The sequence below is a fragment of the Camellia sinensis genome, chromosome 14, assembly GCF_055761805.1.
Source record: "Camellia sinensis isolate YWXY chromosome 14, ASM5576180v1, whole genome shotgun sequence".
In the NCBI taxonomy this organism is placed as follows: domain Eukaryota; kingdom Viridiplantae; phylum Streptophyta; class Magnoliopsida; order Ericales; family Theaceae; genus Camellia; species Camellia sinensis.
Window position 1 is genome coordinate 37,626,998 of NC_138974.1, and position 288,358 is coordinate 37,915,355.

The 288,358-nt window shown below is 40.0% G+C and overlaps 5 protein-coding genes and 2 long non-coding RNA genes across 10 annotated transcripts in view; 3 read left to right on the forward strand and 4 right to left on the reverse strand.

Annotated features, from left to right (window-relative positions):
* Positions 1-46,443: 46,443 nt before the first annotated feature.
* LOC114317250 (uncharacterized) lies at positions 46,444-47,125 on the reverse strand. The gene is made up of 2 exons (XR_014350555.1): positions 47,000-47,125; positions 46,444-46,912 (listed from the first exon to the last, which is right to left on the reverse strand). It is a non-coding gene; the product is annotated as an uncharacterized LOC114317250 (long non-coding RNA).
* A 9,034-nt stretch (positions 47,126-56,159) lies between these two features.
* On the forward strand, positions 56,160-57,215 carry LOC114277846 (uncharacterized). The gene is made up of 2 exons (XM_082904773.1): positions 56,160-56,507; positions 56,610-57,215. The coding sequence occupies exons 1-2, from the start codon at positions 56,160-56,162 to the stop codon at positions 57,213-57,215; spliced, it is 954 nt and encodes a 317-aa protein (XP_082760899.1).
* Positions 57,216-75,140: 17,925 nt separating this feature from the next.
* Positions 75,141-187,172, forward strand: LOC145808020 (uncharacterized). 2 transcript variants are annotated; one of them, XR_014351493.1, is made up of 3 exons: positions 75,141-75,313; positions 75,487-75,555; positions 187,079-187,172. It is a non-coding gene; the product is annotated as an uncharacterized LOC145808020 (long non-coding RNA). The 2 variants fall into 2 exon arrangements; XR_014351492.1 differs by lacking the exon at positions 187,079-187,172 and adding an exon at positions 115,859-115,980 and having other exon boundaries at positions 75,177-75,313.
* LOC114321489 (uncharacterized) lies at positions 123,389-125,605 on the reverse strand. 2 transcript variants are annotated; one of them, XM_028268645.2, is made up of 3 exons: positions 124,801-125,605; positions 124,607-124,681; positions 123,391-124,519 (listed from the first exon to the last, which is right to left on the reverse strand). In XM_028268645.2, the coding sequence occupies exons 1-3, from the start codon at positions 125,511-125,513 to the stop codon at positions 123,487-123,489; spliced, it is 1,821 nt and encodes a 606-aa protein (XP_028124446.2). In that variant the 5' UTR covers positions 125,514-125,605; the 3' UTR covers positions 123,391-123,486. The 2 variants fall into 2 exon arrangements, with proteins under 2 accessions (XP_082763488.1, XP_028124446.2); XM_082907362.1 differs by having other exon boundaries at positions 123,389-124,681; positions 124,801-125,596.
* Positions 187,173-194,320: 7,148 nt separating the features above from the next.
* Positions 194,321-196,417, reverse strand: LOC114321488 (protein VACUOLELESS GAMETOPHYTES-like). Of its 2 annotated transcripts, XM_082907364.1 has the most exons (3): positions 195,642-196,415; positions 195,448-195,522; positions 194,321-195,360 (listed from the first exon to the last, which is right to left on the reverse strand). In XM_082907364.1, the coding sequence occupies exons 1-3, from the start codon at positions 196,343-196,345 to the stop codon at positions 195,147-195,149; spliced, it is 993 nt and encodes a 330-aa protein (XP_082763490.1). In that variant the 5' UTR covers positions 196,346-196,415; the 3' UTR covers positions 194,321-195,146. The 2 variants fall into 2 exon arrangements, with proteins under 2 accessions (XP_082763490.1, XP_082763489.1); XM_082907363.1 differs by having other exon boundaries at positions 194,321-195,522; positions 195,642-196,417.
* Positions 196,418-250,351: 53,934 nt separating this feature from the next.
* On the forward strand, positions 250,352-263,660 carry LOC114321525 (signal recognition particle 9 kDa protein-like). The gene is made up of 4 exons (XM_082907365.1): positions 250,352-250,462; positions 250,649-250,717; positions 262,825-262,918; positions 263,373-263,660. The coding sequence occupies exons 1-4, from the start codon at positions 250,391-250,393 to the stop codon at positions 263,447-263,449; spliced, it is 312 nt and encodes a 103-aa protein (XP_082763491.1). The 5' UTR covers positions 250,352-250,390; the 3' UTR covers positions 263,450-263,660.
* Positions 263,661-282,632: 18,972 nt separating this feature from the next.
* Positions 282,633-288,358, reverse strand: part of LOC114321487 (uncharacterized) — an 18,771-nt gene continuing 13,045 nt past the window's right edge. Inside the window, exons 6-9 of the mRNA XM_082904774.1 lie at positions 285,943-286,080; positions 283,563-284,137; positions 283,185-283,259; positions 282,633-283,097 (exon numbers count right to left, since the gene is read on the reverse strand). Coding sequence (XP_082760900.1) covers positions 283,030-283,097; positions 283,185-283,259; positions 283,563-284,137; positions 285,943-286,080 — 856 coding nt within the window. The 3' untranslated portion in view covers positions 282,633-283,029. The remainder of the gene's footprint in view (positions 283,098-283,184; positions 283,260-283,562; positions 284,138-285,942; positions 286,081-288,358) is intronic.

Here is a 288,358-nt window from a genome sequence, read left to right on the forward strand (position 1 = left end):
ACTTTTTACGATTTATTGGATATAATATTTATATAAAATATTAAGATGATTGTAGCTATATATTTGAATCAAATTTATATTATAAAAAATAAATAGTTATTCTTGAAATTATATTTGTCGTTCATTTTTAAAACAAATATTATTTAAATATATGGCTGTTAATATTTAATTATTTTAATTTTTTATATGAATATTTTACTTAATAAGCTTTAAAAAGTGAACATTTTAAATCATTAAAATTGATTTCAAAATGGACTTATCAAGTCTAAATGTTGAAAATGACACGTTGAGATAAATCAAATCCTAAATACAACAATGTCAATAATATAAATAGATTTAGTTGGGCGTGCATAATATGAGTTCAACGCAACTTTAGAGAAGTATAGCGGCAAACACAAGTCATTAAAATAAAATAGTACATTTAAATTATAATTATTATTATTTTTATAATTATTAAATTAACTAAAAAAAATTAACTAACTTTCTAAATATAATTATTTAATTAAATTAAAAAAATAATTAAAATAACTAACTTTTCAAAGCGCTCATTGAATCGGTTACCATATACATGGTAGTGGAGAGAAACTATGGTAGTGAAATTGGACGTACTAACCATATAAAACTAGTGGAAACCTGTTATGCACGTACATGGTAGTGGAGAGAGACTATGGTAGTGAAATTAGACTTACTAATCATATAAAACTAGCGGAAACCTGTTATGTACGAAGATTTTATAAATTAAAAAAAATTATTATAAATATATTTAAATAATTTAATATTTTATTTTGTGATATATATAAAATTTATAAGTTAATTTTTATATTTATAACCTTTTAAATTATGGGGCATTTTTTTATTAATTCATTTTCATCTATTTATGTTATATTTAGTTCACAATATTTTCTTATGTTTCAATAAATTCTGTGGGTGACATAGTTATCAAAATACTTCTAATAATAATATTCACATTTACAGTATGAATGTTCTGTGATGTGAATGTTCACACTATTAATGTGAATGTTCACATCATCAATGTGAATGTTTACACCATCAATGTGAATGTTAATATGTCAATGTGAACGTTCACACTGTCAATGTGAACCTTCACACGTCAATATGAAAATTCATATTGTAAAATATGAATGTTCATATCACCAAATTGCTAACCGTTTACAAAATATTTCTAAATGTAGAAATGTCTATAAAATATCTTAAATATAAAAATTAGAGTTTGGTGGATCAAATATCCAAATAATAGGATTTATTAGAATACAAGAATATCTTATAGATTAATTGGGATACAAACATTTGAAAAAAGATATTCTAATAAATCTCCCTTAAATTATTAGTTTAAAAAAAATTAAAAATATTTATATAAATCTATTAAAAATGTTTTAGAGCTCTAAAATAAGAGCTCTAGTGGAGCTCTAGGGATGGCGGAGCCCATGTGATGTGATGTTTTGATCTTTTTTTTTTTTTTTGTAAAATGTTTTGGAGCTATAATTTGTGAGCTCCAATAACTCTAATGTGTATGTAGAGTCCATCTGTGATGTTTTGATCTTCTTCTTTTTTTTTATTTTTTTTTATTTTTCATCTCATTAGAGCTCTAGTTTTAGAGGAATGCATCATTGTTTTTTTTTTTTTCTTTCTTTTTTTCATTGCCAAGTGTATAGAACTCTTTTTAGAACTCAATTTTTAGGGGAAGTATCACTTCCCTAAATCTATTTAGTGAGTTATGATATACCTCTTCTTATTATGAAAATATACAAATTTAAAAGTTATAATTAAGAAAAATACACAATTTTATTATTAAATGTAAGGTGAAGTGATATTTAACAATAATTGATATGATATTTATGTTATTAATCTAATAATTTAAGTTACATTTCTTTTGGTTTTAATTTCATAATTAAAAATACAATATAAATATAATATGCACACGGATTTCTAATTTTTAAGAATAAGAAGGTTTTAGAATATTTACTGCCTTTCATCATTTTCTTTTATTTTTTTTTATCTAATTTGATTTTAAATTTAAATAAAAAAAATTGATTTGATATGAATTATTTTAACTTTTTCATTAAATTTTTTTATCAATTTTTAAAAGAACTTTCATTCTTATTCCATTTTTTTTTTCTTTTCAATCAATTTTGATGAAAAAAAAAAATAATTTCCAACGCTTCATCTTTTTAAATTTGTATCAAATTATAATTCAATAAAAAAAAAAATTAAGGATTGAAGATTCTCTTAATTGGAATTATAGTGAAATAACATCTTGAAACAGTGAAAGTTTGAGCATATGATTGGTTGAAATGTATAATTTGATTAATTCTCTTATCGTATTTGTATAAAAATTGATACTTATAACTACATCATTATAAGTCGGATTATAGAAAGTTTTTTGAGATTTCAAATATTTTTCATTTGTAAATATCCTACCTATTAAAAAAAAAGAAAAAATAAAAGAAAAAGAAAAAAAATGTGTAGCTTTTGGATATATTTTATCAATTTTGTTTTATGGATATAAACAACTGATATTTCAATTTAAAAAAATTAAAAAGTTTAAAAAAAATAGATTGGGTTTTTTGGGGATAAAAGAAACCATCTAACTTCTCCATATACTATTTTAAGATGGACTATTTTAATCACATAAAAAAATAGAAATTATATTTGAAAATTATCCATATATATTATGCTAATATATACAAATATAGTGGTAACAAATTAATTAATATATATGAAAAGTTATACTAAGCTTTCATTTTCAATTAATTGAATTATGATTAACAAGCTAACAAATAACAACAACGGTATAATAGGATAGAAAGAGGATAAAAATACAATGATATTTAAAACTTTTAAATTTACCTAGTTATATAAAAATCTAATGTTATAGTACAATCTTAAATTCCCAATAAATTTTCACATTTCTATAAAATAAAATGACAAAAAAAAAAAAAAAATTCGATACCCATTTTTTTTAATTTCAATTTTATGATTTTCATTGAAAAAAACAAAATCCGATCAAAATCCTTGGCACAAAATGGGCATAGACACTTCGATTGTAATCATCATCACCAATAACTCTTCTCCACCATGTAAATCTGCAAACAAACACATAAATCTCACTATAACTAAAACCAAAACCAAACCAACAACAGAAAAAGAGAATCACATAGTAAAAAAAAGAAAATTAAAAAACAAATAAATTTATGAAGTGGTAGGATATTACCCCCAACAACTTAGATCTCGTCCCGCCTAATCCGTCAGCTCTTCTGCCACCACGAAATCTAGGAGCTAGAATGACTAATCAGATTATTCTATAAGACTTGAAAATTGATTAATTTGTCCCATCAAGTGATTTAAAATTTTGATAAATATACATCAAAAAAATAGATAATTATATTATTAAATCATAATTCAAATTTAGATATTGTTATATCTTTTTGAGATCTACATTTAAATTCTTATCTTCTTTATTTTTGTGTGATCTCTATTTTTTTTTCAAATTATTTAAGATGGGGTTGTGGGTTTCTATTTTTTTTAATTTAATTTATTTATGGTTTCTATTATTTAGGTAAGTTATGATATGAGTTAGATATGCGAGTTTTATTAATTTAAAGTATGATAGTGTGAGATATTTTCAAATTAGATTTGTTTATATAGAATTTAAAGATTTTTAAAATTTAAAATTGGATATTGAGATGTAAAAGAAAGATTTTAACTGAATAAATAAAAATCATATTTATTAATTTTATTTGTTTGTATATTTAATTTTTTAATTTTTTTTTGTTGGAAATATTATTTGATTTTTTGAGGGAGTGAAAAGGAAGGCAAGTTTTGATATTTCCTTTTGGAAATCGATGAGAGAAATTGGAATTGAGAGATTATGAAATATTTTTGTTATCTTTCCATTTGAAATCCATAAATTAAGAGATAATTATTATTTCCAAAATAATTAAATAGGTATGGGAGAAGTTGAAAATGGTATGTATGGGAGAAGTCAAAACGGCTTGGGAGAAGTCAATAAATGCTGAGTTTTTTTTTTTAAATAAAAAAATTAAGAAATTAAGATTGAGATATTGAAACTCTCACAAGGTTTATGAGTTAGAAACCTCTTATCCTTATATAATATACTAGCATATCACCCGTGCTATGCACGGATTGTGTTTACAATTATCTATATATGTGAATTGTGATTTTTAAATTTTTTTTTAAATGTCTTATTTTTTTTCCTTTTTTTATATTATATTAAAGTTTAATATTTTGATAATAATCATATATGTTGGACTTTTTAAGGAATTAAATGTCCTTTTTTTATTATATTATATTAAAGTTTAATGTTTTGATAATAATCATATGTTTTGGACTTTTCAAGAAATTTTTTTATGCTTGTTCTTAATGCATTAAAGTGTTATTATGAGGGTAAAACTTGAGAGTTGGGAGAAGTTAATAAATGCTAAGATTTTTTTTTAAAATCAAAATATTAAAAAATTTAGATTGGGAGATTGGAACTCCCACAAAGTTTGGGGTTAAAAACCCCATTTTACTTAATATATAGTATAGATAGATTAGTGTTTTATATGATTTTCCTAAGAAAAACAATAAATTTCAATTGGGAGTTGTGAAATTCCAAATATTACAAAGGGCATGAAAGCAAGAGAATCAAATTAGACATTAATTTTTCTAACTCATTGGTTGTGGCACTTTGGTAAGATTTTGGGATATAAATTTTGAGATCTAAGATTTTGCACATTTTAGGATCAACGCCCAGGAGTTTAGTGCAGCGGTCTTAGAACGATTCTCTAAGTACTGGACGAATCGTATATGAAGCTTTGTTGTGGAGTCGAATCCTGTCAACTGCACTCTTTGACTTAAATGGTATGTACGTTGTGGAGTCAATGCACACACCCGAGATTTGCCCCTCATCCTACTCCGGTTAAACCGACATTAGTTGATTTCGAAATCGGCGGAGGACACGCTTAGAGAGTTTACTCGTTAACTAAAAAAAAAAAAAAAAAAATCTCTTCTCTCAATCAGAAAATTGAGCTCACTTTTAAAAAATTGAATTATTTGTTTTACGTTTTTTTAGTCAAAATTTTTAATATTTTAAGATTTTTTTTAGATGCACTTAACTTAGAAACACTTAAGCAGTATAATTCATAGAAAAAAAAATCTTTAAAAAATTTATCAAATACAAAAATTTAGTATATTTTTGTATTCTTGTGTATTTATTAAAATTTTAAAATATTTTTTCACAAATATTTTATATTTTAGGTGCATCTAAGTTATATACATCTAGAAAGTAAAAATTTTACTTAAAATATTAAAAAAAATTCACTAAAAAAAAAACAAACACAAAAAAAAAAAAAACTCAATTTTTTTAAAAATCCATAAATACCAAACAAGGTATATAATCTTTCTCCTCTCAATAGACAACAAATATAATTTCAAGAATAACCATCAATTTTTTATAATATAAAGGGATTTTTATTGATAAGTCCAATTTAGAAGTGTTTTAACCCAAGAAATCCATGAAGGAATTTTTTAACCCATTTAGTCCTATGTATGTATAGTTTTATTCCATAAAGTCCATTTTCTTGATTTATACTATTTTCTTGGACACTTATGCCCTTATATTTAATTTTGATACCCGTATAAATATTTTTTCAACGATTAGCAATTTAATGATGTGAAAATTCATATTTAAAATTCACATTTTTAAGAATGTAAATTGGCCCGTGGGCGGCCCGAAACTTGCCCGCGAGCCAGGGCGGGCCCGGCCCGTTGACAATGTGAATATTCACATTGACATGTTAAAATTCACATTAATAGGAGTGTAAAATTGGTCCCCGTCCCATGGCGGCGCGAAACCCGGCCGCGGCCCATGGGCGGGCCCGATCCGGCCCGTTGACAATGTGAATATTCACATTGACATGTTAACATTCACATTGATAAGAGTATAAAATTGGGCCGCAGCCCATAGGCGGCCAAAAGCCCGCCCGCAGCCCGGGGCGGGCCTGGCCCGTTGACAATGTGAATATTCACATTGACATGTTAACATTCACATTGATAGGAGTGTAAAATTAGGCCGCGCCTCGTAGCTGCTCGAAACCCGCCCACGGCCCGTGGGCGGGCCCGGCCCGGCCTGTTGACAATGTGAATGTTCACATTGACATGCTAACATTCACATTGATAAGAGTATAAAACTAGACAGCAGCCTAGGGCGGGCCCGACTCAGCCCGGCCCGGCCCGTTGACAATGTGAATATTCACATTGACATGTTAACATTCACATTAATAGGAGTGTAAAATTGGCCCCCGTCCCGTGGCGGCGCGAAACCCGCCCGCGGCCCATGGGCGGCCCGGGGCGGGCCCAGTCCGGCCTGTTGACAATGTGAATATTCACATTGACATGTTAACATTCACATTGATAAGAGTATAAAATTGGCCCACGGCCCATGGACGGCCAAAAGCCCGCCCGCTGCCCGGGGCGGGCCCGGCCCGGCCCGGCCCGTTGACAATGTGAATATTCACATTGATAAGAGTGTAAAATTGGCCCGCAGCTCGTGGGCGGCCCGAAGCCCGAGGCGGGCTTGGCCCGACCCGTGACAATGTGAATATTCATATTGACATGTTAACATGCACATTGATAGGAGTGTAAAATTAGCCCGTGCCCCGTGGCTGCCCGAAACCCGTCCACGGCACCTGGGCGACCCGGGGCGGGCCCGGCCCGGCCTGTTGACAATGTGAATATTCACATTGACATGTTAACATTCACATTGATAAGAGTGTACAATTGGCCCGTGACCCGTGGGCAGCCCGAAGCCCGACCTCGGGCCAGGGCGGGCCCGGCCCGTTGGCAATGTGAATATTCACATTGACATGTTAACATTCACATTGATAGGAGTGTAAAATTAGCCCGCAGCCCGTGGGCGGCCCGAAGCCCGATCGCAGCCCGAGGCGGGCTTGGCCCGACCCGTGACAATGTGAATATTCACATTGACATGTTAACATTAACATTGATAGGAGTGTGAAACTTGTCCGCTGCCCGAAGCTCGCCCGTGGCCCGAGGTAGGCCCGAACCCAAACCCGAGCCACCCCAGGCTGCCCACGGGCTTCGGGCCGCGAGTCAATTTTACACTCTTATCAATGTGAATATTCACATTGTCAACAGGTCGGGCCGGGCCCTCCTCGGGCCGCCCACGGGCCGTGGGCGTGTTTCGGGCAGCCACGGGGCACGGGCTAATGTTACACTCTTATCAATGTGAATGTTAACATGTCAATGTGAATATTCACGTTGTCAACGAGCCGAGCCCGCGTCGGCCCGGGGCCGGGCTTTGGGCTGCCCATGGGTCACGGGCTAATTTTACACTCTTATCAATGTTAATGTTAATATGTCAATGTGAATATTTACATTGTCAACGAGCCGGGCCGGGCCCGCCCTGTGCAGCGTGCGAGCTTCGGGCCGCCCACGGGCCACGGGTCAATTTTACATTCCTATCAATGTGAATGTTAATATGTCAATGTGAATATTCACATTGTCAACGAGCCGGACCGGGCTCGCCCCGAGACGCCCATGGGACGCGAGTCAATTTTACACTCTTATCAATGTGAATGTTAATATGTTAATGTGAATATTCACATTGTCAACAGGCCGGGTCGAGCCCGCCCCGGGCCGCCCACGGGCCGTGGGCTAGTTTCGGGCAGCCACGGGGCGCGGGCTAATTTTATACTCTTATCAATGTGAATGTTAACATGTCAATGTGAATATTTACATTATCAACGGGTTGGGCCGGGCCCGCCCAGGGCAGCCCACGAGCCGCAGGCGGGTTTCGGGCCAGCCACAGGCCGCGGGCTAATTTTACACTCCTATCAATGTAAATGTTAACATGTCAATGTGAATATTCACATTGTCAACGAGCCGGGCCGGGCCGGGCCTGCCCCGACCCGGGCCCGGGCCCGGGCTTCGGGCTGCCCACGGGTCATGGGCCAATTTTACACTCTTGTCAATATTAATGTTAATGTTAATATGTCAATGTGGATATTCATATTGTGAACGGGCCGGCCCGGGCCCGCCCCAGGCAACGGGCTGGTTTCGAGCCGCCCACGGGCCGCAGGCCAATTTTACACTCCTATCAATGTGAATGTTAACTTGTCAATGTGAATATTCATATTATCAACGGGCCGGGTCGGGCCTATTTTTTTGGCTTGTAGGCCGGCCCTGCCCGACTCGAATTTTTCTGGGCACTTACGAAGATCGACATGAGCCGGGCCCCTACACATTGACGATATTAACATTTATATTGACGGTGTGAACATTCACATTAAGGATATTTTGGTAATTATGGCACCCATAGAACTTATTGAAACATAAGAAAATAATGTGAACTAAATGGAACATAAGTAGATGAAAAGGGTATTTTGGTCTTCTTATCTCAAATTGGACCTAATGGAATACTCAAAAAGAATATGAGTTGGATGGAATAAAGCTCTTAGAAAATGAATTTATCAAAAAAGCTCCCTAATATAAATTTGATTTAAATGTACAACTGCTGATATCCAATTTTAATAATTTTTTGTCTAAATATTCTACAGAACTATTGAATGAGTCCTAAAAAGTGAATTGTTCAGATTATTGAAACGAGACTTTTGATGGGTTCTACAGATCCCTTAAGTTCTCTCATGTTTAAATCCTAACATAAGAGAAGCCTAATTCTTATAAATAAAACTTTGTTTTAAAATGTTTTAGACTTGTTTTGAGTAGTGGTAAAAATTAGCTTATTAATTTTTTTTTTGACTTTTTTTTAAAAAAATATATAAAATAAAATAAAATAAAATAAAGAGATAATATAATCTAAATAAGTTAAGAAATCAATAAATTAACTTTTATTTTCTTTTTTCTCGAAAAAGGCCTCAATATTTCTTTGATCTCGTGCATTGTGCATGCCAAGCACTAGTTCACATGAAATTATGAACATCACGAGCCTTCTGACTTCAATCATAATTTGGGGTTTTTTCATGACCATGAAAAGGGAAAAATTATTAGTTGATCCAATACGCTACATGCTCATATTTTTATTAATTATAATTTATTATGTTCTTTTAAATTTTAAATTATTCAATATAAATTCGTGAGTTTAATCATTTTTACCAATCAAAACACCATTAAAACACCGCGTGTCGGTATTTCAAGACTAACCAATAACTTCTTATTATCCAAAAGATAATCTAAGAGGGAGATGAATTAGGTTTTTATAATTAAAATTAATAATATCCTAATAAAAATTATGAATAGCACAATAGATAAATATAATTAATGAAATAAAAATAATTAAAACAAGTGTCTTAATAACTATGTTAGTTAATGATTTTAGTACAGTAAAAATGTGAAATATAGCTATGGCAATTTAAAATAAAATAAAGAGATAAGGGAGAGAGAGGCAAACAAATTTATAGTGGTTCGGTTTCAACTCGGCCTACGTTCACTCCTCAAGCTTCACTTGAGATTTTCCACTATACTCTAACTTCACAGGGTGTTAGCAACCTTTTCACAGATGGAGCAATCCTCCACAGATTTTACACTGACTTTGTAAGTCAAGAAGACTGAGTATACTACACTCTTACAAGGTTGAAAATAAGTTATTTTTGCTTTCACAGAAAGTTACAAGAATTATCTTTCAAAGATAGATATAAAAATGAAGCTCTGGTTTTTCTGTAAACCTCACACAGAAAAGATGGGTTTAAAACTATAAGGCTCAGTGTATAATTTCTGAGAATAGATGTGAGTGATTATAGATCAAAGAATATTTTCAGGTTTTTGTAACTTGTTTACATTAGAGGCTTTGGTATATATAATGAAAATTATAGCCGTTTATAGTCGTTATAGCCATTTGAATTTATAGCCGTTTATAGCCGTTGTACTTCAATCATTACCAATTTGAATATCTTCCACTCCATCATTACAAATTTGAATATCTTTCACTTGAACCTTTTGAACTGCTGTTGTGTTGAGTTGTTTGAACTTCTGTTTTGGGCTGTTTGAACTCCTGATTTAATCAAATATTAAATACATTCTAACAGCATTTAGGATAAAGGTTTAGATGAGAAATAATGGGACAAAATAAATTTTGATTTTATTAAAACATAAAATCATCAAAATAAATGTTGAGTCTATTTTTCTCTTTCAAATAAATCATCAAAATAAATTTTGATTATATTTTTCTCTTCCAAATAAATCATCAAAATAAATTTTGATTTTATTTTTCTCCTCTAGGGCCAAGTTTGGGAAGACTAAATAAGTCTACATTTTTTTATCTTTTTATCTTTTTTGGGTCACATCAATCAATATCTCCTTTCTACTTTTCTACACATCTTTTGATAAAAAGTCAAAAAGTACACTTATTTAGAACATCCCAAACAATCCTTAAATAAATTAAAACATAATTAAATAAATCATCAAAATAAATAAGTCTAACAATCTCCCTCTTTTTTATGATGGCACACAATGATATTTTGATTTGATTTAGGAGTAAGAAAAGCTCCCCCTCAAAGTCATGCTCTCTGAATTCATTTCTAAAAACATAGGTTAGCACATGTATAATAAATAAGCTTTAATCAACAACATGATATAAGACTAAGATATCAAACGATAAATACATAATCATCAGATTGGTTCTCAAATAATATCATAATACATAACATCATATAATTTCTCTCCCTGTGACATTATCAAAAGGAAATCATGGGTCAGAATCTGGAGGATTAGGAATGATAGTGATAAATGACATCAAAAAATAGATAATCAAAACAGATATATACATATATATATATATATATAGATATATGATTCGCCCGCGTCTCTTTTTTGTTTGTCGAAAATCGCGTCGGACACGCGTCCTCGCTTTTGCGTCAATCGATCAACAAAAGCAAGACGGGTCAATCAGTCAATCAGCTGCCTCGACTTTCTCTCCCTCTTGTCGTCTTCTCCTCCGTCTTCTTCTTAATCACTCTCTTCGCCTTCTTCTTCCTCATTCGCTTCGTGAGAAAGATAGAACAGAGAGACTGAGCAGAGCATAAAGGTTGCAAAAAATAACTCTCCTTTTGATTACATCTCTCTCTCCTACTACATGGCCTCATCCCGTCCCCTTATTCTCTTTCCAGACTTGAATGATCCCGTAAGCGCTGCTGGGCCGAGTGTCCCAGCTCCCACTCTTTCCAACCTTCCTATGATGTCGATTGAGCAAATAATGGCAGCTCAATCAGATATTGAAGCCAATTATTTCACACTGACGTCCTGTATGGAGACGGTGACTGCAGTCACAAAATTAGCTCATCGATTGCAGAATAGGACGAGTGAGTTCCATCAGGTCAACGCCCAACTCGCTTTGCTTCAGCGCATGTATAAGGATGCGCGAGTAGAGATAGGCGCACTGAAGGCCGAAAATAAAGAGCTTAAACGGAAGACCACCTCCATGGCCCGATTTGGAGCAACGTCGTTCTTGGCTTTTGATAGTCAGTAGGGAGTCGTCGCTTTCGACGAAAGCACGGGGGCAGGGGCGTCAAGGGTCGCCCAAGGTGATAAAAAGAAGAAGAAAACGATGGAAAATGCGAGTAAGTAAGATCGGCGTATGGCCGGAAAAAAATGAAGGGTTTTTTTTTTTTTTATATATTTATTTTGATCAGTGTGTGGCCGTAAAAAAAACAAAAGGTGTTTTTTTTAATGTAAATATTTGTATTTTGATTTGTTTTTGTTTTTATGTTTAAGTACTGAAAAATGAAATTAAAAAGCAAAAAAAGAAAAAAGAAAATTAAGCCCAAACAAAAAATAATAATGAGAAAAAAATAAAAATAAACGAAATTAAGCCTAATAGCAAAATAAAAAAATAAAATAAAATAAAATAATACCAGGAGAAATTAAACTTAATGGGATGTTGGTGTTGCTGGAGTGGTAATGTAAAAAAAATATCATGAGGGTTAAAAAAAAATCAATGTATGCAAAGTTAATTTTACTTCAGGATGCAGAACTAAAAAAAAAATTACACAGTTGAGAATAGCAAACTGTTAAGGAGAATAAATGTATTAAAGACTTAAGGGTATTCAACTGATATAAATGTTTCGATATCTATGTAGCAATACACATATATCATTTTAACAAAAATTCAAATTCCACAGTCATAACAAAACTTTTTAAGTAGAAATCGACATTCCAAACTCGCCACGAATAAAATTGAAGCGATCCTTTCTTAGGGGTTTTATGAAAATATCCGTCAATTGCTTGTCGGTGTTTACAAATTCAAGTACAATATCCCCTTTTTGAACATGATTTCCTAAAAAATGATGTCGAATTTCAACATGTTTTGCTCGTGAGTGTTGAACTGGATTTTTGCTTAAATTGATGGCACTAGTATTATCACATTTAATAGGGATATGATTATAATGCAAATCAAAGTCCTCCAATTGTTGTTTCATCCAAAGTATTTGGGCACAACAATTTCCGAAAGTTGTATATTCAGTTTCGGCCGTTGATAAAGCAACATAATTTTACTTTTTGCTAAACCAAGATATTAATGAGTTACCACGAAAGTGACAAGTGCCACTGGTGCTTTTTCTATCAAGTTTGCATCCGGAAAAGTCGACATCCGAGTAACTAATTAAATCAAATGCAACATCTCTAGGATAAAACAGTCCCAAATTTTGAGTGCCAACAAGATATCTAAAAATTCTTTTAATAGCACTGGGATGTGATTCCTTAGGATTTGATTGATATCTAGCACACATACAAACACTAAATATAATATCGGGTTTAGTTGCAGTTAAATAAAGAAGTGAGCTGATCATACCTCGATATTTTGTTTGATCAATGGACTTACCTTTTTCATCATTGTCTAGCTTAATGGATGTGCTCATAGGTGTTCCAACTATTTTTGAGTCATACATACCAAACTTTTTAAGTAGTTCTTTTGTGTACTTAGCTTGGTTGATAAAAATTCCTTCCTTACATTGTTTGATTTGAAACCCAAGGAAATAATTTTGCTCCCCCATCATGCTCATCTCAAACTCACCTTGCATACACTTAGCAAATTCCTTACACAAGGTTTCATTAGCAGCACCAAATATAATGTCATCCACATATATTTGCATAATAAGTAAATCATCATTTTTAGTTTTAACAAAAAGAGTTGTGTCAATCGTTCCTCTAGAAAAATTATTTTCAATCAAAATTTACTTAATCGTTCATACCATGCACGAGGTGCTTGTTTCAAACTATATAAAGCTTTTGATAGTTTAAAAACATGATTTGGAAAAGCATGATCTTCAAAACCTGAGGGTTATTTAACATAAACTTCCTCATTTATAAAACCATTAAGAAAGCACTTTTTACATCCATTTGATAAAGTTTGAAATCTCTAAAACATGCAAATGCAAGCAACATGCAAATGGCTTCTAATCTAGCAACCGAAGCAAAGGTTTCATCGAAATCATACCTTCTTCTTGATTGTATCCTTGTGCAACAAGTCTAGTCTTGTTTCTTATAATTGTGCCGGATTCATCAAGCTTGTTTCGAACGATCCATTTGGTACCGATAATGGTATGATCTTTAGGTTTTGGCACAAGTTCTCACACTTTGTGTCTCAAAAATTGGTTAAGCTCTTCATGCATAGCTATCATCCAATGTTCATCGAATTCGGCTTCTTGAAAGTTTTTAGGCTCAATCTGTGAGAGAAAAGCCAAGTTATTACAAATATTTCTAAGTGAAGAGCGAGTTTCAATACCTTTTGTTGGGTCACCTAGGATTAAATCCTTAGCGTGATTATGAACAAACTTTCATTCTCTTGGCAAATCGTCATTGTTTCCTCCTTCTTCTTGAGGTGAGAGAATAGGTTATTCAATCTCTTTGTTCAACTTACATGGTTGGCTCTCTTCTTTGTAGATACTTGAATCTTTCACATTTAGTTCCAAATCTATATTATCACTAACAATTTGCTTTTAAGCAGAGATGTTAGTTTCATCAAATGTCACATGTATAGATTCTTCCACAACAAGAGTTCTTTTATTAAAAACACGATAAGCTTTGCTAGTTAAGGAATAGCCTAGAAAAATTGCTTCATCAGATTTTGAATCAAATTTACCTAAGTTATCCTTACCATTATTATGCACAAAACATTTACAACAAAAAACATGCAAGTGACTAATGTTGGGCTTTCTATCATGCCAAAGTTCATAAGGAGTCTTTTTGAGAATAGGTCTAATTAATGCACGATTTAAAATATAGCATGCAGTGTGAACGGCTTCGGCCAAAAAATATTTAGGAAGATTATTTTCGTAAAGTATTGTTCTACTTATCTCTTCCAAAGTTTTATTCTTCCTTTCTACTACACCATTTTGTTGAGGGGTTCTAGGTGCTGAAAATTATGTCCAATACCATGCTCATCACAAAACAATTCAAATTTATCATTTTTAAGTTCTCTACCACGGTCGGTTCGAATATTAGTAATAAGAAAGCCTTTTTCATTTTGAATTCTACGACAGAGTTTTGTGAAAGAAGAAAAGGTTTCATCTTTGTGTGCTAAAAACATAACCCATGTAAATCTTAAATAATAATCAACAATAACAAGACAATAACGTTTACCACCTAGACTAGATGTCCTTGAGGGACCAAATAAATCCATATGCAATAGTTTTAAAGGTCTAGTTGTGGAAATATGAGATTTTGATTTAAATGATGTTTTAGTTTGTTTTCCTTGTTGACAAGCACTACAAAGATGATATTTTTCAAATTTAATTTTTGAAAGTTCAATGACCAAATCCTTTCTCAAAAGTTTGGTAATTAAATCCATATGAGCATGGCCAAGTCTTCCATGCCATAACCAACTATTTTCAGTATTAACATATAAACATTTAACATCACTAGCATAGAGATCATTAAGATGAAAAATATAAACATTATCATGGCGATTACCAACGAATAAAGCTTTATGATCATTTGTGTTTTTAATTGTGCAATGTGATTTATCAAAAATAACTCGATTACCTTTATCACATAATTGACTAATACTAAGTAGGTTATGCTTAAGTTCATCAACAAGTAAAACATTTTCAATAGAAGGGTTAGTAGAAATACTGATGCTACCAATATCGATGATTTTTCCTTTCTTGTTGTCTCCAAAAATAACAAGGCCTCAATCTTTGGATGATAGTGTAGTAAAGAAGGATTTCTCTCCGGTCATGTGTCTGGAACATCCACTATCAAGGTACCACTTCCCTTCTTTAGCTTTGGACTTAAGGCAAACCTACAAGATGACAATTACGTGTTGGTTTTTGGTACCCATAGTTTCTTGAGTCCTTCTTGGTTAGTTTTGTTAGATCCCTTAATAATCCAAATCTTTTTAATTCTCATGTTCATATTCTTTTTGAATGGACAATAAGATATATAATGACCTTTCTTTCTACAATAATGACAAGTAATATGAGGATGTGTCATGAGAAGTACCTTTTCAAAAATTGTATTGAGATTCTTTTGTTTCTTAATAGGGTCATATCCAATGCTCGCTTTATCGAAAACACATCTTTGATTTCCAAGAAGCATGTTGAGATTGTTTTTACCTTTTACAAAAATTTCAAATATTTTTGTTAAATCATCAACTTGTTTTTTAAAGCAGCTTTCTCATTAGAGATGGTGTCAAAATCATTTTTCAAAACAATTTTTTCTTTCTTTAATTCTTCTACATTACTAGATAAAGATGCAACAATTTTTTAACACATTATTTTTGGCACAAACTTTTCTAAATTCATCTTTTAGTTCATGGAATGCACTTTCAAGTTCTTTATAAAGAGTAGTTACCTCATCTTGAGTAGAGTCTTTATCTTCAAGAGCCATGAGACACAAGTTGGCTACTTCATTTTTAATTTCATCACTCTAGTTTTTATCTTCACTTTCTCCCTAAGCTGCTACCATGGCCTTCTTGTTTCTTTTATAGTCTTTTCCATGATTTTTCAATTTTGGACAATCCATTTTCATATGTCCAGGATTTTTGCACTCGTAACAAATAATAGGTTCTTTCTTGTTATCTTTGTTGTACTCCTTTTTGAAAGGTCTTCTTTCTCCATAATTGTTTTTCTTGAAGTGCTTTTTGAGATTTCTACTAAACATGGCATAACTTTCATCCTCACTGGAGTTTTCATGTTCTTCTTCATTTGATGATGCTTTGAATGCAATTCCACTTTTCTTTTTATCTTCAACATCCTCATGTCCTTTCATGGTGATCTCATGAGTCATAACGAAACCCATAAGCTCATCCAATCCAAGTGTGGAGAGATCTTTGGCTTCTATAATGGAGGTGACCTTTGCTCTCCAATTCTTTGGTAGACACCTAAAATTTTTTTTTACCAACTCACTGTTAGTATAAATTTTGCCAAGAGATTTCAAAGAGTTTACAATTTTAGTAAATCTAGTAAACATACTTGAAATAGATTCATCAGAATTCATTTTAAACAATTTATAACTATGAACAAACATATCAATACGAGATTCCTTCACTTGGCTTGTACCTTCATACGTTACCTCAAGTTTGTCCCAAATTTCTTTTGCCGAATCACAATTTGAAATTTTATTATACACCTTAGAGTCTAATCCACAAATAAGGGTGAGTTTGGCTTTAGCATTGGCTTGTAATAATTTATTGTTAATCATATTATTTAATTTTGATGATGTCTAAAATATTATTTGTATTATTTACTTTTGATGATATCTAAAATATAATTTATAACAATTTATATTTTTTTAATGGACATATTTATTTGACACAAAATATTATCTTTTTAAAATATATATATTTGTTAAATATCAGTTAAATAAAAATATTTTTGAAAACTTTACTATTTAATTTTTGAAAATTTAGGCTGATCACTATTCATTTTTTGACAAAATTAAAAATTGATTAATTATATTATTTTGACAAAAATGATTGATTGGTTGTGTTGTCTTGACAAATATGATATTAATGAGTTGTCTTCTTTTGACAAAAGTGATATATCCAAATGTAGTGATAGGATATATTTAGTTTAAAATCTCTATATCATATACAATATTTTAAAGAGGGCATATATTTTCAGATCCATCATAAATATTATTAAAGAGATTTTTTCTATGTATGCAAATATTTGATTAGAACTTTATATATATAATATTATATATACAATGCATATAATAGCATACATCACGGAAGCAATCATATATATTAGTGTGTGGAAACATTAATTATTAGCATGTGAAAAATCATATATGATATAATACACAAAGAAATTGTTGCAAAATTACAGCATATTGAATTTTAATTCACATGTTGAAGTTTGAATTTAAATGTTAAAGTTATATCTTTATAATGTGGACTTTGCAGGACTTTTTTTCATATATATATATATATATTAATCAAAACCCACATGTTTGTGAGTTTTGTTCAAATTCGGCCACTATGTTTGACAAAAAGAAAAGATGCCTCATGATGAAAAGTTGAAACAAAGGATGCCTCATGATAAAAAGTTGAAACAAATAGATGTCATCCATGACGTCAGCAAGGAGCGTCCAACGGGTATATTTTTGTGTGTAAATAGAAGTGTTGTGTGTGGAGAAAAATCAAGAACTTGAAGAGAAAATTTTCTGTGAGCTCCAAATTGTATTCTGCTCTTTCACTTTCAGATCTAAATCTAGCTTTTGTTCTTACACTTTCATATCTACTCTTTGTGAGAGAATTATTGTAAAAGTGGGTTCAAGTACCACTTATTCTTATTCCTTATTTTTGTGAGAAATTTTGTAAGGGTAAGGCATTTATTGTTGAGTGAGGCTCAATAGATAAGGGTAAGTCCTGTGCCAAATTCACAAGCTTGGTGGTGTATTTATTCAATTGATAGTAAAGAAATTCTCAAGGAGGTTCCTTGGGGAGTGGACGTAGGCCTGGCGTGCCGAACCACTATAAATCGCAGTGTTTGATTTTCTCTCTCTATCTCTCCTACTTTTATATTGATAATTATTATTCTGTTTTTTTATTTATTAAAATTCTGAATATTGTGTTATTTTTAATATTGTGAAATTTTTAATAACCTAATTCACCCCCCTTCTTGGGTTGCCTATATGGGATAACAATTGGTATCAAAGCCTAAACTCTAGCTTGTGTGACCTAACCGTCTTAGAGTAGATCATGGCAACCCCTAATTATTCTTCATCCGAGGGACAAGCATCCAATAGGCCATCACTATTTAGCGGTACAAATTTTAATTATTGGAAAACTAAGATGACCATACATGTTCAATCTAATGATTATGAATGCTGGAAAATTATTTGCAATGGTCCAAAAATTCCTACCAAAGCCGTAGATGGACTTAGGGTATCAAAACCTGAAGATGAGTGGGATGAATCAGATACTAGAATGGCCCAAATTAATGTCAAAGCCACAAACATGTTGTACTGTGCCGTAGATGCCAACGAGTTCAACAGAATTTCCACATGTAAAACCGCAAAAGAAATTTGGGACAAGCTTATAGTGACTCATGAGGGAACCGAACAAGTTAAAGAATCTAGAGTTAGTTTGCTAGTCCATAATTATGAACTCTTTAAAATGAAGCCTGATGAGACTATTCCTCAAATGTTTACTCGCTTTACTGATATTATTAATGGTTTAACTTCTCTTGGAAAAATATATACTAATGCTGAAATTGTAAAAAAAGTGCTTAGGTCATTGCCAAAAAGTTGGGAGACAAAAGTCATTGCCATTACCGAGGCCAAGGATTTATCAAAGCTTAGTCTAGATGAGTTAATGAGATCTCTCTTAACTCATGAGCTCATAATGCAAGAAGGAAAGGAAGAGGAGGACAACAACAAGAAGAAAGGAATAGCCTTCAAATCCACCTTGAAATATCAAGAGGATAAGGAAGATGATTTAGATGAGGATGAGGAAATGACATTTATCACTAGAAAGTTCCAAAGGTTTGTGAGAAAGAAGCAAGGCGTACGAAATTTTTTCAAAAAAGACTTCAACAACAGGGATTTTCAAAGAGGAGAAAATCACAAAAAATCTGAAGTAACCTGCTACGAATGCAACAAGCCTGGACATTACAAATCAGAATGTCCAGAACCTAAGAAAAAATTCAAGAAGGATAAGAAGAAAGCTATGATTGCAGCATGGGGAGAAGATAGTGATGAAAGCGACACAGAAACTGAAGTTTGCAAAAATGAGGTTGCTAACCTATGCTTAATGGCACTTGGAAATGAAAATGAGGTAAATGACGAATCCTTTACATTTGATGAATTACAATTAGCTTTTGATGAATTACATGCTGAATTTAAGAAACTTAGTTTGAAAAGTACTTGTCAAAAGAAAGTAATTTCAAGTTTATCAAAAGAAAATGAATCATTGACTTCCAAGATAAATGTTCTAGAAAATGAAGCCATGAAAATGAAAAAGGAAAATGAGATTTTAACTCGAAAAGAGTCTTCAATTTCTGAAAAACATTTAGTGGTATTGCAAAAAGAAAATGAGTCTTTAAAAAAGGAGCAAATTATTTTGAAAGAAAATATTGAAGACTTGAAAAATACTCTTTCAAAATTCACTCAAGGCAGAGAAACTTTAGATAAAATTCTTAAAAATCAAAATCGTACTTTTGGTCGGGCCGAAATTGGATATAAACCTTTTTCAAAAGTAAAAACTGTCAAAAATGGCTTTGCGTATGCATTTTCTAATCACTCTCATCTCACATGTCATTTTTGTGGTACAAAAGGTCATATTTCACCTTCATGTCCTGTTAAAAGAAATCTTTTTGCTAAAATAAAAAAAGATGTGGGTCCCTAAGGACAGTTCAAGAGTAACAAATTCTAACTTTTATGGACACAAGAAAAAATGGGTACCAATAGAAAAATCAAATTTTTGTAGGTATGTTTCAAGACAAAATCTCGTAACGATAGATGGTATCTCGACAGTGCATGTTCAAGGCACATGACTGGAAATAAAGCTATGTTCGCCACACTTCAACCAAAGGATGGCGGATATGTGACTTTTGGCGACAATAGCAAGGGTAAAATCGTTGGTATAAGAAGTATTGGTAAAAATCCCTCTCCTATTATTAAAAATATTTTATTTGTTGAAGGTTTAAAACATAACTTGCTTAGCATTAGTCAATTATGTGATAAAGGTTATAGAGTTATTTTTGAGAAAACTCATTGCACTATTGAAAATACCCTAGAAAACAAAACTTTATTTGTAGGTTATAGACATGAGAATGTATATGTGTTTGATTTACATGATTTATCTTCTCATTTTAACATTAAATGTTTATCTGCTATAAATGATAATGGTTGGCTTTGGCATAGAAGATTAGGACATGCTCATTTTGATTTAATTTTCAAACTTTCAAAAAATGAGTTAGTCATAGGTTTATCAAAAATTATTTTTGAAAAAGATAAACTTTGTGATGCATGTCAATTTGGAAAACAAACTAGAATTTCTTTTAAATCCAAAAATATCATTTCAACTATTAGACCGCTTCAACTCTTGCATATTGATCCATTCGGACCATCTAGAACATTAAGTTTAGGAGGAAAATCTTATGCCCTTGTTTGTGTTGATGATTATACTAGATATACATGGGTATTATTTTTAGCACACAAAAATGAAGTTTTTTTATAATTTCTCAAAACTTTGTAAAAGAATTCAAAATGAGAAAAATCTTAATATTTGTAATATTAGAAGTGACCATGGTAGAGAATTTGAAAATGATGATTTTATTAAGTTTTGTGATGACTTAGAAATAGATCATAATTTTTCAGCCCCTATGACTCCTCAACAAAACGGTGTGGTTGAAAGAAAAAATAGAACTCTTGAAGAAATGGCTCGTACTATGCTTTGTGAAAATAATTTGCGTAAATATGTTTGGACGGAAGCTATAAACACTGCATGCTATGTTATAAATCATGCCATGATTAGACCTATTCTTAAGAAAACTCCTTACGAACTTTGGAAAGGTAAAAAACCTAATATTAGTCACTTGCGTGCTTTTGGTTGTAAATGCTTTGTATTAAATAACAATAAAGATAACTTAGGAAAATTTGATGTTAAATCGGATGAAGCTATATTTCTTGGTTATTCTATGTCTAGTAAAGCTTATAGAGTATTCAATAAAAGAACTCTACTTGTTGAAGAATCTGTGCATGTTATTTTTGATGAATCTAACGATATTATTTCCAAGAATCTTGTAAGTAATGATATTGTAGAAAATCAACCAAGCATGGAGAGCATTTACAAAAAGGAAAATGAAGAAAATCCATTACGCGAACATGACGAAGAAATGACAATGGAGAAACTTCAAGAAATATATGCTCTTTCAGAAAATGACTCAAATCTACCAAAAGAATGGAAGTATGCTCATGGCCACCCCAAAGACCTCATCATAGGTGATGCGGCGGAAGGTAAAAAAACTCGTTCCTCTGTTAGACATATTTGTGGTAACTTAGCATTTGTTTCGCAAATTGAACAAAAATCATTATTAGAAGCTGAAAATGATGAAAACTGGATTTTAGCAATGCAAAAAGAATTAAATCAATTTGAAAGAAATGAAGTTTGGTTTTTGACCCCTCGACCAAAGGATCATCCTGTTATTGGTACAAAATCGATTTTTCGAAATAAAATGGACGAATCTGGAGTTGTTACTAGAAATAAAGCTAGATTAGTAGCTCAAGGCTATAATCAAGAAGAGGTAATTGATTTTGATGAAACTTTTACACCAGTTGCTAGACTTGAAGCTATTAGAATGTTACTTGCTTTTGCGTGTTTTAAAGATTTTAAATTATATCAAATGGATGTTAAAAGTGCTTTTTTGAATGGGTATATTTCAGAGGAAGTCTATGTTGAACAACCTCTTGGGTTTGAAAATCATAAATACCTGGATCATGTTTTCAAACTTTCAAAAGCTTTATACGGCTTGAAACAAGCTCGTAGAGCATGGTATGAAAGATTGAGCAATTTTCTACTTGACAAAGGTTTTTGTAGAGGAAAAATTGATACAACACTTTTTATAAAAATCAAAAAAGAAGATATGCCAATTGTTCAAATTTATGTTGATGATATCATTTTTGGTGCTACTAATGAAAATTTGTGCAAAGAGTTTGCTAAAGACATGCAGGGTGAGTTTGAAATGAGTATGATGGGGGAATTAAATTACTTTCTTGGTCTACAAATTAAATAAACTAATGATGGAATCCATTTAAATCAAACGAAGTATATCAAAGATCTACTCAAAAGGTTTGAAATGGAATCTTCAAAGCCTGCAGCAACTCCAATGAGCACATCGATAAAAGTCGACAAAGATGAGCAAGGTAAACCTGTAGATGAAAAGAAATATTGAGGTATGATTGGCTCTTTACTCTATCTTACTGCAAGTAGGCCTGACATAATGTTTAGTGTTTGTATGTGTGCACGTTTTCAATCTACACCGAAAGAGTCACACATCACCTCAGTCAAACGCATTTTCAGATATCTTGTTGGCACTCCAAAGTTGGGATTATGGTATCCTAAGGGAATCACCTTTGAACTTTTTGGTTACTCAGATGCCAACTTTGCAGGATGTAGACTTGACCGAAAAAGCACTAGTGGCACTTGTCATTTTCTTGGACACTCACTCACTTCTTGGTTTTGCAAAAAACAAAACTCAGTGGCTCTGCCAACTGTTGAAACAGAATACATTGCTGCCGCTGGGTGTTGTGCACAATTGCTTTGGATGAAACAACAACTTCAAGATTTTGGACTTCACTATGATCATATTCCTATAAAATGTGACAACACAAGTGCCATTAATCTTTAAAAAAATCCTATTAAGCACTCACGCACTAAACACTTTGAGATAAGGTATAATTTTCTAAGAGATCATGTACTCAAAGGTGACATTGAACTCGAATTTGTGCCTACAAATTGTCAATTAGCTGACATATTTACCAAGCCTCTAAATGAAGAACAATTTTATTATATTAGAACAGAACTTGGTATGATGAATACTCCTATATAATGTTTATATTAAAAATTAATTTTTTTAAATAATAAAATAAAATAAATATTATAATAATAATTATTATTATAAAAAATAATAACAATAATAATAATATACATATATTTATATATATAATTTTTCTCTCTCTCTTCCGTTCCCTCTCTATCTCTCACCCACTCTCTCCCTTACTCTCTCTTTTCTCTTTCTCTTGGTCTCTCGCTTTCCCTTTCTTCCTCACATCCTCAGCTGACTCCATCTCCATGCTCACCATCGTCTACAACCATCTTCACCATCCACAAAATCATCCATCACATTCATCTCTACCATCATTCACCCAATTTCCTCACCAATCCACCGAACTCCATCACTTCTCCACCCGAAATCTGCATCACCATCTTTACTGATTCATCCAGTTCCATCACCGATCCATCAAGATCCGTGATTGATCCATCAAGATCCATTGCCGATCTACACAAATTCGTCACCGATCTACCCAATCTTCTCAATTTCTTCCGATCATCAAGGTCATCACCGATTAACATGTTGAAATTCTTCTTGCACTGTGTTATATTTTTTTTACTTGTTGTATGTGCTCCAAATTCTCTTGGATTTAATAATGGTTGCTTTTACTTTGTTTGAAGAAATTGTTTTTATTTTTATATTCTCCTTTTATGTTAGTGCACTTGGTGTAGTTGTTTATGGCCGGATCTTAATGGCCCTTGGTATTATAGATTGGTAATTTGTTTCTTTAAATTTATGTAATTTTTAGTGCATTAATTCAGGGGAAGACTCATATATTCTGAGATTAACAATCATTATAAATATATATATATATATATATAAAGGGGCATGTGTATATTCTGTGCATAATTTTAGGGAAAGTATCAATACATTTTTTTTTTCTTATCTGCCATACTCCTTATCTGCACCAACAATTAATTTTTTTTGTGTAACGACAGAATTAAAATAATAATAATAATAATAAATAAATAAATAAATAAAATAACATAAATAAATAAATAAAGGAAGAAATGCTCGCAATTTTATTTCAGAAAAAGAGAATATTACTCGATTACATGTAAATTTTCAGAAGGCTTCACAGATTTTTTCTTTTTCACTTCTCTCAACAATTTTTCATGAGCCTCTTTTACATGCCTCTCTCTATTTTCGATTTCTGTGAGTCTTGGCATTATCACCGTTGCATAATAATGCACTGCATTTTCCAACTGTGCATTTTTCCTTTTTAACTCTTTCTTCTCTTTACACATATCAACTACTTGTTGTTTTAACAAGCACACCTCATCTCTCCATTGCTGATTTTCTTGTACTCTTGCTTGTAATCGTCGCGCCATATTGGAAACTGCAGTCATGGCCTGTGTACTAAGAGCCATAGTGTTATTAATAGTATCGAAATCATTTCGATTACCAATAACACTAGAACCCTCATTTACAGGCATAACATGTGCCTACGTCACTGGTACTCTCTCATTTGCCTGCATTACAGGCACCTCATGCAGATCCGACTTATTGATGGACAAGGTAAGGAATGACGTGATTACACAAGAAGCTAAAACAAAATTTTCTCTCCCACACTTAATGATTTCGTATCTTTGCCTATGATCCGTATCACTTTTTATACACTCCATCGATCCATTACTCGATGCATATCTGCTCAAATCTTTTGTTTGTCAATATTTTCTGCGCTCGAGATGCTCCAAAATCCCCACAATGATTCCGACAAGACAGAAGGCCAATTATTTTGTTTTTGGCTGCTCAGATTATTTTATCAAATGTGTTTGTTTCATTTCTTCATCTTTTATTTTGATGATGTCAAAGGGGAAGATGATAAAAAAAAAAATATGATTTTCGCTTTGCAGGGTTTTGTCAATTTTATTTTGTGTCAAATCCATACAAATATTGCCATCATCAAAAAGGGGGAGATTGCTAATCATATTATTTAATTTTGATGATGTCTAAAATATTATTTGTATTATTTACTTTTGATGATGTCTAAAATATTATTTGTAACAATTTGGATTTTTTTTATGTACATATTTATTTGACACAAAATATTATCTTTTTAAAATATATATATTTGTTAAATATTAGTTAAATAAAAATATTTTTGAAAACTTTACTATTCACTTTTTGAAATTTAGGCTATCACTATTCATTTTTTGACAAAATTAAAAATTGATTAATTATATAATTTTGACAAAAATGATTGATTGGTTGTATTATCTTGACAAATATGATATTAATGACTTGTCTTCTTTTGACAAAAGTGATATATCCAAATGTAGTGGTAGGATATATTTAGTTTAAAATCTCTATATCATATACAATATTTTAAAGAGGGCATATATTTTCAGATCCATCACAAAAATTATTAAAGAGATTTTTTCTATGTATGCAAATATTTGATTAGAACTTTATATATATAACATTATATATACAATGCATATAATAGCATACATCACGGAAGCAATCATATATATTAGTGTGTGGAAACATTAATTATTAGAATGTGAAAAATCATACATGATATAATACACAAAGAATTGGTTGCAAAATTACAGCATATTGAATTTTAATTCACATGTTGAAGTTTGAATTTAAATGTTAAAGTTATATCTTTATAATGTGGACTTTGCAGGATTTTTTTTCATATATATATATATTAATCAAAACCCACATGTTTGTGAGTTTTGTTTAAATTCGGCCACTATGTTTGACAAAAAGAAAAGATGCCTCATGATGAAAAGTTGAAACAAATAGATGTCATCCATGACGTCAGCAAGGAGCGTCCAACGGGTATATTTTTGTGTATAAATAGAAGTATTGTGTGTGGAGAAAAATCAAGAACTTGAAGAGAAAATTTTCTGTGAGCTCCAAATTGTATTCTGCTCTTTCACTTTCAGATCTAAATCTAGCTTTTGTTCTTACACTTTCATATCTACTCTTTGTGAGAGAATTATTGTAAAAGTGGGTTCAAGTACCACTTATTCTTATTCCTTATTTTTGTGAGAAATTTTGTAAGGGTAAGGCATTTATTGTTGAGTGAGGCTCAATAGATAAGGGTAAGTCCTGTGCCAAATTCACAAGCTTGGTGGTGTATTTATTCAATTGATAGTAAAGAAATTCTCAAGGAGGTTCCTTGGGGAGTGGACGTAGGCCTGGCGTGCCGAACCACTATAAATCGCAGTGTTTGATTTTCTCTCTCTATCTCTCCTACTTTTATATTGATAATTATTATTCTGTTTTTTTATTTATTAAAATTCTGAATATTGTGTTATTTTTAATATTGTGAAATTTTTAATAACCTAATTCACCCCCCTTCTTGGGTTGCCTATATGGGATAACAATTGGTATCAAAGCCTAAACTCTAGCTTGTGTGACCTAACCGTCTTAGAGTAGATCATGGCAACCCCTAATTATTCTTCATCCGAGGGACAAGCATCCAATAGGCCATCACTATTTAGCGGTACAAATTTTAATTATTGGAAAACTAAGATGACCATACATGTTCAATCTAATGATTATGAATGCTGGAAAATTATTTGCAATGGTCCAAAAATTCCTACCAAAACCGTAGATGGACTTAGGGTATCAAAACCTGAAGATGAGTGGGATGAATCAGATACTAGAATGGCCCAAATTAATGTCAAAGCCACAAACATGTTGTACTGTGCCGTAGATGCCAACGAGTTCAACAGAATTTCCACATGTAAAACTGCAATAGAAATTTGGGACAAGCTTATAGTGACTCATGAGGGAACCGAACAAGTTAAAGAATCTAGAGTTAGTTTGCTAGTTCATAATTATGAACTCTTTAAAATGAAACCTGATGAGACTATTCCTCAAATGTTTACTCGCTTTACTGATATTATTAATGGTTTAACTTCTCTTGGAAAAATATATACTAATGCTGAAATTGTAAAAAAAGTGCTTAGGTCATTGCCAAAAAGTTGGGAGACAAAAGTCATTGCCATTACCATTACCGAGGCCAAGGATTTATCAAAGCTTAGTCTAGATGAGTTAATGAGATCTCTCTTAACTCATGAGCTCATAATGCAAGAAGGAAAGGAAGAGGAGGACAACAACAAGAAGAAAGGAATAACCTTCAAATCCACCTTGAAATATCAAGAGGATAAGGAAGATGATTCAGATGAGGATGAGGAAATGGCATTCATCACTAGAAAGTTCCAAAGGTTTGTGAGAAAGAAGCAAGGCGTACGAAATTTTTTCAAAAAAGACTTCAACAACAGGGATTTTCAAAGAGGAGAAAATCACAAAAATCTGAAGTAACCTACTATGAATGCAACAAGCCGGGATATTACAAATCAGAATGTCCAAAACCTAAGAAAAAATTCAAGAAGGATAAGAAGAAAGCTATGATTGCAGCATGGGGAGAAGATAGTGATGAAAGCGACACAGAAACTGAAGTTTGCAAAAATGAGGTTGCTAACCTATGCTTAATGGCACTTGGAAATGAAAATGAGGTAAATGATGAATCCTTTACATTTGATGAATTACAATTAGCTTTTGATGAATTACATGCTGAATTTAAGAAACTTAGTTTGAAAAGTACTTGTCAAAAGAAAGTAATTTCAAGTTTATCAAAAGAAAATGAATCATTGACTTCCAAGATAAACGTTCTAGAAAATGAAGCCATGAAAATGAAAAAGGAAAATGAGATTTTAACTCGAAAAGAGTCTTCAATTTCTGAAAAACATTTAGTTGTATTGCAAAAAGAAAATGAGTCTTTAAAAAAGGAGCAAATTATTTTGAAAGAAAATATTGAAGACTTGAAAAATACTCTTTCAAAATTCACTCAAGGCAGAGAAACTTTAGATAAAATTCTTAAAAATCAAAATCGTACTTTTGGTAGGGCCGAAATTGGATATAAACCATTTTCAAAAGTAAAAACTGTCAAAAATGGCTTTGCGTATGCATTTTCTAATCACTCTCATCTCACATGTCATTTTTGTGGTACAAAAGGTCATATTTCACCTTCATGTCCTGTTAAAAGAAATCTTTTTGCTAAAATAAAAAAGATGTGGGTCCCTAAGGACAGTTCAAGAGTATCAAATTCTAACTTTTATGGACCCAAGAAAAAATGGGTACCAATAGAAAAATCAAATTTTTGTAGGTATGTTTCAAGACAAAATCCCGTAACGATAGATGGTATCTCGACAGTGCATGTTCAAGGCACATGACTAGAAATAAAGCTATGTTCGCCACACTTCAACCAAAGGATGGCGGATATGTGACTTTTGGCGACAATAGCAAGGGTAAAATCATTGGTATAGGAAGTATTGGTAAAAATCCCTCTCCTATTATTGAAAATATTTTATTTGTTGAAGGTTTAAAATATAACTTGCTTAGCATTAGTCAATTATGTGATAAAGGTTATAGAGTTATTTTTGAGAAAACTCATTGCACTATTGAAAATACCCAAGAAAACAAAACTTTATTTGTAGGTTATAGACATGAGAATGTATATGTGTTTGATTTACATGATTTATCTTCTCATTTTAACATTAAATGTTTATCTGCTATAAATGATAATGGTTGGCTTTGGCATAGAAGATTAGGACATGCTCATTTTGATTTAATTTCCAAACTTTCAAAAAATGAGTTAGTCATAGGTTTACTAAAAATTATTTTTGAAAAAGATAAACTTTGTGATGCATGTCAATTTGGAAAACAAACTAGAATTTCTTTTAAATCCAAAAATATCGTTTCAACTGCTAGACCGCTTCAACTCTTGCATATTGATCTATTCGGACCATCTAGAACATTAAGTTTAGGAGGAAAATCTTATGCCCTTGTTTGTGTTGATGATTATACTAGATATACATGGGTATTTATTTTAGGACACAAAAATGAAGTTTTTTATAATTTCTCAAAACTTTGTAAAAGAATTCAATATGAGAAAAATCTTAATATTTGTAATATTAGAAGTGACCATGGTAGAGAATTTGAAAATAATGATTTTATTAAGTTTTGTGATGACTTAGGAATAGATCATAATTTTTCAGCCCCTAGGACTCCTCAACAAAACGGTGTGGTTGAAAGAAAAAATAAAACTCTTGAAGAAATGGCTCGTACTATGCTTTGTGAAAATAATTTGCGTAAATATTTTTGGACGGAAGCTGTAAACACTGCATGCTATGTTATAAATCGTGCCATGATTAGACCTATTCTTAAGAAAACTCCTTACGAACTTTGGAAAGGTAGAAAACCTAATATTAGTCACTTGCGTGCTTTTGGTTGTAAATGCTTTGTATTAAATAACAATAAAGATAACTTAGGAAAATTTGATGCTAAATCGGATGAAGCTATATTTCTTGGTTATTCTATGTCTAGTAAAGCTTATAGAGTATTCAATAAAAGAACTCTACTTGTTGAAAGATTTGTGCATGTTGTTTTTGATGAATCTAACGATATTATTTCTAAGAATCTTGTAAGTAATGATATTGTAGAAAATCAACCAAGCATGGAGAGCATTTACAAAAAGGAAAATGAAGAAAATCTATTACGCGAACATGACGAAGAAATGACAATGGAGAAACTTCAAGAAATATATGCTCTTTCAGAAAATGACTCAAATCTACCAAAAGAATGGAAGTATGCTCATGGCCACCCCAAAGACCTCATCATAGGTGATACGGCGGAAGGTAAAAAAACTCGTTCCTCTGTTAGACATATTTGTGGTAACTTAGCATTTGTTTCGCAAATTGAACAAAAATCATTTTTAGAAGCTGAAAATGATGAAAACTGGATTTTAGCAATGCAAAAAGAATTAAATCAATTTGAAAGAAATAAAGTTTGGTTTTTGACCACTCGACCAAAGGATCATCCTGTTATTGGTACAAAATGGGTTTTTCGAAATAAAATGGACGAATCTGGAGTTGTTACTAGAAATAAAGCTAGATTAGTAGCTCAAGGCTATAATCAAGACGAGGTAATTGATTTTGATGAAACTTTTGCACCAGTTGCTAGACTTGAAGCTATTAGAATGTTACTTGCTTTGCATGTTTTAAAGATTTTAAATTATATTAAATGGATGTTAAAACTGTTTTTTTGAATGGGTATATTTCAGAGGAAGTCTATGTTGAACAACCTCTTGGTTTTGAAAATCATAAATACTCGGATCATGTTTTCAAACTTTCAAAAGCTTTATACGGCTTGAAACAAGCTCCTAGAGTATGGTATAAAAGATTGAGCAATTTTCTACTTGACAAAGGTTTTTGTAGAGGAAAAATTGATACAATACTTTTTATAAAAATCAAAAATGAAGATATGCTAATTGTTCAAATTTATGTTGATGATATCATTTTTGGTGCTACTAATGAAAATTTGTGCAAAGAGTTTGCTAAAGACATGCAGGGTGAGTTTGAAATGAGTATGATGGGGGAATTAAATTACTTTCTTGGTCTACAAATTAAACAAACTAATGATGGAATCCATTTAAATCAAACGAAATATATCAAAGATCTACTCAAAAGGTTTGAAATGGAATCTTCAAAGGCTGCAGCAACTCCAATGAGCACATCGATAAAAGTTGACAAAGATGAGCAAGGTAAACCTGTAGATGAAAAGAAATATCGAGGTATGATTGGTTCTTTACTCTATCTTACTGCAAGTAGGCCCGGCATAATGTTTAGTATTTGTATGTGTGCACGTTTTCAATCTGCACCGAAAGAGCCACACATCACCGCAGTCAAACGCATTTTCAGATATCTTGTTGGCACTCCAAATTTGGAATTATGGTATCCTAAGGGAACCACCTTTGAACTTTTTAGTTACTCAGATGCCAACTTTGCAGGATGTAGACTTGACCGAAAAAGCACTAGTGGCACTTGTCATTTTCTTGGACACTCACTCACTTCTTGGTTTTGCAAAAAACAAAACTCAATGGCTCTGTCAACTGCTGAAGCAGAATACATTGCCGCCGCTGGGTGTTGTGCACAATTGCTTTGGATGAAACAACAACTTCAAGATTTTGGACTTCACTATGATCATATTCCTATAAAATGTGACAACACAAGTGCCATTAATCTTTAAAAAAATCCTATTAAGCACTCACGCACTAAACACTTTGAGATAAGGCATCATTTTCTAAGAGATCATGTACTCAAAGGTGACATTGAACTCGAATTTGTGCCTACAAATTGTCAATTAACTGACATATTTACCAAGCCTCTAAATGAAGAATAATTTTGTTATATTAGAACAGAACTTGGTATGATGAATACTCTTATATAATGTTTATATTAAAAAATGATTTTTTTAAATAATAAAATAAAATAAATATTGTAATAATAATTATTATTATAAAAATTAATAACAATAATAATAATATACATATATTTATATATATAATTTTTCTCTCTCTCTCTCTCCCGTTCCGTCTCTATCTCTCACCCACTCTCTCCCTTACTCTCTCTTTTTCTCTTTCTCTTGGTCTCTCGCTTTCCCTTTCTTCCTCACATCCTCAGTTGACTCCATCTCTATGCTCACCATCGTCTACAACCATCTTCACCATCCACAAAATCTTCCATCACATTCATCTCTACCATCATCCACCTAATTCCCTCACCAATCCACCGAACTCCATCACTTCTCCACCCGAAATCTGCATCACCATCTTTACCGATTCATCCAGCGCCATCACTGATCCATCAAGATTCGTGACTGATCCATCAAGATCCATTGCCGATCTACACAAATTCGTCACCGATCTACCCAATCTTCTCTATTTCTTCCGATCATCAAGGTCATCACCAATCAACATGTTGAAATTCTTCTTGCACTGTGTTATATTTTTTGCTTGTTGTATGTGCTCCAAATTCTCTTGGATTTAATAATGGTTGCTTCTACTTTGTTTGAAGAAATTATTTTTATTTTTATATTCTCCTTTTATGTTAGTGCACTTGGTGTAGTTGTTTATGGCCGGATCTTAATGACCCTTGGTATTATAGATTGGTAATTTATTTCTTCAAATTTATGTAATTTTTAGTGCATTAATTCAGGAGGAGACTCATATATTCTGAGATTAACAATCATTATAAATATATATATATATATATATAAAAGGGGGCATGTGTATATTCTGTGCATAATTTTAGGGGGAGTATCAATACATTTTTTTTTCTTTCTGCCATATTCCTTATCTGCACCAACAAACAATTTTTTTTGTGTAACGACAGAATTAAAATAATAATAATAATAATAAATAAATAAATAAATAAATAAATAAATAAAATAATATAAATAAATAAATAAAGGAAGAAATGCTCGCAATTTTATTTCAGAAAAAGAGAATATTACTCGATTACATGTAAATTTTCAGAAGGCTTCACAGATTTTTTCTTTTTCACTTCTCTCAAAAATTTTCATGAGCCTCTTTTACATGCCTCTTTCTATTTTTGATTTCTGTGAGTCTTGGCATTACCACCGTTGCATAATACTGCACTGCATTCTCCAACTGTGCATTTTTCCTTTTTAACTCTTTCTTCTCTTTACATATATTAACTAATTGTTGTTTTAACAAGCACACCTCATCTCTCCATTGCTGATTTTCTTGTATTCTTCCTTGTAATCGTCGCGCCATATTGGAAACTGTAGTCATGGCCTGCGTACTAAGAGCCATAGTGTTATTAATAGTATCGAAATCATTTCGATTACCAATAACACTAGAACCCTCATTTACAGGCATAGCATGTGCCTGCGTCACTGGTACTCTCTCATTTGCCTGCATTATAGGCACCTCATGTAGATCCGACTAATTGATAGACAAGGTAAGGAATGACATGATTACACAAGAAGCTGAAACAAATTTTTCTCTCCCACACTTGATGATTTCGTATCTTTGCCTATGATCTGTATCACTTTTTATACACTCCATCGATCCATTACTCGATGCATATCTGCTCAAATCTTTTGTTTGTCAATATTTTCTGCGCTCGAGATGCTCCAAAATCCCCACAATGATTCCGACAAGACAGAAGGCCAATTATTTTATTTTTGGCCGCTCAGATTATTTTATCAAATGTGTTTGTTTCATCTCTTCATCTTTTATTTTGATGATGTCAAAGGGGGAGATGATAAAAAAAAATATGATTTTTGCTTTGCAGGGTTTTGTCAATTTTATTTTGTGTCAAATCTATACAAATATTGCCATCATCAAAAAGGGAGAGATTGTTAATCATATTATTTAATTTTGATGATATCTAAAATATTATTTGTATTATTTACTTTTGATGATGTCTAAAATATTATTTGTAACAATTTAGATTTTTTTTAATATACATATTTATTTGACACAAAATATAATCTTTTTAAAATATATATATTTGTTAAATATTAGTTAAATAAAAATATTTTTGAAAACTTTACTATTCACTTTTTGAAAACTTAGGCTGATCACTATTCATTTTTTGACAAAATTAAAAATTGATTAATTATATTATTTTGACAAAAATGATTAATTGGTTGTATTATCTTGACAAATATGATATTAATGAGTTGTCCTCTTTTGACAAAAGTGATATATCCAAATGTAGTGGTAGGATATATTTAGTTTAAAAGTGATATATTTAGTTTAAAATCTCTAAAGCCATCTATTCTGCCAGTGCTTTTCCAGCTGATTACTTGGCGGGCAGTGTGGTCGGAAAATTACCCACACAATTTGGCGCCGTCTGTGGGAACTTAGAAGAATAGATGGCCAGTAACGGACAGAAGGAAAACATTGGGGGCGACACTCTCGCTGGGAGTGGCAGACCAATTGACCTTGACATTGAAGGAGACAACCACAATGCAGGAACTCATGACCAGGGCCACGAAGAGAAAGACGTCGGCCAGGAGGGCGACACTTCGAAGAGGACCGACTAAGGCAAGTACTATCACGAAGACAACCTTCAAGTATGGAGGGATAGGTGCCTACGGAGGGATGGGGAAGTAAAAGAATTGGCGAACAAGTTGGCAGACCTACAGTCGGTCGTCAACTTCATGATGCAAAACAATGTCATGCAGCCACCATACCCTTTGCAGGATACGCCGATGCCAGCAACTAATACCCAGAAGGGAGGAGGAAGAACAATTCCTGAAGTCCCTCAGCACACCAGGAGCGGAAGGCACTCTCACCGACCTTCCAGGGAAGTCGGACGAGAGGAGCCGAGACGAGAGGAGTCGAGAAGAACGTATCACACGAAAGTCCCAGAGCCCAAAGAACATCGGCATATTCAAGGGCAAGCGCTCTGCTTTGATACAACACATGGAGAGAGATCAAAACGAGCCCACCACGAGGCTGAAAGTAGTGTGCCGAAAAGATTGAAGTCTAAAGATAGCCGAGCTCCAGGGAGGAGTAAAGAAGACTTGAGAGATTACCTCAAGAGGAAACAACAGAATGCTGAAGCCGATGTAACTTTCCCGGTTAAGCCAAAGACACCATTCTCGGTGGAACTAGACAAATTTCAAGCACCAAAGAGATTCAATATGCCGAGATTCCAAATATATGATGGTAAGTCAGATCCCAACTTTCACGTTGGACTATACCTGAATTCAATGGCGTTATATAGTGGGAACGAGCCGTTGCTCTGCAAAGTATTCCCCTCATCCTTCGGGGAAATTGCATCAGATTGGTTCCATAAACTACCAAAGGGAAGCGTAAAGACTTGGGAAGGCCTGGCCGAGATGTTTGTGGCCAGGTTTGTGACAAATAAACTTCAGCCCTTGAGGGTCGACGCACTGATGGCTTTAAAGATCGCCAAGGATGAAGGCCTTAGGGTCTACGCAAAAAGGTACTACGAGGTGTTCAATCAAATACCCGATTGCAACCAAGAGGTGGCGGTCGTGTCCTTTAAGAACGGCCTGAAAGATGACTGCCCATTACGGAAATCTTTGGCAAAGACATTGCCAAAAAGCATGGAAGAACTCATGGTGAGAATAGAGAAGTACGCCAGAGCCGAGGAGGATACATCGGGAAATAAAGAAACAAAGCAGGAGAAAGGAAACGGCTCGCTGAAGCGAAGCCGAGGTAACAACGGACCGACCAAACAGGAAACGGACTTGAAGGCAAAACAGGCAGTAACGACTATATTCTGAGCCCCGATCCATAAAGTCTTGGATCAAATACGAAATCAACCATATTTTGGAGAACTGACAAGAACACCGGGGGAATTTATGGGAAGAAACGTCGGTAGGCGTTGTGCTTACCATAATGAAGAAGGGCACCCAACTCAGGGCTGCAGAGCCCTAAAAGCACACTTAGAAGACTTGGTAAGGCAAGGACATCTGAGGGACCTTGTTGATGAAGCCAGGACTAGAGAAAAACAGGCAAGATTGCCTCAAGCACCAGCAGCTCCACCTCCCCCAGCACAGCAACCACCCGCAGGAAGACCACAGATGGTTAACGTAATTCACTCAAAGGTGAACGAAAACGACATACGAGGGGAGACCCAGAAGGTAAAACACCTGCAGCACGTGAACCAGGTTGGACATAAATGACCTCGGCCTGAAGAATACCAGGGACCGATGATAGCGTTTACTGAAGCCAACTTAGAGATGGTCCAACATCCTCATAATGATGCCTTGGTAGTATCCCTCCAGGTTGGGGAGTGCCAAGTGAAACGCATCCTGATTGATCAAGGCAGCTCTTGCGACATCATGTACGTTAGATGTTACAAAGAGCTGGGCCTTCGTCCTGATGACTTGGAGCAATCAAATGGCCCGATGATCGGCTTCAATGGAACGCCAACGTGGTCACTGGGCACAACAAGCTTGAAAGTACAAGCTGGCACTAAGAAGATCATGACAGAATTCATGGTGATTGACACACCTTCGCCATATAACATCATCTTGGGAAGACCATGGTTGCATGCAATGAGGGCAGTTCCCTCAACATTGCATCAACTACTGCGGTTCCCAACAGTGCATGGGATTGAAGAAGTCAGAGGAGATTAACTGCAGGCAAAGAATTGCTCCATGGCAGCAATGAAATCCACCTGCAACATTCGAGAACCAGAAAAGGCAGAAATTAAAGATGAGGACGTGAAAGTCCTGGAAGACGTTGGCAAAGAACCAGTCGAGAAGAGCGAAGAGGCGCTGAAGAAAATCCTCGTTCAGGATGGGGATGAAAAACGTTTCTTTCTTCTCGGCTCGGGCTTAGCCGAAGAGGAAGAAAAAGAGTTGGAGACTTTTCTAAGAGCCAACATTGAGGTGTTCGCCTAGACACCTTACGACATGCCTAGCATTGACCCCGAGGTCACTTGCCATAGATTGAATGTCGACAAGTCGGCAAAACCTGTGATTCAGCGAGCCAGAAGACCGACGTTGACGCACGTCGAAGCAGATGAGGTAATAATTTTTTGTGATTCATAACTTATAGTAAATCAAACAACAGGAGAGTTTGCAACTCGAGATGAGAGGATGTCAGCATACGCAAAGGAGGTCATCAGACTGGCAAGCTTGTTTCGCAATTGCCGACTTCTTTAAGTCAGCCGAGATGATAACAACCACGCCGACGCGTTGGCCAACTTGGCAAGCTCAATGCAAACTAGAAAAACAAGATCAATAATGATTGACTATCTGTCAAGCCCGAGCATAGAACAGCCGATCACAGAGCAAGACGCAATGTGTGTAGACTTGGGACCAAGCTGGATGGATGCAATTGTTGCATTCCTGAAAGAGGGAAAGCTGCCAGAAGACCATAAGGCGGCACACAAGATCAGATTGAAGACGGCAAGATTCAGTCTGACAGCGGACGGACATCTCTACAGAAGGTCCTTCACAGGACCCCTTTTAAGGTGCGTACACCCTTCGCAGGTTGAAGACTTTCTATACGAAATTCATGAAGGAATTTGTGGAAGCCACGTTGGGAGCAGATCACTAGCTCACAGGGCCATTACCCAGGGGTATTGGTGGCCCTACATGCAAAAAGATATAGAAGCCTACGTGAAGAAGTGTGAACAATGCCAAAGGTTCGCACCTTTGATACACCAGCTAGCGGTTGACCTAAACCCTGTATCCAGTTCATGGCCATTTGCCCAATGGGGCATGGATCTCATTGGACAGTTGCCCCAAGCAACTGGGCAAAGGAAGTATTTGTTGGTAGCAACAGATTACTTCACGAAGTGGATAGAAGCAGAACCCCTCGCCAAAATCCGAGATGTGGATGTCAAGAATTTCATATGGAGAAACATTATCACCAGATTTGGTATCCCAAGGGCGATAGTTGCCGACAACGAAACGCAGTTTGACAGCAAACTCATCAAGAACTTCTGTGCGAAATTCAAGATAAAAAATTACTTTTCAACACCAAGTTTTCCCCAAAGCAATGGGCAAACAGAAGCATCCAACAAAGTAATTTTGGATGGGATAAAAAAGAGGCTGCAGGCAGCAAAAGGAAAGTGGGCAGACGAGTTGCCCAATGTACTCTGGGCATACCGGACTACGCCGAGAAGATCAACAGGGGAAACCCCCTTTGCCATGGCTTATGGCACAGAAGCAGTCATCCCGCTGGAGATCGGCATCCCAGGAATTAGAATCGAAGGAGTAGAGAATGGCACAAATGATATACTTCTAGCCCGAGATCTAGATCTCTTAGAAGAAAAAAGGGAGAAAGCTGTAATTCAGCTCACAGCATACCAGCAACAACTTGCTAGAGCTTACAATAAGAAGGTTAATCCAAGGGATTTTCAGGTCGGCGACCTAGTCCTAAGAAAAGTTGTTGGCAACAAGAAGGATCCAAGAGAGGGCAAGCTTGGCCCAAACTGGGAAGGGCCCTACAGAATTACTTCGGTATTGGGCAATGGAGCATACCGGCTTGAAGATAATGAGGGCAAAGCATTGCCAAGACCTTGGAACACTTGTAATTTGAAATTTTTCTATCATTAGATGTTCCTTGTTAATTTTTGCCAAACATCATCAATAAAATCTTAGCAGAATTCTCCAAGACTTGTGAATTGATAAAAGATACATAATGATTGTTTCTGAATAATGAGAACCCAAGTAGAACTCAGGTTCACATTGGGGGCAAAGAGAAGACAATAATGCTTAACGTCTGTTGAAATTTGTAGCAATTTACAAGTTGAAATTAAGCCGAGATAATTATTTATCTTCACTTGTTGAAATTTGTAGCGATTTACAAGTTGAAGTTAAACCGAAATAATGCTTAACGCTTGTTGAAATTTGTAGCAATTTACAAGTTGAAGTTAAGCCGAGATAATTATTTATCTTCAACTTGTTGAAATTTGTAGTAATTTACAAGTTGAAGTTAAACCGAAATAATGCTTAACGCTTGTTGAAATTTGTAGCAATTTACAAGTTGAAGTTAAGCCGAGATAATTGTTTATCTTCACTTGTTGAAATTTGTAGCAATTTACAAGTTGAAGTTAAACCGAAATAATGCTTAACGCTTGTTGAAATTTGTAGCAATTTACAAGTTGAAGTTAAGCCGAGATAATTGTTTATCTTCACTTGTTGAAATTTGTAGCAATTTACAAGTTGAAGTTAAACCGAAATAATGCTTAACGCTTGTTGAAATTTGTAACAATTTACAAGTTGAAGTTAAGCCGAGATAATTGTTTATCTTTACTTGTTGAAATTTGTAGCAATTTACAAGTTGAAGTTAAGCCGAGATAATTGTTTATCTTCACTTGTTGAAATTTGTAGCAATTTATAAGGTGAAGTTAAGCCGAGATAAATGTTTATCTTCACTTGTTGAAATTTGTAACAGTTTACAAGTTAAAATTAGGCAAATATATTGCTTAGCACTTGTTATAACTTGAGAAAAGTTTATAAAAATGAAACCAATATATGTGTATCCTTGTTGAAGCTTATAAGCAATTTACAGGACAAGTACTTGCTGAGGTAAATTATCGGGTGGCATAACCGAGGTATGTTACCCCGAGAACATTGCACAAAGAAGAAAGAGTACATACGATATATGCAGAATATTCTAAGTATAGAATCATATGAAGACAAAGAAGAGAAGATGGAAGTACAAGCATTCAATAAAGGAAAAACCTTGTATTAACATTCAAAGAAAAAAGGGAGGCACATCGGCCATACAAAGAACATACATTGTTCCCTAAGATAAAGAAACAAGAAAATACAAATAAAAAGAAGACTTAAAGCTAAGGCTCCTCTCCGCCAGATTGTTGAATTTGAAGATCAGATACTACTTCGGCCTCCTTCTCTGCCGCTCTCTCAACGTCAATTTCTTGAAGAGTTTCTTCAACCGTCTTGACCTCAGAAGGGATGTCGGCTGGTGCAATCTCAGAAACAGCTTCTATTGGAACCAAACCACCTTCATCGTCCTGAGTCAAGTCTAGGACTTGCTCATTTTGAGGAGGGGACTTGGCCCCATCAGAGTCTTTGGATTTTCTGACCAAAGCCTCATCCTCTTCCTCATCGGCATCCTCAGACTCAGATTCGCCAACGTCTTGATTTGAGGGTTGGGCTGGAGGGAATGGAAGAGGAATATTGTCGGCATTTCTCAGAGGCGAATCATCAGGAACGTTTAGTTTTTTCAGAAGAGACATCCAACCAAGGGTGAAACCCTTGTTGTATGCCTGCTTCACTTGAAGTTCATAGGCCTCTGTAACATCGGCCATGCCTTGATTATAGGCCTTTTCATCAGCTTCCTTGATTTCGGCGCCTTTAGTGGCCAGAGCCTCCTGAAGTTCTTTTTCATCCTGGGCCATTTTTTCTTCTACTTCTCTCTTTTGATACTCAGCCACTTTCCTGATGGCTTCAGCGGCCTCAGCCTTCTCTTCGGCATTGGTCTGGGCTTTTATTGCAGCCTCGGCCTGGTCCTCTAGTTTTTTCATCTTCGATTGAAGACCTTTGTTGGTCTTTTCGAGGAAAGAGAACTCCCTCTTCATCTCAACAAGCCTTTCCCGATTTTTGAAAGACTGTATTGAAAATGAGTGGGCATGCTGGATGGCCTGAAAAAAACAGAAGTGTTAGAGAATGTTCAAAGTATGAAAGATGACGATTACCAAATAGAAGAAATCTACCTGAACGGAGTGCTGAAGCATCAGGGCATAATTCTCATACTCGCTAAAGCCAGCATTTTGTTCCAAGTCCCTTGGCAGAAGCAGAGCTGTACCGAGTGCTACGCCGACGTTGATATCATCGGCACTGTCAGTGGACAGGACTGGCTTGTCCTCCAGAGCAATTTTTGGAGTCCAAGGGGCACCGCTCTATTTGGACCCCGAAGTCGTCGCGGAAGAAGACCTCAGCTTTTTGGATTTTGGGGATTCTGATGGCTGAGTTTCAGAGCGCCTCTTCCCAGCAGAGGGTTGAGGTTTGTCGCTCTCAGCCAACTTTGATATAGACAAAGCATCCTCAGATTCAGTCTGAGTAACTTTAGCCTTTGGTTGGGCCTTCTTAATTCTTTTTGGCGTAGGTGGAGGAAGGGTTTGTGCAGTTTGATCATTAACCGATGATGGAATGCTGGCCAGAAGATCTTTCGCAACTGGTTTTGCGCGACCCATCTCGGCAGTAGAAACCGTTTGACGTCGGCGACGGCGCTATGAAATTGGAACCAAGTATGGAACTGAAGTAGACAGTTGCTCGGCCGGATCAGAAGTTGACCCCTGATCTGTCCGAGATGTGGATGTAGTCTGTGGGATGGTGGCAGAAGGTGGAGATAAGCTCTTATTCTTCTTTTTCCTGGGGACGTCAGGGAGAACTGATTTGTATGTTAGGATGAAGTTGAGAAGCAGGGGTGCCTTTCGCTTATGAATTGGTAAATCCAGAAGTCTCTTCAAGTCTTTGATAGGGACAAAGGATTGGCGAAAATCCTTTGGTGGCTGACGGACAGCTGCAAAAAGAACAGACGTCAGAAACAGATAAAGTATTTAAGACCTTGAAAGAAAACAGGCAAAGCTTAATACTGGGCTCTTACCCTTGCCCTCTAAAACTGATCGGGGAAGAGGGTAGAGATGGATGTCCTCGTCTGGAGCAAACTCCCAATTTTCTGAGGTAATGAGATAGTCATCTCCAGCCCCCTTGTTGGAGTCTGGGAGGTCGGCTATGATTTTGAATTCTGTAGACCTCGGCTTAAGATAATAAATGAAACCTTTTTCTTTCAAGTTAAGGGCACACATGGTGTAACAATACTGTATATCGGCTAGGGTGATCCTAACGTTTTCTTGTTTAGCTAAGGCGATAATACCAAAAATCACTCGATAAGAATTGATTGCCAGTTGCATAGGGTTCAACTTATAATAATGAAGAATCTTGCAAAAAAGGATGTTGAGTGGGAGCCGAGGTCCGCACTCAGTAAAAGCTACAATGGGAAGGGACATGGCGTTTTCTATAGGCATGATGGAGTCATCATCCCTAGCCAGTCTCAGATGGACATCGGCAGGGATGGGGAACTCTTGCCTACAGTACTTAAGTTTGGTCGGGGTATCTACCCTATGTCTCCACATGCCCATGATATCGGCCTAAATTAGAAGGGTTGAAATTCAGAAGGAAGATGTTTCTTATTAATGGGACCTCGGCAAAAACCTAGGTTTGGGCTGGTACAGAAATTTGTAAGGAATGTTTCAGTTTTACTCTAAATCGTGGGTTCTATAAACAAATCCCAAACCTAAAGCTATGAAGATGAAGATCAAAGGCACAGATCTGGAAAAGATGAAAAAAACAGAAAACAAAAATGAAGTTTCAGAAACAAGAATTGGGATGGGCTATCAAGAACATGAAGAATACAAGAGTATATGGCCAAGAACAGTGACAAAAGTACAAAGAAGTGATGAAACAGTGCCTGTGTTCAAAATGTGGGCAAAGGCAAAATCATGGATGAATACGTTCAGATGTACGATTTATAAATTAAAAAAGCTTGAAACAGTACAGTATTGGCGACAGCAAAAGAAGAAGAAACATCAAGGAACTGAAAACGAAAGGAACAGTAGCTTACCAGAAAATATGAAGCCGGTATGAAGATTGCCGAAGTCAGACGACAGTTACAGATGTAACGAAGACAATGAAAACTTCACAGGAAGAACGAAAGGTAATTACAGAGCTTGGAGCTTGAGCAATGGCGGATTTGAAAGAAAGAGTTTAGAGAGAGAAAAAGCAAGAGAAATCAGATGCAAAAGTGAAGAGACGGGAAAAAGGAAAAAAGTTTTTGATTAAACAGTAACAGCGGCAAAAGCAATCAATACGCCTAGAAGAACGAGGGCGTCAGACGGTGCACATGAAGAAAGAGGCGGCTAACAGGCGCGTCACGTGTACGGACCAGTAAGAGGGAAACGCGTGGCTAAAACGGTTGGGTTGAAGTGCATGACAACTTATGCGCGTAAGAGTTCCTTAAAAATCTTGATTTTTTAGGGAAAACATGTCAGCCTGAAATGAAAGATCTCGGCTGTCAAATTTTAAGCCGATTTACTGGAAGAAAATACAGATATAGGTTCCATCACCTCAGAATGCCGAGGTAATAGAACCTAGGGGGCAGTTGTAGGGATGTATTTTCTGAATACCAACACGTGGCAAGGTGACGTCGACGTGCCAGCCGAAGTGCCACGTGTCCGGGTTATGACGCCGAGGTTATCTCGGTAAGGCCGAGGTTATCTCCGAGGATATCGGAATCCGAGATAAGCGGATAAGGGATAAGGGACAAGAGTCCTAGAGTAAAGTGGAGACTTAGCCAAGATAAGGATAAAACTCTTAGGGAGTTTATCTTTATCTCTTGAGGAGTCCAAAGTAAGTACAGAACAGGAATTCATAGAAGTCAGGCTTCTAGTGGGATTAGGATTGAGTTGGCTATAAAAGAGAAGCACCCCCGTGGGTCTAAGGTACGCAGTTTTGTGCTTTGAGTAGTAAATTTAGCACTTGATTATCTTTGAAAGATATACTGACTTGATTGTCGGAGTGCTCCCGGGTGGAAGAACCACCGCCGGAGCTTTTTCTTTCTGTTACAGGTTAGCTAAAGCCATCTATTCTGCCAGTGCTTTTCCAGCTGATTACTAGGCGGGCAGTGTGGTTGGAAAATTACCCACACACAATGCATATAATAGCATACATCACGGAAGCAATCATATATATTAGTGTGTGGAAACATTAATTATTAGCATGTGAAAAATCATACATGATATAATACACAAAGAAATGGTTGCAAAATTACAGCATATTGAATTTTAATTCACATGTTGAAGTTTGAATTTAAATGTTAAAGTTATATCTTTATAATGTGGACTTTGTAGGATTTTTTTCATATATATATATATATATATATATTTATACTATATATATTAATCAAAACCCACATGTTTGTGAGTTTTGTTCAAATTCGGCCACTATGTTTGACAAAAAGAAAAGATGCCTCATGATGAAAAGTTGAAACAAAGGATGCCTCATGATGAAAAGTTGAAACAAATAGATGTCATCCATGACGTCAGCAAGGAGCGTCCAACGGGTATATTTTTGTGTATAAATAGAAGTGTTGTGTGTGGAGAAAAATCAAGAACTTGAAGAGAAAATTTTCTGTGAGCTCCAAATTGTATTATGCTCTTTCACTTTCAGATCTAAGTCTAGCTTTTGTTCTTACACTTTCATATCTACTCTTTGTGAGAGAATTATTGTAAAAGTGGGTCAAGTACCACTTATTCTTATTTCTTATTTTTGTGAGAAATTTTGTAAAGGTAAGGCATTTATTGTTGAGTGAGGCTCAATAGATAAGAGTAAGTCTTGTGCCAAATCCACAAGCTTGGTGGTGTATTTATTCAATTGATAGTAAAGAAATTCTCAAGGAGGTTCCTTGGGGAGTGGACGTAGGCCTGGCGTGCCGAACCACTATAAATCGCAGTGTTTGATTTTCTCTCTCTATCTCTCCTACTTTTATATTGGTAATTATTATTCTGTTTTTTTTATTTATTAAAATTCTGAATATTGTGTTATTTTTAATATTGTGAAATTTTTAATAACCTAATTCACCCCCCTTCTTGGGTTGCCTATCTGGAATAACATTTATAATCTCTCTCATTAGATTCATCTTCAGTTTTAGGTACACTAATATTGTCTACTAATTTGGTAGGAATTTTTGGACCTCTGGTGACAATAATCCACATGGCATAATCAGTGACTTGTAGGTATTGGGTCATCTTATCCTTCCAATGACTATAGTTGTTTCCGTCAAACAATGGTGGCCTATTTGTGGCTTGTCCTTCAGCTAAGGTTCACATGGATCGAAATTCCTAGATGGTTAAATCTAAAACAAGAGTCTAGGCTTTGATACCAATTGTTACCCAAAAGATAACCTAAGAGAGGGGATGAATTAGGTTTTTATAATTAAAATTAATAATACCATAATAAAAATTATGACTAGCACAATAGATAAATATAATTAATGAAATAAAAATAATTAAAACAAGTCTTAACAACTATGTTAGTTAATGATTTTAGCACAGTAAAAATGTGAAATATAGTTATGGCAATTTAAAATAAAATAAAGAGATAAGGGAGAGAGAGACAAACAAATTTATAGTGGTTCGGTTTTAACTCGGCCTACATTCACTCCTCAAGCTTCACTTGAGATTTTTCACTATACTTTAGCTTCACAGGGTGCTAGAAACCTTTTCACAGATGGAGCAATTCTCCACGAATTTTACATTGACTTTCTAAGTCAAGAACACTGAGTGTATTACAGTCTTACAAGGTTGAAAAGAAAGTGTTTTTGCTTTCACAGAAAGCTATAAGAATTATCTCTCAAAGATAGATATAAAAATAAAGCTCTGATTTTTCTGTAAACCTTACACAGAAAATATGGGCTTAAAGCTTTACGGCTCAGTGTATAATTTCTGAGAATAAATGTCAGTGATTATAGATCAAAGAATATTTTCAGGTTTTTGTAACTTGTTTACATTAGAGGCTTTGATATATATAATGAAAATTATAGCCGTTTATAGTCGTTGTAGTCATTTGAATTTATAGTCGTTTATGGCCGTTGTACTTCAATCATTACCAATTTGAATATCTTCCAGTCCATCATTACAAATTTGAATATCTTTCACTTGAACCTTTTGAACTGCTGTTGTGTTGAGTTGTTTGAACGTCTGTTTTGGGCTGTTTGAGCTCCTGATTTAATCAAGTATTAAATACATTCTAATAACATTTAGGATAAAGGTTTATATGAGAAATAATGGGACAAAATAAATTTTGATTTTATTAAAATATAAAATCATCAAAATAAATATTGATTCTATTTTTCTCTTTTAAATAAATCATCAAAATAAATGTTGATTCTATTTTTTTCTTCTAAATAAATTAAAACATAATTAAATAAATCATTAAAATAAATAAGTCTAACACTTTTCATGAAAAGGACGATTCAAATTTTTTTTTTTTTGGGGTTAATTTATAAACATTGTTTGAACTAAATAAATAAATAAATAAATAAATCACTTTATTATATGAACAAGTTGAACTAAATTCACTTTATGATGTAAACACTGATTATTTTTTTTAAAAAAGATTCCTTTTTCTAATCCTTCATAGATAACTGAATCATCGACAGAAAAAGTGGCCCAATCAATGAAACAACAAAACAAACACAACTTTAAACTGAAAAATGTGCCAATTGATCCTCATCAAATTTCGTTGTCTACTTGCGCACGTATACAAAAAAAAATAATATTATATGTATTAATTGATATATTAATTAATGTATTAATAAATAATAATGTGACATATACAAGGAAAATTATTTAATACTCCCGGAATATCACGTGTCTATACTCTAAACCAATTACCAATTAGTTAGTCCCATGTTGCCCTCCATCCCTAACGTAAATCATGAACAAAATCTTATGGAGCACCACGTGTCTATCCAGGAGTATTGAATAATAATCACCCCATATACAATAACTGTGGATCCAAAAATTACAAGGCGCACATTCATAGACCGGACTATGGAAGAAAAATCCAATACAATAGGCACATCGGGGGTTAATGTCCTTGGGTGTTCGAACTGAAGTGAGAAGGTGCGGGTGACCTTTAAAGTTAAAGGTGATCCCATATTTTACATTTGAATACCGATTTAAAGGACGGATGCAATTCATATGAAGAGATTGATCGCGATCGCCACAATGATAGAACCAATATTTTGGGTCTGTCTTCCTCGCAGATTTCACATATATACTCCTCATTGTCATTTGTTTGGTCTTTCACAGGAGACGAGTAGGTTAGGGTGAATGGATGTTCATCGTATCTGTGCCTAACTGTACGTGTTATAAGAACACACCTTTGACATACATTGAAATTGCAAGTCTCACAAAAAAACCCAAACTCAGCCCGAGCATCACATACATTGCAACGAAATCCTGTTGGCCTTAGAGCAAGGGTGTGATTGTGAGCTTCATGTCTGATAGTGCGCGGTAGGGATGCACGCCCAATATCAAGGAAGAACTCGCATTCAGAACAACCGAATTTAAACAAATTGCAATATATGCCGCAACATCCACAAAAATATGGATGAAAATTTGTGGTCAAGCAAAGTATGTGCTGTGGGTGACATGGGTACGTGGTGCAATGTACTGGGTAACTCTGAACAATACTCGTGGAGTAAAAAGTTGCATTGAACACAACGGTAAAATGAGCCCAAGATTCTTTGCGCACACGCATTGCATTTTTCTTCATTCTCTACCTCATTCAAGAGGGGTAAGTTGCTCTCAGAGTGTGACTCCTGGTCGATTTGTTTGTTAGAAAAATATGAAGTGTGTTCATGACTAAAATGTCTAATCTCTGTTGCTTCTTTATACTTCCCCACTACTTTGATGTGATTGACGAATAGAGTTCTTAGATCAACAGATTTATCGGCTGGCAAGGTGATTCGATTTTTAACTTCAATCTCTGCATCGCAATCCCTGAAACCAAAAAAAATGAATAGTTTGTAATCAAAGTAAATCACTAACCCAAAACAAAAAATAAGAGTCAAACAGGAAAATATCAACTTGGATAGCTCAGTATTTGATGTTGCTCTCCTCGAATTAAGCTTGATCTTGTGTTCAGTCTCAACTTTGCAATCCCTGAAACCACATATCCAAGGTTGGAGCGTTATCAAAAGATATAATAATAATAATAATAATCAAATCAAATCAAATCAAATTATTCACAGAAAGTTAAAAGAAAAATGTTGCAAGGCAGAAGGGTCAACGACGTGCCTGGAATGCTACATCTTTGATGCCGCGCAGTTTACATGGACAAAATATGTGCATTTGGAGTCGGAACAATAATAAAGCCAATTTCTTATGTACCATCACTTGTTACAGATTCTGCAGTTGTCGTGTCTATGTGTATATGGAATAGAATAGATGAGGGTGAGAGCGTGAGGGTGGTGATGATCACCAAGTTTAATGGTGCTAGGTAATGAATTAGCACATTTCTGGCTGACCCAGAATCCACAGGTGGTACATAAGTAGGAGGTGCCTCCGTGTTCTTCACCGCAAGCATCACATAAGAACATGGCTGACTTTTCCAAGGGGATCAACCGATGTGGTTGACATTCGAGCTCAATCCTCTGTTGAATATTGGACACCACCGAAGCACACCTTATGTCGACATCGAACTTGCATTGAAAGCAATTGTAAACGAATCGGTCGCAATCTTCTCTACAAACATCGCACGTGCAAGAATAAGGTGGTTTTGAAAGGAGAGTAAGGGGGTGTTCAGGGTGAGCAGGATGATATGTCATTTCCCGGGGTAGTTCTGCACATGATTTGTGCAAGAAAAACTCGCATTTGGTGCAACCATAGGATAGACGTGAGATGGGTTGCCGACACCCGTAGCAATGAACTTTCACACATTCCTCCATGTAGTCTGTCCTTAGGATCAATGGATGGTCATGACTGAAGTGTTCAAGCTCCATCTCCATCTCCATCTCTCCCTCTCTCTCTCTCTCTCTCTTCTTGATGGTAAATCTTGAAAATGTTCAAGGCAAGAACTCGATAACAAGTCGCTAAAGTAAGAAAAGTATTGGTTCTATTAATAATTACAATAAAGCTACCCTTCATGAAGAAGCCTTTCGTGAAAACATCAGAATTTGGGTGAAGCAACTGTTCACAAATATATATTTTTTTTTATTAAAAAAAAAAGGGAAAAGAGAAAACCTGAAACGTAAAGGGGAGAGAATACTCACCCCTCTCTCACCGGGCAAACTACTCTCTCCTCCCACTCCTCTCTTTCTCATCTCACTGCCCCCGGACATTGAGGCCAAGTTTGGCATATACAAAATAATTCATCTTTTTATCTTTTTTCCATTACATCACATCTCTCCTTTTCTGCACATCTTTTCGTAAAAAGATAAAAAGTACACTTATTTAGATCATCCCAAACAACCCCTGAGTGTTCTGTTCTGTTTCTTTCCCTCTCTGCTTTACTTTTCACTTTGACTCTTTTTAAAATTAGTTTGTGGACCCATAAAAAGAAAAAATATTGATTGATTTAGTACATTACCTGATCATATCTTTAACTAATCATAAATTTTCATGTCTACTTATATTTTTCAATCATTCAATATAAAATCATAAATTCGAATCTCTTTACTAATCAAAATACACTTGAAACACCAAGGAATAACTTCTCCATAAAAGTGCTCTCAGGCAATATACCAACAAACTTCCTGAAGGTTTTCTTTCATGAAAGCTTCTTCGTCAAGCAAAGCATTATTGAATTCCCTTCAAGTGCTCTTTGAATATGTAAAACAAAAATGATCGATGAAACACTTACTTTTAAAATCATTATATACTTGATAAGTTTAAAATTTTGATTTATTAAATATTTTAGTTTAATGTTAATGTCACATCATTAGAAATTATTTAGAAGTGATAAATAAAGGGATGCAACATTGTTAATGTAACATTGTTAAATTGGATTTACCTTTAAATCAAGTGAGTTTATTTACTGTTGTTCATAACTTTAAAAAAATTATACCATATACAAATTATGATATTTTCAAATTTGATCACTTTTTCTCATAATTAAGTTGTTGCAACACTATATTTGATAACTTAAGAGAGAGGGAAAAAAAAAAGAGAGAGAAAATAAATGATTATGTAAGTTATGAGAGAAATAAAAAATTTTGCGATTTTTCTTCCTCTTTTTTGAATAAGTAAGAGAGAAATGAAAAAAAAAAACATATGATTTCTCTCTTATCTTATTTGGTGAAGTTATATAAAAGAAATAAGATTATATAATATTATATTACCAAATTAGCCTTTTATAGGTGTTAGTCTTTTTATTTCTTCTATATCTAAAAGGTAATTTTTGTATTATAATAAAATAGTATGGACACTCGGTCCAACAATTCAAATCCAAATTTTTTTTGTTTAAAAATCTTGGCGCGAAATTATTATGCCCATAAGGGAATACTTCTACACAATGACTAAACTACTCCCATATTATGTTCAATTTTTCTATGTTGGTTGTTGGTTTCAGCAATCATCTGTAGATACTTGTTGGTCAAATTTCTTATTTGTTTCAACAGATCATTGTTGGTAAAAAATTAAACAGATAAGAAAAAAATTTGGAAAGATAAAAAGTGAACATATAAATTTTGGACGGATAAAAATTAGTACAAGAATTTCACACATATAGAATTGAATGGATAGAAATTTTACAAAAATAGAATTTTAACAAATAAGGGGAAAAAATTAAACAGATAGAGCAAAAAAATTGAACAGATAGTTAGAAAATTTGATCAAATAGGCAAAAAAAAGTCAATAGATAAAAAAAAGTCAACACATAAATTAAGAGGTAAAATTAAGAATAAAATGTCTTCCCAAAACAACAAAAGAATTTCTCATCAAACTATTTCACAAATGTTGAATCTCTCACCAACAAAAAATATTCTTTAGACCAAATGTTTTATACATTCCATAAATTGAATTTATCACTAATTTTCTTAAATAGTATTTAGTTGGTTTTATTTCTTTCCTAATCTCTTCACTTCTAGAGAGATTCAAAATAGGAGTAAGACAGAATGGGTTTGTCTCCCTTTCTTCCCATTTCATTCCATTTCTCTTTTCTTTACTGACAACTGATATTTATGCACCAAGAGAAATACATTTATTTTCTTTTATTTCCAAATCACACAATCCAAACGGATTGTCATCTTTGGCCCCCCAAAAAAAAAAGGTTGTAAGTTATAACCAAACCACCATAATATAACCAAAAATCACTTTAATCCTAACTAAAATAACAATGGTCCTTTTGGGAAGTGGGTTATAATCTACTTCCCAGAATATAACTCACTTCTCCTCTCACATAAAAGTTGCTTATAAGTAACTTTTAACAAAAAAACTGATTATAACCATCTTCTCAAAATATTCCAATCAAAATAGATCATAACTAATATCACAATGGATAATAACAAATTGAGCCTGACAATCATAATTAGTCATAACTGCACACCACTTAACTTATAATCATAAGCACAAACAAGATATATAGTACGAAAAAAGATTTTATATTATAAAATTTTTCATATTTTTTAATCACTAGATATGAGGCAATGTCACTCACTGATATTAACAAATACACTTGGAACTCATTACTTTTGTGTCTAGTGAGTAAGATAAGGGGTGCAATTGGGGTTCAGACATGTTGAAGGATTGCTCTAGACAATTTCCAAAAGGTCAAATTTTGTGCCTTGCAGACAATTTCTAAATATTTGTAATTGTTCCTTAGTAAAATCTCTTACAACTCCCACTACCCACACCATGAAGGAACAAAAATGTTCATGAGATTCAATGGTGTGCTTGATTTAAAAGGTACCATTCTCATTTCATATATTTTTGTCCTAGTTAAATATAAATTTTGGTGAACACAAAGTCATAATTATTGGCTAAAATTCTTGCATATCAATAGCAATTCAATGGTTCAAATCTTTCATGTTCAAGTGAAACTTACTCTTCATATATTTATTAAAATACAACAAAAGTGGAATAATTTTATGAATAAAGATTTATTTTAAAATATTTTAATATTTCTTTTTTGTGGTGCATTGCACATGCTAATTACTAGATCATATGAACATTAGGATCCATTTGACTTCAATCATAATTTGGGCTTGTTCATGACTACGAAAATGACCATTCAAATTATTTTGTCAATTTATAAACATTGTTTGAACTACATTTTAAAAATATATAAATAAACAAAAATCAATTTATTAGTTGAACAAGTTGAACTAAATTCACGTTCTTATGTAACCACTCATTATTTTCAGGAAAAAAAAAAAAAAATCATTTTACCTATCCTTCATGGATAATTGGGTCATCAACAGAAAAGGTGGCCCAATCAATAAAGAGCAAAACAAACACAACTTTAAATTGAAAATGTGCCAATGGATCTTCGTCAAGTTTTATTGTCTACTTATTCACATACAAAAAATGTGGATCCGAAAATCACAAGGTGCACATTCATATGCTAATATGCTATACTAAGATCTTTGAAAGATTCACCACAATAGCCGCATAGGGAGTTGTTAATGTCCTTGGGTCTTCGAACTGAAGTGAGAAGGTGAGGGTGATCTTTAATGTTAAAGGTGATCCCATATTTTACATTCGAATACCGATCAAAAGGACAGATGCAATTCATATGAAGGGATTGATCGCAATCGCCACAATTATAGAACCAAAATTTAGGGTCTATGCCTTCCTCGCGGAGTTCACATACATACTCCCCATTGCTATGGGTATGTTTGGTAACCATTTTATTTTCAGTTTACAGTTTATATTTACAAAAATTTAAAAAATTGTGATAAAAACTCGTTTGGTAAAAAAATTGATTTATAATTCGGCTTCCCAGTTTATAAATCTTACCCAAAAAACGGAAATAGAAAAAACCTGTTTTGGCTAATTTAATAAACTGGTACTGTAGCGGATACAGTAACTTAATTGTTGGCATCTTGATCCTGGTTCAAATCTCCGCAGCACCAACGTTAATATATCATCTTCCTCCACCTCATTCATTTATTTTGTCCAACGGTAATATCTCATCTTCCTCCACCTCATTTACGTTCACTTGAACTTCACAGATCAGGTTTGTCTCTCTCCCCTCTCTTCTCTCTCTCTTCTCTCTCTGTCTCCCCTCTCTTCTCTGTGTTCACCGACCTTGCTCTCTGTGTTCACCGAGCTTCGATTTTTGTTTTCTTTTCTAAAACATTATGTTGCAAACATGCAGATCTTTGTAGATCTGTCAACAAATTGATCTCAGGTCTGTTTCTTCTCTCTCTCTTGCTATGGTTTGTAGGTTAATAGATCTGTCATGAAATCGATTAATGACGAGACAAAGGGTATGTTTGTTTGTTGACAGATCGATTTCATGTGCACTTAGGTCTCTTTCTTCTCTCTCACTTCGATTGAAGCTTCGATTTCATGGTAGCTTTGGGATTTCAGCTGCCATCAAATTGATGGCAGCTGAGATCAATTTGATGGCAGCTTCGATGGCAACAAAATGATCTCAGATTTTTGTAGAGCTACCATGGTGGTTTTTTTTTTTTTTTTTTTTTTCTGAAACGAGAAATTTATTTTGCAGATTTTTTGCAAAATCTCCGAACCATATCGATCTCACTCTCAGGCCAGTTTCTCTTTCATGGTTGGTTGTAGATCTGTGCTACATTTCGTAGATCTGTACTATAATTTGTTCTGCAATTTTTTTCCCGAACTAGAAATATGTTCTGCAGAAATCTTTTTTTTTTTGTTGGTTGTAGATCTGTGCTACAAATCTTTTTTTTTTTTTTTTCTGAACTAGAAATCTATTCTGCTTTGGGAAAACCTAATCTGTAGGACCTTGGAAGGAGCCCTGATTAACCTGTGCCATATACATGAAATCAGATTGTTGTCAAGACTTGAGCATCAGAACTGAAAATATATTTCTAGAGTTCTCAAAATTAAAAACCCCATTTTCCTTATATAATATGTGGATATGGATTATTGGCAAATATGGATTTTGCTTTGCTTTGTCACAAAGTGGTTTGTTCTGTGGGCAAGAAATTCAAATTTATGAAACCATTGGTAATTTATACCAAATCAATGTCCTTGATGCTTTGCCCTAGGAGAAAGAAGACCATTATGGTGACTACGACGATGAAGATGACAACTCAATGAAGTATAAAATTGGTGATCCTGGGGGAATTATTGATGATAAAATGGACTCCGGTCTCTTTGAATAGAGTTCCAAGCCATAAGAACACAAACAAGTAAACTATGGTGAAAACAGGGAATGAAGTTGAAGCAGAGAAGGATGTAATATGAAATTTTAAAAAAGGAGTTACCACTACTGCCAGCTTCAAGGTCCAAGAAGTGGCATTTATCAGTTGACAGTAGCATCAATGATCGATCTTGGTTCTTCCTCTTCTTTAACTGCAGCGTATGTCATTACACAAAGATCCATTCAATACAGGTTGCCCAATTCCCTGGACGTACGTGTACCCATGCACACATGCACTGATACAATCTAGTATCTAAGTTCAGATCTTAATTTTTTTTTTTTTTTGAAATGAGAGTTTAGATCTTGAGCTTTGCATCATCCCTATGATGAGCTTTGAAATCATGAGCTTTGAAATGAGAGTTTAGATCTTGAGCTTTGAAATGAGACTACGCTAGGTTAAGCCAACCTACAGCAATCATGAGCTTTGCATCATCCCTATCGCCCATCCTAGACTTTGTTTATGTTGTTGTAATCAGGATTAGGCCTTTCAAAACTTTATGCTTCTTAACAATCATATGCCCATATGTATGATATCCGAAATTCATATGTGATTCAAGATCACATCCAGATTAATTTAATTATAATTAAAATCAAAGTTAATAAGGTTGCCTCTACATTCTCACAGCTGTCTGTAAAGTGTCTCAAAAGAAAAGCCATAAGGATTCCCATAGTAGATATTTCGGTTATTTAAATCTAAAGAGAATAATAATATACATTAGAACACATATACAAAGCCAAACCCCAATAGAAGAAAATGGAAGGAACCAATAAGAAAACTGATGCTCGAAAAAGTCACTTCTTTTTCCCAGAAAAGGATATACATCAACTATGCAGCAAGCAACCTAGTGACTTCTAATAACCCTGCATTTTTGTGAAATTATGAATAATTAAGAATTATATTAACAATATTTAGTTCAATTGATGGAGAGTAAAATGTAGAATTGTCAGATATCTTGCCTGCCCAGTCGGGAGAGCTCAGGCTCTGCAAGTAGCATATCTTGCAATAGTATTGAATTCAATTCCTTTTCCCCAGAACTACAAAGGCAGAAAGAAAAGGTTTCTATTTGAATCACTCACACAAATTAAAATTACTAATGCAACAGTAAGTCGAATAGCATATCCTCCGTTAGTTACAAGAAAGCAGGGAACATAAGACAATATGGAGAATTATAAAGCAACGAAAAAGAAAATTACCACAATAATTTTCTTAGGCCACTCTTTGGTATTTGAGTCAGCCAAAGTAACATTTGATATTAAGAATGCTGCAGCAATTAGTTGGCATGTGCCTTCTGAATCACTTTTTTCTTTGGCTTGAAGGTTGCAAATCAATCCTAAATATAATGGAGATAATTAGTCTTGGTTTCAAAGCAGAAACTAGTGCATTTATTAGCTTGTTTGCAAACTTCAAAAAGCCTTGTAGGAATCCATTTTCTCCATCTGCCCTATGTTGAATCATATTCTCTATAGTTCCAGTCTTACTACGTTTTATTTATTTATTTATTTATTATTTTTTTATACTGTTCTATTCACATTTTGTTTATCTTTTGTGGATGTAGTAATATTTCTATTGTTTTCTGTTTAATTCTCTCCAGAGACCTGCAGAAATAGGCTACATATGCATGCAAATTTGGTAAATGCTTGCATATATCTTGTTTTGACATTGGCATTTGTTAATATTTTTCGTATGTCTATTCTTCTTCTTCTTTTTTTTTTTTTTGTTGGCCGGGTCGTGATATTCCAATTGTCCATCGTGTAATAAAGGTAATAGCCATTGGAAGAATGTTTTCCTCTCATATGTTATATTGTGATACATGCATGAAAATAACCTTTTATGCATGATGAAAATAAATGTGGTGTCAAAAGAATGCTTATGGGATTGCATGAGCTTGCATCTCTCTGTTTCATATATTTCTTTTTTCATATTTCTTGTTTTCAACATTATGTTGACAACTAATTGAACAGGTTGGCAAAACTGGACGTATGTAGCCAACACGTAGTAGTTGAATGAGGCTTTGTTGAGTTGAGTTGACTCCATTGAGTTCATAAACTAACTTTTTCTCCAAATGGGATGCTCAAAACTTTTCTTCCTTGGGACCAACTACGTTAAAACTAAAAATGGATGTTTGGATTTTTACTTACCTTCCTCAAACTGGACACTTTCTTGAACTTTTTACCAACAAAGTTGTCAGAAATTTTTGTGATTGAAGAAAACAAATCCATAATTCATTTCTCAGTAAATATAATCTTATAGGTCACCATAAATTCTTGACACCTTTCTCTTCAAACACTATTTTCCTTCCAGGCATCTTCAAACTGAGTATATGGTTTTTCTGTGTTCTATTTCCTTGCCTTATAGTAGAACCTGGAAGAATCATTATTGGTGTTCATCTAGCTTGAGAGTTGGATGCATTTATGTTGGTCAAAATTCTGTTTAAGTTTCTGCACATTAGTACTACATGGAATTTCCATGAACATATTCTGAATTTCGGATGGAAATTGTGATTGGCAGGTTCAAAAATAGTTTTCACAAATGCTAGTAAGTGCTATTGTTTGACTTAAGTGCTATTTTTTCACTTAAGTCAAACTTTTAACAGAATGCTACTAATCTAGTAATCTATACATTTATTTGATTTTAAGAGAATGCTATTTTTTGACTTATATGCTAGTAAACTCATATTTTCATTTATTTGACTTATTTGCTAGAAATCTTCGAAATCTGCTATACCAACCCACAGGATATTTAAACTGCTATTTATTCTTCAATGTCTCTTCATTTTATTTGACTTATATTTTTTTGAAATTTGTTTAAACTGCTGTTTATTCTTCAATGTGTCTTCATTTTATTTGACTTATATTTTTTTGAAATTTGTTTATCTATGAATAAATATAAATATTTAGGTAATGGCATCAACAATACATTATGATCTCCCTATTGATGATGATGATGTTGTTGAAGTTGGTAGAGAAAACAGTAGTCCATGGCCTCAGGCAAATGAGGCTCTTTTCGTTACCCTTACGGATGAGGAGGTGAAAACCAAGAAGAGTAAAATAACTGGAACATTCACGAAACAAGCTTGGAATAGGTTGAGAGATCAAATGAACGCGAAAACCCAATACAAGTATAACACAGACCAGCTTCGGAACAAATACAATCAACTACGTATTATGTTCAACAAATTTACATCATTACTGAAGCATACTGGTGTTGGTTGGGATAGCCAGCGACTTACTATCACTGCACCGGATGACGTTTGGGAAGCCCTTTACAAGGCTTAATTAACTTTTTGCATTTTCTTTACTACATTTAATTAGAGAATTCTTCATGTTAACTTCAAATTCATTGATTTGTAGGTTAATACCCATGCAAAGAGGTTTAGGAAGAAAGGGATGGTTTACTACCATGAGTTGTCTCGTATCTTAGGAGACACATCCGCAACTGGTAAACTAGCTTTTCCTTCCACCAAATCACCTTCTGAAAGTAGTGCCAGTTCTGATCCTGAATTTAAGGTAAAGAATGAGGAGTTAGATGCATTGCAAATTGATAGTGATAATGAAAATGGAGATGGCCAAGGCAAGGGCAAGGGCAAGGGCAAGGGCAAAGGCAAGAGCAAAATGGAAGGTAAAAAGAGTAAGAAGAGGAGCTCTTTTCAAGCTAATATTTCTGAAGCACTCAAAGAAATGAGTGAAAATAGCAAGAGGAAGGTGGACCTAATGGAAAAGCGTTTCACAAGTGCTTCAGTTACTAATGTTGGCGATGACAGTGGTTCAATTGAAGGTGGCTCTACTCCATCACGTTCATTACTGAAAGAGTGCATGGCACTATTGCATGGTATGGAGGAAATTCCTGCTGCTGCTTACACCAAAGCTGTGAACAAGCTTGCATCGGATCCCATAATGAGGGAGGTATTTGTTGATATGCCTGCTAGTAGGATGAGGGATTGGGTCCTTAATCTTTGAGAGAATGCAGATTTAGTGTGGTATGTGTTTGTGTTGTTTAATTTATTTGGTAGTTTATTATGGAAACAGACTTATTATGGAAGTTTATATTTGGTACTGTAACTGTTGTACTGTTGGATAATCTTTTGTGCTGTAACAGACTTAGTGTATTCTGTGAACAAGCTTGTATTGTTGGATAACTGATGTATTGTAGTTTTTATTTTATTTTTTTCAGAATAATTTATTATGGAAACAGAGTTAGGTGTATTCTACTGGTGCTTTTAATATTGTACTGCAAAGAGATGGGTAGATGGGTAGATGAGTAGATATCAAATTGAGTAAATGGTATGCAGGCTTTCCATTATTGATACAATATTGTACTGGTATGCAGGCTATTTTTATTATGGTAGTTTATGGTTGGTTAAAGTATTGAATGCTCTTTCTCCTATATAATGTTTGTTAGTAGTATGCTTTTTTTACTGCATTGTCAACATTACATAGGAAGCATTGTCAACATTGTATCACTGCATTCTCAACACTGCATTGCAAGGTATGTATGATCTTCTTCTATATAAAATTCTTATGTCATTGTATTGTCAACATTGTTTTTTCCATTACCTGTTCGATGAAATGTGTCAATGTGTCAATGTGTCTAGATTATTCACTAAATTTTGAAGTCATATGAAACATCACTAGATGTGGGTTTCTGGCATGAATTATTTTGAAGTCATATGAAACATCTGGTCCAATTTTGAAGTCATATGAAACATCACTAGATGTGGATTATTAACATCATTCGCATGTTTTTATAAAAAGTTTTTTTTGCTAATGATAGTTGATTAATGAGTAGTCCTTAATAACCTCAATATATGTTAAAAAAGCATGTATTAAGATATATAGAACTATATTTAAAATGCATTTAAAATTTAATTATTTGACATTATTTCACTTTCAAGATGGTTCGCAGGATTATCGTGCTAGCAACATCCTTTTATTTTTATGAACATTATGTCATTGTAAGTATAATTACAGGGTACTTCAGTTATGTTTTATTTTCTGATTTTTGTTTTTATTTTTTGATGAACATAAAAAAATATAAATAAAAAAAAATAAAAAAACTATTTTTTTTTAACATTGTGTTTAAATTACGAATTTGAATAGAAATTTTAAAAAGGAAAGGAACAGAGGAATTGGAAAAAAAAAAAAAAAGTTTGGCTTGTCATTTCATTTACATTATTCTCATATTTCCCTTCTTTTTTTTTTAAATATTTATCTAAATCCATGAGGGTCTTTGATAGAGTACCCAGTAGTTTTGTGAACATGATAAATGTTGCCTTCACAGCCAAACAAAGAATACTATAAATAACAGCGTAGTATTAGATGGCTCACCCAATTAACATAGAGATGAGATACCCACTTCATAGATTGAAAAGCAATTTGCAAAAACGATGACTATATGGAGTATGTGTGCATGGGGATGACTAAATTTAATGTTTCTCTTTATTTCGGTCTACAGCATAAATAAAGAAAATGTGGTACAGTCATACAATAAAGAAAGAGACTAGAAACTTTGGCTTTAAAAGTCTCCACTATTTGTTTTGTTATGATTTAAAATAATCTTACCATACGCATGATCGCCAATTCTATGAGACATTTTTTAAAAGGTGTATATCATCTGTTTGATTATAATGTAAATTGATCTTGATTTATTTTTTTATCACTAATACTTGTTGTAATAATAAATTGGAGCCAACATTTGAATTGGACATCACTAGATGTGGGTTATTTTAATTATTTTAAAGTGATATGAAATTAAAATATATGGAGCCAACATTTGAATTGGACCAAACAAAATGGTTACCAAACCGAAAAAAATTCAATGAAAGAAAAAATTATTGTGTGACCATTATTTCATGTATTTTCATTATCACTAATACTTTTGTTTTTAAGGGGTCAGCACTATATCACAGTGATATATATGGAGCCGATGCATGCTCTTGATTTGAGTTTTGACTCAGACAGTGACGATGAAAATATACAATTTCTGGTGTGTGTAGCACTACATGAGTATTGTAATACTTACCTTCAACCTAGACCATGCCGAACGTCCATATTACAAGGACATGACTACGTATTAGAAATATTGAATGGCCATGAAAGAAGGTCCAAGAAAAGTCTCAGAATGGAACCAGATGTATTTATTAATTTGTGCGAGGCACTTAAGGTATATGGTAAACTGGAACACTCACGTTATCTGACTGTCCAAGAGCAAGTTTGTATATTTTTGCTAACAATTGGTCACAACGAACGAAATCGTGTTGTCCAAGAGCGATTCCAACATTCTGGCCAAACCATCTCCAAATACTTCAACCGAGTCTTGAAGGCAGTGTGTAGGCTTGGTAAACAAGTTATAAGGCCTCCAGATTTTGATGAGGTGCCTGCAGAAATTCGACATAATCCACGCTTCTATCCTTTTTTTAAGGTAATCACTAACAGAATATTTGAAATATAAATTTTAGTAAATATCCTGCATTATTAAAGTCATTTGTCAAATAGGATTGTGTTGGAGCAATTGATGGTACCCACATATCTGCAAGGGTGCCAGCATCAGAGCAAATACCATATCGGGGTAAGCATACAGTTACAACGCAAAATGTAATGTGTGTTTGCTCATTTGATATGCGATTTACGTATGTATTGGTCGGTTGGGAGGGCACTGCAAATGATTCAAGAGTGTTCATTGAAACCGTACATGATCCAACAAATTTATTTCCAATGCCACCAACAGGTACGTATTATATGGCATTTTGTTAATTTATAATGAATATTCTTTTGTCAACCCATAATAATAGATACATACATGTTGAACAGATAAATACTATGTTGTCGACTCGGGTTAGACAAATATGCCTGGCTTTTTATCGCCATACCGTGGTGAGAGGTACCATCTAAATGAGTTTCGTAATCAACGTCGACAACCAAGAAACAAGAAGCAAATGTTCAATTACCAACACTCCTCACTGCGCAATGTGATTGAGAGATGCTTCGGTGTCTTGAAGGCTCGTTTTCCAATTTTGAGAGACATGCCTCCGTATTCAACTAAGACGCAGAGATACATCCCCATTGCATGCTGTACAATACACAACTGGATAAGGACACATTCTCAAAATGACACATTGTTCGCTGAATGGGCCAATCTAGATCGTATCGTTGAAGATGATGGGCCTAGTGGAGGTGATAGTAGCAGCTCGACACATGCAGGAAGTAGTTCTCAGCAACCAATTGACTTAGACATTAGTCAACCTCAATTACGTCACATGTCTGATGTAAGGAATCAAATTGCTGGTCAAATTTGGGAATCTCTCGGAAACAATTGAAATATTATTTATGCGTATAATAGATTGTGGAAGATGTTTTTTTTATGGTTTGTGGAAGAATTGAGATGTTATTATTATGGTTTGTAAGTTGTTATGAACATTATGGTTTATTATGGTTATTAAATTTATCTATGGTTGGTATTGTATCAATATGATTATTATGGATAATGTGTATGATCCTATTGTCAAAAAAAATTAAAAAAAAATTAAAAAATTAAAAAAAAATTAAATAAAAAAAAATTAGGCCTTAACAAACATGTTTTTTAGTTTATGTTTTCAAAAATTTTCAAACATTTTGTCCAAACCAAACGAGTTTATTATTTATGTTTTTCAAAAAATAAACAAAAACCAGTTTATAAAATTTTTGTAAATATAAACTGAAAACGTAAACGTTACCAAACGCTATCTTTGAGAGGAGAGGAATAGGTTAGGGTGAATGGATGTTTATCGTATCTGTGACTAACTATACATGTCATCAGAGCACATCTTTGACATACATTGAAATTGCAAGTCTCCACTACAAGAAAATACATTTTTGGCGACCATTTTTGGCTACCAAAAATAATTTAGTCGCCAAAAGTTACAGAATTGGCTACCAAAAATAATATTAGTCGGCAAAAGTCAACTTTTTAGCTACTAATTTTTTTTAGTAGGGGAATGTTGATTATTGGCGACTAAAAAAAATTTAGTAGCTAAAAATATTACAATTGGCGACTAAAAAAATTTTTAGTAACTAAACATATCACAATTGGCGACTAAAAGAAATTTTAGTAGTCGTAGAGGTACCTTTAGCTACTAAATTGTTTGGTAGCTGAATGAAAATAAAAATTTATTTTTGATATTTGGCGACCAAAATTTTGATCGCCAAAAATATATTTTTAGCGACAAAATTCCTTGTTAGTCGCTGTAGACCTACTTTTGGCTACTAAATTGTTTGGTAGCCGAATGAAAATAAAAAATTTAATTTTTAATCTTTGGCGAAGAAATTTTTAGTTGCCAAAAATATATTTTCAGTGACAAAATTCCTTTTAGTCGCTGTAAACCTACTTTTGGCTACTAAATCATTTGGTAGCCGAATGAAAACAAATAATTACTTTTATCTTTGGCGACCAAATCATATTTTAGTCGCCAAAGATGATACATATATGTATATATATTTTGTACCAAACCAAACCCTAATAATCAGCACCTCTCCCTCCCTCTCTCTCTCTCTCTCTCTCTCTCTCTCTCTATTTTCAGCTTTGCTCCTCTCCCCTCCCTCTATCACTGCCACTCTTCCTCGCCTTCACCAGAAACTGGAGCACCTCCTCCTCCTCCGCCATCGCCATCGTCATCGTGAGTACCGCCTCTTTTCACGCCGCCTCCTCCTCCGCCGATCTTCATAGATCCACCGCCACCGCCACGAGATCCAGAGGCTTCATCGCTGAGATGAACTCTGCTCCATTGATGCTCCGTCTCGCGTATGCTTCTCTCTCTCTCTCTCTCTCTCTTCCATGTGGGTTTTTGTTTCTTCTTGTTCTGTTTTCTAGGCAACTAAGCTGAGGGTTGCTTAGGGTTTATTTCATGAGCTGGGTTGTCTCCTTCACTTGCATTTTTGGTGATTGCTTTGATGGTAGGGTTTGAAATTGGGAATCTTTTTGTCCTGTTTCCCTTCTATGTTGATTTTGGACTAATTTGGGTCCCTTTTTTTTTTTTTTTTTGACATATGGTCTGAATCTTAGCTGAACTATCTTTTAGATCATAGTGATTTTGTGTAATTTTGGTTTGATTTTATGTTTCTGTGATTTTCATTTGCTCATTGTCATTTTAAATATTTCTCTGGTTTAGTTTAGTTTAGTATAATTGCTCAGTGGAATGCCATTAGTATTGTTCTTGATCAGGGTATTTGCTTCATGTGATTGGTGGGTCATATTCTACTATCTCGTTTCGTCAGTGATTTGTTGATCTATCACATTTCTAATTTCTGATTTGTCCAAGCTTATGTATATTTTCTAAATACCAGTTGTTTGTCATAGGTAAATGATTTGTGAATTGTTTGTGTGACATCTTCATCTGATATGTCTTGCAGGAGATCTCTGCCCCAGTTGTCGACTCAAACGATACAGTCACTGGTCACATTATTTCCACGATCATTGGTGGCAAAAATGGAGAACCCAAACAGGTAATACTACCTTCTTGAATACCCTTTTGACTTGCTCTGAACAAGTTGTGTTATTGATTCATGCATACATACATATATAATTTTGTGCATGGTGCACACATTTAATAAAATTAAATTTTTCACTACTATGACATGAAAGCATGGCTTCTCATTTGATCGGGCCTTCAAATCAACTGGAATTCAGTCCATACATATTTGCATTTCTTTTTTCTTTTCTATATATATAAATTTTGATTTTATTTTTTAAATAAGAAATAATACATTTGATAATAATGACAAATATATATTGTAACAATATGGATCCCTCATGCAAGGTAGAGGTTTAAGTTATGCTTATCACTAATTGTTTGGGAATGTAAGCTAATGAGGTGGAAATTAAAAATAAAAGGTATGTTGAAGCAACTCGGTTATCAATGGATCATTATCTTTCAAGGAAAATTAGACTTGAGACCGGACTAATGATTTACTGACATAGGGAACAAAAAGAGAATTTGGAGGAGAGAAATGGGAACCAATCCAAAATCCATATCCCAAGCTAATGCAGCGTCTCATTACTATTAAAGTATCCTAAATCCTTTATGTGTTGAAGCCAATAAAATATGTAGGCATTGAAGTTTGGCAAGTAAGACTCTTGACTCTCTATTATTAAAGTATTGTTATTTCTTCTAATTGGGTCTATGATCCAATATGATTTCAATAGTTATATCAGCATTTTGCTTTTATGTAATCTGATATGATTCAGAACTCAGATCATGAGTTATAAAATGTTTTTTTTTTATGTATTTTCTAACCAGGTATGTTAATAACACTCTTATATGTTTAAAGAAAAAATTTCCATTTAAAATGCTTCTAAAAAGTAAAAGATGTTCTAGAGACAATATTCTATGAGGTTGATAAGAAGATGGATTTTAGATTGAATATTCTTGTTGGCTGAATTTTGTTCTTTCCTAGGATTTTTTTTTCTCTGTTGTTTTAAATCTGTTACAAGTTTGTGTGTCCTAACTCCATTAATTAATTTTGTTCCATTATACTTTTGTCCCTTTTTGTCTAGCTTCATGGGAAGGAAGTAGTTGTTGAGTGCAAATTTGATGGTGACCGCATTCAAATCCATAAAAATGGGAAAGATATACACTTCTTCCCAAGGTAGTTGCTGGCCTAGTAGTTTCAAATAATTTTCTGCTCTTTGATATTTTTTGGTTGTTTTTGTCACTTTGATTAATTCTTTTTGTTATCTTTACATTGGAATATTTATATTATATTTAATTGATTGTCTATGACTTCTTAAATGCTCTATTGCATCTGCATCATCTGAACTGATGTCACCATTGTTAACCCAATAGATTTTAGTTTAATGTAATTCACAATTTTATGTCATTTATGCAGGAACTTTCTTGACCATCCTGAATATGCGCATTCCATGTTGGATGTTATCATGCAAAATATTCTTGTTGACAGGTAATATTTTAACACCAACTTCACACTCAAGAACTTCACACTCAGCAACCATATGATATCTAGTTACCTTTTGTTTCTTAGGATTCTATTAGTCTGGATCATGCAGTGAATACCAATCATATATTTTAACACCAATTTTCTGCTTTTTGTTTCTTATGAATACCAATCATGCCACTGTAGAAGCAACATTTAAAATTGATATCAGTACTTCACAAGGTTACTTCACAAGGTTACTTCACTTGGTTCTCTATTGATAATTAAAACAATCTCCAACCACATCCTGACCCTTGAGGTTTTTAAAGAGGCAGAGTATTAACATATAGTATTTTTGCAGAAGTGCAAATCAATCTTTGCAGTCAAAACAAATAACAAATAACAAATCTTCTACAGCTGATTTGTTCAGTCTCCTATAGTTGAAAACAAATAACAAAGTTCGACACTTCATTTTTGTTTCCAATTTTTTGTTTAATTTGTCATGCTTAATAATTCATTGAGATTAATTTCTTTGTTTAGTGGAGATACTGATGCAGTGGTTCCTGTGACTGCAACTCGATACTCCATTGATGCCTTGAAGCTTCCAACTATTACCAACTATTACAAAGTTAGACAAAGTTTTATTGGGAATTCTATTGGTTGGGGAAGTGTATGTATTCGTCATGAAAATTTCAAATTCTATTATATACAAACAATTTAATGATTTATTGGTTGGGCAAGTTTTGTAGACATGCATAGGAGTGACAAACAATTTATTGGTTTTGTATTTTGGATTAGGACTGATTTCATCATGATTCACGACATTAATATATGCGTTGAGGTGAAATTAAAACAAAGTCTTACGAGCTTGTAATATGTGTAACGCCCTGACCCTTTACACGTCATCGATATTGTCTGCTTTGGGTCACGCCCGCACGGATTTGTTCTTCCCAGTGGGTCACCCATCCTAGAACTACTCCAGCCTACGCACGCTTAACTGGGGAGTTCTAATAGGGATTTCACCACTTGGGAAAAGGCCTCGATGCTATATAAGGGTCCAGGTTTTTACTTTTATAACCCAGGAACTCCCCCTCCATTCCCGATGTGGGACACCGGGGCCTTACAATCCACCCCCCATAAGGCTGCACGTCCTCGTGCAGTAGCCTGCCAGCTCGCAAGCTCGCCCACATGCACCGAGAGACGCCAGGGGCCCACACTCGGTACCCCGGAGAGTCGGCTCTGATACCATTTGTAACACCCCGACCCTTTACACGTCATCGATATTGTCCGCTTTAGGTCACGCTCGCACGGATTTGTTCTTCCCAGTGGGTCACCCATCCTAGAACTACTCCAGCCTAAGCACGCTTAATTGGGGAGTTCTAATAGGGATTTCACCACTTGGGAAAAGGCCTCGATGCTATATAAGGGTCCAGATTTTTACTTTTATAACCCAGGAACTCCCCCTCCATTCCCGATGTGGGACACCGGGGTCTTACAATATGCTAGTCTTGGCAACACATGATAAAGCTGAACCTGTTAAATGCGTACTCAACTCATTAAGGCTTTTTATTCTATTTACTTCTTGTTGGCTTCATGTACTGTTTTTCACAATTCAGCTATCTATGCCATCATCTTCGGCCATCATGACCGAGATTAGGTCTAGTCACATTAACAAGCGTACCCTGTTAGAATTCATTCATATTATTCTGTGTGAATGAGTTTGCATTTCAATTTAAGTTTTAGTACGGCTTACATTTGGCATGTTGGCAGATGATAAAGTAACTGTTTTGGAGTCAGAAAAGAGAGCTTGGGAAAGTTCCTCGAATTATGAACATATAGGGGCTTCTTGCATTTTTTTTACACATATTGTCACCAACCTTTTGATCCTTCAGTAAATAATTGGGATGTGACGTATTTTTGCTGTATCATGAACTACTTATTTTATTGTTTCCATAAATAACTTTCCTCAATAATTTGTTTAATACCAGTGAAAACCACATTATCTTAGCAACCTTCCCTCCATATTGTTCTCTTACTTTTATTGCCCTTAAATATTTTTCTTTCTGCTGCATTTTTGAACACCAGAAGTTGGAATGAATATGGACCTTTTTATCTTTTTGTTTCTTTACTTATTAGATCTTTGCAATTTATTTATTTATTTTTGAGTGGTTTCTTCCAATTAGGAAAATTTTTTATCATTTGTTGGAGCTTGTAATTGGAAATTTAGTGATATAATTTGATATGATTTGGTGGATACTAAGCTACCAATAGAAACTTGTTATAAAAAAGCTTTGTAAATGGTCTAAGGATTTTATGTTTTAATTATGGCCAGTCTATGTAATGCCTGGTGCTTGGTATTGATAATGGTGGATATTCTTCACAGGTGCTTCTCCTTCTTACCAACTGAAGCAAGAATAACAAGATCATGAGATGAAATACATAATGGTCCTATATGTGTATTGCCTTTCTGTGTCTCCCAGTACATATCATTTTTCCTATGTTAGTACAAAGAGCCAAAAAGGTGTGAGCATACATTTTTATGAAAATGATTGGGGCCCACAGGTTTTGCTGGCCTAATCAACTTCTATTGTTGAATGGTTGCCTCGTGTCTGACTTTTTCAAAATATTTTTGGAAGTATATCAGTTTAAAGGCATTTGAAAATCTTAATGGTGGAGTTATTTGGTCTGATGCATGCTGAACTCTCAAATGGAGTGATCATTTCTTAGACCATGATTCTTTAAACAAATTTAACATTTAGCATGGAATTGGTTTTTAATAGTGTGACAGTAGATTCCACCAATGCAATTTCGGCTTGTCTCTTGAGCATGCCAGTGCCCTAGAACAATACCTGAATGTTTAGAAACATCAATTTTTATCATTCACTTTTTTTTCCCATACCATTTTCTTGACTTAATCTTGAATTTGTTTGTAAATATGCTAATCTTTTTCACTCATCAATGTTCCTTTCAGGCCATCCGTGGATCTTGCTCTACACTGACTGTACATTAAGGACACTATCTATAAAGTCGAAATAAAAGAGCCGGTCACCACCACCACCTTCCCAGCTACTAGCCACAACTAGACTGGAGGAGCCGAATGACCGTAAGACAGCCTATGATTCTTTTGGTGAGACTACCGATCCAGCATCGTTGCCTGGAAGTTTGAGTCGAAAGACTAAAGAGCAAGACGACTCTAGTGCCAGGACGACATCTTGTACTTATGGAAGGACTGAAGAGCAACCTTCCCTCCATATTGTCCTCAATAAAAGTAAAAGAACAATATTGAAGGGTTTTATGGAAGGACTTGAACAATGGGAGCTTATAGTGATGCCAGGACGACATCTTGTACTTATTAGTACTTATTTTTGGATGGTTGGAACTAAATTGTGTAATGGGAGTAGTTGGTTTCTCCTGTATTATGTATGAAATTAAATTATTGACGTTGGATTACACTTGGTTCTTATGGAATTTGTAATAAATATATAATTGGACGTTCAATATTAATTTTTTGGATGGTTGGAACTAAAATGTGTGCACGTTGTTGAATGATTGATAACATATTTAGCGTTGATGGATTATATTGTTTATATAGGGTACAGGTTGTATTAATAATGAATACAGGTTGTTTAGAAAAAAAAAATTTAAAAAAAACATGTTAAAGTATTTGGCCACCAAATATTTTGGTAGCTAAATAAGTTTGTCAAGTGTTTTGGTGACTAAGAATTTAGTAGCAAAAACATAGCCCAATGCACTTTTAGTGACTAACACTTTAGTCGCCGAATGCACTTTTTGCCAACTAAAAACAGTTTCGTAGCCAAATGTGTACTTTCGACGACTAATTATTTAGTAGCTGAAGGTGACACCTTCCCCGACCACAACAACTTAGTATCCAAAAAGCCTCATTCGACGACTAAAGGTTTTAGTGGCGGAAACATAACATTTGCCGACTAAACTAATATTAGTAACCAAATGTAGTCACTTTCGGCGACCAAATGAAATTTAGTCGCCAATATTATCGCCGACAGGGTAAAGGCGACGAGCTTGGCGACAAAATATTTTAGTCGCTAAATCGTTTCAGCGACTAAATATTGGACTTTTGGAGACCAATATTTTGGTAGCCAAAAGTGACATTTCTTGTAGTGCTCACATATATACCCAAACTCAGCAGAAACATCACATGCATTGCAAAAGCTTCGGCCTTGTTTGGTTTGTTTTTGAGAAATAAATTTTGAAAAAGAATTTCTAAAATTTTGTTTGGTTTAGTGATTTTGGAAAAAATTTCTAAAATCACTTTCTATCTCCTACATATCAATTAATCATTTTTTCTTTCTCCTTTCCCTTTTCAATCACTTTCTCTGACACGCATGTATTCGACTACAACAAAATATCAAATCATCACAAACTCCCACACTCCAAAACTATTTATAAAATATACAACCAAACAAACCAAAAAAATTTCTAAACTCTTTTCCCAAGATATTTTTTTGAAAATTTATCTCCCAAAACCAAACTAAACACACCCTTCATGTCTAATAGTGCGCAGTAGCGATGCACACCTAATATCAAGGAAGAATTTGCAGGCAAAACAATCGAATTTAAAAAATGTGTAATGTGTGGTGCAACATCAACATAAATACGGTCAAGGAAAGTGGGTGCTGTGGGTGACATGGGTGGTGCAGTGTACTGGGTAACTCTGCACAATACTCGTGGAGTAAAAAGTTGCATTGAACACAATGGTAAAATGGGCCTGAGATTCTTCGTGCACGCGCATTGCATTTTTCTTCATTCTTCGCCTCATTCAAGAGGGGTGAGTTGCTCTCAGAGTGTGAATCCTGGTCGATTTGTTTGTTAGAAAAAATGAAGTGTGTTCATGACTAAAATGTCAAATCTCTGTTGCTTCTTTATAGTTCCCCATTAACTTGATGTGATCAATGAATAAAGTTCTCAGATCAACAAATTCACCAGCTGGTAAGGTGATCCGATTTTCAACTTCAATCTCTGTTGCCTTGCGATCCCTGAAACCAAAAAAAATGACTAGATTGTAATCAAAGTAAATCACCAACCCAAAACAAAAAATAAGAGTCAAACAGGAAAATATCAAACTTGGATAGCTCAGTATTTGATGTTGCTATTCCTGAATTAAGCTCGATCAGATTAAGGTCCAGATCTTTATGTTCAGTCTATACTTTGAAATAAAAAAAATATATAATAATAATCAAATCAATCAAATAGTTAACAGAACAAATAAAGTTAAAAGAAAAATGTTGCAAGGCAGAATGGGCAACGTGCATGGAATGCTCCATCTCTGATGCCGCACAGTTTAGAAGGACAAAATATGTGCATCCGGAGTTGGAACAATTATAAAGCCAATTTCTTCTTAGCACTGGCTTGTTACCGACTAAGGAGTATAGTTACGTGATATTTTAAATATGTTTTAATGGATAAAAGAGATAGAATTTATAATTTTATATTAAATAACAAAAAAAAAATATAAGAGAATATAAAAATTTATGATTAACTTAGAACATGGTGCTGTAGGAGCAACCAATAAGTTATTTAGTTTTTGTTTCTAGAATTCATTTTTAAAAAAATTCTATTTTTTTGTATTTTTGTATTTATTTATTTATTTATTTTGTTTGTTTTCACTGATTTTTTTAAAATATTTTAAGTAATTTTTTTTTAATTTTTAAACACACTTAACATAAATACACTTAAAAAGTATAATTTTTGTGATTTTTTTTTTATAAAAAATTCACTAAATATCAAAAATATAAAAAATAAAAATTTAGTATATTTTTCATATTTTGTGTATTTATTAATTTTTTAAAACATTTTTTTATAAATATTTTATTTTTTAAATACATCTAAGTAAGATGTATTTAAAAAAATAAAAAAATTATTTAAAATTTTAAAATATTCACTAAAAATAAATAAATATACATATATATATATGTATATAATAAGGTCGTTTGGAATGATTTAAATAATTATATTTTTAATTTTTTATAAAAAAATATATAAAAAAATAAAGAGATAATATGACTAAAAAAAAAAAAAAGTATACTTTTTATTTTTTTAAGTACACTCCAAACAATTGAAACAGCTAAACGAGAGAGAGAGAAGACCTTCCTAGTGGTTTCATTTACCTTAAAAGGGGTTTCATCTGGTGCGTGCAAGGCACGCGTTAATTTCCGTTTAAAAAGTCAACGGCGGTTAACTATTAAATCATATAGAGCCAAAAATCAATTGTAAGGCTAAAATTGATGCAATTAAAAATATAGGGACAAAAATAAAACCACGGGTAAATTCTAAGGACTATTACTATAATTTGTCCTTAAATTTATTATTCTATCTTTTTATTAAGTTTTACTCAAATTTAAACTTCAATCCTAGTTTATCCATTTTATCGATTCATATTAAATAAATTTTTTTATTCAAAGTTGAATAAAATTTTGATTAAAGGCAAAAAACAATTTTAACAATTTATTAATCATATGAATAGAATAATAATATTATTTATTTTTTACACAAAAATTACTTCTATTTATTCATATATATTTATACACCATTTGCATTAATTTTAGTTATTTTAATTTTAATAAAAATTATCAATTCGATTATGCTAAATTTATGATTATTTTTTGATTTAATTATTATTATTATTTATTTAGATCATAAATTTAGATAACTTTTTTTAAAATAAAAATAAAATATAATTTAACTCAAAAATACATTAATTTATAAAAAATAAAATATAATTTATAAAATAAAATATAAATTGTTTCTTTATTTTTAAAAAATTATTTAGTCAAATTCATTGCCGAATCACCGCCTAAAAACAGAGAGGGTCAATTACACTTTATCCCCATGTAATTTAACTCAAAAATACAGTACCCTCCCTTTTAGTTTAGGAATATATACTTAGACCTCGTTTGGAAACAAACTAATTTAATAATTTTTTAGTTATTTGACTAAAATATGAGTTAAAAAAACTAGTATGTTTGGGATGATTTTTTAACTTTTTACGAAAAAGTATGCAAAAAGTAGAGAGAAAAAATAATCTTTGACTTTTTGGTATGAGCTGTTGGATTTTTGATTTTTTTAGTGACTTTTTGACTTTTTAACTAAAAAAGCCACTTACCAAACGAGGCCTTAACATCCATTTGCCATGGAGTGAAATATAAAAATTATAAATTTTATTTATGTAACAATGCGTTGCGTGCATCACATGCACTACATTAAGGTTCGTTTAGAAAGAATTTTTTTAATTTGATTTTTAAAATTTTTGACTAATTTTATCTAACGAAATTAGCCTTTTTTGAAAAGAATTTTTTGTTTTTTTATTTTTATTTTTTGACTTTTTTGTAAGAAAAAAATAAAATGATTATAATTTAAACGTAAACTTTTATCTTATTTACTTATTTAGGTTTTTTATTTTTTTTTTGTATTTTTTTAATCTCAATCCAAACCCAACTCACTTGCCAAACGGTAGCTAAGCGGGTAATTTTATTTACACATCACAATCCTCTTAGTACACATCATTTACTCAGTATATGCCACACACAAATTAGATATGTTGATTTTATCTCAATACACACCCCCAATTTTCATATAATACCATATTACCCTCATATTCTCCAACAAACCCTAACCATAACCCTTGGCCATTGTCCACCACCGTCCGCCGGTAGCCAACTGCCACTCTTCTCTCCTCCTCGTCTCAATACCCTCCCTCCTCCCCTCGTGCCCCTTATCTTCAAAAAAAGACACCCACTCCAATCGTCCCCAACTGCCACAATTCCTATCCCGCACTGGTGGTAGCGACAGTGAGCGAGGAAGATCAGGGGTTGGGGCCTCGCAGTGATAGAGGATGATGAAGATGAGTCCCAGAGAGAGAGAGAGGGGGGGTTTGCTAGTTATAGAGGAGCGACGGCTGACAGTGAGTGTGATAGTGGAGATCGAAGGAGAAAAAGTCAAAGAGTAGCGACAGCTGACGGGAGCCATGAGAACGGCGGCCGGCGGTGATCAAAGCCCTCGCCTCCTCTGATAGAGAGAGAGAGAGAGAGACAGTGAATTAGATCTAGGAAGAAAGAGAGGGGATTTGTGCGAGAGAGAGAGAGAGAGAGATGCGCGCATGATTTAATATATGGGTATTTTGATATTTTTTCATTAAGTGTGTGGATTGAGGGAATATGATGTGTGGAAATAGAATTTTCCTAGCTAAGCACTTGTTCGGGCCAACACTAGAAAATGACAATTTTACCCTCTTTTTTATTTTTATGTTTTTTTCTTTTGCTTTTCTTTTATTCTTTTTTCTTCCTCCATCACAAAACAGCGGCAGTGGAACCTATCTCATCTATCCTTTTCGCCATTGCACATTATCCCCACCATCTGATCTTCCTTTCTTTCTGTCTCACTTCCTTCAACAATCCACAACCACAATGAGACCACCACTTCATTGTAGCTCACAATAGTAGACCCACTGAAATAGGTTATTGATTTGGAATAATTTATGATTCTTCATAGTAATTATAATAGACTGAGGTCATTTCAATGTTTCATAATCAAAGTAGAAATTTTCATTTTTTAATTTATGCTCAGTCAAAGACTATGTTATTACCCAATGTTAGACACAAATGGCCACAATTATATTCCCCAAATATGTTGTAATGATTTCCCTGTGCATACAATGCAATGCGTATATAAATAGAAGTATGAATGTGTGTTGGTTTTCATGGTAGTGAACTGAAAGAGGGGAGGAGCCATGGTTTTTGGATTATATATGAATATATATATATATATATATCTATATAATTATATATATGTATAGCTAGTTCATGGTTGCTTCCATAAAAATAAAATACAATTTTAAAAAAAAGAGAAAGATAGAAGGTAGTTGTAATGCGGTTGGAGGAAGAAGATGTGGGTGGTCTGCTGGAGCATGCAACTGCTGCTGTTGCATAAGGGTTGAGGAAAAAAGCAAATAAGAAGAATAGAATGAGAAAAAGGGGTGTTTTGGGGAGTTACCTTTCATTTTTTAAAATTTTTTTTGTATTTAGTTAATTTTTTTTAAAAAAAGTTTTAGATTTCTAAATTCAACTCGATAAGATGAACCGAAAAATTATTCACTGTGTTTGATTTCAGTTCTCAGAATTTGTTTTTCAAAAAATTTTACTTTTTTGTTTTCCATATTTTTTTTTATTTTCATTGAATTTTTATTTTAAACATTTTTATTTTTAATTTTTAGACGCATCTAACATAAATACATTATAATATTTGTAAATTTTTTAAAAAAAAATTCACGAAATATAAAATATACAAAAAAAATGAAAATTAAGTACATTTTTATATTTATGTGTATTTATTAATTTTTAAAATATTTTTTTTCACAAATATCTTACTATTTATATGCATCTAAATAAGATGCATCTAAAAAAGTAAAAAAATTAATTTAAAAAATATTCACTAAAAATAAAAAATATGAAAATTAAAAAACTCAATTTTTAGAAAATTGAATTAAAAAAATTAAAACTAAACACACTGATTATTTTAAAAAAATCAAAAAAAAATCTAGAAAAGATAAAAATAAGCTAAAATAAGTATAAAAAAATATTTTTTAATTTTCATCTTTAGTGATTTTTTTAAAAAAAATTCATAAAAAATATACTTTTTTTGATTCGCCTGGACAAGATGAGCTGAAAAAAGTAAAAAAAAAAATTGATATAATTTTGAAAAAAAATCACTAAAAAAAAATCAGAAAAAGAAGTGTCTTTTGTTTTTGTTGCCAAAATGGGCAAAAGAGATAAAAAAATATTAGAAAATACAGAAAAGTTGATGGAGAAAAGAGCCTGGTTCATGATGAGATAAAAAAGAAAATTAAAGCAAAAAATACGGCCAGTATCGACTTTTTATAAAATTGATTAACAGAGTTGGACTTTACGGTTCACTCTTAGAAAATTTTATTCCTACACACCACAGTGTTTTTGTGCACATTCTTTCCCACACCATTTACTTAATAATTTAATCTTTAGATATTTATCTCAGTTCACACATTCTACATTACAAATATATCCATTTAATAAAAAATATGTGCACATCCTTATCTTCTTCATCTTCCAAACTCTAACCCTAACTAGCAACCACCTTGTTGGCGGTGACGTAGCACCATCGTTACCACCTCCATTTCACTTCTAGTCGCCATCTCCACCTACAAAGTCACTCAACATACACACCAAATTTGAACCTCTATTGAAATTTGTGTTTCAGATTTTGAAATTCCAGTAAACTTCCATTGAAGGATCTCCATAGAAGACCTCCATTTTGAAATTCATCACTGGTTTTTCTATTTCTTACAAAAAATTAATAAACATACATATTTTTGTTTCATTCAGAAGTATAGTATCGAACTAATATGTAAGGTTCGGAAGTTCAAGGTCGAACCAATATGTTTTATTCGGATGTTGATGGTCGAACCAAATTCATTGGTTCAATTGTTAATTTTCAAATGGAAGCGATTCTTTCGATACTAGTAGTCCGAATAGTAAGAAAATGAGTCTTTTTCCTAAATCTAGGTTCCATTATGCTTGCGATGGTGGAGAAAGTTGCGTGAGGATAGTGTGACGGTGAGGCGGCAACGGGATGAAAATATTACCATGTTTAGGGTTAGGGTTTAGAGGTGGTGGGTGGTGGTCGGCAATGGCTATTGGTAGTAGTTAGTAGCTAGGGTTTTGATTGAGGGTTAGGGTTTTGATTGAAGGAAAAAGGCGTATTTTGATAGTTTCATTTTAGAGCAAAAATATAATTAAAAAAATTCATTAAATGTATTGACAGAGTGTAAATAGTGTGTGAAAATAGACTTTCTCACCACTGAGGTGTATATTTTTTAAATTATAAGGGCTTCAGTAAAATCACAAGGGTAAAGTGTAATTAAAAAAAAAAAAAAAACATAATGTCAGAGACGCATCCCTAAACCCTGAAAATTGAAAACCTCAATCCTCCCCCAGAGATCGACGACGGCATCTGCGAATTATTGGATTCTCTTTGTGTATATCTGTCTATATACACTTATATATAGAGTGAGAATGGTTTATATAACATCGTGGGACGATTTCGTGGAGAGATCTGTCCAATTGTATTGTGCCAGTCCCGAATCTGTAATCTTTCACCTCTACCTCTCAGATTTCTTCACCCCCCCCTTCCCTTTTTCTTTTGATGATAGATCCATCTTCGAATACTTCAATTCAATTCTAATATTTCTTTATTACGTGTACTAATAACTTTGTCTTCCAAATTTTTTTTTTCCCTGTTCAATTGCACTGGGTTATAGACGCGTTATGTGATGAAATACAGACATTGTGATGGTAAATTGGTTCTCAAGGTCACTGATAACCGTGAGGTATATATTATTTCTTATTCACTGTCTTCCATTTTTTTTTTGGTTTTTGGTTTTTGTGACCTTTCGTTTTATAGACTATTGTTATTTAATTATATTTCAATTGTTTGTGTACAGGGAGGAAATATCTGTCGCTGTCCGTACTCCTTTCGTCCAAGCTTCGTGTCTATCCAATCAATCTGAGAATATAACGGCGGTGAGCTACCCGGCGGTATGTTGCCGGAAAACCCCTCCGACGGTCAAGTTAGCACACACTCAGGGAAAGAGACAGAGAGAGAAGAACTCAATCAATATCAAATTGTATCTCACCAAATGATGTTCCATCCCCAACATGGAGGGCGCAGTCATGCTTATATACTTTCTGCGCTCAACTCTGTACCCATTAGTCTCTTGACACGTGGAGCTGCTCTCTCATCTGTCAGCACAAATCCAGCGAATACTACCTAACCAAATCGCTAGACAACATTAGCGGGAACTCGGCAGCCCGGCGGCATCACCTCGGCCTCACACGACCGGGCTGCATAACGAGTCTGAGTGCTCTACTCGCCGAGCTCCACAACAACCGAGCTCAGTAACATTCCGGGAAGACCGGGTTCCAGACAGCTTAAGCCGGTACTCAGAAGATCTTTCCCACAGAGCTAAACGTGCTCCTACAAAACCTGGGTTTGCAAACGGAAACCTCGACCAAACTAACTTTGCCCAAACATGTGACCTGGGCCCCATCGAGCAAGACCAACTCCGGGGAAGCCGAGTTAACTTGGCCTAAACATGGGACCTGGGCCCCAACCGAGCAAAACCAACTCTAGATAGGCCCAAGTTAGCTTGGCCCAAACATGCTCGGCACTTTTTGCTCTGGCCCTTCCGGCCATTTCTTTCCCTTTCCTCACCCAGTCCTCTTTGGTGGGCAGATAACCCAATCCAAAGGTGTGAGGGTTGTGTGGCACTTCGGCCGATACCGCGACGCCCTTCCGGCCGCTTCTTCCTAATCCCATTCCGGGGATATGTTGTAGCTTGTTCATGAGGTAGACAGATTGAGCACTGACGTACATACCCTCATTCACAGCCATGACATTCTGCACCACTCGAGCCTCGGCCAAAGTGAACCCCGATAAAAACACATCCTCCGTGCCATGCTCGATCTCCAAGACAGGTGTGGACACTTCCGGCGGCGGATGGATTGATGAATTCCCAAAAACGATCGCTACCCCTTTCCCATGAGGGTACTTTAGCATCTGATGTAGAGTGGAAGAGACTGCCTTGACCTGGTGCAACCATGGTCGCCCTAAAAGTAGGTTAAAGGTTGCGGGAACGTCCAAGATATGAAATTCAATGCTGTGTTGTCCTGGACCAACCTTGGTTTGAATTTTAACAGTCCCCATCACTTCTCTGCTGGTATTGTCGTATGCTCTGATCACTTGAGTAGTTGGGACGAAGTCCACGGGCTTCAACCCGATTGCATATGCCGTTCTGGTCGGGCAGACATTAATCGCAGACCCGGTATCAACAAGTACCACCGGTATCCACTTATCTCTACATTCCACAGAAATATAGAGAGGTTTGTTATGATTTGTGCCCTCAGGCGGCAGTTCCTTGTCCGAAAAGGTTAATGCCGGGGAACCTCCTCCCGGAAAAACCAGCCCAACCAACTGTTCAGGCGTGGTGTCTATGGAGAGTTTGGACTTGTCCATAGCAGACAGGACAACTTCCCTATGTACTCGTGATGCCATTAGCAGTCCCCAGATGGAGATGTCTGCTTGTATCTTTTTTAACTGTTTCAGCACAGCTTCCTCTTCAATCTGCTTCTCCTTCTGTTTCTCCGCTTCTCTATCCTTCCCGGATGCCTCGGGTTGGTCCAGGTGTGGGGGTTTGAAGTACCGCCCACTTCTCGTCATATGGTCAACCTCATCGAGGTACCAAGTGTCATCCGGTTGATTATTTCCCCAGTCTTCATCCGTGTGGGCAAGACATAAGTCATCGTCTTCCCACCACATTCCGTCGGCAGCCAACAGACACCTGTCTGGCTCCGGTTTAGTTGCACTCGCAGTACTCCCTGTCCACATGCTCGCAGCATTCTCTATCTTCGTGCACACAGCACTTTCAGTCCCCTCAGGGCCTTTAGCTTTCCTAATTCTCTCAGCCTCCTCAAACTTTTCTTGTTCCAGCTGCGTCAGTACAGCTGGTTGTTCAACAATTCCTGTATCCATAATGCCCAAGTCTCGAGCGGAATTCTTAACACCGGCACTCTCCGGCGATACAACTTGACTTCCGGCCATTCCGGCCACAGCTGATACTCCTGCCCCTGCCGGGCTCTGTTCTGGTTGGGCTTCCGCCACTTCATCTGGTTGATCCTCGAGCCATCCAGTGGCCTCTGCCGATTCCTCATAGTCGAACCAGTTGATTGCCGAATCCCCCGGTTCCTGGTCATCGAAAAATTGCAGGTTGGCAAAGTCCTCCTCTACGGCTGTAAGATCATCTGCCCCTAACCCAGATCCATCCCCCCGGATCATGCACAGCTCTCCTGTCTCTGGCAATTCTACACCTAGCCCAATTCGGCTCGTTGATAGGATGTACTCGCTTGGATCATAGGCTCCCCCAACAAAACTCTATCCAGTCCCAGATTCAACAATCTCATTCTCTCCCGAAATCTGCCATGCCCCATCTTCGACGGTCACCACCGTCGGTTCTGGTTGGGTTTTGGAGATGTCCACCATGCATAAGAAGTCAGTGCAATCGGGGAGGAACACCTCCGGCTTGGGTAGGTGGGATGGGGTGATATAGATATTGGGATCGTAAGATGTGACCCCAGTTTGGATAAAATTGATTCTGTTGGGAGGGGGAGCTTGGTTATGTGGTGGGAGAGGGTTGGTTGTGACGTTGGGTTTATCGGGAGGCGCGATCACCTGTTTGTCGATAAGGTCTTGGATCTCATGACGCAATCTGAAACAACAGTCGGTGTCGTGACCGTGTTGTTGGTGATACGCGCAGTACTTTGCTGGGTCATGAGAGGGAGGGAGTGCGGCTCCAGGGGTTTCAAATGCTTTTTCCTGATCAATACCCCTAGAGCTTTGGACAGGGGCATATATAATGGGGTGAAGGTTCTTTGGCCTCGAGGTTGGAATCTGGTGGTTTGTGTGTTGCTTCCGGACGCGCCGGAGAAGGGTGTGGTAGCCATGGGCCTTGGAGGGGGAGGGGGAGTGGTGGTGACCATACTGACTTCCGAGGCTCTTGTATTTGCAGCGCCACTCGGGCCCGCATTGTTGTTATGGTTGAAAGTCCTCCTCGGTTGTTCCCTATCGTGGTCAAACAGACCTTGTTTCATTGCATCTTCGATTTGCACCCCCATCTCGTGTAAATCTGAGAAAGTAGGAAAGGGGATTACAATCATTCTCTGCATCAACTTTGGGTGGAGATTGCGCACAATCATTCGGATTTGGTCCTTATCCGTGGGCCTTAGAGTCATCGTTGACGCCTTTGCCATCCATCGGATTACAAAGTCCGAGAAAGTTTCCTTGGGCTCTTGCCTTGTCGTTTCAAGATCACGAGTTGTAATCTCGATCTGAGTGTTGTACGAATATTGCGCGACAAAGGCCTCAGCCATTTCATCCCAATTCTTCTTCACTTCATCCTCTAACTTTGCGTACCAGTGGGCGGCCACACCCAACAGGGTTCGGCCGAATAATGAAAGCTTCTGTGGTCGCGTTAGGCCCATTGGCCGCAAGATGTCTGAGAACAGTCGGAGATGGACCATGGGGTGGCCGGACCCGTCAAAGCGGTCAATTTGAGGCATTTTGAACCTATCGGGCAATGTTACGGCCACGTCGGTATATCCATCCTCGATATCCGAGATAGCCTTGACCCCCTGGGATTTCTTGAAGAGCTTCTCAAGTTTGCTCAATTTCAAAGCTGTATGATCAACCTCGAACTCGAAGGGAGAGTCCGGGTGATTGGGTGTATGGACCTTGGACAGTTGTGGTGGAAGCGGGGGCGGAGCTGGCCCCGTTGGTAGATTCGTGTCCTCTTATAAGTTTTGGAGATTTGGCACGGCGTTCTGGGTGTTTGGCGGAGCGTTCTGAACAGTAGGCGTTTGCTCAGGTAATGGAGCCCCTGCTGGAGGAGGAATTTGGTGTGAAGCAGATGCCGCATTCTGCTGTTGCAGTCTGGTGATTAGTTCGGCCTGTTGGGCCATGATCGCGGCCTGCTATTTGGAGAACTCCGTTTGTCGGGCTGCATCATCATGCATCTGTCTCATGCTCTCCTGCATCTGGCGCATTAGAGCTTCCATCCCTGATGTATTTTGTTGATCCATCTGACTAACTGGTAAGTCTATTTCTACAGCAGTAATTGAGACCTCAGTCCTATAGTCCTCTGATGAAGTAACCCACTGCTCTGACGACCTCTGTTCTGACACACTGTGCTTTTTCGGCTTTCTCTTGGTAACGGGGGATAGAGAATGGAACACTGGCTGTCCGTCGATTAGATCCTCAGATCGATTGAGTCGATGACCTCGTGTCCAAAGTGTTTGGGGAATGCTTGCTGGGTTGGAAGCAATTGTGCGAGAACTGACCTAGCAAAAGATAAATAAAGCGAAAAGGAAATAAATAAACAGATAAACGGGCAGCATAACAGCTTAAAATAAAATGCATGACACACAGCCGGGCATAACAACACACAGTCAATAAGCTGAATACACACTGTCCTCAAACACTGATTATTATCCCTGTTTCACTGTCCCCTAAAACAGAATCTGATACCCGCAGATAACTAATTCTCAAATACTGGCTGATGCCCGCAGGCCTGATACCCATAATACTGAACTGATGCCCGCAGGCCTGATGCCCAAACTTATATACTGAACTGATGCCCGCAGGCCTGATGCTGACAATACTGAACTGATGCCCGCAGGCCTGATGCCCAAACTCATATACTGATACATGCATTCCTGTAGAGACGCACTCTAAAGCACATAACAGATGAGTGAGAGCCAAAACACCCCTATGTTGGGGTAGGGTTTCCCTGTCCTATTTTGTCAGGAGTTAGGGTTTCACTATGCACACAGCGGTTTCAAACAACCTATAAACGGGTAAGCAACCTGTCCTAGTTTGGAATGGTCACTATGGATCCGAATATGCACTAGGTCGAATGGTCAAAGAGGGTGCCCCGGTAAAACCGGGGTTTGTGTTCCCATACTGGCAGAGCCCACAACCGGTCAGCCTTATGGTCATGCCTTGACAAGACAAGCCTCCGGCAAACCGTTCAGGAATAGCAGATGGCAAACACGGTGTCCTAGGCGCACCAATGCAAATGCAATGCAAAGAAACACACAAGTGTAGTCAAAAACAGATATCATGAGTTCGAGTCAAGTTCTCTAAATCCCCAGCAGAGTCGCCAGAAACTGTAGACGTCCCCGAACGCTCCCGGGAGGAACGAGCTCCCGTTCCGTTCATTTTGGGGTCACTACAGCTCAGGACTCTCCAAATTTGTCACGGTTCTAAGTCTGAACCAAAGAGTCCAAATCCGGAAAATCGTTTTGAGAAAACAGATTTTTGAAAGAAGTGCCAAACATGGACTGTTTTGCCAGATACAGAGTCGCCACCTAAATGTTTTTAAAATGGGAAATTTAGGAAACCCTGACTCGGTGCCAAAAGGCCACGTGTCCATCATCACCAAAGTTGCCTCAGCTCGGGAACTTGGGTACGATTAGGGAAGGTCACTTCGTGAGCACCCCCGCTCGCCCGGTCAGAGACCGGCCTCTACTAACCATGATATCTATTTTTGAAAACATTGTGAGTTCTTATTCCGGTTATTAGCCTAGGTTACTATGTGAAGCGCACAGCATACAAGTATAGACTGGATCGCCTAAATTGGAACAAAACATTTCATGTTCGCTTTTTGAAAATGGTTTGCTACCCGCAGGTAGGCTTGAAACATTTGATGATTTATTCCAATCCAAGTGACCCAACCTTCACCCACAGGCATTCAGGCAGATATATCATGTAAGCACATAGCCTCATGGTAAGCATGCTATCACGGCAGTCACTCACACGCATGCAAGGATGCTAAAACATAAAACTTACCGAGTACTCCAAGCCAAAACAGAAACTATGTTAGAAATAATGCATGGTCCTAAGTATACAGAAATGCCTAATGCAACACATGCAAAAATGCAACTATAGCAGGCTCAGCTACTCTAAACATGGCATATGGAATGCTACAGCTAACACGTATTCAACTTTGAAATTGAAATACAATGCAGTTAGTATGATGCGCCGAGCCCGGTGCATGCAAAACAGATGAATGATGCAAACATGCTGTCATACTGTATGCTAATTAAAATATGCCCTAATCTAACCATCATAAGCGGGTAAATAAAAGGGAGAAAGACGTAGGGTTGGAAGACATGCAACACACACACGCACACTTATTACAACATTGCCCTCGCGCAGAGGGTCCGAATAAATATACAGTCCCGAATAAAAGAATATTACAGTCCAAATATTACAGTCCAAATAATATACAAATTCCTAATTAATTAACGAATCAACTAAGAAAATAAATAAAACTGGCATGCAAGCCAGGGACTGCCTTGCTTCTGATGGATGATGCATGTCCGGGTTGTTTTGCGCGGAAATCCACCGGGATGCCCCAATTAGCCTCTGTTTAGCAGTTATTCTTGAAACGCGTGCCAAGTCCCGAAAAGTTGCTGATTCTTCATTTTGCTGCAACAGAGAGCAGGAAAGGGGCATAGCAATGTATTTTCACAAATATATGCATGCGTGGATCCTCGTGCCACCAATCACGCATACCGAGGCATGATGGCCGAGGAGTCAAATTGCACAATTCAATGTAGGATGAATGCACATGAAAACACAACAAAACCTAACTCCATCATGGATGATCCGGAGTGTCGGCGACTGGGGAATTGAGACACATTCCGTCACACGGAGTATGAAATGCACCTCGTTTCCCGTGCACGGGCTAACTCCTACCCCGAACACGATGCAATATGCATGACATGCATGAATGCAACTAAGATACAGCCTAGCATGCACAATGCTATGAAAATGAGATGTCTCGAAATGCGTGCACACAGGCACGCAAACTGAGAAAATGACATACGCAATGCAAATGACATGGAAATGTAATATGGACTTACACTAACATGAGAGAGCCTCTGCTACACTCACATAAGAGGCCGATAGATGAAAATGAAGTGCCTCAAAATGCGTGCACACGGGCACGCAAACCGAGGCAATGGTATATGCAATGCAAATGCATGGAAAATGATATATAGAGTGCAACATGGACTTATACTAACATGAGAGAGCCTCAGTCGTACTCACATAAGAGGCCGATAGATGAAAATGAAGTGCCTCGAAATGCGTGCACACGGACACGCAAACCGAGGCAATGATATATGCAATGCAAATGCATGGAAAATGATATATAGAGTGCAACATGGACTTATACTAACATGAGAGAGCCTCATCCGTACTCACATAAGAGGCCGATTGATGAAAATGAAGTGCCTCGAAATGCGTGCACACGGGCACGCAAACCGAGGCAATGGTATATGCAATGCAATGGCATGGAAATGGCATATAGAGTGCAACATGGACTTATACTAACATGAGAGAGCCTCAGCCACACTCACATAAGAGGCCGATAGATGAAAATGAAGTGCCTCGAAATGCGTGCACACGGGAACGCAAACCGAGGCAATGGTATATGCAATGCAAATGCATGGAAAATGATATGCAAACATGTTAATGGATTTTCAGCAATGAAATGTGGGTGAAAACAGCCCCGAAATGAGGCGAAAACACACCCGATGCATGGGATCTCTCCCGAAATGCAAAATTAGGCACATAGAATGAACTACAGCTATACAAAGCATGCATAATTGGTACATGGAATGAAAAGACAGAAGCAAGGCAGCCCCAAAATAAGCATTTTACCAGTACAAATCATGGCCAAACAGCAAGCAAAGATAGGGCAACAATGGCATGCAAAAATGGCCCTAAACATGAGATTATGAAGCAACTCATAGCTGCTAACTCCAAATAGGTTAGGGACCTTCAACAACATTGAAGAGGGGCCAAAAATAAGCCACTTTACAGAACTGTAAAAACCCTAAAAACAAACATGGATATGGCTAAGCTCTTATGCAAGAAAAAGGGCCAAAAGGTGGCCAAAGAGGCAAGTGGTATATGCAAAGCCCAAACTGAAACATTCCCTTCTACAACATTGAAGAGGGACCAAAAATATGACTATTTACAGAACTGTAAAAACCCCAAAACAGTATACAAACATGCTAGGAATGCAATGCAAAATGAGGCTCAAAAGTGGCTTATAACACAAAGTATACAAAATATTCATCAAACAGCCAAAGGCCCTTAATGAAACATGAAGAATGGGAAAAAATAAGACTATTTTTAGTACTGTAAAAAGGCCAAAAACCAAAGCATGATAGGCTGCCAAAACATGCAAAAATGGGGACCAAAGAGGGAATATAAAGGCAAGTGTAGCATGGAGGTCCCAAACAGTGTTGAGCCCTTCTTCAATGTTGAAGAGGGGCTCAAAATAAGCCTGATTTTAGTTCTGTAAAACGCCCAAAAATGAAAGCATAATGGGCTGCCAAAGCATGCAAGAAAAGGGGACCAAGGAGGGGTATAACATGAAGTAGCATATGGAGGTCCCAAACCATGAAAGACCCTTAATAAAACATGAATAATGGACCAAAATAAGACTGTTTTTAGTACTGTAAAAAGACTAAAAACCGAAGCACAATAGGCTGCCAAAGCATGCAAGAAAATAGTATTTAAGGAAGACATTGAAGCAAGTGCAAGATGGGGGGCTCAAACAGGGTTGAGCCCTTAAGAAAAAGTGAAAAAGAGCTCAAAAGAAGGCCACTTTCAGTTATGGCCGGAGCTCAAAGCAAAAAGCATATATGGCTAAGAAATGATACCAAAAATAAGCTCAAAAAGGGGAAATGGCAACTCACCCTTGTAGACCACTCTTTGGTTGCTTCTTGGACCAAGTTGCAGCACCTTTTGCCTCTGAGAAACCCTCCTTGATGCTGGAAATGGAATGGTGGTGATGGTGTTTGGTGTTGATGAAGAAATGAGGTGTAGAACTTGGATGTTTTTGAGAAAATGAGAGAGATAGAGGGAGATTTTGATGCAAGACTTGAAGACAATTTTTCTAACCCCCTATGCAAAGGCTTGGCAGCTGGTTATAAGGAACAAAAAGAGAGTGTAAAGGTGGGGAAAAGGTGGGGGAAAATGAGGCAAGTTTTCCCCCAAAAAATATCCCCCGGATTGAGATATGTTCTGGGGGATACAGCTATACAACTGTAAAGTGTGTGTTGCAAGGAACATGGCCGGCCACTTTTTGGGCTTGCAGGTGGCCGGCCGGCCACTCCCCCTAGCCGGCCGGCTAGGGGTCAAAAAGGTCAAATTGCTTTAGTGGCCGGCCACCACAAAAAGGTGGCCTCCTAGGTCTCCTCTTCACAACCCTATGGTTCGAATTTGGAAACTCTAAAACAGGAGAGAGAACAAGCCACTTCTAGGGGGGGTCAAAAGGGTCAGGTGACATTAGTGGCCGGCCACCAACTTTTAGGATCCTCCCAATGTGTACATCACAAATATGTGGTTCAAAGTTCAAGCAAGTGGCCCAAGGGTGTTCAACATTGGCTCGGAAGGAGGGGTTCAAAAGGGACAAACGGAATTAGTGGCCGGCCACCAACTTTTAGGGTCCTCCCATGTGTGTACATCACAAATATGTGGTTCAAAGTTCAAGAAAGAGGGCCCAGGTTGTTCAACATTAGCTCGGAAGTGAGAAAAACGGGCGTCGGAGGGCGCCGGAGGAGCAAAAATTGGTTGTTGAAACAATTGATGGCCTCCCACCCTTCTACGGCCTTCCTGGTGATGAAACAGAGGCACTTGCCAAAAATGAACGAAAACCGATGGAAAATGAATGCTCGGGGGCCAAAACACGCAGTTCGAGGCCCCGAAAACTGCCTATTAAGCACCGAAAGTGGCATTCGGGCACGAAGTGGGTTTCTCAGACCCCAGTGTCCCTCAAAAGGGAGTAGAAAGGAAGTATGCCAGAAATCAGAACAAACGGAGATGGTTAGGTGGTCCCGAACCGAGGCACACGGCCAACGGTCCCGAAAAACCGGAAACCGGACTCCGAAATGGGCAAAATGGCCTGCGGCCACAAAATGTAGCCCACGGCCACTGAGAGATGGTCTGCGGGACTTCTCCCTCCCCTCAGGAAAAGAAACAGCGAAAACCGAGCCTGGTTCGCAAACCGAGGCAAAGCACAAAAGAGGGTTCGGAAGTCCGGAGGCAGGGCTCACGACCGTGACTCTGAAACTTCTGAACGAGCACATTATGTAATATCACCAAGCGCTCAATCGATGATGTCTGAGTCTTAAGGTCGGTCAAAAATGGGGTGTCTACAGTTGCCCCTCTTTGACGAACTCGGAAGTCACAAGTGACGGGAGTGAATGTCAAAGCCCAGAGACGACCCATTTTTGACAAGGCCGAAGACTTACACAAACGTACAAAGTAAACAGAGACGTGCCCGCAGGCAGGGGGGGCAAAATGCAAAGCGATATGCAAGAAGCCGAACATAACTCAATGATCATGCAAATGCAGCAAGCTGTAATGAAGCAAGTATTCGCAAATAGATGCAACAGTTTTAAGCAAGAATGCAAAGTAACAACTACATTTCATGCAGTTAAGAATGCGGAGGATTATTCAATCCCCGCCACGTCTCACACGGAGAAGATACGATACCTGCGCGATTCGTCTGGTCGCACCAGCCTCAAATGAACCGTACATACAATATCGTGCCTGCAAAAGAAAGAAATTTCAACAAGTACAATATGCTACCAACATATATTTAATGTGATTCTGAAAGTTTGACACACGCAGTGCCGGTGAGTGAATGCATCGCAATGCAAGAGTGGAACATGCGTGACAACGCATGCTCAAGCACAGAAGTATGGCAACATCAAGAAATGTGCATAATAATACAAGTATGCTCATGAGAATGCAAGTTATGTGCATGATAGTGCAAAATGAGCATAAATCAGGGTGTCCGTTTGTCATGAAATAACGAGCACAGAAATGCGTGTTTCGACGAAGGCGACTTTGATGACGGCCTTCGATTCAATTTCCTGGAAAGACTACAACATATTTAAAAGGATACATCTTGGTTTTGATGAATAACGATGAGACACATGTCAGAACTTGAAGCTGAAGTTCCGGCGGAGCAATTTCGCGACCGGAAGTGTACTTTCCTTGAACTTTTTCAGGTCCCGGGAGCTCCAATGTTCCTCAAAATTTGCAGAGAGCTAGGTGGGCATGTGGGGGACATGGCCGGCCAGTTTTATGAGGGATGGGAGGTGGCCGGCTGGTTTTACAAAAAGAGAATGGCTGGCCGGCCGGTTTTCCAAAAAGGAAATGGCTGGCCGGCTGGAAAAGGTGGCCGGCCGGCCATATGCCCAAATCCGAGGGCATTTTGGTCCTTTCACCTCCTTTCTTTATGCTCCTTCATCCCAAGACTTTGGGCCTATAAATGCAGCCGAGATCTTCTCTTCCCTTGCCTTCTACACCACTTTCTTCTCCAGATCTGAGTTCCATACACGTTTTCCAATGCCCCACGCAAGTTGTTTTCGCAAAAATATTCAGTTTCAAGCACCTTGTACTGATTAAATTTTGGTTTCGGAGCTTCTTTTCTCATTTTCGCCACTTGAGGTGAGTTTGTCTCAATATTTGGAAGATTTTCTCGGGAGTTGACTTTTGTTGACTTTTTCATTTCCCGAGAGTTGACTTTTGTTGACTTTTTCCAATTTTGGCTCATTTTCGCTCATTTTTGCTCCTTTTGCAGATTTTCTGAAAATGGCGGGTAATTCTCCGCATGGTGGGGGCTTTCCGGGTGCCGGGGACAATTTTGATCCCATGACTTTGCCCCCGAGGGTCCGACCTTTTATTCCCGGGAGGTACGCTCCGCCAGCACATGTCCTTCCTCGTGCCGTTTTCCGTCATTTCACTGATTTTGATGAGCGAGCACCTGGGGATCTACTTCTCCGCGAGCCAGAGCATCACCTCTCTCATGAGGCCCGAGAGGTATTTACTTCATTTTCTGCATTTTTTCGTACATTTCGTGCCTTTGCCATGCTTGAACACACAGTTTAGCTTATGACATAGTACTTTATTTGCATCCTGAATATGTAGCTTAAACACTTGAATTTCTGAACACTCGGCTCATTAATTGATTGCGAACGCACGGCACACATTAGTTGAGAAATGAACACACGGCTCACACTCTGATTTGTCGAACACACAGCCCGAATTAAAATGGTGAACATATAGCACTCACTGACTTAGAGTAGAACGCACAGCCCAAACTCTGATTTTCTGAACATGCAGCTCAGATTGATAGTGAACACGCAGCCCACACTGATTGAGAGTTGAACACGCAGCCCAAACTCCGATTTTCTGAACACGCAGCCCAGATTAATGGTGAACACGCAGCCCACACTGATTGAGAGTTGAACACGCAGCCCAAACTTAGATTTTCTGAACACGCAGCCCAGATTAATAGTGAACACGCAGCCCACACTGATTGAGAGTTGAACACGCAGCCCAAACTTAAATTTCCTGAACACGCAGCCCAGATTAATAGTGAACACGCAGCCCACACTGATTGAGAGTTGAACACGCAGCCCAAACTTAAATTTCCTGAACACGCAGCCCAGATTGATAGTGAACACGCAGCCCACACTGATTGAAAGTTGAACACGCAGCCCAAACTTAAATTTCCTGAACACGCAGCCCAGATTAATAGTGAACACGCAGCCCACACTGATTGAAAGTTGAACACGCAGCCCAAACTTAAATTTCCTGAACACGCAGCCCAGATTGATAGTGAACACGCAGCCCACACTGATTGAAAGTTGAACACGCAGCCCATTCATTTCATTGGCACACAGCTCATTCATTTTATACTGACATATATATTCATTTCATACTGACACATGTATTCATTTCATACTGACACATGTATTCATTTCATACTGATACATGTATTCATTTTGAATGCAGGTTGGTTCTCGCAGTGTACGGGGGTATGGCTCCACCGCCGCGCGGGACTGGTATGTTGAGCTCCCGGAGGCTGTCCGGGATTTAGTAGACTTGGCAGGGTTCGGGGCCTTCTGCATTGGGTTGTCACGTTGTCCTGCCAGGAGGACACTGATGGCGGCACTGGTAGAGAGATGGTGGGACACCACCAACTCCTTTCATTTCTCTGCCACCGAGGACATGACTATGACCCCTCTGGACTTCGCTGTGTTGACCGGCCTGGACATAGGAGGTTGGTCCATCCCCTATGACGAGGACATGGGCGAGTGGGAGGCCGCTTGGACTTATCTGCTGGGGGCTCGCCCGCCTGTTGACAGGGTTTCTGGGAGAGTCCGATATACTTGGTTCTCTTCCCACTTCCGGCGGGCGGAGATGGTGCCCGAGACTCTTGAGGAGACGGAGCAGTACGCCCGTGGTTTCCTTATGTTCCTCTTCGGGACTACCCTGTTTGCCGATAGAGGGAACACAGTCGGGCTATACCTGCTGAGCGCTCTGGTTGACCTATCACAGGTCAGTCGATATGACTGGGGTGGCGCCGGCCTGGCTACCCTTTACTACTATATGAGCGCGACCTCCCACGGGCGGGGAGACTTACTTGGCGGTTATTGGAGAGCCTGGGAGGTACTTTTCTGTCCCCTTGATTTACATTTCTGCTCTTCATTACTTGTACATTGCACACACAGCGCACTTTACAGTCTGTATTTTGCTCTCAGCACTTTGTACTTACATTCTGCACTGCTTTTCTCAGCTATGGGTCTACGTATACTTCCCAGCATTAGCCCCAGAGTTGGAGGTGGCAAGGCCCCCCATGACCTCATATTCTCTGGTGTTCGAGGGCCCGCACCGGCCGAGACCCCGAGAGACTCTCATTTATCTGTGACAGTATTTTGACACTGTGCGCCCATCGGAGGTACTTCAGAACCCTCAGTTCTTCCCATTTTTTATCTCTGATTTGCCCTGCACGTTCCTGATTTCTGATTGGTGTATTCACTTGTTATCCGCAGATTACATGGCAGCCTTGGGCACCCTTGGGCGATGGTCTCTGATTTCAGTATCCCGGAGGATCGGGCACCTCCCAGTACAGGTTCCTGCTCGAAGGACCTGTTAGCAGAGCATGGTTTCTGGGGGAACGCTTTCTGCGTCAGGTATGGGGGTATACTTCTCAGGACCCTCCCGCAGCACCCCCAGTCAGTATGCGGATTGCTGATAGGCCCTCTCACCAGGAGGTAGTCGGTGGTATGCTGGGTAGTGATGCCCTGTTGCACCTCGAGGAGGGGGACTATGCCACTTACCGTCATACATATTTGATGCCTCCACTAGCGGGGGCTCGCACCCCGATGACGAGGGCTGCTGGTACGTCATCTTCGAGCCAGGCCCAGGCTCGAGCTGCAGACGCCCCTTCTACTAGTAGGGCTGGTATATCGAGAGGTGGGGGTAGATCGGTTCCTCTGACTCCTCCGACTTATCCTCATCCTGGATGGCCGGACATGCCGTCCGAGTTGACGGGATGGCGTTTTGGGACTCCTTACCCGATTCCGCTAGAGCCTCCACTTCCTGACCATAGATATGTCAGGGATCTTGATTCTCCACCGGTATGATTTATAGCTTTGATTTATCAGTCGAGTACTTAGACATTCATTCCTTTACTGATAGTTTTGCATTTGTATCTGCAGCCTCCGGTTGAGTATGTGGACGAGATTCTCGGGGTGATGGCCGCACTTGAGGGCATGGTCCTTCGGAGAGAGACACACCTATCCGTTATGGGTGTGCAGGTACCGCTCATTTTTCTTGTATTTATCACACTTCTGATGACACACTGGTTTTGAGCATTTTTCTGTATTGTAGAGCACATCTGACACACACCCCACTCACATACTGTACTCGTATCTGATTTTCATATTTGAACTGATGTATTGAACTTTTCATTTTCAGATGCCTCCTGTATATGCTCAGCCGCGGGCCGGGCCACCTGGGCCTCCTTGGGGAGCTGGGCCATCTGGGCCTTTTTACGGAGCTGGGCCATCTGGGCCTTCTCAGGGAGCTGGGCCATCCAGGCCTTTCCGAGGAGCTGGGCTATCCAGGCCTTTTCGAGGAGCTCGAGGAGGGTTCTCCCACAGACGTAGGGCACACGTTGTAGAGGCGGAGCCCGAGGAGGAGGAGGAGGAGGAGGAGGAGGAGGAGGAGGTTACCGACCGCCAGTCAGAGACATCTGCTGAGGAGGGGGGCTCCGGTCTTGGTTCGGGGAACAGAGGCGAGGCTGAGGGGGATCCTGAGGATGACAGCTCCGACCCGGATGATGATGATGGTGCAGAGGTTGTCCCGCAGAAGAGGATGAGGAGTGCTTCTCATTCCCGCTTCCGAGGACATTGATGCTGCTGTTTCCTGCTTTATTTTTCTTTTTGCTAGTAGTTTGTAGCACTTTGCACATTGTTAGGCAGTTTTATTTTTTGTAAAACTTGTACCTTTGTTCGTTGTAAAACATGATGGAATGAAACAACTTTTGAAAAGGTGTTTGTATTTTAAACTTTTAGCATCGTATCGCATCATTTTATTTTGCACAAAAATGAAATTGAATGGGAATGTGCATTGTGTAATCACCAAGTCAGGTAGTGAACCGACGCAACAAACTAAGCAACTCAACTTACTAAGATATAACAGAACCTTTAGCAAGTTTACAACTCGATAAACAAAATGCAATAACGTTGACAACGCAAATAAACAAGACTTAAACAAAGATTGCTTAAACAGAGCGCAATGACTCAAAAACGTAAAACACGTCCGCTCGACAAACAACTCGATAAGCAAAATAACAACTCGATAAACAAAACTCAGCAACAACAGAGTGTACTTCGGACGATCTGGGCATCGGAACGCATCCGAAACAGAGGGAAATGAAGGCCTTTGACTCTCCCGTTGCATGGAAATGCTTGAAACTTTCCCTCGAAGGGTAAAACAGGGCCAAGGAGATACACTGGAGCATTGCCGGCCACCTTTGGGAGCCGGCCGGCCAATTTTATGGAGAGGTGGAGCCGGCCGGCCAGTTTTGTAAAAAGAAAATGGTCGGCCAGCCAGAAAAGGTGGCCGGCCGGCCACTTATTCCTGCAGCCACCTAGTTTTTGACACGTGTCCCTGTGAATAGTGTTTTTCCCTCTATAAAAGCCTCAATTTCGGGAACATTCATTTCATCTTAGTTTTACACAAAGATGGAGGCGTTTCTCGCGAAAAATCTCACATCTTGGATCTCTTCTCTAGATGGCTCGGAAAAGCTGAACTTCCGGGGTTTTGGTTTGAATGCACTATTCACGCTGAGCCGTACTCCGTTACATCTCCCTTTTCTCCATGCCGCGGCAAGGTTCTGGAACCCAGTGACGCACGTTTTTAGCTTCGGCGGCCAAGAGGTATGTCCCACTTTCGAAGATTTTCAGGTTTTGATGGAGTCTGAATGCTCTGAAGTGATCTTGCCCCAGCTCCGTTTTGTCCACGCCCAGGCTTTAGGGCGGATGTGTGGGCTCACGGCGCATGATGCTTGATCTCTGATCTGCAGTGGGGAACTGGACATCCTTGGCTTGGTCCATTGTTTTTCTGACGCCAGTGACCGCAACAACCATTATTGGCAGGGTTTCCGGCAACACGCCCTCTGCTTGTGTTTGTTGTCTCACTTTCTGCTTTCCTCGGGCTTCGGCGGAGCTAGCATTCGCCTGATTGAAGTCGCCCAAGGCTTGAGAGAGGGAAAGAGATGCATCGCTATGACCTTAGCCGAGACGCTGATGGGTTTAGATTCTGTATATCGCCGGGAGGCGACTAGGTTTGCTGGGAGTCCACTGCTGCTGCAGGTAATGTTTCCCACCCAACCTTACATATATATTTGCTCACATCACTCGACCCTCAGGCTCGATTTTTTTCTCACAAAACCCTTGTCTTACTTTTCTCTCATCGTACATCTCTCTATTCTTTATTCTCTCATTTTCCATCCCTCCCCCAGGTATGGTTAATGGACAAGTAGCAGGTTGTGGACTCTTGCCCGGCCTATTCAGCTCGAGGCTACTTCTTTCGGCAGCGCCTAGTCAATGCTCTTGACGAAGGGTGGTGGTTTGATTAGATGTGCAATTTGTCCGCAGACGGCATTGCTTGGCGTTGTCCTTGGCTCAACCTCCCGGCAATGAGCTATAGTATGTCCCGGCTGATTGGGATCCAATTGATTGGTCTAACCCACTGCGTATTCTATTTTCCGTTCCGGTTTCTGCGTCAGTTCGGTCACGATCAGATCTGCCCATCGGAGGGGATTGAGTACCCAACTGCTTTTCCGGTCCGGGGTGCACAGCTTGCCCGATATGCCACAGCATGGAGGACTAGAGAGCTCCTGGCCCCTGCTTCCACCTTCAGTTGCACTTTGTCCGATGAGTGCTTGGATTGGCTCAACGAGGAGGCACAGGTTGGGCCTAGCTTGGCATCAAATGCTTCGTCCAGCTCTGGAAAGGGGCGCAGAGATACTTGACTCAACTATGCCCCAAATTTATTGCTTTATTAGTATTTTCAAGTTTTCTTTATGAAGGTAATAAAAAAGCAACCTCGATTGTATGCAAGAGCAGGAGAACTCTGTTTTGAAATCAATGAAATTGAAGGTTGTGGTACTGAAAATTTTCCGCTTTTGGTCCAAAAATGGTCTAAGTTGTAAAAAGATTAATTTGAACAAAATCAACTTTTACTAAAACTTTTCAAAACTATTTTCGATGTGGATCAGAACTGGACACGCCGAAGATCTGTCACTGAGATGCACAACCCTAGATCCCTGCAACTGGAAAGTTGCCCCTAGTCTGAAGAACAATGCGGCACTGCATGGCAACGGAAAGTTGCCCCTAGTCTGAGTAACTTTGCACCGTCACGGCAACGGAAAGTTGCCCCTAGTCTGAATAGCACTGTACCGGAGATCGCGATAAATACTGATGGATAAAGATGACTGAGATGATCAAAATGGACAGAGTTGATCGGGGAAGAGTTTATGGCTGAACTTCAAGGTGAAGTTGCCTACGTATCCCAAAGACGGGAATCAAGCCTTACGTAGTTCAGGCCGAGGTTCACTCGAGTATTTTCACTCTCCTTTTGCGCTCTAACTTTTGCCAAGGCCGCCCTTTGCGGGTTTTCAACCTTGCAAGCTCAGTTTTTATATTTTCTAATTTCTTTGTGCTCTGACTTTTGCCTAGGTCGCCCTTTCGGTTTTTCGGCCTAGCGAGCCTCTCAAGGGTAATATTTCTTCAGCTTGTCCATATTGATCGGTTGTGAGAACTCCAAGCCATCTAGATCCATCAAAACCACAGCTCCACCTGACCAGATAGCTTTGATGATGTAAGGACCAGTCCAATTGGGTTTGAACTTGCCCCTTGGGTCGTGGATGGGAGCTCGGTTGTCTTTGAGCACCAAATCTCCTTCTTTCAGATTCCTGGACTTAACCTTCTTGTTGAAAGCCCGGGCAATTCTGCGTTGATAGCCTTGGATGTGGTACAGTGCTTTCAGTCTTCTTTCATCAAAGAGCATGAGTTCTTCAAATCTACTCTGCTGCCAATCTACTTCGGCTATTTGGCACTCAGCCAATACTCGTAACGACGGAACCTCAATCTCGATGGGTAGAACAGCCTCTATTCCATAGACCAATGAATACGGAGTCGCTCTAGTAGAAGTTCTGATTGAAGTCCTGTAGCCCCACAGAGCAAATGACAGCTTGTCTGGCCAATCTCGGTAGGTTCCCACCATCTTCTGCAGTATATGTTTGATATTCTTGTTGGCGGCCTCGACCGCTCCGTTGGTTTGCGGCCGGTATGTAGATGACTTATGGAAAGCCACATTGTATTTTTCCAACAAGTCTATCACTTCCTTCTTGAAGTGGGAACCATTATCTGAAATTATCTCGTTTGGCACCCCGTAGCGACAGATGATGTTGTTTCTGATGAACTTTGCGACGTGCGACGCCTTCAACACCGCGTATGATTGGGCCTCGACCCACTTTGTGAAATAATCTATCGCTACCAGGATAAACTCATGCCCGTTTGACCCCTTCGGGGTAACAGCTCCGATCACATCAATTCCCCAAACTGAAAAAGGCCATGGCGAAGTCATGTTGTACAGCTTTGACGGCGGGATGTTCATGCGGTTTGCATGAATTTGACACTTGTGGCAGCGCCGAACAAAACTAATACAATCCTCCTCCATGGTTGACCAGTAGTAGCCCTGTCTGAGGATCTTTCTGGCCAGCATTACTCCATTCATATGTGCACCGCACTCCCCTCCATGGATGGCCTCCATCAGGCGCTTCGACTCTTCAGCTTCTACACAGAGCTTATGCATTCCCAGATGACCCCTTTTGTACAACTTACCCCCGCAGATGATAAACTGAGCAGCCATTCTTCTGATGGCCCTCTTATCCTTGGCATTTGCCCCTAGTGGATACGTCTCATTTTCCAAGAAGTTCCAGATGTCGTAGTACCAGGGGTTGCCGTCTTGAGCCTCATCTATGGCGGAAATCGACTCGTATGCTGGCGCAAACTTTTGATCAATAATGACTGGATGCATCCGGACTCCGGACGGGATGTCTATCATGGAAGATAGAGTTGCTAGTGAATCTGCAAACCTGTTGTTCTCTCTTACGAGGTGGGTGAAATTTAGCTTCTCAAACCGAGGAATTAACAAATCCAAGGTTTGGTGGTAAATTATCATCCTTTCCTCCTTGACTTTCCAATCTCCTTTTGCTTGAGGCACAACAAGGTTTGAGTTCCCAATGACGTCCAACCGTCTTGCCCCTAGTTCTAGGGCTGCTTCCAGGCCAGCAATACATGCCTCATACTCTGCTTCATTGCTCGAGACTTTGAACCGGAGCTTGAATGCTAAAGGGATACGGGAATCGTCAGGCGCTATCAGCAACACCCCTATCCCATACCCATACTGGTTTGACGCTCCGTCAAAGTACATCATCCAAGTTTCATCTTCGATGTGCAGAATGGCTTCATCTGGGAATAGGTACTCAACCGCTTCATCCCCCTCAACCGGGTGGTCGGCAAGGAACTCTGCTACTGCTCTTCCTTTTACTGACTTGCGCGTTACATACTTCAAATCAAATTCGGAGAGCAACAGCAGCCAACGAGCTAGCCTACCCGTAAGTGCTGGTTTCTCGAAAAGATATTTGATGGGATCCAAACGTGAAACCAACATTATAGAGTGAGCTAACAAGTAGTGCCGCAGCTTCCTGGTAGCCCATACCAAGGCCAAACAAGCCTTCTCCAGCGGTGTATAGCGGGTCTCGTAATCCAGCATCTTTTTGCTCAGATAGTAGATGGCCCTTTCCACTTTGTCTTCTGACTCCTGCGCGAGCATGCAGCCCATGGTAGTCTCAGTTACAGAAAGGTACAATATCAACGGTCTCCCCGGCTCTGGTGGTGACAACACGGGCGGGTTCTGTAGATATTCTTTGATCTGTTCAAAAGCTGCTTGACATCGGCCGTCCCATTGGAATTTCTTTCCTTTCTTCAGGAGACCAAAAAGTGGTTCACAAGTCAAGGTTAATTTAGAAATAAACCGTCTTATGAATTGCACTTTACCCAGAAAGCCTCGCACCTCCTTTTCAGTCCTTGGTGGTGGCATTTCTAAGATGGCCTTGATTTTGGAAGGGTCGACCTCGATGCCCCTTTGTGTAATCAGAAACCCTAGCATTTTCCCTGCTGTAACACCAAACGTGCACTTCTGGGGATTCAACCGCAGCCGAAACTCTCTGATCCTTTGAAAGAATTTTTGTAAGGCGGTGTAGTGGCCTTCTCTTTCTTTGGACTTGACAATCATGTCGTCCACATACACCTCGACCTCTTTATGGATCATATCATGCAATATTGTAGTTGCTGGCCGTTGATAAGTAGCTCCAGCGTTTTTCAACCCGAATGGCATCACTCTATAACAATATGTACCCCACGGGGTAGTGAATGCAGTCTTCTCCCGGTCTTCGGGTGCCATTACTATCTGATTATAGCCTGAAAAGCCATCCATAAATGAAAGCAAGGCGTGCCCTGCCGTAAAATCCACCAATTCATCAATGTGTGGCAAGGGAAAGTCGTCCTTCGGACTGGCCCTGTTCAAATCTCTGAAGTCTACACAGACCCGAATTCTGCCATCCTTCTTTGGCACCGGAACAATGTTGGCCAACCAAGTTGGGTATTCGGATACCAGCAGGAACCCTGCGTCAATTTGCTTGGTGACTTCTTCTTTAATTTTAAGAGCCCAGTCCGGGCGGATCCTTCTGAGTTTTTGTTTGACAGGTCGGGCCTCGGGGTCAAGAGGGATCCGGTGTTGTACGATCTCAGGATCGATTCCAGGCATGTCTTCGTAGGACCACGCAGAAACATCTTTGAAATCTTTTAATAAAGCGACTAAGCGCTCGCGTTCCTCCGAAGACAACGTGGACCCGATCTGGACCAGCCGCGGGTCCTTCTCAGTACCAACATTCACAGTAGTGATATCATCCATTAAGGGTTTAACAAATCTTTCCTGCTCTTGATCAATTAACCGTTGCAAAACCGGAGGAATTTCTCCCTCGTTGTTTTCATCAAAATTTTGAAAATCCTGATTTAAGCAATAAATCAAAGGCACAAAAAAATACTCAGAAACCACATCCACATCATTCTCATTAAATATTTCCAAGCCGTCAGATTCCTCTGTTACAACAGACTCAAAAGAAAATGAAAATGACGACCTAGACAGGACTGTGGCATCCGGGTTATCACCCCCAGGAATACCGGACTCAGACTCAGCCGAGCTGGAACCTGATTCTGACGCACAAGATTCGGTGGAATCAGATTCCGGCTCACTACCTGACCCGGAGCTGCTAGATAAAAAGCCTTCTTCATATTGCCAGATGAGAGAAGGTGCGATAGATGCATCCAAGATCGGCGCTGGGAAGCCCGCAGCTATTTTATCCCCAATCATAGAAACCGAAGAGTTATCCCCCAAGCACTCTTGGTCGATCGGAGGATCTGAAAGTAGACAAGCCAGTGCTACCCCCATTTCAAGCTCTGTGCTCTCAGGATCCACTGCTCTACACTGCTCAACCTCAGTAGGTGGGTCTGTCTGCGCTTCGGCAATGTCATCCCCAGGTAATTGTAAGTCGAAGAAGATTTCGAAACCAGGCACGCACTTCCTCTCCGCGTTCAGCCATGGTTCTGGGAAGCCGCAGAATGGAAAGTCTTCCCCTTCCCGGACGAAGCGTCCGTTTAGGGTACCCCAGATGGGCCTATGCATTAACTCAAATGGCTTCCCAGCCTTTTTTGCTCTGGCCCTTCCGGCCATTTCTTTCCCTTTCCTCACCCAGTCCTCTTTGGTGGGCAGATAACCCAATCCAAAGGTGTGAGGGTTGTGTGGCACTTCGGCCGATACCGCGACGCCCTTCCAGCCGCTTCTTCCTAATCCCATTCCGGGGATATGTTGTAGCTTGTTCATGAGGTAGACAGATTGAGCGCTGACGTACATACCCTCATTCACAGCCATGACATTCTGCATCACTCGAGCCTCGGCCAAAGTGAACCCCGATAAAAACACATCCTCCGTGCCGTGCTCGATCTCCAAGACAGGTGTGGACACTGCCGGCGGCGGATGGATTGATGAATTCCCAAAAACGATCGCTACCCCTTTCCCGTGAGGGTACTTTAGCATCTGATGTAGAGTGGAAGAGACTGCCATGACCTGGTGCAACCACGGTCGCCCTAAAAGTAGGTTAAAGGTTGCGGGAACGTCCAAGATATGAAATTCAATGCTGTGTTGTCCTGGACCAACCTTGGTTTGAATTTTAACAGTCCCCATCACTTCTCTGCTGGTATTGTCGTATGCTCTGATCACTTGAGTAGTTGGGACGAAGTCCACGGGCTTCAACCCGATTGCATATGCCGTTCTGGTCGGGCAGACATTAATCGCAGACCCGGTATCAACAAGTACCACCGGTATCCACTTATCTCTACATTCCACAGAAATATAGAGAGGTTTGTTATGATTTGTGCCCTCAGGCGGTAGTTCCTTGTCCGAAAAGGTTAATGCCGGGGAACCTCCTCCCTGAAAAACCAGCCCAACCAGCTGTTCAGGCGTGGTGTCTATGGAGAGTTTGGACTTGTCCATAGCAGACAGGACAACTTCCCTATGTACTCGTGATGCCATTAGCAGTCCCCAGATGGAGATGTCTGCTTGTATCTTTTTTAACTGTTTCAGCACAGCTTCCTCTTCAATCTGCTTCTCCTTCTGTTTCTCCGCTTCTCTATCCTTCCCGGATGCCTCGGGTTGGTCCAGGTGTGGGGGTTTGAAGTACCTCCCACTTCTCGTCATATGGTCAACCTCATCGAGGTACCAAGTGTCATGCCGGTTGATTATTTCCCCAGTCTTCATCCGTGTGGGCAAGACATAAGTCATCGTCTTCCCACCACATTCTGTCGGCAGCCAACAGACACCTGTCTGGCTCCGGTTTAGTTACACTCGCAGTACTCCCTGTCTACATGCTCGCAACATTCTCTATCTTCGTGCACACAGCACTTTCAGCAAAACTCTATCCCAATTCGGCTCGTTGATAGGATGTACTCGCTTGGATCATAGGCTCCCCCAGCAAAACTCTATCCAGTCCCAGATTCAACAATCTCATTCTCTCCCGAAATCTGCCTTGCCGCATCTTCGACGGTCACCACCGTCGGTTCTGGTTGGGTTTTGGAGATGTCCACCATGCACAAGAAGTCAGTGCAATCGGGGAGGAACACCTCCGGCTTGGGTAGGTGGGATGGGGTGATATAGATACTGGGATCGTAAGATGTGACCCCAGTTTGGATAAAATTGATTCTGTTGGGAGGGGGAGCTTGGTTATGTGGTGGGAGAGGGTTGGTTGTGACATTGGGTTTATCGGGAGGCGCGATCACCTGTTTGTCGATAAGGTCTTGGATCTCATGACGCAATCTGAAACAACAGTCGGTGTCGTGACTGTGTTGTTGGTGATACGCGCAGTACTTTGCTGGGTCATGAGAGGGAGGGAGTGCAGCTCCAGGGGTTTCAAATGCTTTTTCCTGATCAATACCCCTAGAGCTTTGGACAGGGGCATATATAATGGGGTGAAGGTTCTTTGGCCTCGAGGTTGGAATCTGGTGGTTTGTGTGTTGCTTCCGGACGCGCCGGAGAAGGGTGTGGTAGCCATGGGCCTTGGAGGGGGAGGGGGAGTGGTGGTGACCATACTGACTTCCGAGGCTCTTGTATTTGCAGCGCCACTCGGGACCGCATTGTTGTTACGGTTGAAAGTCCTCCTCGGTTGTTCCCTATCGTGGTCAAACAGACCTTGTTTCATTGCATCTTCGATTTGCACCCCCATCTCGTGTAAATCTGAGAAAGTAGGAAAGGGGATTACAATCATTCTCTGCATCAACTTTGGGTGGAGATTGCGCACAATCATTCGGATTTGGTCCTTATCCGTGGGCCTTAGAGTCATCATTGACGCCTTTGCCCTCCATCGGATTACAAAGTCCGAGAAAGTTTCCTTGGGCTCTTGCCTTGTCGTTTCAAGATCACGAGTTGTAATCTCGATCTGAGTGTTGTACGAATATTGCGCGACAAAGGCCTCAGCCATTTCATCCCAATTCTTCTTCACTTCATCCTCTAACTTTGCGTACCAGTGGGCGGCCACACCCGACAGGGTTCGGCCGAATAATGAAAGATTCTGTGGTCGCGTTAGGCCCATTGGCCGCAAGATGTCTGAGAACAGTCGGAGATGGACCATGGCGTGGCCGGACCCGCCAAAGCGATCAATTTGAGGCATTTTGAACCTATCGGGCAATGTTACGGCCACGTCGGTATATCCATCCTCGATATCCGGGATAGCCTTGACCCCCTGGGATTTCTTGAAGAGCTTCTCAAGTTTGCTCAATTTCAAAGCTGTATGATCAACCTCGAACTCGAAGGGAGAGTCCGGGTGATTGGGTGTATGGACCTTGGACAGTTGTGGTGGAAGCGGGGGCGGAGCTGGCCCCGTTGGAAGATTCGTGTCCTCTTGTAAGTTTTGGAGATTTGGCACGGCGTTCTGGGTGTTTGGCGGAGCGGCGTTTGCTGAGGTAATGGAGCCCCTGCAGGAGGAGGAATTTGGTGTGAAGCAGATGCCGCATTCTGCTGTTGCAGTCTGGTGATTAGTTCGGCCTGTTGGGCCATGATCGCGGCCTGCTGTTTGGAGAACTCCGTTTGTCGGGCGGCATCATCATGCATCTGTCTCATGCTCTCCTGCATCTGGCGCATTAGAGCCTCCATCCCTGATGTATTTTGTTAATCCATCTGACTAACTGGTATGTCTATTTCTACAGCAGTAATTGAGACCTCAGTCCTATAGTCCTCTGATGAAGTAACCCACTGCTCTGACGACCTCTGTTCTGACACACTGCGCTTTTTCGGCTTTCTCTTGGTAACGGGGGGTAGAGAATGGAACACTGGCTGTCCGTCGATTAGATCCTCAGATCGATTGAGTCGACGACCTCGTGTCCAAAGTGCTTGGGGAAGGCCTGCTGGGTTGGAAGCAATTGTGCGAGAACTGACCTAGCAAAAGATAAATAAAGCGAAAAGGAAATAAATAAACAGATAAACGGACAGCATAACAGCTTAAAATAAAATGCATGACACACAGCCGGGCATAACAACACACAGTCAATAAGCTGAATACACACTATCCTCAAACACTGATTATTATCCCTGTATCACTGTCCCCTAAAACAGAATCTGATACCCGCAGATAACTAATTCTCAAATACTGGCTAATGCCCGCAGGCCTGATACCCATAATACTGAACTGATGCCCGCAGGCCTGATGCCCAAACTTATATACTGAACTGATGCCCGCAGGCCTGATGCTGACAATACTAAACTGATGCCCGCAGGCCTGATGCCCAAACTCATATACTGATACATGCATTCCTGTAGAGACGCACTCTAAAGCACATAACAGATGAGTGAGAGCCAAAACACCCCTATGTTGGGGTAGGGTTTCCCTGTCCTATTTTGTCAGGAGTTAGGGTTTCACTATGCACACAGCGGTTTCAAACAACCTATAAACGGGTAAGCAACCTGTCTTAGTTTGGAATGGTCACTATGGATCCGAATATGCACTAGGTCGAATGGTCAAAGAGGGTGCCCCGGTAAAACCGGGGTTTGTGTTCCCATACTGGCAGAGCCCACAACCGGTCAGCCTTATGGTCATGCCTTGACAAGACAAGCCTCCGGCAAACCGTTCAGGAATAGCAGATGGCAAACACGGTGTCCTAGGTGCACCAATGCAAATGCAATGCAAAGAAACACACAAGTGTAGTCAAAAACAGATATCATGAGTTCGAGTCAAGTTCTCTAAATCCCCAGCAGAGTCGCCAGAAACTGTAGACGTCCCCGAACGCTCCCGGGAGGAACGAGCTCCCGTTCCGTTCATTTTGGGGTCACTACAGCTCAGGACTCTCTAAATTTGTCACGGTTCTAAGTCTGAACCAAAGAGTCCAAATCCGGCAAATCGTTTTGAGAAAACAGATTTTTGAAAGAAGTGCCAAACATGGACTACTTTGCCAGATACAGAGTCGCCACCTAAATGTTTTTAAAATGGGAAATTTAGGAAACCCTGACTCGGTGCCAAAAGGCCACGTGTCCGTCATCACCAAAGTTGCCTCGGCTCGGGAACTTGGGTACGATTAGGGAAGGTCACTTCGTGAGCACCCCCGCTCGCCCGGTCAGAGACCGGCCTCCACTAACCATGATATCTATTTTTGAAAACATTGTGAGTTCTTATTCCGGTTATTAGCCTAGGTTACTATGTGAAGCGCACAGCATACAAGTATAGACTGGATCGCCTAAATTGGAACAAAACATTTCATGTTCGCTTTTTGAAAATGGTTTGCTACCCGCAGGTAGGCTTGAAACATTTGATGATTTATTCCAATCCAAGTGACCCAACCTTCACCCACAGGCATTCAGGCAGATATATCATGTAAGCACATAGCCTCATGGTAAGCATGCTATCACGGCAGTCACTCACACGCATGCAAGGATGCTAAAACATAAAACTTACCGAGTACTCCAAGCCAAAACAAAAACTATGTTAGAAATAATGCATGGTCCTAAGTATACAGAAATGCCTAATGCAACACATGCAAAAATGCAACTATAGCAGGCTCGGCTACTCTAAACATGGCATATGGAATGCTACAGCTAACACGTATTCAACTTTGAAATTGAAATACAATGCAGTTAGTATGATGCGCCGAGCCCGGTGCATGCAAAACAGATGAATGATGCAAACATGCTGTCATACTGTATGCTAATTAAAATATGCCCTAATCTAACCATCATAAGCGGGTAAATAAAAGGGAGAAAGACGTGGGGTTGGAAGACATGCAACACACACACGCACACTTATTACAACATTGCCCTCGCGCAGAGGGTCCGAATAAATATACAGTCCCGAATAAAAGAATATTACAGTCCAAATATTACAGTTCAAATAATATACAAATTCCTAATTAATTAACGAATCAACTAAGAAAATAAATAAAACTGGCATGCAAGCCAGGGACTGCCTTGCTTCTGATGGATGATGCATGTCCGGGTTGTCTTGCGCGGAAATCCACCGGGATGCCCCAATTAGCCTCTGTTTAGCAGTTATTCTTGAAACGCGTGCCAAGTCCCGAAAAGTTGCTGATTCTTCATTTTGCTGCAACAGAGAGCAGGAAAGGGGCATAGCAATGTATTTTCACAAATATATGCATGGCTCGATCCTCGTGCCACCAATCACGCATACCGAGGCATGATGGCTGAGGAGTCGAATTGCACAATTCAATGTAGGATGAATGCACATGAAAACACAACAAAACCTAACTCCATCATGGATGATCCGGAGTGTCGGCGACTGGGGAATTGAGACACATTCCGTCACACGGAGTATGAAATGCACCTCGTTTCCCGTGCCCGGGCTAACTCCTACCCCGAACACGATGCAATATGCATGACATGCATGAATGCAACTAAGATACAGCCTAGCATGCACAATGTTACGAAAATGAGATGTCTCGAAATGCGTGCACACGGGCACGCAAATCGAGAAAATGACATACGCAATGCAAATGACATGGAAATGTAATATGGACTTACACTAACATGAGAGAGCCTCAGCTACACTCACATAAGAGGTCGATAGATGAAAATGAAGTGCCTCGAAATGCGTGCACACGGGCACGCAAACCGAGGCAATGGTATATGCAATGCAAATGCATGGAAAATGATATATAGAGTGCAACATGGACTTATACTAACATGAGAGAGCCTCAGCCGTACTCACATAAGAGGCCGATAGATGAAAATGAAGTGCCTCGAAATGCGTGCACACGGGCACGCAAACCGAGGCAATGGTATATGCAATGCAAATGCATGGAAAATGATATATAGAGTGCAACATGGACTTATACTAACATGAGAGAGCCTCAGCCGTACTCACATAAGAGGTTGATAGATGAAAATGAAGTGCCTCGAAATGCGTGCACACGGGCACGCAAACCGAGGCAATGGTATATGCAATGCAATGGCATGGAAATGGCATATAGAGTGCAACATGGACTTATACTAACATGAGAGAGCCTCAGCCACACTCACATAAGAGGCCGATAGATGAAAATGAAGTGCCTCGAAATGCGTGCACACGGGCACGCAAACCGAGGCAATGGTATATGCAATGCAAATGCATGGAAAATGATATGCAAACATGTTAATGGATTTTCAGCAATGAAATGTGGGGGAAAACAGCCCCGAAATGAGGCGAAAACACACCCGATGCATGGGATCTCTCCCGAAATGCAAAATTAGGCACATAGAATGAACTACAGCTATACAAAGCATGCATAATTGGTACATGGAATGAAAAGACAGAAGCAAGGCAGCCCCAAAATAAGCATTTTACCAGTACAAATCATGGCCAAACAACAAGCAAAGATAGGGCAACAATGGCATGCAAAAATGGCCCTAAACATGAGATTATGAAGCAACTCATAGCTGCTAACTCCAAATAGGTTAGGGCCCTTCAACAACATTGAAGAGGGGCCAAAAATAATCCACTTTACAGAACTGTAAAAACCCTAAAAACAAACATGGATATGGCTAAGCTCTTATGCAAGAAAAAGGGCCAAAAGGTGGCCAAAGAGGCAAGTGGTATATGCAAAGCCCAAACTAAAAAATTTCCTTCTACAACATTGAAGAGGGACAAAAAATATGACTATTTACAGAACTGTAAAAACCCCAAAACAGTATACAAACATGCTAGGAATGCAATGCAAAATGAGGCTCAAAAGTGGCTTATAACACAAAGTATACAAAATATTCATCAAACAGCCAAAGGCCCTTAATGAAACATGAAGAATGGGAAAAAATAATACTATTTTTAGTACTATAAAAAGGCCAAAAACCAAAGCATGATAGGCTGCCAAAACATGCAAAAATGGAGACCAAAGAGGGAATATAAAGGCAAGTGTAGCATGGAGGTCCCAAACAGTGTTGAGCCCTTCTTCAATGTTGAAGAGGGGATCAAAATAAGCCTGTTTTTAGTTTTGTAAAACGCCCAAAAATGAAAGCATAATGGGCTGCCAAAGCATGCAAGAAAAGGGGACCAAGGAGGGGTATAACATGAAGTAGCATATGGAGGTCCCAAACCATGAAAGGCCCTTAATAAAACATGAAGAATGGACCAAAATAAGACTATTTTTAGTACTGTAAAAAGACTAAAAACCGAAGCACAATAGGCTGCCAAAGCATGCAAGAAAATAGTATTTAAGGAAGACATTGAAGCAAGTGCAAGATGGGGGGCTCAAACAGGATTGAGCCCTTAAGAAAAAGTGAAAAAGAGCTCAAAATAAGGCCACTTTTAGTTATGGCCGGAGCTCAAAGCAAAAAGCATATATGGCTAAGAAATGATACCAAAAATAAGCTCAAAAAGGGGAAATGGCAACTCACCCTTGTAGACCACTCTTTGGTTGCTTCTCGGACCAAGTTGCAGCACCTTTTGCCTCTGAGAAACCCTCCTTGATGCTGGAAATGGAATGGTGGTGATGGTGTTTGGTGTTGATGAAGAAATGAGGTGTAGAACTTGGATGTTTTTGAGAAAATGAGAGAGATAAAGGGAGATTTTGATGCAAGACTTGAAGACAATTTTTCTAACCCCCTATGCAAAGGCTTGGCAGCTGGTTATAAGGAACAAAAAGAGGGTGTAAAGGTGGGGAAAAGGTGGGGGAAAATGAGGCAAGTTTTCCCCCAAAAAATATCCCCCGGATTGAGATATTTTCTGGAGGATACAGCTATACAGCTGTAAAGTGTGTGTTGCAAGGAACATGGCCGGCCACTTTTTGGGCTTGCAGGTGGCCGGCCGGCCACTCCCCCTAGCCGGCCGGCTAGGGGTCAAAAAGGTCAAATTGCTTTAGTGGCCGGCCACCACAAAAAGGTGGCCTCCTAGGTCTCCTCTTCACAACCCTATGGTTCGAATTTGGAAACTCTAAAACATGAGAGAGAACAAGCCACTTCTAGGGGGGTCAAAAGGGTCAGGTGACATTAGTGGCCGGCCACCAACTTTTAGGATCCTCCCAAGTGTGTACATCACAAATATGTGGTTCAAAGTTCAAGCAAGTGGCCCAAGGGTGTTCAACATTGGCTCGGAAGGAGGGGTTCAAAAGGTCAAACGGAATTAGTGGCCGGCCACCAACTTTTAGGGTCCTCCCATGTGTGTACATCACAAATATGTGGTTCAAAGTTCAAGAAAGAGGGCCCAGGTTGTTCAATATTAGCTCGGAAGTGAGAAAAACGGGCATCGGAGGGCGCAGGAGGAGCAAAAACTGGTTGTTGAAACAATTGCTGGCCTCCCACCCTTCTACGGCCTTCCTGGTGATGAAACAGAGGCACTTGCCAAAAATGAATGAAAACCGATGCAAAACGAATGCTCGGGGGCCAAAACACGCAGTTCGAGGCCCCGAAAACTGCCTATTAAGCACCGAAAGTGGCATTCGGGCACGAAGTGGGTTTCTCAGACCCCAGTGTCCCTCAAAAGGGAGTAGAAAGGAAGTATGCCAGAAATCAGAACAAATGGAGATGGTTAGGTGGTCCCGAACCGAGGCACACGGCCAACGGTCCCGAAAAACCGGAAACCGGACTCCGAAATGGGCAAAATGGCCTGCGGCCACAAAATGTAGCCCACGGCCACTGAGAGATGGTCTGCGGGACCTCTCCCTCCCCTCAGGAAAAGAAACAGCAAAAACCGAGCCTGGTTCGCAAACCGAGACAAAGCACAAAAGAGGGTTCGGAAGTTCGGAGGCAGGGCTCACGGCCGTGACTCTGAAACTTCTGAACGAGCACATTATGTAATATCACCAAGCGCTCAATCGGTGACGTCTGAGTCTTAAGGTCGGTCAAAAATGGGGTGTCTACAGGCCGAGCTGGAAGCTTTGAAACAATCAAGGAAGGATGAGGTGGACGAGGCCAACAACGAAGGTTTCAAGGAGGCCGAAGAAAGCTACACCAAACAAGTCGAGGCCACCAAGGACATATTCTTCAAGTCCGGTTGGAAGGCTGCTTGCGAACAGCTCGGCCAAGGATCTGGAACCGACGTGTTTGCCTCTCCCCTAGCTGTCTTTCTGCCGACGTACATGGTGCCATACGCCAACGATGTTTTCAGTGCATTGCACGCTGATGCCGAGGAAGAAGGCATGGACGAAGCCGAGGAAAATGTCGAGGGAGAAAACCACCCAAAGCAGGCCGGCCAAGTGGAGTCCAGCGTCCAAGAAACCACAACTACAGTCGACCTAGAGGCTGTTGCAACCGAGGACGACTTTGCTGACCTTTCCCCCTTAGTTTAATTCTTTTTTTTTTTTAGAGAATGTAACCGGGCTGCCTGCCCCACCTTATGTACCAAATTTTTTCTTTTAATGAAAAGTTGTCATTTCACACACTCTTGCATTGCAATGTCTGCTGTAATTTTTCTTTTAACCGCATTATCTCCAATAAAGCCGAGAAGAGTATCTCGGTTAGAGAAAGCGATGTCCTGCCAACGCTATGTAAACAAAGTCTTTCATACAAATAGTCAGGATAAACTCACTTGAGTTGGGCAAATCACCAACTCTTTCAACTGGGGTAAATCATCTTTGCTAAAACACTTGAGTTGGGCAAATCACCAACTCTTTCAGCCGGGGTAAATCATCTTGGCTAAAACACTTGAGTTGGGCAAATCACCAAATCTTTCAGCCGGGATAAATCATCTCAGCTAAAACACTTGAGTTGGGCAATTCACCAACTCATTTAGTCGGGATAAATTATCTTGGCTAAACACTTGAGTTGGGCAAATCACCAACTCATTCAGCCGGGGTAAATCATCTCGGCTGAAGCCTCAGAGTTGAGCAAATCATCAACTCCATCAGCCAAAGTAAATCATCTCGGCTAAAATATAATAGCAGGCCCCGAAGACAACAAACTGCTTCTTCAAAGATAATTCACTTATATTATATTGACAAAAAGAGTATTACATTTGGAAGTACAGAGAGAGCAAGTACTTCCACAAAAAATTACATAAAAACGTCAAATACTAGAATAGTATAGTTTGAGGGTGGCTGCATTCCATGGCCGGGGTATGCCTTTTCCTTCCAAATCTTTCAAGTGGTATGCCCCATTTTCCGCCAAACCGGTTATCCTGTAAGGCCCTTCCCAGTTTGCCCCTAGCTTGCCTTCGCCTAGCACCAGTGTGTTGCCCATGACCTTCCTTAAAACCCAGTCGCCCACTTTAAATGGTCTGTGGTACACGGTTTTGCTGTATGGACAATTCTTGTTGATATGCGGCCACGTGGATCAAAGCTTTTTCTCGACGCTCTTCAGCTAGGTCCAATTCTAGGGCGACTGCTTCAGAGTTCATCTCAAGCTCAAAATTTTCACTGCGGATGGTGGGCATGCCGATTTCCAATGGGATGACCGCCTCTATGCTGTATGCCAGGGCAAAAAGAGTTTCCTCGGTGGATCGCCTCGAGGTCGTCCGATATGCCCAAAGGACACTTGGGAGTTTCTCGGCCCATTTTCCTTTGGCTTTCTCATGTCATTTCTTCAACCCATCAAGAATGGTCTTGTTTGATGCTTTGGATTGGCCGTTGGACTGCGGGTAAGCTAGAGTGGAGTTGTAGAATTCGATCTTCAATTCCTCACAAAATCCTCTGAATAAACGCCCGTCAAATTGGGTGCCATTATTAGAAATCAGAATCTTAGGGACGCCAAACCGCGTTACCACATTTTGCCAGACAAACTGTTTGACGTCTTTTTCCTTGATAGTCACTAGAGGCTCAACTTCCGGTTGCTTGGTGCCGTCGGGAGTGGTCCCACTATGTCTAGTCCCCACATCGCAAAAGGCCAAGGGCTTGTGAGGGGAAGAAGTTCTCTGGCTGGCTAGTGAATTTGGTGGGCGAACTTCTGGCACTTCTCACATTTTCTTACATATTTTTGAGCGTCTGCTTGCATGCATGGCTACCAATATCCTTGGGAGATAGCTCGGTAGGCCATGGATTTTCTCCCGATGTGACTTCTGCATATACCTTCATGAATTTCGTACAACAAAGCTTCTACGCTATTTGGGTGTACACACTTGAGGTAAGGACCGGTGTATGACTTCTTGTATAAAGCGCCAGATAGAGAGAGCCAAAACCGCTCTGACTTCACCCAGACTTTATGCGCTTCCTTTTTGTCAGCCGGAAGGGTCCGTTCTTTCAGGAAGAGGATAATAGGGTCCATCCAAGAAGGGCCAAGCTCAGTGCAGAGTACTTCTGTCTGCTCGGGTTCCTCAATACTAGGCCTTGGAAGAAACTCAATCAGGAGAGGGCTGGGAGATATTCTATCGACCATGGAAGCCAGACCGGCTAATTCATCCACACTGCCATTTTCTTCACGACTAATTTGTTGGACCCTTATTGCTTGGAATCGCTTGATGTGTTCTCTTACGAGAGCTTGGTACTTGGCCATTCTGTCGTCTTTGGCTTCGTTGACCCCGTACACTTGGTTGACAACAAGTTGGGAGTCACTGTAAACCATCAACTCGGATGCACGCAATTGAAGAGCGCTCTTAAGCCCGGCCAATAGCGCTTCGTACTCAGCCTCGTTGTTTGACGCAGGGAATCCAAGGGTGATAGAGTGCTCGATGGTCAGACCATCTGGCGAGATTAAAACTATGTCGAGCCTGGCGCTGTGACGATTTGAGGCTTCATCTACAAAAAGTTTTCACATTTCATCGACGAATCAACACTCTGAGGGGTCCTGGGAGGCTTGAAGGTTAATGGCGTCACGGGCGCTCGGCTGTGCAGTTTCAGGTTCGCTGTTGTTCGGTTCTACTTCATCCCTCCTCGGCGTTACGGTACTGGACCCAACAGGTTGGCCTGCTATTCCCAAGTCCGTCGTCGCATTTCTGGGCTGCTGTACTATTCTGACAAGAGGTGCTATAGATGGGCGCCCAAGTTCCACGTCGCCACCATCACCTTGTTGCGCAATTTCTGTTGAGTTTTCATTCACTTTCTCGACTACCGTGGTGAGATCCACCAGGCATACTTGGTAAATTCCAGGCGAGAATTCAGCAACAAAATCTGCCAATGCTTGTGCTTTTATGGCTGTTCGAGGTTGAAACATGATGTCGAATTGTCCCAATTCGACCGCCCACTTTAGGATTCGACCGGAGAAATCCGCCAGCTCGAACAAAGTTTTGAGAGGGAACTTGGTCAACACGACGATTGTGTGAGCATGAAAGTAGTGTGCCAATTTCCTAGAGGCCATCATTAATGCCAAAGCGAGTTTTTCCAGCGGCAAGTACCTGGACTCCGCCGGTAGCAAGGTTTTGCTCACGTAAAAGATGGGTAAATGTTGTATAACCTCTGACCGGACAAGAACCGCACTAACGGCATGCTGAGAAACTGCCAGATATAGGTAGAGTTCTTCACCGGGATTGGGTGTCACCAATAATGGAGCGGAAGACGAATACGCCTTGAGCTTGGCCAAAGCCCTGTCACATTTCTCGTCCCATGAAAACTTGGATTTCAAGGCTCAAAAGAAAGGGCAGCAGCGATTTGATGACCGACTTATGAATCGATTAAGCACGGCAGCTATTCCGGCCAGATGCTGCACATCCTTCGTCGAGTTGAGCTGCTTCAATTCTTGTATGGCTTTGATTTGTGTGGGGTCCGCTTCGATGCCTCGGTTTGTGACTAGGAAGCCTAGGAATTTCCGGGATCCCACGCCGAAGGCACACTTAGACGCATTCAGGCGTAACTTGTGCTATTTGAGAATGGCGAACATCCCGGATAGGTCGGACAAGTGGTCTGCCTCATGCCTGCTTTTGACCATATAAGCCCCCATCGTCCGGCCTAGCAGAGGAGTGAACATTTTGGTCACCATTCTTTGGAAAGTTGCCCCGGCATTCTTTAAACCAAAAGGCATGACTCGATAGCAGAAGAGTCCCCTCGGAGTGGTGAAAGAGGTTATCTCGCGGTCGGGGCCATGCATGGCAATCTGATGATAACCGCGGTAGGCATCTAAGAAACTGAGTCTGTTATGCCCGGCCATTAGATCTACCAGCTGGTCTATTCTGGGCAGAGGAAAGCTGTCTTTAGGGTAAGCTCGGTTGACGGTCTTGTAGTTAACGTAAACTCGCCACTTCCCATTCTTCTTGGGTATTACGACCGTGTTTGAAATCCACCGAGGGTAGTGCACCTCCTGAATAGCCCATGCTTCAAGCAAGTTCCTTACCTCCTCCTCGGCATGATGAAAAGCTGATCTCCTTGTTCTCTGAATGACAGGGCATGCATCCGGGAAGACATTGAGTTGGTGGCAAATAAAGCTTGGGTCAACGCCAGGCATGTCGTACGGCGTCCAGGCAAAGACTTCAATATTTGCCATCAAGAAATCTACCATCTCGGTCCTTCCTTGGGCGGTCAGGCTTGACCCTAGCAAAAAGAATTTGTTTGGACTTTCGGCATCGATCTGCACTTCCCCCAACTCTTCAACAGCCTTGTCCTCGACCTTGGTGCCTACATCTTCAAGGACACCCTGGTCCTCCGGACCTTCAATCATTTGAACGAAGCCTTTGGCAGCTCGGCTCCCGTTCACTGCCACGAAGCATTGCTTTGACATGACTTGATCGCCCCAAATTTCCTCAACTTCCCCCATAGCCGAGGGGAATCTCATAACCTGGTGGTAGGTCGACACTACAGCCTACATAGAATGAAGCCATCCCCTGCTGAGGATCAGGTTGTATGTAGAAGGCACCTTCAATACCCAAAACTCGACCTGCTTGACCACGGAGCCGGCTTTGACTGGTAAAATTATCTTTCCCATAGGCCACTCCGGCTGCGAGTTGAAACCAACTAGTGGCGAAGTTGTTGGAGCCAAGTCTGTATCCGGAGTTTGAGTTGCTTGAACGCATCGTAGTACATAATCTCAACCGAGCTTCCTTGGTCAATCAAGATGTGTTTGACATCAAAATCTCTGACGCGGAGGGTGACCACTAGGGCGTCGTTGTGTGGCGTTTGAATGCGCTCTAGGTCCTTAGTTGAGAAACTAATCACATATTTCTCCTTGGTTTTCCCTTTTTTGACCACGGACTGGACTAACAAAACTTCCCTCATATGTTCCGCCTTTTTTATCATTCCTCGGAACTCGCATACGCGCGCCGGCTCCACTATGCCGTGGATCACATTGACCACTCCATGAAGGGGCGCCTCTAAGTCATCCAAACCATTCAGATCAGCCGGGGTAGGATGCGCGGCCTTGACGCCTCTATCAATGTAAAAGTCTAAGTGACCAGCGGTGACTAACTCCTCCAAGTGTTGCTTCAAAGGCAAACAGTCCTCTGTCCGGTGTCCTCGCTTCCTATGATATGTGCAGCGGTACCGTGAATTGAAGCCTTTTTGCGCGTCGCCTAGCTTAGCAGGAAACCGGACGTAATCGTCGTCACGGATTTCGCTAAGTATGCGATAGATTGGAATCTTAAATACCGTGGTGATGCCCGTCCGAGCATTCAACCTTCTATTTGCATCAACCGCGTCATCGCGAGGATATTCTGCTCGGTCGTTTCAACGTCCTCTACCCCAGTTTCGATGACTTAGTCCACGGTCAGATTTCCCGGCGCGATCATTTGGACGGTTAGTGTCCTGTCCGACCGCGTGTACCTTGCCAGCTGCCCTTTTGTCTGTTGCCACTGGAGTTGCTTTTGCAGTGGACACCGCCGCATTATCCTCTACCCGGAGGTGCTTATTGATGCGCTACATTAGTTGCCCCATGGATGTCGGCTGGTTCATTGTAAGTGAGTCCCTCAACCTATATCCGACCGGGAGACCGCGCTTATATTGGGTGATTGCCAAGTTAATCGGGCAATCTAAAATCTCGTTGAAGGTTTCCCAGTATTTGGAGTTGTATGCTTTGAGGGTGTCACTCGACTCCATCTTGACACTGAGAAGGTGGTCCACCTCCTTTGGCGTTTTGGTATTGGTCTTGAAACGAGTCACGAATGCCTCTGCCAACTGCTGCCACCTTTCGATGCTTTCCTCCGGCAGCCTCTCAAAACATTTCAAGCCCAGCTCGCCCAAACTCGATGGGAAAATAAGGCACATAAGAGCGTCATTGCGCCTATGTCCGGCCAGACTGCCGAAAGTGGCTTACGTGCATGTATGGATCGGTCCTTCCATCATAAAGCGTAAACTTGGGCTGGTGAAAGCCCCCGGGGAGCGGTGTGGTTTCTATCTCAAGGGAGAAGGGGGTGGCGTTCAGCCTCGCCAAATCTGTGTCCAGAGGTGCTGGCACGGCTGGGTGGGGTGGCAGCATTATGACCTCCTCGCTGGTGTGACCCCCGTATGACAGTCGCTGGAACGCCAGCACCCTTTGAGCCTCTCGTTGGCGAGCCCGTTCCTTCAAAACAACCCGTAAATCCTCTGAGTGAACGGAGTAAGAATATCTCGACGTCGTTGCCGGATGCGAGGGATGGTAGGTGCTATCTTGCGCACTAGACTTCTCTACAGGCGCGTCTAAATCTCCATCCCTATAACTTCTGGTGATAGAAAGGGAGGGCGCGTGCTGCTGACTCTGGCTACCTGAACGGCGTGGTTGGGTGCGCTCACTGTGGTCTCTCACTCCAGCAACACCCTTCCCTTTGACCTGCCATTTGAGAGCTTTCACCTCCACCGCCATTCTCCGGATAACGGTGTGTTGGTCCTGTAACTTGTGCTCCAGACGCCTAGCGTGCGATTTTCTTCACCGCCGGTGTTCGTCTGGGCTCCGGGAGTAACCAAAACTTCTAGCGCGCTTATCTCCCGCATCTCTTGGAAGTCCTCCTAGGAAAGTCTCTAGGTTGGCCATGTTCTGAACGGCGGGGAGTCCATCTCTCCGCCTGGCTGACTCCGGGGTAGCTCCATCAATGGCAGACAATGGTATTTCGTCGTTGTTCGCCATGGAAGGCAATCAGATGAGCTCGGAGGACAAGGTTTTGTTTGCAAAAATGTTTCCACAGACGACGCCAATTGTACGGGGAGGAAATATCCGTCGATGTTCGTACTCCTTTCGTCCAAGCTCCGTGTCTATCCAATCAACCTGAGAATACAACGGCAGTGAGCCACCTGGCGGTGTGTTGCCGGCAAACCCCTCCGATGGTCAAGTTAGCACACACTCAGGGAGAGAGAGAGAGAGAGAGAGAGAGAGAGAGAGAGAGAGAATAACTCAATCAATATCAAATTGTATCTCACCAAATGATGTTCCATCCCCAGCATGGGGGGCGCAGTCATGCTTATATACTTTCTGCGCTCAACTCTGCACCCATTAGTCTCTTGACACGTGGAGCTACTCTCCCATCTGTCAGCACAAATCCAGAGAACACTACCTAACCAAACTGCCAGACAACATTAGCGGGAACTCGGCAGCCTGGCGGCATCACCTCGGCCTCACACGACTGGGCTGCATAACGAATCTGAGTGCTCCACTCGCCGAGCTCCACAACAACCGAGCTCAGTAACATTCCGGGAAGACCGGGCTCCAAACAGCTTAAGCCGGTACTCAGAAGATCTTTCCCACTGAGCTAAACGTACTCCCACGAAACCTGGGTTTGCAGACGGAAACCTCGGCCAAACTAACTTTGCCCAAATATGTGACCTGGGCCCCAACCGAGCAAGACCAACTCTGGGGAAGCCCAGTTAGCTTGGCCTAAACATGGGACCTGGGCCCCGACTGAGCAAAACCAACTTTGGACAGGCCCAAGTTAGCTCGGCTCAAACATGCTCAACACTCTTCCTATCCGGCTTTTACCACGGCCCAATGCCAGACTATAAATCTCCCTCTCAGTTTGTATTTGTATTGACTAGGATGCAATTAGGGATTTATTCATGTGTTACAACCATTTTTATTGGGGCTTATATGTTCAATCTTTATTCTTTGTAGAGTCAAACAATGTTCTTGTGTTCTTCCCCTAATTTGATTTTATATTTTGTGAACTTTCTCAATTAGTCTTCACATTGGTTATAAGTGTTTTAAGGACATTACTACCTACCCATAAAAAGAAAATAAAAGAAAAGCAAAGTAAAGGCCTAGAATAAACAGAGAGGAATGCTAGTTTGCAGATAATACATGGGGGAGTTAGCCATTGATCTCCAAGAGAGATTGCGTATTCGAGCAATGTCATACTGGAAAAAAGCTGGTTAGCGTTTTCCCGTGCATTTTTTGGTTGGTGACTTGCCAAAAATTGGTTTAAAGTTGATTGATGGACTTGTGAAAATAATTTGCTACTGTTAAAATCCTTGGGATTTGATAGCCTAACTTCTAGAACACTAAACAAATTTTTTCTAGCTGCACTTTGAGGAGAGGATTCTAGCATATGATTTTTTGTTTGTTAATGCACAAAATTGGGATTCCAAGTTGGCCATTGAGAAAGGGAATATAGAGCTCAATTACAGTTGTATTGAACTTGGGTGATTGATAAAGACTGTAGAAGCAGCACCGAGAGAATTCTCAGTTTTTTGGCATATGAACTCACTCTCAGCATGGGTGTCGTGTGTGTTTGGAAGTGTAAATGGATGTGTGCCTATCTTTTCTTGTTATTTTTTATTCCTTGTTAGTGTCTCAAGTTTAAGGCAGACCAAGCGCAAGAAGCTAAGAAGATGGAGAAATTCAACAACATATTCTTTACGCTGATGGCCTATGGTCCTGAAGGTATCCTTCTTTCTGTGATTTCACATGAAAATTTAATCCTTAATTTTTTTTAATGGTAATTGAACCAATCAGTCCCTCTGCAAGAATGGGATCTTGTCATTTCAAAGAAAATCACCCTAGCGTGGTAGAAAATGGAACCGCATGGTTTTATGAAATTTGTTAACAATCCTAATCTGATGATGCAACTTAAATAAACATATTATTATGTATGATTTGTAAATGGAAACAACTTCATTTTGAGTGCTGTATGAACCTCAACCAGGTGTTTTTGTTTCCATGGGATGCCCTAGGGATGTCCCTCTTGAGGTGAGGATGCAAATTGGGTACCCTGCAAACAATTTCTAAATATTTTTAATGGTTTTTTTAGTTATTATCATTGGTTTTTGGTTTTGCATCTTATGTGCTTTGGATTATTCTGATGAGGGAAAATGCGTCTCTCCTCTCTTTCTACAGTGGATATATCAGAAGTTACTGGAAAAGAGCAGATGGAAGCACAGCCGACCAACAAGGGTAGGGGAAGGAAACAGTAATTTTGTTCTTGATTGATTTCGATACTCAATTCTCGACTGCAAAGTGTTTTTTTTCTTTTGTGAACTTCAATACCTTTGTATTACATACAACAGTGCTGATTAGTGATAGATTCCATGGGATTCAAGGATACTGTCCTTTTGCCCCCTTCTTTTAGGGATTAAAAAGAGGGCCAAAGCCCTAAAATGCAAAATTTCTTGCAACTCCAATTCCCACACCATAAAGGAACAAAAATGGCCATCAAGATTCAATGGTGTGTTTGATTTGAAGAGTATCATTTCATATATTTTTGTCCTGGCAATAGGTTCATCTTAACCGAAGCAAATAGCGAGTGTTATTTAAGTTTTGAAGGCAAATTAGTTTATAACTAGCCTGGGTATTCTTGATTCAATTAAAGACTCGGTTATATGCATATTGACTGCATTACATGTTTTTAAGGTGTCGGATTTAATTAAATGTTGATTTGAACTGTTGCATGGGAGTTATTTTTCATTTTTGAGTGTTAAGTAGTTCAGTTTATTCACAATTTCATTATCACATTTTTAATGTTGCACAAGTTTTTTTTTTTTTTTTTTTTTTAAGATTTTTTTTTTTGTTTTTGTTTTGGTGCTATGCTTTTTTGTTGTATTGGGTTTCTATCATGTTGTGATATCAGCATGGGAGAACTTGAAGGATCTGTGGAACCCATTATAGGTCTCGTTTCGATAATCCGAACGAACGGTTTACTTTTTACAACTTATTGGATATAATATTTATGTAAAATATTAATATGTATGTAATTATATGTTTGAATCAAATTTATATTATAAAAAATAAATAATTATTTTTGAAATTATATTTGTCGGTCATTTTTTAAAACAAATATTATTTAAATATATAAATAGATTTAGTTTGGTGTGCATAATATGAGTTCAGCGCAACTTTGGAGAAGTATAGCAGCAAATACAAGTTAATAAAATAAAATGGTACATTTAAATTAGAATAATACTTCGTAGCTCGAAATGCCTTTTGCTCGAATAGCTCAACTGCCCAAAACGTTTTTCTTTTTTTCCTCTCATATCTCTAAAGCAGAAGGAGAAAGAAAAAGAAAGAAAAGAGAGAAGAGGTAGGGGGAACAAAGACACACAGAGAGAGAGAGAGAGAGAGAGAGAGAGAGGCTCCACCCATCATTGGCGCTATCACCAACGCCATCATCTCCTGTGTATGTACACAGATCTGTATAGATCTATGTACCTCTATCTCTCTCTGTGTATCTCTCTCTCTCTCTCTCTGTTCTCCGATCTGTATAGATCTATATGTTTATAGATTTATCTCTCTCTTTCTGTTAGAAGAAAAGGAAAAAAAAAAAAAAAAGAGAATACCAAAACGTGTTGATGATGATGTGGTGTTGTTATTTAGATTCTACAATTATTTATTTATTTTTTTTTTGTGATTATTGTTTGTTATTGATGATGATGTATTGTTGTTGATGTTGATGGTCTTTCTCTCTCGGTTCCCCAGCTCCCTCTTCTTTCTTTCTTCTTTCTTCTTCATATTCAGAGAGAAAAGAGAAAAAAAAAAAAAAATCCAAAACGGCATCGTTTTGGAATTTAAGCCAGTCAGGCCAGCTCCATTTCGAGCTACCCATTAGCGATGTTTAAATTATAATTATTTTATTTTTTCTTTTACAATTATCAAATTAATTAAAAAAAAGTTAACTAACTTTCTAAGCATATTTATTTTAATTAAATTAAAATATCTAAAAGGCAATTAAAACAACCAACTTTTCAAAGCGCTCATTGAATCAGTTACCAATATATGTAGTAGTTGAGAGAAACTATCCTAGTGAAATTGGATTTACTAATCATATAAAACTAGTGCTAATCGTGCTGTACACTAGACTGTATAAATTTAAAAAATATATATTATAAATATATTGAAATAATTTAATATTTTGTCTTGTGATATACATATAATTTTTAAGTTAATTTTTATATTTATAACCTTTTAAATTATTAGTTTAAAAAAATAAAAATATATATATAAATCTATCAAAAATGTTTTAGTGCTCTAGTAGAGTTTTAGGAGTGGTGTGACTCATGTGATGTGATGTTTTGGACTTTTTTTTTTTTTTTCATTGCCAAGTGCATAGAGCTCTCTTTAGAGCTCAATTTTTAGGAGATATATCACTTCCCTAAATCTATTTAGTGTAATTTTGATAATTTGTAGATATATCACTTCCCTAAATCTATTTAGTGTAATATTGATAATTTGTAATTAAAAAAAAGAAAGTTAAACCTAATTAAATAAGGTTACATGAGTTATGATATACCTCTTCTTATTATGAAAATATACAAATTTAAAAGTTAAAATTAAGACAAATATATAATTTTATTATTAAATATGAAGTAAAGTGATATTTAACAATAATTGATATGATTTTCTGTTCTTAATCTAATAACTTAAGTTACATTTCTTTTGGTTTTAATTTCATAATTAAAAATACAATATGAATATATTACACATACGAATTTCTAATGATTAAGAATAAGAAAGTTTTAGAATATTTACAATCTTTCATCATTTTCTTTTAATTTTTTTTATCTACTTTGATTTTAAATTTAAATAAAAAATTTGATTTGATACGAATTACTTTAACTTTTTTCATTAAATTTTTATCAATTTTTAAAAGAACTTTCATTCTTATTCCATTTTTTTTTCTTTTCATCAATATTGATGAAAAAAATAATAATTTTCAACGCTTCATCTTTTTAAATTTTTATCAAATTATAATTGGAATTATAGTGAAATAACATTTGAAATAGTGAAAGTTTGAACATGTAGTTGGTTGAAATGTATAATTTGATTAATTCTCTTCTTATATTTGTATAAAAATTGATACTTATTACCGCATCATTATAAGTCGGATTATGAAAAGTTTTTTGAGGTGTCAAACATTTTTCATTTGTAAATATCATACCTATAAAAAAAAAGAAAAAATAAAGGAAAAAGAAAAAAAAAATGTGTAGCTTTTGGATATGCGTTTATCAATTTTGTTTTGTGGACATAAACAACTGATATTTCAATTTAAAAGTATAAAAAAAATATATTGGGTTTTTTTGGGATAAAAGAAACCATTTAACTTATGTGTATACTATTTTAAGATGGACTATGTTAATCACATAAAAATAAAAAAATTATATTTGGAGATTATATATTATGCTATTATATATAAATATAGCGGTAACAAATTAATTAATATATATATGAAAAGTTATACTAAACTTTCATTTTCAATTAAATTATGATTAACAAACTAATAAATAGCAGCAATGGTATAAGAGAATAGAAAAAGGATAAAAACACAATGATATTTAAAAGTTTTAAATTTACCTAGTTATACAAAAATCTAATATTATAATACAATCTTGAATTCACAATAAATTTTCACATTTTCTATAAAATTAAATGATAATAAAAATAAAAAATTCAATCCCATTTTTAATTTCAATTTTACGATTTTCATTGAAAAAAAAAATTCGATCAAAATTCTTGGCACAAAATGGGCATAAATACTTTGATTGCAACTATCATCACCAATAATTTTTCTCCACCATGTAAACCTGTAAACAAACACATAAATCTCACTAAAATGGAAACCAAAACCAAACCAACAACAGAGAAAGAGAATCACATAGGAAAAAAATAAAATTAAAAAATAAATAAATTTATGGAGTGGTAGGATATTACCCCCAACAACTTAGACTCCGCACCGCCTAATTCGTCAGCTCCTCCGCCAGTGCCCATGAAATTTAGGAGTTGGAATGACTAATAAGATTATTCTTTAAATAAGACTTGAAAATTGATTAATTTGTCCCATTAAGTGATTTAAAATTTTGATAGATATACATCAAAAAAATAGATAATTATATTATTAAATCATAATTTAAATTTAGATATTGTCATATTTTTGTGAGATCTATATCTAAATTCTTATCTTCTTTACTTTTGTGTGGTTTCTATTTGTTTGTTTTTTTTCAATTTATTACGTTAGAGTTGTGGGTTTCTATTTTTTTATTTATTTGTTTTATCTATGGTTTCTATTTGTTTTTAATTATTATTATTTAGGTAAGTTATGACGTGAGTTAGATATGTGATGGACATGTGAGTTTTATTGATTTAAAGTATGATGGTGTAAAATATTTTCAAATTAGATTTGTTTAGATAGAATTTAAAGATTTTTAAAATTTATAATTGGATATTGAGAGGCAAAAAAAAAAAGTTTTAACTGAATAAATAAAAATCATATTTATTAATTTTATTTGTTTGTATATCTGATTTTTAATTATTTTTTTTGGAAATATTATCTGATTTTTTGAGAGAGTGAAAAGGAAGACAAGTTTTAATATTTTCTTTTGGAAATTGATGAGAAAAATTAGAATGGAGAGATTATGAAATATTTTTGTTATCTTTCTATTTGAAATCCATAAATTAAGGGATAATTATTATTTCCAAAATAATTAAATAGGTATAGGAGAAGTTGAAAAGGGGATAATTATTATTTCTAAAATAATTAAATAGGTATGGGAGAAGTTGAAAAAGGTGTGTATGAGAGAAATCAAAAAAGTTTGGGAGAAGTCAATAAGCGTTGAGGTTTTTTTTTATTTATTTATATATAAATCAAAAAATTAGAAAATTAAGATTGAAATATTGAAATTTTCATAAGGCGTGTGAGTTAGAAACTTCATTATCCTTATATAATATATAAATTAGTGTTTTATATGATTTTCCAAAGAAAAAAAAAATTCAATTGGGAGTTGTGAAATTCCAAATATTACGAAGGCCATGAAAGCAAGAGAATCAAATTATACATTAATTTTTCTGACTCATAGGTTGCGGCACTTTGGCAAGGTTTTGGGTATAAATTTTGAGATCTCGGATTTTTCACTTTTCAATGTCAACTCCCAGGGGTTTGATGTAGTGGTCTTAGGACAGCTCTCTAAGTGCTGCACAAATCGTATCCAGAGTTTGGGTGTGGAATCGAATCTTGACAGCTGCATTCTTTGACTTAAATGGTGTGGACGTTGTGAGGTTAGTGTGCACACCCGAAATTTGCCCCTCATCCTACTTTGGTTAAACCAACAATAGAGAAAAAAAAATTGAATTATTTGTTTTACGTATTTTTAGTCAAAATTTTTAATATCTTAGGAATTTTTTTATTTTTATTTTTTAGATATACTTATCTTAGATACACTTAAAAAGTATAATTTATAGAAAAAAAATCTTTAAAAAATTTATTAAATACAAAATTTTGTATATTTTTGTATTCTTGTGTATTTATTAAACATTTTAAATATTTTTTCACAAATAATTTATATTTTAGGTGCATCTAAGTTATATATATCTAGAAAGTAAAAATTTTACTTAAAATATTAAAAAAAAAAATTCACTAAAAGCAAGAAAAACACAAAAAATTAAAAACTCAATTTTCAAAAAATCCATAAAAACCAAACAAGGTGAATAATCTTTCTCCTCTCAATGGACGATAAATATAATTTCAAGAATAATCATTAATTTTTTATAATATAGATTTGATTCAAACGTATAACTACCGATATCCAATTATAATAATTTTTTGCATGAATATTCTACTGAATTACTGAACGAGTCCTAAAAAGTGAATTGTTCGAATTATTGAAACGAGACTTATGATGAATTTCACAGATCTCTCAAATTCTCTTATGTTTAAATCCTGATATAAGAGAAGCCTAATCCTTATAAATAACGTTTTGTTTTAAAATAGGCTTGTTTTGAGAAGTAGTTAAAAGTTAGCTTATTAGCTTTTTTTTTGAGATTTTTTAAAAAATGTACAATAAAAATAAAAATAAAAGAATAATAGGATCCAAACAAATTAATAAGTTGACTTTTCTTTTCTGTTTTTTTTTTTCCTCTGTCAAAAAAGGTCATAATATTTCTTTGATCTCGTGCATTGTGCATGCCAAGCACTAGTTCACATGAAATGATTAACATTACGAGCCATTTGACTTCAATCATAATTTGGGGTTTTTTTGTGACTATAAAGATGGAAAAATTATTGAATAGTCCATGACCGCACATGGTCATATCCCTTATTAATTATAATTTATTATATTTTTTTATATTTTTCAATCACTCATTGTAAATTCACAAGTTTTACCATCTCTATTAATCAAAACACCGTATAACGGTATTCTTCTAAGACTAACCAATAACTTCCCCTAAAAAGGACCATTCAATTTTATTTATTTTTTTTGTTAATTTATAAACATTGTTGGAACTAAAAAAAAAAAAATTCGCTTTACTAGATGAACAAGTTGAACTAAATTCACTTTATTATGTAAACACTGATTATTTTCAAAAAAAGAGTTTACTTTTTCTAATCCTTCGTTGATAACTAGATCATCGACAAAAAAAGTGGCCCAATCAATGAAACAACAAAACAAACACAACTAAACTGAAAAATGTGCCAATTGATCTTTATCAAATTTCGTTGTCTACTTGTGCATGCATACAAAAACAAATATGCTATTTATTGCTATATTAATTAATATATTAATACTTTTTTTAAAAAAAATTAATATATTAATAAATGATTATGTAATATAATTTTAAAAATTTTAAATATTTATAATTTATATTATATCTAAGATTATAATTTTAAAATAATAGAGGAGCGATGGAGACCCCCTCCAATCACCACCCCCACCACCCACAGTGATTGGAGGACAAGGGAAACAAAAAAAAAGAAAAAGAAAATCCAACCAATGAGAAAGAGAGGGGGTCAAAGGGGTGGGAAAAAGGGGGTAGACAACGAAATTTGATATCACCAAGGATCCTCTAGAGTGTTTTTTTCTTAAAATTTCCTAAAGTGGTGTATTGTGTGGTTGAGATTTAATATTGAAAAATTGATGTGACTTGTCATTAAATCTCAACCACACAATGCACCACTCTAGGAAACTTTAAAAAAAAAAAAAACTCTAGAAGATCCTTACTCATTTGATTTAGCAACGATGAACATACAAGATACGTGAATCCAAAAATTACAAGGCGCACATTCATAGGCCTTACTAGGATCTACGAAACCTTCCTCACAGCAGGCGCATAGGGAGTTAATGTCCTTGCATGTTCGAACTAAAGTGAGAAGGTGCGGGTGACCTTTAAAGTTAAAGGTGATCCCATATTTTACATTCAAATACCGATCTAAAGGACGGATGCAATTCATATGAAGAGATTGATCGCAATCGCCACAATGATAGAACCAATATTTTGGGTCTATGTCTTCCTCGCAGATTTCACATATATACTCCTCATTGTCATTTGTTTGGTCTTTGACAGGAGAGTAGGTTAGGGTGAATGGATGTTCATCGTATCTGTGCCTAACCGTACGTGTCATAAGAACACACCTTTGACATACATTGAAATTGCAAGTCTCGCATAAAAACCCAAACGCAGCCCAATGATCACATGCATTGCAACCAAATCCCGTTGGCCTTAGAGCAAGGGTGTGATTATGAGCTTCATGTCTGATAGTGCGCGGTAGGGATGCACACCCAATATCAAGGACGAACTTGCATTCAGAACAACCGAATTTAAACAAATTGCACCATATGGTGCAACATCCACAAACATATGGTCGAAAATTTGTGGTCAAGCAAAGTGTGTGCTGTGGGTGACATGGGTGGTGCAGTGTACTGGGTAACTCTGCACAATACTCGTGGAGTAAAAAGTTGCATTGAACACAATGGTAAAAAGGGCCCGAGATTCTTCGAGAACACGCATTGCATTTTTCTTCATCCTCTACCTCATTCAAGAGGGGTGAGTTGCTCTCAGAGTGTGACTCCTGGTCGATTTGTTTGTTAGAAAAATATAAAGTGTGTTCATGACTAAAATGTCTAATCTCTGTTGCTTCTTTACACTTCCCCACTACTTTGATGTGATTGACAAATAGAGTTCTCAGATCAACAGAATCATTGGCTGGCAAGGTGATCCGATTTTCAACTTCAATCTCTGCATCGCAATCCCTGAAACCAAAAAAAATGAATAGTTTGTGATCAAAGTAAATCACTAACCCAAAACAAAAAATAAGAGTCAAACAGGCAAATATCAACTTGGATAGCTCAATATTTGATGTTGCTCTCCCCGAATTAAGCGTGATCTTATGTTCAGTCTCAACTTCGCAATCCCTGAAACCACATATCCAAGGTTGGAGCGTAATCAAAAGATATAATAATAATAATCAAATCAAATTATTCACAGAAAGTTAAAAGAAAAATGTTGCAAGGCAGAAGGGTTAACGACGTGCTTGGAATGCTCCATCTTTGATGCAACGCAGTTTACATGGACAAAATATGTGCATTTGGAGTCGGAACAATAATAAAGCCAATTTCTTCTGTACAATGGCTTGTTACAGATTCTGCAGTCGTCGTGTCGATGTGTATTATGTGTATATGGAATAGAATAGATGAGGGTGAGAGGGTGAGGGTGGTGATGATCACCAAGTTTAATGGTGCTAGGTAATGAATTAGCACATTTCTGGCTGACCCAGAATCCACAGGTGGTACATAAGTAGGAGGTGCCTCCGTGTTCTTCACCGCAAGCATCACAAAAGAACGTGGCTGACTTTTCCAAGGGGATCAACTGATGTGGGTGACATTTGAGCTCAATCCTCTGTTGAATATTGGACACCACCAAAGCACACCTTATGTCGACATCGAACTTGCATTGAAAGCAATTGTAAACGAATCGGTCGCATTGTTCTCTACAAACATCGCACGTGCAAGAATAAGGTGGCTTTGAAAGGAGAGTAAGGGGGTGTTCAGGGTGAGCAGGATGATATGTCATTTCCCGGGGTAGTTCTGCACATGATTTGTGCAAGAAAAACTCGCATTTGGTGCAACCATAGGATAGACCTGAGATGGGTTGCCGACACCCGTAGCAATGAACTTTCACACCTTCCTCCATGTAGTCTGTCCTTGGGAACAATGGATGGTCATGACTGAAGTGTTCAAGCGCCATATATATATATATATATATCTCTCTCTCTCTCTCTCTCTCTTCTTGATGGTAAATCTTGAAAATGTTCTAGGCAAGAACTCGATAATATAATAACCCTAAAGTAAGAAAAGTATCCGTTCTATTAATAATTACAATAAAGCTGCGCTTCATGAAGACATCAGAATTTGGGCGAAGCTACTGTTCACAAATATATATATATATATATATATATTTATTTATTTAAAAAAAAAAGGGGGAAAAGAGAAAACCTGAAACGTAAAGGGGAGAGAATTCTCACCCCTCTCTCACCGGGCAAACTACTCTCTGCTCTCTCTCCCTCTCCTCTCTTTCTCATCAAACTGCCCCGGACATTGAGTGTTCAGTTCTCTCTCTCTCTCTCTCTCTCTCTCCGCGCTTTACTTTTCACTTTCACTTTCACTTTCATTTTTCTTTTCTCTTTTTTCTTTTTAAAATTAGTTTGTGAGGCGACTATGGACTTGTTTGGTTTATATTTGAAAAATATATTTTGAGATAAAAAGTACGAAAATTTATTTGATTTGGTTTTTTTTTTAAAATATGTTTTGAAAAATTATTTTGAGAGAGAGTTTTGAAAAAAGTGATTGATTTGATGTGTATGAAAGAGAAATTTGTTTGAAAAACTTGTAAACCAAATAAGTTTTCGAAAAAACTTTTAGAAAAATTTATTTGGTTTAATTATTTTTGAAAACTTATTTGTAGAGAATTTTTCTCAAATTTTTTTCAGAAACACAAACCAAACAAGATCTATATCTCTCTAATCACAAATTTTTAGATTTTTTTTATATTTGTCAGTCATTTAATATAAAATTATAAATTTTAAAGGTTATTTAAAATGTTTTAAATAAATACATTTTTTTACTATTTATAAAAATATAATTAAATTTAAGATGATATAAAAAAGAGATGATATGGCTTTTTCTTAATTTTTTAATTTTTTAAAAAAATTACCAAATCTAACCTTACTCTCTCTATCCATCAAAACACTGAAATGTGTAACTTCTCCCATAAAAGTGCTCTCTGACAATATACCAACAAACTTCCTGAAGGTTTTCTTTCATGAATGCTTCTTCGTAAAGCAAAGCATTATTGGATTCCCTTCAAGTGCTCTTGGAAATATGTAAAACAAAAGAGATTGAAACACGAGTCCGGATTTTCGGCCACCCTTTTCGGCGGTCGTTCCAGCAGCCCCCTAAAACGACGTCGTTTTGAGATTTTTTTTGATTTTTTTTTTTTTTTCTTCTTCCTGTTCGAAAACAGAACCAGAGGGAGGGGAGGGGAGGGGAGGGAGAGAGAGAGAGGGGGAGGGGAGGGGAAGGAGAGAGAGAGGAAGGGAGAAAACGATGGAGCCGCCGGTGGCCGGACTGGAGGGGGCCATAATCACCGGGGAGGAGGAGGAGGAGGCAGAAGCGGGCCGGAGGCGGAGGCGGAGGCGGAGGCGGAGGCGGAGGCGACGGCCGATCGGGCGGAGGCGACGGCCGATCGGGCGACGATCGGACGGCTGGCGAGCTCGACGACCTGCGACGGCGAGCTCAAAATCCGGCGAGCTCCCCTCCCCTCTGCTCTGCTCTGCTCTGGTTCTGCGAAAAAAAAAAAAAAAAAAACGAAAAACCCCCAAAACGACGTCGTTTTGGGGGGGGGGCTGCGGGGAACGGCCGCCCAGAAGGGCGGTCGAGGATCCAAATTCATTGAGACACTTGTGGTGATTTGGAATAACGTAAATAAATATATTTTTTGATTTTTTATGAAATATAAGTTAGATATGGTTGGATTTGAAGTGATATAATGAAGAGATAATGTGATTTAAATAAAATGACGTGACCTAAATAGAATAGTGACTTTTTAACTTTTTTTTTACGTTATGACAAACAGGGCTTTACTTTTAAAATTATTTCTAATAATGTACAAGTTTCAAATTTTGATTTATTAAATATTCCAGTCTAACATTAATGTCACATTATTAGGAATTATTTAAGAGTAATAAATAAAAAGATAAATTACAAATGCATCCCCTGAGATTTACTTAAAACACGAATTGTTCCTTGTGATTTAAAAAATTATAAATACCTCAATGTCAGAATTTTTTATTTAAGAAAATTAATTGAAAAAGTGAGATTTCTAACTGTTTACCTATACAATAATAAAATTATTTGAATTATTAATTGAAATAAAATTTTAATATTATTAAAAACTGTTAATTAACTTGATGATTTATTAACAAAATGACCTATTTATTATGAAATTAGAAATCTTAGGAGGCATAATATAATTTTTAGAACCACAAGGGATAATTTGTAATTTAAGTAAATCTCAAAAGATGTATTTATAATTTACCCTAAATAAAAGGATGTAACATTGTTAAAGTGGATTTACCTTTAACCAAGTGAGTTCATTTACGATTGTTCATAACTTTAAAAATATTATATCATACACAAGTTATGATATTTTCAAATTCGGTGGTGTTACATATATCAACTAATGTACTAACTAATGTACCAACAGTAGTTATGACATTATTATTGACCCCACAAATTATACAAATTACAAATATCAAAAATATTTTAAATTATATCACATCATCAATTGATATACTTTCTTATCTCATTACCCCGGATATTGAGTGTTCAGTTCTGTTTCTTTCTCTCCCTACTGTACTTTTCACTTTCACTTTCACTTTCGCTTTGCCTTTCTCTTTTTAAAATTAGTTTGTAGACCCATAAAAAGAAAAATTATTGATTGATTTAAAGACATTACCTAATCATATCTCTTACTAATCACAAATTTTCATATTTTCTTATACTTCTCAATCATTTAACATAAAATCGTAAATCTTACTCTCTCTACCAATCAATCAGAGCACAACTGAAATACTGTGTAACTGTGCTGCAAGAGCAACAAATAACTTCTCCCATGAAAGTGCTCTCTGACAACATACCAACAAACTTCCTCAAGGTTTTCTTTCATGAAGGCTTCTTCGTCAAGCAAAGCATTGTTGAATTTCAAGTACTCTTGGAATATGTAAAACAAAAATGATTGAAACACTTACTTTTAAAATCATTTCTAATAATGTATTTGATAAAGTCTAAATTTTGATTTATCAAATATTTCAGTCTAGCATCAATGTCATATTATCAGGAATTATTTAGGAATGATAAATAAAGGGATGTAACATCATTGTGAATTTACCTTTAAATCAAGTGAGTTCATTTATGGTTGTTCATAACTTTAAAAAAATTGTACCATATATAAATGTGGGGATATGTTTTCTAAGTACCAACACGTGGCAATGTGATGCCGACGTGTCAGCCGAGGTGCCACGTGTCATGGTCATTATGCTGAGGTCATTTCGGTTAGGCCGAGGTTATCTCCGAAGATATCGGAATCCGAGATAAGGGATAACAGATAAGGGACAAGAGTCCTAGAATAAAGAAGAGACTTAGTCAAGATAAGGATAAAGCTCTTAGAGAGTTTTTCTTTATCTCTTGAGGAGTCCAAAGTAAGTACTGAATAGGAATCCATAGAAGTCAGGCTTCTATTGGGATTAGGATTGAGGTATCTATAAAAGAGAGGCACCCCATGGGTCTAAGGTACGCAATATATATTCTGTCTAGTGAGTTAAGAACTATTGATTATCTTTGAGAGATATACTGACTTGATCGTCAGAGTGTCCCCGGGTGGACAAACCACCACCGGAATCTTCTCTTTCTGTTATAGGTTAGCCAGGTGTCATCTATTCTGCCAGTATTCTCTAGCTGAATACTGAGTTGGACAGTGTGATCAGAAAATCACCCACACAATTTGGCGCCGTCTGTGGGAAAGAAAGTAGAATAGATGGCCAGTAACAGACAGAAGGAAAAGATTAGGGACGACACTCCTGCTGGGAGTGGGAGACCTATTGACCTTGATATCACAGGAGACAAATGCAATGCAGAAACTCATGACCAGAATCATGGAGCGAAAGATGTCGGCCAGACTGACGACGCACCAAAGAAACCTGATCAAAGCAGGTACTACAACGAGGACGACCTCCAGGTTTGGAAGGATAGGTGCCTACGGAGGGACGAAGAGGTAAAAGAGATGGCAAACAAATTGGCAGACCTGAAGTCGGTCGTCAATTTCATGATGCAAAATAACGTCATACAGCCGCCGTACGCGCTGCAAGACACGTCGATTCCAGCGGCCAATGCCCAGAAGGGAGGGCAGAAAACAATCCCCATAGCCCCTCAGCACAACGGGAGCGAAAGATACTCTCATCGACCTTCTAGGGAAGTCGAACGAAGAGAATCAAGAAGAGAAGAATCACGGAGGACGCATTGCACAAAAGAGGCAGACCCCAAAGGACATTGGCATGTTCAGGGGCAGGCGCTGTGCTTCGACACAACTCATGGAGAAGGGTCGAAAATGGCTCACCACGAGGCCGAAAGTAGTATACCGAAAAGATTGAAGTTGAAAGATAGCCGAGCTCCTGGGCGGAGCAAAGAAGACTTAAAAGATTACCTCAAGAGGAAGCAACAGAATGCCGAAGGCGAGGTAACCTCCCCAGATAAGCCGAGGACACCATTCTCGGTGGAATTAGACAGATTTGAGGCACCGAAGCGATTCATATGCCGAGTTTTCAATATACGATGGTAAGTCAGACCCCAACTTCCACGTTGGACTATATTTGAATTCAATGGCATTGTATACTGGGAACGAGCCGTTGCTCTGCAAAGTGTTCCCCTCATCCTTCGGGGAGATTGCATCAGATTGGTTCCACAAATGACCGAAGGGAAGCGTGAAGACTTGGGAAGGCCTGGCCGAGATATTTGTGGCCAGGTTCGTGACAAACAAACTGCAGCCATTAAGGGTGGACGCATTGATGGCTCTACAGATCAGCAAGGATGAAGGACTTAGGACCTATGCAAAAAGATACTATGAGATGTTCAATCGAATACCCGAATGTAATCAAGAGGTGGCAGTCGTATCTTTCAAGAACGGCTTGAAAGACAACTGTCCACTACGAAAGTCTTTGGCAAAGACATTGCCAAAAAGAATGGAAGAGCTCATGGCAAGAATCGAAAAGTATGCTAGAGCCGAAGAAGACACGTTGGGGGCTAAGGAGATAAAACAAGAGAAAGGAAACGGCTCGCCGAAGCGAGGCCGAGGTGACAATGGAGCGAGCAAACAAGAAGCAGAACTAAGGGCCATACAGGCAGTAACAACTGCGTTCCGAATCCCGATTTACAAAGTCCTGGACCAAATTCGGAATCAACCCTATTTCAGAACACCAGAGAGGACTCCAGGAGAGTTCATGGGAAGAAACATTAGCAGGCATTGTGCCTACCACAATGAAAATAGGCATACAACTCAGGGTTATAGAGCCCTGAAAACACATTTGGAAGACCTGGTGAGACAAGGACATCTGAGAGACCTTGTCGATGAGACCAGGACAAGGGAAGAATGGGCAAGATTGCCTCAAGCACCAGCAGCCCCACCTCCCCCAGCACAGCAACCACAGGCAGAAGGACCTTGGGTAATCAACGTAATCCACTCGAAGGTTAACGAAAACGAAATCTGAGGAGAGACCCAGAAGGTAAAACACCTACAACATGTCTACCAAGTCGGGGAGAAAAGACATCGGGTAGAAGAGTGCCAGGGACCAATGATAACCTTTACTGAAGTCGACCTAGAGATGGTCCAGCATCCACATAATGATGCCTTGGTAATATCCCTCCAAGTTGGGGAGTGCCAAGTGAGACGCATCCTGATTGACCAAGGCAGCTCCTGTGACATCATGTACGTCCGATGTTACAAGGAGCTAGGCCTTCACCCAGATGATATGGAACAATCCAATGGCTCAATGGTTGGGTTCAATGGAAAGCCGACATGGCCACTGGGAGCAGTAAGCTTAGAGGTGCAGGCTGGCACCAGGAAGATCAAGACAGAATTCACCATCATCGACACACCCTTCCTTTACAACATCATCTTGGGAAGGCCATGGTTGCATGCAATGGGGGCAGTTCCCTCAACATTGCATCAACTATTGCGATTCCCAACAGAGCATGGGATAGAGGAAGTCAGAGGCGATCAACTGCAGGCAAAGAATTGCTCCATGGCAGCAATGAAATCTACCTGCAGCATACGAGAGCCAAAAAAGGCAGAAATTGAAGATGAAGCCGTGGAAGTCCTAGAAGACGTCGGCAAGGAGCCAGCCAAGAAGAGTGAAGAGGCACTGAAGAAAATCCACGTCCAGAACGGGGATGAAGAACGCTTTTTTCTTCTCGGCTCGGGCTTAGCCGAAGAAGAGGAAAAAGAGTTGGAAATTTTTTTGAGAGCAAATATTGAGGTGTTTGCTTGGACACCTTACGAAATGCCTGGCATTGACCCGGAGGTCACTTGCCACAAACTGAATGTTGACAGGTCCGTCAAACCTGTAATTCAATGAGCCAGAAGACCGATGTTGATGCACATCGAAGCAGTAGAGGAAGAAGTAGACAGACTTCTGGAGGCCAGGGCCATTAGAGAAGTACACTACCCGACATGGCTATCCAATACAGTGGTGGTAAAAAAGAAGAACGGTAAATGGAGGGTCTGCGTAGACTTCGCCAGCCTCAACAAAGCCTGTTCCAAAGAAAGATTTCCTCTACCTAAGATTGACCAGCTAGTAGATGCCACTTCAGGGCATGGAAGAATGAGCTTCCTAGACGCCTACAGGGGGTACCACCAGATAGCTATGTACCCCCCAGACGACGAGAAGACCGCATTCATCACCCCAAAAGGCCTGTACTGTTACAGAGTAATGTCTTTCGGGTTGAAAAATGCAGGAGCAACTTACCAAAGGCTGGTAACCAAAATGTTCAAACACCTGATCGGCCGAACAGTAGAAGTCTACATCGACGACATGGCCGTTAAGACCAAGGAGCCTGAAGGTCACCTCGTCGGTCTAAAAGCAGTCTTTGAAATCCTTAAAACATATCGGCTCCGACTCAATGCATCGAAGTGTGCATTTGGAGTTGAATCTGGTAAGTTTTTAGGATACCTGGTGACTAGAAGGGGCATCGAGGCCAGCCCAGATCAAATCAAGACCATCCTAGAGTTGAAGAGCTCGACGTCGGCAAAACAGGTGCAGATGCTAACTAGAAGGGCCACAGCCCTGAACAGATTCATTAGTAGAAGCTCAAATAAGTGCAGACCTTTCTTCAACTTGGTAAAAAAAGCCACAGACTTCCTGTGGACAGAAGAATGCGAAGTCACTTTGGCCGACCTGAAGAAGTACTTGACCACAGCTTCAGTTCTTTCAAATCCAGAACCTGGGGAGGAGCTGTTCCTATACTTAGCTGTTTCAGAACATGCAATAAGTGCAGTGCTAATCCGAGAAGAAAAAGGGGAGCAAAAGACTATTTACTATATAAGCAAAACCCTAGCCGATGCAGAAACGAGGTATCTACCCTTAGAGAAATTGGCACTAGCTTTAGTAATGGCTTCAAAGAAGTTGAACCATTACTTCCAGACCCATAAAATTGTGGTGCTAACAGAGCACCCCTTGAAGTCCTTACTGTAGCAAGGAGACCTGACAGGAAGAATAGCCAGATGGGCAGTCATCTTAGGCCAGTATGACCTGGAGTACAGGCCAATGACAACAATTAAAGGCCAGGTTCTGGCGGACTTCGTGGCCAAGTTCATGCCAAGTTCCATCGAACATCGGGCTCCGTCGAGCCAAGATGAACGATGTCCAGACAAGCAAGGAAAAGCCCAGGCAAAGGCAAAAGAACAAAAAAAAGAAGAGAAACTCAGACCCTGCAGCATCTACATCAGTGACTCCTTTCGACTGTTCGTTGATGGGAGTTCAAACCGACAGGGAGCGGGGGCAGGAGTAGTATTGATATCCTCAGATGGGCAAGTACTAGAACAGTCAATTCGTTTGGGGTTCAAGGCCTCAAACAATGAAGCAGAGTATGAAGCACTCATTGCAGGACTGAAGTTGGTAGCAGCAGTGTAAGCAGATAAGGTAATAGTTTTTTGTGATTCACAACTGATAGTTAACCAGACAATAGGCGAGTTTGCAGCCCGAGATGAACGAATGTCGGCCTACGCAAAGGTAGTCATCAGACTGTCAGCCTTGTTTCAGAATTGCCAACTACTTCAGGTAAGCCGAGATGATAACAGCCACGCCGATGCGTTGGCCAACTTATCTAGTGCAGTACAACCTGGAAAAGCAAGGACAATAATGATTGACTACCTGTCGGGCCCGAGCATTGAACCAGAAACCACAGAGCATGAAGCAATGTGCGTAGACATGGGACCAAGCTAGATGGACGCAATTGTTGCGTTTCTAAAAGAAGGAAAGTTGCCAGATGACCGCAAGGAGGCACACAAGATCAGATTGAAGTCGGCAAGATTCATTCTAACAGCAGAGGGACACCTCTACAGAAGATCCTTTACTGGACCCCTTTTAAGGTGCGTGCACCCTTTGTAGGTTGAAGATTTTTTATATGAAATCCATGAAGGAATTTGTGGAAGCCACGCTAGGGGCAGATCACTAGCTCACAGGGCCATTACCCAGGGGTATTGGTGGCCTTACATGCAAAAAGATGCAGAAGCCTACGTGAAGAAGTGTGAACAATGCCAAAGGTTTGCACCTTTGATACACCAGCCAGCTGCTGACCTGAACCCTGTATCCAGTCCTTGGCCATTTGCCCAATGGGGCATGGATCTCGTTGGGCAATTACCCCAAGCAACTGGACAAAGAAAGTACTTGCTGGTAGCAACGAACTACTTCACAAAATGGATAGAAGCTGAACCCCTTGCCAAGATCCGAGATGTGGATGTGAAGAACTTCATTTGGAAAAACATTATCACCAGATTTGGGATTCCCAGAGCAATTGTTGCAGACAATGGAACTCAATTTGACAGTAAACTAATCAAGAACTTCTATGCAAAGTTCAAGATCAAGAACTATTTTTCAACCCCAAGCTTTCCACAAAGCAATGGACAAGCAGAAGCATCCAACAAAGTAATTTTGGATGGGATAAAGAAGAGGCTATAGGCAGCAAAAGGCAAGTGGGTAGACGAATTGCCCAATGTACTCTGGGCATATCGGACTACGCCGAGAAGATCAACAGGGGAATCCCCCTTGGCCATGGCTTATGGCACAGAAGCAGTCATTCCGCTGGAAATCGGCATCCCAGGAATCAGAACCCAGGGAGTAGAAAACGGGACTAATGATGTACTCTTAGCCCGAGATCTGGATCTCTTAGAAGAAAGAAGAGAGAAAGCTGCAATCCAGCTCGCAGCATACCAGCAGCAACTTGCAAAAGCTTATAACAAAAAGGTCAATCCAAGAGAATTTCAGATTGGTGACCTCGTCCTAAGAAAAGTCATCAGCAATAAGAAGGATCCCAGAGAGGGCAAGCTTGGCCCAAATTGGGAAGGACCTTACAGAATTATCTCGGTACTGGGAAATGGGGCATATCGGCTTGAAGATAATGAGGGCAAAGAGTTGCCAAGACCTTGGAACACTTGTAATTTGAATTTTTTCTATCATTAGAATTTCTTTGTTCCTTTGCCATTTGCCGAAGTAAATAAATAAAGATTCAGTTCTCTTTTCAAGATACTTGACATTGTCTCCAGAATACATGCATAATGAGAACCCAAGTGGAACTCAAGTTCACATTAGGGGGCAGAGAGAAGAAGAATATGTTTAACACTTGTTGAAATTTGTGGACAATTTACAAGTTGAAGTTAAGCCGAAATCATTGTTTAACACTTGCTGAAATTTGTGGACAATTTACAAGTTAAGTTAAACCGAAATCATTGCTTAACACTTGTTGAAATTTGTGGACAATTTACAAGTTAAAGTTAAGCAGAAATCATTGTTTAACACTTGTTGAAATTTGTGGACAATTTACAAGTTAAGTTAAACCGAAATCATTGCTTAACACTTGTTGAAATGTGTGGACAATTTACAAGTTGAAATTAAGCCGAAATCATTGTTTAATACTTGTTGAAATTTGTGGACAATTTACAAGTTAAGTTAAACCGAAATCACTGCTTAACACTTGTTGAAATTTGTGGACAATTTACAAGTGAAGTTAAACCGAAATCATTGTTTAACACTTGTTAAAATTTGTAGACAATTTACAAGTTGAAGTTAAACCCAGATTATTATTTAAACACATGTTGAAATTTGTAGCAATTTACAAGTTGAGTTAAACCAGTATGATGTTCAACACTTGTTAAAAGTTTACAAGTTAAGTTAAACCAAGAAGTTTGTCTATCTGAGGTGTGTCACCCCGAGAAGATTGAACAAAGAAGGAAGCGTATGTGAAAGACATGCAGAATATTCTAATTATAGAATCATGCAAAAACAGCCAAGAAAAGACAAAGGTACAAGCACTCAGAAAAGGAAAGTTGTATTAATATTTAGAAAAGGCACGTCGGCCAAAAGCTTACAATTGTTCCCACAAAAGAAAAACAAAGTACAAAAGAAAAGACACGAAAACTAAGATTCCTCAGCGTCGGCAGTGAGCTGGGTTGGGACCTCAGAAGATTGTTGAGGAGTCACCTCGGCCGCCTTCTCCGCTGCAAGTTCAGCATCAATATCTTGTAAGGTTTCGTCAAGGCTCTTATCAGCAATGGTGACATCGGCTGATGCCTTCTCAGGAGCAGCGTCTTCAGGAATCTCATCACCTTCCTCATCTTGAGTCAAGTCTAGGACTTGCTCATTTTGAGGAGAGGACTTGACCCCAGCAGTATCTTTTAGCTTCCTCACCAAAATCTCCTCCTCAGATTCAGAATCACTTCCAAATTGAGCAAGAGTTGGAGTTGGGGCTGGAGGGAATGGGAGAGGAATGAGGTCGGCATTTCTGAAGGGCGAGTCCTCGGGGACATTAAGCTTCTTTAGAAGAGACATCCAACCAAGGGTGAAACCCTTGTTGCATGCCTGCTTCACTTGAATTTCATAAGCCTCCGTGACGTCGGCCATACCTTGAGCATATGCCTTCTCGTCGGCATCCTTGATTTCGGCTTCTTTCGTGGCCAATGCCTCTTGAAGCTCTTTTTGGGCCTGCTCCATCTTTTCCTTGGCCTCTCTTTTTTGGGCCTCAGAGACCTTCTTAATGGCCTCGGCAGATTCGGCTTTTTCTTCGGCATCGGTTTGGGCCTTAATGGCGGCCTCGGCCTGGTCTTCTAACTTCTTCATTTTTTGCTGTAAACCTTTATTGGTCTTTTGAAGAGAAGAGAACTCCCTCTTCATCTCAGCCAATTTCTCCCGGTTCTCAAAAAATTGAATTGAGAAGGAATGAGCATGCTGAATGGCTTGAAATTGAACAAAACGAAAGTTATTAGAAAATTTCTAAGTATGAAAAAGAAGGAAAAAAGTGCCAGATGAAAGACACTTACTTGAACGGAACGCTGAAGTATCAAGGCATAGTTTTCATACTCGCTGAACCCGACGTTTCGCTCCAGATCGCTTGGAAGAAGCAGAGCAGTACTGAGCACAACGTCGACATTTATATCATCGGCGCTATCGTTGGCCATGACTGGCTTATTTTCCAAGGTAATTTCAGGGGCCCACGGGGCAGCAGGTTTCTTAGACCCCGAGGTTGTTGCAGAAGATGACCTCGGCTTTTTTGATTTGGGCGATTCGGATGGTTGAGCTTCAGAGCTCCTCTTCCCAACAGAGGGTTGAGATTTGTTGCTCTCAGCCAACTTGGAGATTGGCAGAGCATCCTCAGACTCAATTTGAGTAACTTTAGCCTTTTGCTGAGCCTTTTTTATTCTTTTCGGCTTTGGTGGAGGCAGGGTTTGTGTTGGTTGTGCATCAACATCAGAAGGGATGCTGGCCATGAGATTTTTTGCAACTGGTTTAGGGCGACCCATCTCGGTAGTAGAAACTGATCGGCGTCGACGGTGGCGTTGGGATATTGGAATCAAGTATGGAGCCGAAGTTGACGGTTGCTCGGCTGGATCAGAGGTTGACCCTTGGTCTGTCCGAGATGTGGATGCGGTCTGTGACGTTGTAGCAGAAGGTGGAGAAAGGCTTTTCTTCTTCCTTCTAGGGACGTCGGGCAAAACTGACTTGTACGTTGGAATAAAATTGAGAAGCAGAGGCGCCGTTCGTTTATGAACTGGTAGGTCTAAGAGTCTGTTCAAATCCTTGCTAGGAACGAAGGATTGACGAAAGTTCTTTGGTGGCTTAGGAACAGTTGCAAGAAAAACAAACACTAAGAAATAGATAAAGTATGAAAGACTTTAAAAAACAAGAAGATATGAATGCAGGGCTCTTACCATTGCCCTCTACAAAGACTGATCGAAGGAGAGGGAAGAGATGGAGGTCTTCATCTGGGGCGAACTCCCAGTTCCCCGAAGTAATGAAATAATCATCCCCATCTCCCTTGTTGGAGTCAGGGAGGTCGGCGACAATTTTGTATTCGGTGGACCTCAGCTTGAAGTAGTAAACGTAGCCGGTGTCTTTTTTGAGGCCACACATAGTGTAGCAATACTGGATATCGGCTAATGTGATCCTAGCGTTCTCTTGTTTTGCTAAGGCTATGATACCATTGATGGTTCGATAGGAGTTGACGGAAAGTGGCATTGGGTTCAACTTATAATAATGAAGTATTTCACGAAAAAGGATGTTGAGTGGGAGCCGAAGTCCACACTCAATGAAGGCTACCACAGGGAAGGGCATGGAGTGATCAGTAAGCATGATAGAGTCATCATCCCCAGCCAACCTCAGATGGACGTCGGCTGGGATTTCAAACTCTTGTCTAAAGAATTCTAGTTTGGATGGGGTGTTTACTCTATGCTTCCACATGCCCATGATGTCGGCTTAAATGAAGATATCGGATTTCAGAAAGAAGTATTTTTAGAAGGTTTAAAGGACCTCGGCTAAAAACCTAAAGGTACACTTTGATAAAGGTTTGTATGAATCTAGAGGAAGTTCGTTTTAGTTTTTTCCTAAAATTATAGGTTCTACAGACAAATCCCAAAACCTAAGTCTATGGAATTGAAGACTGAAGACACGAATTTGGAAAAGACACAAAAAACAGAAACAAGAACGAGTTTCAGAATCAAGAACAGAGATGGTCTATCAAGAGCATAAAGAATACAAGAAGTATAGGGCCAAGAACAGTTAGGGGTGGGCGCGGATCGGTTGCGGCCCCGAAACCTCCAATCCGCCATCCGTCCGCCAAATTGGTGGATTGGAAAAAATCAATCCGCATCCGTCCGCCACTCCGGCGGATGCGGATTTGGCGGATTGGCGGATCGGTTTAGCGGTTTGAAATTTTACAAATTTTTGACATACAAAAAAAAAAAAAATCTAATCTCAAATTTCAATAAAAAAAATTTCAAAATTCATATCATAGATTATGTGTACAGATTTTTTGTTGGAAAGATAATGAGAGAATGCTGCACTAACCTATTGCCCAAAGTAGAGTGCAATTTAATGATGATTTCTTCTTCTTCAGAAGATATGTTGCCTCTTTTCAAGTCAGATCTCAAGTAGTTAATCCATCTCAGTCTGCAGCTTTTCCCACACCTAAGTAACCCTTCAAAACCATAAATAAAAAATATAAGACATACCAATCTATTGTATTGCTTAGCTATTGCACTGCTGTTGTGACATACCAAATCTAAATTGTATTGCATTTTTTTTATAGCACAGAATATGTAAGACAGAGTATACAAGCAAATTACAATAAGGTTAAGCACACATGGGCTCAACCATCCATCAGAGACATTGAAGATCAAATGATTTTCATATGTCATATGCAATTTTCTCATATGCCATCATATGCAATTTTCTCATCAGAGTAATCTTCTTATATTTTTATTGTTATTTCTAAAACCATAAAATATTTATTAAGCATATATCAAGCAAAGTTAAGGAGACTTGAACTCAAAACATGTTGCTTCAAAAGTCTCACCGGTAAACCATACGAGTCAGGATCCTCTAGAGTGATTTTTTGTAAAGTGATTGCAAAGTAATAAGATTAGGTTTTGAGAGTTGGAAGGTCAAATAATTAGATATCCTCAATTTTGTCAAAATTAATTCTCAGTCATTTAAAAAATTACTCTAAAAACACTTTACGAAAAATCACTCTAGACAATCATGATTCAAGCTATACCACTTTGAGCCAAATGATCTCATACTTAATCACACATGAAACTCAACTAAAACCACAAAGAATTTCACTAAGATTCTGAAAAAGACTTAAAATAAAGAATGAGACTTAAAAACAATTTCAGTTGTGGTTCTTAAAAACAATTTCTAATCACAACTTTATTGGATATTTTTTAATAAGCATTATATAATTACTAAAATTAATATATATATATATATATATATAATAGGAAAAAAAAAGAAGAAGAAAAAAACCATCGTTGCAACAACGTAATTGGAGAGAATTGACAAATGTTCACTTCACAGTAGTGGATTGACCTTATTATCTACCATGAATTGAGCCTAAAGAATCCACCAACAAAATTTGGTAGCTTTCCTCAACTAAAAAATAATTTTAAAAAAAAATAAAAAATTAGTAACTTAATTTATTGCAAGATTCATAATTTGGTCAAAACCTACAAAGTGATGTTTGGCCAAAGCCAAACAAAGAAAGAAAAAGTTCCCAAAATCAAATCATAATGAGATACGAAATATTTGTCAATCTATTTCCCTTTATTGAAAACTTATATTGACAAGACAAAGACGAAAAGCAACCCTCTCAACTTACATATATAAGTTTGATATAGTGAAATGTAAAGAAGAGTAGAAAATCTCACTAGCATTATTGGGCATAGACCTCCAAGAACCTTCCCCATTAGCTTGAATGTACTTGGTCAAGATCTCATCTTCTTCTGCAGTCCATCTCCCCCTTTTCAACCCCACTTTCTCACAGCAAGGTGCTCTTCCCATTTCAGTCTAAAAAAAACACACACTTGATCACCCAACTCACTCAAGGTCTGTACTCCACTCCTCAGATAAATGGTAGAAGAGAGAGAAAAATGTAGTAGAGAGAGAGAGAGAGAGAGAGAGAGAGAGAGAGATACCTCAGTGGAGTAGATCGATCGTCGTTCAGTGCAAGCAAATCGTCGATCAGAAGTGTAGATCGTCGGTCGTTCAGTGTAGATCGTCGGTCGGAGGTTACCGTCGGACGGTAGAGTAGGGTAGGGTAGAGAGAGAGAGAGAGAGAGAGAGAGTTTCAGCGTGTTGGTCTATGAAGGAATTAGGGCCAATTCTAAACAAAAGGAGACTGATGCGTGTATAAATTTGGGGGGAAAAACGAAGGAAAAAAGAAAGGCACGGGCGGGTCGGGTTTGCGGAGTAAAATGGCGGATCACCCGTCACCCGACCCGAACCCGAAAACCCTGAAATATTCAGCCCGCACCCGTCCGTCAAGTACCACGCATCCACCCATTTGACGTCAGGTCGGGTCGGGTCGGGCGGTTATGGCGGGCCGGGTCATCCGCTGCGCAGCCCTAAGAACAGTGGCAAAAATACAGAAAAGTGGTGAAACAGTGCGTGTGTTCAAGATATGGGCAAGGGCAAAATCAAGGAAAAAACACACTCAGATGGATGATTCACAAGTTAAAGGTTTGAACAAATGCAGTAATGGCAGTGAGTAATAGAAAGCATCCAAGAATGGAAAACGAAAGGAACAATAAACTTACCGAAGAAAAGAAGCCGGTGTAAGGATCGCCGAAGTCAGACAATGGTTGCAAAAGTAACAGAAATGGCGGAAGCTTCACCAGAAGGAAGAATGAAGGCAGTTGCAGAGCTTGAGATCTGGAACAATGGCGTATTCAAGAGCTAGTGAGAGAAAAAGCAAAGGAATCGACGTAAAAGTGAAGAACACGAAAGAAGAAGGAAACAAGTTTTGTCAAAAACTTCAAACGGCGGCAAAAAAGGACAATTAATGTGCCTGGGACAACGTGAGCGTCAGACGGTGCATGTATGTGCGAGACAATTATGAACCACGTGCCAAGTACAATCCAATAAGAGAGGGACACGTTGCTGAAACGGTTGAATTGTGGTGTATGACAGCTCATACGCGTGAAAGGGTTTTTGAAGTTCTTGTTCTTTAACAAAGACATGTCGGCCAACATAATGATCTCGGCTGAGATATTGTAAACCGACGTACTAGAAGGAAGGAATGATATAGGTTCCATCACCTCAGGATGCCGAGGTAATAGAACCTAGGGGGCAGTTATGGGGATATATTTTCTGAATACCAATACGTGGCAAGGTGACGCTGTAGACACCCTATTTTTGACCGACCTTAAGACTCAGATGTCACCGATTGAGCGCTTGGTGATGTTGCATATCGCGCTCGTTCAGAAGTTTCAGAATCTCGGCTGCGAGCCTTGCCTTCGGACTTTCAGACTCTTTCATGCTTTGCTTCGGTTTGCGAACCAGGCTCGATTTTCTCTGTTTTCTCTTCGCGAAGGGAGGGAGGTCTCGTAGACCATCTCTCAGTGGCCGTAGGCTACATTTCGTGGTCATAGGCCATTTTTGCCCGTTTGGAGTCCGGTTCCCGGTTTTTCGGAATCGTTGGCCGTGTGCCTCGGTTCGGGACCGCTTAACCATCTCCGTTTGCTCCAATTTTTGGCATACTTCTTATTTGCTCCCTTTTGAGGGACACTGTGGCCCGGGAAACCGACTTCGTGGTCGAACATCACTCCCGGTGCCTAACAGTCAGTTTTCGGGGCCTCGGGCTGCGCGTTTCGGCCCCCAAACCTTCGTTCTGCATTGGTTTTGGTTCATTTTTGGCAGGGACCTCTGTTTCATTGGTAAGAAGGCCGTAGAAGGGTGGGAGGCCAGTAATTGTTCTGTCAGCCAACTTTATCCCTCCATCGCCCTCCGTCACCTGATTTTCCTCACTTCAAAGCCAATGTTCAACACCCTTGGGCCATTTTCTTGAACCCTAAACCCCATATTTGTGATGTACACATCTGGGAGGCCACCAATATTTGGTGGCCGGCCAGTAATCCTTTCTGACCCTTTTGAACCCCTTCTAAAAGTGGGTTGTTCTCTCTCCTGGTTCACTTTTTCCAGTGTTTAACCACAGGGTTGTGTTGTGCACGCATGGGAGGCCCTCTTTCTGTGGTGGCCGGCCACTAATTCTCATTGAACCTTTTGACCCTTGGCCGGCCAGCCATGGGAAGTAGCCGGCCGGCCACCTGCAACCTAGATAACTGGCTGGCCAGAATCCTTACATCATCTACAGTGCAGATACCGCCTCTTTTTCCCCTCAGATTCTGTATCCGGGGGGCTGCTTTTTAGAGGGAAACTTGGTTTGTTTTCCCTCCATTTTCCCCCCATTTCCCCCCCTTTTTACCTTTATAACAGGGGCTCCAACTCTATTATTAGGGTTACCAAAAATCCCCCCTAAGCTCTTGCTTTGTATCTCTCTTTCTCCATACTCCCAAGCTCAAAACCTCTCAAGTCCAACACCCTTCTCTACACCACCACCTAGCACCATACCTCCAACCTCCATTGCAGGCACTTGAAGTTGTTTTCCAGATCTAAAGAGCCACCAAACTCAAGCCAAGAGGCTGTCAAGACTTGGTCTACAAGGGTAAGCTCCATTTCCCCCTTTTTTGTCCATACTTTGCATGCTTTCTAAGTCATTTTTGCTTGCTGTTTTGGGCTCCAACCCTAACTAGAAATAGGCTTATTTTGAGCCATTTTTCATGTTTGTTTAAGGGTATTTACCTGTTTGAGGTCTCCTTATTGCACTTGCTTCATTATCTCCCTTGTATGCCATCTTTTGTGTAGTATTTTTGGCCTATGTATAAACTGTTTTGAGCTCTTCCATCAACTGTAAAATGCAATATTTTGGGCCCTTCTTCAACATTGTTGAAGGGCTCATTACTGTTTGAAGCTTTCATTTATCACTTGCCTTTATATCTCTCTTTTGGCCATATTTTTGCATGATTTGTTAGCCTCTTTTGCTTCTGTTTTGGGGTTCTGGTCCGAACTACAAGTGACCTTATTTTGACCCCCTATTCATGTTTCATTAAGGGTCTTTCACTGTTTGAGGCATACTTTACATACTTTGTTTTATATCTCTCTTTTTGGCCTTATTTTGCATAGCATTTTGAGCATTCTTGCGTACTGTTTTGGGTCCGGCCATCAACTGTAAAGTGCAATATTTTGGGCCTCTCTTAAACATTGTTGAAAGGCCCCTTTGTGTTTGAGGCCAGCAACCACCACCTGCTTCTTTGTCCCTCATTTTGGCCCATTTCTTGCATGAGGGCTTAGCCATACCTGTGTTGGTTTTTGCGGTTTATTGTAAACTGTAAAATATCATATTTTGGGTCCCTCTTAAACATTGTTGAAGGGCCCTCACCTGTTTGAGGTCTGCAGCTGTGACTTGCTTCTTTATCTCACATTTAGGGCCACTTTTGCATGCTAGTTTTGCCTTATTTGTGCTTGCTGTTTGGCCTTGCTTAAAACTGTAAATGTGCTTATTTTAGGGCTGTCTTGACTCTGTCTTTACATTCCATGTTCAAATAATGCATGCTTGATGTAGCTACAAGTCATTTCATGTGCTTAATCTTGCATTTCGGGACCATTTCATGCATCGGGTGCTATATTGTCATGATTCGGGGCTGTTTCGGGTCATATTTTAGCGCTGAAATTTTCATGTTTGCATATCATATTCCATGCCTTGCCATGTCTTGTTAGAGTGGCATTTTGTACCTTAGGGTCGGTTCTCGATTTGCGTGCATGCGTGCACGCATTTCGAGCGTCTCATTTTCATCTAATGGCCTCTTATGTGAGTGTGGCTGAGGTCCACTTGTGTTGGTGTAAGTCCATTGTGCATTGTGTATGCCATTTCATTTCATAGCATTGCGTATGCTAGGTTGTATGTTAGAGCATTGTGTATGCCATGTTACCTCGTGCATCGTGTATGTCATTTCATAGCATTGTGCATGCTAGGTTATATATTAGTTGCATTCATGCATATCATGCATATTGCATTGTGCTTGGGATAGGAGTTAGCCCGAGCACGGGAAACGAGGGACGTTTCGTACTTCGAGTGACGGAACGTGTCTCAATTCCCCAGTCATCGACACTCCGGATTATCCATGATGGAGTTACGTTTTAGTTGAGTTTTCATGTGCATTCATTCTATATTGAGTTGCACATCTCGACTCCTTGGCCATCATGCATCGAGATGCGTGATTGGTGGCACGAGGATCGAGGCATGCATACATTTGTGAAAATACATTGCTATGCCCCTTTCCTGCTCTCTGTTGTAGCAAATCAAGAATTAGCAACCTTCCGGAGCTTGGCGCGCTTCCCACGAATAATTGTAAAACAGAGGCTAATCGGGGCATCCCAGTGGATTTTTGCGCAAGGCAGCCCAGACATGCATCATCCATCATCTGAAGAAGAGTCAAGGCAGTCCCTGACTTGCATGCCAGTTTATTATTTTTCTTAGTTAATTTGTAAATTAATTAGGAATTTGTATATATTTGGACTGTATTATTTGGACTGTATTATTTGGGACTGTATTATTTGGACTGTACTATTTATTCGGACCCTCTGCTCGAGGGCACAACTGTAATAAGTGTGCGTGTGTGTGTTGCATGTCTTCCAACCCCACGTCTTTCTCCCTTTTATTTACCAGCTTATGATGGTTAGATTAGGGCATGTTTCAATTAGCATACAGTATGATAGCATGTTTGCATTCATTCATCTGTTTTGCATGCACCGGGCTCGGCGCATCATACTAACTGCATTTGTATTTCAATTCCAAGTTGAATACATGTTAGCTGTAGCATTTCATATGCCATGTTTAGAATAGTCGAGCCTGCTATAGTTGCATTTTTGCATGTGTTGCATTAGGCATTTCTGTATAATTAGGATCATGCATGGATTTCTAATTAGCTTCTTTTTTGGCTTGGAGTACTCGGTAAGTTTTATGCTTTAGCATCCTTGCATGCGTGTGAGTGACTGTGAGTTTTAAACCCACTAGATAGTGGCAAAACCATCTTTTCTAAGCCCACCTGAGGGTGGCAAAACCTGCATTTTAAGCTTACTTGCGAGTAGCAAACCATCTTTTAAATAAACAAACACGAAATGTTTTGTTCCAATTCAGGCGATCCAGTCTATACTTGTATGTTGTGCGCATCACATAGTAATCTAGGCTAATAACCGGGATAAGAACGCATAATGTTTTCAAAAATAGATATCATGGTTAGTAGAGGCCGATCTTTGATCGGGCGAGCGGGGGTGCTCACGAAGTGACTTTCCCCAATCGTTCCCAAGTTCCCGAGCCGAGGCAACTTTGGTGATGACGGACACGTGGCCTTAGGCAAACGAGTCAGGGTTTCCTAAATTTCCCAAAATAAAATATTTAGGTGGCGACTCTGTATCTGGCAAAGCAGTCCATGTTTGGCACTTCTTTAAAAAATCTATTTTTTTCTCAAAACGATTTGCCGGATTTGGACTCTTTGGTTCAGACTTAAAACCATGGCAATTTGAGAGTCCTGAGCTGTAGTGACCCCAAAATGAACAGAACGGGAGCTCATCCCTCCCGGGGCGTTCGGGGACGTCTACAGTTTCTGGCGACTCTGCTGGGGATTTAGAGAACTTGACTCGAACTCATGATATCTGTTTTTGACTACACTTGTGTGTTTCTTTGCATTGCATTTGCATTGGTGCGCCTAGGACACCGTGTTTGCCATCTGCTATTCCTGAACGGTTTGCCGGAGGCTTGTCTTGTCAAGGCATGACCATAAGGTTGACCGGTTGTGGGCTCTGCCAGTATGGGAACACAAACCCTGGTTTTACCGGGGCACCCTTTTTGACTATTCAACCTAGTGCATACTCGGATCCATAGTGACCATTCCAAATTAGGACAAGTTGCTTACCCGTTTATAGGTTGTTTGAAACCGCTGCGTGCGTAGTAAAACCCTAGCTCCTGACAAAATAGGATAGGGAAACCCTACCCCAACATAGGGGTGTTTTGGCTCTCACTTATCTGTTATGTGCTTTTAGAGTGCGTCTCTACAGGAATGCATGTATCAGTTTATGAGTTTGGGCATCAGGCCTGCGGGCATCAGTCAGTATTTGGGAATCAGTTATCTGCGGATATCAGAGATTCAGTTTTGGGGACAGTGATTCAGGGATAATGATCAGTGTTGGAGGACAGTGTATATTCAGCTTGTCGACTGTGTGTTGTTATGCCCGGCTGTGTGTCAAGCATTTATTTTAAGCTGTTATGCTGTCCATTTATCTGTTTATTTATTTCCTTATTGCTTTATTTATCTTTTTACTAGGACAGTTCTAGCACAATTGCTTCCAACCCAGTAGATATTCCCCAAGCACTTTGGACACGAGGTCGCTGACTCAATAGATCCGAGGATCTAATTGACGGACAGCCAGTGTTTTATTCTCTACCCCCCCGGTTGTCAGAAGAAAGCCGAGAAAGCGCAGTGTGTCAGAACAGTGGGTTACTCTATCAGAGGACAATAGGACTGAGGTCTCGATTGTTGCTGTAGAAATAGACATACCAGTTAGTCGGATGGATCAGCAAAATACATCAGGGATGGAAGCCCTGATGCGCCAGATGTAGGAGAGCATGAGACAAATACAGGAGGATGCCGCCCGTCAAGCGGAGTTCTCCAAACAGCAGGCCGCGATCATGGCCCAGCAGGCCGAGCTAATCACTAGACTGCAACAGCAGAATGCGGCATCTGCTTCACATCAAGTTCCTCCTCCGCCAGGGGCCCCATTACCCGAACAGACACCCACTGTCCAGAATGCTCTGCCAAACACCCAGAACACCGTGCCAAATGTCCAGAACATACAGGAGGACACGAACCTTCCAACTGGGCCAGCTCCGCCCCCGCTTCCGCCTCAACTGTCCAAGACCCATACACCCAACCACCCGGACTCTCCCTTCAAGTTCGAAATCGACCATACCGCGCTGAAACTGAGCAAGCTTAAGAAGCTCTTCAAGAAATCACAAGGGGTAAAGGCTATTCCGGATATCGAGGATGGATATACCGATGTGGCCGTGACATTGCCCGATAGGTTCAAGATGCCGTAAATTGACCGTTTCGACGGGTCCGGGGACCCCATGGTCCATCTTCGGCTATTCTCAGACATCCTGCGGCCAATGGGCCTAACACAACCACAAAAGCTTTCGCTGTTCGGCCGAACCCTGTCGAGTGTGGCCGCCATCTGGTACGCGAAGTTAGAGGATGAGGTGAAGAGGAGTTGGGATGAAATGGCCGAGGCCTTTGTCGCACAGTACTCGTACAACACTTAGATTGAGATTACAACTCGTGATCTCGAAACGACAAGGCAAGAGCCCAAGGAAACTTTCTCAGATTTTGTAACTCGATGGAGGGCGAAGGCATCGATGATGACTTTGAGGCCCACTGATAAAGACCAAATCAGGATGATTGTGCGCAATCTCCAACCGAAATTAATGCAGAAGATGATTGTACTCCCCTTTCCCACCTTCTCAGATTTACACGAGATGGGGGTACAAATTGAGGATGCGATGAAGTAAGGTCTGATTGACCAGGATAGGGAACAACCGAGGAGGACTTTCAACCGTAACAACAATGCAGGCTCGAGTGGCGCTGCAACTGCAAGAGCTTTAGAGGTCAGCATGGTCGCCACCATTCCCCCTTCCCTTCCAAGGCCCATGGCAGCCACACCCTTCTCCGGTGCATCCGGAAGCAATACTCAAACCTCTAAATACCAGCCTAGAGGCCAAAGAACCTTCACCCCACTATACATGCCTTTGTCTAAGGCTCTGGGGGTCTTGATCAGAAAGGGGCATCTAAAACCCCTAGAGCCGAGGCCATTGCCGAATCCACTCCCTCCCTCTCATAACCCAGCCAAGTACTGTGCATATCACCAGCAGCACGGCCATGATACTGACCAATGTTTCAGGCCGCGTCACGAGATTCAAGACCTCGTCGACAAAAATGTGATTTTGCCACCAGAAAAACCCAACGTCACAACCAACCCCCTCTCTACACACAACCAAACTCCACCTCCCAAAAGAGTCAACCTTATCCAGATTGGGGTCGTGCTTTACGATCCTAGCATTTATATTACCCCTACCCATCTACCTAAGCCGGAGGTGCTCCTCCCCGATTGCACTGACTTCTTGTGCATGTTGGACATCTCCACAACCCAACCAGAGCCGACGGTGGTGACCATCGAAGATGGGGCAGGGCAGACTTCAGGAGAGAATGGGATTATCGAGTCTGGGATTGAACAAAGTTTTGCTGGGGGAGCCTATGATCCAAGTGAGTACATCTTGTCAACAGGCTAGATTGGGCTGGGTATAGAATTGCCAGAGAAGGGAGAGCTGTGTGTGATCCGGGGGGATGGATTTGAGCAAGGGGCAAATGATCTGACAGCTGTAGAGGAGGACTTTGCCAACCTACAGTTTTTCGATGACCAAGAATCAGGGGATGCGGCAGTCAACTGGTTTGACTACGAGGAATCGGCAGAGGTCACTGGATGGCTAGATGATCAACCAGATGTAGTAGGAGAATCCCAACCAGAACAGGGCCCGGCAGGGGCAACGGTATCAGCTGTGGCCGGAAGTCAGGTTACATTGCCGAAGAGCGCCGGTACGAAGAATTTCGCTCGGGATGGAAGCATCGGGAATACAGGAAAAGTTGAACAACAAACTGCGCTGACGCAGATAAAACAACAGGGTTCTGAGAGAACCGGGAAAGCCAAAATCCATGAGGGGATCAAAAGTGCTGCGGGCACAAGAACAGAGGATGCTGTGGGCATACAGACTGAAAGTGCTGTGAGTACAAACATGTCCGAACCAGATAGGTGTCTTTTGAATGCCAGCGGAATGTGGTGGGAAGACGATGACTTATGTCTTGCCCACACAGACGAAGACTGGGGAAGCAACCAACCGGACGACATTTGGTACCTCGATGAGATCGATCACTTGACAAGAAGCGGGCGGTACTTCAAGCCCCCGCACCTAGACCAACCCGAGGCATCCGGGAAGGATAAAGAAGCTGAGAAACAAAAGGAGAAGCAGATCGAAGAGGAAGCTGTGCTGAAACTGCTAAAGAAGATACAAGCAGACATCTCCATTTGGGGACTGCTTATGGCATCGCGAGTACATAGACAAGCTGTCTTATCTGCTATGGACAAGTCCAAACTCTCCATAGATACTACACCAGAACAGCTGGTTGGGCTGGTTTTTCCGGGAGGAGGTTCCCCGGCATTAACTTTTTCAGACAAAGAACTACCGCCTGAGGGCACAAATCACAACAAACCCCTCTACATTTCCGTGGAATGTAGAGACAAGTGGATACCGGTGGTACTTGTTGATACCGGGTCCGCCATCAATGTCTGCCCAACCAGAACAGCATATGCAATCAGGTTGAAGCCCGCGGACTTCGTGCCGACTACTCAAGTGATCAGAGCATACGATAACACTAGTAGGAAAGTGATGAGGACTGTCAAAATTCAGACCCAGGTTGGTCCCGGACAACACGGCAGAGCCAGAGCAAAGAAGGCTGGGAAGCCAGAGCAAAGAAGGCTGGAAAGCCTTTTGAATTAATGCATCGGCCCATTCAGGGTACCCTAAACAGACGCTTCGTTTGGGAGGGGGAAGACTTTCCATTTTGCGGCTTCCCAGAGCTATGGCTGAACGCTTAGAGGAAGTGCGTGCCTAGTTTCGAGATCTTCTTCGACCTACAACTACCCGGGGATGACGTTGCCGAAGAGCAGACAGACCCATCAGCTGACGTTGAGCAGTGTAAGGCAGTGGATTCTGAGAGCACCGAACTTGAGATGGGGGTAGCACTGGCGTGTCTACTTTCAGATCCTTCGATCGACCAAAAGTGCTTGGGGGATAACTCCTCGGTTTCCATGATTGAGGATGAAACGTCTGCGGGCTTTCCAGCGACTATTTTGGATGCATCTATCGCACCCTCTCTCACTTGGCAGTACGAGGAGGGATTTTTGTCCAGCAGCACCGGGTCAGGTAGTGAGTCGGAATCTGATTCCACCGAGTCCTGTGAGTCGGAATCAGGTTCCAGTTCGACTGAGTCTGAGTCTGGTAATCCTAGGGATGATAACCCGGATGCCACAGTTATGTCCAGGTCGTCTTTTTCTTTCTCGTTTGAGTCTGTTGTAACCGAGATTTTCGGACGATTTGGATGTGCTTAATGAGAATCAAGTAACTGTGGTTTCTGAGTACTTTTCTGTGCCCTTAATTTATTGCATAAACTCAGACTTTCAAAATTTTGATAAAAACGACGAGAACGAAATTCCTCCGGTCTTGCAACGTTTAATTGAGCAGGAGCAGGAGAGATTTGTCAAACCCTTAACGGATGAAATCATTACTGTGAATATTGGTACTGAGGAGGACCCGCGGCTGGTCCAGATCGGGTCCACGTTGTCTTCGGAGGAACATGAGCGCTTAGTCGCTTTACTAAAAGATTTCAAAGATGTTTTCGCGTGGTCCTACGAAGACATGCCTGGGATCGATCCTGAGATTGTACAGCACCGGATCCCCCTTGACCCCGAAACCCGACCTGTTAAGCAGAAACTCAGAAGGATCCGCCCCGATTGGGCTCTCAAGATTAAGGAAGAGGTCACCAAGCAAATCGACGCAGGCTTCCTGCTGGTATCTGAATACCCGACTTGGTTGGCCAACATTGTTCCAGTGCCGAAGAAGGATGGCAGGATCCGGGTATGCGTGGATTTCAGGGATTTGAACAGAGCTAGTCCGAAGGACGACTTTCCCTTACCGCATATTGATGAGTTGGTAGATTTCACAGCAGGGCATGCTTTGCTCTCATTCATGGATGGCTTCTCAGGGTACAATCAGATAGTAATGCCACCAGAAGACAGAGAAAAGACTCCATTCACCACCCCGTGGGGAACATACTGCTACAGAGTAATGCCGTTTGGGTTGAAGAATGCCGGAGCTACTTATCAACGAGCCGCGACCACAATATTGCACGACATGATCCACAAAGAGGTTGAGGTGTACGTGGACGACATGATTTTCAAGTCCAAGGAAAGAGAGGGCCACTACACCGCCTTGCAAAAGTTCTTTCAAAGGATCAGAGAATTTCGGTTGCGGCTAAATCCTCAGAAGTGTACGTTCGGTGTTACAGCGGGAAAAATGCTGGGGTTTCTGATTACACAAAGGGGCATCGAGGTCGACCCTTTAAAGATCAAGGCCATCTTAGAAATGCCACCACCAAGGACTGAAAAGGAGGTGCGAGGCTTTCTGGGTAAAGTGCAATTCATAAGATGGTTTATCTCAAAATTAACCTTGACTTGTGAACCACTTTTTGGTCTCCTGAAGAAAGGCAAGAAATTCCAATGGGACGGCCGATGCCAAGCTGCTTTTGAACAGATCAAGAAATATTTACAGAACCCGCCCGTGTTGCCGCCACCAGAGCCGGGGAAACCATTGATATTGTACCTTTCAGTGACTGAGACTACAATGGGCTGCATGCTCGCACAAGAATCGGAGGATAAGGTAGAGAGGGCCATCTACTATCTGAGTAAGAAGATGTTGGACTACGAGACTCGCTACACTCCGCTCGAGAAGGCTTGCTTGGCTTTGGTATGGGCTACCAGGAAGCTGCGGCACTACTTGTTAGCTCACTCCGTAATGTTGGTTTCGCGACTGGATCCCGTCAAATACCTTTTCGAGAAACTGGCACTTACGGGTAGGCTAGCTCGTTGGCTGCTGTTGCTCTCCGAATTCGATCTGAAATATGTGACGCGCAAGTCAATCAAAGGAAGAGCAGTGGCAGAGTTCTTGGCCGATCATCCAGTCGAAGGAGATGAAGAGGTTGAGTACTTATTCCCAGATGAAGCCATTTTGCACATCGACGACGAACATTGGACGATGTACTTTGACGGAACATCAAATCAGTACGGGTATGGGATAGGGGTGTTGCTGATAGCACCCGACAATTCCCATATCCCTCTAGCCTTCAAACTCTGGTTCAAAGTCTCGAACAACGAAGCAGAATATGAAGCGTGCATTGGCGGCCTAGAAGCGGCCCTGGAACTAGGGGCAAGACAGTTGGACGTCATCGGGGATTCAAACCTCGTTGTATCTCAAGCAAACGGAGACTGGAAAGTCAAAGAAGAAAAGATGATGATGTACCACCAGACCTTGGACTTGCTAATCCCTCGGTTTGAAAAGATAAACTTTGCTCATCTTCCAAGAGAGAACAACAGGTTCGCAAATTCTCTAGCAACTCTATCTTCCATGATAGACATCCCGTTTGGAATCCGGATGCGTCCAGCTGTCATTGACCAGAAATTTGCGCCAGCCTATGAGTCGATCGCTGCTATAGATGAGGTTCAGGACGAAAACCCCTGGTATTATGACATTTGGAATTTCTTGGAAAAAGAAGCATACCCGCCAGGGGTAAATGCCAAGGATAAGAGGGCAATCAGAAGAATGGCCGTCCAGTTCATCATCTGTGGGGGTAAGCTGTATAAGAGAGGTCATCTGGGAATGCACAAGCTGTGTGTTGAAGCCGAGGAATCGAAGCGCCTGATGGAGGCCATCCATGGAGGAGAATGCGGTGCGCATATGAACGGAGTAATGCTAGCACGGAAGATCCTCAGACAGGGTTACTACTGGTCCACCATGGAGGAGGATTGTATTAGTTTTGTTCAGCGATGCCACAAGTGTCAGATTCATGCAAACCGCATGAACATCCCGCCGTCGAAGCTGTACAACATGACTTCGCCATGGCCATTTTCAGTTTGGGGAATCGATGTGATCGGGGCTGTCACTCCGAAGGGGTCGAATGGGCATGAGTTCATCCTCGTTGCAATAGATTATTTCACGAAGTGGGTTGAGGCCCAATCGTATGCGGTGTTGAAAGCGTCACACGTTGCAAAGTTTATCAGAAACAACATCATTTGTCGCTATGGGGTCCCGAACGAGATCGTTTCAGATAATGGTTCCCACTTCAAAAAGGAAGTGATAGACTTGTTGGAGAAATACAACGTGGCTTTTCATAAGTCATCTACATACCGGCCGCAAACCAACGGAGCAGTCGAGGCCGCCAACAAGAATATCAAACACATACTGCAGAAGATGGTGGAAACCTACCGGGATTGGCCAGATAAGCTGCTATTTGCTCTGTGGGGCTACAGGACTTCAATCAGAACTTCTACCGGAGCAACTCCGTATTCATTGGTTTATGGGATGGAGGCCGTTTTACCTATCGAGATTGAGGTTCCGTCATTGCGAGTATTGGCCGAGTGTCAAATAGCCGAAGCAGATTGGCAGCAGAGCAGATTTGAGGAACTCATGCTTTTTGACGAGAGAAGACTGAAAGCACTGTACCATGTTCAAGGCTATCAGCGCAGAATTGCCCGGGCTTTCAACAAGAAGGTTAAGTCCAGGAATCTAAAAGAAGGAGATTTGGTGCTCAAGGACAACCGAGCTCCCATCCACGACCCAAGGGGCAAGTTCAAACCCAATTGGACTGGTCCCTACATCATCAAAGCTATCTGGTCAGGTGGAGCTGTGGTTCTGGTGGAGCTGTGGTTCTAATGGATCTAGATGGCCTAGAGTTTTCCCAACCGATCAACATGGACAAGTTGAAGAAATATTACCCCTGAGAGGCTCGCTAGGTCGAAAACCCGAAAGGGCGACCTAGGCAAAAGTAAGAGCACAAAAAATTGGAAAATATAAAAACTGAGCTCGCAAGGTTGAAAACCCGCAAAGGGCGACCTTGGTAAAAGTTAGAGCGTAAAAGGAGAGTAAAAATACCCGAGTGAACCTGAGCCTGAACTACGTAAGGCTTGATTCCCATCTTTGGGATACGTAGGCAACTTCACCTTGAAGTTCAGCCATAAACTTTTCCCCGATCAACTTTGTCCATTTTGACCATCTCGGTCATCTTTATCCATCAGCATTTATCGCGATCTCCGGTACAGTGCTATTCAGACTAGGGGCAACTTTCCGTTGCCGCGACGGTGCAGAGCTATTCAGACTAGGGGCAACTTTCCGTTGCCATGCAGTGCCGGCAACTTTCCAGTTGCAGGGATTTGGGGTTGTGCATCTCAGTGACAGATCTTAGGCATGTCCAGTTCTGATCCATATCGAAAATGGTTTTGAAAAGTTTTAATAAAAGTTGACTTAGTTCAAATTGATCTCTTTACAACTAAGACCATTTTTGGACCAAAGTGGAAAATTTTCAGTGCCACAACCTTCAATTTCATTGATTTCAAAACAGAGTTCTCCTACTCTTGCATACAATCAAATTTGCTTTTTATTACATTCATAAAGAAAACTTGAAAGTACTAATAAAGCAATAAATCTAGGGCATAGTCAAGTCAAGTATCCCTGCACCCCCTCCCAGAGCTGGTCGAAGCCTTTGACGCCAAGCTAGGCCCAACCTGTGCCTCCTCGTTGAGCCAATCCAAGCACTCGTCAAACAAAGTGCAACTGAAAGTGGGAGCAGGAGCCAGGAGCTCTCTAGTCCTCCATGCTGTGGCATATCGGGCAAGTTGTGCCCCTCGGACCGGGAAAGCAGTCGGGTACTCAATCCCCTCTGGCGGGCAAATCTGATCATGACCGAACTGGCGCAGGAACCGGAACGGAAAGTAGAACACACAGTGGGTTAGACCAACCAACTGGATCCCGATCAGCCGGGACATGCTATAGCTCATTGCCGAGAGATTGAGCCAAGGACAACGCCAAGCAATGCGATCTGCAGACAAATTGCACATCCAGTCAAACCACCACCTTTCATCAGGGGCATCGACTAGGCGCTGTCGAAAGAAATAGCCTCGAGCTGAGTAGGCCGGGCAAGAGTCCACAACCTACAATTTGTCCATTAACCATACTTGGGGAGGGATGAAAAATGAGAGAATAAAGAATAGAGAGATGCACGGTGAGAGAAAAGTGAGAAAAGGGTTTTTGTGAGAAAAAAACGAGCTTGAGGGCCGAGTGATGTGAGCAAATACATATGTAAGAGTGGGTGGGAAACATTACCTGCAGCAGCAGTGGACTCCCAGCAAATCTAGTCGTCTCCCGGCAATGGATAGCATCCAAGCCCATCAGTGTCTCGGCCAAGGTCATGGCGATACAGCTCTTTCCTTCTTTCAGGCCTTGAGCAACTTCAATCAGACAAATGCTAAACCCGCCAAAGCCCGGGGAAAGCAGAAAGTGAGACAGCAGGCACAAGCAAAGGGCGTGTTGCCGGAAACCTTGCCAATAATGGTTGCTGCGGTCACCGGCGTCAGAAAAGCGATGAATCAAACCAAGGATATCCAGTTCCCCATTACAGATCAGAGACCGAGCATCATGCGCGGTGAGTCCACACATCCGCCCTAAAGCCTGGGCGTGGCCAAAGCGGAACTGGGGCAAGATCTCTTCATAGCATTCAGACTCCATCAAAACTTGAAAATCTTCAAAAGTTGGACATACCTCTTGCCCGCCAAAGCTAAAGACATGCGTCACCGGGTTCCAAAATCTCGCCGCGGCATGGAGGAAAGGGAGATGTAACGGAGTGCGACTCAGCGTGAATAATGCATTCAAGCCGAAACCCCGGAAGTTCAACTTTTTCGAGCCATCTAAAGAAGCGATCCAAGCTGTGAGATTTTCAATGAGAAATGCCTCCATCTTTGTGCAGAACTAAGATGAATTGAATCAAAACACGGAGCTAGGGCTTTTAAAGAGGAAAAGACACTATTCAAGGGGACAAGTGTCAAAAATTGGGCCGCTGCAGAGTTAAGTGGCCGGCCGGCCATCTTTTCTAGCAGGCCGGCCATTTCTTGTTTCAAATCTGGCCGGCCGGCTCCCAAAAGTGGCCGGCCATGCTCCAATGTGTGTCTTTGGCCCTGTTTTACCCTCCAAGAGAAAGTTTCAAGCATTCCCATGCAACGGATGTGTCGAAGACCACTATTTCCCTCTGTTTCGGATGCGTTCCGTTGCCCAGATCGTCCGAAGTACACTTCGTTTTGTTAAGTTTTGTTTATCGAGTTGTTGTTTTGTTTATCGAGTTGTCGTTTTGCTTATCGAGTTGTTTGTCGAGCTGTCGTGTTTCGTGTTTTTGAGTTGTTACTCTTTGTTTAAGCCTTTTGGTTGAGTCTTGTTTATCGAGTTGTCAACATTATTGTGTTTTGCTTATCGAGTTGTAAACTTGCTAAGGTTTTGTTATATCTTAGAAAGTTAAGTTGTTGCGTCGGTTCACTACCTGACTGGGCAAAATGCACAATACACATTTCTATTCAATCTCATTATGATGCAAAACGATGCGATATGATGCTAAGTGTTTAAAATACAATACTTTTTTCAAAAGTTGTTTCATCCCATCATGCCTCGCTTGTTACAACATTTTACAGACTAAGGCACAAGTTTTATAGAGAACAAAACTGCCCGATAATGTACAATATGCTACAACTACTAGCAAAAAGATAAATAAAGCAAGGAACAGTCGCATCTGTGCTCTCAAGAGTAGGAATAAGAGGCCCTCTTCGTCCTCTTCTGCGGAATAGACTCTCCGCCACCATCGCCATCGCCATCGTCTGAATCGGAGCCGTCATCCTCGGGATCCCCCTCGGCCTCGCCTCCACTCCCGGAACCAAGGCCGGAGCCGTCCACTCCATCAGCAGATGTCTCCGACTGACGGTCTGCAACCTCCTCCTCCTCATTCTCATCAGGCTCCTCCTCCACAATATGTGCTCTGCGTCTGCGAGACGACCCCTCCCCTCGAGAAGGCCTGGATGGCCTGGCTCCTCGGAAAGGCCTGGATAGCCCAGCTCCCCGAGAAGGCCCAGGTGGCCCAGCCTACGGCTGAGCATATACTGGAGGCATCTGAGAACAAAGAGTTCAATTTAAATACATCAGTCCAAATATGTACATCAGATGCAGATGCAAGCAAAAACTACATGAAATAGGTGCATGTAAACACAATGTACAAGTGGGGTGTGTGTTAGATATGCTCTACACAAGTAGCCTGTCAATGCAGTAGAAGTCAGCATGTCATCAGAAGTATGATAAATGCCAGAAAACTAAAGGGTACCTGGAAGCCCATGATAGATGAAAAGCAGTAGAGCATACCGGCGGTGAGTCGGGATCAATGACATATCGATGACCAGGCATCGGAGGCTCTATCGGGATCGGAATCGGAGAGGTAGTCCCATACTGCCACCCCATCAGGTCAGTCGGCATGTCCGGCCACCCAGAATGAGGAAAAGTCGGAGGAATCGGGGGAACCGACCCACTCCCACCTCTAGATGTACCAGCCCTGCTGGTGGAAGGGTGTCTGCAGCCCGAACCCGGGCCTGGCTCGAAGATGGCATACCAGCAGGCCTCATCATCGGAGTGCGAACTCCCGTCAATGGAGGCATCAGGTATGTGTGACGGTAAGTGGCGTAATCCCCCTCCTCAAGATATAGCAAAGCATCAGTGCCCGGCATAGCATTGACAACATCCCGGGAAATGAGTATATCAGCAATCCGCATGTCGGCTGGGGGTGCTGAGGGAGGCTCCTGAGAAGTGTACCCCTAGACCTGGCGCAAGAAACGCTCCCCCAGAAAAAAGGCCCTACCAACCGGCCCTTCGAACAAGAGCCTGTACCGGGAGGCACCCCACCCTCCGGCAAACTGGAATCGAAGACCCTCACCTAAGGGCGCCCAGGGCTGCCATGTAATCTGCAGATAACAGGTGCATAAACCAAGCAGGAATCGAAGATGTACAGGACAAAACAAAGATGAAAACAGAAAGAATTGAGAGTTCTGAAGTACCTCCGATGAGCGCACCGTGTCGAAATACTGTCGAAGGTAAAGGAGAGACTCCCGAGGTCTTGGCCGGTGTCGGCCTTCAAACACAAGTGAGTACGGGGTCATGAGAGGTCCCGCTACCATCATCTCCGGGGCCAATGTCGGGAAATATACATAGACCCACAACTGTAGAAAACAAAGCAGAATGTGAAATGCTGAGGGCAAAATGCACGATGCAGAGTATAAAGTGCGCCGTGTGTGCAATGTGCAAGTAATGAGGAGTAGAAATGTAAATCAAGAGGGCAGAAAGTACCTCTCAGGCTCTCCAGTAGCCGCCAAGTAAGTCCCCCCGTCCGCGGGAAGTCGCGCTCATATAGCAATAAAGGGTAGCCAAGCCGGCGCCACCCCAGTCGTATCGCCTGACCTGTGACAGGTCCACCAAGGCACTCAATAGATAAAGCCCAACGGTGTTCCCTCTATCAGCAAACAGAGTGGTCCCGAAGAGGAACATCAAAAAGCCGCGGGCATACTGTGCCGCCTCATCAGGAGTCCCGGGCTCCATTTCCACTCGCCGGAAATGGGAAGAGAACCACGTATATCAGACTCTCCCTGAAGCTCTGTCAACAGGCGGGCGAGCCCCCAGCAGATATATCCAAGCGGCCTCCCACTCGCCCATGTCATCATCATATGGGATCGCCCAACCTCCCACATCAAGGCCGGTCAATACAGCGAAGTCAAAAGGGGTCATAGTCATGTCCCCAGTGGCAGAGAAATGGAAAGAGTTGGTGGTGTCCCACCATCTCTCCACCAGGGCGGCCATCAGCGTCCTTCTGGCAGGACAACGAGATAGCCCAGCACAGAAGGGCCCAAACCCCGTCAAGTCGACCAAATCCCGAACGGCCTCCGGGAGCTCAACATACCAGTCTCTCGCCGCAGTAGAGCCATACCCCCGCACGGTGCGAGAAGTCACCTGCATTCAGAATGCATACATGTTTCAGCATGAAATGAATAAGCTGCGTGCAAATAAAATGAATAGGCTGCGTGCAAAGTAAAGTAAGTGTGCTGCGTGTTCACCTTCAATCTGGGCTGTGTGTTCAGAAAATCGATTTGGGCTGTGTGTTCAGAAAATTAGTGATCTGGGTTGTGTGTTCAGAAAATCAATTCGGGCTGTGTATTCAGAAGATTAGTGTTTTGGGCTGCGTGTTCAACTCTCAATTAGTGTGTACTGTGTGTTCACCTTCAATCTGGGCTGTGTGTTCAGAAAACCAATTTGGGCTGTGTGTTCAGAAAACTAGTGTTTGGGCTGCGTGTTCAACTCTCAATCAGTCTGGGCTGTGTGTTCAGAAAATTAGTGTTCTGGGCTGTGTGTTCAGAAAACCAATTTGGGCTGTGTGTTCAGAAAACTAGTGTTTGGGCTGCGTGTTCAACTCTCAATTAGTGTGTGCTGTGTGTTCACCATCAATGTTTTGGGTTGCGTGTTCAAATCTCAATCAGTGTGTGCTGCGTGTTCACCATTAATTTGGGCTGCGTGTTCAACTCTCAATCAATCTGGGCTGTGTGTTCAGAAAATCAATTTGGGCTGTGTGTTCAGAAGACTAGTGTTTGGGCTGCGTGTTCAACTCTCAATTAGTGTGTGCTGTGTGTTGACCATCAATGTTTTGGGCTGCGTGTTCAAATCTCAATCAGTGTGTGCTGCGTGTTCACCATCAATTTGGGCTGCGTGTTCAACTCTCAATCAGTTTGGGCTGTGTGTTCAGAAAATCAATTTGAGCTGTGTGTTCAGAAAATCAACTTGAGCTGTGTGTTCAGAAAATCAATGTTTGGGCTGCGTGTTCAAATCTCAACCAGTGTGTGCTACGTGTTCACCATCAATTTGGGCCGTGTGTTCAGAAAATCAATTTGAGCTGTGTGTTCAGAAAATCAACTTGAGCTGTGTGTTTAGAAAATTAGTGTTTGGGCTGCGTGTTCAAGTCTCAATCAGTGTGTGCTGCATGTTCACCATCAATTTGGGCTGTGTGTTCAGAAAACCAGTGTGTTGGGCTGCATGTTCAACCCTCAACTGGTGTGTGCTGTGTGTTCACAATCAATTTATGGGCTGAGTGCTCAGGAATTCAGTGATAAGACCGTGTGTTCAGAACGGAAGCAGAATGCAAGAAAAATTCGTAATACGTTACAGAAAAGGTAGGAATGAAGTAAATACCTCTCGTGCCTCATGGGAGAGATGATACTCAGGCTCCCGCAGGAGGAGATCCCCGGGTGCTCGCTCGTCGAACTCGGTGAAATGATGAAAAACAGCCCGCGGAAGAACGTGTACTGGTGGATCATACCTCTCGGGGATAAAGGGGCGAACCCTCGGAGGCAAAGACATGATGTCAGGCTCGCCTTCGGCGCCTGGAGAACCTCCACCGTGGGGAAATTGACCCACCATTTCAAGAAATCTGCAAAAGGGGGCAAAAATGAGCCAAAATTGGAAAAAGCCAACAAAAGTCAACTCTCGGGAAGTGAAAAAGTCAACAAAAGTCAACTCCCGAGAAAATCTTCCAAATATTGAGACAAACTCACCTCAAGCGGCGAAAATAAGAAAAGAAGCCCCGAAACCAAAATTTAATCGGTTCAAAGTGCTTGAAACTGAAAGATTTCGCGAAAACAACTTGCGTGGGACGTTGGAAAACGCGTATAGAGCCCAGATCTGAGGGAGAAAATGGTTTGGGAAGCTAGAGAGGAGAATTTCGGAGCTGCACTTATGAGCTCAAAATGTTTGGATAAGTGTATTTATAGAAAAGAGGCTAAAAGGACAAAATTGCCCCCGGATTTGGCAAAGTGGCCGGCCGGCCACTTTTTCTGGCAGGCCGGCCATTTACTTTTCAAAAAATGGCCGGTGGCCTCCCTCTCCCAATAAAACTGGCCGGTGGTGTTCCCTACATGCCCTCCAAGGTCCCTGCAAAGTTTGAGGAAGATTGGAGTCCTCGAGACCTGAAAAAGTACAAGAGTTTTTTGACTAATTTTATTTGACGAAATTAGTCTTTTTTGAAAAGAATTTTTTGATTTTTTTTTTACTTTTTGACTTTTTTGTAAGAAAAAAATAAAATGATTATAATTTAAACGTAAAATTTTATCTTATTTACTTATTTAGGTTTTTTATTTTTTTTTTGTATTTTTTTAAGCTCAATCCAAACCCAACTCACTTGCCAAAGGGTAGCTAAGCGGGTAATTTTATTTACACATCACAATCCTCTTAGTACACATCATTTACTCAGTATATACCACACACAAATTAAATATGTTGATTTTATCTCAATACACACCCCCAATTTTCATATAATACCATATTACCCTCATCTTCTCCAACAAACCCTAACCATAACCCTTGGCCACTGTCCACCGTCGTCCGCTGGTAGCCAATCGCCACTCTTCTCTCCTCCTCGTCTCAATACCCTCCCTCCTCTCCTCGTGCCCCTTATCTTCAAAAAAAAGACACCCACTCCGATCGTCCCCAACTGCCACAATTCCTATCCCGCACTGGTGGTAGCGACGGTGAGCGAGGAAGATCAGGGGTTGGGGCCCCGCAGTGATAAAGGATGATGAAGATAAGTCCCAGAGAGAGAAAGCGAGAGAGAGAGAGAGAGAGAGAGAGGGGTTTGCTAGTTGTAGAGGAGCGACGGCTGACAGTGAGTGTGATGGCGGAGATCGAAGAAGGAAAAGTCGAAGAGGAGCGACGGCTGACGGGAGCCATGAGAACGGCGGCCGGCGGTGATCAAAGCCCTCGCCTCCTCTGATAGAGAGAGAGAGAGAGAGAGACAGTGAATTACATCTAAGAAGAAAGAGAAGGGATTTGAGAGAGAGAGAGAGAGAGATGCGCGCATGATTTAATATATGGGTATTTTGGTATTTTTTCATTAAGTGTGTGGATTGAGGGAATATGATGTGTGGAAATAGAATTTCCTTAGCTAAGCACCTGTTCGGGCCAACACTAGAAAATGACAATTTTACCCTCTTTTTTATTTTTATGTTTTTTTCTTTTGCTTTTCTTTTATTCTTTCTTCTTCCTCCGTCACAAAACAGCAGCAGTGGAACCTATCTCATCTATCCTTTTCACCATTGCACATTATCCCCACCATCTGATCTTCCTTTCTTTCTGTCTCACTTCCTTCAATAATCCACAACCACAATGAGACCACCACTTCATTGCAGCTCACAAATAGTAGACCCACTGAAATAGGTTATTGATTTGGAATAATTTATGATTCTTCATACTAATTATAATAGACTGAGGTCATTTCAATGTTTCATAATTGTCACGACCCAAACCCGGCCCTACGGGTTTAGCACCGTAACCGGCCAGTAATCCGAGATTACCGAAGGCCTGCTTATCAGTAATACAGTAAATCAGAGTACAGGGCCTGGCGGAAGCCAATACAGTAATTAAACAATGTCCAATGAGCTGTGACAGTCTGTATGCCAAAAAGATTTTTCCATGCATTCATACATAAACAGTACAGAACAGTATGTACAATATTTACATTCATTCAAACTAGGGACTCGACCCTAGATAGCGGTACAGTGAACAGTCAGTCTATACAAAACAGTGAAACAGTACAGAAGGGGAATTCCTAAAACACCCCTAAGCCTTAGCAGATAGGCTCGGAACCTCGCAGTGAGGCACAAAGGCTGGCTTGACAAAACTGGAGTCTAACCTACGCTCCTAGCTCCGGTCTGGTGGCTGAGCACCTACATATATATATAAACAGTGAGCTAAAGCCCAGTGAATAACATAAAGCGTAAAGGGGTTTAGAATGAATGTCCTTACGGTAATGAAAACAGTTTAATTCAATCAGTATTTCAGTTGTTCAGTACAGTAAACAGTCATATGTGGTACATCCATTAGCATAACAGTAACAGTAGGTCTTAAAAGACCGAACAGTAATGATGGCCATCAGTCAGTAAACAGTAGTGGTTCCACGAGGGAACCGACAGAGATCTCTGTAACAGTAACAGTAACAGTAAACAGTAGGTACTAAGGATGCCACAGTACAGTTCAGAAATAAAGGACATACATTCATTCAGTAATACCAGTTCAGTAAACAGTTCAGTTCAGTATTCAAAAGATATCAGTTGAACATATCTTTACACAATTGTTACTCACAGAGTTTTGGGCTACAGTATGCTAGAGCGTGTCTCCCCAGTCGCCAACCCTACACAGTTCACAGGTTGAACACACACTAAGCTACACAATTGGGAAATATCATAACTTAATCCCTAATTTGCCTTGGTGTGTTCTACGACGATATCCTCATCAAGATGTCTTAAACTAGGCCTAAGAATGCCTAGGATGGGATGAGGATGCAAAAGATTCACATTTAAAAGCATTTTCAGAAAAACAGAGTCCCGCTCGAGCTCAGGTTTCCCCGCTCGAGCGGTCATGCAACAAAGGTACACGCTCGAGCGTAAACTTTCCCGCTCGAGCGTACTGTAAAAGTACTGGATGGGTGAAATCTCCGCTCGACGCACGCTCGAGCTTGAGACAAACTCCGCTCGAGCGCCCAATCCTCCGCTCGAGCGGACAGTAAAACAGTGCAGAGAGATGCTGGATGCTCGGATTCCACGCTCGAGCGGAACTTCCCCCCGCTCGAGCGGAAGTGCGAAATCTGGAAAACCCAGATTCCACCTCCAAGCTCAAACTCAAGTTTAAATGCATCAAAACCGATTCTCTTGGGCTCATTTTCTGGAAAACTCTTATAAACACATGGAATAACATGATTCAAAGCTCAATTTGAGAAATCAAAGCCCAAGGGTGTTTTATTCAACCCAATTTCAAACCATTTTTCAAGAACAATATGAACATGCAAACATGCATGGATTCAAATCATTTTCAAAGCTTTAATGCTGTTTCAAAAGAGCTCAAACCTTCAAAAATAAGATGAACTCATGGAGTATGACCAAAAGATGGACATGCATGTGAGGAAACATGAACTTACAACCTCAAAACTCAAGAATGGCAACATGCATGCAACAATCAAGCCACAATTCAACATCTAAACCATGTTTGGCTCTACACTCCTTCAATATGACATGAATCATGCAAGAATCAATTCAAAACATGAACAAGAAGACAATGGAGCTACCTTTAGTCTTGTATTTCAAGAAGGGAGCTCAAATATGCAATCACTTCAACAGTTTCTTCAATTACCAAGCAATTTACAAGCAAAATCAACAAGAACAATTCTCTCTCTCTCTAACTCTCCTCTCTTGTTCGGCAAAAGCAAGAAATGAGCTGAGCAAAATGTTTGATTCAAGCATACCAAGGCTCTAACATGTTATAATAAGGGCCCACTAACAATGGCAAAACGGTAATTAAGTCCAACTCTTCAATTAGCTTATTTTAATCTAATTTAATCATACCTAATCAGTTTTCAGGTAAATATACCGTAAAATCACATTAATTATGAGGGTCACGGAACACTAATCGGTTTCGGATTCGGCCGCCGATAAGGCCTTCAATTAGCAATTTAAACATATAAGCATGAACAAATAATCATACAATCAAACAGATAGAATGCAATTTAACTAACATATACTCAATCAATTCGGTTTCCAATTTCAGTCAATCAGTTCAGTACTTTAATCAGTTCAGTTATCAGTCATAATCAATTCAGTTTAACGGTAATCGATGGTTATCGGTAATCAATCAATCATAAGCCGGTAAACAGTATGAGGGTTGTTACAGTCTCCCCTCCTTATAAAGAGTTTAGTCCTCTAAACTCGAGTTACCTTCATTCTGGAAGAAAACAGGATTCAGTGGAAACAGTTCAGGATATCGTTTGTCCATGTCATTTTCCCTTTCCCATGTGGCATACACGCCACCATGGTTCTGCCAGTTAACTTTCACTAACGGGATCTCTTTGTTCCTCAGTTTCTTGATCCGTCGGTTTACAATCTGTATAGGCCGTTCCTCGTAAGTGTAGTCATCGCCCAACACTACGTGGGTAGGCTCTATTACATGGAACGGGTCCCGGAGATAATCTCTCAACATCGAAATGTGGAAGACGTTATGCATGTGCTCCATTTCAGGAGGAAGCGCAACTTGATACGCCACCGGATTGATTTTCTCAATAATCTCATATGGTCCGACGTATCTTGGCGCTAACTTGCCTTTGACTCCAAAACGAGTCTGGCCTTTCATTGGTGTCACTTTCACAAAAACGTGATCACCCACTTCATACTCTCTGTCCCGTCTTCTGACATCTGCATAACTTTTCTGTCTACTCTGTGCAGTTTTCAATCTCTGTTGTATCAGTTTCACTTTCTCAGTTGTTTCATAAACAATCTCAGGCCCAAGCAAAGGCCCATCTCCAACTTCTGCCCAGCAAATCGGAGATCTACATTTTCTGCCATACAATGCCTCGAAGGGCGCCATACCAATACTCGAATGGTAGCTGTTATTGTAGGCGAATTCAACTAATGGCAGATGACTTTCCCAATCTCCCTGAAAATCAAGGACACACATTCTCAGTAAATCCTCCAGAGTTTGGATGGTCCTTTCTGATTGGCCATCTGTCTGAGGATGATAGGCACTACTCAGTCTCAGCTCAGTACCCAATGCAGTCTGTAGACTTTGCCAAAATCTCGATGTAAACTTCGAATCCCTGTCAGAAACAATAGACACAGGCACTCCATGCAGTCTAACAATTTCATCAATATAGATGACAGCCAATTTGTCCGCATTATAGATTGTCTTGACAGGTAAGAAGTGAGCAGATTTGGTTAGTCTATCAACAATAACCCAAATAGAATCCATACCTTTTCTGGAGCGAGGCAATCCAACGATAAAATCCATCGTGATATGCTCCCATTTCCACTCTGGTATGGGTAGGGGTCGCAATAGTCCGGCAGGTCGTTGATGTTCAGCTTTGACCTGTTGGCAATGAAGACATTTGGACACGAAGTCGGCAATTTCTTTCTTCATTCCCGGCCACCAGAAATTCTGTTTCAGATCTTGGTACATTTTCGTGTTCCCCGGGTGGATAGACACTTTCGAATTGTGGCCTTCTTGCAGAACTCTTCTTTTCAGTTCAGTGTCATTCGGTACACACAGTCTCTCTTGAAACTTCAGTACATTGTTCTCAAATTTGAATCCCGGTCTCGGTTTAGATTCTCTTTCTTCGATGATCTTCTTCAAGAAGTCATCCAGTTGCTGTTTCTCTTTAATTTCTTCAATCAGTGCCGGTTGAGCAGAAATAGCAGCTAAGATTCCACCTTGTTCTCGTAAAACAATTTCAATTTCAGATTTTTCAAGGTCACAAAGCAACTCTTTCTGTCCGGTAAGCAAACATGCTAAGTTTCCAATTGATTTCCGGCTCAATGCATCGGCAACGGTATTGGCTTTTCCTGGGTGGTACAAGATCTGTAGGTCATAATCCTTTATCAGTTCTAGCCATCTCCGCTGTCTCATGTTCAGTTCTTTCTGTGTGAAGAAATACTTCAAACTCTTGTGGTCGGTGTATACTTCACATGTCACCCCGTACAGATAGTGACGCCAGATTTTCAGTGCAAATACTACTGCAGCAAGTTCCAGATCATGGGTCGGGTAGTTCTTTTCATGCGGTCTCAGTTGACGGGAAGCATAAGCAATAACTTTCCCATTCTACATTAAAACACATCCCAAACCCTTATGAGAAGCATCACTAAATACAGTATAACCATCCGTACCTGAAGGTAAGGTAAGAACCGGTGCAGTCACTAATCGAGTTTTCAACTCCTGAAAAGCAGATTCTCTTTGGTCAGTCCAGTCAAATGATGTCCCCTTCTGAGTTAACTGAGTCAGTGGTAGGGCAATTTTGGAGAAGTCTTTGACAAATCTTCTGTAATATCCAGCCAATCCCAAAAAGCTTCGGACTTCAGTCACATTCGTTGGTCTAGGCCAGTTCACTACAGCTTCAATTTTCTGCGGATCAACGGAGATTCCATCTTTGCTAACAACATGCCCCAAAAACATAACATGGTCAAGCCAGAATTCACATTTAGACAGTTTAGCATACAGTTTCTGTTCTCTTAAGGTTTGTAGGGCAAGTCTCAGATGTTGTTCATGTTGTTCTACACTTTTGGAATAAATCAGTATGTCATCAATAAACACTACAATGAAATCATCAAGGTATGGTTTAAAAATTCTGTTCATGAGGTCCATAAATGCAGCAGGGGCATTCGTGACTCCAAAAGGCATAACCAAAAATTCGTAATGTCCATACCTCGTTCTAAAAACAGTTTTATCAATGTCGTCTGATTTAATCTTCAGTTGGTGATACCCCGATCTGAGATCGATTTTGGAAAACATTTGTGCACCCTGTAACTGATCAAATAAGTCATCAATACGCGGTAATGGGTATTTATTCTTTACAGTTACCTTATTCAGTTCACGGTAGTCAATGCACAGTCTCAGCGAGCCATCTTTCTTCTTGACAAACAAAACAGGAGCACCCCATGGCGAAGTGCTAGGTTTGATGAACTTTTTGTCTAACAGTTCTTGCAATTGCACTTTCAGTTCTTTCAGTTCAGTTGGAGCCATTCGGTATGGAGCTTTAGAAACTGGTTGTGTTCCGGGAATCACATCAACGGTAAATTCAATTTCCCTGTCAGTCAAGTCTCCTGGAAGATTATCTGGAAAAATATCTGGAAATTCTCTGACTATAGGAGTACAATTCACATCAGTTTTAATACTATCATCAGTAGACACAGTCAGTACAAAACACAGATATCCTTTACACCCCTTTCTAATTAATTTAACAGCTTTCACTGACGAAATCAAATACGGAGGAGGTACTACTCCACTCCCATCAAACACAAATTCAGGCAAACCAGGTGGACGGAAAACAACTTGCTTGGTCACACAGTCAATAGTGGCATGATATTTTTGTAACCAATCCATCCCCAATATTACGTCAAAATGATCAATGTTCAATGGCAGTAAATCAATAAACAGATGCATATCCCCAACAATAATTTCACATGCGGGGTACATATAAGCACATGTCATGGATCCCCCTACGGGTGATGATACGGCTAACAGATAGTTCATAGGTTCTAAGGGTCTATTCAATTTCCGTGAGAAAGCATGCGATACATAAGAATGTGTAGACCCCGAATCAATCAATACATATGCATTTTGCGTACAGATAGAGAGGATACCTGACACTACGGTCTCAGTATTTTGCACGTCTCCCGGTACTAGGGCGAACACTCGGCCCTGCCTCATGGGCTCTTTCCCGGTAGCTCTGGGGTTAGGCTTTGGTGCTACAGTTGATGCTGCTGCGCTTGGTGCAGCTTTACTACTGGCTTGTGGAGCAGAGGGGCAGTCTTTAACCATGTGGCCCACCTTGCCACACCTGTAACAGGCTCCAGATATTCTGTAGCAGACCCCCTTGTGCTTCTTGCCACACTCAGGACAGGGTGGTATGAACCCACTCCCTTGGCTGGGGCTAGTTGTCGACCCCGTATTCTGTTTCTTGTTGGCTGGGTTGTGCTTGCCTTTCTTGAATTTGAAACCCTGCCTTTTACCATGCCATTCAGTTGTTGGTGTTTCAGATTGTTTCACTGCTGCAATGTTCGACTCTGCCATCAATGCCCGGTCGAGAACACCCACAAAAGTCGGCAGTTTCAAGACATTTATTCGGTCAAGAATTGCAACATTAAGGCCACCTTCAAATTTTCTGGCCTTCTTATACTCAGTATCCACCATGTGTGGTGCATATCTAGCAAGTTCAGTAAATTTGGTTTCATATTCGGCAACAGACATTGTGCCCTGCTTCAGCTGTTCAAATTCAGTCACTTTCCTATCCCTGACACACTGTGGGAAGTACTTTTCAAAGAAGGACTCCTTGAATTGAACCCAAGTCATAACAGTATTTGTATCGCGAATCAACATCCACCACCTTCTAGCTTCTTCTTGAAGGGTGAAGGTAGCTAACAATACCTTGTTCGTTTCCGAGCACGGAAACACCTCGAATAATTTTTCTGTTTCCAGAACCCAAGCTTCAGCTTTTAACGGTTCAAGGCCTCCCTGAAAGGATGGTGGTTTCATTTTGCTGAACTTCTGGGTCAGAGCAATTATATCCCCATCATTCACATTCACATTAAGTTCCGGCTGTACCGGAGGAGGAGGAGGCTGTTGGTTCTGTTGTTCAAGTCTAGCAGTTATCAGTTCCATCATTCTTTCCATTCTTTCCATTCTTGCCTCGGTAGACGAGGATTCAGGTTCATTTGCAGTGTTTGCGTTATCCATTTTCACTATAAGCAGTTATAACATTTTTAAACATAAGCAGTCATTTGTTTAACAGTTTACCACATCAGTAGGTATTCAGTCATAACATAACCACACACTTATCATGCTCATGAGATGCCCTAAATACTTTTCTAGGACACCCTATAGCTCAGTTGGACACGTGTGTGCGGTATAACTCGTGGTAAGTATCGCTCTGATACCACTCTGTCACGACCCAAACCCGGCCCTACGGGCTTAGCACCGTAACCGGCCAGTAATCCGAGATTACCGAAGGCCTACTTATCAGTAATACAGTAAATCAGAGTACAGGGCCTGGCGGAAGCCAATACAGTAATTAAACAATGTCCAATGAGTTGTGACAGTCTGTATGCCAAAACGATTTTTCCATGCATTCATACATAAACAGTACAGAACAGTATGCACAATATTTACATTCATTCAAACTAGGGACTCGACCCTAGATAGCGGTACAGTGAACAGTCAGTCTATACAAAACAGTGAAACAGTACAGAAGGGGAATTCCTAAAACACCCCTAAGCCTTAGCAGATAGGCTCGGAACCTCGCAGTGAGGCACAAAGGCTGGCTTGACAAAACTGGAGTCTAACCCACGCTCCTAGCTCCGGTCTGGTGGCTGAGCACCTACATATATATATAAACAGTGAGCTAAAGCCCAGTGAATAACATAAAGCGTAAAGGGGTTTAGAATGAATGTCCTTACGGTAATGAAAACAGTTTAATTCAATCAGTATTTCAGTTGTTCAGTACAGTAAACAGTCATATGTGGTACATCCATTAGCATAACAGTAACAGTAGGTCTTAAAAGACCGAACAGTAATGATGGCCATCAGTCAGTAAACAGTAGTGGTTCCACGAGGGAACCGACAGAGATCTCTGTAACAGTAATAGTAACAGTAAACAGTAGGTACTAAGGATGCCACAGTACAGTTCAGAAATAAAGGACATACATTCATTCAGTAATACCAGTTCAGTTCAGTATTCAAAAGATATCAGTTGAACATATCTTTACACAATTGTTACTCACAGAGTTCTGGGCTACAGTATGCTAGAGCGTGTCTCCCCAGTCACCAACCCTACACAGTTCACAGGTTGAACACACACTAAGCTACACAGTTAGGAAATATCATAACTTAATCCCTAATTTGCCTTGGTGTGTTCTACGACGATATCCTCATCAAGATGTCTTAAACTAGGCCTAAGAATGCCTAGGATGGGATGAGGATGCAAAAGATGCACATTTAAAAGCATTTTTAGAAAAACAGAGTCCCGCTCGAGCTCAGGTTTCCCCGCTCGAGCGGTCATGCAACAAAGGTACACGCTCGAGCGTAAACTTTCCCGCTCGAGCGTACTGTAAAAGTACTGGATGGGTGAAATCTCCGCTCGACGCACGCTCGAGCTTGAAACAAACTCCGCTCGAGCGCCCAATCCTCCGCTCGAGCGGACAGTAAAACAGTGCAGAGAGATGCTGGATGCTCGGATTCCACGCTCGAGCGGAACTTCCCCCCGCTCGAGCGGAAGTGCGAAATCTGGAAAACCCAGATTGCACCTCCAAGCTCAAACTCAAGTTTAAATGCATCAAAACCGATTCTCTTGGGCTCATTTTCTGGAAAACTCTTATAAACACATGGAATAACATGATTCAAAGCTCAATTTGAGAAATCAAAGCCCAAGGGTGTTTTATTCAACCCAATTTCAAACCATTTTTCAAGAACAATATGAACATGCAAACATGCATGGATTCAAATCATTTTCAAAGCTTTAATGCTGTTTCAAAAGAGCTCAAACCTTCAAAAATAAGATGAACTCATGGAGTATGACCAAAAGATGGACATGCATGTGAGGAAACATGAACTTACAACCTCAAAACTCAAGAATGGCAACATGCATGCAACAATCAAGCCACAATGCAACATCTAAACCATGTTTGGCTCTACACTCCTTCAATATGACATGAATCATGCAAGAATCAATTCAAAACATGAACAAGAAGACAATGGAGCTACCTTTAGTCTTGTATTTCAAGAAGGGAGCTCAAATATGCAATCACTTCAACAGTTTCTTCAATTACCAAGCAATTTACAAGCAAAATCAACAAGAACAATTCTCTCTCTCTCTAACTCTCCTCTCTTGGTCGGCAAAAGCAAGAAATGAGCTGAGCAAAATGTTTGATTCAAGCATACCAAGGCTCTAACATGTTATAATAAGGGCCCACTAACAATGGCAAAACGGTAATTAAGTCCAACTCTTCAATTAGCGTATTTTAATCTAATTTAATCATACCTAATCAGTTTTCAGGTAAATATACCGTAAAATCACATTAATTATGAGGGTCACGGAACACTAATCGGTTTCGGATTTGGCCGCCGATAAGGCCTTCAATTAGCAGTTTAAACATATAAGCATGAACAAATAATCATACAATCAAACAGATAGAATGCAATTTAACTAACATATACTCAATCAATTCGGTTTCCAATTTCAGTCAATCAGTTCAGTACTTTAATCAGTTCAGTTATCAGTCATAATCAATTCAGTTTAACGGTAATCGATGGTTATCGGTAATCAATCAGTCATAAGCCGGTAAACAGTATGAGGGTTGTTACAATAATCAAAGTAGAAATTTTCATTTTTTAATTTATGCTCAGTCAAAGACTATGTTATTACCCAATGTTAGACACAAATGGCCACAATTATATTCCCCAAATATGTTGTAATGATTTCCCTGTGCATACAATGCAATGCGTATATAAATAGAAGTATGAATGTGTGTTGGTTTTCATGGTAGTGAACTGAAAAAGGGGAGGAGCCATAGTTTTTGGATTATATATGAATGCATATATCTATATAATTATATATATGTATAGCTAGTTCATGGTTGCTTGCATAAAAATAAAATAAAATTTTTAAAAAAATAGAAAGATAGAAGGTAATTGTAATGCGGTTGGAGGAAGAAGATGTGGGTGGTCTGCTGGAGCATGCAACTGCTGCTGTTGCATAAGGGTTGAGGAAAAAAGGAAATAAGAAGAATAGAATGTGAAAAAGGGGTGTTTTGGGAGTTACCTTTCATTTTTTTTAAAATTTTTGTATTTAGTTAATTTTTTTTTAAAAAAATTTTAGATTTCTAAATTCAACTCGATAAGATGAACCAAAAAATTATTCACTTTGTTTGATTTCAGTTCTCAGAATTTGTTTTTCAAAAAATTTTACTTTTTTGTTTTCCATATTTTTTTTTATTTTCACTGAATTTTTATTTTAAGCATTTTTATTTTTAATTTTAGACGCATCTAACATAAATACATTATAATATTTGTAAATTTTAAAAAAAAAAATCAAGAAATATAAAATATACAAAAAAAAATATGAAAATTAAGTACATTTTTATATTTATGTGTATTTATTAATTTTTTAAATATTTTTTTCACAAATATCTTACTATTTATATGCATCTAAATAAGATGCATCTAAAAAAGTAAAAAAAAAAATTAATTTTAAAAATATTCACTAAAAATAAAAAATATGAAAAATAAAAAACTCAATTTTTCGAAAACTGAATTAAAAAAATTGAAACTAAACACACTGATTATTTTTTAAAAAAATAAAAAAAAATCTAGAAAAGACAAAAATAAGCTAAAATAAGTATAAAAAAATATTTTTTGATTTTCATCTTTAGTGATTTTTTTAAAAAAAAAATCATAAAAAATATACTTTTTTGATTCGCCTGGACAAGATGAGCTGAAAAAAGTAAAAAAAAAAAAAAATTGATATAATTTTGAAAAAAAATCAGAAACAGAAGTGTCTTTTGTTTTTGTTGCCAAAATGGGCAAAGGAGATAAAAAAAATGTAAGAAAATACAGAAAAGTTGATGGAGAAAAGAGCCTGGTTCACGATGACATAAAAAAGAAAATTAAAGCAAAAAATAAGGCCATTATCGACTTTTTATAAAATTGATTAACAGAGTTGGACTTTACGGTTCACTCTTAGAAAATTCTATTTCCACACACTACATTGTCTTTATGCACATCCTTTCTCACACCACTTAATAATTTAATTTTTAAGTATTTATCTCAGTTCACACAGCCTACATTCCAAATATATCCATTTAATAAAAAATGTGTGCACATTCTTATCTTCTTCATCTTCCAAACTCTAACCCTAACCAGCAACCACCTTGTTGACGGTGACGCAGCACCATCGTTACCACCTCCATTTCACTTCTAGTCGCCATCTCCACCTACAAACTCACTCAACATATACACCAACTTTGAACCTCTATTGAAATTGTGGTTCAGATTTTGAAATTCCAATAACCTTCCATTGAAGGACCTCCATAGAAGACCTCCATTTTGAAATTCGTCACTGGTTTTTTCTATTTCTTGCAAAAAATTAATAAACATACATATTTTTGTTTCATTCAGAAGTATAGTATCGAACTAATATGTAAGGTTCGGAAGTTCAAAGTCGAACCAATATGTTTTATTCGGATGTTGATGGTCGAACCAAATTCATTGGTTCAATTGTTAATTTTCAAATGGAAGCGATTCTTTCGATACTGGTAGTCCGAATAGTAAGAAAATGAGTCTTTTTTCTAGATCTAGGTTCCATGATGCTTGCGATGGTGGAGAAGGTTGCGTAAGGGTAGTGTGACGGTGAGGTGGCAACGGAATGAAAATATTACTATGTTTAGGGTTAGGGTTTAGAGGTGGTGGGTGGTGGTCGGCAATGGCTACTGGTAGTAGTTAGTAGCTAGGGTTTTGATTGAAGAAAAAAAGGGGCATTTTGATAGTTTCATTTTAGAGCAAAAATATAATAAAAAAAATTCATTAAATGTATTAACAGAGTGTAAATAGTGTGTGAAAATAGACTTTCTCACCACTGAGGTATATATATTTTAAATTATAAGGGCTTCAGTAAAATCACAAGGGTAAAGTGTAATTAAAAAAAAAAACATAATGTCAGAGACGCATCCCTAAACCCCGAAAATTGAAAACCTCAATCCTCCCCCAGAGATTGACGACAGCATCTGCGAATTATTGGATTCTCTCTGTGTATATCTGTCTATATACACTTATATATAGAGTGAGAATGGTTTATATAACATCGTGGGACGATTTCGTGGAGAGATCTGTCCAATTGTATCGTGCCAGTTCCGAATCTGTAATCTTTCACCTCTACCTCTCAGATTTCTTTCCCCTTTTTATCTTTTAGTTTTTTTTTTTTTTGATGATAGATCCATCTTCGAATTCTTCAATTCAATTATAATATTTCTTTATTACTTGTACTAATAATTTTGTCTTCCAAATTTTTTTTTTCCCTGTTCAATTGCACTGGGATATAGATGCGTTATGTGATGAAATACAGACATTGTGATGGTAAATTGGTTCTCAAGGTCACTGATAACTGTGAGGTATGAATTATTTCTTATTCACTGTCTTCCATTTTTTTTTTGGTTTTTGGTTTTTGTGACCTTTCGTTTTATAGACTATTGTTATTTAATTATGTTTCAATTGTTTATGTACGGGGAGGAAATATCCGTCGCTGTCCGTACTCCTTTCGTCCAAGCTCTGTGTCTATCCAATCAACCTGAGAATACAACGGTGGTGAGCTACCCGACGGTGTGTTTCCAGAAAATTCCCCCGACGGTCAAGTTAGCACACACTCAGGGAAAGAGGCAGAGAGAGAAGAACTCAATCAATATCAAATTGTATCTCACCAAATGATGTTCCATCCCCAGCATGGGGGGCGCAGTCATGCTTATATACTTTTTGCGCTCAACTCTGCACCCATTAGTCTCTTGACACGTGGAGCTGCTCTCTCATCTGTCAGCACAAATCCAGCGAATACTACCTAACCAAACCACTAGACAACATTAGTGGGAACTCGGTAGCCCGGCGGCATCACCTCGGCCTCACACGACCAGGCTGCATAACGAGTCTGAGTGCTCCACTCGCCGAGCTCCACAACAACCGAGCTCAGTAACATTCCGGGAAGACCGGGTTCCAGACAGCTTAAGCCGGTACTCAGAAGATCTTTCCCACAGAGCTAAACGTGCTCCTACAAAACCTGGGTTTGCAAACGGAAACCTCGACCAAACTAACTTTGCCCAAACATGTGACCTGGGCCCCATCGAGCAAGACCAACTCCGGGGAAGCCCAGTTAACTTGGCCTAAACATGGGACCTGGGCCCCGACTGAGCAAAACCAACTCTAGACAGGCCCAAGTTAGCTTGGCCCAAACATGCTCGGCACTCTTCCTGTCCAGCTCCTACCATGGCCCAAAGCCAGACTATAAATCTCCCTCTCAATTGCCCCTTAATTCCGCCCGCGCAAACGTGACTGAGATTACATGATAAGACCGGGGTAGATTCCCCATCGGTCCTCAATCCGCAAGATGTCGACCGAGCTAATCCCCATGCTTGGTTTTTTGATTTGCTCAGTCGACGCCTCAACTATCTATCCTGTCTCTTCAATACTGACGCGCCGCCGTCAATTGGGACACACGTCCTACGCTCATTGGCCTCGAACAGGCAATCCAGCCATCTCTTCATATTCGAATTTTGGCGGTTCTTTTCTCCTATAAACACGCCACTTGCCCCCTTCTCATTTTCTTCTTTACGGTCTCTCCTTCATTCCAGGCGACCCGTCGCAGTAGTGCCCTCCTCTCTATCAAACACCTTCGTAGCCCTGAACTGATTTCGTGCTCGAAGATTCAATCGTTGCCCTCATTCTGGTAAGTTTTTTGAATCTCTTCATTGCTTTTTCATTTGGTGTTTCACATTTTAGGGCATAAAAGCCATAGGTTTTTAGGATATAGCTCTTCAAAAACCTCCTCTGCCCCTGCTCTCTTTACTATTCTTCAACTTCAGTGATGAACACGCGAGGATCTAGGGAGGACCAGGCTCCAAGTCTTCTTTTGATCCCAAAAAGCACCAAAACCGAGAAAGTTGCGAGTTCATAAAACTCGTGTAGAAACCGAGGTAACGGAATACTAGACCGCTCGACCGGGCTAAAATCTGGTCCGCTTGAGCGGCCGAGCTTCTGGTTTACCTCTGTGATCGATATGGACTGGCACACCATATGACTGAGCTAAAGTCAAGCTCGTTTTGGGCGATCGCGCTCCCACTTACACTTACACTCCTTTTACTGCAGAGTCCAAGGGGACCACGCACCAACACTAAGGCTCTCAAAGACCGAGCATCCATCAAACTAGAGCTTTTGCCAAACCAACACAGCCGTGCTAAAACCAGCTGGCTATACATGGGGCGCTACCGCTTCTTGGTTGACACGCCGATTGCACTAGCCGCGTTCCGGGAAGAATACGGTGTCCCCGCAGACGTACATCTCGAGCTCAGTGCCGAGGACACAACCCCTTGGGGCAGACTAAACCAGTGCCCTTTTACCGTGCTTTCCATTATCGAAGGCGGCCTTCGCTTCCCGGTCAATCCTCTTATGTACGAGTTCTGGAGGCGCACCGGGCTAGCACCAACGCAAGTCTCAACCAACTCTTACCGTATAACAAACGGGATTGCCGAGCTAAACAACCGGCTGGGCCTAAGCTTAGGGTTAGCCGAGATTCTACGCCAGTACACCCTAGGGCATACAGACGATGGTCTCAACTACTATTTAAAGATCAGACTGGGCAAGGAGAAGATAGTGACCGGCACCCCAGATAAAGATATGCACGACGACGACAACTTTTTCTGGGTGTCTGGAAACTATGAAACAGCCGACGTGCCCGGTTGGTACATCAGCAAGAACTTCGGTTCGACATATAAGTCGTGCTCACTGCTCGGTCAAATTATTTTCCTTTACCATTCTATACTAATGCCTTTTCTTCTTTTCCTCTTTGCAGCCATCGAAGCTTTGCAAGTCAACTACTATAACCCCAACGAAGCAGCCATCAGAACTGTGCCCCGGTACCGTAACTGGGATTGTCACGAACTTCTCGGCTACGTACCGACCTACAGATACTCTGCTCCCTGCCGAAGTAGAGTAATAGACTTTCTTCAAGCGCCGTCTTCACACCCGACCCAACACTACCGGACGTGCCCCTTATCCGGCTGATCGAAGAAGAAGAAATAGCCAAACAGAGCCGCATTAAGAACCTCATCACCGCCACATCCACCGAGCTGCTGAGCATCCCTATCCGCGCAGCTGTAGCCGGTCAAACAAGTGGGGCCGTGGTTGCGTTGGTGTCAACTGCCGCGGCACAGACCAGCAAGGACACCCGCCGAGCTAGGAAAAGGCCTCGAACCGCCAATCCCTCAGTCGAGCTCGTTACGGAGCTGAACACCGAGCAACCCGCGGTCGCATCTGTGCCAACTTCGCCTTGGAAGCCCCAGTTAAAGCACCGGGGTAAGGAGATCTCGGAAAGTGCATCGGTCAAAGACGACAAAGAACACCTCCTAGCCTTTGACCTAACAAAAACAACTCCTTCTACCGAGCGACGTGGCCGGCAGTGACCACATGCCCGACACCCGGCTCGTGAAGTCCTCGGTCAAGTCTATGACTTGGGTAAGAATTTTGCATGCTTTATTCAAATTTTTCCAAGTGTTTGCTCGGTTCCCTTTCTCTAATCAAACTCTCTTCTTGCAGGCAATCCAGAAACAACACCTTGTAATGGAGCGGATTCACAGACTCCGGCAAAAGGCGACCGATGTCGCCAGCCAGGTCGAACATCTGCAGACCGAGCTGGGACGGTTAAAGGCTTCTTAGGAGATTGCAAACACAGATAACTCCAAATTGCTCGGCCAACTTGGGGCCGCCGATAAAGAAAGGGACGCTCTCCGGGCCAAGCTGGAAGCTTTGAAACAATCAAGGAAGGATGAGGTGGACGAGGCCAACAACGAAGGTTTTAAGGAGGCCGAAGAAAGCTACACCAAACAAGTCGAGGCCACTAAGGACATATTCTTCAAGTCCGGTTGGAAGGCTGCTTGCGAATAGCTCGGCCAAGGATCTAGAACCGACGTGTTTGCCTCCCCCCTAGCTATCTTTCTGCCGACGTACATGGTGCTATACGCCAACGATGTTTCAGTGCATTGCAGGCTGATGCCGAGGAAGAAGGCGTGGACGAAGCCAAGGAAAATGTTGAGGGAGAAAACCGCCCATAGCAGGCCGGCCAAGTGGAGTCCGACGTCCAAGAAACCACAACTACGGTGGGCCTGGAGGCCGTTGCAACCGGGAACGACTTTGCTGACCTTTCCCCCTTAGTTTAATTCTCTTTTTTTTTTTAAGAGAATGTAACTGGGCTGCCTGCCCCACCTTATGTACCAAATTTTTTCTTTTAATGAAAAGTTATCATTTCACACACTCTTGCAATGCAATGTCTGTTGTAATTTTCCTTTTAACCGCACTATCTCCAATAAAACCGAGAAGAGTATCTCGGTTAGAGAAAGTGATGTCCTGCCAACGCTATGTAAACAAAGTCTTTCATACAAATAGTCAGGATAAACTCACTTGAGTTGGGCAAATCACCAACTCTTTCAACCGGGGTAAATCATCTCTGCTAAAACACTTGAGTTGAGCAAATCATCAACTCTTTCAGCCGGGGTAAATCATCTCGGCTAAAACACTTGAGTTGGGCAAATCAGCAAATCTTTCAGCCGGGATAAATCATCTCGGCTAAAACACTTGAGTTAGGCAAATCACCAACTCATTCAGCTGGGGTAAATCATCTCGACTAAAACACTTGGGCAAATCACCAACTCATTCAGCCGGGGAAAATCATCTCGGCTGAAGCTTGAGAGTTGAGCAAATCATCAACTCCATCAGCCGAAGTAAATCATCTCGGCTAAAATGCAATAGCAGGCCCCGAAGACAACAAACTGCTTCTTCAAAGATAATTCACTTATATTATATTGACAAAAAGAGTATTACATTCGGAAGTACAGAGAGAGCAAGTACTTCCACAAAAAATTACATAAAAACGTCAAATACTAGAAATAGTACAGTTTGAGGTTGGCCACATTCCATGGCCGGGGTATGCCTTTTCCTTCCAAATCTTCCAAGTGGTATGCTCCCTTGCCCGCCAAATCGGTTATCCTGTAAGGCCCTTCCTAGTTTACCCCTAGCTTGCCTTCGCCCAGCACCAGTGTGTTGCCCATGACCTTCCTTAAAACCCAATCGCCCACTTTAAATGGTCTGTGGTACATGGTTTTGTTGTATTTCCTGGACAATTCTTGTTGATATGCGGCCACGTGGATCAAAGCTTTTTCTCGACACTCTTCAGCTAGGTCCAATTCTAGGGCGACTGCTTCAGAGTTCATCTCGAGCTCAAAATTTTCACTACGGATGGTGGGCACGCCGATTTCCAATGGGATGACCGCCTCCATGCCGTATGCCAGGGCAAAAGGAGTTTCCCCGGTGGATTGCCTCGAGGTCGTCCGATATGCCCAATGGACACTTGGGAGTTCCTCAGCCCATTTTCCTTTGGCTTTCTCAAGTCTTTTCTTCAACCCATCAAGAATGATCTTGTTTGATGCTTCGGATTGGTCGTTGGACTGCGGGTAAGCCAGAGTGGAGTTGTAGAATTCGATCTTCAATTCCTCACAAAATCCTCTGAATAAACACCCGTCAAATTGGGTGCCATTATTATAAATCAGAATCTTAGGGATGCCAAACCGCGTTACCACATTCTGCCAGACAAACTGTTTGACGTCTTTTTCCTTGATAGTCACTAGAGGCTCAGCTTCAACCTATTTGGTGAAGTAATCCGTAGCCGCAATGAAGAACTTTCGGTTTCCTGGTGCCATCGGGAGTGGTCCCACTATGTCTAGTCCCCACATCGTAAAAGGCCAAGGACGTGTGAGAGGAAGAAGTTCTCTGGCTGGCTGGTGAATTTGGTGGGTGAACTTCTGGCACTTCTCACATTTTCTTACATATTTTTGAGCGTCCGCTTGCATGCATGGCCACCAATATCCTTGGGAGATAGCTCGGTAGGCCATGGATCTTCTCTCGATGTGACTTCCGCATATACCTTCATGAATTTCGTACAAGAAAGCTTCCACGCTATTTGGGTGTACACACTTGAGGTAAGGACCGGTGTATGACTTCTTGTATAAAGCGCCAGATGGAGAGAGCCAAAACCGCTCTGACTTCACCCGGACTTTATGCGCTTCCTTTTTGTCGGCCGGAAGGGTCTGTTCTTTCAGGAAGAGGATAATAGGGTCCATCCAAGAAAGGTCAAGCTCGGTGCAGAGTACTTCTGTCTGCTCGGGTTCCTCAATACTAGGCCTTGGAAGAAACTCAATTAGGAGAGGGCTGGGAGATGTTCTATCGATAATGGAAGCTAGACCGGCTAATTCATCCGCACGGCCGTTTTCTTCACGACCAATTTGTTGGACCCTTATTGCTTGGAATCGCTTGATGTGTTCTCTTACGACAGCTTGGTACTTGGCCATTCTGTCGTCTTTGGCTTCGTAGACCCCGTACACTTGGTTGACAACAAGTTGAGAGTCACTGTAAACCATCAACTTGGATGCATGCAATTGAAGAGCGCTCTTAAGCCCGGCCAATAGCGCTTCGTACTCAGCCTCGTTGTTTGACGCAGGGAATCCAAGGGTGATAGAGTGCTCGATGGTCAGACCATCTGGCGAGATCAAAATTATGTCGAGCTCGGCGATGTGACGATTTGAGGCTTCATCTATAAAAAGTTTCCACATTTCACCGACGAAGAGTTTTCAACACTCTGAGGGGTCCTGGGAGGCTTGAAGGTTGATGGCGTCATGGGCGCTCAGCTGTGCGGTTTCAGGTTCGCTGTTGTTCGGTTCTACTTCATCCCTCCTCGGCGATACGGTACTGGACCTAACAGGTTGGCCTGTTATTCCCAAGTCCGTCGTCGTATTTTCGGGCTACTGTACTATTCTGACGGGAGGTGCTATGGACGGGCGCGCAAGTTCTGTGTCGCCACCATCACCCTGTTGTGCAATTTCCGTTGAGTCTTCATTCACTTTCTTGACTACCGCGGTGAGATCCACCGGGCATACTTGGTGAATTCTAGGCGAGAATTTAGCAACAAAATCTGTCAATGCTTGTGCTTTTATGGTTGTTCGAGGTTGAAACTTGATGTCAAACTGTCCCAATTCGACCGCCCACTTTAGGATTCGACCGGAGAAATCCGCCCGCTCGAACAAAGTTTTGAGAAGAAACTCAGTCAACACGACGATTGTGTGAGCATGAAAGTAGTGCGCCAATTTCCTAGAGGCCATCATTAATGCCAAAGCGAGTTTTTCCAGCGGCAAGTACCTCGACTCCATCGATAGCAAGGTTTTGCTCACGTAAATGATGGGTAAATGTTGTATACCCTCTGACCGGACAAGAACCGCACTAACGGCATGCTGAGAAACTGCCAGATATAGGTAGAGTTCTTCGCCGGGCTTGGGTGTCACCAATAATGGAGCGGAAAACAAATACGCCTTGAGCTTGGCCAAAGCCCTGTCACATTCCTCGTCCCATGAAAACTTGGATTTCAAGGCTCAAAAGAAAGGGCGGCAGTGATCTGATAACCGACTTATGAATCGATTAAGCGCGGCGGCCATTTCGGCCAGATGCTGCACATCCTTCGTCGAGTTGGGCTGCTTCAATTCTTGTATGGGTTTGATTTGTGTGGGGTCCGCTTCGATGCCTCGGTTTTTGACTAGGAAGCCTAGGAATTTCCCGGATCCTACGCCGAAGGCACACTTAGACGCATTCAGGCGTAACTTGTGCTATTTGAGAATGGCGAACATCCCGACTAGGTCGGACAAGTGGTCTGCCTCATGCTTGTTTTTGACCATCATGTTATCGATATAAGCCTCCATCGTCCGGCCTAGCAGAGGAGCGAACATTTTGGTCACCATTCTTTGGAAAGTTGCCCCAGCGTTCTTTAAACCAAATGGCATGACTCGATAGCAGAAGAGTCCCCTCGGAGTGGTGAAAGAGGTTATCTCACGGTCGGGGCCATGCATGGCAATCTAATGATAACCACGATAGGCATCTAAGAAACTAAGTCTGTTATGCCCGGCCGTTAGATCCACCAGCTGGTCTATTCTGGGCAGAGGAAAGCTGTCTTTAGGACAAGCTCGGTTGACGGTCTTGTAGTCAACGCAAACTCGCCACTTCCCATTCATCTTGGGTACTACGACTGTGTTTGAAATCCACCGAGGGTAGTGCACCTCCTGAATAGCCTGTGCTTCAAGCATGTTCCTTACCTCCTCCGCGACTACCTCGGCATGATGAAGAGCCGATCTCCTTATTCTCTGAATGACAGGGCGTGCATCCGGGAAGACATTGAGTTGGTGGCAAATAAAGCTTGGGTCAACGCCGGGCATGTCGTATGGCGTCCAGGCGAAGACTTCGATATTTGCCATCAAGAAATCTACTATCTCGGTCCTTTCTTGGGCGGTCAGGCTTGACCCTAGCTAAAAGAATTTGTTTGGACTTTTAGCATCGATCTGCATTTTCCCCAGCTCTTCAATAGCCTTGTCCTCGGCCTTGGCACCTACATCTTCAAGGACACCCTGGTCCTCCGGACCTTCAATCATTTGGACGAAGCCTTTGGCAGATCGGCTCCTGTTCACTGCCACGAAGCATTGCTTTGACATGACTTGATCGCCCCAAATTTCCTCAACTTCCCCCATAACCGAGGGGAATCTCATAACCTGGTGGTAGGTCGACACTACAGCCTACATAGCATGAAGCCATCCCCTACCGAGGATCAGGTTGTATGTAGACGGCACCTTCAATACCCAAAACTCGACCTGCTTGACCACGGAGCCGGCTTTGACTGGTAAAATTATCTTTCCCATAGGCCACTCCGGCTGCTAGTTGAAACCAACTAGTGGCGAAGTTGCTGGAGCCAAGTTTGTATCCCAGAATTTGAGTTGCTTGAACGCATCGTAGTACATAATCTCAACCGAGCTTCCTTGGTCAATCAAGATGTGTTTGACATCGAAATCTCTGACGCGGAGGGTGACCACTAGGGCGTCGTTGTGTGGCGTTTGAATGCGCTCTAGGTCCCTAGTTGAGAAACTAATAGCATCTTTCTCCTCGATTTTCCCCTTTTTGACCACGGACTGGACTAACAAAACTTCCCTCATATGTTCTGCCTTTTTTATCATTCCTCGGAGCTCACATACGCGCGCCGGCTCCACTATGCCGTGGATCACATTGACCATTCCTTGAGGGGGCGTCTCTAAGTCATCCAAACCATTTGGATCAGTCGGGGTAGGATGCGCGGCCTTGACGCCTCCATCAATGTAAAGGTCTAAGTGACCAGCGGCGACTAACTCCTTCAAGTATTACTTCAAAGGCAAACAGTCCTTTATCCGGTGTCCTCACTCCCTATGATATGTGCAGCGGTACCGCGGATTTAAGCTTTTTTGCGCGTCGCCTAGCTTAGCAGGAAACTGGACGTAATCCTCGTCACGGATTTCGCTAAGTATGCGATAGATTGGAATCTTAAATACCGTGGTGATGCCCATCCGAGCATTCAACCTTCTGTTTGCATTAACCGCGTCATCGCGGGGATATTCTGCTCGGTCGTTTCAAAGTCCTCTACCCCGGTTTCGATGACTTGGTTCACGGTCAGATTCCCCGGCGATCATTTGGACAGCTAGTCTCCTCTCCGACCGCGTGTACCTTGCCAGCTACCCTTTTGTCTGTTGCCACCGGAGTTGCCTTCACGGTGGATGCCGCTGCATTATCCTCTACCCAGAGGTGCTCATTGATGCGCTGCATTAGTTGCCCCATGGATGTCGGCTGGTTCATTGTAAGCGAGTCCCTCAGCCTATGTCCGACCGGGAGACCGCGCTTATATTGGGTGATTGCCAAGTTGATTGGGCAATCTAAAATCTCGTTGAAGGTTTCCCAGTATCTGGAGTTGTATGCTTTGAGGGTGTCGCTCGACTCCATCTTGACACTGAGAAGGTGGTCCACCTCCTTTGGCGTTTTGGTGTTGGTCTTGAAACGAGTCACGAATGCCTCTGCCAACTGCTGCCACCTTTCGATGCTTTCCTCCGGCAGCCTCTCAAACCATTTCAAGCCTAGCTCGCCCAAACTCGACGGGAAAATAAGGCACATAAGAGCGTCATTGCGCCTATGTCTGGCCATGACTGCCGAAAGTGGCTTACGTGCATGTATGGATCGGTCCTTCCGTCGTAAAGCGTAAACTTGGGCTGGTGAAAGCCCGCGGGGAGCGGTGTGGTTTCTATCTCAAGGGAGAAGGGGGTGGCGTTCAGCCTCGCCAAATCTGTGTCCAGAGGTGTTGGCACGGCTGGGTGGGGTAGCGGTGTTATGACCTCCTCGCTGGCGTGACCCCCGTTTGACAGCCGCTGGAACGCCGGCACCCTTTGAGCCTCTCGCCGGCGAGCCCGTTCCTTCAAAACAACCCGTAAATCCTCTGAGCGAACGGATTAAGAATATCTCGATGTCGTCGCCGGACGCGAGGGATGGTAGGTACTATCTTGCACGCTAGACTTCTCTACAGGCGCGTCTGAATCTCCATCCCTGTAACTTCTGGTGATAGAAATGGAGGGCGTATGCCGCTGACTCTGGCTACCTGAACGACGTGGTTGGGTGCGCTCACTGTGGTCTCTCACTCTAGCAACACCCTTCCCTTTGACTTACCGTTTGAGAGCTTCCACCTCCACCGCTATTCTCCGGATAACGGTGTGTTGGTCCTGTAACTTGTGCTCCAGACGCCTAGCCTGCGATTTTCTTCACCACCGGTGTTCGTCTGGGCTCCGGGAGTAACCGAAACTTCTAGCGCGCTTATCTCACGCATCTCTTGGAAGTCCTCCTGGGAAAGTCTCTAGGTTGGCCATGTTCTGAACGGCGGGGAGTCCATCTCTCTGCCTGGCTGACTCCGGGGTAGCTCCATCAATGGCAGACAACAATATTTCGTCGTTGTTTGCCATAGAAGGCGATCAGATGAGCTCGGAGGACAAGGTTTTGTCTGCAAAAATGTTCCCACAGACGACGACAATTGTATGGGGAGGAAATATCCGTCGCTGTCCATACTCCTTTCGTCCAAGCTTCGTGTCTATCCAATCAACCTGAGAATACAACGGCGGTGAGCTACCCGACGGTTTGTTGCCGGCAAACCCCTCCGATGGTCAAGTTAGCACACACTCAGGGAGAGAGAGAGAGAGAGAGAGAGAGAGAGAGAGAGAGAGAAGAACTCAATCAATATCAAATTGTATCTCACCAAATGATGTTCCATCCCCAGCATGGGTGGCGTAGTCATGCTTATATACTTTCTGCGCTCAACTCTGCACCCATTAGTCTCTTGACACGTGGAGCTGCTCTCCCATCTGTCAGCACAAATCCAGCGAACACTACCTAACCAAACCACCAGACAACATTAGCGGGAACTCGGCAGCCCGGCGACATCACCTTGGCCTCACACGGCCGGGCTGCATAACGAATCTGAGTGCTCCACTCGCCAAGCTCCACAACAACCGAGCTCAGTAACATTCCGGGAAGATCGGGTTCCAGACAGCTTAAGCCGGTACTTAGAAGATCTTTCCAACCGAGCTAAACGTACTCTCACGAAACCTGGGTTTGCAGACGGAAACCTTGGCCAAACTAACTTTGCCCAAATATGTGACCTGGGTCCCAACCGAGCAAGACCAACTCCGGGGAAGCCCAGTTAGCTTGGCCTAAACATGGGCCTGGGCCCCGACCGAGCAAAACCAACTTTGGACAGGCCCAAGTTAGCTCGGCCTAAACATGCTCAGCACTCTTCCTATCCGGCTTCTACCACGGCCCAAAGGCAGACTATAAATCTCCCTCTCAGTTTTTATTTGTATTGACTAGGATGCAATTAGGGATTTATTCATGTGTTACAACCATTTTTATTGGGGCTTATATGTTCAATCTTTATTCTTTGTAGAGTCAAACAATGTTCTTGTGTTCTTCCCCTAATTTGATTTTATATTTTGTGAACTTTCTCAATTAGTCTTCACATTGGTTATAAGTGTTTTAAGGACATTACTACCTACCCATAAAAAGAAAATAAAAGAAAAGCAAAGTAAAGGCCTAGAATAAATAGAGAGGAATGCTAGTTTGCAGATAATACATGGGGGAGTTAGCCATTGATCTCCAAGAGAGATTGCGTATTCGAGCAATGTCATACTGGAAAAAAGCTGGTTAGTGATTTCCCGTGCATTTTTTGGTTGGTGACTTGCCAAAAATTGGTTTAAAGTTGATTGATGGGCTTGTGAAAATAATTTGCTACTGTTAAAATCCTTGGGATTTGATAGCCTAACTTCTAGAACACTAAACAAATTTTTTCTAGCTGCACTTTGAGGAGAGGATTCTGGGATATGATTTTTTGTTTGTTAATGCACAAAATTGGGATTCCAAGTTGGCCATTGAGAAAGGGAATATAGAGCTCAATTACAGTTGTGTTGAACTTGGGTGATTGATAAAGACTATAGAAGCAGCACCGAGAGAATTCTCAGTTTTTTGGCATATGAACTCACTCTCAGCATGGGTGTCGTGTGTGTTTGGAAGTGTAAATGGATGTGTGCCTATTTTTTCTTATTATTTTTTATTCCTTGTTAGTGTCTCAAGTTTAAGACAGACCAGGCGCAAGAAGCTAAGAAGATGGAGAAATTCAATAGCATATTCTTTACGCTGATGGCCCGTGGTCCTGAAGGTATCCTTCTTTCTGTGATTTCACATGAAAATTTAATCCTCAATTTTTTTTTAATGGTAATTGAACCAATCAGTCCCTCTGCAAGAATGGCATCTTGTCATTTCAAAGAAAATCACCCTAGCGTGGTAGAAAATGGAACCGCATGGTTTTATGAAATTTGTTAACAATCCTAATCTGATGATGCAACTTAAATAAACATATTATTATGTATGATTTGTAAATGGAAACAACTTCATTTTGAGTGCTGCATGAACCTCAACCAGGTGTTTTTGTTTCCATGGGATGCCCTAGGGATGTCCCTCTTGAGGTGAGGATGCAAATTGGGTACCCTGCAAACAATTTCTAAATATTTTTAATGGTTTTTTTAGTTATTATCATTGGTTTTTGGTTTTGCATCTTATGTGCTTTGGATTATTCTGATGAGGGAAAAATCGTCTCTCCTCTCTTTCTACAGTGGATATATCAGAAGTTACTGGAAAAGAGCAGATGGAAGCACAGCCGACCAACAAGGGTAGGGGAAGGAAATAGTAATTTTGTTCTTGATTGATTTCGATACTCGATTCTGACTGCAAAGTTAGTTGTTTTTTTTTTTTTTCTTGAACTTCAATACCTTTTTATTACTTACAACAGTGCTGATTAGTGATATATTCCATGGGATTCAAGGATACTGTCCTTTTGCCCCCTTCTTTTTGGGATTAAAAAGAGGGCCAAAGCCCTAAAATGCAAAATTTCTTGCAACTCCAATCCCCACACCATAAAGGAACAAAAATGGCCATCAAGATTCAATGGTGTGTTTGATTTGAAGAGTATCATTTCATATATTTTTGTCCTGGCAATAGGTTCATCTTAACCAAAGCAAATAGCGAGTGTTATTTAAGTTTTGAAGGCAAATTAGTTTATAACTAGCTTGGGTATTCTTGATTCAACTAAAGACTCGGTTATATGCATATTGACTGCATTACGTGTTTTTAAGGCGTCGGATTTAATTAAATGTTGATTTGAAATGTTGCATGGGAGTTATTTTTCATTTATGAGTGTAGTTCAGTTTATTCACAATTTCATTATCACATTTTTAATGTGTCACAAGTTTTTTTTTTTTTTTTTTTTTTTTTTTTTTTTTTTTTTTTGGTGCTATGCTTTTTTGTTGTATTGGGTTTCTATCATGTTGTGATATCAACATGGGAGAACTTGAAGGATCTGTGGAACCCATCATAGGTCTCGTTTCGATAATTCGAACGGTTTACTTTTTGCAACTTATTGGATAGAATATTTATGTAAAATATTAATATGTATGTAGTTATATGTTTGAATCAAATTTATATTATAAAAAATAAATAATTATTTTTAAAATTATATTTGTCGTTCATTTTTTAAAACAAATATTATTTAAATATATAAATAGATTTAGTTGGGTGTGCATAATATGAGTTCAACACAACTTTGGAGAAGTATAGCAGCAAATACAAGTTAATAAAATAAAATGGTACATTTAAATTAGAATAATACTTTGTAGCTCGAAATGCCTTTTGCTCGAATAGCTCGACTGCCCAAACGATGTCGTTTTGAGTAGTTTTTTTTCTTTTTTTCCTCTTATATCTCTGAAACAGAAGGAGAAAGAGAAAGAAAGAGAAGAAAGAAGAGCTAGGGGGAACAAAGACACACACACATAGAGAGAGAGGGAGAGGCTCCACCCATCATTGGCGCTATCACCGACGCCATCATCCTCTGTATATGTACACAGATCTGTATAGATCTATGTACCTCTATCTCTCTCTGTGTATCTCTCTCTCTCTGTTCTCCGATCTGTATAGATCTGTATGTTTATAGATTTATCTCTCTCTTTCTGTTAGAAGAAAAGGAAAAAAAAAACAGAGAGTACCAAAGCGTGTTGATGATGATGTGGTGTTGTTATTTAGATTCTACAATTATTTATTTATTTATTTATTTGTGATTATTGTTTGTTATTGATGATGATGCATTGTTGTTGATGTTGATGGTCTTTCTCTCTCGATTCCCCAGCTCCATCTTCTTTCTTTCTTCTTTCTTCTTCATATTCAGAGAGAAAAGAGAGAGAAAAAAAAAATTCCAAAACGACGTCGTTTTGAAATTTAAGCCAATCGGGCCAGCTCCCTTTCGAGCTACCCTTTAGAAATGTTTAAATTATAATTATTTTATTTTTTCTTTAACAATTATCAAATTAATTAAAAAAAAAAGTTAACTTACTTTCTAAGCATAGTTATTTTAATTAAATTGAAATATTTAAAAGGCAATTAAAAAAACCAACTTTTCAAAGCGCTCATTGAATCAGTTACCAATATATGTAGTGGTTGAGAGAAACTATCCTAGTGAAATTGGATTTACTAATCATATAAAACAAGTGCTAATCGTGCTGTACACTAGACTGCATAAATTAAAAAATATATATTATAAATATATTGAAATAATTTAATATTTTGTCTTGTAATATACATGTAATTTATAAGTTAATTTTTATATTTATAATCTTTTAAATTATTAGTTTAAAAAAATAAAAAAATATATATAAATCTATCAAAAATGTTTTAGTGCTCTAGTAGAGTTTTAGGAGTAGTGTGACTCATGTGATGTGATGTTTTACCCCCCTTTTTTTTTTCATTGCCAAGTGTATAGAGCTCTCTTTAGAGCTCAATTTTTAGGAGATATATCACTTCCCTAAATCTATTTAGTGTAATTTTGATAATTTGTAATTAAAAAAAAGAAAGTTAAACCTAATTAAATGGGGTTACATGAGTTATGATATATCTCTTCTTGTTATGAAAATAGACAAATTTAAAAGTTAAAATTAAGACAAATATATAATTTTATTATTAAATATGAAGTAAAATGATATTTAACAATAATTGATATGATTTTCTGTTCTTAATCTAATAATTTAAGTTACATTTCTTTTGGTTTTAATTTCATAATTAAAAATACAATATGAATATAATACGCATACGAATTTCTAATAATTAAGAATAAGAAAGTTTCAAAATATTTACAACCTTTCATCATTTTCTTTTAATTTTTTTTATCTACTTTGATTTTAAATTTAAATAAAAAATTTGATTTGATATGAATTACTTTAACTTTTGTCATTAAATTTTTATTAATTTTTAAAAGAACTTTCATTTTTATTCTATTTTTTTTTTTCTTTTCATCAATTTTGAGGGAAAAAATAATAATTTTCAACGCTTCATCTTTTAAATTTTTTATCAAATTATAATTGGAATTATAGTGAAATAACATTTGAAATAGTGAAAGTTTGAAAATGTAGTTGGTTGAAATGTATAATTTGATTAATTCTCTTCTTATATTTGTATAAAAATTGATACTTATTACCGCATCATTATAAGTCGGATTATGAAAAGTTTTTTGAGGTGTCAAACATTTTTCATTTGTAAATATCATACCTATAAAAAATAAAAAAATAAATAAAAGAAAAAGAAAAAGAAATGTGTAGCTTTTGGATATGCATTTATCAATTTTATTTTGTAGACATAAACAACTAATATTTCAATTTAAAAGTATAAAAAAAATATATTGGGTTTTTTTGGGATAAAAGAAACCATTTAACTTCTATGTATACTATTTTAAGATGGACTATGTTAATCACATAAAAATAAAGAAATTATATTTGGAGATTATCCCTATATATTATGCTATTATATACAAATATAGCAGTAACAAATTAATTAATATATATGAAAAGTTATACTAAACTTTCATTTTCAATTAAATTATGATGAACAAACTAATAAATAGCAGCAATGGTATAAGAGGATAGAAAAAGGATAAAAACACAATGATATTTAAAAGTTTTAAATTTACCTAGTTATACAAAAATCTAATATTATAATGCAATCTTGAATTCACAATAAATTTTCACATTTTTTATAAAATTAAATGACAATAAAAATAAAAAATTCAATCCCATTTTTTAATTTCAATTTTATGATTTTCATTGGAAAAAAAAACTCCGATCAAAATTCTTGGCACAAAATGGGCATAAATACTTTGATTGCAACTATCATCACCAATGATTTTTCTCCACCATGTAAACTTGTAAACAAACACATAAATATCACTAAAATGGAAACCAAAACCAAACCAACAACAGAGAAAGAGAATCACATAGGGAAAAAATAAAATTGAAAAAAAATAAATTTATGGAGTGGTAGGATATTACCCCCAACAACTTAGACTCCGCACCGCCTAATTCGTCAGCTCCTCCACCAGTGCCCATGAAATCTAGGAGTTGGAATGACTAATAAGATTATTCTTTAAATAAGACTTGAAAATTGATTAATTTGTTCCATTAAGTGATTTAAAATTTTGATAGATATACATAAAAAAAAAAAAATAATTATATTATTAAATCATAATTTAAATTTAGATATTGTCATATTTTTGTGAGATCTATATCTAAATTCTTATCTTCTTTATTTTTGTGTGGTTTCTATTCGTTTGTTTTTTTTTCAATTTATTACGATAGAGTTGTGGGTTTCTATTTTTTTATTTATTTAATTTATCTATGGTTTCTATTTGTTTTTAATTATTATTATTTAGGTAAGTTATGACGTGAGTTAGATATGTGATGGACATGTGAGTTTTATTGATTTAAAGTATGATGGTGTAAAATATTTTCAAATTAGATTTGTTTAGATAGAATTTAAAGATTTTTAAAATTTATAATTGGATATTGTGAGGCAAAAAAAAAAAGGTTTTAACTGAATAAATAAAAATCATATTTATTAATTTTATTTGTTTGTATATCTGATTTTTAATTTTTTTTTTTTTGAAATATTATCTGATTTTTTGAGAGAGTGAAAAGGAAGGCAAGTTTTAATATTTTCTTTTGGAAATTGTTGAGAAAAATTAGAATGGAGAGATTATGAAATATTTTTGTTATCTTTCTATTTGAAATCCATAAATTAAGGGATAATTATTATTTCTAAAATAATTAAATAGGTATAGGAGAAGTTGAAAAGGGGGTAATTATTATTTCTAAAATAATTAAATAGGTATGGGAAAAGTTGAAAACGGTATGTATGAGAGAAATCAAAAAAGTTTAGGAGAAGTCAATAAGCGTTGAGATTTTTTTTATTTATTTATATATAAATCAAAAAATTAGAAAATTAAGATTGAAATATTGAAATTTTCATAAGACGTGTGAGTTAGAAACTTGATTCTCCTTATATAATATATAAATTAGTGCTTTATATGATTTTCCTAAGGAAAAAAATTTCAATTGGGAGTTGTGAAATTCCAAATATTACGAAGGCCATGAAAGCAAGAGAATCAAATTATACATTAATTTTTCTAACTCATAGGTTGCGGCACTTTGGCAAGGTTTTGGGTATAAATTTTGAGATCTCGGATTTTTCACTTTTCAGTGTCAACTTCCAAGGGTTTGATGTAGTGGTCTTAGGACAACTCTCTAAATACTGGACAAATCGTATCCAGAGTTTGGGTGTGGAATCGAATCTTGACAGCTGCATTCTTTGACTTAAATGGTGTGGACATTGTGAGGTTAGTGCACACCCCCGAAATTTGCCCCTCGTCCTACTCTGGTTAAACCAACAATAGATAAAAAAAAATTGAATTATTTGTTTTACGTATTTTTAGTCAAAATTTTTAATATCTTAAGAATTTTTTTATTTTTATTTTTTAGATATATTTAACTTAGATACACTTAAAAAGTATAATTTATAGAAAAAAAATCTTTAAAAAATTTATTAAATACAAAAATTTTGTATATTTTTGTATTCTTGTGTATTTATTAAAAATTTTAAATATTTTTTCACAAATAATTTATTTTTTAGGTGCATCTAAGTTATATATATCTAGAAAGTTAAAATTTTACTTAAAATATTAAAAAAAAATTCACTAAAAGCAAGAAAAACACAAAAAATTAAAAACTCAATTTTCAAAAAATCCATAAAAACCAAACAAGGTGAATAATCTTTCTCCTCTCAATGGACGATAAATATAATTTTAAGAATAACCATTAATTTTTTATAATATAGATTTGATTCAAACGTATAACTACCGATATCCAATTACAATAATTTTTTGCATAAATATTCTACTGAATTACTGAACGAGTCCTAAAAAGTGAATTGTTCGAATTATTGAAACAAGACTTATGATGAATTCTACAGATCTCCCAAATTCTCTTATGTTTAAATCCTGATATAAGAGAAGCCTAATCCTTATAAATAAAGTTTTGTTTTAAAATAGACTTGTTTTGAGAAGTAGTTAAAAGTTAACTTATTAGCCTTTTTTTTGAGATTTTTTAAAAAATGTACAATAAAAAAAAAATAAAAGAATATAGGATCCGAATAAATTAATAAGTTGACTTTTTTTTTCTGTTTTTTTTTTTTCCTCTGTCAAAAAAGGCCATAATATTTCTTTGATCTCGTGCATTTGTGCATGCCAAGCACTAGTTCACATGAAATGATGAACATTACGAGCCATTTGAGTTCAATCATAATTTGGGTTTTTTCGTGACTATAAAGATGGAAAAATTATTGGTTAGTCCATGACGGCACATGGTCATATCCCTTATTAATTATAATTTATTATATTTTTTTATATTTTTCAATCATTCATTATAAATTCGTAAATTTTACCATCTCTATTAATCAAAACACCGTGTAACGATATTCCAAGACTAACCAATAACTTCTCCTAAAAAGGACCATTTAATTTAATTTTATTTTTTTAATTTATAAACATTGTTTGAACTAAATTAAAAAAAAAAATCACTTTACTAGATGAACAAGTTGAACTAAATTCACTTTATTACGTAAACACTGATTATTTTCAAAAAAAAGTTTCCTTTTTCTAATCCTTCATAGATAACTAGATCATCGACAAAAAAAAAGGGGCCCAATCAATGAATCAACAAAACAAACACAACTAAACTGAAAAATGTGCCAATTGATCTTTATCAAATTTCGTTGTCTACTTGTGCACAGCATACAAAAATAATAATGTTATTTATTGGTATATTAATTAATATATTAATACTTTTTAAAAAAAAATTAATATATTAATAAATGATTATGTGATATAATTTTAAAAGATCTGAATATTTATAATTTATATAATATGTAAGATTATAATTTTAAAATAATAATATCATTATATTGCAAGCCAACGTATACAAGATAGTTGAATCCAAAAATTACAAAGCTCACATTCATAGGCCGTACTAAGATCTACGAAACCTCCCTCACAGTAGGTGCATAGGGAGTTTCTCCTTGCGTGTTCGAAGTAAAGTGAGAAGGTGCGGGTGACCTTTAAAGTTAAAGGTGATCCCATATTTTACATTCGAATTCCGATCAAAAGGACGGATGCAATTCATATGAAGAGATTGATCGCAATAGCCACAATAATAGAACCAATATTTTGGGTCTATGTCTTCCTCGCAGATTTCACATATATACTCCTCATTGTCATTTGTTTGGTCTTTGACAGGAGAGTAGGTTAGGGTGAATGGATGTTCATCGTATCTGTGCCTAACCGTACGTGTCATAAGAACACACCTTTGACATACATTGAAATTGCAAGTCTCACATAAAAACCCAAACGCAGCCCAATCATCACATGCATTGCAACCAAATCCTGTTGGCCTTAGAGCAAGGGTGTGATTGTGAGCTTCATGTCTGATAGTGCGCGGTAGGGATGCACACCCAATATCAAGGAAGAACTCGCATTCAGAGCAACCGAATTTAAACAAATTGCACCATAGGCTGCAACATCGACAAACATATGGTTGAAAATTTGTGGTCAAGCAAATTGTGTGCTGTGGGTGACATGGGTGGTGCAGTGTACTGGGTAACTCTGCACGATACTCGTGGAGTAAAAAGTTGCATTGAACACAATGGTAAAAAGGGCCCGAGATTCTTCGAGAACACGCATTGCATTTTTCTTCATCCTCTACCTCATTCAAGAGGGGTGAGTTGCTCTCAGAGTGTGACTCCTGGTCGATTTGTTTGTTAGAAAAATATAAAGTGTGTTCATGACTAAATGTCTAATCTCTGTTGCTTCTTTACACTTCCCCACTACTTTGATGTGATTGACAAATAGAGTTCTCAGATCAACAGACTCATCGGCTGGCAAGGTGATCCGATTTTCAACTTCAATCTCTGCATCGCAATCCCTGAAACCAAAAAAAATGAATAGTTTGTGATCAAAGTAAATCACTAACCCAAAACAAAAAATAAGAGTCAAACAGGCAATTATCAACTTGGATAGCTCAATATTTGATGTTGCTCTCCCCGAATTAAGCGTGATCTTATGTTCAGTCTCAACTTCGCAATCCCTGAAATCACATATCCAAGGTTGGAGCGTTATCAAAAGATATAATAATAATAATCAAATCAAATTATTCACAGAAAGTTAAAAGAAAAATGTTGCAAGGCAGACAGGTCAACGACGTGCTTGGAATGCTCCATCTTTGATGCAACGCAGTTTACATGGACAAAATATGTGCATTTGGAGTCGGAACAATAATAAAGCCAATTTCTTCTGTACAATGGCTTGTTACAGATTCTGCAGTTGTCGTGTCTATGTGTATATGGAATAAAATAGATGAGGGTGAGAGGGTGAGGGTGGTGATGATCACCAAGTTTAATGGTGCTAGGTAATGAATTAGCACATTTCTGGCTGACCCAGAATCCACAGGTGGTACATAAGTAGGAGGTGCCTCCGTGTTCTTCACCACAAGCATCACAAAAGAATGTGGTTGACTTTTCCAAGGGGATCAACTGATGTGGGTGACATTTGAGCTCAATCCTCTGTTGAATATTGGACACCACCGAAGCACACCTTATGTCGACATCGAACTTGCATCGAAAGCAATTGTAAACGAATCGGTCGCAATGTTCTCTACAAACATCGCACGTGCAATAATAAGGTGGCTTTGAAAGGAGAGTAAGGGGGTGTTCAGGGTGAGCAGGATGATATGTCATTTCCCGGGGTAGTTCTGCACATGATTTGTGCAAGAAAAACTCGCATTTGGTGCAACCATAGGATAGACCTGAGATGGGTTGCCGACACCCGTAGCAATGAACTTTCACACCTTCCTCCATGTAGTCTGTCCTTAGGATCAATGGATGGTCATGACTGAAGTGTTCAAGCTCCATATATATATATATATATATCTCTCTCTCTCTCTCTCTCTTCTTGATGGTAAATCTTGAAAATGTTCTAGGCAAGAACTCGATAATATAATAACCCTAAAGTAAGAAAAGTATCCGTTCTATTAATAATTACAATAAAGCTACGCTTCATGAAGAAGCCTTCGTGAAAACATCAGAATTTGGGCGAAGCTACTGTTCACAAATATATATATATATATATATACTTATTTTTAAAAAAAAGGGGGAAAAGAGAAAACCTGAAACGTAAAGGGGAGAGAATTCTCACCCCTCTCTCACCGGGCAAACTACTCTCTGCTCACTCTCCCTCTCCTCTCTTTCTCATCAAACTGCCCCGGACGTTGAGTGTTCAGTTCTCTCTCTCTCTCTCTCTCTCTCTCTCTCTCCGCGCTTTACTTTTCACTTTCACTTTCACTTTCACTTTCATTTTTCTTTTTTCTTTTTTCATTTTAAAATTAGTTTGTGAGGCGACTATGGACTTGTTTGGTTTGTATTTGAAAAAGAGCAATGCTACGTATCATGAAAAAAATTTCATGAAAATGATCATGAAAGATTTATGACTCTTGGATTACACTTAAAATAAAACACCACACACTAATCAAGGTAATCTAAGGGTCATAAATTTTTCATGATCAGTTTCATGAAATTTTTTTCATGATCCCTATCTTTTCTCTTTGATATATGTTTTGAGATAAAAAGTACGAAAATTTATTTGATTTGATTTTTTTTTAAAAGATGTTTTAAAAAATTATTTTGAGAGAGAGTTTTGGAAAAAGTAATTGATTTGATGTGTATGAGAGAGAAATTTGTTTGAAAAACTTGTAAACCAAACAAGTTTTCGAAAAAACTTTTAGAAAAATTTATTTGGTTTGATTATTTTTGAAAACTTATTTGTAGAGAATTTTTTTCAAATTTTTTTGAGAAACACAAACCAAACAAGATCTATATCTCTCTAATCACAAATTTTTAGATTTTTTTTTATATTTCTCAGTCATTTAATATAAAATTATAAATCTTAAAGGTTATTTAAAATGTTTTAAATAAATACATTTTTTTATTATTTATAAAAATATAATTAAATTTAAGATGATATAAAAAAGAGATGATATGGTTTTTTCTTAATTTTTTAACTTTTTAAAAAAATTACCAAATCTAACCTTACTCTCTCTACCCATCAAAACACTGAAACGTGTAACTTCTCCCATAAAAGTGCTCTGTGACAATATACCAACAAACTTCCTGAAGGTTTTCTTTCATGAATGCTTCTTCGTCAAGCAAAGCATTATTGGATTCCCTTCAAGTGCTCTTGGAAATATGTAAAACAAAAGAGATTGAAACACTTGTGGTGATTTGGAATAACGTAAATAAATATATTTTTTAATTTTTTATGAAATAAGTTAGATATGGTTGGATTTAAAGTGATATAATGAAGAGATAATGTAATTTAAATAAAATGACGTGACCTAAATAGAATAGTGACTTTTTAACTTTTTTTTACGTTATGACAAACAGGGCTTTACTTTTAAAATTATTTCTAATAATGTACAAGTTTCAAATTTTGATTTATTAAATATTCCAGTCTAACATTAATGTCACATTATTAGGAATTATTTAAGAGTAATAAATAAAAAGATAAATTACAAATGCATCCCCTGAGATTTACTTAAAATACGAATTGTTTCTTGTGATTTAAAAAATTATAAATACCTCAATGTCAGAATTTTTTATTTAAGAAAATTAATTGAAAAAGTGAGATTTCTAACTATTTACCTATACAATAATAAAATTATTTGAATTATTAATTGAAATAAAATTTTAATATTATTAAAAATTGTTAATTAACTTGATGATTTATTAACAAAATGACCTATTTATTATGAAATTAGAAATCTTAGGAGGCATAATGTAATTTTTAGAACCACAAGGGGTAATTTGTAATTTAAGTAAATCTCAAAAGATGTATTTATAATTTACCCTAAATAAAAGGATGTAACATTGTTAAAGTGGATTTACCTTTAACCAAGTGAGTTCATTTACGATTGTTCATAACTTTAAAAATATCATATCATACACAAGTTATGATATTTTCAAATTCGGTGGTTTTACATATATCAACTAATGTACTAATTAGTATACCAACAGTAGTTATGATATTATTATTGACCCCACAAATTATACAAATTACAAATATCAAAAATATTTTAAATTATGTCACATCATCAATTGATATACTTTCTTATCTCATTACCCCGGATATTGAGTGTTCAGTTCTGTTTCTTTCTCTCCCTACTGTACTTTTCACTTTCACTTTCACTTTCACTTTCACTTTCGCTTTGCCTTTCTCTTTTTAAAATTAGTTTGTAGACCCATAAAAAGAAAAATTATTGATTGATTTAAAGACATTACCTAATCATATCTCTTACTAATCACAAATTTTCATATTTTCTTATATTTCTCAATCATTTAACATAAAATCGTAAATCTTACTCTCTCTACCAATCAATCAGAGCACACCTGAAATACTGTGTAACTGTGCTGCAAGAGCAACAAATAACTTCTCCCATGAAAGTGCTCTCTGACAACATACCAACAAACTTCCTCAAGGTTTTCTTTCATGAAGGCTTCTTCGTCAAGCAAAGCATTGTTGAATTTCAAGTGCTCTTGGAATATATAAAACAAAAATGATTGAAACACTTACTTTTAAAATCATTTCTAATAATGTATTTGATAAAGTCTAAATTTTGATTTATCAAATATTTCAATCTAGCATCAATGTCATATTATTAGGAATTATTTAGGAATGATAAATAAAGGGATGTAACATCATTGTGAATTTACCTTTAAATCAAGTGAGTTCATTTACGGTTGTTCATAACTTTAAAAAAATTGTACCATATATAAATGTGGGGATAAATTTTCTAAGTACCAACACGTGGCAAGGTGATGCCGACGTGTCAGCCGAGGTGCCACGTGTCATGGTCATTATGCCGAGGTCATTTCGGTTAGGCCGAGGTTATCTCCGAAGGTATCGGAATCCGAGATAAGGGATAACAGATAAGGGACAAGAGTCCTAGAATAAAGAAGAGACTTAGTCAAGATAAGGATAAAGCTCTTAGAGAGTTTTTCTTTATCTCTTGAGGAGTCCAAAGTAAGTACTGAATAGGAATCCATAGAAGTTAGGCTTCTATTGGGATTAGGATTGAGGTAACTATAAAAGAGAGGCACTCCATGGGTCTAAGGTACGCAATATATATTCTATCTAGTGAGTTAAGCACTATTGATTATCTTTGAGAGATATACTGACTTGATCGTCGGAGCGTCCCCGGGTGGACAAACCACCACTGGAATCTTCTCTTTCTGTTATAGGTTAGCCAGGTGTCATCTATTCTGCCAGTGTTCTCTAGCTGAATACTGAGTTGGACAGTGTGATCAGAAAATCACCCACACAATTTGGCGCCGTCTGTGGGAAAGAAAGTAGAATAGATGGCCAGTAACGGACAGAAGGAAAAGATTAGGGACGACACTCCTGCTGGGAGTGGGAGACCTATTGACCTTGATATCACAGGAGACAAATGCAATGCAGAAACTCATGACCAGAATCATGGAGCGAAAGATGTTGGCCAGACTGGCGACGCACCAAAGAAACCTGATCAAAGCAGGTACTACAACGAGGACGACCTCCAGGTCTGGAAGGATAGGTGCCTACGGAGGGACGAAGAGGTAAAAGAGATGGCAAACAAATTAGCAGACCTGAAGTCGGTCGTCAATTTCATGATGCAAAATAACGTCATACAGCCGCCGTACCCGCTGCAAGACACGTCGATTCCAGCGGCCAATGCCCAGAAGGGAGGGCAGAAAACAATCCCCATAGCCCCTCAGCACAACGGGAGCGAAAGATACTCTCATCGACCTTCTAGGGAAGTCGAACGAAGAGAATCAAGAAGAGAAGAATCACGGAGGACGCATTGCACAAAAGAGGCAGACCCCAAAGGACATCGGCATGTTCAGGGGCAGGCGCTGTGCTTCGACACAACTCATGGAGAAGGGTCGAAACGGGCTCACCACGAGGCCGAGAGTAGTATACCGAAAAGACTGAAGTCGAAAGATAGCCGAGCTCCTGGGCGGAGCAAAGAAGACTTAAAAGATTACCTCAAGAGGAAGCAATAGAATGCCGAAGGCGAGGTAACCTCCCCAGATAAGCCGAGGACACCATTCTCGGTGGAATTAGACAGATTTGAGGCACCGAAGCGATTCAGTATGCCGAGTTTTCAATATACGATGGTAAGTCAGACCCCAACTTCCACGTTGGACTATATTTGAATTCAATGGCATTGTATAGTGGGAACGAGCCGTTACTCTGCAAAGTGTTCCCCTCATCCTTCGGGGAGATTGCATCAGATTGGTTCCACAAACGACCGAAGGGAAGCGTGAAGACTTGGGAAGGCCTGGCCGAGATATTTGTGGCCAGGTTCGTGACAAATAAACTGCAGCCATTAAGGGTGGACGCATTGATGGCTCTAAAGATCAGCAAGGATGAAGACCTTAGGACCTATGCAAAAAGATACTATGAGATGTACAATCGAATACCCGAATGTAATCAAGAGGTGGCAGTCGTATCTTTCAAGAACGGCTTGAAGACAACTGTCCACTACGAAAGTCTTTGGCAAAGACATTGCCAAAAAGAATGGAAGAGCTCATGGCAAGAATCGAAAAGTATGCTAGAGCCGAAGAAGACATGTCGGGGGCTAAGGAGATAAAACAAGAGAAAGGAAACGGCTCGCCGAAGCGAGGCCGAGGTAACAATGGAGCGAGCAAACAAGATGCAGAATTGAGGGCCACACAGGTAGTAACAACTGCGTTCCGAATCCCGATTTACAAAGTCCTAGACCAAATTCGGAACCAACCCTATTTCAGAACACCAGAGAGGGCTCCAGGAGAGTTCATGGGAAGAAACATTAGCAGGCATTGTGCCTACCACAATGAAAATGGGCATACAACTCAGGGTTGTAGAGCCCTGAAAACACATTTGGAAGACCTGGTGAGACAAAGACATCTGAGAGACCTTGTCGATGAGACCAGGACAAGGGAAGAACGGGCAAGATTGCCTCAAGCACCAGCAGCCCCACCTCCCCCAGCACAGCAACCACAGGCAGGAGGACCTTGGGTAATCAGCGTAATCCACTCGAAGGTCAACGAAAACAAAATCTGAGGAGAGACCCATAAGGTAAAACACCTACAACATGTCTACCAAGTCGGGGAGAAAAGACATCGGGCAGAAGAGTGTCAGGGACCAATGATAACCTTTACTGAAGCTGACCTAGAGATGGTCCAGCATCCACATAATGATGCCTTGGTAGTATCCCTCCAAGTTGGGGAGTGCCAAGTGAAACGCATCCTGATTGACCAAGGCAGCTCCTGTGACATCATGTACGTCCGATGTTACAAGGAGCTCGGCCTTCACCCAGATGATATGGAACAATCCAATGGCTCAATGGTTGGGTTCAATGGAAAGCTGACATGGCCACTGGGAGCAGTAAGCTTAGAGGTGCAGGCTGGCACCAGGAAGATCAAGACAGAATTCACCATCATCGACACACCTTCCCCTTACAACATCATCTTGGGAAGGCAATGGTTGCATTCAATGGGGGTAGTTCCCTCAACATTGCATCAACTATTGTGATTCCCAACAGAGCATGGGATAGAGGAAGTCAGAGGCGATCAGTTGCAGGAAAAGAATTGCTCCATGGCAGCAATGAAATCTACCTGCAGCATACGAGAGCCAAAAAAGGCAGAAATTGAAGATGAAGCCGTGGAAGTCCTAGAAGACGTCGGCAAGGAGCCAGCCGAGAAGAGCGAAGAGACATTGAAGAAAATCCACGTCCAGAACGGGGATGAAGAACGCTTTTTTCTTCTCGGCTCGGGCTTAGCCGAAGAAGAGGAAAAAGAGTTAGAAATTTTTTTGAGAGCAAATATTGAGGTGTTTGCTTGGACACCTTACGAAATGCCTGGCATTGACCCAGAGGTCACTTGCCACAAACTGAATGTTGACAGGTCCGTCAAACCTATAATTCAATGAGCCAGAAGACCGACGTTGATGCACATCGAAGCAGTAGAGGAAGAAGTAGACAGACTTCTGGAGGCCAGGGCCATTAGAGAAGTACACTACCCGACATGGCTATCCAATACAGTGGTGGTAAAAAAGAAGAACGGTAAATGGAGGGTCTGCGTAGACTTCACTAGCCTCAACAAAGCCTGTCCCAAAGACAGATTTCCTCTACCTAAGATTGACCAGCTAGTAGATGCCACTTCAGGGCATGGAAGAATGAGCTTCCTAGACGCCTACAGGGGGTACCACCAGATAGCCATGTACCCCCCAGACGACGAGAAGACCGCGTTCATCACTCCAAAAGGCCTGTACTGTTACAAAGTAATGTCTTTCGGGTTGAAAAATGCAGGAGCAACTTACCAAAGGCTGGTAACCAAAATGTTCAAACACCTGATCGGCCGAACAGTAGAAGTCTACATCGACGACATGGCCGTTAAGACCAAGGAGCCTGAAGGTCACCTCGCCGATCTAAAAGCAGTCTTTGAAATCCTTAAAACATATCGGCTCTGACTCAATGCATCGAAGTGTGCATTTGGAGTTGAATCTGGTAAGTTTTTACGATACCTGGTGACTAGAAGGGGCATCGAGGCCAGCCCAGATCAAATCAAGACCATCCTAGAGTTGAAGAGCTCGACGTCGGCAAAACAAGTGCAGATGCTAACTGGAAGGGCCACAGCCCTGAACAGATTCATCAGTAGAAGCTCAAATAAGTGCAGACCTTTCTTCAACTTGGTGAAGAAAGCCACAGACTTCCTGTGGACAGAAGAATGCGAAGTCGCTTTGGCCGACCTGAAGAAGTACTTGACCACAGCTTCAGTTCTTTCAAATCCAGAACCTGGGGAGGAGCTGTTCCTATACTTAGCTGTTTCAAAACATGCAATAAGTGCAGTGCTAATCCGAGAAGAAAAATGGGAGCAAAAGACTGTTTACTATGTAAGCAAAACCCTAGCCGATGCAGAAACGAGGTATCTACCCTTAGAGAAATTGGCACTAGCTTTAGTAATGGCTTCAAAGAAGTTGAACCATTACTTCCAGGCCCATAAAATTGTGGTGCTAACAGAGCACCCCTTGAAGTCCTTACTGTAGCAAGGAGACCTGACAGGAAGAATAGCCAGATGGGCAGTCATCCTAGGCCAGTATGACCTGGAGTAAAGGCCAAGGACAACAATTAAAGGCCAGGTTCTGGCGGACTTCGTGGCCAAGTTCATGCCAAGTTCCATCGAACATCGGGCTCCGTCGAGCCAAGATGAACGATGTCCAGACAAGCAAGGAAAAGCCCAGGCAAAGGCAAAAGAACAAAAAAAAGAAGAGAAACTCAGACCCTGCAGCATCTATATCGGTGACTCCTTTCGACTGTTCGTTGATGGGAGTTCAAACCGATAGGGAGCGGGGGCAGGAGTAGTATTGATATCCTCAGATGGGCAAGTGCTAGAACAGTCAATTCGTTTGGGGTTCAAGGCCTCAAATAATGAAGCAGAGTATGAAGCACTCATTGCAGGACTGAAGTTGGCAGCAGCAGTGTAAGCAGATGAGGTAATAGTTTTTTGTGATTCACAACTGATAGTTAACCAGACAACAGGCGAGTTTGCAGCCCGAGATGAACGAATGTTGGCCTACGCAAAGGTAGTCATCAGACTGTCAGCCTTGTTTCAGAACTGCCAACTACTTCAGGTAAGCCGAGATGATAACAGCCACGCCGATGCGTTGGCCAACTTATCTAGTGTAGTACAACCTGGAAATGCAAGGACAATAATGATTGACTACCTGTCGGACCCGAGCATTGAACCAGAAACCACAGAGCATGAAGCAATGTGCGTAGACATGGGACCAAGCTAGATGGACGCAATTGTTGCATTTCTAAAAGAAGGAAAGTTACCAGATGACCGCAAGGAGGCACACAAGATCAGATTGAAGTCGGCAAGATTCAGTCTAACAGCAGAGGGACACCTCTACAGAAGATCCTTCACTGGACCCCTTTTAAGGTGCGTACACCCTTTGTAGGTTGAAGATTTTTTATATGAAATCTATGAAGGAATTTGTGGAAGCCACACTAGGGGCAGATCACTAGCTCACAGGGCCATTACCCCGGGGTATTGGTGGCCTTACATGCAAAAAGATGCAGAAGCCTACGTGAAGAAATGTGAACAATGCCAAAGGTTTGCACCTTTGATACACCAGCCAGCTGCTGACCTGAACCCTGTATCCAGTCCTTGGCCATTTGCCCAATGGGGCATGGATCTCGTTGGGCAATTACCCCAAGCAACTGGACAAAGAAAGTACTTGCTGGTAGCAACGAACTACTTCACAAAATGAATAGAAGCTGAACCCCTTGCCAAGATCCGAGATGTGGATGTGAAGAACTTCATTTGGAAAAACATTATCACCAGATTTGGGATTCCCAGAGCAATTGTTGCAGACAATGGAACTCAATTTGACAGTAAACTAATCAAGAACTTCTGTGCAAAGTTCAAGATCAAGAACTACTTTTCAACCCCAAGCTTTCCACAAAGCAATGGACAAGCAGAAGCATCCAACAAAGTAATTTTAGATGGGATAAAGAAGGGGCTACAGGCAGCAAAAGGCAAATGGGTAGACGAATTGCCCAATGTACTCTGGGCATATCGGACTACGCCGAGAAGATCAACAGGGGAATCCCCCTTGGCCATAGCTTATGGCACAGAAGCAGTCATTCCGCTGGAAATCGGCATCCCAGGAATCAGAACCCAGGGAGTAGAGAACGGGACTAATGATGTACTCTTAGCCCGAGATCTGGATCTCTTAGAAGAAAGAAGAGAGAAAGCTGCAATCCAGCTCGCAGCATACCAGCAACAACTTGCAAAAGCTTATAACAAAAAGGTCAATCCAAGAGAATTTCAGATTGGTGACCTCGTCCTAAGAAAAGTCATCGGCAACAAGAAGGATCCCAGAGAGGGCAAGCTTGGCCCAAATTGGGAAGGACCCTACAGAATTATCTCGGTACTGGGAAATGGGGCATATCGGCTTGAAGATAATGAAGGCAAAGAGTTGCCAAGACCTTGGAACACTTGTAGTTTGAATTTTTTCTATCATTAGAATTTCTTTGTTCCTTTGCCATTTGCCGAAGTAAATAAATAAAGATTCAGTTCTCTTTTCAAGATACTTGACATTGTCTCCAGAATACATGCATAATGAGAACCCAAGTGGAACTCAAGTTCACATTAGGGGGCAGAGAGAAGAAGAATATGTTTAACACTTGTTGAAATTTGTGGACAATTTACAAGTTGAAGTTAAGCCGAAATCATTGTTTAACACTTGCTGAAATTTGTGGACAATTTACAAGTTAAGTTAAACCGAAATCATTGCTTAACACTTGTTGAAATTTGTGGACAATTTACAAGTTGAAGTTAAGCCGAAATCATTGTTTAACACTTGTTGAAATTTGTGGACAATTTACAAGTTAAGTTAAACCGAAATCATTGCTTAACACTTGTTGAAATTTGTGGACAATTTACAAGTTGAAGTTAAGCCGAAATCATTGTTTAACACTTGTTGAAATTTGTGGACAATTTACAAGTTAAGTTAAACCGAAATCACTGCTTAACACTTGTTGAAATTTGTAGACAATTTACAAGTGAAGTTAAACCGAAATCATTGTTTAACACTTGTTGAAATTTGTAGACAATTTACAAGTTGAAGTTAAACCCAGATTATTATTTAAACACTTGTTGAAATTTGTAGCAATTTACAAGTTGAGTTAAACCAGTATGATGTTCAACACTTGTTAAAAGTTTACAAGTTAAGTTAAACCAAGAAGTTTGTCTATCCGAGGTGTGTCGAGAAAATTGAAAAAAAGAAGGAAGAGTATGTGAAAGACATGCAGAATATTCTAATTATAGAATCACGCAAAAACAGTCAAGAAAAGACAAAGGTACAAGCACTCAGAAAAGGAAAGTTGTATTAATATTTAGAAAAGGCACGTCGGCCAAAAGTTTACAATTGTTCCCACAAAAGAAAAACAAAGTACAAAAGAAAAGACACGAAAACTAAGATTCCTCAGCGTCGGCAGTGAGCTGGGTTGGGACCTCAGAAGACTGTTGAGGAGTCACCTCGGCCGCATTCTCCGCTGCAAGTTCAGCATCAATCTCTTGCAAGGTTTCGTCAAGGCTCTTATCAGCAATGGTGACATCGGCTGATGCCTTCTCAGGAGCAGCGTCTTCAGGAATCTCATCACCTTCCTCATCTTGAGTCAAGTCTAGGACTTGCTCATTTTGAGGAGAGGACTTGACCCCAGCAGCATCTTTTAGCTTCCTCACCAAAATCTCCTCCTCAGATTCAGAATCACTACCAGATTGAGCAAGAGTTGGAGTTGGGGCTGGAGGGAATGAGAGAGGAATGAGGTCGGCATTTCTAAAGGGCGAGTCCTCGGGGACATTAAGCTTCTTTAGAAGAGACATCCAACCAAGGGTGAAACCCTTGTTGCATGCCTGCTTCACTTGAATTTCATAAGCCTCCGTGACGTCGGCCATACCTTGAGCATATGTCTTCTCGTCGGCATCCTTGATTTCGGCTTCTTTCGTGGCCAATGCCTCTTGAAGCTCTTTTTGGGCCTGCTCCATCTTTTCCTCGGCCTCTCTTTTTTGGGCCTCAGAGACCTTCCTAATGGCCTCGGCAGATTCGGCTTTTTCTTCGGCATCGGTTTGGGCCTTAATGGCGGCCTCGGCCTGGTCTTCTAACTTCTTCATTTTTGACTGTAAACCTTTATTGGTCTTTTAAAGAGAAGAGAACTCCCTCTTTATCTCAGCCAACTTCTCCCGGTTCTCAAAAAATTGAATTGAGAAGGAATGAGCATGCTGAATGGCTTGAGATTGAACAAAACGAAAGTTATTAGAAAATTTCTAAGTATGAAAAAGAAGGAAAAAAGTGCCAGATGAAAGACACTTACTTGAACGGAACACTGAAGTATCAAGGCATAGTTTTCATACTCGCTGAACCCGACGTTTCGCTCCAGATCGCTTGGAAGAAGCAGAGCAGTACTGAGCGCAACGTCGACATTTATATCATCGGCGCTATCGTTGGCCATGACTAGCTTATTTTCCAAGGTAATTTCAGGGGCCCACGGGGGAGCAGGTTTCTTAGACCCCGAGGTCGTTGCAGAAGATGACCTCGGCTTTTTTGATTTGGGCAATTCGGATGGTTGAGCTTCAGAGCTCCTCTTCCCAGCAGAGGGTTGAGATTTGTCGCTCTCAGCCAACTTGGAGATTGGCAGAGCATCCTCAGACTCAATTTGAGTAACTTTAGCCTTTTGCTGAGCCTTTTTTATTCTTTTCGGCTTTGGTGGAGGCAGGGTTTGTGTTGGTTGTGCATCAATATTAGAAGGGATGCTGGCCATGAGATTTTTTGCAATTGGTTTAGGGTGACCCATCTCGGTAGTAGAAACTAATCGGCATCGACGGTGGCGTTGGGATATTGGAATCAAGTATGGAGCCGAAGTTGACGGTTGCTCGGCTGGATCAGAGGTTGACTCTTGGTCTATCCGAGATGTGGATGCGGTCTGTGGCGTTGTAGCAGAAGGTGGAGAAAGGCTTTTCTTCTTCCTTCTAGGGACATCGGGCAAAACTGACTTGTACGTTGGAATAAAATTGAGAAGCAGAGGCGTCGTTCGTTTATGAACTGGTAGGTCCAAGAGTCTGTTCAAATCCTTGCTAGGAACGAAGGATTGGCGAAAGTTCTTTGGTGGCTTAGGAACAGTTGCAAGAAAAACAAACACTAAGAAATAGATAAAGTATGAAAGACTTTAAAAAACAAGAAGATATGAATGCAGGGCTCTTACAATTGCCCTCTACAAAGACTGATCGAAGGAGAGGGAAGAGATGTAGGTCTTGATCTGGGGCGAACTCCCAGTTCCCCGAAGTAATGAAATAATCATCCCCAGCTCCCTTGTTGGAGTCAGGGAGGTCGGCGACAATTTTGTATTCGGTGGACCTCGGCTTGAAGTAGTAAACGTAGCCGGTGTCTTTTTTGAGGCCACACATAGTGTAGCAATACTAGATATCGGCTAATGTGATCCTAGCGTTCTCTTGTTTTGCTAAGGCTATGATACCATTGATGGTTCAATAGGAGTTGATGGAAAATGGCATTGGGTTCAACTTATAATAATGAAGTATTTCACGAAAAAGGATGTTGAGTGGGAGCCGAAGTCCACACTCAATAAAGGCTACCACAGGGAAGGGCATAGAGTGATCAGTAAGCATGATAGAGTCATCATCCCCAGCCAACCTCAGATGGACGTCAGCTGGGATTTCAAACTCTTGTCTAAAGAATTCTAGTTTGGATGGGGTGTTTACTCTATGCTTCCACATGCCCATGATGTCGGCTTAAATGAAGATATCGGATTTCAGAAAGAAGTATTTTTAGAAGGTTTAAAGGACCTCGGCTAAAAACCTAAAGGTACACTTTGATAAAGGTTTGTATGAATCTAGAGGAAGTTCGTTTTAGTTTTTTCCTAAAATTATAGGTTCTACAGACAAATCCCAAAACCTAAGTCTATGGAATTGAAGACTGAAGACACGAATTTGGAAAAGACACAAAAAACAAAAACAAGAACGAGTTTCAGAATCAAGAACAGAGATGGTCTATCAAGAGCATAAAGAATACAAGAAGTATAGGGCCAAGAACAGTTAGGGGTGGGCGCGGATCGGTTGTGGCCCTGAAACCTCCAATCTGCCATCCGTCCGCCAAATTGGCGGATTGGAAAAAATCAATCCGCATCCGTCCGCCAATCCGGCGGATACGGATTTGGCGGATTGGCGGATTGGCAGATCGGTTTGGCGGTTTGAAATTTTACAAATTTTTGACATACAAAAAAAAAAATATCTAATCTCAAATTTCAATAAAAAAAATTTCAAAATTCATATCATAGATTATGTGTACAGATTTTTTGTTGGAAAGATAATGAGGGAATGCTGCACTAACCTATTGCCCAAAGTAGAGTGCAATTTAATGATGATTTCTTCTTCTTGAGAAGATATGTTGCCTCTCTTCAAGTCAGATCTCAAGTAGTTAATCCATCTCAGTCTGCAGCTTTTCCCACACCTAAGTAACCCTTCAAAACCATAAATAAAAAATATAAGACATACCAATCTATTGTATTGCTTAGCTATTGCACTGCTGTTGTGACATACCAAATCTAAATTGTATTGCATTTTTTTTATAGCACAGAATATGTAAGACAGAGTATACAAACAAATTACAATAAGGTTAAGCACACATGGGCTCAACCATCCATCAGAGACATTGAAGATCAAATGATTTTCATATGTCATATGCAATTTTCTTATATGCCATCATATGCAATTTTCTCATCAGAGTAATCTTCTTATCTTTTTATTGTTATTTCTAAAACCATAAAATATTTATTAAGCATATATCAAGCAAAGTTAAGGAGACTTGAACTCAAAACATGTTGCTTCAAAAGTCTCACCGGTAAGCCATACGAGTCAGGATACTCTAGAGTGATTTTTTGTAAAGTGATTGCAAAGTAATAAGATTAGGTTTTGAGAGTTGGAAGGTCAAATAATTAGATATCCTCAATTTTGTCAAAATTAATTCTCAGTCATTTAAAAAATTACTCTAAAAACACTTTACGAAAAATCACTCTAGACAATCATGATTCAAGCTATACCACTTTGAGCCAAATGATCTCATACTTAATCACACATGAAACTCAACTAAAACCACAAAGAATTTCACTAAGATTCTGAAAAAGACTTAAAATAAAGAATGAGACTTAAAAACAATTTCAGTTGTGGTTCTTAAAAACAATTTCTAATCACAACTTTATTGGATATTTTTTAATAAGCATTATATAATTACTAAAATTAAATATATATATATATATATATATATAATAGGAAAAAAAAAGAAGAAGAAAAAAACCATCGTTGCAACAACGTAATTGGAGAGAATTGACAAATGTTCACTTCACAGTAGTGGATTGACCTTATTATCTACCATGAATTGAGCCTAAAGAATCCACCAACAAAATTTGGTAGCTTTCCTCAACTAAAAAATAATTTAAAAAAAAATAAAAAATTGGTAACTTAATTTATTGCAAGATTCATAATTTGGTCAAAACCTACAAAGTGATGTTTGGCCAAAGCCAAACAAAGAAAGAAAAAGTTCCCAAAATCAAACCATAATGAGATACGAAATATTTGTCAATCTATTTCCCTCTATTGAAAACTTATATTGACAAGACAAAGACGAAAAGCAACCCTCTCAACTTACATATATAAGTTTGATATAGTGAAATGTAAAGAAGAGTAGAAAATCTCACTAGCATTCTTGGGCATAGACCTCCAAGAACCTTCCCCATTAGCTTGAATGTACTTGGTCAAGATCTCATCTTCTTCTGCAGTCCATCTCCCCCTTTTCAACCCCACTTTCTCACAGCAAGGTGCTCTTCCCATTTCAGTCTAAAAAAAACACACACTTGATCACCCAACTCACTCAAGGTCTGTACTCCACTCCTCAGATAAATGGTAGAAGAGAGAGAAAAATGTAGTAGAGAGAGAGAGAGAGATACCTCAGTGGAGTAGATCGATCGTCGTTCAGTGCAAGCAAATCGTCGATCAGAAGTGTAGATCGTCGGTCGTTCAGTGTAGATCGTCGGCCGGAGGTTACCGTCGGACGGTAGGGTAGAGTAGGGTAGAGAAAGAGAGAGAGAGAGAGAGAGAGAGAGAGAGAGAGAGAGAGAGAGAGAGAGAGTCTATGAAGGAATTAGGGCCAATTCTAAACAAAAGGAGACTGATGCGTGTATAAATTTGGGGGGAAAAACGAAGGAAAAAAGAAAGGCACGGGCGGGTCGGGTTTGAGGAGTAAAATGGCGGATCACCCGCCACCCGACCCGAACCCGAAAACCCTGAAATATTCAGCCCGCACCCATCCGCCAGGTACCACGCATCCACCCATTTGACGTCGGGTCGGGTCGGGTCGGGCGGTTATGGCGGGCCGGGTCATCCGCTGCACAGCCCTAAGAACAATGGCAAAAATACAGGAAAGTAGTGAAACAGTGCGTGTGTTCAAGATATGGGCAAGGGCAAAATCAAGGAAAAAACACATTCAGATGGATGATTCACAAGTTAAAGGTTTAAACAAATGCAGTAATGGCAGTGAGTAATAGAAAGCATCCAAGAATGGAAAACGAAAGGAACAATAAACTTACCGAAGAAAAGAAGCCGGTGTAAGGATCGCCAAAGTCAGACAATGGTTGCAGAAGTAACAGAAATGGCAGAAGCTTCACCAGAAGGAAGAATGAAGGCAGTTGCAGAGCTTGAGATCTGGAACAATGGCATATTCAAGAGCTAGAGAGAGAAAAAGCAAAGGAATCGATGTAAAAGTGAAGAACACGAAAGAAGAAGGAAACAAGTTTTGTCAAAAACTTCAAACGGCAGCAAAAAAGGACAATTAATGCGCCTTGGACAACGTGAGCGTCAGACGGTGCATGTATGTGCGAGATGATTATGAAGCACGTGCCAAGTACAATCCAATAAGAGAGGGACACGTTGCTGAAACGGTTGAATTGTGGTGTATGACAGCTCATATGCGTGAAAGGGTTTTTGAAGTTCTTGTTCTTTAACAAAGACATGTCGGCCAACATAATGATCTCGGCTGAGATATTGTAAACCGACGTACTGGAAGGAAGGAATGATATAGGTTCCATCACCTCAGGATGCCGAGGTAATAGAACCTAGGGGGCAGTTGTGGGGATATATTTTCTGAATACCAACACGTGGCAAGGTGACGCTGTAGACACCCCATTTTTGACCGACCTTAAGACTCAGACGTCACCGATTGAGCGCTTGGTGATGTTGCATATCGCACTCGTTCAGAAGTTTCAGAATCTCGGCTGCGAGCCTTGCCTTCGGACTTTCAGACTCTTTCATGCTTTGCCTCGGTTTGCGAACTAGGCTCAGTTTTCTCTGTTTTCTCTTCGCGAAGGGAGGGAGAGGTCTCGTAGACCATCTCTCAGTGGCCGTAGGCTACATTTCATGGTCGTAGGCCATTTTTGCCCGTTTGGAGTCCGGTTCCCGATTTTTCAGAATCGTTGGCCGTGTGCCTCGATTCGGGACCGCTTAACCATCTCCGTTTGCTCCGATTTTTGGCATACTTCTTATTTGCTCCCTTATGAGGGACATTGTGGCCCGGGAAACCGACTTCGTGGTCGAACATCACTCCCGGTGCCTAACAGTCAGTTTTCGGGGCCTCGGGCTGCGCGTTTCGGCCCCTGAACCTTCGTTCTGCATTGGTTTTGGTTCATTTTTGGCAGGGACCTCTGTTTCATTGGTAAGAAGGTCATAGAAGGGTGGGAGGCCAGTAATTGTTCTGTCAGCCAACTTTATCCCTTCATCGCCCTCCGTCACCCGATTTTCCTCACTTCAAAGCCAATGTTCAACACCCTTGGGCCATTTTCTTGAACCTTAAACCCCATATTTGTGATGTACACATCTGAGAGGCCACCAATATTTGGTGGCCGGCCAATAATCCTTTCTGACCCTTTTGAACCCCTTCTAAAAGTGGGTTGTTCTCTCTCCTGGTTCACTTTTTCCAGTGTTTAACCACAGGGTTGTGTTGTGCACGTATGGGAGGCCCTCTTTCTGTGGTGGCCGGCCACTAATTCTCATTGAACCTTTTGACCCTTGGCCGGCCGGCCATGGGAAGTAGCCGGCCGGCCACCTACAACCTAGATAACTGGCTGGCCAGAATCCTTACATCATCTACAGTGCAGATACAGCCTCTTTTTCCCCCCAGATTCTGTATTCGGGGGGCTGCTTTTTGGAGGGAAACTTGGTTTGTTTTCCCTCCATTTTTTCCCCCATTTCCCCCCCCCCTTTTGCCTTTATAACAGGGGCTCCAGCTCTGTTATTAGGGTTACCAAAAATTCCCCCTAAGCTCTTGCTTTGTATCTCTCTTTCTCCATACTCCCAAGCTCAAAACCTCTCAAGTCCAACACCCTTCTCTACACCACCACCTAGCACCATACCTCCAACCTCCATTGCAGCCACTTGAAGTTGTTTTCCAGATCTAAAGAGCCTCCAAACTCAAGCCAAGAAGCTGTCAAGACTTGGTCTACAAGGGTAAGCTCCATTTCCCCCTTTTTTGTCCATACTTTGCATGCTTTCTAAGTCATTTTTGCTTGCTGTTTTGGGCTCCGACCCTAACTATAACTAGGCTTATTTTGAGCCATTTTTCATGTTTATTTAAGGGTATTTACCTGTTTGAGGTCTCTTTATTGCACTTGCTTCATTATCTCCCTTGTATGCCATCTTCTTGTGTAGTATTTTTGGCCTATGTATAAACTGTTTTGAGCTCTTCCATCAACTGTAAAGTGCAATATTTTGGGCCCTTCTTCAACATTGTTGAAGGGCTCATTACTTTTTGAAGCTTTCATTTATCACTTGCCTTTATATCTCTCTTTTGGCCATATTTTTGCATGATTTGTTAGCCTCTTTTGCTTCTGTTTTGGGGTTCTGGTCCGAACTACAAGTGACCTTATTTTGACGCCCTCTTCATGTTTCATTAAGGGTCTTTCACTGTTTGAGGCATACTTTATATACTTTGTGTTATATCTCTCTTTTTGGCCTTATTTTACATAGCATTTTGAGCATTCTTGCATACTGTTTTGGGTCCGGCCATCAACTGTAAAGTGCAATATTTTGGGCTCCTATTCAACATTGTTGAAGGGCCCCTTTGTGTTTGAGGCCAGCAACCACCACCTGCTTCTTTGTCCCTCATTTTGGCCCATTTCTTGCATGAGGGCTTAGCCATACCTGTGTTGGTTTTTACGGTTTGTTGTAAACTGTAAAATATCATATTTTGGGTCCCTCTTCAACATTGTTGAAGGGCCCTCACCTGTTTGAGGTCTGCAGCTGCGACTTGCTTCTTTATCTCACATTTAGGGCCACTTTTGCATGCTAGTTTTTCCCTATTTGTGCTTGCTGTTTGGCCTTGCTTAAAACTGTAAATGTGCTTATTTTAGGGCTGTCTTGACTCTGTCTTTACATTCCATGTTCAAATAATGCATGCTTGATGTAGCTACAAGTCATTTCATGTGCTTAATCTTGCATTTCGGGACCATTTCATGCATCGGGTGCTATATTGTCATGATTCGGGGCTGTTTCGGGTCATATTTTAGCGCTGAAATTTTCATGTTTGCATATCATATTCCATGCCTTGCCATGTCTTGTTAGAGTGGCATTTTGTGCCTTAGGGTCGGTTCTCGGTTTGCGTGCATGCGTGCACGCATTTCGAGCGTCTCATTTTCATCTAATGGCCTCTTATGTGAGTGTGGCTGAGGTCCACTTGTGTTGGTGTAAGTCCATTGTGCATTGTGTATGCCATTTCATTTCATAGCATTGCGTATGCTAGGTTATATGTTAGAGCATTGTGTATGCCATGTTACCTCGTGCATCGTGTATGTCATTTCATAGCATTGTGCATGCTAGGTTGTATATTAGTTGCATTCATGCATATCATGCATATTGCATTGTGCTTGGGATAGGAGTTAGCCCGAGCACGGGAAACGAGGGACGTTTCGTACTTCGAGTGACGGAACGTGTCTCAATTCCCCAGTCACCGACACTCCGGATTATCCATGATGGAGTTAGGTTTTAGTTGAGTTTTCATGTGCATTCATTCTATATTGAGTTGCACATCTTGACTCCTCGGCCATCATGCATCGAGATGCGTGATTGGTGACACGAGGATCGAGGCATGCATACATTTGTGAAAATACATTGTTATGCCCCTTTCCTACTCTCTGTTGCAGCAAATCAAGAATTAGCAACCTTCCGGAGCTTGGCGCGCTTCCCAAGAATAATTGTAAAACAGAGGCTAATCGGGGCATCCCAGTGGATTTCCGCGCAAGGCAGCCCAGACATGCATCATCCATCATCTGAAGAAGAGTCAAGGTAGTCCCTGGCTTGCATGCCAGTTTATTATTTTTCTTAGTTAATTTGTAAATTAATTAGGAATTTGTATATATTTGGACTGTATTATTTGGGACTGTATTATTTGGACTGTACTATTTATTCGGACCCTCTGCGCGAGGGCACAACTGTAATAAGTGTGCATGTATGTGTTGCATGTCTTCCAACCCCACGTCTTTCTCCCTTTTATTTACCAGCTTATGATGGTTAGATTAGGGCATGTTTCAATTAGTATACAGTATGATAGCATGTTTGCATTCATTCATCTGTTTTGCATGCACCGGGCTCGGCGCATCATACTAACTGCATTTGTATTTCAATTCCAAGTTGAATACATGTTACCTGTAGCATTTCATATGCCATGTTTAGAATAGCCGAGCCTGCTATAGTTGCATTTTTGCATGTGTTGCATTAGGCATTTCTGTATAATTAGGATCATGTATAGATTTCTAATTAGCTTCTTTTTTGGCTTAGAGTACTCGGTAAGTTTTATGCTTTAGCATCCTTGCATGCGTGTGAGTGACTGCCATGAATAGCATGCTTACCATGAGGCTATTTGCTTATGTGATATAACTGCCTGAATGCCTGTGGGTGAAGGTTGGGTTATTTAGATTGGAACAAATCATCAACTGTGAGTTTTAAGCCTACTAGATAGTGGCAAAACCATCTTTTCTAAGCCCACCTGAGGGTGGCAAAACCCGCATTTTAAGTTTACTTGCGAGTAGCAAACCATCTTTCAAATAAACAAACATGAAATGTTTTGTTCCAATTCAGGCGATCCAGTCTATACTTGTATGCTGTGCGCATCACATAGTAATCTAGGCTAATAACAGGGATAAGAACGCATAATGTTTTCAAAAATAGATATCATGGTTAGTAGAGGCCGATCTTTGATCGGGCGAGCGGGGGTGCTCACGAAGTGACCTTCCCCAATTGTACCCAAGTTCCCGAGCCGAGACAACTTTGGTGATGACGAACACGTGGCTTTAGGCAAACGAGTCAGGGTTTCCTAAATTTTCCAAAATAAAATATTTAGGTGGCGACTCTGTATCTGGCAAAGCAGTCCATGTTTGGCACTTCTTTCAAAAATCTGTTTTTTTCTCAAAACGATTTGCTAGATTTGGACTCTTTGGTTCAGACTTAGAACCGTGACAATTTGAGAGTCCTGAGCTGTAGTGAACCCAAAATGAACAGAACGGGAGCTCATCCCTCCCGGGGCGTTCGGGGACGTCTACAGTTTCTGGCGACTCTGCTGGGGATTTAGAGAACTTGACTCGAACTCATGATATCTGTTTTTTACTACACTTGTGTGTTTCTTTGCATTGCATTTGCATTGATGCGCCTAGGACACCGTGTTTGCCATCTGCTATTCCTGAACGGTTTGTCGGAGGCTTGTCTTGTCAAGGCATGACCATAAGGCTGACCGGTTGTGGGCTCTGCTAGTATGGGAACACAAACCCCGGTTTTACCGAGGCATCCTTTTTGACCATTCGACCTAGTGCATACTCGGATCCATAGTGACCATTCCAAACTAGGACAGGTTGCTTACCCGTTTATAGGTTGTTTGAAACTGCTGCGTGCGTAGTGAAACCCTAGCTCCTGACAAAATAGGACAGGGAAACCCTACCCCAACATAAGGTTGTTTTGGCTCTCACTTATCTGTGATGTGCTTTTAGAGTGCGTCTCTACAGGAATGCATGTATCAGTTTATGAGTTTGGGCATCAGGCCTGCGGGCATCAGACAGTATTTGGGAATCAGTTATCTGCGGGTATCAGAGATTTAGTTTTGTGGACAGTGATTCAGGGATAATGATCAGTGTTGGAGGACAGTGTGTATTCAGCTTGTCGACCGTGTGTTGTTATGCCCGGCTGTGTGTCATGCATTTATTTTAAGCTGTTATGCTGTCCATTTATCTGTTTATTTATTTCCTTATTGCTTTATTTATCTTTTTACTAGGGCAGTTCTAGCACAATTGCTTCCAACCCAGTAGATATTCCCCAAGCACTTTGGACACGAGGTCGACGACTCAATAGATCCGAGGATCTAATTGACGGGCAGCCAGTGTTTTATTCTCTATCCCCCCCCCCACGGTTGTCAGAAGAAAGCCGAGAAAGCGCAGTGTGTCAGAACAGTGGGTTACTCTATCAGAGGACAATAGGACTGAGGTCTCGATTGTTGCTGTAGAAATAGACATACCAGTTAGTCGGATGGATCAGCAAAATACATCAGGGATGGAAGCCCTGATGCGCCAGATGCAGGAGAGCATGAGACAAATGCAGGAGGATGCCGCCCGTCAAGCGGAGTTCTCCAAACAACAGGCCGCGATCATGGCCCAGCAAGCCGAGCTAATCACTAGACTGCAACAGCAGAATGCGGCATCTGCTTCACATCAAGTTCCTCCTCCTCCAGGGGCTCCATTACCCGAACAGACACCCACTGTCCAAAATACTCTGCCAAATACCCAGAACACCGTGCCAAATGTATAGAACATACAGGAGGACACAAACCTTCCAACGGGGCCAGCTCCGCCCCCGCTTCCGCCTCAACTGTCCAAGACCCATACACCCAACCACCCGGACTCTCCCTTCGAGTTCGAAATCGACCATACAGCTCTGAAACTGAGCAAGCCTGAGAAGCTCTTCAAGAAATCACAAGGGGTAAAGGCTATTTCGGATATCGAGGATGGATATACCGATGTGGCCGTGACATTGCCCGATAGGTTCAAGATGCCGCAAATTGACCGTTTCGACGGGTCCGGGGACCCCATAGTCCATCTTCGGCTATTCTCAGACATCCTGCGGCCAATGGGCCTAACACGACCACAAAAGCTTTCGCTGTTCAGCCGAACCCTGTCGGGTGTGGCCGCCATCTGGTACACGAAGTTAGAGGATGAGGTGAAGAGGAGTTGGGATGAAATAGCCGAGGCCTTTGTCGCACAGTACTCGTACAACACTCAGATTGAGATTACAACTCGTGATCTCGAAACGACAAGGCAAGAGCCCAAGGAAACTTTCTCAGATTTTGTAACTCGATGAAGGGTGAAGGCATCGATGATGACTTTGAGGCCCACTGATAAAGACCAAATCAGGATGATTGTGTGCAATCTCCAACCGAAATTAATGCAGAAGATGATTGTACTCCCCTTTCCCACCTTCTCAGATTTACACGAGATGGGGGTACAAATTGAGGATGCGATGAAGCAAGGTCTGATTGACCAGGATAGGGAACAACCGAGGAGGACTTTCAACCGTAACAACAATGCAGGCCCGAGTGGCACTGCAACTGCAAGAGCTTCAGAGGTCAGCATGGTCGCCACCATTCCCCTTCCCCTTCCAAGGCCCATGGCAGCCACACCCTTCTCCGATGCATCCGGAAGCAATACTCAAACCTCTAAATACCAGCCCAGAGGCCAAAGAACCTTCACCCCACTATACATGCCTTTGTCTAAGGCTCTGGGGGTCTTGATCAGAAAGGGGCATCTGAAAACCCTAGAGCCGAGGCCATTGCCGAATCCACTCTCTCCCTCTCACAACCCAGCCAAGTACTGTGCATATCACCAGTAGTACGGCCATGATACTGACCAATGTTTCAGGCTGCGTCACGAGATTCAAGACCTCGTCGACAAAAATGTGATTTTGCCACCAGAAAAACCCAACGTCACAACCAATCCCCTCCCTACACACAACCAAACTCCACCTCCCAAAAGAGTTAACCTTATCCAGATTGGGGTCGTGCCTTACGATCCTAGCATTTATATTACCCCTACCCATCTACCTAAGCCGGAGGTGCTCCTCCCCGACTGCACTGACTTCTTGTGCATGTTGGACATCTCCACAACCCAACCAGAGCCGACGGTGGTGACCATCGAAGATGGGGCAGGGCAGACTTCATGAGAGAATGGGATTATTGAGTCTGGGATTGAACAAAGTTTTGCTGGGGGAGCCTATGATCCAAGTGAGTACATCTTGTCAGCAGGCCAGATTGGGCTGGGTATAGAATTGCCAGAGAAGGAAGAGCTGTGTGTGATCCGGGGCGATGGATTTGAGCAAGGGGCAAATGATCTAACAGCTGTAGAGGAGGACTTTGCCAACCTACAGTTTTTCGATGACCAAGAATCAGGGGATGCGGCAGTCAACTGGTTTGACTACGAGGAATCGACAGAGGTCACTGGATGGCTCGATGATCAACCAGATGTAGTGGGAGAATCCCAACCAGAACAGGGCCTAGCAGGGGCAAGGGTATCAGCTGTGGCTGGAAGGGCCGGGAGTCAGGTTACATTGCCGGAGAGCGCCGGTACGAAGAATTTCGCTCGGGACGGAAGCATCGGGAATACAGGAAAAGTTGAACAACAAACTGCGCTGACGCAAATAAAACAACAGGGTTCTGAGAGAACCGGGAAAGCCAAAATCCATGAGGGGATCAAAAGTGCTGCGGGCACAAGAACAGAGGATATTGTGGGCATGCAGACTGAAAGTGCTGTGAGTACAAACATGTCCGAACCAAACAGGTGTCTTTTGAATGCCAGCGGAATGTGGTGGGAAGACGATGACTTATGTCTTGCCCACACAGACGAAGACTGGGGAAGCAACCAACTGGACGACACTTGGTACCTTGATGAGGTCGATCACATGATAAGAAGCGGGCGGTACTTCAAGCCCCCGCACCTAGACCAACCCGAGGCATCCGGGAAGGATAAAGAAGCTGAGAAACAAAAAGAGAAGCAGATCGAAGAGGAAGCTGTGCTGAAACAGCTAAATAAGATACAAGCAGACATCTCCATCTGGGGACTGCTTATGGCGTCGCGAGTACATAAACAAGCTGTCTTATCTTGGGCTGGTTTTTCCGGGAGGAGGTTCCCCGGCATTAACTTTTTCAGACAAAGAACTACCGCCTGAGGGCACAAATCACAACAAACCCCTCTACATTTCTGTGGAATGTAGAGACAAGTGGATACCGGTGGTACTTGTTGATACCGGGTCCGCCATCAATGTCTGCCCAACCAGAACAGCATATGCAATCGGGTTGAAGCCCGCAGACTTCGTGCCGACTACTCCAGTGATCAGAGCATACGATAACACTAGTAGGGAAGTGATGGGGACTGTCAAAATTCAGACCCAGGTTGGTCCCGGACAACACGACATTGAATTCTATGTCTTGGACGTTCCCGCAACCTTTAACCTACTTTTGGGGCGACCGTGGTTGCACCAGGTCAGGGTAGTCTCTTCCATTTTACATCAGATGCTGAAGTACCCTCACGGGAAGGGGGTGGCTATTGTCTTCGAGAATTCATCAATCCATCCGCCACCGGAAGTGTCCACACCAGTCTTGGAAATCGAGCATGGCACTGAGGATGTGTTCTTATCAGGGTTTACTTTGGCTGAGGCTCGAGTGGTGCAGAATGTTATGGCTGTGAATGAGGGGGTGTACGTCAGTGCTCAATCCGTCTACCTCATGAACAAGTTACAACACATCCCCGGAATGGGATTGGGAAGGAGCGGCCGGAAAGGGGTCGCAGCATTGGCCGAAGTGCCACACAACCCTCACACCTTTGGTTTGGGTTATTTGCCCACCAAAGAGGACTGGGTGAGGAAGGGTAAAGAGATGGCCGGAAGAGCCAGAGCAAAGAAGGCTGGGAAGCCTTTTGAATTAATGGATCGGCCCATTCAGGGTACCCTAAACGGACGCTTCGTCCGGGAGGGGGAAGACTTTCCATTTTGCGGCTTCCCAGAGCTATGGCTGAACGCTTAGAGGAAGCGCGTGCCTGGTTTCGAGATCTTCTTCGACCTGCAACTACCCGGGGATGACGTTGCCGAAGAGCAGACAGACCCATCAGCTGAGGTTGAGCAGTGTAAGGCAGTGGATTCCGAGAGCACCGAACTTGAGATGGGGGTAGCACTGGCGTGTCTACTTTCAGATCCTTCGATCGACCAAAAGTGCTTGGGGGATAACTCCTCGGTTTCCATGATTGGGGATGAAACGGCTACGAGCCTTCCAGCGACTATTTTGGATGCATTTATCGCACCCTCTCTCACTTGGCAGTACGAGGAGGGATTTTTGTCCAGCAACACCGGGTCAGGTAGTGAGCCGGAATCTGATTCCACCGAGTCCTGTGAGTCGGAATCAGGTTCCAACTCGACTGAGTCTGAGTCTGGTAATCCCGGGGATGATAACCCGGATGCCACAATTATGTCCAGGTCGTCTTTTTCTTTCTCGTTTGAGTCTGTTGTAACCGAGATTTCGGACGATTTGGATGTGCTTAATGAGAATCAAGTACTGTGGTTTCTGAGTACTTTTCTGTGCCCTTAATTTATTGCATAAACTCAGACTTTCAAAATTTTGATAAAAACGACGAGGACGAAATTCCTCCGGTTTTGCAACGTTTAATTGAGCAGGAGCAGGAGAGATTTGTCAAACCCTTAACGGATGAAATCATTACCGTGAATATTGGTACTGAGGAGGACCCGCGGTTGGTCCAGATCGGGTCCACGTTGTCTTCGGAGGAACGCGAGCGCTTAGTCGCTTTACTAAAAGATTTCAAAGATGTTTTCGCGTGGTCCTACGAAGTCATGCCTGGGATCGATCCTGAGATTGTACAGCACCGGATCCCCCTTGACCCTGAAGCCCGACCTGTTAAGCAGAAACTCAGAAGGATCCGCCCCGATTGGGCTCTCAAGATTAAGGAAGAGGTCACCAAGCAAATCGACACAGGCTTCCTGCTGGTATCCGAATACCCGACTTGGTTAGCCAACATCGTTCCACTGCCGAAGAAGGATGGCAGGATCCGGGTATGCGTGGATTTCAGGGATTTGAACAGAGCTAGTCCGAAGGACGACTTTCCCTTAACGCATATTGATGAGTTGGTAGATTTCACAGCAGGGCATGCTTTGCTCTCATTCATGGATGGCTTCTCAGGGTACAATCAGATAGTAATGGCACCAGAAGACAGAGAAAAGACTGCATTCACCACCCCGTGGGGAACATACTGCTACAGAGTAATGCCGTTTGGGTTGAAGAATGCCGGAGCTACTTATCAACGGGCCGCGACCACAATATTGTACGACATGATCCACAAAGAGGTTGAGGTGTACATGGATGACATGATTGTCAAGTCCAAGGAAAGAGAGGGCCACTACACCGCCTTGCAAAAGTTCTTTCAAAGGATCAGAGAATTTCGGTTGCGGCTAAATCCTCAGAAGTGTACGTTCGGTGTTACAGCAGGAAAAATGCTGGGGTTTCTGATTACACAAAGGGGCATCGAGGTCGACCCTTTAAAGATCAAGGCCATCTTAGAAATGTCACCACCAAGGACTGAAAATGAGGTGCGAGGCTTTCTGTGTAAAGTGCAATTCATAAGACGGTTTATCTCAAAATTAACCTTGACTTGTGAACCACTTTTTGGTCTCCTGAAGAAAGGCAAGAAATTCCAATGGGACGGCCAATGCCAAGCTGCTTTTGAACAGATCAAGAAATATTTACAGAACCCGCCCGTGTTGTCGCCACCAGAGCCGGGGAAACCGTTGATATTGTACCTTTCAGTGACTGAGACTACAATGGGCTGCATGCTCGCACAAGAATCAGAGGATAAGGTGGAGAGGGCCATCTACTATCTGAGTAAGAAGATGTTGGACTACGAGACCCGCTACACTCCGCTCGAGAAGGCTTGCTTGGCTTTGGTATGGGCTACCAGGAAGCTGCGGCACTACTTGTTAGCTCACTCCGTAATGTTGGTTTCACGACTGGATCCCATCAAATACCTTTTCGAGAAACCGGCACTTACGGGTAGGCTAGCTCGTTGGCTGCTGTTGCTCTCCGAATTCGATCTGAAATATGTGACGCGCAAGTCAGTCAAAGGAAGAGCAGTGGCAGAGTTCTTGGCCGATCATCCAGTCGAAGGAGATGAAACGGTTGAGTATTTATTCCCAGATGAAGCCATTTTGCACATCGACGACGAACATTGGATGATGTACTTTGACGGAACATCAAATCAGTACGGGTATGGGATAGGGGTGTTGTTGATAGCACCCGACAATTCCCATATCCCTCTAGCCTTCAAACTCCGGTTCAAAGTCTCGAACAACAAAGCAGAATATGAAGCGTGCATTGCCGGCCTAGAAGCAGCCCTGGAACTAGGGGCAAGACGGTTGGACGTCATCGGGGATTCAAACCTCGTTGTATCTCAAGCAAACGGAGACTGGAAAGTCAAAGAAGAAAAGATGATGATGTACCACCAGACCTTGGACTTGGTAATCCCTCGGTTTGAAAAGCTAAACTTTGCTCATCTTCCAAGAGAGAACAACAGGTTCGCAGATTCTCTAGCAACTCTATCTTCCATGATAGACATCCCGTTTGGAATCCGGATGCGTCCAGTTGTCATTGACTAGAAATTTGCGCCAGCCTATGAGTCGATCGCTGCTATAGATGAGGTTCAGGACGAAAACCCCTGGTATTATGACATTTGGAATTTCTTGGAAAATGAAGCATACCCGCCAGGGGTAAATGCCAAGGATAAGAGGGCAATCAGAAGAATGGTCGTCCAGTTCATCATCTGTGGGGGTAAGCTGTATAAGAGAGGTCATCTGGGAATGCACAAGCTATGTGTTGAAGCCGAGGAATCGAAGCGCCTGATGGAGGCCATCCATGGAGGAGAATGCGGTGCGCATATGAACGGAGTAATGCTAGCACGGAAGATCCTCAGACAGGGTTACTACTGGTCCACCATGGAGGAGGATTGTATTAGTTTTGTTCAGCGATGCCACAAGTGTCAGATTCATGCAAACCGCATGAACATCCCACCGTCGAAGCTGTACAACATGACTTCGCCATGGCCATTTTCAGTTTGGAGAATCGATGTGATCGGGGCTGTCACTCCGAAGGGGTCGAATGGGCATGAGTTCATCCTCGTTGCGATAGATTATTTCACGAAGTGGGTCGAGGCCCAATCGTATGCGGTGTTGAAAGCGTCACACGTTGCAAAGTTTATCAGAAACAACATCATTTGTCGCTATAGGGTCCCGAACGAGATCATTTCAGATAATGGTTCCCACTTCAAAAAGGAAGTGATAGACTTGTTGGAGAAATACAACGTGGCTTTTCATAAGTCATCCACATACCGGCCACAAACCAACGGAGCAGTCGAGGCCACCAACAAGAATATCAAACACATACTGCAGAAGATGGTGGAAACCTACCGGTATTGGCCAGATAAGCTGCCATTTGCTCTGTGGGGCTACAGGACTTCAATCAGAACTTCTACCGGAGTGACTCCGTATTCATTGGTTTATGGGATGGAGGCCGTTCTACCTATCGAGATTGAGGTTCCGTCATTGCGAGTATTGGCCGAGTGTCAAATAGCCGAAGCAGATTGGCAAAAGAGCAGATTTGAGGAACTCATGCTTTTTGACGAGAGAAGACTGAAAGCACTGTACCATGTTCAAGGCTATCAGCGCAGAATTGCCCGGGCTTTCAACAAGAAGGTTAAGTCCAGGAATCTAAAAGAAGGAGATTTGGTGCTCAAGGACAACCGAGCTCCCATTCACGACCCAAGGGGCAAGTTCAAACCCAGTTGGACTGGTCCCTACATCATCAAAGCTATCTGGTCAGGTGGAGCTGTGGTTCTGATGGATCTAGATGGCCTAGAGTTTTCCCAACCGATCAACATGGACAAGTTGAAGAAATTTTACCCCTGAGAGGCTCGCTAGGCCGAAAACCCGAAAGGGCGACCTAGGCAAAAGTTAGAGCACAAAAAATTGGAAAATATAAAAACTGAGCTCGCAAGGTTGAAAACCCGCAAAGGGCGACCTTGGCAAAAGTTAGAGCGTAAAAGGAGAGTGAAGATACCCGAGTGAACCTGAGCCTGAACTACGTAAGGCTTGATTCCCATCTTTGGGATACGTAGGCAACTTCACCTTGAAGTTCAGCCATAAACTTTTCCCCGATCAACTTTGTCCATTTTGACCATCTCGGTCATCTTTATCCATCAGCATTTATCATGATCTCCGGTACAGTGCTATTCAGACTAGGGGCAACTTTCCGTTGCCGCGACGGTGCAGAGCTATTCAGACTAGGGGCAACTTTCCGTTGCCATGCAGTGTCGCGGTACTCTTCAAACTAGGGGCAACTTTCCAGTTGCAGGGATCTGGGGTTGTGCATCTCAGTGACAGATCTTAGGCGTGTCCAGTTCTGATCCATATCGAAAATGGTTTTGAAAAGTTTTAATAAAAGTTGACTTAGTTCAAATTAATCTCTTTACAACTAAGACAATTTTTGGACCAAAGCGAAAAATTTTCAGTGCCACAACCTTCAATTTCATTGATTTCAAAATAGAGTTCTCCTACCCTTGCATACAATCGAAGTTGCTTTTTATTACATTCATAAAGAAAACTTGAAAGTACTAATAAAGCAATAAATCTGGGGCATAGTCAAGTCAAGTATCCCTGCACCCCCTCCCAGAGCTGGTCGAAGCCTCTGACGCCAAGCTAGGCCCAACCTGTGCCTCCTCGTTGAGCCAATCCAAGCACTCGTCAGACAAAGTGCAACTGAAAGTGGGAGCAGGAGCCAGGAGCTCTCTAGTCCTCCATGCTGTGGCATATCGGGCAAGCTGTGCCCCTCGGACCGGGAAAGCAGTCGGGTACTCAATCCCCTCTGGCGGGCAAATCTGATCATGACCGAACTGGCGCAGGAACCGGAATGGAAAGTAGAACACACAGTGGGTTAGACCAACCAACTGGATCCCGATCAGCCGGGACATGCTATAGCTCATTGCCGGGAGATTGAGCCAAGGACAATGCCAAGCAATGCGATCTGCGGACAAATTGCACATCCAGTCAAACCACCACCTTTCATCAGGGGCATCGACTAGGCGCTGTCGAAAGAAATAGCCTCGAGCTGAGTAGGCCGGGCAAGAGTCCACAACCTGCAATTTGTCCATTAACCATACCTGGGGAGGGATGAAAAATGAGAGAATAAAGAATAGAGAGATGTACGGTGAGAGAAAAGTGAGAAAAGGATTTTTGTGAGAAAAAAACGAGCCTGAGGGCCGAGTGATGTGAGCAAATACATATGTAAGATTGGGTGGGAAACATTACCTGCAGCAGCAGTGGACTCCCAGCAAATCTAGTCGTCTCCCGGCAATGGATAGCATCCAAGCCCATCAGTGTCTCGGCTAAGGTCATGGCGATGCAGCTCTTTCCTTCTTTCAGGCCTTGAGCAACTTCAATCAAACGAATTCTAAACCCGCCAAAGCCCGGAAAAAGCAGAAAGTGAGACAGCAGGCACAAGCAAAGGGCGTGTTGCCGGAAACCATTCCAATAATGGTTGTTGCGGTCACCGGCGTCAGAAAAGCGATGAATCAAACCAAGGATATCCAGTTCCCCATTACAGATCAGAGACCGAGCATCATGCGCAGTGAGTCCACACATCCGCCCTAAAGCCTGGGCGTGGCCAAAGCGGAACTGGGGCAAGAACTCTTCATAGCATTCAGACTCCATCAAAACCTGAAAATCTTCAAAAGTTGGACATACCTCTTGCCCGCCAAAGCTAAAGACATGCGTCACCGGGTTCCAAAACCTCGTCGCGGCATGGAGGAAAGGGAGATGTAGCGGAGTGCGACTCAGCGTGAATAGTGCATTCAAGCCGAAACCCCGAAAGTTCAACTTTTCCGAGCCATCTAAAGAAGCGATCCAAGCTGTGAGATTTTCAATGAGAAACGCCTCCATCTTTGTGCAGAACTAAGATGAATTGAATCAAAACACGGAGCTAGGACTTTTAAAGAGGAAAAGACACTATTCAAGGGGACAAGTGTCAAAAATTGGACGGCTGCAGAGTTAAGTGGCCGGCCGGCCATCTTTTCTGGCAGGCCGGCCATTTCTTGGTTCAAATCTGGCCGGCCGGCTCCCAAAAGTGGCCGGCCATGCTCCAATGTGTGTCTTTGGCCTTGTTTTACCCTCCGAGAGAAAGTTTCAAGCATTCCCATGCAACGGATGTGTCGAAGACCGCTATTTCCCTCTGTTTCGGATGCGTTCCATTGCCCAGATCATCCGAAGTACACTTCGTTTTGTTAAGTTTTGTTTATCGAGTTGTCGTTTTGTTTATCGAGTTGTCGTTTTGCTTATCGAGTTGTTTGTCGAGCTGTCGTGTTTCGTGTTTTTGAGTTGTTACTCTTTGTTTAAGCCTTTTGGTTGAGTCTTGTTTATCGAGTTGTCAACGTTATTGTGTTTTGCTTATCGAGTTGTAAACTTGCTAAGGTTTTGTTATATCTTAGAAAGTTAAGTTGTTGCATCGGTTCACTACCTGACTGGGCAAAATGCACAATACACATTTCCATTCAATTTCATTATGATGCAAAACGATGCGATATGATGCTAAGTGTTTAAAATACAATACTTTTTTCAAAAGCTGTTTCATCCCATCATGCCTCGCTTGTTACAACATTTTACAGACTAAGGCACAAGTTTTACAGAGAACAAAACTGCCCGATAATGTACAATGTGCTATAACTACTAGCAAAAAGATAAATAAAGCAAGGAACAGCTGTATCTGTGCTCTCAAGAGCAAGAATAAGAGGCCCTCTTCGTCCTCTTCTGCGGAATAGACTCTCCGCCACCATCGCTATCGCCATCATCTGAATCGGAGCCGTCATCCTCGGGATCCCCCTCGGCCTCGCCTCCACTCCCGGAACCAAGGCCGGAGCCGTCCACTCCATCAGCAGATGTCTCCGACTGACGGTCTGCAACCTCCTCCTCCTCATTCTCATCAGGCTCTTCCTCCACAATATGTGCTCTACGTCTGCGAGACGACCCCTCCCCTCGAGAAGGCCTGGATGGCCTGGCTCCTCGGAAAGGCCTGGATGGTCCAGCCCCGTGAAAAGGCCTGGATGGCCCAGCTCCGTGAAAAGGCCTGGATAGCCCAGCTCCCCGAGAAGGCCCAGGTGGCCCGGCCTACGGCTGAGCATATACCGGAGGCATTTGAGAACAAAGAGTTCAATTTAAATACATCAGTCCAAATATGTACATCAGATGCAGATGCAAGCAAAAACTACATGAAGTAGGTGCATGTAAACACAATGTACAAGTGGGGTGTGTGTCAGATGTGCTCTACACAAGTAGCCTGTCAATGCAGTAGAAGTCAGCATGTCATCAGAAGTATGATAAATGCTAGAAAACTAAAGGGTACCTGGAAGCCCATGATAGACAACTGTGCCTCCCTCCGCAAGATCATGCCCTCGAGTGAGGCCACCAATCCGATCACCCCCTCCATGTTCTCTCTGGGTGGCTGCAGATACAAGCTCAAATCATCAACGAATAAAGGAGTGTCTAAGTATTTGAATGATAGATGAAAAGCAGTAGAGCATAACGGCGGTGAGTCGGGATCAATGGCATATCGATGACCGGGCATCGGAGGCTCTATCGGGATCGGAATCGGAGAGGTAGTTCCATACTGCCACCCCATCAGCTCAGTCGGCATGTCCGGCCACCCAGGATGAGGAAAAGTCAGAGGAATCAGGGGAACCGACCCACCCCCACCTCTAGATGTACCAGCCCTGCTGGTGGAAGGGGTGTCTGCAGCCCGAGCCCGGGCCTGGCTCGAAGATGGCATACCAGCAGGCCTCATCATCGGAGTGCGAACTCCCTGTCAATGGAGGCATCAAGTATGTGTGACGGTAAGTGGCGTAATCCCCCTCCTCAAGATATAGCAAAGCATCAGTGCCCGACATAGCATTGACAACATCCTGGGAAATGAGTATATCAGCAATCCGCATGTCGGCTGGGGGTGCTGAGGGAGGGTCCTGAGAAGTGTACCCCCAGACCTGGCGCAAGAAACGCTCCCCCAGAAAAAAGGCCCTACCAACCGGCCCTTCGAACAGGAGCCTGTACCGGGAGGCACCCCACCCTCCGGCAAACTGGAATCGGAGACCCTCACCTAAGGGCGCCCAGGGTTGCCATGTAATCTGCAGATAACAGGTGCATAAACCAAGCAGGAATCGAAGATGTACAGGACAAAACAAAGATGAAAACAGAAAGAACTGAGAGTTTTGAAGTACCTCCGATGAGTGCACCGTGTCGAAATACTGTCGAAGGTAAAGGAGAGACTCCCGAGGTCTTGGCCGGTGCCGGCCTTCAAACACAAGTGAGTACGGGGTCATGAGAGGTCCCGCTACCATCATCTCCGGGGCCAATGTCGGGAAATATACATAGACCCACAACTGTAGAAAACAAAGCAGAATGTGAAATGCTGAGGGCAAAATGCACGATGCAGAGTATAAAGTGCGCCGTGTGTGCAATGTGCAAGTAATGAGGAGCAGAAATGTAAATCAAGAGGGCAGAAAGTACCTCCCAGGCTCTCCAGTAGCCGCCAAGTAAGTCCCCCCGTCCGCGGGAAGTCGCGCTCATATAGCAATAAAGGGTAGCCAAGCCGGCGCCACCCCAGTCGTATCGCCTGACCTGTGACAGGTCCACCAAGGCACTCAACAGATATAGCCTAACGGTGTTCCCTCTATCAGCAAACAGAGTGGTCCCGAAGAAGAACATCAAAAAGCCGCGGGCATACTGTGCCGCCTCATCAGGAGTCCCGGGCTCCATCTCCACTCGCCGGAAATGGCAAGAGAACCACGTATATCGGACTCTCCCTGAAGCTCTGTCAACAGGCGGGCGAGCCCCCAACAGATATATCCAAGCGGCCTCCCACTCGCCCATGTCATCATCATATGGGATCGCCCAACCTCCCACATCAAAACCGGTCAATACAGCGAAGTCAAAAGGGGTCATAGTCATGTCCCCAGTGGCAGAGAAATGGAAAGAGTTGGTGGTGTCCCACCATCTCTCCACCAGGGCGGCCATCAGCGTCCTCCTGGCAAGACAACGAAATAGCCCAGCACAGAAGGGCCCAAACCCCGTCAAGTCGACCAAATCCCGAACGGCCTCCGGGAGCTCAGCATAGCAGTCTCTCGCCGCAGTAGAGCCATACCCCCGCACGGTACGAGAAGTCACCTGCATTCAGAATGCACACATGTTTCAGCATGAAATGAATAAGCTGCGTGCAAATAAAATGAATAGGTTGCGTGCAAAGTAAAGTAAGTGTGCTGCGTGTTCACCTTCAATCTGGGCTGTGTGTTCAGAAAATCGATTTGGGCTGTGTGTTCAGAAAATTAGTGATCTGGGCTGTGTGTTCAGAAGATTAGTGTTATGGGCTGCGTGTTCAACTCTCAATTAGTGTGTACTGTGTGTTCACCTTAAATCTGAGCTGTGTGTTCAGAAAACCAATTTGGGTTGTGTGTTCAGAAAACTAGCGTTTGGGCTGCGTGTTTAACTCTCAATCAGTCTGGGCTGTGTGTTCAGAAAATTAGTGTTCTGGGCTGTGTGTTCAGAAAACCAATTTGGGCTGTGTGTTCAGAAAACTAGTGTTTGGGCTGCGTGTTCAACTCTCAATTAGTGTGTGCTGTGTGTTCACCATCAATGTTTTGGGCTGCGTGTTCAAATCTCAATCAGTGTGTGCTGCGTGTTCACCATTAATTTGGGCTGCGTGTTCAACTCTCAATCAATCTGGGCTGTGTGTTCAGAAAATCAATTTGGGCTGTGTGTTCAGAAGACTAGTGTTTGGGCTGCGTGTTCAACTCTTAATTAGTGTGTGCTGTGTGTTCACCATCAATGTTTTGGGCTGCGTGTTCAAATCTCAATCAGTGTGTGCTGCGTGTTCACCATCAATTTGGGCTGCGTGTTCAACTCTCAATCAGTCTGGGCTGTATGTTCAGAAAATCAATTTGAGCTGTGTGTTCAGAAAATCAACTTGAGCTGTGTGTTCAGAAAATCAGTGTTTGGGCTGCGTGTTCAAATCTCAACCAGTGTGTGCTGCATGTTCACCATCAATTTGGGCTGTGTGTTCAGAAAATCAATTTGAGCTGTGTGTTCAGAAAATCAACTTGAGCTGTGTGTTCAGAAAATTAGTGTTTGGGCTGCGTGTTCAAGTCTCAATCAGTGTGTGCTGCGTGTTCACCATCAATTTGGGCTGTGTGTTCAGAAAACCAGTGTGTTGGGTTGCATGTTCAACCCTCAACCGGTGTGTGCTGTGTGTTCACAATCAATTTATGGGCTGAGTGCTCAGGAATTCAAGTGATAAGACCGTGTGTTCAGAACGGAAGCAGAATGCAAGAAAAATTCGTAATACGTTACAGAAAAGGTAGGAATGAAGTAAATACCTCTCGTGCCTCATGGGAGAGATGATACTCAGGCTCTCGCAGGAGGAGATCCCCGGGTTCTCGCTCGTCGAACTCGGTGAAATGATGAAAAACAGCCCGCGGAAGAACGTGTACTGGTGGATCATACCTCTCGGGGATAAAAGGGCGAACCCTCGGAGGCAAAGACATGATGTCAGGCTCGCCTTCGGCGCCTGGAGAACCTCCACCGTGGGGAAATTGACCCGCCATTTCAAGAAATCTGCAAAAGGGGGCAAAAATGAGCAAAAATGAGCCAAAATTGGAAAAAGTCAACAAAAGTCAACTCTCGGGAAGTGAAAAAGTCAACAAAAGTCAACTGCCGAGAAAATCTTCCAAATATTGAGACAAACTGACCTCAAGTGGCGAAAATGAGAAAAGAAGCCCCGAAACCAAAATTTAATCGGTTCAAAGTGCTTGAAACTGAAAGATTTCGCGAAAATAACTTGCGTGGGACGTTGGAAAACGCGTATAGAGCCCAGATCTGAGGGAGAAAATGGTTTGGGAAGCTAGAGAGGAGAATTTCGGAGATGCACTTATGAGCTCAAAATGTTTGGATAAGTGTATTTATAGAAAAGAGGCTAAAAGGACAAAATTGCCCCCGAATTTGGCAAAGTGGCTGGCCGGCCACTTTTTCTGGCAGGCCGGCCATTTACTTTTCAAAAAATGGCCGGTGGCCTCCCTTTCCCAATAAAACTGGCCGGTGGTGTTCCCTACATGCCCTCCAAGGTCCTTTCAAAGTTTGAGGAAGATTGGAGTCCTCGAGACTTGAAAAAGTACAAGAGAAGTGCACTTTCTGTCGCGAAATCACTCCGCCGGAACTTCAGCTTCAACTTCCAATGCATGTCTCATTGTTTACTCATCGAAAGTGAGGTATATCCTTCTGAACATGTTGTAACCTCTCCGGGAGGTGGACCGGAGGTCGCGATCGAGTCGCCCTCGCCGAAACGAGCGTTTCTTCCCGTATTGCGATGCACTTTTCTATCAACACCGCAATTGTCTGCATTCGATATCACATTGAACGTATGCTGTTAGATATGTTGTGCTTGTTAAGTTTCTTTATTTTGCAGGCACGATATTGTATGTATGGTTCATTTGAGGCTGGTGCGACCAGACGAATCGCGCAGGTATCGTATCTTCTCCGTGTGAGACGCGACGAGAATTGAATAATTCTCCGCATTCTTAACTGCATGAAATGTAGTTGTTGCTTTGCATTCTTGCTTAAAACTGTTGCATCTATTTGCAAATACTTGCTTCATTACAGCTTGCTGCATTTGCATGATCATTGAGTTACCTTCGGCTTCTTGCATTGTCAGTTGCATTTTGCCCCTGCCTGCGGGCATGCTTGCAGGCACTTCTGTGTTATTCTGTATGTTTGTCTAAGTCTTCGGCCTTGTCAAAAATGGGTCGTCTCTGGGCTTTGACATTCACTCCCGTCACTTATGACTTTCGAGTTCTGTCAAAGAGGGGCAACTGTAGACACCCCATTTTTGACCGACCTTAAGACTCAGACGTCACCGATTGAGCGCTTGGTGATGTTGCATATCGCGCTCGTTCAGAAGTTTCAGAATCTCGGCTGCGAGCCTTGCCTTCTGACTTTCAGACTCTTTCATGCTTTGCCTCGATTTGCGAACCAGGCTCAGTTTTCTCTGTTTTCTCTTCGCGAAGGGAGGGAGAGGTCTCGTAGACCATCTCTCAGTGGCCGTAGGCTACATTTCGTGGTCGTAGGCCATTTTTGCCCGTTTGGAGTCCGGTTCTCAGTTTTTCGGAATCGTTGGCCGTGTGCCTCGGTTCGGGACCGCTTAACGATCTCCGTTTGCTCCGGTTTTTGGCATACTTCTTATTTGCTCCCTTTTGAGGGACACTGTGGCCCGGGAAACCGACTTCGTGGTCGAACATCACTCCCGGTGCCTAACAGTCAGTTTTCGGGGCCTCGGGCTGCGCGTTTCGACCCCCGAACCTTCGTTCTGCATTGGTTTTGGTTCATTTTTGGCAGGGACCTCTGTTTCATTGGTAAGAAGGCCGTAGAAGGGTGGGAAGCCAGTAATTGTTCTGTCAGCCAACTTTATCCCTTCATCGCCCTCCGTCACCCGATTTTCCTCACTTCAAAGCCAATGCTCAACACCCTTGGGCCATTTTCTTGAACCCTAAACCCCATATTTGTGATGTACACATTTGAGAGGCCACCAATATTTGGTGGCCGGCCAGTAATCCTTTCTGACCCTTTTGAACCCCTTCTAAAAGTGGGTTGTTCTCTCTCCTGGTTCACTTTTTCCAGTGTTTAACCACAAGGTTGTGTTGTGCACGCATGGGAGGCCCCTTTCTGTAGTGGCCGGCCACTAATTCTCTTTAAACCTTTTGACCCTTGGCCGGCCGGCCATGGGAAGTAGCCGGCCGACCACCTGCAACCTAGATAACTGGCCGGCCAGAATCCTTACATCATCTACAGTGCAGATACAGCCTCTTTTTCCCCCCAAATTCTGTATCCGGGGGGCTGCTTTTTGGAGGGAAACTTGGTTTTTTTCCCTCCATTTCCCCCCCTTTTTGCCTTTATAACAGGGGCTCCAGCTCTGTTATTAGGGTTACCAAAGATCCCCCCTAAGCTCTTGCTTTGTATCTCTCTTTCTCCATACTCCCAAGCTCAAAACCTCTCAAGTCCAACACCCTTCTCTACACCACCACCTAGCACCATACCTCCAACCTCCATTGCAGCCACTTGAAGTTGTTTTCTAGAGCTAAAGAGCCACCAAACTCAAGCCAAGAGGCTGTCAAGACTTGGTCTACAAGGGTAAACTCCATTTCCCCCTTTTTTGTCCATACTTTGCATGCTTTCTAAGTCATTTTTTCTTGCTATTTTGGGCTCTGACCCTAACTAGAACTAGGCTTATTTTGAGCCATTTTTCATGTTTGTTTAAGGGTATTTACCTGTTTGAGGTCTCGTTATTGCACTTGCTTCATTATCTCCCTTGTATGCCATCTTCTTGTGTAGTATTTTTGGCCTATGTATAAACTGTTTTGAGCTCTGCCCTCAACTGTAAAGTGCAATATTTTGGGCCCTTATTCAACATTGTTGAAGGTCTCATTGCTGTTTGAAGCTTTCATTTATCACTTGCCTTTATATCTCTCTTTTGGCCATATTTTTGCATGATTTGTTAGCCTCTTTTGCTTCTGTTTTGGGGTTCTGGTCCGAACTACAAGTGACCTTATTTTGACGCCCTGTTCATGTTTCATTAAGGGTATTTCACTTTTCGAGACATCTTTTATATACTTTGTGTTATATCTCTCTTTTTGGCCTTATTTTGCATAGCATTTTGAGCATTCTTGCATACTGTTTTGGGTCCGGCCATCAACTGTAAAGTGCAATATTTTGGGCCCCTCTTCAACATTGTTGAAGGGCCCCTTTGTGTTTGAGGCCAGCAACCACCACCTGCTTCTTTGTCCCTCATTTTGGCCCATTTCTTGCATGAGGGCTTAGCCATACCTGTGTTGGTTTTTGGGGTTTGTTGTAAACTGTAAAATATCATATTTTGGGTCCTTATTGAACATTGTTTAAGGTCCCTCACCTGTTTGAGGTCTGCAGCTGCGACTTGCTTCTTTATCTCACATTTAGGGCCACTTTTGCATGCTAGTTTTGCCCTATTTTTGCTTGCTGTTTGGCCTTGATTAAAACTGTAAATATGCTTATTTTAGGGCTGTCTTGACTCTGTCTTTACATTCCATGTTCAAATAATGCATGCTTGATGTAGCTACAAGTCATTTCATGTGCTTAATCTTGCATTTCGGGACCATTTCATGCATCGGGTGCTATATTGTCATGATTCGAGGCTGTTTCGGGTCATATTTTAGCGCTGAAATTTGCATGTTTGCATATCATATTCCATGCCTTGCCATGTCTTGTTAGAGTGGCATTTTGTGCCTTAGGGTCGGTTCTCGGTTTGCGTGCATGCGTGCACGCATTTCGAGCGTCTCATTTTCATCTAATGGCCTCTTATGTGAGTGTGGCTGAGGTCCACTTGTGTTGGTGTAAGTCCATTGTGCATTGTGTATGCCATTTCATTTCATAGCATTGTGTATGCTAGGTTGTATGTTAGAGCATTGTATATACCATGTTACCTCGTGCATCGTATATGCCATTTTATAGCATTATGCATGCTAGGTTGTATATTAGTTGCATTCATGCATATCATGCATATTGCATTGTACTTGGGATAGGAGTTAGCCCGAGCACGGGAAACGAGGGACGTTTCGTACTTCAAGTGACGGAATGTGTCTCAATTCCCCAGTCACCGACACTCCGGATTATCCATGATGGAGTTAGGTTTTAGTTGAGTTTTCATGTGCATTCATTCTATATTGAGTTACACATCTCAACTCCTCGGCCATCATGCATCGAGATGCGTGATTGGTGGTACGAGGATCGAGGCATGTATACATTTGTGAAAATACATTGTTATGCCCCTTTCCTGCTCTCTGTTGTAGCAAATCAAGAATTAGCAACCTTCCGGAGCTTGGCGCGCTTCCCAAGAATAATTGTAAAACAGAGGCTAATCGGGGTATCCCAGTGGATTTCCGCGCAAGGCAGCCCAGACATGCATCATCCATCATCTGAAGAAGAGTCAAGGTAGTCCCTAGCTTGCATGCCAGTTTATTATTTTTCTTAGTTAATTTGTAAATTAATTAGGAATTTGTATATATTTGGACTGTATTATTTGGACTGTATTATTTGGGACTGTATTATTTGGACTGTACTATTTATTCGGACCCTCTGCGCGAGGACACAACTGTAATAAGTGTGCGTGTGTGTGTTGCATGTCTTCCAACCCCACGTCATTCTCCCTTTTATTTACCAGCTTATGATGGTTAGATTGGGGCATGTTTCAATTAGCATACAGTATGATAACATGTTTGCATTCATTCATCTGTTTTGCATGCACCGGGCTCGGCGCATCATACTAACTGTATTTGTATTTCAATTCCAAGTTGAATATATGTTAGCTGTAGCATTTCATATGCCATGTTTAGAATAGCCGAGCCTGCTATAGTTGCATTTTTGCATGTGTTGCATTAGGCATTTCTGTATAATTAGGATCATGCATAGATTTCTAATTAGCTTCTTTTTTGGCTTGGAGTACTTGGTAAGTTTTATGCTTTAGCATCCTTGCATGCGTGTGAGTGACTGCCATGAATAGCATGCTTACCATGAGGCTATTTGCTTATGTGATATAACTGTCTGAATGCCTGTGGGTAAAGGTTGGGTTATTTGGATTGGAACAAATCATCAACTGTGAGTTTTAAGCCCACTAGATAGTGGCAAAACCATCTTTTCTAAGCCCACCTGAGGGTGGCAAAACCTGCATTTTAAGCCTACTTGCGAGTAGCAAACCATCTTTCAAATAAACAAACACGAAATGTTTTGTTCCAATTCAGGCGATCCAGTCTATACTTGTATGCTGTGCGCATCACATAGTAATCTAGGCTAATAACCGGGATAAGAACGCATAATATTTTCAAAAATAGATATCATGGTTAGTAGAGGTCGATCTTTGATCGGGCGAGCAGGGGTGCTCACGAAGTGACCTTCCCCAATCGTACCCAAGTTCCCGAGCCGAGGCAACTTTGGTGATGACGGACACGTGGCCTTAGGCAAACGAGTCAGGGTTTCCTAAATTTCCCAAAATAAAATATTTAGGTGGCGACTCTGTATCTGGAAAAGCAGTCCATGTTTGGCACTTCTTTCAAAAATCTGTTTTTTTCTCAAAACGATTTACCAGATTTGGACTCTTTGGTTCAGACTTAGAACCGTGGCAATTTGAGAGTCCTGAGCTGTAGTGACCCCAAAATGAACAGAACGGAAGCTCATCCCTCCCGGGGCGTTCGGGGACGTCTACAGACGCCAACGTGTCAGCCGAGGTGCCGCGTGCCATGGTCATTATGCCAATGTCATCTCAATTAGGCCGAGGTTATCTCCGAAGATATCGGAATCCGAGATAAGGGATAAGAGATAAGGGACAAAAGTCCTAGAATAAAGAAGAGACTTAGTCAAGATAAGGATAAAGCTCTTAGAGAGTTTTTCTTTATCTCTTGAGGAGTCCAAAGTAAGTACTGAACAGGAATCCATAGAAGTCAGGCTTCTATTGGGATTAGGATTGAGGTAACTATAAAAGAGAGGCTTCCCCATGGGTCTAAGGTACGCAATATATATTCTGTCTAGTGAGTTAAACACTATTGATTATCTTTGAGAGATATTTTGACTTGATCGTCGGAGTGTCCCCGGGTGGACAAACCACCGCCGGAATCTTCTCTTTCTGTTACAGGTTAGCCAGTTGTCATCTATTCTGCCAGTGTTCTCCAGCTGAATACTGAGTTGGGCAGTGTGATCAGAAAATCACCCACACAATAAATTATGATATTTTCAAATTTGATCACTTTGTCTCATAATTAAGTTGTTTCAACACTATATTTGATAACTAAAGAGAGAGAGAGAAAAGAAAAGAAAAGAAAATAAATGATTATGTAAGTTATAAGAGAAATAAAAAATTTTGTAATTTTTCTCCCTTTTTTTTGAATAAGAGAGAAATGAAAAGAAAAAAAAATATTAATTTCTCTCTTATCTTATTTGGTTAAGTTATATAAAAGAAATAAAATTATATAATATTATGTTACCAAATTAGCCTTTTATAGGTGTTAGTCTTCTTATTTCTTCTATATCTAAAATGGTAATTTTGGTATTGTAACAAAATAGTATAGACACTTGGTCCAACAGTCCGAATTCAAATGTTTTTTTGTTGTAGATACTTGTTGGTCAAATTTCTTATTTGTTTCAACAGATCAAACCATGGTTGGTTTCAACATATCATTGTTGGTAAAAAATTGAACAGATAAAAAAAAATTTGGAAAGATAAAAATTGAACATATAAATTTTGGACAGATAAAAATTAGGACAAGAATTTCACACATATAGAATTGAATAGAAAGAAATTTTACAAAAATAAAATTTCAACAAATAAGGGAAAAAAATTAAACAGATAGAGCAAAAAACTTGAACAGATAGTTAGAAAATTTGAACAGATAGGCAAAAAATTTGAACAGATAGTAAAAAAAAGTCAATAGATATAAAAAAAAAGTCAACCCATAAATTAAGGGATAAAATTGAGAACAAAATGTCTTTCCAAAACAACAAAAAAATTTCTCACCAAACTATTTCATAAAGGGTGAACCTCTCACCAATAAAAAAAATCTTCCGGAGCTAATGTTTTATACATTCTTTAGATTGAATTTATCACTAATTTTTTTAAATAGTATTTAGTTGGCTTTATTTCTTTCCTAAACTCTTTACTTCTAGAGAGATTCAAAATAGGAGTCAGACAGAAATGGGTTTTCCCTTTCTTCCCATTTCATTCCATTTCTCTTCTCTTTGCTTATCCAAACAAGTGATATATATGCACCAAGAGAAATACATTTATTTTCTTTTATTCCCAAATCACCCAGTCCAAAGGGGTTGTAATCTTTGGCACAAAAAAAAAAAAGAAAAGAAAGAGGAGGTTTTAAGTTATAACCAAACCACCACAATATAACCAAAAATCACTTTAATCCTAACTGACAATCAAAATAGATTCATAACTAATATTACCATGGACAATAAGAAAATTGAGCCTGACAATCATAATTAGTCATAACTGTACACCACTTAACTTATAATCATAACCACAAACAAGATATATAGTACATCACGAAAAAAAGGTTTTGTATTATAAAAGTTCCCACATTTTATAGTCACTAGATATGAGGCAATGTCACTGATATTAACAAATAAAACTCGCTACTTTTGTGTCTATTGAGTAAGATAAAGGGTGCAATTGGGGTTCAGACATGTTGAAGGATTGCTCTTGACAATTTCCAAAGAGGTCAAATTTTGTACCCTGTAGACAATTTCTAAATATTTGTAATTGTTCCTTAGTAAAATCTCTTACGACTCCCAGTAACCACACCATGAAGGAACAAAAATGTTCATAAGATTCAATTGTGTGCTTGATTTAAAGAGTACCATTCTCATTTCATATATTTTTGTCCTAGTTAAATGTAAATTTTGGTGAATACAGAGTCAGAATTACCCTTTAAAATACAACAAAAGTGGAATAATTTTGGAATAATTTTATGAAGGGTAAATTACACTACACCCCTGAGGTTTAGGTTTATTACAGTTCCCCCCCTCACATTTTGGAAATTATATCTCCCCCTGAGGTTTAAAGTTTCATTACAGATTCTCCCATTTAGCAATTTAATTTTTTAAAATACCAATTTTGCCCTCATTGGGTAAATTCCATTGACACCCCTCACATTTTAAAAATTACAATCTCCTCTCTAAGGTTTAAAGTAGCAGTACCAATTGTCCTCTCAGTTAGTATTAGTTGGAAAAAAAATTCATTGGAAAAAAAAATTATTTGCAAAAAAAAATTAATTGAAAAAAGATTTTGTTAGTAAAATTTTTAAATTTCTGTTCAAAAATCAACGTAAGCTCATTTTTTGAATTTACGTTTTTTTCTCAAATTTACAAACTGAGACAACCATTTATAAACCAAAAAAATTATCAAACAAGTTTTTATGGCAGTTTTTAAAATTTTTGTAAATATAAATTGAAAACTGAAAACGAAATGGTTACCAAACAGGCTTCAGATGGTGAAAATGTCGTAAAATTAACAAATAATTAAATAAGTTACCAACGTAAGAAATGACTTATCAAAAGATTCTTAGCCTATGTATGGTTTGATTTTTAGAAATTTTTTTAAAAAATTAAAAATTAATTTGCTTAAGAAATAAAAAATAAAAAATAATTATCATTTTCATTTTCATAATAATAATAATAATAATAATAATAATAATTGGTAAATTCAACTGATTGTAAATTTTCAATTTAATAATAATTATCATGGTAATAAAAAAAATGAGTTTAAGTTGAGGAAAAATGAAAATAATAATCATTTTCAACTGAGAATGATAATGATAATAATAATAAAAAAAAAAAACTGAAAATCAGTTGGTAATAATTTTAACCTGAAATTTTCATTATTATCATTTTCCCGTTGATAATAATAAATTGATGAAAATGATAATAATAATTTTAAAACTGATTGTAAATTCAACTGATTATAATAATAATAATTATCATTTTTTTTAAATTGAAAATTATTATTATTATCAGTTAAATTTGCGTTATTATCATTTGGTTAAGAATTAAATTTTTTTTCAAATAATTTTTTTTCTAATTAATTTTTTTTTCAATGAATTTTTTTTCGAACTAATACTAATCGAGGGGGCAATTGGTAATGCTACTTTAAACCTTAGGGAGGGGATTGTAATTTCTAAAATATGAGGGGTGTCAATGTAATTTACCCAATGAGGGCAAAATTGGTATTTAAAAAAATTAAATTGCTAAAAGGGAGAATCTGTAATGAAACTTTAAACCTCAGGGAGGGAGATGTAATTTCCAAAAATTGAAGGGGAAAACTGCAATAAACTTAAACCTTAGGGAGTGTCAATATAATTTATCCTTTTATGAATAACGATTTATTTTAAAATGTTTTAATATTTCTTTTTTGTGGTGCATTGCACACGCTAATTACTAGATCATATATGAACATTAGGAGCCATTTGACTTCAATCATAATTTGGGCTTGTTCATGACTACGAAAATGACCATTCAAATTATTTTGTCAATTTATAAACATTGTTTGAACTACATTTAAAAAATATATAACTAAATAAAAATCAGTTCATCAGTTGAACAAGTTGAACTAAATTCACTTTCTTATGTAACCACTCATTATTTTCAGGAAAAAAAAAAAAAAAAGTCAAAATCATTTTACCTATCCTTCATGGATAATTGGGTCATCAACAGAAAAGGTCACCCAATCAATAAAGAGCAAAACAAACACAACTTTAAATTGAAACATGTGCCAATGGATCTTCATCAAATTTCGTTGTCTACTTATTCACGTACAAAAAAGGTTGATCCAAAAATCATAAGGTGCACATTCATATGCTATACTAAGATCTTTGAAAGATTCACCACAATAGCCGCATAGGGAGTTGTTAATGTCCTTGGGTCTTCGAACTAAAGTGAGAAGGTGCGGGTGATCTTTAATGTTAAAGGTGATCCCATATTTTACATTCGAATACTGATCAAAAGGACGGATGCAATTCATATGAAGAGATTCATCACAATCGCCACGATGATAGAACCAAAATTTAGGGTCTATGTCTTCCTCGCGGAGTTCACATATGTACTCCCAATTGCCATTTGTCTGGTCTTTGAGAGGAGAGGAATAGGTTAGGGTGAATGGATGTTTATCGTATCTGTGACTAACTGTACGTGTCATAAGAGCACACCGTTGACATACATTGAAATTGCAAGTCTCACATAAAAACCCAAACTCAGCAGAAACATTACATGCTTTGCAAACGCTTCGGACTTGTTTGGTTTGTTTTTGAGAAATAAATTTTAAAAAAGAATTTTTAAAATTTTGTTTGGTTTAGTGATTTTGAAATTTTTTTTCTAAAATCACTTTCTATCTCCTATATATCAATTAATCATTTTTTCTTTCTCCTCTCTCCTTCTCAATCACTTTCTCTCACACACATGTACTCGACTACAACAAAATATCAAATCATCTCAAACTCCCACACTCCAAAACTATTTCTAAAATATACAACCAAACAAATCAAAAAAATTTCTAAACTCTTTTTCCAAGATATTTTTTTAAAAATTTATCTCCTAAAACCAAACTAAACACACCCTTCATGTCTAATTGTGCGCAGTAGCGATGCACACCTAATATCAAGGAAGAATTTGCAGGCAAAACAACCGAATTAAAAAAACATGTGTAATGTGTGGTGCAACATCAACATAAATACGGTCAAGGAAGTGGGTGCTGTGGGTGACATGGGTGGTGCAGTGTACTGGGTAACTCTGCACAATGCTCGTGGAGTAAAAAGTTGCATTGAACACTGAGAGAGTAATTTATATGAAAATTGGGTCGAGTTGGGTGATGGGTCGTTATGGGCCACAGTGCGAAGGGCGGAGTAAAAAGGCCATGAAGTTACTCCGGCCCACGAGAGGTGTAAAGTTATTTCGGTCCCAAGGAGGTTAGCTCAGTCACTATACTAAAACTTATACCGGTTATGGCGCAGTATGGTTAGCTCGGTCTAAACCTTGCTAAAAGTTAGCTCAGTTTAGACCTACCACGGTTTGTACAGAGGAACTGAGGTAAGGGCAGTAAAAGGACGAACCGAACTAAGGATAGTTCGGTCTGTTCTACGGCTAAGCATAGCCATGCGTACCTCGGCCACATTGGAGTCCGACCATGGTAAAATCATCTCACTTGGTTTAAACAGTGAGGGGGTGTTGAAGAATAGACACTATCTTTCAGGAGTATGAATCCTAGGAGGACTCTACATGGAGGAGTAAGAGTCCTACTTGAATTGTGCCACGCGGAACTTATAAAAGCTCACCAATATCACCTATGGAGAGGTAACACACAACTTTGATTCCTGAATACACAGAGCTTTTGTCTACTTGTCCATTTTGTTGACTTAGGCATCAGAGGGGTTTCCGGCACACACCAGTCGGTTAGCTTACGTTTGTATTTTCAGGGAGTAAAACGACAACGTTTGGAGGAACGTGGACTTGATCAACAAGATTATACGAGAAGGTTTATTTCTTTCCCGTACAAACACAATGGTAAAATGGGCCTGAGATTCTTCGTGCACACGCATTGCATTTTTCTTCATTCTTCGCCTCATTCAAGAGGGGTGAGTTGCTCTCAGAGTGTGAATCCTGGTCAATTTGTTTGTTAGAAAAATATGAAGTGTGTTCATGACTAAAATGTCAAATCTCTGTTATTACTTCTTTATAGTTCTCCATTAACTTGATGTGATCAATGAATAAAGTTCTCAGATCAACAAATTCACCAGCTGGTAAGGTGATCCGATTTTCAACTTCAATCTCTGTTGCCTTGCGATCCCTGAAACCAAAAAAAATGACTAGATTGTAATCAAAGTAAATCACCAACCCAAAACAAAAAATAAGAGTCAAACAGGAAAATATCAAACTTGAATAGCTCAGTATTTGATGTTGCTATTCTTGAATTAAGCTCGATCAGATTAAGGTCCAGATCTTTATGTTCAGTCTATACTTTGAAATAAAAAAATATATAATAATAATCAAATCAATCAAATAGTTAACAGAACAAATAAAGTTAAAAGAAAAATGTTGCAAGGCAGAATGGGCAACGTGCATGGAATGCTCCATCTCTGATGCCGCACAGTTTAGAAGGACAAAATATGTGCATCCGGAGTCGGAACAATTATAAAGCCAATTTCTTCTTAGCACTGGCTTGTTACCGACTAAGGAGCATAGTCACGGGATATTTTAAATGTATTTTAATTGATAAAAGAGATTGAATTTATAATTTTATATTAAATAACTAAAAAAAATATAAGAGAATATAAAAATTTATGATTAACTTAGAACATGGTGCTGCAGGAGCAACCCATAAGTTATTTAGTTTTGTTTCTAGAATTCATTTTTAAAAAAATTCTATTTTTTTGTATTTTTGTATTTATTTATTTATTTTGTTTGTTTTCACTGATTTTTTTTTAATATTTTAAGTAATTTTTTTTTAATTTTTAAACACACTTAACATAAATACATTTAAAAAGTATAATTTTTGTGATTTTTTTTTATAAAAAATTCACTAAATATCAAAAATATAAAAAATGAAAATTTAGTATATTTTTCATATTTTGTGTATTTATTAATTTTTTAAAATATTTTTTACAAATATTTTACTTTTTAAATACATCCAAGTAAGATGTATCTAAAAAAATAAAAAAATTATTTAAAATTTTAAAATATTCACTAAAAATAAATAAATAAACATATATATATATATATATATATATGTATATATATGTATACAATAAGGTTATTTGGAATGATTTAAATAAGTATATTTTTTAATTCTTTATAAAAAATATATAAAAAAATAGAGAGATAATGTGACAAAAATAAAATAAAAAATATACTTTTTATTTTTTTAAGTACACTCCAAACAATTAAAAGGGGTTTCATCCAGTGCGTGCAAGGCACGCGTTAATTTCTGTCCAAAAAGTCAACGGCGGTTAACTATTAAATCATATAGAGCCAAAAACCAATTGTAGGGACAAAATTGATGCAATTAGAAATATAGGGACAAAAATAAAATCATGGGTAAATTCTAAGGACTATTGCTGTAATTTGTCCTTAAATTTATTATTCTATCTTTTTATTAAGTTTTACTCAAATTTAAACTTCAATCCAAGTTTATCCATTTTATCGATTCATATTAAATAAATTTTTTTATTCAAAGTTGAATAAAATTTTGATTAAAGGCAAACAATGATTTTAAAAATTTATCTATCATATGAATAGAATAATAATATTGTTTATTTTTTACACAAAAATTACTTCTATTTATTCATATATATTTATACACCATTTGCATTAATTTTAGTTACTTTAATTTTAATAAAAATTATCAATTCGATTATGCTAAATTTATGATTATTTTTTGATTAAATTATTATTATTATTTATTTAGATCATAAATTTAGATAAATTTTTTTAAAATAAAAATAAAATATAATTTAACTCAAAAATACATTAATTTTTAAAAAATAAAATATAATTTATACATTAATTTAGATCATAAATTAAAATAAAATATAATTTATAAAATAAAATATAATTGTTTCTTTATTTTTAAAAAATTATTTAGTCAAATTCATTGCCGAATCACCGCCTAAACACTAGGGCTGAGCAAGGAATCCGTGAAATCTGTAATCCGATCCAGTCTAGTCTAATCCGATAGGTTTGGATTGATTTTTTGAATCCGTGGTTCGGTTCCGGATTGAAAAATTAAAAATCCGTAGTACACGGATTGGTTCCGGATTGAACCTCACGGTTCCGGATTGGAACCGATCCGGACCGTATACAAATAGTATATATTTTTATTATACATCCTCCCCCATAGTATCTTCTCTTATTCTATATAAAATCTAAACTCAAACCTAAAACTGTATAATATCTTCTTTTATTACTTTTGTTTGTTAGTTTTTAGTTTTAATTTGTAATGGTCTAAATACTTATGGTGAAATCAGTTTTCTTATGGTTGTTTAAATTCTAGCACAGTATGTCGCTATTATAGAAATAGATGTTGCTATTGTGGAACTAATATAGCATTATGTTTATATTTTTATGAAATTAAAGTGTTATATATATTTTTTTGTTATTTAATTATGTGAATCCATGGTCCTAAACCGATCCAATCCGTATTTCAATGGATTGGTTCGGATTGGTTCCATAATTTAAACGGATTGGATTGGTTCCAATTTTTCAGGAACCGTAGATAACGGATTGGTCCTGGTTTTACCCAAATCCGGTCCAATCCGAACCATGCTCACCCCTACTAAAAACAGAGAGGGTCAATTACACTTTATCCCCATGTAATTTAACTCAAAACTACATTACCCTCCCTTTTAGTTTAGAAATATATACTTAGGCCTCGTTTAGGTAGAAGTTAATTTAGTAATTTTTTGATTATTTAGCTAAAATATGAGTTAAAAAAACTAGTATGTTTAGGATGATTTTTTGGCTTTTTACTAAAAGGTATGCAAAAAGTAGAGAGAAAATATAATCTTTGACTTTTTGGTATGAGCTGTTGAATTTTTGATTTTTTTAGTGACTTTTGACTTTTTGACTAAAAAAATCACTTACCAAACGAGGCCTTAACATCCATTTGCTATGGAGTGAAATATAAAAATTATAAATTCTATTTATGTAACAATGCGTTGCGTGCATCACATGCACTACATTAGGGTTCGTTTAGAAAGAATTTTTTTAATTTGACTTTTTAAATTTTTGATTAATTTTATCTGATGAAATTAGCCTTTTTTGAAAAGAATTTTTTGATTTTTTTTTTTTACTTTTTGACTTTTTTGTGAGAAAAAAATAAAATAATTATAATTTAAACGTAAAATTTTATCTTATTTACTTATTTAGTTTTTTTATTTTTTTTTTGTATTTTTTTAATCTCAATCCAAACCCAACTCACTTGCCAAACGGTAGCTAAGCGGGTAATTTTATTTACACATCACAATCCTCTTAGTACACATCATTTACTCAGTATATACCACACACAAATTAAATATGTTGATTTTATCTCAATACACACCCCCAATTTTCATATAATACCATATTACCCTCATCTTCTCCAACAAACCCTAACCATAACCCTTGGCCACTGTCCACCACCGTCCGTCGGTAGCCAACCGCCACTCTTCTCTCCTCCTCGTCTCAATACCTTCCCTCCTCCTCTCGTGCCCCTTATCTTCAAAAAAAGACACCCACTCCGATCGTCCCCAGCTGCCACAATTCCTATGCCGCACTGGTGGTAGCGACGATGAACGAGGAAGATCAGGGCTTGGGGCCCCGCAGTGATAGAGGATGATGAAGATGAGTCCCAGAGAGAGAAAGCTAGAGAGAGAGAGAGGGGGGTTTGCTAGTTGTAGAGGAGCGACGGCTAACAGTGAGTGTGATGACGGAAATCGAAGGAGGAAAAGTCGAAGAGGAGCGACGGCTGACGGGAGCCATGAGAACGGCGGCCGGCGGTGATCAAAGCCCTCACCTCCTCTGATGGGGAGAGAGAGAGAGATAGACAATAAATTAGATCTAGGAAGAAAAAGAGGGGATTTGAGAGTGAAAGAGAGAGAGATGCGCGCATGATTTAATATATGGGCATTTTGGTATTTTTTTCATTAAGTGTGTGGATTGAGGGAATATGATGTGCGGAAATAGAATTTCCCTAGCTAAGCACCTGTTCGGGCCAACACTAGAAAATGACAATTTTACCCTCTTTTTTATTTTTATGTTTTATTCTTTTGCTTTTCTTTTATTCTTTCTTCTTCCTCCATCACAAAACAGCGGCAGCGGAACCTATCTCATCTATCCTTTTCGCCATTGCACATTATCCCCACCATCTGATCTTCCTTTCTTTCTGGCTCACTTCCTTCAACAATCCACAACCACAATGAGACCACCACTTCATTGCAGCTCACAAATAGTAGACCCACTGAAATAGGTTATTGATTTGGAATAATTTATGATTCTTCATACTAATTATAATAGACTGAGGTCATTTCAATGTTTCATAATCAAAGTAGAAATTTTCATTTTTTAATTTATGCTCAGTCAAAGACTATGTTATTACCCAATGTTAGACACAAATGGCCACAATTATATTCCCCAAATATGTTGTAATGATTTCCCTGTGCATACAATGCAATGCGTATATAAATAGAAGTATGAATGTGTGTTGGTTTTCATGGTAGTGAACTGAAAGAGGGGAGGAGCCATGGTTTTTGGATTATATATGAATGTATATATCTATATAATTATATATATGTATAGCTAGTTCATGGTTGCTTGCATAAAAATAAAATAAAATTTTTAAAAAAATAGAAAGATAGAAGGTAGTTGTAATGCGGTTGGAGGAAGAAGATGTGGGTGGTCTGCTGGAGCATGCAACTGCTGCTGTTGCATAAGGGTTGAGGAAAAAAGGAAATAAGAAGAATAGAATGAGAAAAAGGGGTGTTTTGGGAGTTACCTTTCATTTTCTTTTTTAAATTTTTGTATTTAGTTAATTTTTTTTAAAAAAAGTTTTAGATTTCTAAATTCAACTCGATAAGATGAACCGAAAAATTATTCACTGTGTTTGATTTCAGTTCTCAGAATTTGTTTTTCAAAAAATTTTACTTTTTTGTTTTCCATATTTTTTTTTATTTTCACTGAATTTTTATTTTAAGCATTTTTATTTTTAATTTTTAGACGCATCTAACATAGATACATTATAATATTTGTAAATCTTTTTTAAAAAAATCACGAAATATAAAATATACAAAAAAAATATGAAAATTAAGTACATTTTTATATTTATGTGTATTTATTAATTTTTTAAATATTTTTTTCACAAATATCTTACTATTTATATGCATCTAAATAAGATGCATCTAAAAACGTAAAAAAAAATTAATTTTAAAAATATTCACTAAAAATAAAAATATGAAAAATAAAAAACTCAATTTTTTGAAAACTGAATTAAAAAAATTGAAACTAAACACACTGATTATTTTTTTAAAAAATCAAAAAAAATCTAGAAAAGATAAAAATAAGCTAAAATAAGTATAAAAAAATATTTTTTGATTTTCATCTTTAGTGATTTTTTTTAAAAAAAAATTCTTAAAAAATATACTTTTTTTGATTCGCCTGGACAAGATGAGCTGAAAAAAGTAAAAAAAAAAAAAAAATTGATATAATTTTGAAAAAAAATCACTAAAAAAAAAAATCAGAAAAAGAAGTGTCTTTTGTTTTTGTTGCCAAAATGGGCAAAGGAGATAAAAAAATGTAAGAAAATACAGAAAAGTTGATGGAGAAAAGAGCCTGGTTCACGATGACATAAAAAAGAAAATTAAAGCAAAAAATAAGGCCATTATCGACTTTTTATAAAATTGATTAACAGAGTTGGACTTTACGGTTCACTCTTAGAAAATTCTATTTCCACACACCACATTGTCTTTATACACATTCTTTCTCACACCACTTAATAATTTAATTTTTAAGTATTTATCTCAGTTCACACAGCCTACATTCCAAATATGTCTATTTAATAAAAAATGTGTGCACATCCTTATCTTCTTCATCTTCCAAACTCTAACCCTAACCAGCAACCACCTTGTTGGCGGTGACGCAGCACCATCGTTACCACCTCCATTTCACTTCTAGTCGCCATCTCCACCTACAAACTCACTCAACATACACATCAACTTTGAACCTCTATTGAAATTGTGGTTCAGATTTTGAAATTCCACTAAACTTCCATTGAAGGACCTCCATAGAAGACCTCCATTTTGAAATTCGTCACTGGTTTTTTCTATTTCTTGCAAAAAATTAATAAACATACATATTTTTGTTTCATTCAGAAGTATAGTATCGAACTAATATGTAAGGTTCGGAAGTTCAAAGTCGAACCAATATGTTTTATTCGGATGTTGATGGTCGAACCAAATTCATTGGTTCAATTGTTAATTTTCAAATGGAAGCGATTCTTTCGATACTGGTAGTCCGAATAGTAAGAAAATGAGTCTTTTTCCTAGATCTAGGTTCCATGATGCTTGCGATGGTGGAGAAGGTTGCATGAGAGTGGTGTGACGGTGAGGCGGCAACGGGATGAAAATATTACCATGTTTAGGGTTAGGGTTTAGAGGTGGTGGGTGGTGGTCGGCAATGGCTACTGGTAGTAGTTAGTAGCTAGGGTTTTGATTGAGGGTTAGGGTTTTGATTGAAGGAAAAGGGGCATTTTGATAGTTTCATTTTAGAGCAAAAATATAATAAAAAAAATTCATTAAATGTATTAACAGAGTGTAAATAGTGTGTGAAAATAGACTTTCTCACCACTGAGGTATATATTTTTTAAATTATAAGGGCTTCAGTAAAATCACAAGGGTAAAGTGTAATTAAAAAAAAAAACATAATGTCAGAGACGCATCCCTAAACCCCGAAAATTGAAAACCTCACCTCCCCCAGAGATCAACGACAGCATCTGCGAATTATTGGATTCTCTCTGTGTATATCTGTCTATATACACTTATATATAGAGTGAGAATGGTTTATATAACATCATGGGACGATTTCGTGGAGAGATCTGTCCAATTGTATCGTGCCAGTTCCGAATCTGTAATCTTTCACCTCTACCTCTCAGATTTCTTTCCCCTTTTTATCTTTTAGTTTTTTTTTTTTTTTTTTTGATGATAGATCCATCTTCGAATTCTTCAATTCAATTATAATATTTCTTTATTACTTGTACTAATAATTTTGTCTTCCAAATTTTTTTTTTCCCTGTTCAATTGCACTGGGATATAGATGCGTTATGTGATGAAATACAGACATTGTGATGGTAAATTGGTTCTCAAGGTCACTGATAACTGTGAGGTATGAATTATTTCTTATTCACTGTCTTCCATTTTTTTTTTGGTTTTTGGTTTTTGGTTTTTGTGACCTTTCGTTTTATAGACTATTGTTATTTAATTATGTTTCAATTGTTTGTGTACGGGGAGGAAATATCCGTCGCTGTCCGTACTCCTTTCGTCCAAGCTCTGTGTCTATCCAATCAACCTGAGAATACAACGGTGGTGAGCTACCCGGCGGTGTGTTGCCGGAAAATCCCTCCGACGGTCAAGTTAGCACACACTCAGGAAAAGAGGCAGAGAGAGAAGAACTCAATCAATATCAAATTGTATCTCACCAAATGATGTTCCATCCCCAGCATGGGGGGCGCAGTCATGCTTATATACTTTTTGCGCTCAACTCTGCACCCATTAGTCTCTGGACACGTGGAGCTACTCTCTCATCTGTCAGCACAAATCCAGCGAATACTACCTAACCAAACCGCTAGACAACATTAGTGGGAACTCGGCAGCCCGACGGCATCACCTCGGCCTCACACGACCAGGCTGCATAACGAGTCTGAGTGCTCCACTCGCCGAGCTCCACAATAACCGAGCTCAGTAACATTCCGGGAAGACCGGGTTCCAGACAGCTTAAGCCGGTACTCAGAAGATCTTTCCCACAGAGCTAAACTTGCTCCTACAAAACCTGGGTTTGCAAACGGAAACCTCGGCCAAACTAACTTTGCCAAAACATGTGACTTGGGCCCCGCCGAGCAAGACCAACTCCGGGGAAGCCCAGTTAACTCGGCCTAAACATGGGTCCTGGGCCCCGACCGAGCAAAACCAAATCTAGACAGGCCCAAGTTAGCTCGACCCAAACATGCTCGGCACTCTTCCTGTCCAACTCCTACCACGGCCCAAAGCCAGACTATAAATCTCCCTCTCAATTGTCCCTTAATTCTGTCCGCGCAAACGTGACTGAGATTACATGATAAGACCGGGGTAGATTCCCCCTCGGTCCTCAATCCGCAAGATGTCGACCGAGCTAATCCCCATGCTTGGTTTTTTGATTTGCTCAGTCGACGCCTCAACTATCTATCCTGTCTCTTCAATACTGACGCGCCGCCGTCAATTGGGACACGCGTCCTACGCTCATTGGCCTCGAACAGGCAATCCAGCCATCTCTTCATATTCAAATTTTGGCGGTTCTTTTCTCCTATAAACACGCCACTTGCCCCCTTCTCATTTTCTTCTTTACGGTCTCTCCTTCATTCCAGGCGACCCGTCGCAGTAGTGCCCTCCTCTCTATCAAACACCTTCGTAGCCCTGGACTGATTTCGTGCTCGAAGATTCAATCGTTGCCCTCATTCTGGTAAGTTCTTTGAATCTCTTCATTGCTTTTTCATTTGGTGTTTCACATTTTAGGGCATAAAAGCCATAGGTTTTTAGGATATAGCTCCTCAAAAACCTCCTCTGCCCTTGCTCTCTTTATTATTCTTCAACTTCAGTGATGAACACGCGAGGATCTGGGGAGGACCAGGCTCCAAGTCTTCTTTTGATCCCAACAAGCACCAAAACCGAGCAAGTTGCGAGTTCACAAAACTCGTGTAGAAACCGAGGTAACGGAATACTAGACCGCTCGACCGGGCTAAAATCTGGTCCGCTTGAGCGGCCGAGCTTCTGGTTTACCTCTGTGACCGATATGGACTGGCACACCATATGACTGAGCTAAAGTCAAGCTCGTTTTGGGCGATCGCGCTCCCACTTACACTTACACTCCTTTTACTGCAGAGTCCAAGGGGACCACGCACCAACACTAAGGCTCTCAAAGACCGAGCAGCCATCAAACTAGAGCTTTTGCCAAACTAACACAGCCGTGCTAAAACCAACTGGCTATACATGGGGCGCTACCGCTTCTTGGTTGACACGCCGATCGCACTAGCCGCGTTCCGGGAAGAATACGGTGTCCCCGCAGACGTACATCTCGAGCTCGGTGCCGAGGACACAACCCCTTGGGGCAGACTAAACCAGTGCCCTTTCACCGTGCTTTCCATTATCGAAGGCGGCCTTCGCTTCCTGGTCAATCCTCTTATGTACGAGTTCTGGAGGCGCACCGGGCTAGCACCAACGCAAGTCTCAACCAGCACTTACCGTATAACAAACGGGATTGTCGAGCTAAACAACCGGCTGGGCCTAAGCTTAGGGTTAGCCGAGATTCTACGCCAGTACACCCTAGGGCATACAGACGATGGTCTCAACTACTATTTAAAGATCAGACCGGGCAAGGAGAAGATAGTGACCGGCACCCCAGATAAAGATATGCACGACGACGATAACTTTTTCTGGGTGTCTGGAAACTATGAAACAGCCGACGTGCCCGGCTAGTACATCAGCAAGAACTTCGGTTCGACATATAAGTCGTGCTCACTGGTCGGTCAAATTATTTTCCTTTACCATTCTATACTAATGCCTTTTCTTCTTTTCCTCTTTGCAGCCATCGAAGCTTTGCAAGTCAACTACTATAACCCCAACGAAGTAGCCATCAGAACTGTGCCCCGGTACCGTAATTGGGATTGTCACAAACTTCTCGGCTACGTACCGACCTACAAATACTCCGCTCCCCTCCGAAGTAGAGTAATAGACTTTCTTCAAGCGCCGTCTTCACCACCCGACCCAACACTACCGGACGCGCCCCTTATCCGGCTGATCGAAGAAGAAGAAATGGCCAAACAGAGCCGCATTAAGAACCTCATCACCGCCACATCCACCGAGCTGCTGAGCATCCCTACCCGCGCAGCTGTAGCCGGTCAAACAAGTGGGGCCGTGGTTGCGTTGGCGTCAACTGTCGCGGCACAGACCAGCAAGGACACCCGCCGAGCTAAGAAAAGGCCTCGAACCGCCAATCCCTCAGTCGAGCTCGTTACGGAGCTGAACACCGAGCAACCCGCGGTCACATCTGTGCCAACTCCGCCTTGGAAGCCCCAGTTAAAGCACCGGGGTAAGGAGATCCCGGCAAGTGCATCAGTCAAAGATGACAAAGAACACCTCCTAGCCTTTGACCTAACAAAAGCAACTCCTTCTACTGAGCGACGTGGCCGGCAGTGACCACGTGCCCGACACCCGGCTCGTGAAGTCCTCGGTCAAGTCTATGACCTGGGTAAGAATTTTGCATGCTTTATTCAAATTTTTCCAAGTGTTTGCTCGGTTCCCTTTCTCTAATCAAACTCAATTCTTGTAGGCAATCCAGAAACAACACCTTGTAATGGAGCAGATTGACAGACTCCGGCAAAAGGCGACCAACGTCGCCAGCCAGGTCGAGCATCTGCAGACCGAGCTGGGACGGTTAAAGGCTTCTTAGGAGATTGCAAACACAGATAACTCCAAATTGCTCGGCCAACTTGGGGCCGTCGAGAAAGAAAGGGACGCTCTCCGGGCCAAGCTGGAAGCTTTAAAACAATCAAGGAAGGATAAGGTGGATGAGGCCAACAACGAAGGTTTCAAGGAGGCCGAAGAAAGCTACACCAAACAAGTCGAGGCCACTAAGGACGTATTCTTCAAGTCCGGTTGGAAGGCTGCTTGCGAATAGCTCGGCCAAGGATCTGGAACCGACGTGTTTGCCTCCCCTCTAGCTATTTTTCTGCCGACGTACATGGTGCTATACGCCAACGATGTTTTCAGTGCATTGTAGGCTGATACCGAGGAAGAAGGCGTGGACGAAGCCAAGGAAAATGTCGAGGGAGAAAACCGCCCATAGCAGGCCGGCCAAGTGGAGTCCGGCGTCCAAGAAACCACAACTACGGTCGGCCTGGAGGCCGTTGCAACCGGGGACGACTTTGCTGACCTTTCCCCCTTAGTTTAATTCTCTTTTTTTTTTTTTTTAGAGAATGTAACTGGGCTGCTTGCCCCACCTTATGTACCAAATTTTTTCTTTTAATGAAAAGTTATCATTTCACACACTCTTGCAATGCAATGTCTGCTGTAATTTTCCTTTTAACCGCACTATCTCCAATAAAGCCGAGAAGAGTATCTCGGTTAGAGAAAGTGATGTCCTGCCAACGCTATGTAAACAAAGTCTTTCATACAAATAGTCAGGATAAACTCACTTGTGTTGGGCAAATCACCAACTCTTTCAACTGGGGTAAATCATCTCTGCTAAAACACTTGAGTTGAGCAAATCACCAACTCTTTCAGCCGGGGTAAATCATCTCGGCTAAAACACTTGAGTTGGGCAAATCACCAAATCTTTCAGTCGGGATAAATCATCTCGGCTAAAACACTTGAGTTAGGCAAATCACCAACTCATTCAACCGGGGTAAATCATCTTGGCTAAAACACTTGGGCAAATCACCAACTCATTCAGCCGGGGAAAATCATCTCGGCTGAAGCTCGAGAGTTGAGCAAATCATCAACTCCATCAGCCGAAGTAAATCATCTCGGCTAAAATACAATAGCAGGCCCCGAAGACAACAAACTGCTTCTTCAAAGATAATTCACTTATATTATATTGACAAAAAGAGTATTACATTCGGAAGTACAGAGAGAGCAAGTACTTACACAAAAAATTACATAAAAACGTCAAATACTAGAAATAGTACAGTTTGAGGTTGGCCACATTCCATGGCCGGGGTATGCCTTTTCCTTCCAAATCTTCCAAGTGGTATGCTCCCTTGTCCGCCAAATCGGTTATCCTGTAAGGCCCTTTCCAGTTTACCCCTAGCTTGCCTTCGCCCAGCACCAGTGTGTTGCCCATGACCTTCCTTAAAACCCAGTCGCCCACTTTAAATGGTCTGTGGTACATGGTTTTGTTGTATTTCCTGGACAATTCTTGTTGATATGCGGCCACGTGGATCAAAGCTTTTTCTCGACGCTCTTCAGCTAGGTCCAATTCTAGGGCGACTGCTTCAGAGTTCATCTCGAGCTCAAAATTTTCACTACGGATGGTGGGCACGCCGATTTCCAATGGGATGACCGCCTCTATGCCGTATGCCAGGGCAAAAGGAGTTTCCCCGGTGGATCGCCTCGAGGTCGTCCGATATGCCCAAAGGACACTTGGGAGTTCCTCAGCCCATTTTCCTTTGGCTTTCTCAAGTCTTTTCTTCAACCCATCAAGAATGGTCTTGTTTGATGCTTCGGATTGGCCGTTGGACTGCAGGTAAGCCAGAGTGGAGTTGTAGAATTCGATCTTTAATTCCCCACAAAATCCTCTGAATAAACACCCGTCAAATTGGGTGCCATTATTAGAAATCAGAATCTTAGGGACGCCAAACCGCGTTACCACATTCTGCCAGACAAACTGTTTGACGTCTTTTTCCTTGATAGTCACTAGAGGCTCAGCTTCAACCTATTTGGTGAAGTAATCCGTAGCCGCAATGAAGAACTTTCAGTTGCCTGGCGTCGTCGGGAGTGTTCCCACTATGTCTAGTCCCCACATCGCAAAAGGCCAAGGACGTGTGAGGGGAAGAAGTTCTCTGGCTGGCTGGTGAATTTGGTGGGCAAACTTCTGGCACTTCTCACATTTTCTTACATATTTTTGAGCGTCCGCTTGCATGCATGGCCACCAATATCCTTGGGAGATAGCTCGGTAGGCCATGGATCTTCTCCCGATGTGACTTCCGCATATACCTTCATGAATTTCGTACAAGAAAGCTTCCACGCTATTTGGGTGTACACACTTGAGGTAAGGACCGGTGTATGAATTCTTGTATAAAGCGCCAGATGGAGAGAGCCAAAACTGCTCTGACTTCACCCGGACTTTATGCGCTTCCTTTTTGTCGGCCGGAAGGGTCCGTTCTTTCAGGAAGAGGATAATAGGGTCCATCCAAGAAAGGCCAAGCTCGGTGCAGAGTACTTTTGTCTGCTCGGGTTCCTCAATACTGGGCCTTGGAAGAAACTCAATTAGGAGAGGGCTGGGAGATGTTCTATCGATAATGGAAGCTAGACCGGCTAATTCATCCGCACGGCCGTTTTTTTCATGACCAATTTGTTGGACCCTTATTGCTTGGAATCGCTTGATGTGTTCTCTTACGACAGCTTGGTACTTGGCCATTCTGTCGTCTTTGGCTTCGTAGACCCCGTACACTTGGTTGACAACAAGTTGAGAGTCACTGTAAACCATCGACTTGGATGCACGCAATTGAAGAGCGCTCTTAAGCCCGACCAATAGCGCTTCGTACTCAGCCTCGTTGTTTGACGCAGAGAATCCGAGGGTGATAGAGTGCTCGATGGTCAGACCATCTGGCGAGATCAAAACTATGCCGAGCTCGGCGCTGTGACGATTTGAGGCTTCATCTATAAAAAGTTTCCACATTTCACCGATGAAGAGTTTCCAACACTCTGAGGGGTCCTGGGAGGCTTGAAGGTTGATGGCGTCATGGGCGCTCAGCTGTGCGGTTTCAGGTTCGCTGTTGTTCGGTTCTACTTCATCCCTCCTCGGCGATACGGTACTGGACCTAATAGGTTGGCCTGTTATTCCCAAGTCCGTCGTCGTATTTCCGGGCTACTATACTATTCTGACGGGAGGTGCTATGGACGGGCGCGCAAGTTCTGCGTCGCCACCATCACCCTGTTGCACAATTTCCGTTGAGTCTTCATTCACTTTCTCGACTACCGCGGTGAGATCCACCAGGCATACTTGGTGAATTCTAGGCGAGAATTCAACAACAAAATCTGCCAATGCTTGTGCTTTTATGGTTGTTCGAGGTTGAAACTTGATGTCAAACTGTCCCAATTCGACCGCCCACTTTAGGATCCGCCCGCTCGAACAAAGTTTTGAGAAGAAACTCGGTCAACACGACGATTGTGTGAGCATGAAAGTAGTGCGCCAATTTCCTAGAGGCCATCATTAATGCCAAAGCGAGTTTTTCCAGCGGCAAGTACCACGACTCCGCCGGTAGCAAGGTTTTGCTCACGTAAAAGATGGGTAAATGTTGTATACCCTCTGACCGGACAAGAACCGCACTAACGGCATGCTGAGAAACTGCCAGATATAGGTAGAGTTCTTCGCCGGGTTTGGGTGTCACCAATAATGGAGTGGAAGACAAATACGCCTTGAGCTTGGCCAAAGCCCTGTCACATTCCTCGTCTCATGAAAACTTGGATTTCAAGGCTCAAAAGAAAGGGCGGCAGCGATCTGATAACCGACTTATGAATCGATTAAGCGCGGCGGCCATTCCGGCCAGATGCTGCACATCCTTCGTCGAGTTGGGTTGCTTCAATTCTTGTATGGGTTTGATTTGTGTGGGGTCCGCTTCGATGCCTCGGTTTGTGACTAGGAAGCCTAGGAATTTCCCGGATCCTACGTCGAAGGCACACTTAGACGCATTCAGGCGTAACTTGTGCTATTTGAGAATGGCGGACATCCCGGCTAGGTCGGACAAGTGGTCTACCTCATGCTTGTTTTTGACCATCATGTCATCGATATAAGCCTCCATTGTCCGGCCTAGCAGAGGAGCGAACATTTTGGTCACCATTCTTTGGAAAGTTGCCCCGGCGTTCTTTAAACCAAAAGGCATGACTCGATAGCAGAAGAGTCCCCTCGGAGTGGTGAAAGAGGTTTTCTCGCGGTCGGGGCCATGCATGGCAATCTGATGATAACCACGATAGGCATCTAAGAAACTAAGTCTGTTATGCCCGGCCGTTAGATCCACCAGCTGGTCTATTCTGGGCAGAGGAAAGCTGTCTTTAGGGCAAGCTCGGTTGACGGTCTTGTAGTCAACGCAAACTCGCCACTTCCCATTCTTCTTGGGTACTACGACTGTGTTTGAAATCCACCGAGGGTAGTGCACCTCCTGAATAGCCCGTGCTTCAAGCAAGTTCCTCACCTCCTCCGCGACTACCTCGGCATGATGAAGAGCCGATCTCCTTATTCTCTAAATGACAGGGCGTGCATCCGGGAAAACATTGAATTGGTGGCAAATAAAGCTTGGGTCAACGCTGGGCATGTCGTATGGCGTCCAGGCGAAGACTTTGATATTTGCCATCAAGAAATCTACCATCTCGGTCCTTTCTTGGGCGGTCAGGCTTGACCCTAGCAAAAAGAATTTGTTTGGACTTTTAGCATCGATCTGCATTTTCCCCAGCTCTTCAACAGCCTTGTCCTCGGCCTTGGCACCTACATCTTCAAGGACACCCTGGTCCTCCGGACCTTTAATCATTTGGACGAAGCCTTTGGCAGATCGGCTCCTGTTCACTGCCACGAAGTATTGCTTTGACATGACTTGATCGCCCCAAATTTCCTCAACTTCCCCCATAGTCAAAGGAAATCTCATAACCTGGTGGTAGGTCGACACTACAGCCTACATAGCATGAAGCCATCCCCTACCGAGGATCAGGTTGTATGTAGACGGCACCTTCAATACCCAAAACTCGACCTGCTTGACCACGGAGCTGACTTTGACTGGTAAAATTATCTTTCCCATAGGCCACTCCGGCTGCTAGTTGAAACCAACTAGTGGCGAAGTTGCCGGAGCCAAGTTTGTATCCCGAAATTTGAGTTGCTTGAACGCATCGTAGTACATAATCTTAACCGAGCTTCCTTGGTCAATCAAGATGTGTTTGACATCGAAATCTCTGACGCGGAGGGTGACCACTAGGGCGTCATTGTGTGGCGTTTGAATGCGCTCTAGGTCCTTAGTTGAGAAACTAATCACATCTTCTCCTCGGTTTTCCCCTTTTTGACCACGAGCTGGACTAACAAAACTTCCCTCATATGTTCCGCCTTTTTTATCATTCCTCGGAGCTCGCATACGCGCGCCGGCTCCACTATGCCGTGGATCACATTGACCACTCCTTGAGGGGGCGTCTCTAAGTCATCCAAACCATTTGGATCAGCCGAGGTAGGATGCGCGGCCTTAACGCCTCCATCAATGTAAAGGTCTAAGTGACCAGCGGCGACTAACTCCTCCAAGTGTTGATTCAAAGGCAAACAGTCCTCTATCCGGTGTCCTCACTCCCTATGATATGTGCAGCGGTACCGCGGATTTAAGCTTTTTTGCGCGTCGCCTAGCTTAGCAGGAAACTGGACGTAATCCTCATCACGGATTTCGCTAAGTATGCGATAGATTGGAATCTTAAATACCGTGGTGATGCCCGTCCGAGCATTCAACCTTCTGTTTGCATCAACCGCGTCATCGCGGGGATATTCTGCTCGGTCATTTCAACGTCCTCTACCCCGGTTTCGATGACTTGGTCCACGGTCAGATTCCCCGGCGCGATCATTTGGACAGTTAGTCTCCTGTCCGACCGCGTGTACCTTGCCAGCTGCCCTTTTGTCTGTTGCCACTGGAGTTGCCTTCACGGTGGACGCCGCTGCATTATCCTCTATCCAGAGGTGCTCATTGATGCGCTGCATTAGTTGCCCCATGGATGTCGGCTGGTTCATTGTAAGCGAGTCCCTCAGCCTATGTCCGACCGGGAGACCGCGCTTATATTGGGTGATTGCCAAGTTGATCGGGCAATCTAAAATCTCGTTGAAGGTTTCCCAATATCTGGAGTTGTATGCTTTGAGGGTGTCGCTCGACTCCATCTTGACACTGAGAAGGTGGTCCACCTCCTTTGGCGTTTTGGTGTTGGTCTTGAAACAAGTCACGAATGCCTCTACCAACTGCTGCCACCTTTCGATGCTTTCCTCCGGTAGCCTCTCAAACCATTTCAAGCCTAGCTCGCCTAAACTCGACGAGAAAATAAGGCACATAAGAGCGTCATTGCGCCTATGTCCGGCCATGACTGCCGAAAGTGGCTTACGTGCATGTATGGATCGGTCCTTCCGTCGTAAAGCGTAAACTTGGGCTGGTGAAAGCCCACGGGGAGCGGTGTGGTTTCTATCTCAAGGGAGAAGGGGGTGGCGTTTAGCCTCGCCAAATCTGTGTCCAGAGGTGCTGGCACGGCTGGGTAGGGTAGCGGCATTATGACCTCCTCACTGGCGTGACCCCCGTATGACAGCCGCTGGAACGCCGGCACCCTTTGAGCCTCTCGCCGGCGAGCCCGTTCCTTCAAAACAACCCGTAAATCCTCTGAACGAACGGAGTAAGAATATCTCGACGTCGTCGCCGGACGCGAGGGATGGTAGGTACTATCTTGCACGCTTGACTTCTCTACAGGCGCGTCTGAATCTCCATCCCTGTAACTTCTGGTGATAGAAAGGGAGGGCGTGTGCCGCTGACTCTGGCTACCTGAACGACGTGGTTGGGTGCGCTCACTGTGGTCTCTCACTCCAGCAACACCCTTCCCTTTGACCTGCCGTTTGAGAGCTTCCACCTCCGCCGCCATTATCCGGATAACGGTGTGTTGGTCCTGTAACTTGTGCTCCAGACGCCTAGCGTGCAATTTTCTTCACCACCGGTGTTCGTCTGGGCTCCGGGAGTAACCGAAACTTCTAGCGCGCTTATCTCATGCATCTCTTGGAAGTCCTCCTGGGAAAGTCTCTAGGTTGGCCATGTTCTGAATGGCGGGGAGTCCATATCTCTACCTGGCTGACTCCGGGGTAGCTCCATCAATGGCAGACAACGGTATTTCGTCGTTGTTCGCCATGGAAGGCGATCAGATGAGCTCAGAGGACAAGGTTTTGTTTGCAAAAATGTTCCCACAGACGACGACAATTGTATGGGGAGGAAATATCCGTCGCTGTCCATACTCCTTTCGTCCAAGCTTCGTGTCTATCCAATCAACCTAAGAATACAATGGCGGTGAGCTACCCGACGGTTTGTTGCCGGCAAACCCCTCCGATGGTCAAGTTAGCACACACTCAGGGAGAGAGAGAGAAGAACTCAATCAATATCAAATTGTATCTCACCAAATGATGTTCCATCCCCAGCATGGGGGGCGCAGTCATGCTTATATACTTTCTGCGCTCAACTCTGCACCCATTAGTCTCTTGACACGTGGAGCTGCTCTCCCATCTGTCAGCACAAATCCAGCGAACACTACCTAACCAAACCGCCAGACAACATTAGCGGGAACTCGGCAGCCCGGCGACATCACCTTGGCCTCACACGGCCGGGCTGCATAACGAATCTGAGTGCTCCACTCGCCAAGCTCCACAACAACCGAGCTCAGTAACATTCCAGGAAGATCAGGTTCCAGACAGCTTAAGCCGGTACTCAGAAGTTCTTTCCAACCGAGCTAAACGTACTCTCACGAAACCTGGGTTTGCAGACGGAAACCTTGGCCAAACTAACTTTGCCAAATATGTGACCTGGGCCCCAACCGAGCAAGACCAACTCCGGGGAAGCCCAGTTAGCTTGGCCTAAACATGGGACCTGGGCCCCGACCGAGCAAAACCAACTTTGGACAGGCCCAAGTTAGCTCGGCCCAAACATGCTCAACACTCTTCCTGTCCGGCTTCTACCACGGCCCAAAGGCAGACTATAAATCTCCCTCTCAGTTTGTATTTGTATTGACTAGGATGCAATTAGGGATTTATTCATGTGTTACAACCATTTTTATTGGGGCTTATATGTTCAATCTTTATTCTTTGTAGAGTCAAACAATGTTCTTGTGTTCTTCCCCTAATTTGATTTTATATTTTGTGAACTTTCTCAATTAGTCTTCACATTGGTTATAAGTGTTTTAAGGACATTACTACCTACCCATAAAAAGAAAATAAAAGAAAAGCAAAGTAAAGGCCTAGAATAAACAGAGAGGAATGCTAGTTTGCAGATAATACATGGGGGAGTTAGCCATTGATCTCCAAGAGAGATTGCGTATTCGAGCAATGTCATACTAGAAAAAAGCTGGTTAGTGATTTCCCGTGCATTTTTTTGTTGGTGACTTGCCAAAAATTGGTTTAAAGTTGATTGATGGACTTGTGAAAATAATTTGCTACTGTTAAAATCCTTGGGATTTGATAGCCTAACTTCTAGAACACTAAACAAATTTTTTCTAGCTGCACTTTGAGGAGAGGATTCTGGGATATGATTTTTTGTTTGTTAATGCACAAAATTGGGATTCCAAGTTGGCCATTGAGAAAGGGAATATAGAGCTCAATTACAGTTGTGTTGAACTTAGGTGATTGATAAAGACTGTAGAAGCAGCACCGAGAGAATTCTCAGTTTTTTGGCATATGAACTCACTCTCAGCATGGGTGTCGTGTGTGTTTGGAAGTGTAAATGGATGTGTGCCTATCTTTTCTTATTATTTTTTATTCCTTGTTAGTGTCTCAAGTTTAAGACAGACCAGGCGCAAGAAGCTAAGAAGATGGAGAAATTCAACAGCATATTCTTTACGCTGATGGCCCGTGGTCCTGAAGGTATCCTTCTTTCTGTGATTTCACATGAAAATTTAATCCTCAATTTTTTTTTAATGGTAATTGAACCAATCAGTCCCTCTGCAAGAATGGCATCTTGTCATTTCAAAGAAAATCACCCTAGCGTGGTAGAAAATGGAACCGCATGGTTTTATGAAATTTGTTAACAATCCTAATCTGATGATGCAACTTAAATAAACATATTATTATGTATGATTTGTAAATGGAAACAACTTCATTTTGAGTGCTGCATGAACCTCAACCAGGTGTTTTTGTTTCCATGGGATGCCCTAGGGATGTCCCTCTTGAGGTGAGGATGCAAATTGGGTACCCTGCAAACAATTTCTAAATATTTTTAATGGTTTTTTTAGTTATTATCATTGGTTTTTGGTTTTGCATCTTATGTGCTTTGGATTATTCTGATGAGGGAAAATTCGTCTCTCCTCTCTTTCTACAGTGGATATATCAGAAGTTACTGGAAAACAGCAGATGGAAGCACAGCCGACCAACAAGGGTAGGGGAAGGAAACAGTAATTTTGTTCTTGATTGATTTCGATACTCGATTCTCGACTGCAAAGTTAGTTGTTTTTTTTTTTTTTTTTCTTGAACTTCAATACCTTTTTATTACTTACAACAGTGCTGATTAGTGATATATTCCATGGGATTCAAGGATACTGTCCTTTTGCCCCCTTCTTTTTGGGATTAAAAAGAGGGCCAAAGCCCTAAAATGCAAAATTTCTTGCAACTCCAATCCCCACACCATAAAGGAACAAAAATGGCCATCAAGATTCAATGGTGTGTTTGATTTGAAGAGTATCATTTCATATATTTTTGTCCTGGCAATAGGTTCATCTTAACCAAAGCAAATAGGGAGTGTTATTTAAGTTTTGAAGGCAAATTAGTTTATAACTAGCTTGGGTATTCTTGATTCAACTAAAGACTCGGTTATATGCATATTGACTGCATTACGTGTTTTTAAGGCGTCGGATTTAATTAAATGTTGATTTGAACTGTTGCATGGGAGTTATTTTTCATTTATGAATGTAGTTCAGTTTATTCACAATTTCATTATCACATTTTTAATGTGTCACAAGTTTTTTTTTTTTTTTTTTTTTTTTTTTGGTGCTATGCTTTTTTGTTGTATTGGGTTTCTATCATGTTGTGATATCAACATGGGAGAACTTGAAGGATCTGTGGAACCCATCATAGGTCTCGTTTCGATAACCCGAACGGTTTACTTTTTGCAACTTATTGGATAGAATATTTATGTAAAATATTAATATGTATGTAGTTATATGTTTGAATCAAATTTATATTATAAAAAATAAATAATTATTTTTGAAATTATATTTGTCGTTCATTTTTTAAAACAAATATTATTTAAATATATAAATAGATTTAGTTGGGTGTGCATAATATGAGTTCAACACAACTTTGGAGAAGTATAGCAGCAAATACAAGTTAATAAAATAAAATGGTACATTTAAATTAGAATAATACTTTGTAGCTCGAAATGCCTTTTGCTCGAATAGCTCAACTGCCCAAACGATGTCGTTTTGGATAGTTTTTTCTTTTTTTCCTCTTATATCTCTGAAACAGAAGGAGAAAGAGAAAGAAAGAGAAGAAAGAAGAGGTAGGGGGAACAAAGACACACACACATAGAGAGAGAGAGAGAGAGGCTCCACCCATCATTGGCGCTATCACCGACGCCATCATCCTCTATGTATGTACACAGATCTGTATAGATCTATGTACCTCTATCTCTCTCTCTCTGTTCTCCGATCTGTATAGATCTGTATGTTTATAGATTTATCTCTCTTTCTGTTAGAAGAAAAGGAAAAAAAAAACAGAGAATACCAAAACGTGTTGATGATGATGTGGTGTTGTTATTTAGATTCTACAATTATTTATTTATTTATTTATTTGTGATTATTGTTTGTTATTGATGATGATGTATTGTTGTTGATGTTGATGGTCTTTCTCTCTCGATTCCCCAGCTCCATCTTCTTTCTTTCTTCTTTCTTATTCATATTCAGAGAGAAAAGAGAGAGAGAAAAAAAATTTCAAAATGACGTCGTTTTGGAATTTAAGCCAATCGGGCCAGCTCCCTTTCGAGCTACCCATTAGCAATGTTTAAATTATAATTATTTTATTTTTTCTTTTACAATTATCAAATTAATTAAAAAAAAGTTAACTTACTTTCTAAGCATAGTTATTTTAATTAAATTAAAATATTTAAAAGGCAATTAAAAAAACCAACTTTTCAAAGCGCTCATTGAATCAGTTACCAATATATGTAGTAGTTGAGAGAAACTATCCTAGTGAAATTGGATTTACTAATCATATAAAACAAGTGCTAATCGTGCTGTACACTAGACTGCATAAATTAAAAAATATATATTATAAATATATTGAAATAATTTAATATTTTGTCTTGTAATATACATGTAATTTATAAGTTAATTTTTATATTTATAATCTTTTAAATTATTAGTTTAAAAAAATAAAAAAATATATATAAATCTATCAAAAATGTTTTAGTGCTCTAGTAGAGTTTTAGGAGTAGTGTGATGTGATGTTTTATCCAACTTTTTTTTTTTTTTTTTTTAATTGCCAAGTGTATACAGCTCTCTTTAGAGCTCAATTTTTAGGAGATATATCACTTCCCTAAATCTATTTAGTGTAATTTTGATAATTTGTAATTAAAAAAAAGAAAGTTAAACCTAATTAAATGGGGTTACATAAGTTATGATATACATCTTCTTGTTATGAAAATAGACAAATTTAAAAGTCAAAATTAAGACAAATATATAATTTTATTATTAAATATGAAATAAAATGATATTTAACAATAATTGATATGATTTTCTGTTCTTAATCTAATAATTTAAGTTACATTTCTTTTGGTTTTAATTTCATAATTAAAAATACAATATAAATATAATACGCATACGAATTTCTAATAATTAAGAATAAGAAAGTTTCAAAATATTTACAACCTTTCATCATTTTCTTTTAATTTTTTTTATCTACTTTGATTTTAAATTTAAATAAAAAATTTGATTTGATATGAATTACTTTAACTTTTTTCATTAAATTTTTATTAATTTTTAAAAGAACTTTCATTTTTATTCCATTTTTTTTTCTTTTCACCAATTTTGATGGAAAAAATAATAATTTTCAACGCTTCATCTTTTAAAATTTTTTATCAAATTATAATTGGAATTATAGTGAAATAACATTTGAAATAGTGAAAGTTTGAAAATGTAGTTGGTTGAAATGTATAATTTGATTAATTCTCTTCTTATTTTGTATAAAAATTGATACTTATTACCGCATCATTATAAGTCGGATTATGAAAAGTTTTTTGAGGTGTCAAACATTTTTCATTTGCAAATATCATACCTATAAAAAATAAAAGAAAAAATAAAAGAAAAAGAAAAAAAAATGTGTAGCTTTTGGATATGCGTTTATCAATTTTATTTTGTAGACATAAACAACTGATATTTCAATTTAAAAGTATAAAAAAAATATATTGGGTTTTTTTGGGATAAAAGAAACCATTTAACTTCTGTGTATACTATTTTAAGATAGACTATGTTAATCACATAAAAATAAAGAAATTATATTTGGAGATTATCCCTATATATTATGCTATTATATACAAATATAACGGTAACAAATTAATTAATATATATGAAAAGTTATACTAAACTTTCATTTTCAATTAAATTATGATTAACAAACTAATAAATAGCAGCAATGGTATAAGAGGATAGAAAAAGGATAAAAACACAATGATATTTAAAAATTTTAAATTTACCTAGTTATACAAAAATCTAATATTATAATACAATCTTGAATTCACAATAAATTTTCACATTTTCTATAAAATTAAATGACAATAAAAATAAAAAATTCAATCCCATTTTTTAATATCAATTTTACGATTTTCATTGAAAAAAAAAATTCCGATCAAAATTCTTGGCACAAAATAGGCATAAATACTTTGATTGCAACTATCATCACCAATAATTTTTCTCCACCATGTAAACCTGTAAACAAACACATAAATCTCACTAAAATGGAAACCAAAACTAAACCAACAACAGAGAAAGAGAATCACATAGGGAAAAAATAAAATTAAAAAATAAATAAATTTATGAAGTGGTAGGATATTACCCCCAACAACTTAGACTCCGCACCGCCTAATTCGTCAGCTCCTCCGCCAGTGCCCATGAAATCTAGGAATTGGAATGACTAATAAGATTATTCGTTAAATAAGACTTGAAAATTGATTAATTTGTCCCATTAAGTGATTTAAAATTTTGATAGATATACATAAAAAAATAGATAATTATATTATTAAATCATAATTTAAATTTAGATATTGTCATATTTTTGTGAGATCTATATCTAAATTCTTATTTTCTTTATTTTTGTGTGGTTTCTATTTGTTTGTTTTTTTTTTCAATTTATTACGATAGAGTTGTGGGTTTCTATTTTTTTATTTATTTAATTTATCTATGGTTTCTATTTGTTTTTAATTATTATTATTTAGGTAAGTTATGACGTGAGTTAGATATGTGATGGACATGTGAGTTTTATTGATTTAAAGTATGATGGTGTAAAATATTTTCAAATTAGATTTGTTTAGATAGAATTTAAAGATTTTTAAAATTTATAATTGGATATTGAGAGGCAAAAAAAAAAAGGTTTTAACTGAATAAATAAAAATCATATTTATTAATTTTATTTGTCTGTATATCTGATTTTTAATTTTTTTTTTTTTGAAATATTGTCTTATTTTTTGAGAGAGTGAAAAGGAAGGCAAGTTTTAATATTTTCTTTTGGAAATTGTTGAGAAAAATTAGAATGGAGAGATTATGAAATATTTTTGTTATCTTTCTATTTGAAATCCATAAATTAAGGGATAATTATTATTTCTAAAATAATTAAATAGGTATAGGAAAAGTTGAAAAGGGGGTAATTATTATTTCTAAAATAATTAAATAGGTATGGAAAAAGTTGAAAAGGGTATGTATGAGAGAAATCAAAAAAGTTTAGGAGAAGTCAATAAGCGTTGAGGTTTTTTTTTTATTTATTTATATATAAATCAAAAAATTAGAAAATTAAGATTGAAATATTGAAATTTTCACAAGGCGTGTGAGTTAAAAACTTGATTCTCCTTATATAATATATAAATTAGTGCTTCATATGATTTTCCTAAGAAAAAAATTTTCAATTGGGAGTTGTGAAATTCCAAATATTACGAAGGCCATGAAAGCAAGAGAATCAAATTATACATTAATTTTTCTAACTCATAGGTTGCGGCACTTTGGCAAGGTTTTGGGTATAAATTTTGAGATCTCGGATTTTTCACTTTTCAGTGTCAACTCCCAGGGGTTTGATGTAGTGGTCTTAGGACAACTCTCTAAGTACTGGACAAATCGTATCCAGAGTTTGGGTGTGGAATCGAATCTTGACAACTGCATTCTTTGACTTAAATGGTGTGGACATTGTGAGGTTAGTGCACACCCCCGAAATTTGCCCCTCGTCCTACTCTGATTAAACCAACAATAGATAAAAAAAAATTGAATTATTTGTTTTACGTATTTTTAGTCAAAATTTTTATTATCTTAAGAATTTTTTTATTTTTATTTTTTAGATATATTTAACTTAGATACACTTAAAAAGTATAATTTATAGAAAAAAAATCTTTAAAAAAATTATTAAATACAAAAATTTTGTATGTTTTTGTATTCTTGTGTATTTATTAAAAATTTTAAATATTTTTTCACAAATAATTTATATTTTAGGTGCATCTAAGTTATATATATCTAGAAAGTTAAAATTTTACTTAAAATATTAAAAAAAATTCACTAAAAGCAAGAAAAACACAAAAAATTAAAAACTCAATTTTCAAAAAATCCATAAAAACCAAACAAGGTGAATAATCTTTCTCCTCTCAATGGACGATAAATATAATTTCAAGAATAACCATTAATTTTTTATAATATAGATTTGATTCAAACGTATAACTATCGATATCCAATTATAATAATTTTTTGCATAAATATTCTACTGAATTACTGAACGAGTTCTAAAAAGTGAATTGTTCGAATTATTGAAACAAGACTTATAATGAATTCTACAGATCTCTCAAATTCTCTTATGTTTAAATCCTGATATAAGAGAAGCCTAATCCTTATAAATAAAGTTTTGTTTTAAAATAGGCTTGTTTTGAGAAGTAGTTAAAAGTTAACTTATTAGCCTTTTTTTTTTGAGATTTTTAAAAAAATGTACAATAAAAAGAAAAATAAAAGAATATAGGATCCAAATAAATTAATAAGTTGACTTTTCTTTTCTGTTTTTTTTTTCCTCTGTCAAAAAAGGCCATAATATTTCTTTGATCTCGTGCATTGTGCATGCCAAGCACTAGTTCACATGAAATGATGAACATTACGAGCCATTTGACTTCAACAATATTTGGGTTTTTTCGTGACTATAAAGATGGAAAAATTATTGGTTAGGCCATGACGGCACATGGTTATATCCCTTATTAATTATAATTTATTATATTTTTTTATATTTTTCAATCATTCATTATAAATTTGTAAATTTTACCATTTCTATTAATCAAAACACCGTGTAACGATATTCCAAGACTAACCAATAACTTCTCCTAAAAAGGACCATTTAATTTTATTTTATTTTTGTTAATTTATAAACATTGTTTGAACTAAATTAAAAAAAAAAATCACTTTACTAGATGAACAAGTTGAACTAAATTCACTTTATTACGTAAACACTGATTATTTTCAAAAAAAAGTTTCCTTTTTCTGATCCTTCATAGATAACTAGATCATCGACAAAAAAAGGGGCCCAATCAATGAAACAACAAAACAAACACAACTAAACTGAAAAATGTGCCAATTGATCTTTATCAAATTTCGTTGTCCACTTGTGCACGCATACAAAAACAATAATGCTATTTATTGGTATATTAATTAATATATTAATAATTTTTTAAAAAAAATTAATATATTAATAAATGATTATATGATATAATTTTAAAAGTTCTGAATATTTATAATTTATATAATATGTACGATTATAATTTTAAAATAATAATATCATTGTATTGCAAGCCAACGTATACAAGATAGGTGAATCCAAAAATTACAGGGCGCACATTCATAGGCCGTGAGAGGGTAATTTTTGGAAAAAATTGGGCCGAGCTGCGAGTTGGGCTTTGAGGCCCAAAAACGCGAAGGACTAAGTAAAAAGGCCGTAATGGATACTCCGGCCCAGGAGGGCAAGGTTACTCCAACCTTGGGGAGACAAAGTTACTCCGGCCCAAGGAGGTGAAATTACTTCGGCTCACAAATGATAAAGTTACTTCGGTTAGAGGATTGTAAATGTACTTCGGTCTAGGAGCAACTTGAAGTTAGACCGGCCTTGAAGTTATATCGACCTTAGAGGTATACCGGTTTGGGAGTTATACCGGTCGAGAGTCGTTGGTTCGGTCCAAACACACCATAGGTTGAACAGATGAGAAACCGATATAAGGAAGAGTAAAGGGAAGGGCTGAACTAAGGATAGTTCGGCCTACTTTACTTCGGTCAAGTGGTAGTTCGGCCATGGAGAAAACCATCCCACTTGGTTTAAGTAGTGAGGGAGGGTGAAAAATGATAAGCATTATCCTTAGGAGTATGAATCCTAGGAGGACTCTGCGAGTAGAAATACAAGTCCTACTAGGATTGTGCCATGGGAAACTTATAAAAGCCCACTAGCATCACCTTGGAGGAGGTAATTGAACATAATTCTTTCTGAGAACATAAAACTTTGTCTATTTGTCAAGCTTACTGACTTAGGCATCGGAGAGGTTTCCGGCACACACCCGACGGGTAGCTCACGTTTGTGTTTTCAGATGATAAAGCGACGTCGTACGGAGGAGCGTGGACTTGGTCAACAGGATTATACGAGGAGAATTATTTCCTCCCCGTACAATTGGCGCCGTCTGTGGGAAGAACAGACAAGAACAAAACCTCTTGACTAAGCTTCTCCTTTTCTTAATCAATGGCACACATTGAAGAACTACCGCAGTCCGCCGTCGACGGGCTAACTCCAGACGGGGGCGCAAGGCGAGAAGGATTACCCTCTGTCCCTCCTATGTCGGATCTGGAGCCCCAACAACATAACTCCAGAAGGAGTGGCAGGGGAAGGCGGAATAACAGCCCTCGTCACTCTCAAAGTCCTGACAGGCAAAGGAGGAGGATTGATCCTCAAGCCCTGGAAGATCGCGTGAAGGAGCAAGATGAACTAATTCGGAAGATGGCGGCGGACATGGAGGCTTTGAAACACCAGATGAAGAATAAAGATGTGGCGACAGGAGAGGGGCGCAAGCACAAAACGCCCCCTCGCCACTCAGAGAATCGTAGTAGGAATACTACACCCTTCCAAGGAGAAAGCAGAAGCCTCAGGACAGGCGACACTCATTCCTTATCTTCCAGGACTCGTCACTCCAGGTCTGAGAGGACGAGATCCGAAAGATCATACACTGAAGGAAGCACGTATTGGCCTTCACATTCACACCAAACCAGATCTAGGCGAACAGAGCTGCCCAGGTCATCCGACTTACGAACCGTGCTCGAAGAAAAAGCACGATGCAAGGAGGATGCCAGGGCAAGGGATCCACACCGAGTTTCGGCCTTACAACGGTTGGCTCCTCGGACGCATGGAAGCGTCGAGGTTGGAATGCCAATACCGCGACCGGCCTACGAACCAACGGACAAAGCATTGGCAAGACTACAGACTTCGCCGTTTGTTCCAGCAATCGAAAACGCGCCCCTACCATCAGGCTTCCTTCAGCCGAAATTCACTACATATGAAGGGAAGACGGACCCGTATTCACACCTGAGCCACTTTCGTCAAGTCATGGCTGTATACAGGCGAAACGAGGCCTTAATGTGTATACTCTTCCCATCAAGCCTTGGCGACTTGGGCTTGACTTGGTTCGAGAAGCTCCCAGAGGGCAGCATAGCCTCCCGGGCCCAATTGGCAGAAGCATTCGTAACAAGGTTTCGAACAAACACTAAAACCCCGGTGGAGATAGACCAATTACTCTCCATCGACATGGGTGAAAAAGAGACCCTCAGATCTTACAACAGTCGCTACTGGGAGACATTCAACCAGATTGGAGACTGCTCCACCAATCTGGCCATTGCGCAATATAAAAGAGGCCTACCAGTAGGGAATAGACTAAGGGATTCAATTACAATGACGCCACCCCTCACCATGGAGGCCCTGATGGAGAGAGTGCATCAGCACATCAGGGTAGAAGAGGATGGCGCACGTGCCAAGGCAAAATCAAGTGCGACCGCAGTACCAGAAAAGAAGACCTCAGCAAAGGTCAATACAGTAGATCGGCAGAATAAAAACGGGCGTGGCAGACGAGATAACGGAGAAGACCCAGACAAAAGATGGTTGAGAATCCGCACTGCCATAACAACAGTGTTCAAAAAACCAATATATCGGATTCTGAGCGAAATAAAAGATGAGCCTTTTGTCAAGTGGCCAGCCAAGCTAGGGGAAGCTCAGAAAAATTACGACGATAGATCACGGTGCACCTTCCACAAAGAAAAGGGGCACCAAACTGAGAATTGCACGCCACTAAGACAACACCTGGAAGAACTAGTGGCAGCAGGCCACTTGGACAAATATATTGAAGGAGGGACACAGCCAGCACCCCAGGATCATAATAACCCCAACAGAATGCCAATCGACGCCCCACCACAAGGCATTATCAATGTCATACATGGAGTTTTTGAACCTGAGCGCGTATGCGAGCTCAGAGGGTCAATCAAAAAGGCTGAGCACTTTAGGGAAGTGTTAAGTACCCAACCTGCCACCAAGAAGGGGAGAACAGAGGCAACGAATGTCATGTCCTTTTCGGATAAGGACTTGGATCGAATATACTGTCCTCACAATGATGCGCTGGTCGTCACTCTCCGAGTCAAGGATTTTGACGTCAAGCGGATTCTGATTGACCAGGGTAGCTCATGTGAGATCATGTATTACGACACATTCAAACAACTGAAGCTGCAAGACAAAGACTTGACGCCTGCAGTTTCTCCCCTGATTGGATTCAACTCCATGCCGGAGTGGCCTGTCGGCAAAATAATCCTTCCAGTCAAAGCAGGAAGTGTAACAAAACAAGTGGAGTTCTGGGTATTAAAGGTCCCCTCCACATACAACATCATCTTGGGCAGAACATAGCTGCATGCCATGCGTTCGGTAGCGTCTTCATACCATCAGGTGATGCGGTTCCCCAACGAAACCGGCATAATTGAAGAAGTCTATGGCGATCAGATCATGTCAAAACAATGCTTCGCCACAACGAATGGAAGCCGAGCTGCCAAAGGATACGTTCATTCGGTGGAAGAACCAGAAAGTAATGAACTATTCGCGGACGTCGGCAAAGAGGCTGATCAGAAAGCGGTGGAGGACTTGGTGGAGGTAAAAATAGATGAGAAGAACCCGGATAAGTTCTTCTTGCTTGGCTCATTGTTGTCCAGCACTGAGAGATTAGAGATCTTGGAATTCTTGACCTCTAATATCGAAGTGTTTGCTTGGACGCCCTACGACATGCCAGGTATTGATCCAAACTTCATCAGTCACCAACTCAATGTCCACCCATCTGCCAGACCAGTCATTCAACGCACACGCAGATCGGCACTCCACCACGCCGAAATAGTGGCAGAAGAGGTAGGCAACCTGCTGGAGGCAGGAGCAATAAGAGAGGTGCACTACCCAAGATGGATCTCCAACACAGTTGTAGTGCCAAAAAAGAATGGTAAATGGCGTGTCTGCGTTGACTACAAAACGGTCAACAAGGCGTGCCCAAAAGATAGCTTTCCTCTACCAAGGATAGATCAACTGGTGGACCTAACGGCGGGGCATAACCGACTTAGCTTTCTGGATGCATACAGAGGCTACCACCAGATCGCCATGCATGAACCAGACCAAGAGGTCACATCCTTCACAACACCAAGGGGGTTATATTGCTACAAGGTCATGCCCTTTGGCCTAAAGAACGCAGGGGCGACATTCCAAAGGATGGTCACCAAGATGTTTGAACCATTGTTAGGCAGGACAATGGAGGCTTACATCGACGACATGGTTGTCAAAAGCAAGAATGAGAATGACCATCTTAAAGATCTAGGCGAGATGTTCCAGATCCTGAAGAAACACAAGCTGCGCCTCAATGCGTCCAAGTGCGCATTCGGAGTTGGATCTGGCAAATTCTTGGGCTTCCTGGTAACCAACCGAGGTATAGAAGCCGACCCCTCTCAGATCAAAGCAATCCAGGAGTTGGAGAGACCAAACTCTGTCAAAGAAGTACAACATCTCACTGGCATGGCTGCCGCGCTTAACCGGTTCATAAGCAGGTCATCAGACAGACTACGACCATTCTTCCAAGCTTTAAAGGCCAAGTTTGAGTGGGATGAAGAATGCGACCAAGCTCTGGAAAGCTTGAAGGAATACATGTCTTCCCCACCATTACTTGTTACTCCAATACCTGGTGAAGAACTCTTTTTGTACCTGGCAGTCTCTCAGCACGCAGTCAGCGCAGTGTTGGTTCGTGCAGAAGGAATACAACACTTGCCCATCTTTTATGTCAGCAAGACATTGTTGGGAGCCGAAACAAGGTACTTGCCCTTGGAAAAACTAGCATTAGCATTAATGATGGCATCCAGAAAATTGGCGCACTACTTTCATGCCCATACCATAGTCGTCCTCACAGCCTTTCCACTAAAAGCTCTGTTTGAAAGGGCGAACTTTAGTGGACGAATTTTGAAGTGGGCAGTGGAGTTGGGACAATTCGACATCAAGTTCCAGCCCAAGACCGCAATAAAAGCCCAATCTTTGGCAGACTTCGTCGCAGAATTTACTCCTGGAAGTCATCATATCTGCCCAGTCGACCTAACGGACACAACCGAACTGGGGACGGAAGTTGACGCCGGAATAGCGCAACCCCAAATGGAAGGTAGTCAATCAAGCACCAAGGCAGACCATACTAAGGACAACAAGGAAGAGACAAACAAAGGTTCACCAGCAGTTCAAACAGAGGACGAAGGGCAGACAGCCAACATGGACCTCGAAGAAAACACCATTCTTGACCCCACGACATCATCTGATCCTTCTACTTGCTGGAAGCTATTCGTTGGAGAGATGTGGAAGCTCTTTGTCGATGGAGCATCTAACCGACATGGAGCAGGGCTTGGCATAGTCCTCATCTCTCCAGACGGCCTGGTTGTAGAGCAAGCAATCAACCTTGGCTTCCCAGCATCCAACAATGAAGCAGAGTATGAGGCGCTTCTCGCAGGACTCAAGTCAGCACACTTCATGAAGGCCACCGAACTAATGGTATACAGTGACTCTCTGCTGGTGGTAAACCAAATTTCTGGCGAATACGAAGCAAAGGACGACAGAATGGCCAAGTACCAAGAGTTAGTCAGAACAGAGATCAAGAAGTTTGATGTAGTAAGGATAGAACAAATCGGCAGGGAGGAAAACAGCCGAGCGGACGAACTAGCAGGCCTTGCCTCAATAGCAGATACATCAATCCCTCATCCACTGCTCATCGACTTCTTACCAAGACCAAGCATAGAAGACCCCGAAGCAGAAGAAGTATGTTGCGCAGAATTAGGCCCTTCTTGGATGGATCCCATCATCCTGTTCCTAAAAGACGGCATCCTACCAGACGAGAAAAAAGAAGCCAACAGAATAAGGGCAAAATCGCAGCGATTTTGGCTATCTCCATCTTTGGCATTATACAAGAAGTCATTCTCTGGGCCTTACCTCAAGTGCGTTCATCCCAGCAAAGTAGAAGCATTCCTGTTCGAAATACACGAAGGGGTATGTGGAAGTCATCAAGGGGGAAGGTCGCTAGCTTACAGGGCTATTTCGCAAGGATATTGGTGGCCATATATGCAAGCAGACTCAGAGAAGTATGTGAAGAAGTGTGAGAAATGCCAAAAATTCGTGCACCAAATACATCAACCAGCAAGAGAACTCCTACCATTAACTAGCCCATGGCCCTTCGCAATGTGGGGCTTGGACATAGTAGGACCACTTCCAACAGCTCCCGGGGGCAGAAAATTCTTTCTCGCAGCAACAGACTACTTCACAAAGTGGGTGGAAGCAGAAGCATTGGCATCAATCAAAGAAAAAGACGTGAAGAAGTTTGTCTGGCAGAATATCATCACTCGATTTGACATACCAAAAGCACTGATCTCTGACAATGGAACTCAGTTCGACGGCAGAATCTTTAGAAGCTTTTGTGAAGAGTACAAGATAGAGTTCTACAATTCTACACCGGCATATCCTCAAGCAAATGGGCAAGCAGAAGCATCAAATAAAGTCGTCTTGGATGGACTAAAGAAAAGGCTAGAAAAGGCAAAAGGCAAGTGGGCGGATGAACTTCCTCATGTTTTATGGGCTTACCGCACCACACCTCGGCGATCAACAGGAGAAACACCATTTTCCTTAGCCTATGGAATGGAAGCTGTAATCCCACTGGAAGTTGGCCTCCCCACAATTCGAAGCGAAAATTTTGATCCAAACTTAAATGGAGAAGCCATAGCCTTAGAACTCGACCTTGCCGAAGAAAGAAGAGAAAGAGCACTAGTCCACATCGCCTCGTACCAACGAGAGTTAATCAGAAAGTACAGCAAAAAGGTGCATCCAAGACAATTCAAGATTGGGGATTGGGTACTACGCAAAGTAATGGGAAACACCTTGATCCCAGGAGACGGCAAGTTAGGCCCAAATTGGGAAGGTCCTTATAAGGTGGTTGGGTTAGCAGGCAAAGGGGCATACCACCTAGAAGACAAGGATGGCAAGGCAATCCCTAGGCCATGGAACACGGCCAATCTCAAGTTATTTTACTTTTAGCTTTTCTTCTTCAAACATATGTAATTTCTTTTTCCTTCAATAAAACGAGCAATTCTTTTTCAGCACAAGTTATTTTTTAAGAGTTAGCTTTAGTACAGATTAAGCGCATAGCAAGCACTTTATTCTAAGTTAGCTGGAAAAACTAACTTAGAGGTTGGCTGGAATAAACCAACACCCTTCCTAAGCCCAGAATAAGGATCCAGGCTGCAGGACGTTTGGTCGGAATAACCAAACATTATTCTAAGTTAGCTGGAAAAAACTAACCTAGAGGTTGGCTAGAATAAACCAACACTTGATACTCTTCAGCCGAAGTAAGTGCATGGCTGAAGAGTGGTTGGCTGGAATAAACCAACTCTTGTTACTCTTCAGCCGAAGTAAGTGCATGGCTGAAGAGTGGTTGGCTGGAATAAACCAACTCTTGTTACTCTTCAGCCGAAGTAAGTGCATGGCTGAAGAGTGGTTGGCTGGAATAAACCAACTCTTGTTACTCTTCAGCCGAAGTAAGTGCATGGCTGAAGAGTGGTTGGCTGGAATAAACCAACTCTTGTTACTCTTCAGCCGAAGTAAGGGTATGGCTGAAGAGTGGTTGGCTGGAATAAACCAACTCTTGTTACTCTTCAGCCGAAGTAAGTGCATGGCTGAAGAGTGGTTGGCTGGAATAAACCAACTCTTGTTACTCTTCAGCCGAAGTAAGTGCATGGCTGAAGAGTGGTTGGCTGGAATAAACCAACACTTGTTACTCTTCAGCCGAAGTAAGTGCATGGCTGAAGAGTGGTTGGCTGGAATAAACCAACACTTGTTACTCTTCAGCCGAAGTAAGAGCATGGCTGAAGAGTGGTTGGCTGGAATAAACCAACACTTGTTACTCTTCAGCCGAAGTAAGTGCATGGCTGAAGAGTGGTTGGCTGGATAAACCAACTCTGTGTACTCCTCAGCCGAAGTGATTATATCGGCTAAGGAGTAAGCATAGTTCAAACACCTAAAACCGAAACAACAGTTGAAGTAAGTGAAGGCATTACAAAGTACAAGCATACATATCACAACCGGAATAAGAGTTGAAGTAAAATTTTCATTCAAAGAAAATTCATTACAAAGGGGCATAGTTCGGTTACAAAGAAAAAAAGTACAAAATCAGGAAAAAAGTTCTTCAATATCAGCATCAAAACCTGCATCACTACCGACTTCAAGACCAGTCCCTGGAGGGAGCTCATTCAAAATGGGGAGAGTCACTTCGGCTGGAACCACGGTTTCACTGGAAGATCAACAGTTAGGTCTTCAACAGTGGGCACCGACCGAACTGGCTGGTCCACATTATCGACCGGAGTATCTCCAGAAGATGAGTCATCGGAATCTGAGTCTTCCAGAAACTCTTGCTGCAGGGTATCGGCATACTCCGCAAGGGACTTCGGTATAAAGTAGTCTGGAGGGTTGAAGACCTCGGTCTGTTGATCATGACCGAGCTGCTCAACAGCCGCCCTCCAGCCACACTTGAAGAACAACTCCTTGGCTGCATCGCACTGTTTCACATAGGCTTCCTCTGCCTTCTTGTAGCCCTGCTTGTAACCCTCTTTTTCGGCCGCCCCCACGCTCTTTTTTAGTTCGCTTATTTCGGTGTCTTTTCTCTTCTCAAGCTTCACCAACTCCCGCAGATATTTGTCCTTCATAGCAATGGCCGCTTTCTGCCTTTCTGCCTCCGCCGAACTAACTAGATCGGCAAGACGGCCGTTCTCCGCTTGTAGCTCGGCCATTCTCTTTTCGGCTTCTCCTAGCTCGACCGCCTTTGCCTCGGCTTCCGCCATTGCTTGCCTTGTGGTTTTTCTCAGTTCTTGGACTCTCTTGTAAGTAATATTGTTCTTTTGTAAGGCCTGGAAAAACAAAGATTTCCTTTGAGCCGAAGTAAAAGTTGGAAAATTTAGGCAGAAAAAACAGACAGAGCTACTTACCAAGATCATGGACTTCGATGTGGCCCGGATTAACTTCATTTCGGTGTTTAGTTGCTTTAAGTGGTGCTCCATGTCCTTGGGGAGGCACACACTTTTGGCCAAGTTAAAGGCCAATTGGTGATCTTTTTCAGCCACGACCGAATCAGTAGCTTTGATGTCTCGGTCGTTGAAGGTCAGCGGCGGAGCCCACTTCGGAGATTCAGGTCGGTCAGTTTGCTCCGGTTGGGGGGAAGGTTGAGGACTTTGGGGGATGGATTCAACCTCATCAACAAGTTGCTGTTCGGTCGATGTAGATCGGGCGCGTTTGGAAGGGCGAGATAAAGAAGGCCGTTGAGAAGGGAGGGCCACAACGGCAGGCTGCGCCTCAATCGTCGGTGGTACTTCGGCTCTGGTTGTCGCGGTCAGAAGGGCCCTAACTCTGCTTTTCTTTGCCATCTCTTCTTCAGTAGTTAATGGGACAAGTCGTATTTCTGGCAAGGTTGGGTCCGGTTCTGGTGCTTCCTCAAGAAGGAAATCGGTTACTCTTGCTTTTCGGCGACCGCTATACCGATAGGTCGGCTCAAAGTTTAGAAGTTTAGCCCAACTCCTTTCTTGACACCGTAGTGCGGCTCGTAAAATCGCAAGGTTGGGATAGCTATACAGGGAACGGAGGTTGGCAAAATCTGCAAAAAAGTGTTAGTTTGGTCAATAGACTAGAAAAACCGAGATAAACATACAAGGAAGAAGACCGAAGTTAAATTACCAGGCTCTCCCATTTTCCAATTTATAGGTCGGCCAGGAATTTAGGCTTGAAAATCCTCAAAGTTCCCAGAGACCCAAAAGAAATCATCATCATTAAGATCTTTGTCCGGTGTGTGTTTAACTATCTTCTCTCGGCGGCGGCGAATCCTAAGGTAATAGACCCACCCAGCATTCTTTGAGCCAATGGAGTATTGATGAAAGATTTCGGCCAGACCAAAGTTTAGTCCGGTTTGGTGGTTCAGTGCGGCTATTCCCATTATAATACGATATGTATTGGTGGACAGTTGGGTGGGGCATAATCTAGTCTGCCTAAGAAATTCACAGATTAGCGGTTGGACAGGAAACCGTAGTCCGGTTTCTATTATGGATTGAAGGGTAAAAGGGACGAAGCCTTCATTATCCTAGGGAGTAACATCTTTTTCGACCAACGTCAGATGGACGTCATCAGGAATTTGGTAATCTTTCCTAAATTCGGCCATGCCACCAGGGGTCTCAACTAGATACCTATACTTACCCATCTGGTGAATAATTTACTTATAATTTATGTCGGTGCAAAAATCGTGCTCAGTAGCTCGGTTGAGCGCACGCAGGGGTGCTTGGGTAACCTAAGTCTGCAAAGTAAAAAACAGAGAGGGTTAAAGCACTGATCAACGGACCGTGCTACAATTTAAAAGCAAGGTATAAAAGCCCTACTTCGGCCTCAAAAAACTGGTTCGATCTCGGTTCATCAAAAGGTTTGGTAGCTCGGTTTGAGCAGTTTGCTCGGTAGACCGGTTCAACGTCTAGGGGCAGCTTTCTGAGTTCGGTCTAAAAAACTAAGAAAGCTGGTTTAGCCCCAAGGCCTAAATCGGTTGCAGTGTGAATAGAGTTACTTCGGTTAAGCGTCTAGGGGCGGCTTTCTGAGTTCGGTTTAGGAACCAAGAAAGTCGGCTTGGCCCCAAAAGCTTAATTCGGTTGACAACCGAGGTTCCTAGTTTGCTATATTCAAAACTCGGTGATCTTATTTCGGCTAAAGTGAGTCAGGCTCTGGTAACCCTTTGAAACTTTTAAGTTCTAGTTCGGTTATTGACTACAGAGATCTACGTATTTGGGGCAAACAGGATCCTAGTTCGGTTGCTATGTGATTTTGGATCTAAGACTGGTTTTTCTTCATAATAGTTCATACACACATGAAGTTCTTCTGGTTCTTTTTATGAAAATACAGAAGCAAACCAGAAATGGACAAAATGTTTGCAAAAAACGTACGAAACAAGATATACAGGTACATAAAACAAATGTGAAAGCAAAAAAACATGAAGGGAGAGTGGATTCGCTTACCAGGTTAAAGAAGAAAGGACTGAAGTTGAAAATCTGTTACAGTAAAAAGAAGAACACGAACAGCAAGAGAGCGAAGAAAGAAGATGAAGGAATGGTAAAAGTGAAGGGACCCTAGCCTCAGGGATTGACTTTGTTAGAAAGCCCAAAATTTGGGCGGGACTGTTCAAAATTCGCGAAGTACGAAAGACAGCGTGACAGCCGTCCTCAGCCTATCAGAATCTGCCACGTGTCATTGGAAAGGGAAGCGTTACAGTCGCTGTGATTGAAGAGACGTTTTGACCGGACATAGTGAAGCCCGAAGTAAAATTAGCTCGGTTGGAGAGCCCGAGGGTTTTGCGCTCGGCTGGAGAGGCTAAAGGGTTTTTAGCTCAGCTGGAAAGGCTTAATAAACTCTAGCTCGGCCAGTAGACTGGTAATCCCAATCATGTTGCGCAGATGGAATTAAGGGGCAATTGAGAGGGTAATTTTTGGAAAAAATTGGGCCGAGCTGCGAGTTGGGCTTTGAGGCCCAAAAACGCGAAGGACTAAGTAAAAAGGCCGTAATGGATACTCCGGCCCAGGAGGGCAAGGTTACTCCGGCCTTGGGGAGACAAAGTTACTCCGGCCCAAGGAGGTGAAATTACTTCGTCTCACAAATGATAAAGTTACTTCGGTTAGAGGATTGTAAATGTACTTCGGTCTAGGAGCAACTTGAAGTTAGACCGGCCTTGAAGTTATATCGACCTTGGAGGTATACCGGTTTGGGAGTTATACCGGTCGAGAGTCGTTGGTTCGGTCCAAACACACCATGGGTTGAACAGATGAGAAACCGATATAAGGAAGAGTAAAGGGAAGGGCTGAACTAAGGATAGTTCGGCCTACTTTACTTCGGTCAAGTGGTAGTTCGGCCATGGAGAAAACCATCCCACTTGGTTTAAGTAGTGGGGGAGGGTGAAAAAGGATAAGCATTATCCTTAGGAGTATGAATCCTAGGAGGACTCTGCGAGTAGAAATACAAGTCCTACTAGGATTGTGCCATGGGAAACTTATAAAAGCCCACTAGCATCACCTTGGAGGAGGTAATTGAACATAATTCTTTCTGAGAATATAAAACTTTGTCTATTTGTCAAGCTTATTGACTTAGGCATCGGAGAGGTTTCCGGCACACACCCGCCGGGTAGCTCACGTTTGTGTTTTCAGGTGATAAAGCGACGTCGTACGGAGGAGCGTGGACTTGGTCAACAGGATTATACGAGGAGAATTATTTCCTCCCCGTACAGGCCGTATTAAGATCTACGAAACCTCCCTCACAGTAGGTGCATAGGGAGTTAATGTCCTTGCGTGTTCGAACTAAAGTGAGAAGGTGCGGGTGACCTTTAAAGTTAAAGGTGATCCCATATTTTACATTCGAATACCAATCTAAAGAACGGATGCAATTCATATGAAGAGATTGATCGCAATCGCCACAATAATAGAACCAATATTTTGGGTCTATGTCTTCCTCGCAGATTTCACATATATACTCCTCATTGTCATTTGTTTGGTCTTTGACAGGAGAGTAGGTTAGGGTGAATGGATGTTCATCGTATCTGTGCCTAACCGTACGTGTCATAAGAACACACCTTTGACATACATTGAAATTGCAAGTCTCACATAAAAACCCAAACGCAGCCCAATCATCACATGCATTGCAACCAAATCCTGTTGGCCTTAGAGCAAGGGTGTGATTGTGGGCTTCATGTCTGATAGTGCGCGGTAGGGATGCACACCCAATATCAAGGAAGAACTCGCATTCAGAACAACCGAATTTAAACAAATTGCACCATATGCTGCAACATCGACAAACACATGGTTGAAAATTTGTGGTCAAGCAAAGTGTGTGCTGTGGGTGACATGGGTGGTGCAGTGTACTAGGTAACTCTGCACAATACTCGTGGAGTAAAAAGTTGCATTGAACACAATGGTAAAAAGGGCCCGAGATTCTTCGAGAACACGCATTGCATTTTTCTTCATTCTCTACCTCATTCAAGAGGGGTGAGTTGCTCTCAGAGTGTGACTCCTGGTCGATTTGTTTGTTAGAAAAATATAAAGTGTGTTCATGACTAAAATGTCTAATCTCTGTTGCTTCTTTACACTTCCCCACTACTTTGATGTGATTGACAAATAGAGTTCTCAGATCAACAGACTCATCGGCTGGCAAGGTGATCTGATTTTCAACTTCAATCTCTGCATCGCAATCCCTGAAACCAAAAAAAATGAATAGTTTGTAATCAAAGTAAATCACTAACCCAAAACAAAAAATAAGAGTTAAACAGGCAAATATCAACTTGGATAGCTCAATATTTGATGTTGCTCTCCCCGAATTAAGCGTGATCTTATGTTCAGTCTCAACTTCGCAATCCCTGAAACCACATATCCAAGGTTGGAGCGTTATCAAAAGATATAATAATAATAATCAAATCAAATTATTCACAGAAAGTTAAAAGAAAAATGTTGCAAGGCAGAAGGGTCAACGACGTGCTTGGAATGCTCCATCTTTGATGCAACGCAGTTTACATGGACAAAATATGTGCATTTGGAGTCGGAACAATAATAAAGCCAATTTCTTCTGTACAATGGCTTGTTACAGATTCTGCAGTCGTCGTGTCTATGTGTGTATGGAATATAATAGATGAGGGTGAGAGGGTGAGGGTGGTGATGATCACCAAGTTTAATGGTGCTAGGTAATGAATTAGCACATTTCTGGCTGACCCAGAATCCACAGGTGGTACATAAGTAGGAGGTGCCTCCGTGTTCTTCACCGCAAGCATCGCATAAGAACGTGGCTGACTTTTCCAAGGGGATCAACTGATGTGGGTGACATTTGAGCTCAATCCTCTGTTGAATATTGGACACCACCGAAGCACACCTTATGTCGACATCGAACTTGCATTGAAAGCAATTGTAAACGAATCGGTCACAACAATCTCCACAAACATCGCATATGCAAGAATAAGATGGCATTGAAAGGAGAGTAAGGGGGTGTTCAGGGTGAGCAGGATGATATGTCATTTCCCAGGGTAGTTCTGCACATGATTTGTGGACGAAAAACTTGCATTTGGTGCAACCGTAGGATAGACCTGAGATTGGTTGCTGACACCCATAGCAATGAACTTTCACACCTTCTTCCATGTAGTCTGTCCTTAGGATCAATGGATGGTCATGGCTGAAGTGTTCAAGCTCCATCTCTCTCTCTCTCTTCCTTTTTGATGGTAAATCTTGAAAGCGTTGAAGGCAGGAACTGGAGAATATATAAGCCCCAAAAGTAGAAAAGAATCAGTTCTGTTAATAATTTAAAAATTCCCTTTAAATCAAGTGAGATCATTTACGGCTGTTCATAACTTAAAAGCAATGGCTTCAAAAGGTAAAAAAAAACATGAATTGTCAATATTGGCATTTATGCAGCTCAAATACCATTCTGTGGGGACTAACTTAATCAGATATTAAGAGGGTACAAACTATAATAATATATTTTGTAAATGACAGACTACAATGAGAATAATAACAATCATCATGCATTATCATCACTGTCTTGATCACTGTCATATACAAATATGAGAAGATAGAACTGTATTTTACGGTCTTGATAAAAGTATGAAAAGAGCAATGCAACAAATATTCAACTCTAACATTTTGTAGTTTTAGGGGTTATTTGGGGTGTCCAGGTGTCCTAAATAAATGTACTTTTTATCTTTTTAGACTGTTGAGGTTGAAAATATGAATGTTTGGGTTAACTTTTTAACTTTTTATGAAAAAATATATATTAAAAAATTATATAAATTAATTTGTAGGAAAAAATTAGTATTGGGAGTTGTGCAGCCGTAATTGTCGACTTTTGATGAATAGTGACAACTTTTTAATTTTTTGAGTAACTTTTTAACTTTTTTGAGACTGTCCAAACTTGACTTTAATACCTCTTTATCTTATAACCAACTCACTTTCAGCTATAATCGAAGCACCACGATTATAACCAACCGCTACTAAAAATATAACCAAAGACCACTTTGGTCTTAACCAAAATAACAATCAAATTAAGTCATAATTACTACTATAATAGGTCATGACAACCAAAAAAAAAAAAAAAAAAAAAAAAAAAAAAACTTAAACCTCATGCCCACAACGTCATAACTACGTAATCAAAACCAAAAAGATCATAACCGGACATATGATAAATCTAAAAAAAAGTGTGCAACTCCAATGGATTCGGTCGGATCGAATCAGAACCGGACATAATCAAAACTACAAGATCACTGAATGAGGCCGTGTCACTGACATTAATAAATACACACAATTACTTTTGTGTCTAGTGAGTAAGATTAGAAAAATGTTTGAGGGTCACAATTTTTGTGGTCACAATGACTCAAAATTTTTGTGATCACAATACAAAAATTGTGACCCTCTAGCATTGTTGGTAAGATTATGGGTGTGCAACCCCAACGGATTCGGTCCAATCTTCATTCTGTTTTATATTGTCGGTCAGGAAGGGAATTTTATTTATTTATTTATTTTTTATCTAATTTGATTTTAAATTTAAATAAAAATAGTTGATTTGATAGGCACTCATTAAATTTTCATCAATTTTTTTGTTTTCATCTAGCTTTAATCCCAAACAACAATGATAGAGACCACTAATTTTGGAGCTCTAAAAAAATCACTAATGACATGGCACTCAATAAAAAAAAAAAAAATACAACACCAAGGCCAAAACATCAAATCATTCCTGGTAGGGCCCACTGCCACATCATTAGTGATAGCACTAATTAGTGCTCTCACTCATTTTCCAATCCCAAATTTTCCTTTTCATTAAATTTGATGAAAAACAATCATCTCCAATACTTTCCCTCTTTAAATTTTAATCAAATTCAAATTTGACCAAAGATTTGTTAAATTCTCAATTCGATTATAAAAAAAAATTACCACAAAACATATATATAAAAACATAACAGTACACATAACAAATCACATACAAAGCTATGAACCCAACAAATATACAGTTGTGTCATCCAGACAGACACTGAAAGGGGGGGGGGAAAAAAAAAACTGGACCTGTTTCTTTGCCGCAATCGAACACTGAGACTGAGACGAGTAGCTAGAGCTGCGGAGACGAGTAACGAGAGCTGCGGTGGGGTCGCTTCACCGCCGCTGTCTGTGAGAGAACTAGGGTTTAAGCCTAGTTCATTTGATCTACGATCCAAATTAGTAATTACTCTTAATCCAACGGCTTATATTAATTAGTGCACTAACTACTATATTAATCGTAGTTATGATATTATTATTGACTCTACTCATTATACAAATTACAAATATCAAAAATCTTTTAAATTATATAACATCATCAATTAGTACATTAGTTAGTATACTAATTAATATATATAACATTATTCATAAATTTAAGGAAAATGTTAGGGATCCAAATAAATTGTTAAATTTTCTAACAAGGTCCGTTTGGTAGAGTTGTGAAAAAATGATTATAGATTATAACTTAACAGATTATAACTTATTGCTGTGAACCTAAGCTGTTAACTTGTTTGGTGTAGGTTTAGGATTATGAATTTAAACAGCAAAATAGTGTTTGGTTGATAAGTTGTAAAATAACTTTTTGTTGTGTAATTGTCATTTTCGCCCTTATATGATATAAAAATGATTATTTTGTCATTTTTTTCAATTTCAATTTTAAAAAAAAAATTATTTCATTAATAAAAGTTAATATAATTAGTATTACAAAAATCATTATTTTCATTAACAATATTAATTGTTAATTTTGTTTACAAAAATCATTGTTTTCATTTTTTATTATTTTGTTTTGCTTTCATTAATATCAATTAGAACAATTTTTTTTTTATATTATTATTACAATATCAAAAATTATTTCATTAATAAAAGTTAATATAATTAGTATTACAAAAATCATTATTTTCATTAACAGTATCAATTGTTAATTTTGTTTAATTTATTAATTCATTACAATTAATATCAATTAATATACATGTCATTTCATTTAATAGAAATTATTTCTTTTTTTTTTTGTTTTCATTAATATCAATTAGAACAATTATTACCATTTTTTATATATTTTTTTAATTATTATTTATTGATATTAATTGAAATAAATTTATTAAAATTGTGCAATTTATTTTAATTGATTATTTTTGTTTTTAATTTTGGTTTTTAATAGGTAAATAAATTACCAAATAAATTTATTTTTGTTTTAATTATTATTTTTATTATTATTTTTAATTATTATTTATTGATATTAATCGAAATAAATTTATTTAAATTGTGCAATTTATTTTAATTGATTATTTTTGTTTTTAATTTTTAATTTTTTTTTTCTTCTCTTCCTTCTTCATGAGCCATCCGTACGTCGGTGGTCTGCAACCCTAGCCACCGCCGCGATCTGGAACAGCAGAGAGGGAGTGTCGTCGCTCGTCACTATTCACCAGCCTAAACAACTCCGGAGATGGTTTATTGGTTCGTGAGAGAGAGAGAGAGAGAGAGAGAGAGAGACAATGGCAGATCGCGATGCGTAGGGTTTTGAGATCACAATGTCTTCAAATCGCGATGACGGCGCCGCCTCTGACACCTCTTCTCTTTGTCTCTCTCTCTCAATTTTGAAAACACCAGGCGGCGGAGGAGGAAGCAGAACAGAGGCGGCGGTGGATTCGCCACCGTTGATCAAGGCTGTCAATTTGGCTCCCATAGACACTAGGTTTCTGTCGCCCTTCGCCACCGCGAGCCTCTGTCACTCTCATAGATCTGAATCCGAATACAGAGAGAGAGAGAGAGAGACAGAGAGACAGAGAGCTAGAGCTAGAGCTAGGGTTTCAGAGAGCTAAGGTTGGTCGGAAATCGCCTCCCTTTCGCCGGAAATTGCCTCTCAGAGGCGTGCGCGAGACAGAAATGAGTTGTGTTTGGTTTATCTACGTGGCACAATGGTAATAACTTGAAATGGTGAGGGGCATTTAAGTCATTTTGCCCTTTAAACCTCCAGCTGCGCGCTTAAGGTGAATCAAAAAGTACCTCCGGAGCAACTCAAAGAATAATCACTTTTTTTACTTAATTTAAGCTAAAAGTTGATCACTTGAGCTATACCAAATACACAAAAATCACTTAATTTAAGTTAAAAGTTGAAATAAATTGGATTTAAGCTCTACCAAACACCCCCAAACACTCATGTGAAAGTTATTATAGCTTCTTTTGGAAAATGGGTTGGATTTTTTGACTTTTTTGGCTATTTTAGCCTAAGGCTAAAAAGTGTGGTTTGGAAAGGGCTTTTGGTTTTTTTTTGGTTTTTTTGACTTTTTTGTGAGAGAAGAAATGTAATGATTATAGGTTGGATGCGATGTTTTGTCTTATTGGGCTAAAAAGCCTATTTTATTTTTGTCACGACCCCAAACCCGCCCCTAAGGGTTTAGCATCGTAACCGGCCAGTAATCTGTGATTACCGAAGGCTTGATTAACA

What these genes read in the sequence shown, in the direction of transcription:
- LOC114277846 (XM_082904773.1), top strand. Translation starts at nt 56,160, where the DNA reads ATGGCATCAACAATACATTATGATCTCCCTATTGATGATGATGATGTT. An exon ending in CTATCACTGCACCGGATGAC is followed by an intron (nt 56,508 to 56,609) that starts GTTTGGGAAGCC and finishes ATTGATTTGTAG; the next exon opens with GTTAATACCCATGCAAAGAG.
- LOC114321489 (XM_082907362.1), bottom strand. Translation starts at nt 125,513, where the DNA reads ATGGCGCTTGAACACTTCAGTCATGACCATCCATTGTTCCCAAGGACA. An exon ending in TCAAAGATGGAGCATTCCAA is followed by an intron (nt 124,682 to 124,800) that starts GCACGTCGTTAA and finishes ATGTGGTTTCAG; the next exon opens with GGATTGCGAAGTTGAGACTG.
- LOC114321488 (XM_082907363.1), bottom strand. Translation starts at nt 196,345, where the DNA reads ATGGAGCTTGAACACTTCAGTCATGACCATCCATTGATCCTAAGGACA. An exon ending in TCAAAGATGGAGCATTCCAA is followed by an intron (nt 195,523 to 195,641) that starts GCACGTCGTTGA and finishes ATGTGATTTCAG; the next exon opens with GGATTGCGAAGTTGAGACTG.
- LOC114321525 (XM_082907365.1), top strand. Translation starts at nt 250,391, where the DNA reads ATGGTTTATATAACATCATGGGACGATTTCGTGGAGAGATCTGTCCAA. An exon ending in AGGTCACTGATAACTGTGAG is followed by an intron (nt 250,718 to 262,824) that starts GTATGAATTATT and finishes ATTCCTTGTTAG; the next exon opens with TGTCTCAAGTTTAAGACAGA. An exon ending in GATGGCCCGTGGTCCTGAAG is followed by an intron (nt 262,919 to 263,372) that starts GTATCCTTCTTT and finishes CTCTTTCTACAG; the next exon opens with TGGATATATCAGAAGTTACT.